The 288,358-nt window shown below is 41.9% G+C and overlaps 2 protein-coding genes across 6 annotated transcripts; both read right to left on the bottom strand.

Moving 5' to 3' along the window:
• Positions 1-40,855: 40,855 nt before the first annotated feature.
• HS3ST3B1 (heparan sulfate-glucosamine 3-sulfotransferase 3B1) lies at positions 40,856-88,194 on the bottom strand. Its single transcript, XM_084648225.1, has 2 exons — positions 87,273-88,194; positions 40,856-45,690 (listed from the first exon to the last, which is right to left on the bottom strand). The coding sequence occupies exons 1-2, from the start codon at positions 87,818-87,820 to the stop codon at positions 45,072-45,074; spliced, it is 1,167 nt and encodes a 388-aa protein (XP_084504351.1). The 5' UTR covers positions 87,821-88,194; the 3' UTR covers positions 40,856-45,071.
• Positions 88,195-110,571: 22,377 nt separating this feature from the next.
• On the bottom strand, positions 110,572-266,582 carry COX10 (cytochrome c oxidase assembly factor heme A:farnesyltransferase COX10). 5 transcript variants are annotated; one of them, XM_084648221.1, is made up of 9 exons: positions 266,472-266,561; positions 265,816-265,929; positions 264,581-264,663; positions 263,094-263,218; positions 261,033-261,357; positions 248,339-248,463; positions 162,709-162,779; positions 129,563-129,795; positions 110,572-113,024 (listed from the first exon to the last, which is right to left on the bottom strand). In XM_084648221.1, the coding sequence occupies exons 4-9, from the start codon at positions 263,175-263,177 to the stop codon at positions 112,618-112,620; spliced, it is 1,245 nt and encodes a 414-aa protein (XP_084504347.1). In that variant the 5' UTR covers positions 263,178-263,218; positions 264,581-264,663; positions 265,816-265,929; positions 266,472-266,561; the 3' UTR covers positions 110,572-112,617. The 5 variants fall into 5 exon arrangements, with proteins under 5 accessions (XP_084504347.1, XP_084504349.1, XP_084504348.1 ...); XM_084648223.1 differs by having other exon boundaries at positions 265,816-266,041; positions 266,472-266,520; XM_084648222.1 differs by lacking the exon at positions 264,581-264,663.
• Positions 266,583-288,358: the final 21,776 nt, after the last annotated feature.

Below are 288,358 nucleotides of genomic sequence, written 5' to 3'. Positions count from 1 at the left end.
CTCACACCATTTGCTTATGCTCACGGAACCTTTCAGCTGAGCCCGGAATTCTAAGAAGCATGGCCATGAACCAAAACCTCACATCCGAACCACCCTGAGCTTTTGGAAAGTTTTGATCTAGATCCAGATTGCACAGCTGAACTCTATACTTAGTAACAGGCAAACAAAACCCCTTGAACTGAATCTCTCCAAACTTTAGGTCTGGGTCTCTTTGAGTATGTCTGCCCTGCAAAGAAAAACCCACAGCACCACATCTCAGAGCCTGGGTCAATGGACTCGGGCTTGCAGGGTTCAGGCTGTGGGGATAAAAGCAGCAATGGAGACACTCGGGCTCAGGCTGGATCCCGGACTCTGAAACCCAGTGAGGAGAGGTGGGTCTCGGAGCCCAGGCTCCAGCCCGAGTGGGAATGTCTGCACTGCTGTTTTTAGCCCCACAACCCAAGCCCAACTCAGTTGACCCAGGCTCTGAGACTTGGAGCTGTGGGTTTTTCTTTGCAGTGTAGACCTTCCTTCTGGGACTGAGGCTCATAGTTACTATTTATCTGAGGCACTTATTACCATAGAATCTAAGCGCCTCACAATCTTTAATAGGTTTATCTTCACAACCCCCCTGTGAGGTAGGGAAATGCTATTATCCCCGTTGTTCAGATGGGAACTAAGGCCCAGATCTGCAAAGGCATTTTAAACTGATTTAAGTGGAAATTAGGAGCCTAAATACCTTTGGGGTCCTGGCCCCTAAGTGATTTGCCCCAGATAAAGGCTGGGGTAGAGCAGCAAAGTGAATACAGCTCCCTTCAGTCCAAGGTAGCACCCTAAGCATTAGACTGTCTATCCCAGGGGTTGGCAACCTTTCAGAAGCGGTGTGCCAAGTCTTCATTTATTCACTCTAACTCAAGGTTTCATGTGCCAGGAATACATTTTAATGTTTTTAGAAGGTCTCTTTCTATAAATATATAATATAGAACTCAACTATTGTATGTAAAGCAAATAAGGTTTTAAAATGTTTAAGAAGCTTCATTTAAAATTAAATTAAAATGCAGAGCCCCTCCGGACCGGCGGCCAGGACCCGGGCAGTGTGAGTGCCACTGAAAATCAGCTCGCATGCCGCCTTTGGCTCGTGTGCCATAGGATAGACCAGGGGTAGGTAACCTATCAAAAGCACTGAACAGCCTAAGGTCCCATCAAGGTCAAAGGTGATCAGCACCTCTGAAATTTTGTCCAGCACCATACAGTTAAATTAACTGATTCCCAGAATGCACTGGGGTGATGCTTTTGTTTGGAGCGGTTAATAAGTATGAAGCAAAGGGCCATCCAATCCATCACCAGCTAACTGAGCCATCAGCAGCCATGGTACCCACAGCTCAAACCCATGCCAGGGACTTTGGTGAACATCCAGGCAGTCAAAAGCACCAGCTAGGGCCCTGAATAATAACATGCATTTTTATGCTAAGTACTTTTTTTTTTTAAATGCGCTGATTTTTTGGCAACACGACAGCCAAGTTAATCAGACCTTTCATTTCTCTAACCAGCTTTAAAGGATTTGTAATATTATACTCGTATATTAAAAGGCAGAAGGAAATTGTTTGTCTGATTCAAAATCTGTTATTTATTGTGCATTACCAGTGCAAACTCTTTATGCAGTCAACAGCAGGATACTTTATCAGGGCTTGGGGGGGGTGGGGGGGGTCTCCAATCCTACCAAATGGCATAACCTACTCTGATCCTTAGAAGCCACCTCTCGAATACTAAAGAGCAAGGGCATAAAGAACATACTTTCCAATTAGGTCATTGGCTTCAAACACAGGGTATACTAAATTAGTAACATTTGGTGGTAAATTTCTTTGAAGTTCTCATTAATCTTGCTGTTGGGTTTGAACTTTTCTTGGCCATGTTCCTCATGGAATCTGGATCCCAGTTATGTCAAAACAACTGATTAGCCCCACAGTTTGAAGGCAGGGGGGATTAGGTAGGGCGGGTGTTAGATTTCATGAAAGGCCTATTTACCTAGTCATTCAGCATGACCAAATGGGAGGGCAGCCAACAAGGGCGACGTGCTGGAAAAATTCCAGGGTTCCTGGCTCATTAGGGATCTCCATAGCGAATGGTCGAGTTGCAGTTGTGATAATAACTGGCATTAGAATTCAGCTGCTATTAGGACTAGGACAAGGCCACTTTCATTTAGTCTCATTTGCCATCATGACAGAGCTCTTCAGCCTAGCAGAAAAAGGCATCACAAGATCCAATGGCTGGAAGTTTAAACTAGAAACAGCAACCATGGAATCTTCTTAGAAAGACAGATACAGCCAAAAAACTATACTCGGCATCAATAAAATGTTCATAAATTTGGGACAAGCCACTACTGGAATCAATCTCAGACTAAGGCAGATTTCATATACATTCAAGGTTCAGGTCAAATGTTTCTTGTAGCTTAAGCTACTGCACACTGGCTTGCAATGCTTCAAGTCCATTTTAATCTCTTTCCGTTATAATATCCCACACCTTGGTTGCAACATGCTGAGCTTGGTTGGAACCAGAATTGCAATGAACAACACTACTCTGGCGATAAATGCCTTACATCAGAAGTGGTGTTATAAGAGAGACTTTGGTCTAACTACATATCAGTTAGACTATGCCAGCAATAGCATGTAAACCAGCATTTCTTCTGCTATACTAGCAATTCAACACAGATTCTGGGCAGAACTAGGTCATCCTACACCGAGCCACATCTTAAAAACAATCGGTAACCTACAACCGATACAGAATTTGGTGGTGCGCTTGCTAAGTGGTATTTCCTATCATAAGCATATTAAGCTGATGCTGTGATCTGCACTGGGAGCCTACTGGCCTGTGTTGATTTATAAGATGTTGGTGTTGACCTATGAGCCTTTAAAAAGAGTGGGACCTACCTATCCAAGAAACCACCCCTCAGCCTGGGAGATATTGCCACAATTGTGTACAGCAGAGGTATCTGAGCTGGAGTTCTATTGGTATAAATGAGAAGAGACTGCTAAAAGGGCATTATCTGTGAGGGGCCTGTGTCTTTACAACTCATTCCGCTCTCTCCTCCCCCTGCCGCTTTGGGAAAAGTCAGACTTTATTAACATTCAGGGTGCATTTGAAAGCCCATTTTTTGCCATTGCCCACAAGGTGGTGAGTGGGGATGGTAATAGTTTAGGGGGATGTTGAGGGGAGGGTCTATATTACATTTTCTTATATCTATGTTGCTGCTGGGTTATTTGATCTTGGGATAATTGATGGGTTTGCAAATTTATATGGGTATTTAAAAAAAATATTGACAAGAGCATCGAGGGCTTTGGATGGGTTTGTAGAATAGTAGAAATAAAAATAAATTATAGCCCACAGGCAGCAGGGAAAACCACCAAGATCTCAGAAATAAGCAGTAAACTTCACTTCATTTAGGAAAAACACACACGAGTTTAGGGTTCTGTTTGAGTCTGGTGAAAAGGTTTGGTTTGATTCTTATTTTATGAACCTCATCTCTAGGGTGAATTGACTATTCAAAATTTCACCTAAAGCTTCCTCACTTTCTCCAAAATGTGACATGAACGATGATTTAGATCCTGATCCTGCAAACACTTGAGCATGTGCTTAACTCTAAACATACACTGTAGTTTCAGTCACTTCAATGGGGACTACTTCTGTGAATAAAGTTAAACCTGTGTCTAGTTGTTGGCAGTATCATGGCCTTACAATTTAAGCAGAATAAATTTTAACAAGCATAATTAGGATTATTCAGAAATGTGAAAAAAAGTAGCAGCAGCATCTTACTGGCTGGAAAAAAAAATATAACATGCATGATTCATCTCTGAGAAGAGCCATGTGGTCAGTGACCTCAGGGTAGCACTTCAGAAAACCCTTCCCATAAAACTGGAATTATGGGGAAACTACATTGGCTGGTCTGGGGTGAAGCAGAGGCACACTTTCCATGGGACATATTTTTTCCCCCCCAATTTTTTTTTCTCTTTAATAAATTTTGCCTCAGAATCACTTCTTCCATATTTTGGGGCTACGTCATGTCACACACTCAGAATGATGTCACAGTATGGAAAAAAATTAAAAAGGAAAGAAATAGCACAGAACAGTCCCCTTTCAGAGCAGTTAGAGTTGATCTTTTGAGCGTGGGGGTGGTTATTTTCCAAAGTAAAAAAAAAAAAAAATAATAATAATAAAGTCTCTTTATTTTAGTGCGTGTTGTTCTGCAGTCCTCTGAAATGCTGGATAATGAAACTAAGCTTCAGCAAAAGCATTGGGGTTAGAAAGGTTTATTTGGTCAGTTAAGTGCCTAGCTTGTATATCATATACATTACAAAATCTTTGTATTTTAGAAGCAATAGTATTGTTACCTGCCTTGTCCATTCAGTTAATGAAGGTCTTCAAGGCATATTATCTCTTACTGTTGTACAGCACCTAACACAAGGCCCCAGTCTCTGCTGCTGTTATAAGGAAGGAAGAATGATCTAGTGGCTATGGGGCTAACCTGGGATTTAAGAGACCCAGGTTCAGTTCCTCATTCCAGCATGGACTCGATATGTCACCTAGGATAGGCTGTGTATACGCAGCCAAAGCCATGCATAGGCTAGCGTGCTAGCTGGGTTCAAGCTAGCTTAGGTAACATAAGGAGTGAAGATAGTGTAGTGTGAGCTTCACCGTGGATAGCGAAAGCCAAAGCAGACTCTGGGCACTTGCTTGGCTCGCTGGCTTGCCCGCGCCTGTTGCGGCCCACTCTGGCGGAGTTCAAGCTAGATCAGGTAGGCTAGCCTACACACAGCTTTTGCAGCATAGACACAGCTTCAGACAACTGCCCTGGTCTGTTCATTCCCTTTGAAGCACCTGGCACTGGCCACTGTCAGAAGGCAGGATACTGGGCGAGACAGGCCATTGGTCTGACCCAGTATGGCCGCTCTTAGTCTGTCTATGCCCCACTTCTTCATCTGTAAAACCTCCAGCTGACAGAGGTGTAGGGAGGATGAATGCCTTACCAGTTGTGAGGGATCACAGATGCTATGATGATGGAGGCCAGATAAATACCTAACGGTAGGTGCTACTGTAATACCAACAAGAAACATTAGCTCGACAGTTAGCTGACACTTTGCAAATGTGCCTAAGGGTGAAGGGAGGGGAGCACGAGAGACGGTCTTTCCTTGTCCTGCCCCTCCATGCCTCACCTACCCACCCTTGCCAAATGGATTCTGCTAATAGCCTACCCTAGACCGGAGTGTTAAAAAAAGCAGATGAATTAGCATGTTGTGCGGTAGTAAGAAAAGGCAAGACTGTTTTGTGGACTAAAGTTTTTCCTCTGGTTTGAGACCAATTAAAAATCATTAGGTGGTCTACAAAAAGAAAAGGAGGACTTGTGGCGCCTGAGAGACTAACAAATTTATTTGAGCATATGCTTTCCTGAGCTACAGCTCACTTCATCAGATGGTCTACAGCTTCTTCACATCTGGCATAGCATGAATTCACGTGCTATTTGCTATTTCAGCACAATTTACAGTCTTTTTGGAGAAAGGGGAAGGTGGTTATTTAGTAACTTCTCTGCTCACCCTTAGCAGGGTCACATCTTTTTGTTCCTTGCCAGAACAGTGCAAGCCATAAACTACGGGAGGGAGAGTGTAACGGGAGGCAGATTATATTACTCTGCACCTGGGTAGCACAACAAGCAGCAATGTAGCGCAGGAAGGTGGTGTATTAAGAGACTGAGTATTATGGGATTGATGGGTCAGAGATGGTATGCTGAAGCAATGTTATAGGACTATGGGCAGTATATTGTAATACAGATTGGGATTAAATATATTCTGATGGAATCTGCTGCAGCCAGTTTAGGATTCAGGGGAAACTGCGAGGGGCAGGACGGAGAAATCCTGCATCTTTCCCAGCAGAACTTCTCCCATCCGAAAGAAGAAAGTAGCAAGGCACCTTCAACTTCTCTCTGCCAGAGCTGTTGCCATTCCACAGAAGAATTCTGTGGATGGCTCCACATTCTACAGCTTAATCCACATTCTATGTGGGGTTACTGCAGTTTATAGAATAGCACAGAGCTATCAGGGAGTGGAAACATAGTAAAACCTGCTGCAAACCCCTACCACAAGGGACTACGTGATGCAAACATCAGGTCAAAAATATTCAGAACAGTTTTCAAAAAAGTTTTAGCCATTTTTCTGGGAGACTTCTGTATTTTTGAAAATTTTTAGCCATGCTGATAAAAAAAGTGTCACTGAAATTTTGGACATTTGAACTTCTTTTTTCAAATCAGCTTTAACGGACATGATACACCCGATGCCATGCAATGGAACTTCCACCACCTATCTGGAAGGAATGTTGAGCTACAAAACCAGAGTTGTCATGGACCTGGCTCTGAAGCAGATCCTTGTGCACGTTCAACTATGGCATTAAAAGAATGTGGTAGGTTTGAAAAGCATGGAGGCTCAGCACAGACATCTAGTGATACAAGGAAATGGCTTCCCCATATTGCTACACCCATTTTTTAGCATTTCATCTTCCATCCCATATCATCAATGGAAACTAACCATTAAACACAAAAGGCAATGGCCGATGGTCTGAAACTTGCAAGAAGTCTTCACTGCAACTCTCAGAGTATAAAATGAATGGCTTCCTATGTCGACACCCCCCCCCACACACACACACACACACCCCTGCCTTTAGGATTGTATCTTCTGAACTATAATTCTCCTGGCTAAACCTCATTTATCCCCAGGAAGTTTGCAAAGTCTGGGAAATCAGCAACTAAAGAATCATCAAGCAAGGCATTTTTGAATAGTCTGGATAAAGATTGTAATGCAGTCAGATGAACTTCCCCAACAACTTCCTTGCCTTCATTAGCCTGACAATCAACATCTTATTATGCAACCACAACATTCTTCTGCAATTTAAACAGGACACGAGTAATGGTGTGTGATCTTCAAGGTCACGTTATGGAGAGCTGTCTTTAGTTCGGCAGCAGCTGGCTGGTTAGGAATAAAAATAACAATTTCGCTAAAGTAAATTAAGTCTTGGATGCATAATAAGATTCAGCAAGTACAATGGGGATGATCAGATGGCAGATCTAAACTCTGCTTACATTTCTTGTTACCATATAAAACAGCCTTCTGAGATCCACAAGCATTCTAGACTAGTCCTTAAAGGAATAAAGAAAAATGCCATTATGTCCTGCTACACAGGTTTATAATGATAGACAATTGAAAAGGGGCAATTTCTTGCTACTGTATGTGGAAACCCATGTCTGTTTCCCCATAGAGTAGGTTTCCTTGGATATCCTTTAACTTGCAAAGGGAATTCATCTCACCTCAGACAGCCACTTTCATGCACAGGCAAATATTACATGCTACACATTAAATAACCCCTCGGACCTGTTGTGCAATTTTCTCTCTCTTTCCCAACCTTCCCATCTAAAGAGAAGCTTACTTTTATGCAATAATTGGCTCCCTTTTTCCTATATGATTAGTAATTGCACATGGCTTCAAAATCATTTCCAGGATGATTAATTGTGATGTCACAAATGCCAGATTGCGACATCAGTGAACAATGGGGGTTCCTTATAAAGGAAGATGCATCCATTTGTTCCTATTATTATTTTATTTATGGTGGCAATCACTATGAGCTAGACACACTCTAAGGAAAGACAACTAGACAGATCTGGGGAAGGGAACAGCAATAGGCAACTTGTATACAAGTCAGCTTGATTCACTGTAAACAGCACTGCAAAATAGGGGACTTTGAGAAGGACTTAAATGTGCACAGCTTAAGGGCCTTGCAGATAAATCCATGGAGGTAATATCATGCAAAGGAGGCTGTGTGAATTAATGCACCAAGATGATTGTGCAAGAAGCTGACAAAATGGATGAACAAAGATGGCGATATTAGCAAAGCATAGTTAGAGATACATATCTCGGTGATTACCAATGTGTCAAATCATGGTGTCCTTCCTGACGGTAAAAAGATATTACAGAATGACTTGTGGAATAATTTGATTCTTAGTTGCCACCAAAGACCATGCATGTCCTCTCAACTTGGGTTTGTAGACTGGCTTTTCTACAGAACAGTTGGGCCAGATTCTCATCCTTTACTCGAATGGAGCTATGCTAATTTCTACCAGCTGGGCAACAAGCCCCATGCAGAGAGTCAGAAGAGTCTGCTTTGAGCTATCATCTACTGCTGTATTCATTTACAGTGACCTTGCAAAAGTCAACACCACACCATTCCTTCATGTTGGAAAATATTAAGACTGTTTAGATCAGTTCCACCTTAAATGTAAGCAACCAGAGAAAAACCCCATTCTGAAGTCTGATATTTACAGTTATTCAAATTCTCAGTGCTTGCATTTGTTAACATACCAATTTGTTGTTTAAGAGGAGGGAAAAACTTGCAAATAGGATTTTTTCCTTGCAAGAATGACATCTTTAATATACTAAGCATATTCCTTTGAGTTACAGTCCACATACAAAGAATTTTTGAGCAATTTAACACCATATAAGTACAGTATGCTAGCTTGCAAAATAAAATCTGGGCATTGCTGACTATGGACTCAATCCTGCAAAGACTGACCCACCGCTCAACTTTAGTTCCATTGACTTCAGTGTGCTTACTCACCTGCTTAAAGTTAAGCACACATGTAAATCTTTGCAGGATTGGGGCCTGGAATTTCAAAATGGGAAAACGTTATGTAGCTTTGAGTTTATGGAAACAGTGCTCAGTGGGCAAATGTTAGAAGGAACAACTGTGCAGTGCTGTCCTACATATGCTTACTTCTAAAGTGGCCACTACCATTAGTCAACAGCACAAGTGGGAAACCTCTCTGGATTTTGATGGTTTCCCGTTAGAATCATAGAAGATTAAGGTTGGAAGAGACCTCAGGAGGTCATCTAGTCCAACCCCTTGCTCAAAGCAGGACCAACCCCCAACTAAACCATCCCAGCCAGGGCTTTGTCAAGCTGAGCCTTAAAAACCTAGGATGGAGATTCCACCACCTCCAGAGGTAACCCATTCCAGTGCTTCACCATCCTCCTAGTGAAATAGTGTTTCCTAATATCCAACCTAGACCTCCCCCACTGCAACTTGAGACCATGGCTCCTTGTTCTGTCATCTGCCACCACTGAAAACAGCCTAGCACCATCCTCTTTGGAACCCCCCCTTCAGGTAGTTGAAGACTGCTAACAAATCCCCCCCTCACTCTTCTCTTCTACAGACTAAATAAGCCCACTTCCCTCAGCCTTTCCTCATAAGTCATGTGCCCCAGCCCCCTAATCATTTTCGTTGCCCTCCGCTGGACTCTTTCCAATTTGTCTACATCCTTTCTGTAGGGGGGGCCCAAAACTGGACACAATACTTAAGGTGATCTAGTTCAGAAGGTTGCCATGCGCCACCTGCCGCCTTCAGTCACTATGCCAATCCATCTACAACAATACCTCCACTTTCACTCAATGATCCTATTTTCCAGAGAAAACCTCAGCATTTGGAAGTTTCACAAACTTTGCTGTGACCAAAATACATTTTTTTCTCCAAAACTTTTTTTAAAAAGAATCTGAAACTTTCACAAGCTCCAAGGCAAAAACTTCATAAACTCAGGCAAAATTATACTCACTGTTTTTCAGATAGCCCTAATATAAAACTCCCAGAAGGTCCCAAGAGAGGGTTGTGTGCCTGTTGCTGGAGGAATAGGATGTGTCGTAAAAACTATGGCCTTGTCTACCCTGAGGAATTGCCCCAGTTTTACAGTCATAAATGAGTGGCTGACAATGTAACTGCATCAGTGAAAACTCCTATTGTAGCTGCTATAAACCAAGATTTGCACCAATGCAGTTTACATCAATTTCAAGCTACACCAGAGCTGCATGAAATCTTTCAACTAAAAATTTTCCCATCACCTCTGGTCAGTGAAAAAAATGCAGATTCAGCAACACAAATGCTTTGCGAGTTCATGTCATTTTCACCAGAGTATCTCAGTCAGACTAAAGAGTTCAGAAAAAGAAAACCAGAAGGCTTTGTTTTTACAGTTTCAAAATGAAACATTGATTTTTCAGTCTGAAGTGACTTCATTTCAAAATTTCCTTTCATTTATTTTTTTTAAATAAAAAACATTAAAAATGGTCAAAACGGAAGCAACACATTGTGTGACTTGAAAAATTTTTTTAAAAATCCTTTCAATTTGCCAAAATTAAAAAAAAAACAACAACACATTGTTTTCAGTTTGGTCCCAAACAACCTCCCCACCCCCCCACCCCCAATTTTTCAGAATTTCCAGGAATTAAAAAAAATAAAATCTATTATTCACCCAGCCATAGTCAATACCTGCACAGTGCGGTTCTGTGTTTCCCTCTAGTTACTGGCCCATCTATGGAAGTTTTAGTCTGCTACTGCCTCTAACCGAAGGAATCTGTTCATTTAGCTCAAGCACCAGAGCCATATACTTTAAGATGCAAAGGTTCCAGGTTCAGTCTCCATAGATGACCCATCAAGGACCTGCCATTACAAGTAAAAATTGTGCCTTTGCTTGTCTACACTAACAGTTTGTACTGGTGCAACTATACCACTGGTTGAAATCCCCTGTGAAGCCATGTACCTTTCACTTAATTAACTGCTGAGGCAATTAACATAGATAATGTACATATCATAGGAGATTTACTTAATGGAAAATCTGCTAACCCTCATGAAACTCCAAGCACTACAAAATATTCACCATGTGTTTGCAATAAGAAGATAAACTCAATATCCTTGCTTGCTTGTCATGCTGACCGCAAAATTCAAATGAAGTCCATGCTACTGCCGGCATCTTTTGATCAGTCCTGTTGTCAACAGTGCATCAGTTTGTTAAGCATAGTTTGGGTTTCTTTATGAAAGTAAGTTTGAAACTAAGTCACTGCATATGCTCACTGCCAGCCCATCTAAACTGAAGCTCAATGAGAAGAGAAGAAACAGTCTGTAAAACAAATTCATTGGACAGAATCAATTGTTCAGTGGCGGTATCAGGTACATGAGTTTTCCCACAGGACTGTAACAGAGATAAGTGCACACTGATGAGGTGTGTCAAAATTAAATGACCCACAGATTTCCATCCAGCAGAGAAAGTGCACTGGCCTATAAACAAAACATTTCTGGATATTGGGTAGAAGCATCACATTCCATAATGCAGAGCTCAGCAGGAGCGGAAGGGAAATGACCTACATATTCCCTTTTAACCAACTGCAGGAACACACGGTTTGTTTGCAAAAGTAGATCTCCATAGCTTGGCACTAGGCTGGGTTCTGATTCCATGGAAATTGTTTCACCTAAATTAATTTGCTACTCGAATCAGGAATAGCATCACCAAGCTCAGGCCTTGTCTGCACTAAAGAAATGTTGCAAACAGCCTGTGTGTGTACAGCGCCTGGCACAATGGAGCCCGATTTGTATCTCTAACACCACCACAATACAAATAAGATTGAGAAACATTTCCCAGTGTTAATAGCGTAACTATTCAGCCAGGTGTTGTCAGCAGCAAAAAGGGCTGGGTTCAACTTTCTAAGGGTTCCTTCTAAAGTCTTAACATCAGCTTGAGCCCCCACCCAGAAACCTGGTAAACTATATATGCCATCCTGGGTTCCACGGATGAGCAATATTTCCCCACTTGCAAGCACTGACTGTAGGGGTTAAAATACAGAACTTTATAGTGGGGAAAGGAGGACAACAGAATGAAGACCCCTTCCCCCAGGTGTCTTATCAGTAGGCCTGTCATAAATATACAGCTAAGGGTAGCATAAAATCCCTCCTTACCTGTAAAAGGGTTAAGAAGCTCAGATAACATGGTTGGCACCTGACCAGAAGGACCAATAGGGAAAGAAGATACTTTCAAATCGGGGGGGCAGGGGAAGGCTTTGGTTGGTGCTCTGTGCGTGTTCTTCCTAGAGACGAAGGGAGAGACCAAGCAAGTAATCTAGCTCCCACTGAAATGATACATTTAATATTACAGAAATAGTAAGTAATAGCAAGGAAATGCATTAGAGTATCTTTTGTTTTAATTTGTGAATTGTCCCTATGCTTTATCCCTGTTTTTGTAACTTTAAAGTTTTGCTTGGAGGGAAAATCCTCTGTGTTTTGAATCTTTGTTACCCTGTAAATTTATCTTCCACCCTGATTTTACAGAGGTGATTCTTATTTTTTTTTTTAAATAAATTCTTTTCAGAAGCTGATTGATTTTTCATTGTTCTTAAGATCCAAGGGTGGGTTTGTGTTCACCTGTACCAATTAGTGAGGATATTATTCACAAGCCTTCCCCAGGAAGGGGGTGTAGGGCTTGGGGGAATAGGACTCCAATTGGTTCTTTCCCTGATTCTTTGTCTAAATTACTTGGTGGTGGCAGCGTACTGTTCAAGGACAAGGTGGAATGTGTGCCTTAGGAAAATTTTTAACCTAAGCTGGTAAAAATAAGCTTAGGGGGTCTTGCATGCCGGTCCCCACATCTGTACCCCAGAGTTCAGAGTGGGGAAGGAACCCTGACAAGGCCCAACCTCAAATCTCCTGGCAACTGTCAGTAGCTGATGGGCTCTGGCCACTTCCCTGCTCCCTACTTACCATTAGTTGTCCTTGGCTGGAGAAGTCCAAGAACTCTAGCAGGTCAGTGCTACCTGACCCAGCTGGTATAATTTCAGCTTCAGTTGCTTGGTATAAAGACCCACACCAGAGCACCTTGGACAGGCTGCTTTTTCTGCCTAGAGCTGCACCCGCTACTGCCCTGAACTATTCCTCATCTTAGAAGAGCCACCACACTGCACCATCTATTAGCTTAAAGGTGTGGCTGCTCTGCATTCTCCACAGCTTTGCAACAGTCTCATCTCAATTCATCCAGATCAGCATTTCCTCAATGTTACCTATGGTATAGCCCTTAATAGATTCCTCATCACCCAACAGCTGCTCCTAGCAAAAGATACTACCTTCTCTTAGGGCTCGCTCAGCTCCCTTGCCCAGCTCCCTTGCCCAGCTGTTCCTAACAGCAGTCTCAGTCAGGGTGACCCCAGACACATTTTCTATAGATCCCTTGCCCCTTCATCTCCTAACATAAAGGCCTGCACTTTATTGCCCCCAAATGCAAAACTTAACTGCATTGTAACCAAAAGGTCACAAACCATCACATAAAACTGAAATGCAAATGAATCTGGGCTTGGCCCGCTCAATCAGTTCCCTTTGCTCTCCAGCAGAGGCCAGCAAGGAGTTCCCTTGCCAGTGGAGCCCTTGTCCATCTCGAGTTCTCAAGTGGGTGACAATAGTGAGTTCCCTTCTCCCTAAGCCTGCAGGCACAGGGCTCACTCCAGCCTCCATCTAACGCCACCAGTAGTAACGAGGTTGGGAGCCACAGTGTGGCCAGACCTCTGGCTTCCATGGGTATTTCAAGCAGCACGTTGATTCAACCTGCTCTGAGCAGGGTTAGAGAACACAGTGTTTCAAATGCTGTCAGCTGCCGGTGGCCCATCAATACGTGGGCTGCCAGTGTTGTCTCTACCACTGGCCCACAAACAATGCTAGAAATTGTAGGCAAAGTATGCAAAGTTTCTCTACCTGAACGTCTACCTGCACCTTACCCTTGTGACCTCCATGCACATTCACTTCACTCCTCCAGTGCTGGCCCCTCTTCTCTTCCTAAAACATCTCCAAATTTCAAGGGTCACTTGCTCTTGTGCTCTACCTCACTAGAATTCTCTCTGCCTGCTACCTCTAAGCCACTGCATCGTTTCGTCTCTGAGTATCACTCCCCTTTCTCTTTAGCTTCCAGCGCTGACTTTTAGTGCTTTGGGAGATTCCATTTGAAATGGGCTTCAGAATTTCAGGATTCTGGAAACTGGATCAATGCCCCAAATATGGGAACTACCCAAATGCTCCAAGTCTGCAAAACTAGGTTAAAATCCCTTATGAATATGGAATGTTTATAGAATCATCAAATATTAGGGTTGGAAGAGACCTCAGGAGGTCATCTAGTCCAATCCCCTGCTTAAAGCAGGACCAACTCCAACTAAGTCATCCCAGCCAGGGCTTTGTCAAGCTGAGCCTTAAAAATATATGGAGACTTCTGTCACTTCTCGTCACTCCACAACCAGCAACAGGGAAGACTAAAATTAATTTCTTTTTAAAATGTTACTTGAACTTTTTGGAAACTCTCTCATATATATTTGGTTGGCGTTTGAAGCAAAAATTCAAGGGAGTTTTTCCTGTACCTTAAAGCAGGTTCAGTCATCATTAGCAGCTAAGGGCACTAGATCAGAAGTGAAATATATTGTACCAGTAACATAATCACAGTGGACTTCCATAAAATGTAACCACATGGAGAACTGGGTTGACTGAAATCTGCCATTCAAGCAGGCTTTATAGCATTTATATATAGAATCATTAAAAATAAATTAAGAATGGGGATGACCCATTGTCTATCTAGAGGCCTAAGAAAGATGTTAGCCTGTGATACAGCTTGAAAATTAGCATTTAATAGGACCAGGGATGCTGCCTGACACACAAAAATACATTATTTACAGAATTTTAAAGTAAGTAAATTAACAAGAGATAGTGGCTGCCATGAATAAGACATGAGATAAGTACTTTTCCTTTTCCTCCGATGCCTTGAGGAAAAAGTGACTAGATTCAACTCTTTGGAAAAAAATGCAAGTATTCAAAGTAATGATGGGGGAAACAGAGATAAGCCAGAGAAACACCTAGCCTTGATCCAAAGCTCATTGAAGTTAATAGGAGTCCTGAAAGGAAAGATGGTCTGGTGGTTAGGAGATCCAGGTTCAATTCCTTGCTTTGACACAATTAGTGTCAGGGCTGGGCCCTGGGCAGCCTGCATGCACTGGTCAGCTACTTAGTTGCAGTCAGGAGATAAGTAGCAGGGAAGGGGTCGAACTGGGTCAGGATATCAGGAAGTCAGGTTTCAGGCACCACCTTGCAGGAGGCAGGCAAATAGAATCAATGACAAACCAGGCTCAGAACCCAGAGTCCAAGCCAAACATTCTCAAATACCTAACATGCTTTGGGCTGGATTTGAATCTTGGGCAGAGGTGTTCTATTAATGCTCTCACTTAGCTGTAACATTCTTATTTCCATATTTATTAGTATTCGATTACCCTGGTGGAGATCAGGTTTGGAAGACATCTCCATATTTCAGGGAGATGTGTGCGCATGCAGACACAAGTGGTTGCCCTATACACATTGTTTTATTACATTACAGTTTTAACATCTCCCTGATCCTTTTTTTCAGTCCCAATTATGTTTGAGTGTGTTCAAAATTAGGGCAGGTGAATTTGTACGTAGTATTTAATGACCTCAAGCTCTTTTAATAGATCATATAACATTTTGTGTGGGTGTACTTGGATCCATGAGGGCATCTTTGGCCTTGTGAGATGGTGGGTGCCGCCTGACCTTTTCACTGTGTTCATTTGCTAGATAAGGGTGTTTTTGATGGCACATGAATTGGCTGTGGTAAGTGATACCAAATCAGGTTTAAACCAGTCAGGTTGTACTGGGCTGAGTGAAAGAAGCAATTGGCACAGAGAGGTGAAGTGATATACCCAAGGCCACAGAGCAAGTTAGTGTCAAGAGGGGGAATTAGAACTCAGGATTTCCTGGCAGTCTGCTCAATCTAAGAGGTGTCTCCAAAGAAACAGCACAAATCCAGACTGGGATCAGCACCAGAGAGCATCCAATAGGCCACACTTGTGCATTGACAACAGGGACTAAGTAACTTTATAAGGCTTTCTTCATGTGGTGTTTCTAGAATAGATGAGTTTTCAGGCTAAGGGAATTTCAGGGGGACGGCATTTGTTGCAGGTGGTGACGTCAGAGCCTCAAGACCCTAGTAAGGAATGGCAGTTTGTTTTCTTACACCTTTCTGCAGAGGGTTCACCAAGAATCCAGCTTCTCATCAAACCATCTCCGTGTGAATAGCGCTGAGAGCTTTGGAACAAACTCAGTGCAGCCATTAAACTGCTAATGTCAGCTACTGCCTCGAGAAAATGGAAGGATTTTGATTCAGCTACTGTTACTGTCAGATTTGCCTGCATGTTCTTTCTGTGGTACAGCCTTCAGCAGCCACATACAACATTGCATTGAACAGTACTGAGGGAGGACATGTGGGCCTCTTGCTGGAAAAGGAGTTTCTGCATGACTGACAGGAAACGCGGTCCCTCCCTGACCCATCCCTCCCAAGCAAAATATTGCTGTGTCCTCAATTCTATTTCATGCTAATGTGGTGTCGTCCATGGATAGGGTACTGGGCTAGGAATCAGTAGAACTTGGGTTCTGCCCCCAGCTCTGCAACTGATTCAGTGTGAGACCTTGGATGAGTCATTTCACCTGTGAACCTCAGTGTCCCTGTCTATAAAATAAGGGTGATAGAAACCTACCTTTTAAAAGTGCTTTTAGATCCATGGATAAAAAAAAATGCTCAAAAATACATTCAGAATATTAATTATCATAGGCAGTACACCGGGCTAGGTAATACATTTCAGGATAATATCTATGGCACTTCCTTGCTGTCTATCTAGGTTTTTATACCATACCCATATCCAGTGCATTTCCCTGTGTTAATAAATACCTTGGTTTGGCCTAGTGGACACAGCATGGGACTGACACTCAGGAGACCCTGGTGGATCTGCCACTGGCCTTCTGGGTGTCCTTGGACAAGTCATGTCCTTCCCTGTGCCTCAGTTTTCCCCGCTATAAAATGGAGGGCATGATACTCATTTGGAGATCTACTGTTGAAAAGAACTATATAAGAAACTGGGGTTATTATTTTGACCTTATAACCCACTGATTAGATCTTTTTCTTTTTGGGAGGCCCCAGGAGCTCAGGAGGGTAGAGCGCTAATTATCCCATGTTTGATGAGTGAGGCAACATTCAGCTAAATGCCCTTGCTGCTAAACAGAATGGTGATCTCAGCAATTCTTGCCTGGCCACCTTTAACTGGCTCTACAAGCTGTACACACATGCCCTGGCATCATTCCCACCTGGACCCACAGCGCACAATGCTCGTTGAGCTGAGGCATGTGCAGCCACTCATGGGCTGAGCCGGACACACAATCCTGCCTGCTTTTCCTTCACACATCATCTTTCAGGAGAGAGTCAGTGCTCAGAGGAAGTTCTCCACCCTGATTAACAGCCTTTCCAAGGAGGAATGACTCTCCTAGGAATCTCGACAGCTTTAGCATCTAGGGACGTCTTTCTGGGTCAGCGGCTCATGTGAAGCTCTAATTAATGCATTTTATAAGTCAAAAATCAACTCAGGCTGTCCCAGCTCAGTATGAACTCTGATATGAATAGGACTGTGTTGTTTATTGAGCTAAAAGAAAAGGAGGACTTGTGGCACCTTAGGGACTAACAAATTTATTTGAGCATAAGCTTTCGTGAGCTACAGCTCACTTCATCGGATGCAACCGATGAAGTGAGCTGTAGCTCACGAAAGCTTATGCTCAAATAAATTTGTTAGTCTCTAAGGTGCCACGAGTCCTCCTTTTCTTTTTGCAAATACAGACTAACACGGCTGCTACTCCGAAACCTTTATTAAGCTAATCACACATGAGTGTGTGCTCTAAGGGAACCACAACTAAGCAACAGAGGGAAGGACACATCAGTTGCGATTCTTGTTGTCTGGCTGACCTGGTTTAGATTTTAAGCTCCTCCCAGGAAGGACCTTGACTTTGTAGGGGCCTGGGAAGCACCAGGCACACATATGGTGCTATAGAAATTGCAGGGTCCCAGTCACGTGGTTGGACCCCAGTACGTGTTTGGAGCCGGGAAAAATGACCCCTCATCAGCCTGATCAGTTTACTAGGAAGAAGAATTACTGTTTCCTGGTGAAGGAAATCCATTTGTCCACACAGTGAGAAGTTTGAGAATCCCCTGGCCTAACAGCTTCCTCCTGGGTGAAATTAAAACAGTGGCACGGCTAGAGAGAGGAGCTGATCTTTCCCCTCTATATATGAACAGGTGATATTCTGCCTCATTTACAGGTGTCTCAGTGAATTCACTAAGTTCTCTTCTTGCTTCCAGGCAGAATTAGGATATGCCTATACTGTGTTTTCAAACCCCAGGCAGAGCTCAGGTCTACAGACTCCAGCTCATGCTACGGTGCTAAAACTACCTATGTTGATGTTCAGGCTCGAGCTGGAGCTCTGGTTTGGAAGCGCACCCTCCTCCCTAGACTTCAGAGCCCAAGGCCAAATGTCTACTCTGCTGTTTTTAGCTCTGCAGTGTGAGCCGAAGTCTGTAGACCCAGGCTTAGACTCGCTGCCACAGGTTTTAAAACGCAGTGTAGGTGCATCCCTAGTGCCTCGTTCGTCCCCTCCATGTTTTGCAACTGACGGGATTAACAGAGTGCAAACTCTTCTCTTTTAGGTACAATTCTGTTGCAAGGAAGAAGGATGAGCGAACACACCTGCATCTCCATCCTCACTTGGTACACACAGTCTATGCATTTGCAGCCCCACGATTTGCTGCAAGAGGCTGAGCTGGGGGAGAGTCGCTCTCCATGGCATCCTCTCTCAGCAAATCAGCAGGAGTTTCCACAGAGGACAATACCAAGCTTGTTCGCTTTATTTTCTACCAACTCACTCCACCCTGCCAGTCCTCTCTCTCGAGAAGTGAGGGGAAAAGGGCTGGCCAAACAAGGCTACAGATCCCATGAGACTCACAATCATGAGAGAAAGGATGGTCCAGTGGTGCTAGTGGGGGACTCATGAGACCCGGGTTCAATTCCCTACTCTCCGATGGCCTTTTCTGGGCTCTTGGGCAAGTCCCTGAGTTCCCACATCTTTCAGACAGGTCTAATAGCACTGCCCCACCTCCTAGTGGTGCTGTGAGGATAAGTGCTTTAACAACTCAGAGGCATTCACCGGCTATGGAAACGGGAGGCATGTCATGACCTTAGATAGGAGGCTGGCAGAGTACTTTTGAGTACTTTGGGTAAACAGGCCACTACATGAATTCTGGGAGCTTTCTCCATGAATCTCAGGACATTGCCAGGGCACCAGAGCCATGCACACCCCTTTTCACTATTCAGAGAAGCCAATCCCCACACTTACAATCAAATGGTACAGTGGAAACTCCAGGATGTAGAGTTTCCCATTGAACTTTGGCGTTTCCATGGGCTTTTATCTGGACTTGGATGTCACGTCAGTGACTCTGATTGGTCTGTCCACATACCCTTCTCTCTCACCAGACTTCTAAGGAACCTACCAACTCAGTAGGTAAGATTGCTTCAGAGAAAGAGAAGCAGGGCAGCCACTGTTGCATATTGAACAAATGGAGCTTTCTGCAAGCATCTGCACCTTCGCTAGCATCACACTGTAAGCAAAACAAAAATAAAAGCACAAGCTTTCTCTTTTGCTTTTTTATTACCCTCCTCAAAAAAAAAAAAAAAAGCCATAGGATTAGGGTTTTTTTATGAGGCCATCCTGCCATGCTATTGCTCCATAAGGACTTTATTAATGCCATTTACTGCTGAAATAATAACTAAGCTGCATTGTTCGCCACAGGCTGGAGCTTTGGAAGAGTCATTACTTTGGTGATCACAGCAAAACCTAATTCCGACTGGCTACATTCTGGTAAGGCCAGAGTAGCAGTCACCCTACGTTCTGGCAATAAAATTAAATTAAATTAAAGATCCCACTTCACCAAAGGCCTAATACTAATTTGTGTAAAGTTTCCATTAAACAATGCTGTCTGCAGAAAACCTACACTAAAGCTCTCTGCTGGCAACTTAATGGGAAGAAAATTCCAATAGAAACATTATTAGATTTTCCTATTAATGCTGCTCAGATTACACACTCGCTTAACAGGCGTTAATGACATTAGTGGGACTGCATATCCAGTCCTGTTGGAATCTTGTAAGTCATTCACACACCATCAGTCAGAAATGGAATTTCTGGAGTAACAAAAGGCAAAAATTGAGACAGAAAACTAGATCAAAACCTGCATTTTTTACCAACATGTTTTTAGTAGACCCATGTTAGACACAAAAACACTTTTGCAGAATGTCAGGTATTCTGCTTTCACGTTTCTAGACAGACGTTTTTCCACCAGTTTCTCCGCAGCAAATATTTTGCCCAGCCATGGTCTTACTGGTGGAATGTACCTTTGACATACGGAGTAGCAAACAGGAAGAGCTGTTTTTTTTTTAATTTGCTTTATTTGTGAAGCCAGCAAAAAAAATCCCATTTTCTCCACATTCAGCAAAGCACATGTTTAAGTTCCATTGACTCCACTGAGAAATCAGGGCCCATTTGCAAAAAGTATTTGGCAAACAATTTCAGACCACAAATAAATGTAAGACAAATGGCAGTCTGCATGCAGACTGTTTGCACCAGAAAGAGGGAAAACTCAAATATTTACTCTGTCCTACTATTTTGTATATACAATTTCTCTTCAATTATATTGTTTTACTCAGGCACAGGGTAAGCTTCCAACCCATGTTCTGGCCCTTCTTCACTACATAAAAGGACCAGAGCTGTGTAAAGAGGCTCTAAAAACTCTCTATCTGGCCAGGGGATGATTCCCATAGTGTAGGCGCTGCAGAAGACAGCCTTAAAGCTGCCTTCTAAGGATCACTCACAAAGAGCTTACAGTCTAAATATGCAAGGCAGACAAAGGGTGGGAGGGAGAGGAAGAGACCGGGGGAAGCAACTTGTCTAAAGTCACACATCAAATCAGAGGCAGGACTAGAACTCAGGTCTCCTAAACCACAGTCCAGCCCGTTTTATATGGGTGTGCATGTATCCGTTATATACTTGGAGCTGGTTCACAGTAGTCCTGCATCCTGTGTAGTCATTTGCACCAGCGCCAAGTGTAGAAAAAATGTTATCGGACCAGCATGGCAGCATTTCATACCCACTTTTGCAGTCGCTTGTAAGTGACCAGTGTAAATGACTGCAAAAGACTCGCAAGGCGAGGGAGGGTCAGGCCCATGAGCTTTGTGTTTATATGTGTGTGCTTGTGCATGTCGAGACGCACTTATATACATAATAGTCCCCAAAGAGTTAATTAGTGCTACTGTATATTAAACTAAGTAGCAAGCTGATGGCTCTGGGCCTTTATACAGCACGTCTGCTACATTAATCCTTTTAGCATTATAAACACGAAGCACCGTGTGTAGTTTAAAATATACCCTAATCCTTCCCCTTCATCTAAACCACCAGTAATTCTACCAGATGTGTTGGATTATTAATTAAGACAAATTTAAGAAAAGATTATGTCTTCAGACTAGTCTCGGGAAAGGGTAGGAGATTAAGTACAGAAGCGTACAAAGAAAAATAATAATCTGACCTTCCTTTATTCTCATCCTTGCTAAAGAATTCATTCTGTTTATTGTCTCTTTAAAATATGGCTGTACAGGTCGTCTACTCAATATCCCACGACTCCCACGGTCCAGCTGGAGGGGAGTGCTACTAGTGTCACCCTAAAGTAGCACAGTAGGTAATCATGCCCAAGATCTCTATTAGCAATAATCTTTACATTTCCCCCTAACTGGGTTCCTTAACACTTGTAGAACCGAGTTCAGGATCATGGCCCTATGTCCTAGGCCCCACTTATTGTTTTTAGACCCTCATGATTCTCTGAGTCTGGAGTCTGAATGGCTGGCACAGAGTGGGAGCTTAGAGCCCTTCCTGCCTCCGAACAGTTTGTGGAGTAAGTTCCGCATCGTCCAGAGGCACAAGCCACCACAGAAGCTCTCCAGCAGCCTGGGGCAGAGCCATTCATTCACCTCAAGAATGGAACTTAGTCTCCAAATGGCCACCCAACCCACCAACAGTGGGGACCCACTTCCTTCCCAACCAACCACCCCACTGCCGCTGGACAACTCACCTGCCAGCCCAGGCCAAGGAGCTACCTGTCTGCCAGCGCTGCTGCCAGGTAAGGGAGCCAGCTCTCAGAACCTCAATAAGGAGCAGGGGAGGGGAAGCAAGAGGTTTAAGGGACACTGGATGGTGGAAGAACTGATTTTGAGGATGGGGTAAGAGGACTTTACTAAGAAGGAAGATTTCTGGGAGAGCCCTTTGTGGAAACTGGGAGCTCACTTGTGCTTAATATCTACTGACCCATGCTGGATTTGAACCAGCAACAATAACCTAATGACGGAAGGCCCCATTTTCCAGTAACAAACCCCTCCAGGCAGGTACATTCTTGTATCTTTAAGAGCTTCCTAAATAGGAATGGCTATTTGCCTTCAGTACACTGGTGGGAAAGCAGCAAGAACCTGCTTGTCTGGAAATAAGATTCCTGTCAGCTTGTAAGCAAATGGACATGAACTGAAAACTCTCATTAGCAGCCTGTCTCCCCAGCAATCACTCAGACCCTGTCATTTTGGCTTCAGAGTCATTTAGACTAATTGGCCTTTCAAGGACTGGACTCCACCTTCTGAGTCCCCTCTCTTAACCAGCTCCTGACCCTCTCCACCAGCAAAGACGGCTGGGTTCAAATCAATCAACTAAACATTATGATAATGCCAACAAAGAGATGCCTGTCCCACTCGAGGGACGCGGGCAGCTTAGGGTATGCCTACACTGCACTTAAACACCTGTGACTGGCCCATGTCAGCTGACTCCGGCTTAGCTTGCCAGGCTATAAAACCGCCATGTAGACGTCTGGGCTCGGGCTGGAGCCTGTGCTCTGGGCCTTCCTGCCTTGCAGGGTCTCAGTTTTATAGCCCCTCAGTCCAAATCAGCTGTCACAGGCCAGCGGCAGGTGTTTAATTGCAGTGTAGACATACCCTTAGACACCTAAGGCGTTTCTTGCAGGACTGAGTTAGGTGCCTGGGTTTTATTCCAATTTAGGCCACAGGCTTGCTGTGTGTGCTTGGGTGAGTCACTTTCTCCCCAGCGGTAAAACGGGGATTGTAATTCATATCTGCTGGTGGAAAGCTTTGAGATCCTCAGATACAAAAGATGCCATGTATACTAACACATAGCTCTTTGCATCAGAAGGTCTCAAAAGGAGGTCAGTAACATTATCCCCATTGTACAGATGGAGAATCTGAGGCACAAAAAAAGGGACATGACTTGCCCAAGATCACCCAGCAAGACAGAGGCAGGAATAGAACCGAGCTTTCCTGAGTCCCAATCCAGTGCTCTCCCCTATATATTATTCTAGGAAGCCCTCTTATTACTATTATAAACAAACATGATACAAAATATGTAAAAGAAAACTCATTTTCATTAGTAATCCAGAGTGTAAAGCAGCATCCTTCAGATCCCTGCACCCACAGAAAGAGACAAGGTTTTCTATCAGACTAGATGTTTCTAATGACACCATCTGCACAGTATCTGGGCACCATATTCCAGGTAAGGTCACTTTCCCACACACAGCATTGTACTGTGTTCTTCTCTTTGCTCGCGGAGGTTTAAGAAGCCTCCTCCAAGACACCAGGAGGTGGCTCTGCCAATAGGCTGCCATTTATAACACCTAAGCAAGATCCAAGGCCAATTATTAAAAAGAAATTACTCAGCACAGGATCTCTGCGTGTCAGTAACTCCCAGGGACCAGCACTCTGGCCACAGCTAACGCTAAATAAATATCTAAACCGCCAGTGCCCACGGAGGAGCCTCATTCCATGCTTGATGTCGCTGCATAAGCCGTGCCCCACTGAGATACCAGGCAATGGCTTGGCTGGACAAGATAAATGCCATTCTCCAAGTGATGACCCCAAGGAGGTTTGACGTACTTAGCAATGCCAGGTGTTTATTCAGATCCCTCACAAATAAGCATTAGGTAGCAAACACGTGGCAGGCGAGTTACAATAATAGTAAGCCAAAGGACTAGGAAGGAGTGATAATAAGATCAGGAGGCAAGAGCAGAATGACAGTGGGCCCCTGTGCTAATCAGCCAGGCAATTTTTCCTGAGCAGCTTTAGATTGGGGAAAAAACTCTTCTCCTGCAGCCCTAACTGAGAGCATAGGGAAAAGATGGCTCTGGAAGTGGAGCGCACACGAGCCTGCAAAAAGAAAGAACAGAAGGCCCTTTCAACAACAGCTACGAAGCAGAGGTGGGCCTGAATCAAGCTACCAGATCCAGACACGCTTAACTTTGGAAAGATTTCGTTCTGGTTCCAACTTTGTCTCTTGGGCCCCACTTTGCTAGGAAGTTTACCTCAGGCATCCTGAAGTGGGAGGTGCAAACGTAAACACAAGGCATGACGTTCTAGTGGGTGAAGATTTTACTGTTTTTGGCAGGCGTACAGAACATCCTGAACTGCAGTGCAAAGCACCCCTCAGAGCTGAGCCTGAAAAGTTAGTTGGGGATTGGTCCTGCTTTGAGCAGGGGGTTGGACGAGAAGACTTCCTGAGGTCTCTTCCGACCCTGATCTTCCATGATTCTATGAAAGTTTTTCCATCCGCTCCCATTTGTGAGCAAAAGCAGGCAGTTTGGGATCCAGAGACCCCCCATCTCAATACCTAAAATGGGACAAGTGCACAACCAAGGGCACCCATACTTCTATGTGTGGGTGTCGAATCAGGGGCTGTGGCTGAAAATTTGCCTCTTTATACCACCGTGGACCTTTAAGTTTCACAGCTTATTAGCTGTGCCATTGTGAAGCTGGGCCAAGGAATCCAGATCTCCCAACAAAGTACCCTCTCCTTCAAGTTTCAGAGTAGCAGCCGTGTTAGTCTGTATCCACAAAAAGAAAAGGAGGACTTATGGAACCTTAAAGACGAACAAATTTATTTGAGCATAAGCTTTCAAGAGCTACAGCTCACTTCATCAAATGCATCCGATGAAGTGAGCTGTAGCTCGCGAAAGCTCATGCTCAAATAAATTTGTTCGTCTCTAAGGTGCCACAAGTCCTCCTTGTCTGACCCTGTGCTCTCTCACTCTCAGGCATGTGAAAAGCTGCAAGCATCGCCCTCGATCTATGCCCCAAACTATCACTGACATCAATTGTCCCTAAGTCCCTGTCTGAATCTTCCCTGTCATTGTGAAAATATTCCTCTGAGTTTATTTTTAGAACCCTTCCAAACACGGAGACACCTTTGCTCTTTCTTCAGGCTAGCACAGATCCGCGTTTGTTTGGGTGTTTATCCTGCTGTACTGCCAAGAAATGGCTCAAGCCCCTCTCTGCAATTCATCACCCCATAAAAGTGTTGAAGTGCGTCATCCAAACTTCCAGGAACATTATCAAGGCAGGAGCTGCTGCTACTAATCCATGTGCAGAGCACACGGTGATTTTTATCAACAGCATTCTAGGGTTTCAGCCAGAGATTAGCCTTTGTGATGTTCATGCCCTGCTTATCATTCCCTTTGTATTTGAATTGGACTGGTACCTTACAGACAGACACCCACACTCTGTGCCAGTGTCCAGCTCCTATCTATATCCATCCAAGAGAGGACCTCGTCTGACCCTGCTTAGCTTATGAGATCACAGTCTCTAGAGGTATGGCTGCAGGCCAGTAAGAAAACAGATGGTGGCTATAGACACCACTCATTGATACTTTATTCCCATTTATTATTTATCTAATACTCACTCTAGGTCAATTGGGGTTATGTTCCTGAGAAACCTTCATTAACGTTTTTATATTAAAGGCTGCCTAAAATAACCATGCAAGAAATTGAGCGGCATATTTGACAATGAAGGGAATAATTCTTTCTAGTATCTTGCACTTACAGGATGTTTCTTTGCTTTTTGATACAGAGTATAACATGGACTTTTCTTTGGAAGTGAAAGCAAAGGAGTGGAAGCCAGGAGATATGGGTTCTAGTCCTGACTCTCTTACAGATAGGTCAATATTTTCCAGATTGGCCATTGAGTTCGAGTCCTTTAGTTTTGGGATGTCCATGCCTCAGTGTGGAAGTACCCTACCAAGTTCACTGAGTTTTGGAAATGTAGATTTTACTGTGTGTCCTTAGCTGAGTCACTTCTGTTATGGTCACAACGCACTTTGTATATCTTAGAATCCAGAATGATACCACACAGTAATCAAAAACAGAGAGAGGCAAAGCAGGCTGCTCTCTACGGCAGAGCAAAAAACTTGTTCAAGGCTGGCTCTTTCCAGACTGCTGCTATGCCCAGATTTCATGGTTCCTTACAGAGCCCCTTAGCCTGAAAACTGCAGGAACCTGCCCCACCCTGATCCTCCCACACATACACTCCCAAAGTAACAGCCTGCAATTCCAATACAGTCCTCAATGTACCACAACTTCCCAACTCTGCTGTTGGTTCTGTGTGAACATGGACCAGTCCCAGAACTCTGTGTAAAATGGGAATAGTAATAGTTGTCTTTCTGAACACAGTATCATGAACCTTAATTTATATTTATAAAGCACTTTGAGATCTTCTGACAGAAGAAGCTACAGGAAAATGAGAAATCTGATTGGGCTAAATGTTAAGGTACTTGTCCAGTCTTTACCCAGCCTCCCCCAGTCAAAACTGCCTTTGACTTCAGTGAGAGTTTTGCATGAGTAGGGATTTCCGGATTAACAGAAGCTGATGAGTAGATTACCTGCCTCAGTCATTATCCTTCCTTGAACACATCATTTGATTAACCTCCCAGGGAACTGATCAGTGTTTAAGAACTGCTCCCTTTTACAGCAGGGCAACGACTCTTTGCTCATCCAGCTTTGTCACCTTTTAGGGGGAGGAGTCTGTATCATCTCCTTGGCTTTCTCTGCTACCACAACAATCATTATTCCATTTTTATGGTCCCATTAGCTCACAGAGGGAGAATCTAGAAATGTGCCATGTGACTATCGTATCTGGGAAGTGGGCGGGGAGGGGAGGGTGTTATTGTGGGGAAATCTTTTGTTCCCTTCACCTCAGTGGGTGTCAAGGGAAATCAGCACAGTTGAATCAGTGTAGGTTCTGCTGCATGGGAAAGCGCAAGGTGGGGCCTTACTTCCTAGTGTGATATGGAGCCCAATTCTGTCTCAACTCCTCGCTTGCAGCCATGGAGGTGATGATGGGCAGGGGGAGGCTTGGATCAGGGGCTGGGTAGGCAACACACAAGCAGTGTGAACAATGCAGCAAACATTATGTTAGGTACACAGTGGGTTTAGTTAGGAAGGGATCCGCTAAATGGAAAGAAATGGGAAGGGAGAGGGGGACAGGGCAGAGGAGAAGAGAGGAGGAGAGGCAGGTGTAAAGAGTGAAAAGACGGTGAAGGGCAGCAGGGTTGGAGCAAACAGCCAATCAGCAGGGGGCAGATAAAGTCCAGTCAAAACCGCACAAGTTCTCCAAGTGGCCAAAGGTCCCTGCTTAAGCTGCTTGTACCAGCTGGTGTCTCTGGCTAACTCCTGCCAGGCCACACTGGGGAAGGGGAGGCAGCACCTGGATCCTAGTGCCCCTAGAATAGGGGGAGTCTTCCCCACAGAGTTCTGGGGAAGGGATGTCCCCAGCTGGGCCCCCCTTTACCCACTCCCCCGCCCCAGTGCAGCTGTCCATCCTTCAGGCGTCTGAGTGCGGCCTGCAGCAACTGGTGACCTTCCACTGCAGCTACCTGCAGTCGCTGCCTTCCTGCCACAGCTGTCTCTGCAGAGCAGGTTGTCAGCTGCTGCAGGGGACAGCCAAGAGTCCTGCTGGGCATGTGGGTCCCCAGCATCCCTCAGGGAAATGCCCAGAGTCCCAAACTCAGGTTTTGTCCCACGAGTCTCAGCAGAATGTTTGAAAAGCCTCTCTGTACATGGGCGCCAGGTTTGTATCATTTTTGGTGGGGCCCAGAATGGGTCCAAGCAGAGCCGTCCCATCCATAGGATGGATTGGGTCAACTGCCCCGGGCCCCGCGCTTTGGGGGGCCCCGCGCTTCAGGGCAAAGTGGGGTCCAGTGCAGCCTGGAGGGTTAGTGGGGGACCTGGTGCCAGCAGCAGTGAACAACCCGCCCCCAGCCAGCCCCGTTCCACCCTGCCCTGCCAGCTCCCGGTATCACTCGGTGAGGGGGCGGAAGCCTGAAAGAAGTGGGGCGGGGGCGAGGGCTTGGAGGAAGGGGTGGAGTGTGGGCGGGATGGGGCGAAGCAAGGCTGGCTGCAGCCAGCTCATTCGCTGCTGCCGGTGCCAGGCCCCCCGCTAATCCCCCAGGCTGCCCTGGACTCCGTGTTCCCCTGAAGCGCAGGGCCTCCCAAAGCATGGGGGCTGGGGTGGTTGCCCAAGTCCATCCTATGGATGGGACAGCTCTGAAAATAGAACCCCAAACAGGCCCACGTTCCTGAATATTGGTGGAGCACAGGCACCATGGGCCCATTTCACTTGCCACCTATGTCTGTGTATGTTTCAATAATACCTTGTAGCTACAAATATATGCGGAGGGCCAAGTCCTGTATGGGTCCAGAGCAGCTGGGCTGTGCAGTAGAGCATCCCAGGGGTTCTGTGGGAAGAGCTCTCCACGGTTGCTTCTACCCTGAGGCTGCAGCTCTGTGGGGGTAACAGCTGGTCTATCTGTACAGCGACCAAGCCTCTGGCCTTGCTTTGCTACATCAGGGGCATCCCATGCAGGAAGGCAGCAATATTTACCCTTTAATGATCTGGGGCTTTTAAAAGCTTTATTGAAAGGCACCACAATTCACCTTCCAAAATGCAAAACGATGTCCCTGTCCAAGCAACGGCTCGGGTTATCAATCAGCTCCTACAAATAACTAACACCCCGCTGATGCCAAGGGACATGATCAATCATTACATATTATTATGACATGATGAAATTCTAATTATAGAAAGGAAACACAGCATTACATTTTCCAATCCATCATCCCAGTGCTTTGCGCTTAGATGGCACCTTTCAATCAAGGCTCGCCAAGTGCTTACCAAACTGTATTCCCCTCCCTTCCCTGCAGTGCAGGGTGGGCAAATATCGCCCCATCCCCAAGAGGGGGTGGGGGGAAACTGAGGCACTGACTGGGTAAGGGGAAATTAACCCAAAGTGAAGTTATCATAGGAGAAAGACACCCTTCCTTTGAAGTTTGTGTATGGCTGGCTCATCACTGTATTACCTACGCTACCACCCCGAGGGGGCAGTGGACACTCTTGACTCCCAAAGCAGTATGAAACCCCTATGTTTGTCATCTGTCACCAGATAGGAATCAGTGGAACATTTAGGAAGGGAAGAATATGCATTGGCTGATTTTTCCCAGACAACTAGGATCTATTTAGATTAGCAATTTGAGGCAGGGACCATCTGCTACTCTTCCTTTACCATGCCTTGCCCAATGGGGCCCCATTCTGAATTGGCCCTTAAGTACTACTGTAATAAACAAGATTAGTAATAAGTCTTGTGGTTCTAGCAGTGAGAGGAGCTGTGGGAGGCCTGCCTTTCATTCCTGGCTGTGCCACAGGCCTCCTGTGTGAACTGGGTAAATCACCTAAACTCTCTGTGCTTGTCAAATGGGGACAAGAATATTTCCTTTGTCTCATCTCCTTAAATTGCTAGCTGACTGGGACAGAGACTGCCTCTTACAATGTGATTCTGCCCTTCCTAGCCCAGTGGGGCCTTGATCTTGGTTGGGACCACTAAGCACAGCTGTAATAATAGGAATCACAACCACCACCTCAGGTCAAGGCTGCATCATTTCTTCACCCCATTTTTCACCTTCAGGAATTCATTAATTTCCCCTGCATCCTGTATATAATCACTCGTGTTATGCAGTACATACTCTGCACATTAATAACCACACTGATTTCTTCTGCTGTCTGACAGGCCTACAGAGCCCACGCTCCGCTAACATCTGCCAAAAGGGTCCTCAAGCAAGGAGCTGCCTGTAATTGAGCTCTCCAAAGTACCTGCCCTGAGGCGAGATGCAGAGAAACTTTACAAACCAAGATAATAGATGTGTGTGTCACACACAACTACAGATGGCAAGCCGCAATCACTCACGCCATGAATTCAACTCCAGTAGGAGCTGAAACTGCTTAGTCCAGGGCTGAATTTGCTTCTCTGTGCACTGCTGTCTGATGGCTGTCCATTGCTGTCAGTGCCCATGAACTAGCCTGTGACTCACTTTACCTTTTGCAGTGACTTGAGTTGAGTTGAGTGGCTCATCTAGCTTGTCGAGCTGGTCGTCATGTTCTTTTGCAATAAATTCTCTAACAAATGCACCTCTCTTTTCTGTTCACAAACTGATCTCACTTTTCAGGAATGGATTCATTATTGGTAAGTATTGGTCTGGTAGCTCCTGGACATATAGGGCAAGATCTTCACCTAGGGTTACTTGATCTATCTCCAGTGAAGTCAATGGAACAATGCTGATTTTCTCTAGCTGAGGAAGTAGCCCATATTTTTTTAGCCCCTGGGGAGATGAACCTATTGGTTATTCATGGTGCAGCTAAGTCACATGGAATTGTTTACTTTTTAAACAGTAGAATGATGGATGTTGAATAGCAAACACCACACATTTGTGTTTAAACAAGCACCAACCATAGTATCTGAATGTTTCACAAACATTAATGAACCCATATGAGGTAGGTAGGTACCTTTTATCTCCATTTAGAGATTAACATAGGAAGCCTGGGGCACAGTTCGGAATAGAACTCCAATCTCCAGAGTCCCTAGAATGTGTGTTAATCACAAGACCATCCCTCCTCTGATAAGGACGCAGAAGTGTTGACATTCCCCAGGAAAGACTTTTTTCATGCTCTAGCAGTCAGCCCAGAATCATATCCAGATATAGGAACCAAGGCCCAGGTCCTCAAAGGTATTTAGGGTGTCTAACGCCTTGGCTGGGTCATCTATAGGGGCTGAACCCTGGATTGCTGGCTCCATCCACAATCTACTACCACTTGAGCAAAAGGACTAATTCTGTTAGATGGTAGCTATCCACAGAGGATCAGCTACTGATGGGAACACAGACACACTTTGCCAGCATGTTACACACTTTCCACTCCAACCTGGGGAAACTCAACCCAAACTTCTAAGATCCCCAGCAATTCAACCCTATGGGTTTCTAGAGGCCCCAGGGGAGATTTCACCATCCTTTCTTTTCTTTCTTCCCATTTTCAGTCCTACTGCTCAGAACGTACTGAGATTATTGTTCGATGATGTCACATAAATACAGTATATTTTCCATCAGGATGCTTAAACAGAGCTTTCAAGACTGCTCTAAAACAAAGCAGTATACAGCAAACATGTACTGTGTAAATGTAATGAGATCCCTGCACTGTTACCCCTCCAGGGCTAAATGTTATCCTGCCACATGGTGTGTGAATTTCCTGTGGCCTGACAGCCGGCTGGATGTCTTGTACAACTGTATCATTTTACACATCTGTAGCCATACCAGCATATATGTCATCTGCATCAAATCCTGACAGTGCTGTATGACTGCTAGGGATGGAGTGGTCGGGAAATAGCCAACCTGCCCTGGTATGCATTAGTATCCCCCCAAAACCTGCATCTAACCAGACATTTACACACAGTACAGATCATGGATCAGATGTTCAGCTGATGTAAATATAGCTCTAATTAAGTTACTTAGACATATCCAATGGAGATATGCTGATTTATATTAGCTGAGGATCTGGTCCCAATGTGTTGGTATTTGACGAAGTTTACCTAAAAAAAAAAACACTGCTTTGTCAGACTCTCTCTCTGTCCTGGAGTTCCCTGTCCCACAACATCCTCTGAATAAGTAACACACACCTCTGCGCATGGCTCATAACTAACCAAGTGCTGGTGCATCTGCTGACTTGAGAGTTAGATTTCGGAAAAGTTCTCAAAGTTTTTGTAACAAGTAAGACAATACAGATTCTTCCTTCCTGGGTGTTCCACTGAACCCAGTCTGATGACAGATTACAAATGTACATCTGAGGTCAGATTACAGATCCATCCTTCCGTGGATGCAAATAAGAACTTTGTAGTAGATGACCTAGAGTATTCTGCCAACATGGCAGCAACTGTGGCATTTCAAATTCACTTTTCACCATTCTTTTCTGTAGCAGAAAGAGACAAATTCTGTATGAGCTGGGACATGTGCTTGAATTCCTGCTGCTGATTGGCAGTTGGTATTCTGAGTACCTAGAACAGACAGGTGGTAAATATACCTTACACATCCACCTGTGTGCCTGATCCATGGAGGAAGTGGGCATTACAGCCACCAGCTGGAAAAGCTGGCTTGTTAAACTCATGTTGTAGAGACATGTGCATTCAAGACTGAGATTCCCAGGTTTAGTCCCAGCAAGTTACTTTCTCCCCGAAGCTGAGTCACAATTAGAGCTGGTCAAAAGTTTTCTAGCTAAATCATTTTTTCAATGGAAAGAAAACACTTTCCACAGAACATTCTGACTGTTGAAAAACTGAAATAGTTTTTGGTTTGTCAAAGAAAAGTTCAACTTGACTTTTCCACAGAAAACATAGATGAAAATGAGTTTTTCACTGTAATCTTCCACAGAAAACAAAGACTTTCTGACCAGCTTTACTCAGAATTCATCTACCCTTAACTGAATAAACTATCCAGTTGTCTAAAATGCCATGTTTATTGTATTCTCTACTTTATCAGCCATAAATCATTGATCGGCAAGTTTAAATATGCCAAGCAAGGAAAGCAAATCATGGTGGATGATACAGCCATCATTGTTTGATCTGAGTGCCTCTAGAACTCAGGACATTGGCTTAGGGAGGGAAGGAAAAGGCATACACCAAAGCAAGGCTGCATTTCCCACAGCAGGTTGCCTGCAGCATGGTCTCTTTCAATCTCTTTAGAACACAGGGCACTTGGCAGGGAAGAGCTGGCAGGCTGGACCATTGCTCAGCCCTTGCTTATTGGCCTGTAGCCCGCAAATCAGTATGCCCCCATGTTAATAACTCTGATAATGCAAATGTGACACATCCCTCAGCTTCATTCATGCCATGTTACCCTTCTGAGCAGAGCCCTGGGAAGCTGGAAAATGGCCTGTTTCCAGAACCATGTTTGAAAGAGGAGGAGGGGCATTTCTACACTGCTGTTGTAGAAACAACTTGAAATGGCAAAGTCAGTTTAACAGGGTGCTCTGCCCCTTTAATAGCCTGAGGCAGGAGGGAAAACAGGAAGCTGCTGACCCTGCCCTCAAGAGAAGCCCAGCAGGGGGCTGCTAGAAATCAGCTGATCTGTGCTGCATGACCATGACTGGCCCACTTCTCAGCTGGACAATATAAAGGGGGACAACCAGGTGAGAGCTGTCTCTTGTAACCAGAGCAGGAGGCTGCAGGCCAGCTGACCTTTTGGAGACCCACCCCCACCGCAGGGTCAGAGAGGGCCATACCCAGTAGCTACCAGAGGCTGAGAACCCCAGTCTGAACCCCTAACCAGTCCATTTGTTACTTTTTGCACACTTTTCTTTCTTGTTTGTAAAAAACAATAAACAGAGCCCCGAACAAAGGGACAGAAAACTAACCTGGGAGAGGCTGATTGTCTATTCCCAGCTGATGATTAGGGCCACCAGTGTACAATTATTATAGTTTTCTTATTTCAAGCCAGCACAGGAGGACAGTTCACTCTTTCATGACTGCTCTGACAGTTCAGCCACATCTAATTTGAACTAGCCATTCACAGTCATTCTAGTGTTGCTTTGTTGTGTTTCAAAAACATTTTCACCCCGCACAGTGCCTCTAAGCAGGCCCAGTGTGAGGTAAAGCCTTGAGAAGAGGGTATTCTAAGAATCCCAAACTGTCCTGTCATATCTGTTTTCTGTATAAACCTGTGCTTCAGCCATCTGCCTCTTGTCCCTCGTTTTCTTTGCAGCCTTATTCTTCCAGATAAGGGAATAGATACTCAGCAGGTGTGAATCAGTATCGCTCATTGTCTTCAATTTACACTCATGAAGGATCTATCTGCATGGTGTTTCCCTTCTAAATGGCATTTCCATACTGATGCCTCCAGGTGTGCATGCTTCCTTCTTCCCTCCAGGAGATGGTATTTTACACCAAGGGCCAGTGGCCTGCCGTTTCTTTTCTCAGTCATTTGCTAACAGGACCACCAAACCGCAGATTGCACTGGAGCTGCGCCCTGTGGCAACCCAGGGCTGGTTGGGCTGATGTTCAGCTTCTCTGGGTTTGAAGGGACGGGATCTGTTTTGTTGTTAGTGACGGAGGAAAGTTTCAGGGGCTTGACTGAATGGGCATAAAGTCCATTGGCTGGATGCTTCTCCATGTCAGAACTCCAGGCAGCCGGCTAAGGCAGGAACACACTCAGGATGGAGCAGAAGCAGGAGCAGGGCCCGGCTGGAACATGAGCAGTCTGTCAGAACTCTTACACAATCAGAGTGCTCCTGACCCAGTAGCAAGGCTGAGCAGACTGGAAAGATTGCTTCCCTTAGGCGCCTATATATCTGCCTTGGGATCACCTGGGTGGGTCCTCACCTATAGATTGGCTGAACCCTGGTTGAATGGTGTGAGGCCTATTGCATGACCTGCCTCTGATGACTCATCAGGCTTAAGCAGGTTTAGGCTCAGAGGTAACTCAGGGATGGCTCATCACCCTCTAGGCTGATTTTCTTTGTTCTGCAACAAAGGGACTGGAAACCTCGTGAGATAGGCTCCCTCTAGAGATTCCATGAGCTCTGGGTCCAGTCTTGAGCAGAGATGGGGACCAGATGCAGTAAGAGGGGGACATGGCAGAGTGAGCACCAAGGAGTGTGGACTGAGGAGGGCATAGGCCTCTGAATAAAGGGCTCACCGCTCAGCTGCAGCCGAACTCTGCTTCACATAGCAGAAAAGAAAGATTTGCAGCTCTGTGGTCTTGAGGCTGGCTGGGGTCAGACAGGATATATGGCTAGATGAACCCCATGTCTGACAGAAATTCCTCTATTCCTAAGAGGCCAGTCCTCTGACTTGGAAGTGATCAGAGGTACCAGATAGGTGCTGAGGCCTAGAAAACCAGTTTTAAAGACCAAGTTAGGAACTAAAGCTGCAAAGTAGAAGGGCCAAGGTCTACAGTAACCCAAGCTTAACACTTGGAAGGGATCCAGGTGTAGTAGCTAGAGGAACCAAGGTCATCACTGCTGAAGACAAATGGTAGCCTCTGCAGTAGCCTTTTTGGAGTAGAGCAGTTAACCAATTATGAAATGGACAGGATAATATGCCCTCCAATGTATGCCATTTTTCACATAGCACATTTACCCCACTTTCCACCACAACCATGAATGGCAGATGCACTGTAGACTAAATAAAATCTGCAGACCCAGGGGAGATCACATAAGCAAAGCTTCTGTACCAATGGCAAAGGGAGGGCCAAGTCAACTCCAGCTTCAGGAAATTAAAACTAGGATCCAAACTCCATCATTCAGGTTTGCTACTGAATTACCAAGGGGTCATTTCTTTAAACAAGAATTGCATTTCTTTGCTTCAATGCCAGAAAGATATATAAAATATAATTCATGATCAGATTAATGAGAGAGAGAAAGTCATTAGAAATCAAAAATGAGATAATTCTGCTGTGGACATGAGTGATGGCAGTAAATAAATTATATATGGCTGACATTACTTAATTAGTTGGAAACATAGCACTTTTTAAATTTTGCTTAGGTTAAGTTTTTCAGCTTTTGACAAGTAAATTTCAAGATAAGTATACTAGATGCCAAGACACCCAGATATGTCTCATCACTCGTGTCATTTTTTGGCCATATAATTTTGAAATTTGATTTCATCATTTTAAAATTTTGGTTGCCGCCATAACACAGCATATTTTTAAATTGGAGTACAGTATTCAGATTATACAGTGTTCTTGAGATCAACTAGTCAGTGTCCTCTGATGCAGCTCTTAATACAATGGGCAAAAGATCAAGTCGGAGACAAATGGTGTTGTCTTAATTGTTGTAAATGCTTTGATAACCCATAACATTTTGCACTTCTACAGTGCTCCTCACCTGAGCAGCTCAAAGCACTTAACAGGCATGAATTAAGCCACACAAACTAGAGCTGGCAGGGTAATTTGGTTGCAAAGAATATTCTCTAGGCAAATTTTCATCAAACAATTATTCGCAAATGCGTGTTCCTATTATTCTGCTTGCAATCTCCTTCTGCGGTAGGAAAACATTATCCCCATTTTGTATAGACAGACATGCCGAGGCAGAGAGGTTTAGCTGGCTTCTCCAAATCATACAGGGCTTGATCCAGAGTGAGTGGTAAAGGGAGAATTAGAAACCAGTCGTCCTGGATCAAATCCCTTGCTATGTCCATTATTCCACGTAACCATTAACTCTTTTGCTAATGAGTCAGCATCCAGGATCCTCCATTGTTCTGCAACACTTACAGTCATTATAGCTCTAAATAATGGAGAATCCGAATTGGCTGACTGGCTTAGTAGCTTAGTTTTCCTCCAGGTGGAATATTCCATTGGAATGTTGTTTTTTGTTTTATCTTGTTTAAGAAACAGGCCATTTAAGCCTTGTGCAGAGTACTAATTCTACATAGGGATAGTTGATGGTTTTATAATGAATTAGTAAGAATCATTACCTCTTGGGATATGTGCATGAGAAAAAAAATAACTATGGAAGCCTTACCCAGCCAGACAAATTGGAGGATAATAGAGTTAGCTTTAAATAAAGTTACTGATGGACTCACCCCATGGCTAAGTGAGATTTTTCAGGAAAAATAACAAAATGCAGGGGAAAAGTCACATTAATTCAGATTGCTAATGTTTTTGCATTTAGCAATACTGCCAGCTAATGCAGTTACTGGGTTGCACTGACTGCGGGGAAGGAGGGTTAGCAGCACACTACCTCAGTCATTTATATACCGAAGATTTTGCATGGTATAAATCAGCCAAGGGGCAATGATGGTTGGAAAATGACAATAGACTTAATTCAAGACGGTTCAAAGCTGTGAAGTTCAGATCCAGATCCAAAATTTCTCCACCTTCTGGACTGTTTTAAATTCAAGGATTTGATCCTAATCCTAATAACTTTAGGGGCCATCTTCAAAGTTCACAGCTTGGTCCAAACACCAAAGTTTTGGGAGCATTAGAGACAGGCCCAACCCACAGCCCCAGAGTCAAATGTATATGGATATAATTAACCACTTAGGTCTGTGCATTTTGTGCTCTGTGGTGTATCATGGAACCTGTACTGGGACAGGAGAGTCCCTCAAGGAGAGCTGCAGATGAAACTTGTCATTCAGGCATTGGTATTCTTTTCTCTTTGAGTCAGTACTTACCTCACTGGCCCAGCGTAGTGTGGGGAGATGCTGCGCTCATGGCCTACCAGTTATGATAGTAAAGCTTTCATGGTGCTTTCCACGCGAGTATGGGTGATGGTTCTGGGTTCCTGTTTGGGTCATTACAGTCTGCCTCCTAAATCCTGCCAGCTGTTTCTGTTACTGTCCCTCTCGCACACATCCTTAATGTCCCCTCCACTCCCTGTCCCCTCCAAGTCACTGTGAGTAGTACACCTGCTCCTCTACCTTCCTCCTTAGCTAGCCCAAACCCAGATCTTATGTCTAGCTCACATCCTGTGGAACCCTGGCGTGAGCTGAAGAGTCCTGAACCCACTGAGTTCCAGGAAGTGGGCGGGCACAAGCCCACCCATGTATGAAGGCCCCTCCCCCAGCCTAAGAGGAGGAGTGACTAAATCCAAGGCCCACTTGCCTGGCTGCTGCTGCCATAATGAGCTCTGCCACGTTAGGTGTTATCAGGGGAGGAACAAATGAACAGGAAAATTGTGTGGCAATTGTACTGATTTACCAGCAGCATAGTGCTATGTCTTGAGCCCACAGCACTTAACCCGTTCCTGTCTGGTGCAGGGTTTGTACACCCCTCACAGAGCCAGAGGTCATCAGCTTTACCCTGATTTCCCTAATCAGCTTCCTATGCCAAGGTTCACCCATATAATAGCAACCACTACAGTCCTAGCCCCAAATGCTGCAGTATTGCTATGATAAACTACAGCAGTGATACTCAGACCTCAGTGGTTCAGGAGCCAAAATAGGGATCAACGTTACTCAAAAGAGCCTCAGTAGTGTGAATTCATTGTTTCATTTACTATATATATAGTCTTGGTATTCTGACCAAGTATTACTATTTTCTCAACTGCAATTGGTTAATAACATAGTAAAAGCATCCTGGTTGGTTAATAACTTTGATTGGTTAATAATTAAATCACACTGTTTTAATAGTATATGCTGCAAACAGCCACAGGAGCCACCTTGAAGAGCCACTTGTAGCTCCCGAGCCTCAGTCTGAGTATCACTGAACTACAGCGTCTCAGACAATCACTGTATCATACTCACGTACCTCTCCATCAGATCATTCACCTTCTTCAGTTTCAAATGATGTTTCTGAGTTGTGTCTCCTTTATCAGCAATCTCTGGCCACCCTATCTTTTGGAAAATCCCTTCAACCTGCTCCTCTTAAGAGCTTGCCTCTCTTTGCACTTAGTCTTTCCCTTGGTCTCCTTATTCCATTTAATGAAAGGATGCCATGCTGAGCTGCAAAACCTTGAGAGCCCTTTTCAAACAGGGAGAGAGACCTAGATCCTCAAGCTATTTAGGCACCTATTTCCCATTGACATCATTAGGAGAAAGACACTTAAATACCTTTGAGGATCTAGGCAGAGTCTACTTGATCCTTCCATATCAGCTTATTAACCAGCACCTGGCATCCCCGGTTGGTGGCAGGGTTATCGCTAAAGGTCATCTGTGTTTAGAGTTGTCTTGTCTGAGTTTAGTTCTCCTTAGCGAGGTGGTTCTGTTTTGCCATCTTTTTCCCCCGGGAGAAAGGAAGACTCAACAAGAGAGCTAGGCTGGGATTGGAAATTGTACTACAGTGGCACCAATGTAACTACGCCGCTGTAGTATGTGTGGTGAAGACATTCTCTGCCGTCTGCATAATAAATAGCAAGAGGTGGGTGTTACATTGGCTGGAGAAGCTCTCCCGCCAACATAGCGCTGTCCACACTGGCATTTAGGCTGGTGTAATTTACGTCACTCAGGGGAGTGGCTTAATCATACACTAAATGACATAAGTTATACCGACATAACCTGTAATGTAGACAAGCCCTGGGGCTCTGTCCAGTTCCTAGCAGACAAGTGCCCATGTCACAAAACTGCTCTCACAACTTCCCTCTACAAAGATGTGAGGGACTAAATGGACATGGGCCCAGAGCCTTACCCCCATTACTTTCAATGGGAGTGAGGATCTGGGCCATGGGGCCTCAGCTGTTTTGTCGGTGCTGTTAGCAGTGGGGCCATGCAGCGGCAGCTTGCATTGACTGAGCCCTTGGTGTTCATGATCCTGGTTAAACAGAACAGTGGTTCCCAAACATCTTATTAAGGTGACCCATCAACTGCATTTTGTTTTTTGTTTTGCAATTCACCCAGAGTGCAGATTCATGGCAGGGGGGTCATAGGCCAGCATCCTTCTCTTCCTCACCCTGCTAGGAGGGCACCAACCTCCCACAGCAGCACCCCTCCCCTCCGCCCCCAACACTGCAACCCTAATCCTGGCCTGGTGTGAAGGGGAGGCCCTGGCAGGGGTGTTTGGAGAGTTAGCCTTCCCCACACTGACCCTACAGCAGCAGCACTTGTCGGATGGGGCTGGGCTGGGCTCGGCTCTCTGCTCCAGGCATTGTGACCTAGCACACATGGTCACCGTGGACAGGTGGCCAAGCCAAACTTGAGTGGCACTGCAACCCTGTTGCAATGCCCAGAGTGGGGAGTCAGGCCCAGTCCCACCGGTGGGTCAAGACCCACCATTTGGGAAAACACAAATAGATGGCTTTACTTTCTACTTCCCTTAGAGCAGCAAGTCTACTAGCACTAAGGACTGGGTACTATTCCAGTGCAGTCAAGGGCAAAACTCCCATTAACACAGAACAGTCTCTAAGGAACATCAGCGATGTAACGAATACAGTAGAACCTCAGAATTACAAACACCTCGGGAATGGAGGTTGTTCATAACTGAAATGTTCAGAATGCTGAACAAAACATCATGGTTGTTCTTTCAAAAGTTTACAACTGAACGTTGACTTAAGACAGCTTTGAAACTTTAAAAAAAGAAAAGAAAGAAAAGCAGCATTTTCTTCTGCATAGTAAAGTAGTTTATATTTAACACAGTCCTGTACTGTATTTGGTTGGGGTTGTTTTGGTTGGTTTTTGGCTGTGTGGCTGCCTGATTGCGTATTTCCAGTTCCAAATGAGGTGTGTGGTTGACTGGTCAGTTGGTAACTCTGGTGTTCGTAACTCTGAGGTTCTACTGTGCAGTGAATTTCACATCTGATGCAACTACTATAATGGCAGTAGCATCAGATGCTAAATTCACTCTGTTAATTACATTGTTGATGTTCCTGAGATGCTGTCTCTGCATACTTACTGCGTATTACTGGCCAACGCCTCCTCTATCCCTAGTGAGAGAGAGAGAATGTATTTCTGTAACTCAAGGTACTCAATCTACTGGTGAGAAGGACAAATTGTCCTCTGATGCTCTCCTGTCAGGTGCTGAGCACCCTCACCTCCCATTGAAGAGCTAAGAGCCCACAACTTCTCCAGGATCAGGCCCTCAATGCCCAATTCTGCATCACTGAAGTCAACACTCAATTGTCTCACTGGTTTCAATGGAAACTGGGTCAGCCCTTGTGGCTGTGATTCAACAAAGCACTTAAACACTTGCTTACCACATGGAAGCCCATCCCTGTTCAATAAGGCCTCCCAGTTCAAGAACGCAGTCCTGTTCAGGAAGGGCACTTAAGCACACGCGTCAGTGGTTTGCTGAATTAAGGCCTATATGCACATATGCAGCCTCCACTGATGTTAATGGGAGTTGCTTACAAGTATCGGGTGGCAGAATGCGACCCCAAATGTTACCAAAATAAGCTTGGAACATGATGTCTTTTATTCACCTCCACAGGTTACAATGAAAACAAGCAGGTCTATGATTTGGTAAAATATATTTTATTTGTTCATACAAAGAAATAGTATGAATTATCAGAATTTCATTTTCCTAGAAACATCTCTCTCTGTGTAAAATTAATTTGTGTTGTACATACCACAAAATACTTGATTTACAATTTTTTAATTTTTTTTTTTAAAAACAAATTGGCTATTCTATAGTACCATGTTACAGACGACACATCGCTAATATCTGTACTGCACTTCTGAATACAGGGCTGAATGAAACTCAGCCATAAATTAATGTTACAATGTGAAAAAAGAAAAACTAACCACACCTCTGAGTTTAACAGTTTATCATTCTTGAAGAAAACAAAACATGATGATAGCATCGAGTCCATTATTAGCAACCCAGATGCATACTACAGGGAATCCAGTCTTGGTTGCCATATTGCTTAGGTAAGGCCTTTTATATTAATTGGTCTTATATAAATTTTGTTACAAAGGCTGTTCAGCCAGGATTAGCAATTTGCTTAAGATATTCAGAGTATCAAACACCACGTATTTCTATAATCCAACATGGTTGCCTCATGAAACCATTCAGTACCAAGGCTTGATTATACCAACTAAGCCAACAGCCTGGTGAATTTTGTACAGTTGAGAAAGGCATCGGGAGATCAAAAATTGTTACAAAGAAAGCAATATACAGAGAGATCAGGGCACCTAAATCCTCCAGTATATATCTATCTATATAAAAAACAACCTAAGGAAACAGAGGTGAAATGAAGAAATGACAAAGTGATAAGTACCTGAAGTTGGCCAAGTACTGGAAGAAATGGGATCACATGGTTGGACAATGTTGTCACTTCACCAGAAAGTGACCCTGGTTTCATGAAAGCTGAGTGAACAGCTGGAGAGTTATTCCTTCCTGGCCATGCAGGGCCACCAGAGTACAAGGCTTAATTCAACACACTGCATAAGTTCTTCAGTAGGAAGACACAGGGATTCAAGTTCTGTAATAACTAGTGTCCTAGGATGCTGCTTTACAAGATCTAAAGCTTTTTTCTGCAATCATTCAAGAACCTCAAGCTAGCAGGCCCTTATGGTAAATTGAATATGCTAGTATATTTATCACTCGGTAGTAGAGGGGGGTCCACTCCAAAAGCCTGGACCCAAAACGCACACACATCCAAAACACCCCTTGAGTCTTCATCTCAATTTTGGAACCCAGGGCTCCCTCTGCACTGCAGTAATGAGGATGCCACACTCTCTACTGTGGCTTTTCACAGTATTAGCTAATGTGTCATTCAGCTGATGGAACTGCCTATGGCAAAACAATACTGTTTCACGGGCGAGATTTTACCTTTCCTTGAAATGGGAAAGGCTCGGAGGAAAAACCAAATCAAAGGTTGCACCATGCTCCAAAACCAACCAAAATTAGACTGTCATTATAGAGCTTGATACCGCAAAGTGCTTAGCATCCCCCGGCCTCACCCTGCTGGGATTTGAGGGTGCTCTCATATACCCGTCTTTCTCCTCTCCCACCAACCTGGGTGTGGTCCCCTTCCCCCAGTGGCATTGATAAATAGGAGAGCTGGGACAGGGGAGCCTTTTGACTCTGTATCTACCTTTACTTGCCATGACATTACACTGCTCTCATAAACAAGTTAAAATTCCCAGTTAGTCGTTAGGTTAAACTAAGCACTACTTGGGTTTAGAATGGGAGCAGATCCATCCACATTTCAAGGGACAGCATTTTACTGCAAATCTCTTTGTTACAGAGACAGAGGGCTGGCTTCTGCTTTCAGGACCATTAGTGTAAGTGAGATCAGAGCTGGACCCAGACAGAGCAACATGGGCCTGTTAATTGAATAGTTCGGAAGGAAAGTTATTGCATCTGCATGTCCATCATTAAGCAGCTGTACTGGACAGCTGTATAGAACAAGCAAGAGTAAGGATGCTGTTAAAGTAAAAGCAACATCTGGGGAATGCTATATGACAAACACCACCACAGCTGGGTATTGTTTAGTAATCTGGTATTACAGTGGAGGGGGTGCTGACGGGGGTGGCCACTGGCATCTTCAGCCTTGTGCTAAGATATATTGGTGACACATATGTAACAAACATATCAACATAATGAAATCATGTATCCTTTACCCATTTGCTGTTGCTGTAGCATTATACATGCAGTTGTCTAACATTTTATTACATTGCACATATATTATGCAAGTACTTGTTTACTTACACAGTAACATCATAAGGTTTATTTAGCAAATACCTTGCTGCTCCCATGACATAGTATTTATACACATTCCTGCACACTCTATGAGAGGTGCAATTAATAGCTTGTTTAATCTACACTCAAGGTTAAACTGGAGTCAAAAACAGCCACATGTACCCTGTAGTTGCCCTGGAACGATGGTATGGCCCTGCTTTAATTAAATTCAGTGGGAATTAGGATTGGGATTTTCTGCAGTTACCCTAGCCACTAAGAGGTCCATTAGAAATGGGTGAACCTCAGGCAGTGAGGATAGACACCCAAAGTTTGTGGAGATTATCCACACCACCTAAGCCTGCAAAATTTGGCCAGAATTCATGTGAGAATCAGATTCATTCACTAACCCCTAGCTTCTGTCAGAACTGTAAATTCTGCAAGAATAGCCATTCTGAGGGTGGGTCAACATTTCTGGTTCCACTCCTGGCCTGACACCAGAAACACTCCTCTGAATAGCCCAGCTCCTCAAAAAGCATTTGGTTCAAACTACAAGCAAAATGTTCGGTTCTTATTTTAACTGGTTGTCCCATCCTCGCTTATGTATTTAAAATGATCAACAGTTACACCTCTGAGTAAAGAGCGGTCTTGACGAATATCAGGGCCCTGTGCGATACAGAACAGATGTTTGATTCAGGGTCTTATTTTCCAAATATTTGGGGTGAATGTACTGCATGTGAAATGAAGGACCATTGGCAGTAATTGCAAGCAAGTACAATGCAAGTGTCCCTAAGCAGTTCTATGGATTCGTCTGAATCCTGCCTGGTAACACCCCCTCCCAGTTCCAGATAGAGGCCTGTTCTGGACAGAGACTGTTGATGAAGTATTAGACTAAAACGTAGGGTGGACAAGACAACATCCAATGGAAATAAGGCTGAAGGCGCCCCGCCCCCCAACACATCCCCACACAATCAATGCACTGCTGACCTGCCTCAGATCCCCAGCTGTGGATGGAGTCACTGTGTCCCCTACCCACTCCTCGGGGAACACTAAATCAGTGATAGACTCATACCCTGGTTTGTGCTAATGGCTCCTGTGGTTCTTTTGATTTCTTTGGTGTGTCAAAGCAGATGCTCTGCCTGCATGCTTGACTCTAGTGCGTTTTAAAATGGGTTCCCTACAAGGTAAGTGCATATATGTAGGAGCTGAATTTCATTTACCTCGTCATAGTTCCACCCAGCACAAAGCATTTCACATCTTTAATAAGAATAAAGTTTTTCAAAAAATGCATGAAGTCCCCACCCAGGAAACCCTGTTTGGGCCAGTCGGGGGAGATTCTCCTTGTTAAAAAAAACCAACCAAACAAAAAAACAAAGCCAAGAAGGAAAAAAAGAACAGACTGATAAGACTGCTCCCCCCTTGCAGCAAAATGTCATGCTATTGGTACTCTTTTCCAAAGGAGCACCTTATGCACCAAGCAACACTTGGGGAAACAGAAGCAAGCAGAAGACTCCCAGCAGCAACACAGCTGGGCACTGGGGATCCTGATGGACTTTGCACATTAGAACGCCCCAGTGAAGCAGCTGCTGTGTTAGGCGTAAGTATCTGAGCTCCACAGAGCAGCACAGCCTCTCCCTCCCCTACTGTTATTCAGACGGCAGGAAGGAACGTGATGACGGGCCAACAGATCTCATGAAAAAGGTAGGGGGACAGATACTAGGGAGTGGGAAGATGACAAGTAAATGGTTATAAAGGCCTAATACCCGTAACGAAAATAAAATTGTGCTTTTTTCCCCCCCTTTCCTTTCCAATACTAATTTCCTCTAGGTAATGGAAGCACCGTCAATTACAAACCAAACAAAATAAAAAGACCAATATTAGAATTAAACACCATGGAATGTTAAAAAAAAAAAAAAAAAGGTTATGGGCTAATATTCTAGACAGTGTGGTTAGGCAGCTTAGTGAATTAATTACTTAAAAATTAAAAATAAATTATTATAAAATAGATTTCTGTACATTTTACATACACACACACACACACACACACATATATATCTTTATAGAAGCAAGCTGCACCGTGGGGTAATTACAGGGAGACACTGTCGTGTCAGCCTCAGTCCCAGCCGAAGTCGTGCCCAGTCATCTGGTAGAACTTCATGTTGAAAGGCCTGTAGAACTCCCGCAGTCTCTGCACCACCTCTCGGTCTATATTGGGGTGGGTCCTGCCTTTCGTTTTCCCCAGGCAGTGGGGTTTGCTGCTCCCTTCAGCCTTCTTCAGGCAGGGGAAGCCCTTGGTTTTGTTGAAGTAGAAGTGTTTGTCCGTAATGATCCTCTTAAGGCCCAGAAAGTCCTGGACCCTGCCCAGCTCCCCGGCAGGGTCACTGATCAGCCTCTCCCCACTGACAAAGAGGATCTGCCCAATGGGGAAGTAGAGGAGCCAGTTCTCCAGGTGCTTGGCGTAGATGCCGATCTGGATGGCGCTCCATGAGGTGTCGATCAGGCCTGTAGTCCTGTTTTTGAAGGTCAGGCTCTCAAAGGTGGGGATATCGGGCTTCTTTGAGAGAGTCTGTGTGTAATCGGAGATGGCTCGGGTCACGGGGTCCCGCACCACCACGATGAGCTTGGTGCCCTTCGACATGGCGGAGATTCGAGCAGGTGCTTCCTTGGTGACGAAGTAGCTGGGGGTTTTCTCCATGGTGATCTGCCCATCCAGGGTTCTGGGCATCAGGTCTCTGCCAAGAAAACAAATGCACTGGTTAGGACAGCAGGATAACTCATTCCTTGCAATGTAATCTTTATGGGCCCTCCTACCAGCACACGTCCTATTAGCGTGACTTGCAAATACACGAAGTATTCACGCACGAGGTTAGACTCCTGGCAATTATACCACAGTAGTGATTCATGCTCTGTGTTCGGCTTGCTTTAAAGAGGCTAGTCCACCTCCGCAGGGTGTGAATTAGCTGCAGCCTTGAAACTACATCAGTTCAGCAAAATGGAATTGAAATACATTCATCAGAAAAAGCTGGAGCACAAAGAAACGGAATCATTCACCCTCAGGTGCCTATGCAGATTGCCCTGCACAAAGGAAAATCCTATTTCCCTATTACTTTGCTTTTGTAAAGGTTACTGGGCTAAATTTCTAATGGGACACCCATTGCTCTTCTCTTTTGTAACACTACGCTGGGAAGTTTTTCTAATGTGCATCACAAGAGAGACCATCTCCTGCTTGTGAAGCATAAAGCACGTAGAAGTGTGTGCAATGCAACAAGTTGAACAAACAACTGCATGGTAACTTGTCAACAGCAGGCCCACCATGTGTACTCAGAGGAAGAGGCCTCTTAAATTCTCTCAATTGGCCTTTCCTCTAGCTCCCCTGAAAGCGCACAACTGTTTCCTAGAATACTTGTACAGCATCTAGCACAACAGGATCCAGGTCCACAACTGGGGCTTCTAGGTGCTTCTGTAACACAAATAATAAAAAACAACAACTCCTGTTGAGTTCAATGGGAGCCATGATCATGAACCCAAGGGAAAAACTTGAGCCCTGTGTTTTAATATCATGTAATGTGAATGTATAACAGCAAGACAATCCTTAGTCTAGGACAATAGCTTTCGTGCGCTTTGGCTAGTAATTGTACAAATTTTACCTAATCCAATAATACTTAACTCCTTGATGCAATGTATCAAATCCACTGTAACTTGTATCATACTAATAGAGAATACAAGTGAAAAAAAAAAAAAGATCTCTTCAAAAGGCAGTATCCCACATACCTCTTCTCAGGCATTCCACCCACTAAGCTCGAACATATTGAAACATCATAAGAAAGGAGCATTGGGGCTCCGTAATTTAACATGCCAAATGTTTTCACATCTATATGCTCCTCTTTCATTTCAGGCAAGATTTGCTCAGGCGCAGTCTAGAAAACCCATGCCCACAGTAGGTCTGTGCAAAGTGGCAAGAGGCAAAACCTCTGGGGGAGGGCAGCTAGTCTTTGCACCTACTGCGTGCTGTGGGAAAGATCTCCATGCCAGCTTTCCATAGGTCAGTGTGTAGAGCAATGGTGGGGCAGACCAGTGGAAATGCTGTCAGATCCATGTTTAAATGGATGTAGTGTCCTACCATGCAAGCAGCCAGAGGCAGTGGATTTCACCTCTCCCATGCTGTTGCATTTCACCCACAGTAAGGCCTAACTCCACACGCTTCACACAAATGCAGCGCTTTTTACCCATTGCATGCCATGCCTGAACACTGGTGTCAGATGGAATCTGCACTGCTCTATCAAATTCCCAGGGTGAGTGAGTCTCCAAAAAACACTTTGCCAAGTAAAAGAGTAATTTTCAGGAGAAGCTGCTCTCCAACTTGTGAATCCCATAAAAAGTCTATTTTCCAATCCAATCACAAAACACAGCAGGCCAATAATGGCACAGCAAACAACTACTGAATCTCACCAGAGCGGAGGCTGAATTTGACAGACCACTTGTTCACCAGTGTCTGTTTTTTTGAGGAAACTGAACCTGATCTCCATAGCCTGTGCTGGCTGTCTCCTGGCTTAAGATGTTGGTTTTGACTTAGGTAGCTCCCAAGCCAGCCAGGGCTTCATATCTAGGAGATGGTTCACCCCTGCGACCTACTGCAGCAGCTGTGGTTGGCGGAAGTGCCTATGTTGAAGCCCCTTTGGAAGTAGAAAGACGAGTCTGTTAGTGTGCTGGACCTTGGGAACTGCCTTTCTCCCAAGGTTCGTGAAAGCCAGAGCTAATTAGCCTTTGAGGCATGGTGGAAGGCCTGCTTTTTTTCCCTGGAGGAGATAGGTAGTCTCCATCTCTTGCTTTCTTCGAGACCAGATGCTTTAGCCAAGCAAGTTATTGGGCTCAACACAGAGTAACTGGGTGAGATTATAAGAAGGTCAGCCTAGATGATCTAATGGTCCCTGCTGGCCTTAAACTCTGCAAATCTAGGAAAGGCTGGGCAGTGGTGGTGTGTAGAACTCTTGGATTGCATAGGAGGGGAAATCAGTAGGAATCAATTAATTTTTATTACATTTATAGTGTTGCTGGGTCAGTTGATCCAATTGGAGAGGAAGTGACAGGGGCGTTTATTTAGTTCGTTTTCTAAAAGAACATCCTGGGCACTAAGAACACTGGACAAATGCTCCATTATGCTTTGTAAAAATCCAAAAACTAATACATCGCCCCTGGCAGGTACAGCAATTAAATCCACAGGTCTTTGGGATGCTGGAAATGTGGGGTTCACTGGGAGAAGAATCGTAAATCTCATGATCTAGTGGCCTCCTACCTTTATAGATGTATATCCACCTCCCAGAACAAGGAGTAATGGTCTCAAGTTGCAGTGGGGGAGATTTAGGTTGGATATTAGGAAAAACTTTTTCACTAGGAGGGTGGTGAAACACTGGAATGTGTTACCTAGGGAGGTGGTGGAATCTCCTTCCTTAGAAGTTTTTAAGGTCAGGCTCGACAAAGCCCTGGCTGGGATGATTAAATTGGGGATTGGTCCTGCTTTGAGCAGGGGGTTGGACTAGATGACCTCCTGAGGTCCCTTCCAACCCTGATATTCTATGATTTTACAATTCTCCCAACAGATTTACAAAATAGCCACAACTGGCCAGAACCAGAATTCATGTGAAATGCTGCCGAGACACCATAACTCCTGTTGGCTTCAGAGTGAGCTGAGGGTGCTCCGTTCCTTACAGGATTAGCTCAAGAGAGTGTTTCAAAGCAAAGTTGCCTGGGCTCCCCCTACTGGATCTGCAGTGGCATTTTGCAGAAAGATGGTGTTTCTAGAGCTATGAACGTCCCTGTTGAAATGCTGGCACAGATACTACAACAGCAGCAGCCAAACAGACTCATATTGTGCCTTCCTCTGCATGTGAAAAACCCAGAGTCTGTTCTTTGCCAGAGAAGAAGAATAAAACTGATAGGGAGAGAAATGTGATCGTCAAGCTTTTCGGAAGGTATTCCAGGCAAAGGAGAGTAAGAATAAAAACCCTCTCAACATGCATTAGAGTTGTTGAAAGTGCCACTAAGATCTAGTTCCAAAGCAAAGCTTTCCCACTATGTGCTGATGCTCTGTAGTATATGGGTAGCATCCCAAGACCACAATCCCACCAGCAGAAGCACAGAGATTGTCTCACAGGGTCTGCCTTGTTTTAAAAGGCAGTGTACAAAGCAAAAGGACAACAATTGCATTTGATGGACAACGAAGCCTGTTGATACTAAGATGGGTTTGAACATTGGATTAAAACAACCTCATGCTTTAGGAAAATTAAGATCTGTATCTAGGTCCAACTTTGATGTTCTGGCCCATCTCTAGCAGAGATCTGCATATGGGTCTTCCATGCTTTCCTAAACAGGAGAGTAGTTGGCTTGCTTGTGACTAAATAGGGGAAGCATCAAAGTCACAGGACTACAGGTTTACCAGATGGCCTGAGATTTACACAGGTGGAGAAGTAGCTAATGCTTGTTGATACCTACCTTCACTAAGAATAGATCATGATGATTCCTAGGTGAGCCACCATTTGATTCATGGGTGTATACAAAGGGCAAACTGGTCTCATCTTGGCACTAAGGGACCAATCCCTACACACACTGAAGTCCACAGTAAAACTCTTGTTAGCTTCGGTGCAAGAAGGAATAGGCCCAAGTCGTACAACCTAGTCGCTCTGAAAGGGACTGATCCCAGAGCTTCAGGAACAGCAAGAGCAAATTAAATCAGTGGAGACGCATTCATTGGAGAGAAGAAAATTAGAAGAAGACACAGTGATCAGAAGAACTGCTGTAGTGGACACATTGTCAGGCTGTAACCCATCAGGCTCAAAGGAGGGGAATCTAACTTTGCCCCACTCTTGCTGATCTGCTGTGCATAAAGGCTAAAGAGGCTAATGTGCTACCTGGATGGCTCTGTAATGTATTCTACAACCACTCCTCATTTCTAATACACAGGTGCGGCTCATGGAGACTATAGGATCCAGCCTGCAAGCTTCATCCTGACCTGCGGAAGACCTACATCCAAGTTAAAGGTCTGGATAGCTTCAGTCTGCTCTGTGCAAATGGGTGTGGCTCCTGATAAACTCTTAACACAGGGTGAGACTATGAAAGAGGAGTTAGCCATTGGCAACCTTAATACCCTTTTACATCTCAGACAACCTCTCCCATACTCTTTGGCTGGGCAAGGTTTGGGTGCCTGAAGCTTTCAGAAAGCTAACAACAAACCCCTCTTGGCAGTTCCCAGCACCCCCTCATGCAGACACTGCACCACACTGGGCCAGACCCTCAGCTGGTGGAAGCTTGCATAGGTCCATTGACTTCAGTGGAGCTATGACAACTGACACCAGCTGAGATTTGGCCCTTAAAACTTCCGTGGAAAAGGGTCTCGGCAAAGCCATGAAGTGGCTGTGTGAGCAGAGAGATGCATTTTCCACAGGCAGAGAGCAGACCTCCTAACTTCAAGCTCTTAAGATGTCAGGGAAGACAGAATTAAAAAAGCTTTTCCTTTAATGAATATTTGTTCAGCAAAGCTTCACCCATCGTAGGCGAAGTGATAGGCTTACCCTAAAGATGGATTGGCCTACTTTACCTATTAACCACTTAGACTAATGTAAGAATGAATAAAGAGAGCCTAACCGCTCTAATCCCCAGGCCCTTTGCAGGCCCCAATCTTTATTAATAAAGCAAGTGAACATAAATGTTTAAAACGAAGAAAAAAAACCTGCCCTGAAACTGCAGCATTTTAATACAAACTCTTCCAATCTGAAAGACGGAGAGAGATAAATTTACAAAGTCGCAATGACAGGTGGCCACATGGTAATCCAATCCCCGATGCCTAATTCTCTTTGTGGCAGCTTTTTGTCCGCACAGAGGGACTCTGAACTAATCTGTTGACACGTCTCAATAAAGAATATCGAGAGAGGCTATTGTCAATGGGAAGGGGTGGGTGGATGAGGGAAGGTTTACAAACTGTTGAGCGGTTATTTGTTTGTATCAAGTCGGCAGGTACAACAGACCTACATTTGCGAGAGACAAAAGCTTTCCCCAAGGTGCATGTGACTGACTAGCTATACCGATGGAACAGAAGCATGTCAGGGCTGGTGTAGTGACCCTTCCTGGGAAAAAACCATAAATGCAAGAAAGGTGGGTGTGTTGGGGGAAGAGGAGGATGGGTGGAAAGATAAACCTGACTAGAAAAAACTAAGCGGCATGCAGAGCCCAATTTGCTAAACGTGTGGCATGGATTCTATCCAATACAATTATTGCCCAAGTGCTTCTTATTGTCAGGAATCTGATCTGGAGGCGTATCAGCAACATCCACAGCATGGCATATTTTAGCTTTAGGAGTTTCTCCTCCTCTCCTGCATACATCCACAGAGATTGTATTCACCTCTGGCGAAGTCTGAGATGAGCCTTTCATTCTAGCCCGCTATTTCTGACTGATCACAACCTATGTAATATTTACACTACACAAATATTGTTTTCCTGCCTCTGTATTTTTCTATCCACAAAGCCACATTATGCACGAGGCAGGTTCTCTGCAGTATTTGGGAGGTGCTAGGAGAGTGGAAACTGAGTAAGCACCTTTCTGGGGTTGCCAATGGGGTGGAGCAGCCACAGCGGGTGCAGAACTAGAGATGCCTGCTCCTATGTCTCTCTCTCTGAAGCCTCTGGCACAGAGACATATTGGGGCATGTCGGAGGGGGGAAAAGGAGCAGACAAAGTGTGATGTGCTTCTGCAATTGCCAGAGGAGACCTTCCAACTGGAAAGCAGCATAAAACCCAACCCCAGACACTTCCTCTTGAGACAGCTTTGACCATGGGCTTGGGAGTGAAGAACTCCTGTATTCTAATTCTAGCTGGGTTCCAGGTGACCTTGGGTCAATCACCTCCCTGCTCTATGCCTCAGTTTCCCAAAACTGTATAACAAGGATTATAATGCCTGTCTCATGGACGGAGAGGGATGAGATAAGACAGGGTTGTATTTTGAGTGGTTTGAAGATTAAGAGAACTATTTAAATATTATTTGGATAAGCATCAATGTCCCAGATCCTCAAAAGGAATTTAGGTGCCTAATTACCATTTATTACAATGGGAGTTAGGTGCCTAGCTACCTGTGAGGATCTGGGTCTAAATGCCTGGATGCCTATCTAAACCCCTTGAGCCAATAAAACTTGGCAGGAAATCATGCTGTCTTGTAAAATTTACAGCTCTCCCCTCTTCAGCTCAGGCCACAGACACAATGAGAATGACCTTTTTCTGCTGTATTTCCAGACTTCACCTCCAGCTGTTCCCTGGAAGGAAGAGACAGAGGCAAAAAGCAAAATTTAAAAAAAAAAAAAAAAAAAAAAAAAGAGAAAGAGAGAGAGAGAGCGCGCGAATCAGGCAAATTATTTTGGGCTTCAACAACATTCAGTTCAGGTTCAGGCCTGTAATCCAGATTCATTTGCCTGTCTATACTGCAGGCCAGATTCAGAATACCCAGACTAGTTTTGCTTAACTTTTAGTGATGGAAGACATGACAAATGTTTAAAACAAGAAGAGAAGGGGGCCCTTTTGCAGACGCAATCCACGGTGGCCTGATATTCCCTATGGAAGGTGCTCAAGCACCCTGATGGACTGTTTAAAACCCCAACTAGATTAGATTGAAGGTTCGTGTGCTTAGCAAAAGCCCTTGCAACCACTTCCGATCAAAGGCTTCAGAAGACCAGCTGAGATGCACAAAACAGCTCTGAGCTACTGAACTTCAAATGTCATTTATGACAAGGGAAAGGCTGACCTTGAGGTGGCTAAAATCAGCCTGAACATAACACTTCCTAAAGCTCCAGTGTAAGTCTGTACAGCATCTGTAGCCTTAAATGGTGGGGGAGGGATGCAAAACTTTAGACACCTGACAAACCAAAGCACGCAAAGTTACAGGTTGCTTTTGAAAAGCTGGGCCCTAACCTCCCTATGTGGAGAATACTTCCCTAGCTCCTGGGACATGTTGCCAGGACAAACTGGTTACTGTTTGGTAAGTGCACAGATACTACAGAGATGAATGGAGAGCAGGAAACCCCATAAATCACAGAACTGGAAGGGACCACGAGAGGTCATCTAGTCCAGACCACTGACTCAAGGCAGGACTAAGTATTATTGAGACCAGGGGTGGGCAAACTTTTTGAGCAGAGGGCCACATCTGGGTGGGGAAATTGTATGCAGGGGCGGGGCAGGGGGTTGAGGTGCAGGAGGGAGTGCGGGAGGGCATGCGGAGTGCGGGAACGGGCTCAGGGCAAAGGATTGGGGCAGAGGAGGGATGCGGGGTGTATGAAAGGGCTCAGGGAAGGGGGTTGGGGTGCGACAGGGACTCAGGGAAGGAGTTGGGGTGCAGACTGCGGGATGGAGCTCAGGGCAGAGGGTTGGGGTGCAGGGTGCAGCAGGGGGCTAAGGGCAGGAAGTTGGGGTGCACGGGGGTGCGAGGTGCAGGCAGGGAGCTTAGGGCAGGGATGCAGGAGAGGTTCAGGATCCAGCCCAGCGCCACTTACCTAAAGCGGCTCCAGGGTGGCAGCAGCGCACACCGGGGCCAGGCAGGCTCCCTGCATGCCTGCCCTGGCCCCACGCAGCGCCACTCCGGGAAGCGGCTGGCACCACAACCCTGCGCGGCCCTGGGGGGGCTCGGCGCGCTGCCCTTGCCACGCCTCCAGGTACCTCCCCCAAAGCTCCCATTGGCCACGGTTCCCTGTTCCTGGCCAATGGGAGCTGCGGGGGGCAGTGCCTGGAGGCAAGGGCAACACACCGAGCTCTCTGCCCCCCCGCCCCCAGGGACGTGGTGCTGGCCGCTTCTGAGAGCGGGACGGGGCCTGCAGCACCACAGGGGGCAATCCCATGGGCTGGATCCAGCCTGTGGGCTGTAGTTTGCCCACCCTTGATCTAGACCATCCCTGACAGGCGTTTGTCCAACCTGCTCTTAAAAATCCCCAATGATGGAGATTCCACAACCTGCCTAGGCAATTTATTCCAGTGTTTAACCACCCTGACAGTTAGGAATTTTTTCCTAATGTCCAACCGGAACTGCCCTTGCTGCAGTTTAAGCCCATTGCTTCTCGTCCTATCCTCAGAGGTTAAGAAGAACAATTTTTCTCCCTCCTCCTTGTAACAACCTTTTATGCACTTGAAAACTGTGATCATGTCCCCCCTCAGTCTTCTCTGCTCCAGACTAAACAAACCCAGTTTTTTCATCTTCTCCCCATCCTCCTTTGCAGGGCTACAGTGGGGAAAGGTGAGAGTACCCCATGACTCTGTTAGGGATTTATAGAGCACTTTTATAGTCAGTATCATCCGTAGGTGATAACAACAGCAAGGAGGTGTGAGGCAAATAAAAATTGTCTCTGTTCTCAGCTTACTAGGATTTGGTCACTTGTATTTTTTTTTTTTTTGCTTTGTTCCTATAGTTTATGACACAATGAACCATCCCACAGGTGCAACAGAGGGGAAAACTCTACAAGGAAACAGAATTCAGCTTCAGGCTTTGAAAGGTTATCTCCAGCAGGGAAGTGAGGGAAAGATTTCAGAGATTGACAGCATTCTTTCCTGTGCCTTACACTAATCTGAGGACCGGACCACCATCATCCTCCGCTTGGAAATGGTGGGCAAAGGGAGGGGTGAAACACTGCTGTAAAGCCTCTATCATCTTAATGGAGGCATATTATTTGGAAGCACAAATAAACCCCTTGGATGCTCCAGTTTCACATACCGAGCCATCTTTGCCCATTGGGAAATTAAATGAGCGCCACCCTACCTCCCTTCATTTGCATTATGAATATTTCCTTCGGTGAAAACACACTCTTTAAAGGCTCAGTGGTTTTAGAGGGCCATCAGGAATATAAATTTAGCTGAGAAGAGTATGTTCAACTGGGGGCCCAGGAAGGTTTGGAGACACTGTAGAGGGTGTGTGGGGGGGGGGGAAGGGAATATCCCCATTTCTGGCACCAAGCTGCTTTACATTTCATGCACTTTGCCAGGGCGATAACCAGTTGTTCCTAGGCTCCAAGATAGCAGGTTGCTGACAGGAAAGTGGGAGAAATTTACAATAGTTATCAACGGAGCCGAGAGCTAGATTAAAAAAAAAAAAGCTATAATGGGGCCCGATAGACAAGAAAGCGCTGAATAAACCTGAGAAGCTGAAAATACCCAATGCGGCAAGGCAGCTTAATACCAGCCTTTGTCTTTAAAATGCAGTATCAGTCTCTTGTTTGCTGCACACTTTATTGCAAGTAGGTCCTTTGCCAGCTTCCGTGGAGAACTAACCCAGGACTATTCTCATTTAACCCTGGCTGCAGCTTGCAAGCAGAGACCCCCATCCTTCCAACTCACTCTGATTTAAATGACAGCAGACGATACCCAGCACCCTGCAGGAGCCAGACCCCCATCACTAGCTAATGTGGATGCTAAGCGAGAGGGCACAAGCACAAGAGCTTCGAGTCAGACTGAAACATACTCCTGGGTTTCTTTTAGCCCTACTCCACCCTCCTGGAGTTGTGGCTGGGCCTGATCCAGAATGGTGCTGATCTCAGCGGGAGCTGAAGGTGCTCAGCAGCTTGCAGAACTGGGCACAGCTTCACTGGGATGTCCAGCGTTAGAGGGGGGGTTTTTGAAGGACTTCATGGGAAGAGGCAGGAGATGAATAGTAATGCTGCAATAAAGACTATTTACTGCCCGGTTTAAACTTCTGGCACATGGGTTGAATCATGTGATTGTTTCTGACATCACAAGTAAGTTTTGAAGGAGCTAAGCAGCTTCAAGAAAGACTCCAATGTCAGGGAAAGATGGACTGGTCTGAGCATGCCTTGGGGGGGAAATCAGAGGAGTTTGCAGAGGGAGTTTTGAAAATCCTATGAGAAATGTTACTCCCTCACACCACAAGCTGTGGAAAGGAAGCTACGTAAAATGTAAAGTTATTTCTCTGGCAGCTCCAAATGACGCTTGAAGTTTTAATGGCAGCTCTTTCCTCCGGCTCAATATGAAAATAATCGGATCCCAGAAATCTGGAAGAAATACGGTTCTAAAGCAAGACCCTGACAAGCCCAGTGTAAGAATGTTAAAGTAATAAAGCGTCTTAATTTCATCACGGAGGCTGCCATCCACACCGAGGTCAACCGGCTTTGAAATTACCGCTTGGCTTTTATTCAGCTTTCTCACAGCAGTTGACGGGGCAGGGGGAAGGATATTAGTAAAACCCCATTTAAGAACTCGGTTCTCCTTTGGTTGGTTGGGGAGGAGGGGATTTTTTTTAAGAATATTTCATGTGAAAAATACATAAACTGTAGGTTTAAGGAACGCCCCCTCCCAACATTGCACCCAGGGCCCTGACGGTAGCTCTCTCCATCACCTCCGTCCCACAGCACATGCCGCAGGAGCTCCTTCATCTCAAGTGGGAACCCGTTGTTCAGGTTCGCAAATTACACAAGAAAACCCAGAGTGATTGCACCAACCTCAGCTGCTTTGGAAGGGGTGTAAGTCGCCGCCATGCTGTCAAATGCATGCCATGGAATTTACACAAAACAGATTATGGGAATTAATGAACTTCACAGGGTGTGTGGGGGGGAAATAAATAATTGGAGCTGAAACAGACTCACCAACTGCCTCCTGCACCTCTGCCACTTCTCCATCTGTCGGGGGGTTGGGGGGGGGGGAGGGGAGAGAGGAAGAGACCAGGGAAGATTCCTTCTACACAATCCCATTCAGGATTTTGGTACAGCCAAGGAAAAGACCATTCCTGGGTTTCCAAGGCCCTCCTGATTCTGCTATGTAGGTTCCATTATATGAATGGCGAAGTATTTCCAGTCCAATGTTTAGCCAAGGGTAAGGGCCTCACCCAACTCCCACTGAAGTTAGTGGGAGACTTTCCACGGACAGTTGGATCAGGCACTAATTTCTCTGCCAGTTTGTTTTTCTTCTGTAGACTCTTTGCGCTTCTATAGTGCTGTCCAAAAATACTCAAAAACTGTACTGCTTTCACTACCACTAAAGCAGAGCACTGCCTCTAGTGTGGATGCAGCCACATTAAGAATCCACCACAACCTGTGGCAAGTTGTTCCAGTGGTTAATTACCCTCACTGTTAAACATTTATACCTTATTTCCAGACCTTTTCAAAGTATTGAACCAACAAACATCGGGCTTTGCAAAGGCTTGTCTAGGGTTTGAACCCAGGCCTTCTCACACCCAAAGCAACTCACACCTCTAAACTAACAAGTCACTTTCCATTCCCAGCCACTGTGACTCAGCTGGGAGTAGAGCCCAGAAATCCAGTTTCCCAGTCATAGGAACACAGGACAGGAAGGGAGCTCCTGGGTCACTGAGTCCAGTCCCCTGCCATTGCTGATAGCCCATCATATAATCCCATTCAAAAATCCACCAAGCTTCCCTTAAGGGGAGTTGTGACACTGCACCCCATATTCTTCATAGTGATATGATAATGGCATAATTATGATGTATTTTATGCAAGACAGGTCATGTAAGGGGTCACTGGAAAAGTTATGATTTGCTGAATATGATTGTCCCATTTGTATGCATGTATCTTTTTTGTATCTGAAGTTATAAAAACTGACTCTCTCTCTCTCGCTATATATCTGTATTTCAAATGTAGTTACACCTGGGTAATGTCCACTAGACAAGATACTTTCAGTCTAGATAGCTGGTTGGGAAAGGCCTATTCAGGGCAATGAGCCATTAGGGAAAACCATAGGCCTTAGGAGAAGCTTATCTCCCACCTAGTGAGCCTTCCTGAGAACACTCCAGACAGCCTGTAAGTAATGGCTGCTGTGACTCTATAAGGACATGTGACCAGGCCACACGATTCTGGATTCCATCTTGGGACGTCAGTATTTTTCCCACAAACCAGTCTGGGAACCAAGTTTTGAAACGAAGGGTTCCCACCCTATCCCAAAGCTATACAAGTCAGGGAGTGACATCATCTAGGGTTCTTCACTCCCCAAACAAGACGACACCTGGAAACACCTGAGAAACAAAGACTGAACTGGGGAAAGTGCTAGACCCAGGCTAAAGGGATTTCTAGCCTGTGTATGAAACACCTGGGGATTCTAAGCTATAAAGCAAGTGCAGCTTGTCCCATAAGAATCTGCAGCCCACCTGCCTCATCAGCCAGGGTGAGAATTTGCTAGTTCATATCCTTTCTAATATCTTAGACTTAGTTTGTGTTTTGTTCATGTACTAGGTAATCTGCTTTGATCTGTTTGCTATCACTTAAGATCTACCTTTTGTAGTTAAACTTATTTTATGTTTCAATCCAAACCAGTGAGCTGTGACTGGAATGCTTGGGGAAAATATCTGCTTGATTACCACACGTGTGCATTGTTCTCTTCATATTGGGGGAGAGGCGGACTGGGTATTAAACTCATATACTGGCCAGATTTGACCAGGACAGGACGGTACTGCTCTGGGGTTCTAGGCTGGGAAGCTGGTGGTTAGAGAACTATTTTTGTCAGGGGTGTGGCTGTTGACTGGAGTAGTTATACCAGTAAAGGCTTAGCGTGGATGCAGTTACATGGGTAGAACTCAGTCTCCTTCCCCTCCTGGAATACGTTAGATTAGTATAAGCGAAACCACTTTTACACAAGTATAACTGCATCCACCCTCAAAGGGGAGTTGCCACTTTAATTACAGGAGAGCTAAAACTTTCAAACTCAGACAAGGCCTCAGAGTAGCTCCTGAAGAGCCTGGGTTCCCCCACCCCCACATCACCAACAGGAACTTTTATTTAAAATCCATCCCGGAGGGGTTGAGGGCCTGTTTCTAAAGCCACTGCGTAAATGTGCATCACTGACTTTCCCCAGGCTCTGGTCAGGGGTAGAAATTCAGCTAAAACAGAACCACCTTATCCCCTCCCCCACACCTTCACCTGTTAGCCATGGGCTTCTTTTGAGGTGCTGAGGTGTTTGGATAGCGTTTTGCTCTTCTCCTCCAGTTACCAGCCAAGAATCTGGAAGCACAATGTGCTGGGAACCTCTAGGAAGAAGCCTCTTCCTAGGGGATTTTCAGCCCAGTTTTACACAGTGGGGCGTGTTGGAGAAATACTCCAACACTCGAATGCTCACAGGAGCCCTCTCAAACCCAGTTTCCTGCCCTTCGATCAGTGTGCCATCTTAGCCCCCTGCTGCACAAAGCGTGGCCGTCACCTGTGAGCGCAGAGCAGTTCAGAGACTGCATGTGCCAGTGAAAGAGAAGCACGTCTGGGTGGCTGCAGGGGGGGGAGATGTTTCTTGGGGGCCTGATTCTCCACTGCTTTACACCACCCTGTGATTAACAACTGGGCAAGGTGGGCCCAAATCACGACCACTCTGAGCAGGCAGCATTCACAGGGTGTAAGGCACTGAAGAATTAGGACTTCCTTTTGGGGAGGGAGAGACATGGGAGAGCTCCAATCCTTTTCTCCTTCATCCAAGCTGCTTCTTCACTGGAGCCGGCTGAGACATTCACCGGGCCCTGCAGGCTCATTAGATGGAGCCTCCTTTTTACGTAAGCACAGCAGCCAGTTTCTCGTACTGAAAAGCTCTGAACTTCCACTAAATAATTATCTTCCTTTCTTGGGGAGGAGGCAGGGACAGCACTTTGCACATCAAACACCTGCTTTGGAGGGGCTTACTATAATTTTAGATGAAGTGGTAAATATTCTGTTCGCTCCAGTTATAGTTATAATTCCATTAGTGAGGCCCCGAGAAAGCAATGGCATTATCATCTAGTGAGCATATTTGGGGGGGGGGGTAGTAGTGAAGGGAGCACGTGGCAGAAGGCAAGTAAAAATAAGATGCATTTGCCCACTCCACCCCCCCCCCACTCCTCTCCCCAAGAAAGATCTGATCTCCATTGTCCTGATGCTTCAATGGTGCTTTGCTCTGAAAGTAAAAAGCTTTCAAGTGCAGCAAGGGGCAGGGCTGAAATGAGCATCTTATTCCTTTTGGTCAGCTCCAGCTTCCTTTCATTCTTTGCAGGAGCCCCCCCATTCCCCTCCCCCAGGGTGGCAGATCCACCTAACAAAGAGCACCAGTTCCTGTTGGGGTTGGAAGGGGAACAGGGGGTAGCATTTAGATTAAAAACTAATTGCTGTCTATGGAGGAGTTCTTTAGAATATTTCTCACCATTATCAGACTTCACTGCCCACTGTCTGAATCAGACGAAATTAGAGTAATCTATTTCCTTAAAAAAAACTTCATGCTTCTTGCGCTGAAAATGGGGGGTGGGGGTTTTACTGGGAAACATAAGTTAAAGAAACCCTCTAAACCCAGCAGGAAACATAATGGAGCTAAATGGCAAACTAGGATCAGCTGAAAAAGGCTTTAGGTTTAGGGACAGCTGCCTGGATCATGTTGTGTATTTTTTTTTTTTTAATTCTGTAAGTTGCCTGTTAATATATCTCGTTAAAAAAAAGTTTACCTGGTTTTTTGCCCCTTCCATCAATATTCTGTTTACCCCCGTGTACTCCTCCCTCTACAATGGGTACATCTACACAACAGCCAGGAGGTCGGCTTCCCAGCTTGGGTAGACATACACACTAGCTCTGTTTGAGCTGGCGCCTACATATAGGAGGATAGTTACACTGGTACAGCCAGGAGCTTGGGCTGGCGACTTGTGTATGGACCCAGAGCAGTTATGGGGGGGGGGGGAGAAGAGAATTGGGCTCTCGCAGCTAACCCATTGCAGCCACCCTATTTTTAGCACACTACCTTGAGCTGAATTAGTACACGTACGTCTACCTGAGCTGGGAACTGTGGCTCCAGCTGCTGTGCAGATGTATATGTTACTTTGTTTTCCCTGGCTCCATGGACATTAATATTAATCCCTCTTGACCATCAACATCTTAGATTTCTTTGTACAATATTCCTGACTCCGCCCCCTCCAACAGCGTTTCAGCCGACCGCACAAAACAGGCCCAATTCTGATTGCTGACACTGATCTCAAATTATGTAAACCTACTCATTTCAGCTGATATAAATGGGTATTGTGGTGTATGTTTGGAGTGACTGTTAGGCTCTCACCCCATGTTATCAAAGAGAGTTCTTTATTCTAGTTGCCTCCTGGATTTCTGGTGCAAACACAGGAGTGAAATGTCTTAGTCACATAAAAACAACTGCCAAGCTCTGAATCTCTGTGGAGAAACAACTGTGGATTGTTGCAAAACACTTTTTTGTGTTTGTCTACAGAGATTTAGCATTTGGCCTTAAACATGGTCTCAAAGGGAGTCTTTATTAGGATTTTAATGTTAGGACAACAGCATATGAGCCAAAAGCCAGAAGAGCAAAAACTGCTAGTCAGTTTCCCCTTCCCTCAAAATCCATAACATTAAGTCCATGTTAACAATTTATTGAAGGACTTCGTAGTTCTGTGTCACCATCATTACATCAGTAGCTCTGTTCCTTGAGTTTTGAGGCCATCACAAACACAGATAACAGGAGCCAGTGGTTGGAAGTTTAAGTGGGACAAGTTCAGACTAGAAACGAGGCATTAGCCATTGGAACAACTTACCCTGGGTTGGGAAGATTCCACATCACTGGCAAGGTTTCTATCAACCTTGGATGTTTTTTGTAATCGATACTCTAGTTCAAACAGGAATTCATTGAGGGATGTACTATGGTAGGATTGGCTGAACTTACTGACCCTCCAAGCTGCATACAATAATCTTCAGAAGTTTGAGAGCTGCAAGACATACACAAACTGCCCCATGGAACACCACCTGCCAGGGTGTAGGGCTTCTTCCCCTCTACCCTACCACCCCTCCTCCCCCGCTGGGCTAAAGCCCCTAGTCCCCCTCCCTGCAGGGCAGAAACCCAGTCCCACCACCCTGCTGCAGGGCAAAAGCCCTGAGTTCCTCCCTGCTCAGTCTTGTGGGTGGAGAATGGGGCGGGACTAGAAGGGCTCCAGAAGCCGCACTTTAACTGTAAAAGAGCCACATGCGGCTCACAAGCCACAGTTTGGCCATGCCTGTACTAGGGCCTGTGCTGTGCAGGGGTCAGACTATGATCACAATGGTCCTTTCTGGCTTTCAGCCAGTTTAACATCCCCTTATGATAGATTTATTTTTAAATGCATTGAAATAGCCTTCCTAGGATGAACCCCACTTTGCAGTGTGCATGGAGGGAAACTGGAACTAAAGCCAGCTGAACAAGGACAGATTCAGTTACAAGCAAGCCAACAAAACAAGGCAGGAGTCTGAATCAGTAAAATCTTTGAGTTCTCATCTAGCGGAGATGTGGTAATGAGAGATGTGAAAATAAACTCAGCTCTCACAGGCTTTAGCTAGCTCAGAGCAGGCTTAAGGAAGAGGCTTCACTTGGAAGCCATTTAAACAGTTGATTAAGAGGACATCTGAAAAAGTTTGTAGCTGCTGGAAAAATCTAAGACAGCCCCAGGTGCATAGGGGCTGAGAAAGGGCTGTAGAGATAACAGCACCCCTTTGGGACCAGCCCAATGCCGTGAAGTTAAGAGTTGTGCCCCTGGCTTCTATGGGGGTGGGACCAAGCAACTTCATCATAGCTGCACCATTAACAAAAAAACGACACTTTACAATTCTGCTATTGGCATCATTTCTCTCCTGGTTAATTCCTCATGATGAATTTGTTTTCATCCAGTCTTTGCACCAGACGGGGGAAGGGGCATTAGTAGCCTGATAGCGACAACTTTATCACAGGTTTCACAGAGGACTAAGCCAGGAGAGGGCCAGTGCCTCAGCCTGCAATGACAGCAGTTGGAACGGACTCACCTGTGTTGCACTCTGCTATGGCCTGGTCTAAAATAGCCCTTGTACAGGTACAAGTATGTTAGTAAGTGGTGTAATTCCCAGATCGCTACAGTTCCTAGCGTGGCTGCATTTACCAGTATAAAGACGCCTTAAACTGGTATAGCTAATTCCCCTGCCTGTACAGGAGTAGCTACATGGATACAAAAACACCTTCACAGGACACAACTGCATCCACGCTAGGGGCAGCTGTGCAGGTATAATTAAAGCAAGACAAATCTATAGTGTAGACAAGGCCAAAGTCTTTCATGTGACACTTCCCTTTCTGACAGGTTTCAGAGTAGCAGCCATCTTAGTCTGTATCCACAAAAAGCAAAGGAGGACTTGTGGCACCTTAGACTAACAAATTTATTTGAGCATAAGCTTTCGTGAGCTACAGCTATGCATCCGATGAAGTGAGCTGTAGCTCATGAAAGCTTATGCTCAAATAAATTTGTTAGTCTAAGGTGCCACAAGTACTTCCCTTTCTGGAATTCCTTCCCCACATCCCTCTTCACTCCTCACCCCCAAATACTTCTTTACATAGCTTGAACCAAGTGAAACTATCATTTGTGGATTTGCTTATATGAAACAATGGCACAGTCATTACAACTCATTTGCACCTCTCCTTGGAGTCTGCAGTGGGAAATGGCTGCAAATGCAGATTACTATCCAAGTTATCCAAAACTGCAGCAAATTCTGCAGGTTCTGGAGGCCCTGGGTTGTAAGTTTTGCATATTCTGCCAATGGTGGCATCTCAAACACCTCTGCAGGGAGTCTGATGAGAGCAGAGAGTGCCTGTCAGAATACATGTCAAAATTTCACAATAAGCATCTTAATGGGGGAAAACAAACTGAGCAAAGAGCCCTAGATCTGCCAAATTGCTCTCACTTGGACTAATTTGCTTCCCTCGAATCAAAGCACAGCACCATGCTGTCGGACAAGGAGTTAAAAACCAGTAAACACCATACAGATGAGTGGTTGGTGAAGTTATTGCCTTCCCATAGTCCCAAGAGAGTCTACTTGTAACAAAAGTATCAAATAACTACAGGGTTAATAAAATACTTGCTTAGAAGCATTTCTACTTGTAGTCACACACAACAGATCCCCTTAAACATTAGGGATGGTATAATGGTGAGCCAAGTAATAAGTTCACGTTAACACTCTGGGATAACGGTATTGGATGGAGTCAGTTGTCCTAGAACCACTGAGGATCCGCTCTCAGGTCTCATACCACATGGAGTCCACTTGTGGATTTCCATTTGAAGTCAGTGTTTCAGGGAGCTGCATGGGTCCCTTTCTTGCTAAGAAAGCAAACATATTCCATGGAACCTCAGGTTCTCATCCAGCTCTTCACCCTTCTGAAGGGAACTAGTCTGAAAAATTCAACGAAAAAAACAAGACTGACAAAACACACTTGAAATTAAGGGTCACAAATTTCTTCCCCCTGGTTTTCTGAACAGCTCTAAGGGCTCAGTCACACTGGTACAATGTCACTCACTTTAGCCAAACCCACTGAGTGCCATACTGTTTACCATGTTTGCCCTTTTGGCTCAGATGTTATGGAGCTATGGCCTTGTGCCTCCCACAAGGGCATTAACAATTCGATGGATATTTTAGTTGTAAGTAAGTTTCCCCTCCAAGTATTGAGCAGCATGCTGTAGCTCATGAAAGTATACCTGCCTGTCAGCCTTCACCCCAGAGGTAGCAGTATTTCACTGGCCTTGTATACTGGTCCTTGAAGATAATACCTTGCATTTCTATAACACATTGTAATTGTGAGATGCCCAAGGGGATGACTCATGTAGGAGTCCAATCTGTCAAGCCTGGATGGGTGTTCCACGTGCATCGCGTGGGGAGCAGAATCTACATAGTTTGTAGTATCAAACATTCTGCTGGATTCTTACATTAGTATCTAACCCAGCAGAGTTCACGTCACATCAAAAGGTGAAGCATCCAGAAGAGAAAAGCAACATTTAACATGCCACGAGCAGCTGTATCACAAGCTGAACACTTCACAAAACTATTTAACAGAGGTGGCCTCTTTCAGAGTTAAGAGCGAACTGCTAACACCCTGCACTGGTAGGAAAATGAAAAATCTCTGGTTAAAAAAATGCAATGGTTGTTACTGCATCAACATAAGTAGCAAATATTTTTTCCTAACAACTAAACACAATCAGAGATGGGAAATGGCTCACCTGTTACTGGGGTAGCTTCGTTATAGTAAATTTGTGGTAGACCAGTACAACAAACAGCTCCAGAAAAAAAAAAAGTTCTTTGAATTTCAGCAAGGGTGGAACTCTTGGAGTTATAAACTCTGGGAAGAGGAGGGAGGGAGGGAAGGGGGAAGAGAGCTTTGGCTTTAAGTACGAGTGATGTCCCTGCAAGGAAATACTGCATTATTCTTGTGGTCACACAGGTACTATTTGTGCTAAGGACATGGACACAAAACCACCATCTGAACAGGATAAAAGCACCACTGCAATAGGCTCTCATGGACACTGGAGTTGGCAGTCACAGCAGAGTGGCTAGAAGCTGAACGGGCCATGGAAAGTGAGCTCTCCTTTGCCCACATAGTGGTGGCCCCTTCCAAGGAAGAGCTGAGACACAGGGCATGTCCAGACTACGGAACTCATTCCAGTGGTTCACCCTTGAGTTACTACCCCCAAGTCAGCCTAGCACTGAGTGCATGCTGGAGGAGAGCAAAGCAGGAAGGTGTTTATTAACCCTGCCCCTGCTGGACCTGCACTACCTGCATTTAACACTCTACCCCTGAAAAAGAGCAATTCCTGATCACTTGGTTCCAGAGCTATGGCAGGGGGAGCACAGAACTGCCTGTTTCATCTTTCACCAGCGCCAATTTCAGTTTAGAAAGCTCCCTGGCTAGGCACCACACAGGTGAGCAAACACCACAAACAATAGGTTTTGCTCACTGTGTGTGTCTTCGTTTCAGCCTTGTATCCTAATTACCTACATTAATCAAGCCCAAGTCCCTTTGCGAGCCCTTTCTGTGTTTGCCACAAGCACATACATTAATGCACTAATCTGTGTTCCTAGCACTGAGACAATCGGACACCAAGTTGTACAGGTAATGTGGCCCTCTGTTATCCAACTATTAAAGCAGCTCAAAACATTTGCCAGGAAACTGCATTTCTCACCACCTTGCCAAGTTTCCTCTAAAAATGCCCAGTCTCCTGGTGCCTTGCCTTTATCAGGAAGTGCACTTTTAATCAATCCAGAGCTGACATCTGCCCCCAGCCCCCTTTTTCTGTGTATAAAGACATCCCACTTTCCACACTCATGGTTAGTGACTGATCCTGGCAAAGGCAACACTCAGTGGAACGTATTGTTTCCTCTGTCCTCAGGGTGGGTGGGTGTCTTTAAAACTGATGAACATTAGCCGGATCCTGTATTTGATTAGAACAAGTGTCAGACATCCTGATAAATGAAGCTGTACAAGCTCAGACCTGCCAGAGCCAGAAGATAATGGATTTCGTGCCATGCTCAGTGCCTCCTGCGACGTCTCTTGGGGTCCTCTTTCATTCAGTTAACTTCAGGCCTGGGGAAAAAGCAAATCTCCAAACAAGCAACATGCAAAAGGGGCAAGTTCCCCCCAAGGAACAGCGTGAACGGGCAGGAACAATGCTGCATGGTCTGCCATGTGTGGAGCAGCTTTCTGGAAACATGAGTATTTGACAAGAAGTTCCTGTTGGGCTGAATTGCTTTTGTTCCCATCTTCAGCAGGAGATTCCTGCCTCCCCCAGGCCAGTTTTTCAATCCTTGTGGGCTGTGTTCAGTCACTGGACTAGCAAAGGCCAGGCCACCCTTAAGAGCCCCAACCCTTCCTCCCTCCACTGTTTCCTCCTCCTCCTCTCACAATTAGTCTCTGTAATTCCAAATGAAAACAATCCCTTCCTCTTCAGACCCCCTTCTCAAGCCTGGATAAAAGGAAGGGGGGGTTTTAACTACAGAAGTAGCCACACTGCTGAGAAGAGGCCACTTAAGGAATTGTGTGAGGTTAATACCCCTGAACGGGACTGGCTACAAGGTGGTAGCCATGTGACAGGCCTGCCACCGACTGGTTTCTTTATGGTGGCTAGGTGCTGAGAGAGGGAGGGTGAGCGTCCCCTCCCTCCCCCTAGCTGATCATACAGAAGAACCAGTTTTTGATTTTTATTTATCAAACAGCACTTCACTCTGCTGGGCTCAGCTGCCCTCCCTGCATCGAGTGCCCTCGGTACTGAACTCCTTCTATTCAGCTGTTGAATGCGAGCCAGTTTACTGATGAATGCTGGGTCTGATTGACTTCATCATGCAGCAATGAAGGGAAATCCATAAGGTTGGGGCGGGAGAGGCTCAATACCAAATTTAAAAGCCAGAGACATTGTCAAAGGTTTTCAAGAGCAACTAGTAATTTTCAGGTGCCCCACCAGATATCTTAAAAGGGCCCCGACTTTCAGAGGGCAAGTGCTCATTATCTTCTCCAAAGCAAACCCCTTGAAAGGAATCAAAGTTAAGCACCATGAATGAGTTGCAGTAAGTCACTTTGCCTTGCTGTGCCTCGTTTTCCCCACCTGTAAAGTAGAGATAATAGGAGCCAAACTTGACCAGATGAAGCTATTCAGTGAATATTGCATGTGGTGACAATTCATGAATTATTCACTGAATTAGTCACTGAATTAGTTGTCCAACAAAGATTTGGTCAGCTGGAGAGCTGGCTGCATAACAAAAATGAATTGCTGAACAACGTTTATGGAATACAATACCTGGTTAATATGCAACCAGCTGTGCTACTTGCCCACTTCCTACAAGTGCTGAAATGCTTACTGAGGTGTGTAGAGTGCTTTGAGATCCTTAGAAGACAGACAGTAGAGAAGTGGAAATTCTTACTAATCTGGATCTCTCCAGAGCTTTAGCCCCAGATTGCTGGCCATAGGTGTCCTTACAGCAGAGGCTTGGCTGATCGGCTCTATTGCAGGTTTTTCATTATTCTAAAAACCTCAGCCAATAAAGCAGCTCAAGATAGTTATACATTAGTGAACTAATTGGATAGGCCAACATGCAATAGATTCTCCCCCTCCAGGAGGGCCAGATGTTCTGCTCCAAAGAAGGATAGGTCTGTGAGTTTGGTTTTTTTTTTTAAACTAGGAGGGTGGGGTTGAAGAGGTCACTGTTTAAATCTACTTTAAACTACAATATGACCTGGACAGCATGTACTTGCACCAGGATGAACTATATTTGCCACACTCTGGAATAAAAGATCTAGCAAATTAATACACTGTTGACCCTCTGTGCTGATCCCTAAAAGCATTTTAATACAAATGGGATTGCCTTCTCCAATCACTCACGATTGGATTTGCGATTACAGTCATAAAGGGAGTAGCCATTGCATTAAATTAGCGTGGCTGTAAACAAAAGAAACCATCAGGTCCAGGGCACGTTTGGAAAGAAGTCTAGTGCGGGATGATCACCTCTACAAAAATCTACTTACCAAGCCAGCCCCCACCTTGCCCCTCCATCCTCAACCCCCCAAAATAGAAAAATGTAAAAAAAACATAAGTTTCAGAAAGTGTACTGGGACTGCTGCCCAGTACAGTTACAAAAAGTACAGCTTAATGAGACTACAAAGTCAGAAGCTTGCCATCCACAGACAAATCAAAGCTAAAACGTGCTAGATCAAATGAAAACAATTGGCCTATGGAGAGAGTGAAACTCCCAGAAAAGTAGGACAGGTACTAATTAGAAACATTAAGCAGGTGTGTCTGCAGAGCAACCCACATTAGTTACAGGGGTTCATTATCTTGGTGTAAAGAGTAGATCCAAAATAGATGATCAACTCACTGCCAAGGTCTTTTAAGGAGGACTCAGCCATGAAGATGTCCTCTGCTGTATGTAGGTATGGCTTCTAATTACACTTTAATGAAAGACTTTGCATTTCCATACCAATGATCTGTCAGACTGAGTGAGTCTATTGGACTATCCACACATGCACATGCTCCTGTTCTTCTTGTCATTTACTTCTGGGCTACCCAGATCCTCTCTCTTTATAAGACTAGCTTCTCTTCCTATTCAGGAAGAGAAATCACATCCTGCTGTCTTCACTGGACACCATCAAATACATGGTTAAGGACCGATGGAGCCAGTTGGATATTTTGAGTCTGTCCCATAACGCTAACACCCACCACATGCTCTCTCAGCTTTTTGCACCCAGAGGTACCTACATGGTGTCAGAACCTCATCCAATTAACAGCAGCTCAGCCACACTGTGGGATGGGTATGTGTGCAAACTCATACCTCTCTTTAATGTATCCTCACCCAGAGCTCGAATTGATTTTTTAAAAATTACAGTACTCATCTCAAAATTACTCCTAAACCCTTCAGCCACAATTTTGTTATTAAGAACCTAGTGGGTTTATATGCAAGAACTTAGTAAAGCCCAAGTTAAATGACTTTTCCCTAACACTGCTCAGTTTGAATGAGAGCCATTGTTATTCAGATTAAAGCAAGTGTCAGATTAACAAATCAATGGGCATATGAGATAAGCCTGGTTACCATTGAAGTCTTTCAAATACCCAAACATATGGATGAACCAAATCTGAATTGTAATTGACTCACCCCTCTTTGATCTCTGTACCCTATAGGCTCCCAAATGAGACAGTGCCATCAGCCTCCATACTAGGGCTGAGGAGTGAAAAGATTCCATTGTGAACTGGCCACATACAATGCCTATTCTCTCAGCTTCCGTCTGCTGGATGTAGATGTGCTGTGGCACTTATAATTGAGACAGATCAGCTCCAAAATCAAACAGTGAGTAACCGAGCAGAAGAGCTCAATTGGGGTCATGGTGTGTTATGCAGAAATCATTTACAAACCCATCTAGTACAGGGTATTTTCCAGAGATCCCACATACCATTTACAAGTGGTCCTTGTACCTGCCCCAGAACTCTAACAGCTTCATCATTTTAAGCTGCACAGAGGGGCATCGTGCAGGAGTTTTAAAGGAGGCTCCATGGCAAGCCAGTACAGGGGTTTGTGGTACTCATGGTGTCTGAAAAGGCTATAAAGCAGCCAGCCCTTGAGTTCATCTTACTGATTGCTCTCAGATTCAGAGGACCCAGTTGCATACAACCGAGCACAGAAACCAAGGACTGAACTTCTAGAGCCATTGTACTTTATCCATTGCTAGCACTGACAATCACCAGGCATTCACATCTCTGTGGCAGGCATAGGACAAGAATCTAGATAAAGCGATAAGCACTGCACTACAGAAACCTGAGTGTCAACCCAAACAAATGCAGGAATCACCCTTTAACCATGTTAAAATGCAGTCTCCTCCTGTCAAGTCCAATTCTGCCACCCTTACTCAAGTGGAAATCAATGGGGACTGTTCGCTGAGTAAGGTACTACTCTATGCAAGTAAGGTCAGCAGAATCAGGCTTGAACAAAACTGTTCACCACCTTACCCAGCAACATCCCATGCCTGGCCTTGCTTATACTTTAAGTACTGCAGTGGTTTTCTTTATTAGATGGAGTTTTGTGGGAATTGGGGTGGGGGGGTTTGCAGCTGAATTCAGGAGCAACTAAAGCATGGTCCTTCAAGCCATGGAAAATACTTGGTTTTGAGTTTTGCTATGAACAAGATTTTCCTGGGTTTGGGTAGAGGCAGCTAAATAAAGGTTTGAATCATATATTTTAGTTATGTAAAAAAGTGGCAAGATTTCTCAAACAAGCCACATAACAAATATTTGCTAGGCTCAAGTTTCATCACCAACCCAATATTTGGGCTGGGTTTCCCAAAAGGTCTGCAGGAAACTTGCCAAATCCTTCAGCAATCTCCAAATCCTAGAGACATGAAAGGGAGAGGTCTAGGTTTGGTTTTTTTTGTTTGTTTTTTTTTAAACCCTGAACCATCAAGTTTCAATCCCTAGGGTTTTGTGGCATACCCTTGGCTACCTAATAACCTTGGTAATTGGGTCACGTAAAGATCAGAAACGCCTTCTCTCAATTAGCAGTATTTGGCATATGATCCCAAGTTGAGCAGTTTTGATTCCATCCAGTAGAGGGCATACTATTCAGCTCCTTACAGGTATAAGCATGGGGGGGAGGGGGAGGAGGAAATCACACTAAATAGGTGGTCACAAAACAAATCAAAACGAGCTAGAAAAGTTCACCAAAACTGACAGACTTCACAGAGCTCCATTTATTGTCCAATCATGCAGTCGGCTTAACGCCACCAATGAAGTCTGCTGATGAAATCTAAGAGTTCTCAGTGTGGCAATTATAGGAGCTGGCATACAAGAATTGGGGAAAGATAAGATACCTTTACTTTTTCAAATTAGAAAATTCACAGGCTCTTAATCTGCTTTAAGACCACCTGGGCCTACTGTTTATATACAGCCTAATTATTATGCTACCTTTATCTGTGTGACTTCAGCATGGTCTCTGGAGAGAGCTAACAGCTGTAATGTTAAAGATAGTTTGCCAGAAGTTAGCAATGTACAACCTGGATATTTTGCACACACACACCCTGCAGAAGCATTAGCAGAAAGAGGGCTCCACCTTCCACAACACAGATCCAGGCAGTACAGCAGAAAGAGAACCTGTAATTAACAAGCTTAAGGACAGACAACTAGAGCTCCCACCCCATATCAGTTTGCAGTGAGACCTGGCTTGAAATGCTAACCCGCTATTCAGTTTTATCTGAGCCTGATCCATTGCACGTCTGACAACTTCCCCCTCCACCCCATTAACTGGATTCTCTCAGCCTTTCAGAAACACCAGACAGACCTGCTGCTCACTAGCTACAAGAGCAGCAATAAATGGAAACAAAATCTGCTATCAGAATTATGTGTGACAAATTCTAACAAACTGATTGCAGGGTGGTGGGGGGGAAGAGAGACATTACAATCCCCTTCCACCCACAGAAAGTGTAAAAGCCAAATCAAAAACTTTACAACACTAATGAGCTCAGCCTGCAATTCTGCCAGTCAGAGCACTTAGCATTCTGGTATAGAGATCTATTATATGAAACATTCTGTTTAAATGCATGGTGAACATAGGTTCACTTCCTATACTAGGATCCATCCATTAATTCCAACAAAGCCAATGAATTAAAATGGACCCCAAAGATATAGCTAGCTCAAGGGTGTAATTTCTACAAGCTCCTCTGACTTAAGAGCCTAACTCCCATTTGCAAGAGCGACTTTAACCAGTTAATTGCTGACAGTTTAGTGGCTTGATGTAAAGTTTTCACTGGTGCCTCTATTGAGGAGTGCAAGTCATGAGAATTTGTGGAAAAAATCTTATCCCAAACCACTAAACTGTCAGAGACTAACTGATCTATGAAACCCCACCACCTAGCACATCGCAGTGCTATGGGATCGGTGTTATAAGATCTTTGGATTTATTAAGATAATATAAAAGGAGGGACGAATGGGAGACATTCACCAATGCTGGACTGAAATTTAGTTAGGCCATTCATTCCCATTTTTAGCGCTGACTCACCACTGTTACTCTGGAGTTACACCTGGTATAGCAGCTGCAGCCCCTGAGCACATAATACTGGATTGTGTGAGTAAGTCCAGGTTAAGGCCCATTTCCAGCAATGTTTGCATATCCCGGCAATGAGGCCAGTGTCAGAGTGAGACATTCAGACTCACTTCTGCCGAGAAGAATTTGGTTTCTGATTTTAACTAAGAACAGGAGTAGGCCTATTGTTTGTACAACATCACCAGCATAGTTTTAGAATTACAGTTTATTTGGCAACTAGTTTCCTGGGTATAAAACATAAAATACATTTTTACAAAGACAAATTATGTTGATGTTTAAAGGCTAGGATACTTGGTCTACTTACAGGAGTACCTCACAATTCTTAAATTATTGATTTGAAAATTCATTAGATGGTAAAATGAAAAACCCCTCTATTTGGCCTTTGCACATTTCTAAACAAATATTTAATAGCCAAGTGTGGCATGGAAGTCTATTAATAAACACTTCATTTTTTGTTAGCCATTGGCCTACCCTGCACTAAAAACACTGTAATTTTAGTAATTACAGAATTACTGATGTTACTCCAGGTTTATGCCACTGTTACGGAGAGCAGAATTGGCACAAAGTTACAAGGTATTTTAGAAGGCTATGAAATACTCTGTTTAAAAATGGAATGACGCTTGTAAAAATAAGTGATTCCCAAAGATTCATACAATCTTTTTTGAAAGCTTTGTTAACCTAGTCACTAATTTGCATAATCCAGTAATCTACAATTGATCTCCTGGTCACCAGTGCAAATTACTGGTTCCACTGAAGCGCTATACATATACAATACGATTAAAACCATTATTCACCTCCCTGGAGACAGACTGCAGCTTTGCAAAATAGTGGACGTTATTTTTTACATAATGCAACTGGCATTGAGGGGTTGGGGTTTTTTTTGTTGGTTATTGCATAATGAGTGTAAAAACATTACAAAAGGCAAGGGTTGCATATCTTTATTGCAAAGTATATGTATATATTCATGCCCACAGAAATAGATGTGAAGGACCCAATCCTGCATTGCTTACTCTATCAAAACTCCCACTGTGACTGAGGACTTTAACCAAGTATTTTGCTATTACCATACATCAGATCCTGAGGTCTACAGCTCCAGTGTTGTCTTTTAAAAAGCGTATCCCCTCATTAGAGTTACATGTTAAAAGTATTTTTTGTAAGTAAAAGGATTTCAAGTGCTGATTCCAGTGATACTTGGTTCTGCTCGTCACAGGGCCAGTCATGCAGCAGTGCAGGATCAGGCCCAGCAGCAAGGATGATCAGAATTTAGTCATCCTCTCCCCTACCTTCACAAACATGCCATTCTCACCTAACTGATAGAACAAGCAAATTGAGTACTGACCAGCTAGGAATCCACACTAGAGGAGGTAGAACATGCCACTTTAAACAAATAAAATGGAGTTTTCCAAAGGGAATAGTGCGCCTAAAAATCATTTACATACTTTTTGAAATCCAACGCAGTGATGCTGAAGTGTTGCATTAGTAGACCAGCCAGATTAGAGCCCTGATCTTTTATGACTCATCCTTAATAGCATAAGACTTACTTATACAAACAGTCCCACTGATTTCATTGTGAGGACTACTTGGGCAAGGGTGACCCTTGCTTTGCAAGAGCCCCATTATACTTAGTTAAGCACAATACTAAGTTAGCCACTGGTCAGTTTGGATGGAAGATTAAATTTAGGGGGGTGAAGAAGGGGGAAATTTAGTACAGTCTGGACCTTGATCCTCAGCTGATGTAAACTGGCACAGCTCCACTGACTTCAACCTGCCAGTTAACACTAAGTGAAGAGCTGGCCCTTGATAGAGGGTCTCTTCCCCTACCACCATTTTTCCTACAGAGAAAAAAAATGGACCTTTAACTGGACTGGTTTGGGGGATTATTTTGGGCTCATGGTTTGATGAAGTTAACTTACAGCAAGACAATGTATATAACCATTTTGTTACAGTCAAAATGTTCATTAAGTAGTAAATTAGAATAGTTTCAGATTTTTTTTCTTAATAGAATTGAAGGCAGCTGGAAATAAGTTTATTTTAATTAAAGAGAGTCTGATCCCATTCAATAAACTTGAATGGGCACAAGATTAGACCCTGAATTCCATGCCTTGAGATACACAGGGTGTTAAAGGGACAGCATCAAAAGACCACACATTTTTGCCTGAAGTTTCTTTTGCTGTTATTACTACAAGAAACATTTAAGCCCCCAATCCTGCAAATATGCATACTTGTGCTTAATGTTACCCTTGTAACTACTCCCACAGACTCCAACAGGGCTACTTGTGTGTAAAGTCAAGCATGTGCATATATGCTTGCAGGGATCAGGGCCCAAAATTCTTGGGCCTGAGAGACTCAAGAAATAATTACACTCCCCCCCCCCCCCCACTGGCGTTTACGTTGAGCATTTGACAGCACTAGGTAGGATCGGTTTCACTCTAGTCCATTTCCCTTCTTAGCATCGGTCTTTTCCACCAGTTGCAGAGGAGTGAAGAGCACATTTAAAAAGAAATAATTTGTAAAACCAGCAAGTGGCTGAGGAATCTGGGCCAAGTACAGTACCCAACATGAGTTATTCGAACTGGACTAGAGTTCAGGCTGATTTACGGATAATCCAGGATACCATTGTGCACCAAAGGTTGTAGGAATTGTGTTTTCTCTTACAGCTTTTCCTTACTGTCCCTAGACAAAAAGAAAAGGAGTACTTGTGGCACCTTAGAGACTAACCAATTTATTTGAGCATGAGCTTTCGTGAGCTACAGCTCACTTCATAGCTCACGAAAGCTCATGCTCAAATAAACTGGTTAGTCTCTAAGGTGCCACAAGTACTCCTTTTCTTTTTGCGAATACAGACTAACACGGCTGTTACTCTGAAACCTGTCCCTAGACAGCCACCCTTGAGGCCTGGGGACAGGGTGTTCTTGGGGGCAGGATTCTGGTTTAGACATTGTTGCCTCCACTGGTCGATCAGAACCCAAGTTTACTGACTTCAGAGCAGGTAGCAAAATACATCATTTTGGGGCAGGCATTTGCCTGGGGAAATTCTTCTAGTGGTAGCACAAGGATCGACGAGGGCACTGTTTGACTGATCAACTTTAATATGTTGCTTGTTTTTAATGTTCCATGTCACAGTAAAGGGTGCCTGACAGTCAATAAAATATGGTCACTTACAACAAAAATTGAGATGGGAACCTGCTTAAACAAACATGTTTTGCCCAGCATAAAAGATTTCTTCCCTCCCCATTTATGCTGTGGCTAACAACCATGCTCTGTACAGCTGATCTGCATCAAGTCATGCATGTACTATGGATATAAAAGGAATTTTCATAAGATAGTCATTACTCCTATGCAGTGTGCCCCAGTCAAATCTTCTGCCTCGTGTTTAATATTTAGTTTATCAAGTGACCAATATTGCAGTCTATTGGAGTGCTGCTAGTCATGTGAATCAAATTGCATGATCAGAACCTTAGGAGGCGAAGTTAAAAAAAAAATCCCATTTAGATTGGAACACCCGGCTGGGGGGGAGGGCAGGAGAGGCAAAAAAAAAAAAGCAGATTTTGCTATCACTAGTGTCTTGATATTCTTTGCAAGCTTTTTAAAAAAAAATGTGAAGTGTTACGTGTAACATTACAGCCCAATTTGGTTTCTTAGTGAGGTTGCAAGTTTAAATTAAATCATTACAAGTAAAGAGATGTGAAAAATTGTTGGGAGCACGAATGAGAGCAGATAAGTAAACTTCTCTGCACTTTAGATCTCTGGGACTATTTTGAATGTAACATTATTGTGCCTGAAAGTTTAATATACAATCACACAGGCATCACTCCAGTCACTCCTCAAACATCACATGGTGAAAACAGGTAGCAGCTGATCGCTTCCTGACCTTCTCATTAAACTGCTGAAATAACGTGACCTGGTATTTGTTGTCCTTTGGAGCCCATATGTCCACTGTCCAACGCAGACCTGGTCTATTAATTATCCCCCAACCCACTGATTACTGGTATTCACACCAACACAAGAGAGGAGTGTTCACATTGAAAGAGGACTATACTTTGTTCTTACTACAAGGAGCCCAAGGTCTGTGCAGTTATTCCATCCTAAGTCAATTAAACAATTGAAGCCTGCCTCTTCCTAAGTACTCAACATCCTCAATTTTGTTTTTTTGTCTATGACGGTACTCAACCCTTTGCAGGGCGGGAAAGAACGAACCAGTTTGGCAGTAGAACACATCCAGAAATAAAAAAGTTTGGCACCTACATTTTTCAAATGACAATCAAAGCCTTCTACCTCCCAGAAAGCAGCTGAAAATATTCAGCTGCATAAGTTAAAGAGTTCACCTTGTCCACTTTAATAAAAGATACTAAGCACCAGGGATTCTCTTCCAATTATTTTGATGCCAATTGCTAGCATAATGTTCCATGACATGCCACAGAGTATCGCACTAATCAGATTAGCCAGGCAGATCCACCACCCAAATAAGCCTCATACCCACCCCCCCAAATGCATGGTCAACTTTGAAAAAGTTCAACAACTCAACAGGTGAGGCTATGAAACCTGATCACAGCAGACAATGTAGCTCCTCTCAGCGTCGTGCTGGGAAGAACTCATCACATGCGTCATATCAGGCAATGTGCTTGAAACAGAGTAGCGCACTGAAAGCCCAGCAACACGAATAATCTTTGCCATCTGTTTGAACAACTCAACCCTCCTCAGATCTAAAGGAATGATCCCATGAAACACAAGGGCCTTGCTGACTGATCATAGCAGTCCACCCCTCCTTTCTGGGGCCATTTTCTTCATAACTCCACACAGTCACTAAGACAATGTCATTTGGGTCTGTCAGGATCTGATTGGAGGCAATAAGTGCCTTGGAGAGCATTTTTTTGTTGTTTTTTTTTTTTTAAAAAAAGACACAGAAGTAGTGATAGCCCCATTTAAAATCCTATTGGACTCTTGCCTGCAAATATTAATGAGTGGGTGGGAAAAAATCCCCGTCGACAAATGATTTGGGGGTGGGCAGTACGAGGCAAGCTCAATAATAGCGTGATCTCTTTTTGAAAGAAAAAGAGCAAAGATCCCAAAGGGATCAAAAATGTTAAAGAGCAGCCATCCAAAAACAGAAGAACAAAGAAAAAGCCTTATTTAAAAATAAATTGTAGCTTTCGTTCCAGTTAAGTGCAACTCAACGACATTTGGTAGAGAAGCCTGCCTTCTTTGTACAGATGCTATGATTCATATGCATGAAGTTTTTTTTAATCAAAGGAATCCAGGTCCAGTCCAGGTCACTCTGAAGTTTATTGTAAGAGACCGCTTTGCATCCTTAAAAGCAAGATCTTGCAAGGTTTGAGTGCCCTTGGAAGATGCCGTCAGTGGTAGTGGAGGGCACTCAGCACCTGGCTGCATTGTATCCTTGTTGCTTTATCAATAGTTTGCACAGATCTGCTGCAAGAGGTGTTGGAACCACACACTTGTCACCACTGTAAAGCAGGTATTTATAGTGCTGCAGCGATCATGGGTGAAATCCCAGCCTCAGTGAAGTCAATGAAAATTCACTGTTAACTTCATTGGGGCCAGGGTTTTACCCCATATCATTAATAAACCACTTGACTCTGAGACTAATTATCCCCCTACCCACTTTCTAGAGCTCTGACTAGATACCAGGGGGCACTATGGGACAATTTGCTCATTATGGCAATTGTGACGTTCCTATGGTAAGGAAGTTCACGGCTCACCAAGTCTCTGCAGAGTCACCATGAAGCAGCACCTAACACAATGGGGCCTGGATCCTGGAGATTCCTTAAGTGCCAAGTAATCTAAGAAGATTTTCATAAATGCAGTTATTACCATGCTTGAAATAGATAAACCACATGTAACCAGACATGCTCACAAGCCTGAATCTGCAGCCACAACTCTCACTAAAATCAGAGATTAGGGACTCTGCACTTGCAGGAGGATCAAACCCTAAAATCTGGCTTTCCAAGGCAAGGATTCCATCAGTGTTTTGTTCAGAGCACTGTACATTATGGTGCTATTATTTAGATTACAGCACGAGGGCACTTTCCACACACAAAGCCTACAATCTGGTAGTCTAAATAAACATTCAGTGGGGAACTGGGGATATTCAGCACATTGCAGGAAGTGCTTGGCACTGCAGCAAACCGGCCCTACAGCAGATGGAAAAGTTGTTAAAAAATATATATATATAATAATCCAGCAAGCAATATAGGGTCAGTTATACTTATTGTGAGACAGACTTAAGTTCTTAGTACTATTTAAGAGTATCATTATTGCTGCCCCAAATAAAAATACAGAGAAAATAGTTTCAAAATATCATAGAACTGATATTCCAGGCTTGCAAGAAGGAGTGATTTTTCTGGCAGTCCTGTAAGACAGCAATTGCATTATATACCAGTCCACAAGAGGCTATTCCCTTGCCTCTCCCCACCACAAATGCACAAGGTTGTTAATGCTGCACACTTCAATTTTCTGAGACAATTGCAAAGAGGAAGCTTAAATATCAAAAATTCCACACACTACTTATAATTAGTTTGCAGTAATGGCTGGATCTTATTTCTTTTCTGTCATGGTAAATACTCTCATTTGAAGCAGCTAACATGCTGCATTAATTACCAGAAAAAATGCAACATGCTTACAGAATTTGTTTCCGTTGGATCTCCAGCTATCTCGCTATTGAAAATCCATTCAATTTTTCCCCTCTTATCACTTTGCTGCTTCAGGGACTATATTTCCCGAACAACATTATCTGATTTTGCTTTATTTTTGCAGCAGAAGAAAATCATGTTTTGTTTCACTTCAACAACCCCTTTACCTTGTAAACAATTAAGCAGAAGAAAAATAAAAACCACCATTTTGCTTCTCCTTCACAAGCCAACATCCTTTATACTTTATAAAGTAACAGTTCAGACAAAAATGATATATTGAACACTATTAGTCACAAATACAATTCCAGAAAGGAAACTTATCTAGATAAGCAAGTTCTATTGGAAGTTGTGCCTTGCAGGAGTCAACTTTTTTTAAAAAAAAAAAAAATATATTTTTTTAAAGTTGTCTCTCAACTAAAACTAAGTACCAACTCCTCAAAGATCTACCACCACCTCGGGGTTAAATATCCCCATTAACATATTGCTAGGGTGAAATATACCAAAAAAAGTTTTAAAACTGGACAGTCCGATTTGTGCAACGAAGACTCAATCCTGCAAACACTTATGCATATGAGTAACTTTACGAATGCAAGAGGCCCCATTGACTTCAGTGGGAATACTTGTGAATAGTTTTGAAATGTTCGTAAAGTCAGAATCAGGGGCAGTATGCATATAACTGAACAGTGAGTAATTCATAGCAGTTTATATTTTCTGGTTATGTGAATGACAAAATAAGAAATTTTATTATTCAGCTACAGCTCTTTATCCTGTCTGACATCAATTTAAATTTAAATCATGAGAAGATTATGGAAATATGCAGGACCTTGAAACATGCTGAGGCTCAGTTAAGTCACTGGGAGTTTGGAGACAGAATCTTATTTCTAATTCATATGGTCAAACTCCTTTAGCTTATTTGGATCAGAGAGTTAGAAATTTGCAAAAAGTTATTTTAATGAAAAAGAGTGATGTGCTGTCAGATTTTTAGTTTGTGACATTTATAAACTGTGAAGTTGTTTGGCAATTGAAATGTTCATTTTCCAATTGCAATATTCGTTTTTAAGTGCTAAACTTAGGCCCCAATCCTGCAAACGCTTAGGCACATGAATAACTTTCAGGAATAATTTGCAAATGTGCCTAATGATTTAGAAGCTTAAATCCCTTTTAAAAAAAGTGACTGTTAAATTCCCAATCTCAAGCCATTTTGGTGACAAAGTTTTACGCTTCATCACATGCTGTTGAAATCAATGGGTCCACTTGCAGAAGCAAAGTTACAAAAGTACATAAGTGTTTACAAGGTAACGGGCTAGAGCTCCAATCCAAACTATTACAAGAATTTCTATTCCAATGAATCGCTTCAGAATGAACGTGAATAAATTGAATACTGGCATTTCCAAACGTAAAGCAAAAATATCTCTTAAATATTGACAGTCTCCCAACTCATTGCATCTGGGATAACATTTATGATTAAATTACTTTTAGTTATTTTCCCCCCTTCACTTGTAAAAGATTAATCAACCATTTTATGGTCTAATTTAGATGCCTAATTAAAAACAGAGTTCAACACCTTCAACACCATTTTTGCTAATAAATCTTGACAGCTCTTCTCCCTTGTAACATGCAGGTTCTCATTTCAGAATACCGCATTATAAATGCAGTTAGCTTTTTTATTTTACCTTAACTGCTGTAGGGTTGGCAGTACACTGTTGAAGTCCCAGAATTGGTAGTAAGCGATTTCAAAGAGACTTCCGTTTAGCTAGATTGTATTTACTCCTCTCAGTAACCAATGCAGCACACACTGTGACCTTATTTTATGTTTTGCTAACAGAAGTTGGAGGGCGGGAGTCGCGTCTCCCTCAAAATGCATTAAAATTAAAATTTGGAGAGCTTGAAATCTTCACAGCTGCTACCTAAACTCACAGGGTTTCAAATTTAATTCCATTTAGAGTTCTATTTTTAGTATTCCTTTACACTGAAAAAAAAGTTTGTGTTTCTTTAAATGTCAGTATTTTGTTAATCTTGATTTGACAATTTGAAATATTCATATCAATCTTCACCATGCTCCTACAGGCTGCTTATGCACATGCTTAATGCTATGCAACAGTAGTTCCATTGGCTCCAAAAGAGACTACTCACATGTGCAAAGTTAAGCAGGTGCTTGCAGAACTATGGTTTTTATAAAGCCTAGATTACTGCTCTCCAAGCCCCCAATCCTTTAAACCCTATGAGTAGTCCCATTGACTGCATGTGGGTAAACTATTTGTGTTTTTTCGGGATCAGGCCCTAGAACTGTAGATTTTAGAATTGAATAGCTCCTACCCCCAACCATGCAATTCCAACCCCACTGCCATTGAAGATAAGGAGTTCATAAATTTACTATTGCTCTGAAACGCCACCCACATAACACTGAACCTGGTATCTAACCAGTTTTAGCCCCATTAGTGCAACTCCAGTTTAATGAATTAATTGTCTTCATTCTGCTTCCCAAAATGACTAATCTGAGCAATTTATCAGTGGTGAAACTGATCCTGTGTGTGAGAGAGAGATACACTATCCTAGTATGAACTACTAATGCAAAAAGTTACAAAATTAATTCTCTCCTAATTCATACAGATCTAACCACCACCACCACCTAACAACAAAGAAGTTCCAGTCACAGGGCACACAGCACAGCCTGGAGTGATACCACTATATTTTTCGTATGGTCAAAAGAAAGATCTGGTTCTGCTAACATTTTCATGCTATGTGGTCTTGTTTCACTAGCAGAGGAGAATTTAATCCTAAATACGTCTAAGCAACACACAAAATCTTTAAAGTTAAGTGGAGGGGAAAAAAAAGTAGTGTTCACAAACTGAACAGTATTTATGGTTTTGTATAAAATAGTTCAGTTTTAAGTTTACTATTAAAACCTCAGTTTATAATTGGCCTGTGGATAGAATTTTAGCTTGTTAACCTCAGTAGAGGAAAACAAGCTAAAATTATTTGCACGATAGATAACTAAATAAATATTTTCCCTTATTAAATTTGCTATTAGACAAAATATCAAGTGTTCAAACACTTTTTGGCATCGGAGTTTAAATAACTATTAAGTTGCAAACATGTTGTATACTGATTTGGGGGGGGGGGGAGGTGGACGGGGAAAGAAAGAATCATTAAAAACCAGAGCTTTTAATTATTATTTCCACCTCATCTTCAAAAGCATGTAAACTCTGAGGAAGTGATCCGGGACAGTATGAGAGTGAATAAACTAAGTAAAATCTGAAGCACTCCAGTCCTAGTCTAAAGCAAACTTGATTATGGGGGCAGATGACTGTTTCATTTCTTTTCTCACAGCCGTCCTGAATCACAGCAAACAGAAGGGGGGAGGGATGGGAAGAAAAAAAAAACCATCACCCAATCAACATCTTTAATGAGCTTCATCACCCACAAATGTCTTTTGTTTAGGTTAATGGTGCCTTGTTATGCCAAGTGGAACTACTATTAAATTCTGATGCTTAATGCAAATGTCCTCCTCTGCTTTGCCACTGTAGCTCTTGGGATTATCAACCTATAAAATCATTACCTACTTAACCGGTTGTGAGCAGTGCAGTTTGTGCCGAAGAGACACTCTGCAGCATTACAGCCCCTCAAGTCTACCTTATACAAGTCAGGCAATAAGTTCTTTTTGACTATCCCAAACAGACAACATGGGCCATATGGTATATATAGTCTAAACCTTGATCTAGGGTAACAAATGCCTCTTCCATTCCCTCCCATTTTAATAATGTTATGAGCAGAGCACCACCACTGTTTGTGTGATGTATAAATACAAGTCATCCTTATTTATGGGCTAGGTTGTTACATTATTTTTTATAATCCCTGCAATAATTTAAATTACCACTGCTTTCAAGCAAGATGGGGATTCAGGAGTGCATTAATAATGAAGAGTTATAGAAAGACAAACAATCTTTTCATCTATTTTTTAATCCTATGGGGGGCTGGAGGGGGGAAATAGACCCTAGTTTAGAGTTTACAGTTCAAATACTGACACTGAAATTTAAATCAAATTAAAATAAATGTTAACTCCCAAGTTTGAGTAAAGTTTTGGATGAATTCGGTTGATAGGTTTAGATCACTGATCAGACCTTACACCCAGAGCAGATTGCAGGAGAAGCAGAGAAATGAAGGTGCAGGACAGAGCACAGGGGTGGGAGAGAACCCACCATTTTTATAGATAGGTGTTTACATTTTTCCAGGCAATCATCTTGCCCTGGTTGCAGTAGGATCCTAATGCTGCTCTTTCAGCAGAGATTAGTGTAGAAGTTAATGTTTCTTGTCACCCTGACAGTTTTGTTCATTAATTTTGTGTTTAGTTTGGGGAGAATATTAAAAAAACAAAAAACAAAACCCCAAACCTGTTTTGACTCCCTTAATGAATCTTCCTTGAAAGCAAGAATAGTGCTAAGATTACCAGTCTCCTCTGAGGCTCTGCTAATGAGCCTGTTTCTGAACTGCTGAATAAAAAAAAAAACAAAAAAACTTGACACATTGGTGCTTTGAATTTTGTTGTTGGAAGATCTTGAAAAAAAAAAAAAAAAAAAAAAGGGATTCCACCTTTACCACCACCCCCCCAAGAAAGAGTCCTAAACACATACCTGAAGTGACTAACAGACTTTGAATGGGCCAGATCCCATATAGTCTTAACACAGAACTCCCATTAACTTCAGCATCTGCTTATGAGTTTCAGGACTGAGTTAAAATAGATCTGACTTCTGTACCATGTCCCTGAACGAAAGAGGGAAAGATTGAACCGAAGAGTAATAGCTAGTTTGATTTCTGTTTTATTGCAACAAAATAAAGTATTTTCTTTTGCTGGACTCCACCACCTCTGAAATCAACAAGTACCCATTCACTTTAAAAATCAGCAAAGAATTAAATATACAGTACTAACAGGGTTTTGTAACTAACATCCCTAACGAACACTGTGGGTGCTACTGGATTTTTCACTTGGTTTACAGTTCATTTTTTTCCCCTTTCCCACCAAATGTTTTCCAGCTGACACAGATTATACCTTCACCTTTCTTTGGGGATTAAATTAATTACTCCAATTCAAATGGAAACATTCCTTTATTTAATAGAGTCTGTTCTGGAGTTAGAACATTATATGCCTGAATATGTTTTCAAAAACTAACCAGATTTAAAATAATCATCTTTCTTGAAGGAAAAAAAAAGAAAGTCAACCTACAGCTACAAAGCAGTCAAGTATACAATAAGTGTGACGTTCATGCTTTACATTATTTACTGCAAGACAATCAAATCTGACTATTGTAGAATTAGACAACTGATTTTGTTTAAAATGCACCCAGGCTACTTTATATATAAAAATCATAGGTGTATATATTTAATGACATGATTGTGTGACTGTCTATAGACACACGATATAGATCTACTAATTAGACTTGCACACTCATGCTTTATTATATGCATTTTAATCTATAGCTATTTATTGATCCCCTCCCATCAACTTGAAGTCGGGTCTAGTTCTCAATTCGTCAGATGCCGTTGTCTCCTAGGATTTAGTGTTACCTTAAAGGCTGACCAGATTTATTTGAGCATAAGCTCTCCTGGGTGAAAACCCCACTTCAGATGCATCAGAAGAAGTGGGGTTTTTACCCAGGAGAGCTTATGCTCAAAGCAATCTGTTAGTCTTTAAGGTGCCACCGAACTCCTTGTTGTTTTTGTGGATACAGACTAACACGGCTACCGCCGATACTAGGATTTAGTGGAAGTTATTCACTTTCCATTTGTCAAAAAGCGCCACAAACTGGGCTTGCAGGAACTGTGCTCACAGCTTAGCGAAAAGGGACCCAGGCAGATGAAGGCTGCAGGTGAACAGCCTGCCCCTTCCCCCTGAAGTTGTGCTAACTTTTCTCCCCTGGATTTTCTGTACAGATCCGTCACCTGCCGCTCAGTCCTCACCAGCGCCTTGAGTTTACAGGGTTTTGCTGTTCTGTCCCCCTGCCCCAACACCCCTGTAATACAGCTGCAGGGTAAAGCAAGGCAGCTCGCAGCCTGGGACATGGTGCACTAGCTGCCTTTCATCATCCAGCAAACTTCTAGACTTTTGTAACTCTTCAGAATAAAGAAATAATTAGGGAAGGGGAAAAAAAAAGGACAATCAAATCACTTCAGTCTCCCCGGAGCTGCATTTTCTCTCCGCAGTCCCTCCCTTACACACACACAATATTTTGTTCTTTTGGGGATTTTATTTTTTGCAGCCCGTATTTGTTCTGAAGACAGAACTTTTTACAACCCTGCTGCCAACACAGTTTTAAACAAAATTCAAACAAGCAAGAGACATCACACTGGTAAGACAGACAGCCAAAGCAAACCTGTGTTTGGGCACCACAAGGCAAGCAGGGAGAAAGAAGAACAAAGCGTTAATACGAGACTGTTACTCTTCCATTGCTGTTCAGCTCGGCCGAGCCCAGACATGTTGGACCACATAAGTTAAAGGGAACGCGGTGCAAAAAAAGAGACACGAAGTGGTAGCAATGTTTCAGGAACTCTATCGATGGGATTCTTTCTTTCCAAATCCCTCAAACGAATCCGGCTCAGATTATCCAACACTGCGGGGCAAATCTAGTTTAAACTAATAATTTACTGCAAACTGGAGTTTGCACCCCAGAGCCTCTAAACACCGGCTCACTATAACACAAAAAACTCATAACACTGGAGCAGCTGAGATTGAGCTGTCTCAATCCAGAGACATTTGACAGTTAACACTTTTCTGGCATTTAAAAGGACAGAAAGGATCCCGTGCATGTGAAGTATTTTCCCCTCTAAACTTTTCATGATCAAAATTTATTTTAAGGCAAAAAAAAGGGGGGGGCGTTTTATTTTGTTTTATCGATAAAACCCAAACAAAGGGTCTTGCGAACGCTCAAAGAAAATTGGTTCCGTTCGGTTCGCGTTCCTGCGGAACGGTACCGGAGTTCTGGATCGATTCCCTTTTGCAAAGAAGGAGCCGAGAAGGGTCTGATGCGCTGGAAGAGATGCTGCAGTGTCCCTTTCTTCCCAACAGAGATCACTACATCCCTGCTCCATGCTAAAGCTGCCTCCCTCGCAGCGATCAAACCCCGTCTGACCAAAGCAAACGACGGGCGCCAAAAATACATGCGAGGAATTAAAGTCAAGGGCACGTTTATACGGATACTGGCAAATGCCGAACCTGAAAAAGCAGCTCCTGGTGAAATGGTACACGATGGGAAGGGGCACCTGCATTGCCCCATCGGTCACGAGAGTAAAGAACTGTTTCCATCTTCTAAATTGTGGGGACTTTCCCAGCGGCCTTATCTGGGCTTTTTAATCACCAGCTGAGCTGCATTCAGCAAACAGAACCGGGACACAGCGGCTGACTTTTTGTCAGCTAACAGCCTGACCGAGAACACCAGTCCTAACCATTCGGGGTAATCTTACAAATTATGGGCCGATCCTGGCTCAGTGGCCCAGATGGCTATTGCCGGACATAGCAGCAGAATCTAGGCGCCCGATCCTTCCATAAACCAGGTGCCCCCCGGATTTCTTCGCCGATTTGTCAGAAACAAGGAACGAATCTAACCAAAGGGCTTCCCCTTTGGGGCATTCCCCTCGTGTAGCTCGCCGCCTTATGAGGGGATAGTAGAAAGTAGCTGAATGGTTCTCCAGGATTCAAATTTAATTGGAGGGAGAAGCCACTATTTTTTGCAATTTCTATATCGCGCTGAGAGACAAACAATCCCACCCTCCGCCCCCTCCGATAGCGGAGCAGTACAACCACTGCGGAGCCAACTAGAGAAGAAAAATAAACTTTCTACATTTTTCCCCCTGGAGTCTCTGCGGTAATGGGAATCCCCAGCGGACATATCGATTTTTTTACATATATAAAGTAGAGCTCCCCATCTATTTCCACAGAGGGCAGTTTACAGGAAATCTTGTCCTGCTGCAGAAATTAGAAAGGGAAAAATACACACTGGGTGGGTCTAGGTGGGCCAGGGCAAAAGCCAATCCGGAGCTGCACCTCATTTAGACCTTTTCCTGCTGCAAAAAGCGAAGTTAGGGAAAGCTCCGGGAGCAGCATCTCTTGTATGTTCAGAGTGGGGGAGGAGGGAGGGAGCGATTCCTGCTGCTGATCTGAGGCTATAAATTATGGATCTGTATAAAAGGTGTAAGTGGAACCCCCCCCTCCCCTGGAGGGGGAAATGAAGCAGAAATGGCCTGGAGGGTGAGGAAGTTGATTTATGGGTTTGGTCCAAGTGACCCCGCAGGGGTTAAGTTTCAATCACGCACACGCATCAGGAGGCACATGGAGGGGAGGGGGCAGGGGGGTACCTGTACCAGGCGAAGCCCCGCTCGTAGTTGCGGTCGAAGAAGTGGGGCTCGGCCCCCACGGCCCGGATGTCGGGGTGCACCCTCAGGAACTCCAGCAGCGCCCGCGTGCCGCCCTTCTTCACCCCGATGATGATGGCCTGCGGCAGCTTCTTGGTGCCGGAGCCGTTGAAGAAGCTGGAGATGGGGCTGGTGGGGTCGGGGGCCGCGCTCTGCTCCTCCCGCAGCTCCGAGGGGGAAGCCGCGGCGGGACCCGCCAGCCCCTGGGCTCCCCCGGAAGGCGCCCGGCGCAGCAGCTTGGAAAGCACCTGGAGACCCTCTCCGCGCGCTCCAGCGGTGGCGGCAGCCTCCCCGGCCCCGGCAGCGGCAGCGGGCCTCCCCGCGAGGCCGGGCACGGAGGCGCAGGAGCCGGCGCAGGAGTAGAACATGTAGAGCCAGAGGAAGAGCATGATGCAGAGCAGCAGGAGTTTCCGTCTCACCGGGAGGAGCGGCGGCGGCGGCGGCTGCAGGGCGCTGGGCGCATCGAGGCAGCGGATCAGGCGCTGTCCCATATGCCCGCCTGCGCGCCGGGCAGCATGGCTCAGCGCACGGGCACCGCCGCGGGGGTTGCTCCCGGGCCCCGCCAGTCGAGCCCCAGCGCCGCGCGGGGGTGCCCCTCCGCCCAGCCGCTCAGGAGCCGCGCTGGGCAGCGCTCCCGGAGAGAGGCTAGCGCGGGGAGGCTCGGGGTGCCATGCCGCGCTCCCCGGGGCGCACGGCCAGTGCCCCAGGGCAAGTCACTCAGCAGGCTCCGCGCCGCGCGCCCAGCATCGCCGCCTCTGCCCCAGCGCCCCGCGGCTGCTCCCCGGGAGCCTGCCTGCGACCGGCCCCTGACAGAGCCTCCCCCGGACTGCCCGAGCGCCGGCCTCCAGCGGGCAGCCCCTCAGCCCGGCGAGGAGGGGTGGGAAGCGGCCGCCCGTGATAGGCAGCCCCGGTGGCCTATAAGAGCCGGGTTCCCTATGATAATTAGCCCCATTTGTTGATAGGAAGGCAGCCAACGGGAATGCAGGCTGCTCCGGCGGGGCGGGGCCCTGGGGGCGGCTGGAGGTGATTAGCGATTCTAATTGGCTAATGAGCCGTTCAAGGGGCAGGGGCGGCTGTGGAGTCAAGGCTCTTTGGGGGCGTGCGGGGGGGGGGGAAGGTGGATCAGCAACCTCCTGCCCCGAACTCATTCCTCCTCCGCACGCAGCCGGGGAGCCTGGGCTGCGCGCTGGAGACAGCCCCGTTACCCGCCCAGATGTGCAGCGAGACGCAGCCAGATGTGGCGAGCGCGCGCACACAAGGAGGTTATGGGGGGGGGCGGCGGGGAGGGATACTGGCTCCGGAAGGCAGGGATCGTCCGGGGAAGGTCGTCAACCCCGTGATGAATTTAGTTGGCTGAAGGGACCCGGTTAGTGGATGAAGAGGAAAGGAGACGCCTAGGAGCGGACAGTGCTGCTTCCAGCGCCCACCCTCCAGCTGTGCATAGAGAGAGCCCTGCCACCAGCAATATGGATAGGGGGCCCCACTCCCAAAAGCGCATGGCACTGCTACCCGGCAATCTGCGCAGCTCCCAGACCCCCAGAAGTATATGGCACTGCTCCCCAGCAATATATAATGGTGATATAGGTAGATCCCCTGTCCCAAAAGTACTGTATATAGCCCTGCAATCAGCCATATAGCTAGCTATCTCTCTCTCCAGCAATATATAGGGCTCCCTCCCGCCCACTCCCATACTATACTGCGCTGCTCCCAGCCATGGAGACTTCCTTCTGCACCAGCCTGGCTCCCCGGTGCAGGGCTGGCAAGTTACAGCGCAAGACCTCAGAACTACCCCACGGGAGGCCATTGGTTTCTCCTCCTGGCGAATCGCTGCCCGGAGTTTCCATTTGGGGGCTTCGCTGTCGGAGCCGCTCTACCTTCCCTGGAAACATTTCGTTTTTCTTTCTGTCTCCCCCACTTTTGCCCTAGCCTGGTGCGGTTGCTTACAGGGGGGAGGCGAACTTTAAAGTGTTCTTTAGAGACAGAGACTTTTAACTGTAATAACCGCAGTCAGCAGGCAGACGAAGCCAGGGAGAGAGACAAACGGGTAGCTAATGACCTTAGTACTTAGTGGGGGGTGTTTTGTTTCTTAATGAAGTAACGCGCTTTAGATGCAGGAAGGAAAGGGGGAAATTCGCTGATAAATTCGATACAATTGTGCTTTTTATATTTATATTGAGGGCAGAAGAATGCATATTCCATGGACAAATGCTCCTAAGATTTAGAACGAAAAATATTGTCATGCCATGTTACTCTTTCTTTCTTTCTTTCTTTCTTTCTTTCTTTCTTTCTTTTTCTTTCTGCAAAACCCACAAGACCTCCCTACCTCGACTTGCAAAATAGATAAACCCTCTTGCTTTCGCCCCACACTTAACGATTTCATTTTCTTTTCCTGCGGGATGCCAGGTCGGTCTGTTTTAGGTTGTGTTGGTTCATGGCAAAGCAGGATGCCCCCAGCCATAGAGCAGAGAGCTGCTGTATTTATCAGAGCGGGCTGCCTCATTATTTTTGTCTTTCCCTAATAGCGGGATAATCGTTAAAGGCCCTTCAGGACTGCAGTGCAAGTGAGCTGAAGTTTACAGAGAGAAAGAGGCAGCGTGTTTGGGGGTAATAGCGGGGGTTATCTGCCCACCTCACTCTGTGGCTAGCCTGCAGAATGACTTGGAATCTTTCCCCGTGTAGAAAATGGTGCTACCCGGGGGGAAGAGCTGCTTTGTTGCCCCCTGCCTGGGGCAGCAGCTGGGCTGTCCCGCGGCAGTAATTACACGCGTGACCGGGATGGCCAAGGGACACAGGTTTCCCCAGCGATCCGTTTGAAAGTGGCAACATGCAGCCTTCAAATGGCCCTTTTCCCTTCCAGCCGGGCGGCGGGCGGATCGGCAGCCCCTGGAAACTCCGCCGGAGGAACTTTCTGAAACAAGCGGAGGTCCCTCGCCGCAGCCTAGAACAATGGGCAAGGTTGGCGGGCCAATGCGGATCACACCCACACCCAGGGAACAAGATGGTCAATGCTCAGTCCCGGGGGGAGAGACTTCGAGACAAACTAAACTTCGCGACAGGGGACCGGCACATAAGACTCTCATTTTAGATGTAGACGCATGGTTTCCGGACACACAAAATGCAACGCTTCTGGAGTTATTAAGGGGAATCAACATTTTCCTTCTTCCCTGGGGCTTTAAACCAGCCTGGATCGTTCAGTTACATATGTCTTCATTTGCTGTTGTCAAAATAAACAAGCGCTACAAGAAAACACAACACTGGGTTTCCATAGGAGTTAGTGGGGGTGAGAAGAGGGTGTCTGGAAGAAAGAGGGATAATACAAAGTTAACAACATTTCTTCCCAAGGAAAATACAGTTCTGCTTATGGATCATCACTGCTAGTCGCTTCCCTCTGAAGTGTGTAGAGAGATTCAATGGATTCAACAAGAGATGATCGGGCCCTTGAATGAAATAATATTTAAAAGAAAAGAAAAGGGCAATCCGATTTTTTTTTCTGTCGAGTTTAAGTACTTTTTTCTCGGTCTAAATCTGTTGAAGACGTTTCGCAGAATATGATCATTATTAACCCTTAGATCATTTTAAAAAAATAATTCTTACAGCGTACACAAATTCGACTGAAGGGTAGATCAGATTTGAATCCACCTGAATAGAATCTGCGTTATCACTTTTAAGGTTGATTTTTTTAAACCAACATTTCGTATTCTCGACGGGGTGGGGGGACCTCCTAGAGATTAATGTGCTGTTTCACAGATACCTGGTAATGATCCCTTGAAAGAGGAAAGGCCAGAGGAAAAAACAAACAAACACGTGTTTGTATTCCTACTCAAAGAACAAAAGAGAACTACAGATTGTAAACAAGCCGGACTCGGTTAAGATCGCCTTATAGTTGTAGAGACATGTCAATTTCGCAGTGAAAACAACCCAGTGTAAATATCTGTCTCTTTTGGCCATACCAGCTATGGAGCTACTAATCCCCCCCCCCTTCTGTGGCAAAGACATTTGCAATTTGTTTGTCTTGATTTATAGACAGAGGATTGGTTGATAAGTCCCCCAAACTTGTCAAAGCGACACTCCCAAGTTTTATTGGTAGGAAACCGTGTGAGTAGTTTGTGTGTTTGGCCGATTTGTACGGGAAAAGCTCCGTGGAGCCCAGCTATCGAAAGCTACCTTGGGATCTTCCAGGGGTTTGTGCGGTTATGGTTGTCGCCTCTCGGAAACTGGTCATTGGGATGGAGCAAATGCCTAAGCAATTGCCTGGCCATCCCAAGAGAAGAAATGCAAAGGGAGCTCTTCGACGCCGCGCACAGCCCGGCTGGCTGGAGGAGGGAAGTTTAGTGCGTCCCTCGGCCAGGAAAGGAAGGCGATTGAGTTTCAGTTCGTTGCAAACCTGTCTCGGAAAAGCTTTGAGGCGAGCCGGCAGGTACGCTGAAGCCAGCAGGGGCGAGGGTCTCGAGTTCCCCGGATCAGGGCGCTCCTTATGAGAGCAGTCACCCTCAGCGCACGGCAGCAACACACATCCCCGCTTCCCCCGCCCAGAACATTGGGCCTTTCGCTCCGGGACGGCCCAAAGCGGGCAAGCCTCGTGGGTAGGAATCGGTGCAAATCTGCGCTGCCCCCCAGCCCCCAGCGAGAGCTGGCAAACCACACAACTCCTGTTCTTTTCGCGGCTACAGGCTAACACGGCTGCTACTCTGAAACCACACCGTGTGGTTGCCACTGTGATCAGGCGAGCTACCTCCCTCTAGACTAGTCCTTACCCATTTGAGCCCTCAGCGCTGGGGGGTTTCCGGCCCCCGGTTCTCCTAGCTGCAAGAGTGCAATAAATAAACGAATTAGATCAATCAAATCAAAGCAGCACCTTAACGGAGTCGAGTGCAATTCATTGCTCTCTGATCCGTTACGATGCAGTGACAGATCTCCCCCTATCCAGCTCGGCCCTTTTTGTCTCTTCCCAGGAGGACTGGCAAGCCGGGCAGAGAAAGCCACATGCCCAGCTAGCGAAGTTCACTGGCTGCTCACCAAGTCTGCTTTGATTTCTCTTTATAATCTTGGGGGGAAACCCAGCAACCTCCCGAACCAATTTCCCCACCAGGTCACTAGCAGGCGACTTCCCTTGTTCGCATACAGTCACCCCATGCTTTTCGCAGCTGTCCCGGGCTTTCAAAACTTCATTAACTCCTAGGCTGTGAATTATTTTTACAGCTAAGACAACTGTTTCTTGTACCTGTGGCTGCATCGCGCATAGCCAGCCTCAGTCCAAACCTTCTTAGCGCCTATATCGCCTCCAGCTTTGTTCCCCTTCCAGATCTTCTTTGTGGGAAAGACAGAAGCTGGATGAGTTCCCCTTAAAAGAAGCGGAGTACCTGGCGGCATACATTTCGGCTGCTCTCCATAATTAAGCGTCCCATTGCTACCAAACTCTGCCGTGGAACCTGACCTCGGATCGAGGGAATCTTTACTGACAGAGAAGTAGTAGGAAAAGTCTCAAATTGCTCCCATGCCTTGACACATGCATGCAAAATAACTTCTAGAGGGTTTAAGAAAAGAGGATCCCTCAGGAGTGTTGTGTTGGCTCTGGGTGCACACACTGAACATTTGCACTGTAGCTGTGGTCTGTGAGGGGCATATTTCACGCCACTAATCCAGCTGGAGTGTGACACACTCAGCAATGCTTTACGCAAGCCTGAAAGGCGAAATTCTGTGGCCAAACACTTCTTTCTTCTCCTCCCAGTTATCTAGTTAGGAACCGAGCTGGGGAAGCTGCAGCGTGAGAGCTGTTTATTCTTCTTAGCATGCCAAAATAATCAAGGTTAACAGGGCTGGGGGGAGTTGAGGCAATAACCAGCGTAATGAACAGAGGGAACCTGGGACGACCGACACTGACTGGTGCCTGTTTTCTAAGGAATAGTCGCATTTCGTATTTATTTATCTAGCTTTTGATGGCTAATGCAAAATTCCAGGACATCGAAAAGAGACAGAGTAGGAATAATACCAAAATAAGGTAGAAAAGGGCCTGATCCTGCCGTATTTACACAGCTAGAACTCTCATTAAAGTCAATGGGGATTTTGCCTGCCCAGTTCCAAGGGGTAAAAGAGGGTTCAAAGATTACCTCTTGTGAGAGTAAGATGTTTTGTCTCAAGACCTGCTCCAAGGATACTACTTTTGTGACATGACTGCCTGGCTGAAGGAGAAGGGAATACACTACTGAGTCTGGAAATTTGCTTAATGCATCAGAAAAAATGTTTAAATATCTTTTTTTAAAAAGACCCTGGCATCAAGAAACATTTCACATTATATTTAACCACTCAGATCTTGTCTATTATTATTACAGAACCGCCCAAGCATAGGCATGTAAAAAATAAATAGCAACATAATGATAGGCATTTTACCATAATACAAAATGTGATGTACAGACTGTTTTGTTTCCACTCATTGTGAAAATATTAATAGATTCACAGATTTTAAGGCTAGAAATGACCACTATGATCATCTAGTCTGACCTCCTGCATAACCCAGGCCAAAGAACAGCATCTAATAATTTCTGCATCAAGTCCATAACTTCTGAGTGATCTAGAGCATCTCTTCTGAAATATATAGCTAGTCTTTATTTAAAAAGGTCATGGATTGGAGAATCCACCACATCCCTAGATAAGTATTTCCAAAGGTTAATTGCCCACATTGTTAACATTTTGCACCTTCTTGCTAGTTAGAATTTGTCTAGCTTCAGCTTCCAACCACTGGATCTTGTCACGCCTTTTCCTGCTGGATTTAAGATCTGCCTGCTATCAGAAATCTCTTCCCCCCAAAAGGCCAATTTCCTAACTTTTCACAGAACTCTCATATTAAGAGAGTGAGCAAAGCGTGGGAAACATCCGATTATCATAGAATGAAAAAAGAACATCTCAGCTATGTTGTTTGTTCATGTGTCACACTGGGGTGATTGTGGCAGTGGTGGATTAACGCACAGGCCCACCAGCAGAAACAAAGAAAGCCCACAGCTCCAAACTGAGTGCATAGTAAAGCGCTCGAACCCCAAAGTCTGTCTTTCTTGGAAGGATGGCCCCGTGGCTAGAGTAGTAGCCTAAGCTGTGGGCAAGCTGAGTTCAGTCCCTGCTCCTCCAGAAGTAGCCTGTGTGGCTTGTAGTGTAGATGGGCCCAAAGTCTGACAATTATATTTTAACAGGATAGTATTAGGGAACATTCAGCTTAACAGGGGTGCATTTGGCTGGTGCCCAGGGGGTAAATGGTATTTAACTAGGTTTTAAATAGTGGTGAAATGTAGAGATATTGGGTCAAATTCTGGCCCTATGGAAGTCAATGGCAAAATTCCCATTGGCTTCAATGGGGTCAGACTTTCCCCTCTTTTCATTTCATGCAAATTGCCAAATAGAGATTCAGAGAAGAGGAATAAAGCTGAAGTGTGGTGATGATTATTTCTATTCAATACTATATTTATTTTCAGCATTTGTATTATTTATTTGATGGTAGGCCCCAGTCAGGACCCACACCCCATTATGTAGGCATGGTACCAATGCACAGATAGACACTGTTACTCAGAGCAGACAGGCTGTTGATAGAGATAATGCAGTTAAGAGGATTCTACAGTAGAGTTGGTCACCAAGTTTTCATCAAAACACTTTTCTGTCAGAAAAGGCCCTTTAGATGAACTGGTTACAAAATCATTTCGCCTTAGACACAAATTCATTGAGAAACAGAATCAGAACACAGCTCCGGTTTCAACATAACCAGTTCCAGTTTTTCACTTGCAATGACTTTTGACGTTGACATTTACTGTATGTGATATTTTTAAAAAAATGTAAAGAGGGTCGGACTAGAAAGAAATGATTTCAATTGACTTGGAACTTTGGGGGTGTTTTTTTTGGAATGTCATTTTACAGAACTGTTGAGTGTTGCATGTTTCGTGTTGTCCCAGTTTGGGACAAAATTGTTTTGTGGAACAGAAAATCCATTTTCCGCCCAGCTGCGTTCAGCCGGGCCAGCACCCAGCCATGTGCTTCCTGACAGGAGAGGACTGCATGGTTCTCCCCAGTGGTTTGAAGCCTGGACAGCTGCCTCAGATACTTATGGCAGTGAAGCAGGATGCTGGCCGGACTTTCCCATAAAGGGCCAGAACCTTTTAAGGTCAGATATTCAGGGCATTTGTAACCCACAAGGGAGCACCTGGCTTGAGCAAGGCTGGCAGGGGAAGCAGGATATAAGAGTTCCTTGTGGGAGGTTTGGTGAGAGGAGCAGCTGGCTGGGCTTGCTTGACCCCAGGAAGGGAAGGATCCAGAGAAATGAGCCAGAATCTAGTGGGGAAGAACTGCTTGAGTCCCCTGTTCAAAGGGGAGAAGAAGAAGGGCCACAGAGGCCCTGGGAAGGGAGCTGCCTCAGAGGATTAGGTCTGGGGAGGAAGGTCTGGGCTCAGCTATGACACTTGAGTTTTGAAGGACCACGAGCAGAGTCTGGAGAGTGGGCTGCGGAAGCCTGAGGGGTGAATGTGCAGAAACAATAGTATGGGAATAAACCGGGGTCTAAGAAGAGAGGCTCTTTGTTGGTAGCATAGTTCCCTCTCCCACCCCACGTACCTCAGACTTGGAGGGGAACCTGAGATAGGGTGGTCAGGTGTGTCCGCTTCTAACAGGGGTGTAAAAGATCTACACATTATGGCTCCTGCTGGTGACAACCCCATGCCAGGCCCATGCCATCCCTTCCACTCTAGCCTTACAGAGGTATGAACCACTACTGACATAACTGTGTTCTACCTTTCTATGTTATTGCACTGGCCAGTCCAGAAGCATCAATCTGAAAACCCTGCCAGCTTATCCTACCTGTTCTTGGTGTGCTGTGCATTCCCTGCAGCTCACATGGTGGCCTTGGGTGCTCTTGGAGAAAGTGGCACTGTTCAGCAGAGCGCTCATTTTTAGCATTTCTCTGGGACCGTGGTGGTGATAATCCCACAGGGGATTTATACCTGCAGAGATGGAAGCAGGCAAGATTTCCAGAACATCAGGACCAACCGATTGTGTCTGGCCAAGTGGTGTTACGATGAACTGGGGACTGAAGACCCTCACCTTTCAGCAACAAGAAACAGTAAAACTGAAAAGCCAGATTTCCTCTGCCAATAAAAATAAATTTCTTGGTTCAGGGTATCTAAACTGACCTGTTTCCAGTCTTTTTGGGAGGCCTAAATAGCATCCTATATTCTCTCTCCAGGACAATTTTGATCCAATACACTACACACTGAGAGGAGTAGTTTGGAAGAATAAATGGCTTGTTTTCTTGGTTTTCCAAGGAAGGTGAGGTGCTCCCAGCTCTCACAGCTGGGTCTCATGCTCTCCTCTCTAGATTGTTCCCATTCAGGCAAATGTAACATAGCATGAAGGCCAAGACTATAACAGGGTTCAAAAAAGAACTAGGTAAGTTCATGGAGGATAGGTCCATCAATCGCTATTAGCCAGGATGGGCAGGGATGGTGTCCCCAGCCTCTGTTTGCCAGAAGCTGGGAATGGGTGACAGGGGATGGATCACTTGACGATTACCTGTTGTCCATTCCCTCTGGGGCACCTGGGATTGGCCACTGTCGGCAGACTGCATACTGGGCTCGATGGACCATTGGTCTGACCCAGTATGGCCGTTCTTATGTTTTTATTTCTTTTTGTTCTTTTGTTGGAGAAAGAATATGTTGGATTTCACCTCAAAACCTACTGGGGATGGGCGGGAATCTTATAGCTCCTGAGAATCCTCTGCAGCTGGGATTTTCAAAGGAGCCCATGGGAGTTTGGTATCCGGCTCCCTTAGGCTCCTCGGAAAAATCTTATCCTACACTTTTAAGACAACGCTTCTCCAGAAGGCCCCCAAAGACCATGACAAACCATGGGCCAACTGCTGAAGACCTCCTTAACTGGGACAGAAACTCCTATTAGGTTCCAAGTGAGCATGAATTTATGCTTTAGCTTATTGTGAAAAACGGAGACAATCACACATAGCATCCTCGCCAAGAAAAAAATTCTAATAAATTCTAACAGCTCCAACTACCTAGGGCAAGTTGTCAATCACAAATTGTCTAAACCCTGTTGATTAGAAAGCTCTGTAGAGGATCCGTAGGCACCCAAGACAGCAGAGATTTTTAGACCATGTGGATCTCAAAGACATTTAGGAACCACATATAAAACTTATATACTATTGCAGTTCTGTGTTCAACAGCTGCCAGGTTTCATCCCAGAGGTGGCTGCATTTCAGTAATGGCTGAAACAGGATGCAGCTACCTCTGGGGTGGTAACCTGGCAGTTGTTTAACAGTGAACTGTAACATTATGTATCACTGTAAGTAAAGGAGAATCCTATATCTAGCTATCTCAAAGCTATAGGGAGGCACAACGTATCTGCTCAAAAATGGAAGACACATGAAGTATCACCTTGCTCCAGCAAAAAGTGCCTTGGGCTACAAGCACTCAGGACTTTGACAGCTCCTCCAGTAACACAGCACCAGCTAACACCGTGCTAGGGCACTGGACACTACTGTCTCCAAGGGAACAGTACCACCTCTTCAAACATTAGCGCTGCTCTGCACTGCTCCTGGGAGGCTGCTTAAGAAAACCCCTCAAATTACCAACCTGCCCTGGCCTCGCGTAGCTTAGCAGAACTGATAAGATCACAACCCTCACTGGCTGGAGCTACCAAAGCTAGTAGTAGGCCTCAATTTTGCATGGTGGTGAGGATGACGTATCCCAGACAACAAAGCACTTATGCACGTTGTGATTGGGTAGTCGTCCCCTTAAGGGCAGTGGTGCCTAGTGGTCAGCCCACCCCCAGTCATGTGGCATAGCCCTTTAAGATGTTGGAAGTTTTGGGGGTATGCAAAGACCTAGGACATTAGAGGTATTGGAGGAGAGGAAGCGGCCAATAAGTGTTTGGAAGAAAGTCAATTGCTATTTCTTTAAGGGCTTGGGACCAGGAACTTTGCAGAATGGAAGGCTACCTTCTCTCACCCAACCAATGGGGAGCAAGACGGGAGAAGGGGATTAGCATATATTCTGCCTGCTTCCACCTGAGTCAGAGCTGGGCAGGTAGCACTGGGAGAAGGCTATCTGCTGAACCCTCCAATTGGTGGACTAATTGGGAAAGGGTGCCCAGCTCAAGGGAAAGTTGGCTAAAGCCTGGTAGCTGGCCTAAAATCCCAACGCCAACACTGAAGAGGAGAGCTTGGGGGGAACAGATATCTGCCACGAGGGGTGAGTGAACTGCCTAAACCACTAGCCCAGCTCTGTGCAGGAGAGTTGGGGCAACTCCTATTTGGAGATGGGTGACAGCCTGAAATCCAGCCCCAGAAACAGGACTGAGGGGGAGACTCCTGTTTGAAGGAGGGAGATACTGACTGCCTCCAGGGGAGAGCCAGAGGGACTGTTCAGAATAGAGCCCTGCTGCTGTGAGAGGGGCTGGGAGCAGCTTCCAGGAAGCACCTCCATGGCTGGCTAAGATGAATCCATGAGGAACCACAGACCCAAGATGGTGATAGCAGAGTCTGCAGAGCTGGTGAAGATGCTGGCCACAGGGCAAAGGTAGGAACAGCTCAGGGAAATGGGTGAGGGCCTGAAAGAACAGTCCTTATCTGCCTAAAACAAGACCCCTGGGCTGTAACCAGAGGAGAGGGTGGGCCTGGGTTTCTCTCCCTCAAATAAAGAGGGAAATTACAGGCATCCAAAGTGAAAGAGGCCAAGAACTCTGAGCCCCAAACAGAGGCAGGCTTAGAGGCTACTAGACTTTAGGTTTTCTTATTTGGGACTTTTCCATTAACCTCAGAAGGGGAATGGACTGGGAGGTGGCCCGGCTGGTGGAGTAGGCCACAGAAGCAACTGACTTGTGGAACCAGGGTGAGATGAGGGGACACTAGAGTGAAAGAACCCCTGCAATACTGCATCCTGCCATGAGGGGCTGCGCTGGCAGAGCTATCTCAGTAAGGAGTGTGGAAAAAATCACACCCTGGCCAACATAGCTAAGTCGACAAACTCCTCTAGTGCAGACTCAGTCATATTGGTAAAAAAGTCGTTTAGCTGGTTATAGCTTATTTTATTGAGGCATAAGCCATGGTGGCAAAAGGACAGTATAAGCAGTGTCTCCCTAGGAGGGTTTGCTGGTGTAGCTATAATGGTAAATGCTTTCTAGTGTAGACAAGATGGATATAGGGTAGGAGGGGAAATGGAGGCACTGAGAGACAAAATGACTTGCCCAAGGTCATACAGCAAATCAGTGGCAGAGCCAGAAATGGAACTTAGGCTCCTGAGTCATAGATGAGGGGACCATGCTGCATGCCTCTCCTTTTTGGGGATCCCAGTCACTACACCCTACCTACTAAAGAACTCTTACCCTAGTGTTTACTGTTTCCGCCATTGTGCAAAAATTCAGAGACATTTCCTAAGTCTTTGCAGGCATTTTAGATCTGATTATGTTCCCAAAGCCAGTGATGGCATCAAACAAGCTCTAGTAAAATACAATCCCAGAAGAACAATATTTTCTCTCTTTCTAACATATGTAGCGAAGCTAGAGCTGCAGAGGACAGCTTGTAGCTAGCAGAGGGCTGTACTATATCAGCAGCTTGACTACAGTAATTGTGACAGCAGCTTCAGAGCAAATGAAATTAGATGGGAGACTCCCCACAGTCTGTTTATAAATCAATATTATAGGCAGCATTTGTTCAAGAGATAATGGAAACTGGCCTGTCCGTCTATGATTGTAGTGTATTTAGTTAGGTAACTATTATTCCTTTATTTTATGCACCGCACCTTTTCATTTGTAAAGATTCTGCTGTCTGCGGAGTCAGGCAGCCATTCTGCATTCAGGTCAATGCAGGAGAGACACACCCACTGTGCTTTCTCATGGAAACTCAGGTTCTGTTCTTACTCCTAAAGGCCCTTCTGATTGCCAGGGTCTCGTTGCTCCTTGCACATGGCAAAACCTAACCAGGCTAAAATCAACAAAATGGCACAGAATGATGTTTCTGAGCCTATAAAGCATTTACTTATATCTTATAAATTGAGCTCAGCTTTTAAGACAAAATTTATCACCAAGATGCAGTTATAGAGAAATCTGTCTTAAGCAGCTTCTCCAGGGAATGATGAAAACTGGATGCTTTATGGAGATGACTTCCTTGCAAAGGTGCGACAGAATGATCTATTGTTTGCACTGTAGTAGTGCCTACAGGCTCACCTTCATTGTATTTATTATTAGTTAGCTGTATGACCATATTGCCTAGGAGCCCCAATGCTAGGCACTGTACAAACGGAACAAAAAGACAGGTTTGTAGACTGTAAGCTCTTCAGGGCAGGGACTAACAGTCCTTGCCTTGGACACCGTAACAATTGAACGTGGTCAGTTGGAGATACTTTGGGGGCACGCCTCTAATATCTAAGAAGGGTGGAATCTTGTATGGTTTTCACTGCATTTAATTATATTAGTAAATTCAAAGCTGGGGGCAGGGGGGAGAGGATGACCCACTCGTCATTCCTTGCAGCTGACATGGCACTGAACTGTCCGCTTAATTCTAGCCAAATGCAGCCTGTACGTCAAGTGCAGCCCACAGAGCTCTCCAGTATGGTCTGTAAGCTGTCCTCAGCTGTAGCTAGAAGTGAAGTCCTCTGGGGATTGTAATTCACATCATGGCATGCTCTGACCTGAGAGAGAGAGAGACAGAGCACAGCATCCTGGGACCTGTAGTCTTCATGGGGCTATATGAAAGAGGGCATCTCCAGTTTGCATCATGGTATTCAGGAAAACACTTAAGCACACACTTACTTCCCATTGAATTCAATGCAATTTAATTGCAGACTTAAAGTGAAGCATGTGCTTACGTGCTTTTCTGAGCAGCCCTTGAGCTCTTGCTACGATGCCAGTGTGGTACCCAACTGAGCACCATTTAGATGGAGATGGGCCAACAGTCTAAAAGTCACTGTTGCAACAGGAAAGACCATGGAGAATCCTGTCAACTCTCTGGATGGAATAACTAGAGAATTTCGGACAGAGGCAATGGAAAAGATCTGTCAGCCCCTTTAGGCCACCCCCCCCAGCGTCAGTGCCAGATTGTTCCCTACAGTATATTCTCCAATCCTGTGTGCAGTGTAGCTTTGAGTGATATGACTGCCATCACATCCCTGGAGAGACTATTTCACAATTTATGGTCCTTGCCACTCATTTAGTATTTAGCCTAAACGCACTTTTCCCTCCCTCAATTTCATCTTGCCACTCCTGGAGTTGTGCTACCGAGTAAGAAACTATTTATGGGATTTGGGAGCAGATGCCCCTTTTCTAGCCACAGAACATCTTCATTTCTAAACGATATATTTTTTTGCTGAAATTGTTCTTTGATGCTTGGAAGTGGAAATTGGAATCTCTTTATTATAGATGACAATTTCCTAACTCAAAGTGTTGCATCCAACTGGAAGTGGAACTAAAACATCAATGTAACTTAGGTACTAGTAATCATGACTTGATCACACATATAATGTGCAAACAGAATAAAGACCAGACCAGTGATTATATATATATAAATATAATACATACATACACACACACTTGTTGCTTTAAAAGGGCCAGTTTCACAAAGCTGAAAACAATTGACTCAGATCATGTGGGAGGAAGAATTTAATCAGAAAAATGTGATTGATTGATCCTTGGGAATGGTTTAAGAACACTTTCCTACATATCCCAAAAGCCACAATTGGGGAAGAAGGTCACATTGATTAAAAAACCCAATGTGGTTTCGAGGGTCAGTGAAGGCAGCTATAAAAAACAAACAAAAAACAAATGGAAGAAAGAGGAAGTTAATAGTGATGAATATAAATCATAAGCTAGGAACTGTAGAAAATTGATAAGGGAAGAAAAGGGACACAAGGAGAGGTATATGGCCAGCAGATTTAAGGACAAGAAGAGAGAATTTTGTAGGTATATAAGGAACAAAAAGAAACCTAACAATGGTATTGGTCCATTACTAGATGGAACTGGTAGACTTATCCGTAATAATGCAGAAAAGGCAGAAGTGTTCAATAAATATTCCTGTTCTGTATTTGGGAGAAAAAACAGATGCAGTCCTATCATAACACTCTTTCCATTCCACTAGTATCTCAAAAGGGTGTTAAACAGCAGCTACTAAAGTTAGAAATTTTAAAATCAGCAACTAGGCAGCTTCACAACTCTGTCTCCTCCCTTACAAATAACTTGCTTTGTAGCATGTCCCACGGGTCAGCAGACTGGGGCTAGTGTGAACCAGTGTGAGTGGAGTGGGGAAAAAGAGAGGCAAAGCAGAGGGGCCCTTGTGGAGAACTGCCTAGCAGTCTCCTTGTCTCTTATAGCAAGGGGATTCCAATTCAAGTACCCCGACAATTCCAAGTGCAGTCCCAGGGCCGTGAGAAGAGAGCTGTCTCTTAGGTAGGATATTCCTAGGATTTTGTGGCCCAAAATGAGCCTGTTAAAATTAACCCAGGAACCAGAAGGCATGCAAATGGCAGTTGTTCTGATGATGTAATGTGCCTCCCTTGTGCCTCATTGGTTCTCTCCGAAGCATAGTGGAGATGCCATCAGGCCCTAGGTGTTCTTTTCATCTCACTCAACAGAGTTGAAGTCACTGGGTTTTTTTCTAATTTGCCTATGGAGCTTTAATGCCTATTTCTTTAAATGGCACAGGCCAAATGCACCGCCAGCACAAGACCACCAGCTTAACTGGAGAAGGGTGTTTAAGCTGCTCTGAGGAGGAGGTATAAGTAGAAGTGATGTGACGGAACGGAGTAAAGGAAAAAACAGGCTGGCTGTCAAGAGTTTCTGAACAGTGAAATCTATGGACCATGGAAGCTTCCCATAGGCATGGGTAGAAACCAAATTGCTTGAGTCATTTAAAATGGAACTGGAGAATAGGAGAACAATCCAGGGCTGGCCAAAGGGAAAAGACTAGATGACAGAATACTGTTTTACCTTCTCTAATTTCTCTGGCCTCTATTGCTTTGTCCATGGGTTCATTTCCATGGAACTGATTTTGTTTTTTCTTGTCTTCAGTGCAGAGAGGTGGTTCTTGTTTCTTCTGGACACACTTCAATTCCTAAGCCAAATTCTGTGCTGGATTTCAGTGCCCACTGCAACCTCATTGGTCCCTCTCCCTGCCCCATTGTCTGCATTATCCTCCTTTTGGGTCGTCTCAGCTTCTTTACTGAGTTATTAAAGTTTCCTTCTCTGGTTCCATATTTACATAGCTGTACAAAATTAGTCAGCCTAATTTGGGAACAATTACCTGGCTCCGTCGGGGCTAAATCCATGAGCTCCAAACTCTTGAAGAGATAAGATGCATGTGTAACTCAATGGGGAAAAATAGTTATGAATGGAAATTACCAAGTCTTCCAAAGATTCCTCAGACCCATTCATATAGTGCCTCTGCAGGAATATTATAATGGTAATTAGCACATTATGAAACATGTTTCTCTGATTTTTATTCCCAATTACTATAGCATGCATGTATATAAAAATGTGGCTGTATACACACAAAACGCATGTTAAAAGATAATGGCTTTTGCAATCTCTTGTGCATGGAACTTGCTAATTGTTGCTATTAACGATTTAACAATCTCTCATCATTTTCAGCTTTACCATGTTAAAAAGCTTTGCAGCTAACAACCTCCTACCTCGCACATTTCCCTGATAATTACAGATTAGAACAGACTAATTTTTATTTTTGTAAAGCTGTCAGAGATCTATGTTTGTTATTATTGTCTCCTAGGTTGCCAGTTGCATAAATACATGTGTAAACCCCTTTGATCTCTAAGTGTAATGACACAGATTTATCAAATGTTTGCCTTTTTCTGTCTCTTTGAAAAGGCTGATTTATTGAGTGCAGCCCCTGCCTCCCTTCCTCTCTTGAAATATGAAGTGTTTGTGAATAGCCAAGGTAATATTTAATATCCTGCCAAGAACCCTTTGCACTTCCTAACAAATGAACTACAACCTAACCAAATGGTTCACATCTGTTTAGCCTCTTCTCTTTTTAACTAAACAAATTAGCATCAGAATACCTGGGAGACATACAAAGTCCCTTTCTAGATGACAGAACACAGACAATTATTAGCAAGGGGAGTAACTGTACTGAAAGGATCAGGCATGGATCCAGCAGATGTTTTTACATCTCCTGTAGCGTCCATGAATGATCTGCACCGCAGTGGATGTGCTGCCGCAGCCGTTTGAAGTAGGCCGGGGAATCCATTCAGATTCCCCTTCTGAATGAAATAAAAGGCAGTGGCCTAATTTGGTTAAATGTTGCATTTAAGCCCCTTCCAGCAAAGACAGTTTTTCACTAAGTGGTTAAAACAAAGGACCAGCCACCACTTCTCCCCGCACCAGTTGAATATGATTATTCAAAACAAAATCCTCCAAGTTACAGTTCAGTGGGGGGAGTAACTGTGAGAATTTCACGCTCTTGGCGTTTCAAAAGGTCTCCTAAATCCCCATTGTGTGATCTATATCTTGGATCTCAGTGCACCGGGACAGTCTCTTCTACTCCTACTCCTCTGCAATGCATCTCAGAACAGCGTGTGCAAAGTGGTCACTGGGACAATGGATATTTCTTTGGAGATAAGCAGGTTGCTTCAGTTTTCCTACAGATAAGGGAAGGTAACTGCTTCCTGTGGGGTTTCATCTGCCCAACTACAGAGTACAATTACTCATGCTCTGACTGAGTGTGGCTCAGTGCTTGGAACAGGGAGTTCTGGGTCCTACTGCTAGTGCCTTATCTGAAATTGGTTAAATCACTTAATGTCACTGCACTTTAATTCCCCCCTCTGTAAAATGGAGTATAAAATGTTCCAGTTTCCCAGGAATATTGTGAGTGTAATGAATCTTAGTGCACTGAGTCCACGACTGAAACATAGAAATGCATAACAATCTGTCCACAGGCAAGCCCTAACTTGGTCTCCATCTAACCCATCCAGATATCTATATTGCCCACACTGCTCTTGAATTTAAGTACCTTTCAGGCAATCATTTCAGGCAATCATTCAGACAGCTGTTGCTAACCTACCAGTTAGGGTACTGGAGAAGCATGGGATGATGCTGAGCTAGACTCCTTTGAGCTGAACTCCCATTTGACTTTAAAGGATGCAGCCCAGTGAAGTGTCATTTTTAGCAGGCCCAACACTTAGCTTTTGTTTTAAAAAAAAAAGTTTTTACAAAATTTAAGCCCAGTTGAAATGTTTCCCTTCATCTGTTTAAACAAAGCCCACCTGAAAATTCATTTGAGAAACAAGCCTTTCTCTGCAGCATTTCCAACCCAAGCTTTGCAGCTCTGGGCTAGTGCATGAGACCCAAGTGAAAACTGACTATAAACAAAGGTGAGTGGTCTATTTACTTCTTTAAAAAAATTCTGAGCTGATAGGTAACAGGTAAACAAGCAGAACTAATGCTACAAAGTGATTTAGATTGCTCCTGTTCTTTACTGTATTGAAGTAAGGGGCTGTTATTAAGAGATAACTAGGTTGATTTAAAAACATTGTGTTTCTTACCCCAACGCTTTCCCCTCAAACTGGGGCAAGGGGGGCAATTTCAGGGTAAACTAACTGAAGGAAACATAGGGTAGCTGATGCTGAACGTGGCTAACAGGCCTCAGCAGAGAGCATCTCTAATCCTCTTTCTCCTTAGCTCAAGGCCCTGTCTCCTTAATTTCCCCTATTGTGGGGAAGGCCAGGTGTGGCTACAGTAGATGCTACAGGTACAGTTCCCCAGTGAAGGAGCAAGAGGGGCTTCGGGGCAAGGAACAAAATGGCTTTTGTCAGACTGAACAGATACAATGTAGAAGCACATGGGGTTTGATCCAGGGAAGAGGCTCATTGACTTCAATGGGCACTGGCTCAGACCCACAGAGTGGCACATTGGCAAGGCACAGCATGGGGCTCCCCATCACTTGCCGAGTCCTGGGGCTATGGTACCTTTCAGGGTGATTTTCCCACAGCCATAGGGGAGGGGGCAGGGGGAGCCACAGCTGTGGGGCGGCCCTACTACTGCTCCTGCATCAGATTTATCAATGACCCATAATAGGTGGTCTTTATTCAACCTATTAGTCACCATTTAGCTACCAATCCTTCTGTTTTCCATCATCCAAAAGCAAGCAAAAGAAGGTAAGAAAACCAAATTGCACATTGATTCAGGATTAGAGCTGTGCCGACGGCACTGGCCTTGTGCAGATCCCCTGGGGTGGCTCTTCCATGAGGTAGGGGAGCAAACTCCATCCCCAGTGGGATGATGGGGGGTCGGGGGGATTCTCCACTGGGATTCTCCAGTGGCCATGTGGCTCTGTGAAGTGTGTGGGGGTCAATCTGGCCCATTGTTTCTCCAGTCTCACCATCTACTGCAGTTCCCTCTTGCAGCACTTCTCCAGACGGGGGCTCCTTACTTACCAAGGTGGGCTCTGAATTCTTGGGTCTGCAGAAGGCAGCATGGGCTACTACATCAGTTTTCAAACTGCGGGGCATGCCCTGCCTTCTCCCCATCCTCCCTTCCCTGGGTACTCCCTTCTCACTCTCCCCACTGCTGCCCTGCTCTGGCCCAGACACCCGGTAGATTGCAGCCCTGCATATTTTAAACCCTTCTGAATTGGTGGGTGCAAGAAGCTCTGGGAAGATGGAGGCAGGGCAAGGAGCCCTGGTCTGCTTTGCGCTGTGCTGCCATGGACTCCTCCAGGGAGGGAGTTAGCCAGGTCCTGCATCACCCCGAGCATGAGGTGCCTGCTGCCCTCAGTGTGCCACTATCTGCCCTGGATAGGCAGGAGTTTGGTGGGGGAAGGAGGTAGGTGGGGAGCTGTTATGTGACTTCCATAGAGAAGGGGGAAGCGGTAAATAAAAGATTGAGACTTTCTGGTCTGGTGGATGGGATGCAGCAGGACAAGGGGAGACCCGAGTTCTAGTCACGGCTCTGCCCCTGACCTGCTGTGTGACTCTGAGCAAGTCACTTCCCCTTGCAATGTCTGTTTCCCTCCCACCGTTTTGTCTATTTGGATTGTAAACTCATCAGGGCAAGGCTTGCCTGACAGCACCTAGCACAAGGAGGGCCTGATCTCGGCTGGGGGCTCTAGGCACTGTTGGAATACAGATATGACTAGGATCCTCCAAGTGTTAGTAAATTCGCAGCCTGTTCTTTGCTGTTTAACTAAATTGCACTCCCCTACCACCACCCCCACTTCAAAGAGGTACTGGACTGCATCCAAGGTGGGGAAAGTGTTAATTACCCTTTTTGTATCTCTGTTTCAAGACCTTCCTAGCTCTTCCCGATAATGCGGTATCTCTCACCAACAAAAAAGCCTTAAAAAGCTTTTGCTAACAGCACATGTCTTAAGCTCCCTGGATTCTCAAACACACGCCCCAAACCAAACATTTCTTTGGGCCTGAGCTTTGATTGCTGGGCTGTTTGAAATATTTACTCCCAAACTTAACGCATTTTTTTCAGTCCTTAATCCCTGACAGTCCGTTCCCATTAAGAACAACAGGAGGAAATTTGATGTTGGGTATAGAGACTGTGGTGTCCAGCTGCCCTTTCCCTTTCATTCACCCATGGTCTGTCAGGCTCTAGGTTCATTCAGATCTGTAGGACAATGTGCAATTTGGCTTTCTTACCTTCTTTTGCTTGCTTTTGGATAATGGAAAACGGAAGGATTGGTAGCTAAATGGTGACTAATAGGTTGAATAAAGACCACCTATTATGGGTCTCTTCTAGGTAACTCACAGGGCAGCTCCCTCCGCATTTCTTTGTTTTACTTTAACCTCTGCATTTCTCTTGGCCCAAGGGCCACTCCAGCTGCTACTCCACCATCCTCCCATACAGAATACTAACCCTGAGCCTGGGGTCGGGCTCGGCGTGGCTGGCATGAAGGGCGATCTATGGGGCTGGATCATGCTCAGTGCAGATGGAACGTTGAGAGATGGTAGCAGCATACTTCTAATGAGCTCTTGCAAAAGGCATCTGCAGAGGCCAGCGGGGCCTGGTCTGTGGCAGGTGCAATCACAGTACAAAGAAATAATAGATCTAACATGCAGCATAAATAAGTAACTTTGCCCTACAGCTAAGAGTGGCCCCATGGTCCGCTAAATGCTTGACAGGAGAGAGGGGTCTTATGTCTCTAGGGACCAATTGATCTGGGAGTTCTTGTGACGGTGTCTTCAGAGCGGGCCTGAGGTCCATCAGCTCAGGTGTCATATTTTACTCCAAATTAATCATTTGGCGTAGAGGGGGTGTATTTGAACCTGACTTCTCTATAATTTCTCCAAGATAAAATTACTTGTAGGTCTTCTTGATTATTAATATTATCATTAACATACATTAATTATTCCAGTAGCCTTCAAATCAGCTCAGGGCCAAGTTGTGCCTGGCACTGTACACATACAGAACAGAGGCAGGCAGTCTTCCAGTGTAAATAGCCAAGACAGACAAAGGCTAGGAGGGGAAACAGAGGTACAGAAGAAGTGGCTCACCCAAGGTTGCGCAGCAGGTCAGGAGCAGAGCTGGGACTAGAAGCCAGGTTTCATGACTCCTAAGCCAGTGCCTGAGCACCATGCTGCTTCTCAGACTGGCTCTTCGCAAATTTGCACAGTTGTTAAAATCCCATTGGAGACAGGCTGCAACAGCTATTGCTACCAAGAGCAGAACTGCCCCAGTACGAGAGCCTACAACTCAGGTGAACTGGATTATCCGCCACTACTTTGCTGGGCAAGTCACTTCCCTCCCTGTTCCTCAGTTTCCCTATTTGTAAAATGGGGATAGTGACACTGACACTGACCTCCTTTGTAAAGTGCTTTGAGGTCTATGAATGAGAAGCTCTTTATAAGAGCTAGGTGTTATTACTGTGAACATGGTATAAATCTCTAGCTGGATGGATGTAGTTAGGTAGAAAAGCTTTTTAGTGTCCGTTCTCATTTCCATAATGATGTCCTGAGTGTAAACTGGGCATCCTTAGAAGTACATACTCTAATATCTACGTGTAATTGAAACACAAGGTGTGGTAGTATTTTGATATTATAAAGTGCTTTCCAGGCATTTAACACATTAAACACATTACAGTAGATCATGTCTCCTGGCCCTGGAATACAGTTGCTTTTGGAGTGCAGCACAGCAATACCCATCTCTGGGGGTCAGTAAAGGATAGGTTTTAAAAGACACCTAATCTCTATGTCCAAGATCGACTTTCTACAAAATTATGCTAATCTCTTGTGGTTGAGCTAGGTTTTGATGCAGGCATCACTGGATGAAATTCTATGGCCTTTGTTATGCAGGTCAGACTAGATAATCAAAATGGTCCCTTCTGGCCTTAAAATTGATGAAGGCTACAGATATTTTTAGAACAGGCCATGAAGATAACGGCTCTCTCCAACTGGAACCACAAGGGGAGTTTTAGGAAGGCAAACCTCAGCCAGAATGCTAAGGGCACGTCTACACTTACCAGTAGATCGGCACTGCTGCAATCGATGCAGTGAGTGTCGATTTAGCGGGTCTGGTGAAGACACACTAAATCGATGGGAGAGCACTCTCCCATCGATTAGTGTACTCCACCTCCCCGAAAAGCATCAGGGAAGTCGACGGGAGACGCTCTCCCGTTGACACAGCGCAGTGTAGCCACTGTGGTAAGTGGATATAACTACATCGACTTCAGTGACATTATTCATGTAATTGAAGTTGCATAACTTTGATCAATTTAGCATGATAGTGTAGACCAGCCCTAGGGCTAGCACCACTACTCTTGGGGGAAAAATACCACGGGAGCCTTAATAGCCCTGAAAGGAGCACAGTGCTCCTATGCCATGCTGGGGGGGCCTACTTCTCAACTGGCTCAGTGGGAATGAGGAAAGCCACCTCTTCTTCTTCCCAATCTGCCCTCTCAGCATGCCAGTTCCTCTGACCATGCCACAACTATTCTGAGGTCTGCCAAGCCCACCACCTGCTCTCCAAGTTCCTCGTGTTCTTCTGAGCAAGTGAACCGTTCACAGAATCTTATTTCATTTTGCAAAATGTTGCCAGCTTTCTCCACTCACCGCTGCATTTTCATGTTCAATGGAAGCATTTTGGAACATAAAAAACACACATTTCCCATCCGTTCCCAATTTATGTAAGGCTTGATCATATGACACAAATGTTACTGCTACTAGGGATGCTGCGAAACCAGCATAAGGTGGCTCTTGTATTAGGCTAAACAAAGTGAATCACGTACAAGAAATGATACCCCACACTCCATTGCTCTTGTACAGTATGTTTTACTGCAGAACAAATTCATATATTTTACAAACGGAGAAGTTGTACTGGGTTGTAGACTGCATAGGAATACCTGGAAATAGTGTTCCCACAGTAAACAACCTGAATACAATGGAGTCTGTTTCAGAAAAACAGTAACAGGGACTCAGCACTGTTATCTGCAATCAGTTGAGAGAGGCAAGCATCTTATGTTTGATTGTTTAAATGTCATTTAAAACACCTGATTCTGTTCCCAAAGAGCACTGTTGCCAACAGAGACTGAGGGCAATGGAGTCACTCCTGATTTACACCAGTGTAATTGAGACCAGAAATCGTCCTGCAGCATTAAAGGATGCTGTCAAGTTTTTATATCCGGGTGAGAAGGACACTGGCAAACTTGTGAAATTCCTTGAAGGGCTTTCCTGGATATCAGGTTAGCTAAAATATTCCATTTCACCACTGGCAGACCTCGTCATCAGCAAAAGCCTTGGATCTGGTGCACAACAGTATTAGAATGGACCTTGTACACACTGGAAAAAGGTTGGGGATTGTTTACAGTGAGGAAAATCCACAAGTTATTATACTCGTTAACTAACACAATGTAAACTACTCCTTGTCTACACAGCATGCTGTTGCGTTTAACATCATGTTAGTGGGTCATGGCTAAACGTACAGTGCACCCTGGGTGAACCATGACCCACTAACATGACTACAAACAAGTCAATGCTTGTCTACACAGACTGTCTTACATCATGTTAATTAACATTATAACATGACACACTTTTCTTGTGTGGCCATGCCCTTATAGTAAACTTCAGCTATGCTGGTTGCAATTTGAACTTGCTGAACTAGTTTTTAAGTTGAGGCTGTAGCTGGATGAAAACTGGCTTTTCCTCAAGACCGAGAAAACGTGATTCCCGGCCAATAATGCACTTCATAGCGATCTTCTCTTGGAGCCGCAACTGTGCCATGATACATAATAGAGTTGTCGTATTTCTTAATGCGAGCTCAGAACTCAATTAATTACAGGAAATGCCTCACCAACAGACAGGCTCTTACACTGAATACGTTGGCACAATTCATGTTAGCATACAGAAAACCTCAAATAATTAGATTCTGAGGGCCTGATCCTCAGCTGGTATAAATCAGCAAAGCTCCAGTGAAGTTGACTTAGCTGTGTCAGTTTATACCAGTTGAGGATCTGGCCCTGAGCATTCAAGCCCTAAAGATTTCTCACAGAAAGAACTCTAGCCAGGGTGAGAAGTTCCTCTGTGATGGAACACAATAAAAATCGCCCTGAGCATGTGAAAGGTAGAGACTAGGAACTATCTCCATTCAGCCAGAGCCTGTTTAAGTGCTAATGTGCTCTCTGTGTTGTATGATCTTACAGAGTGCTGAAGACCTAATAGAAAATAATCTGGGCTCTCTGAAAATACATCAAAGCGAACTCAACCCTTGTGAAAGGTGCCAGATTGACAGGCCCAGAAATTGAAGCCCTCCATTTAGTCACAGAGCAGGGATGGCATGACTGTGGCAATGCAAGCTTCCCCCTCACTACCCTGCCAATGTGCCTCAAGCCGATTCTCGACAGAATACCTGCTTGCGGGAAGATAGAGTAAAGCTCAATATCCAATGAGTCTCCTTGGCTTCCTCACTAAGAATGTCAAAGATGAGGGCCAATTGTGGGGCTGGTGCTTCTGCAGTGTAGATACCTGCTCATTTCACTCATTCATCAAACTCATTTCATGTAGGCTTGCAGGAAGCCCAGGGAAACACGATTAATTTTTCACCTAGGCTGGATTTTAACTCATGACCTAAGAAGTGAAAGGGGCTTTGATCCCATTGACCAAGCCCATGAGCCATTTAAGTCCCCCAAGTTCCTCCCTTTAAAAAAAAATGAGAAAACAATTATGTAAAGTGGTCACCGAGCACAAGGGATTCTCTTTAAACACACTGCCATAGATTTTCCTGCCCATAATTAGCAAAAGACCCTCTGCTTGACAATAAAAATAGGTGTCATTTGAGCTCTAATTGACAATAAGACAACCCGATTTCAACTGAGAAGCTCACTTTTGTCTTCCTTCTCTAGCAGGGATTTCTTACATGTGAGCATGAGAAGTAGAAGCATTGGTAAATGCCACAGGCTGCAGAAGAAAAGTTTCCTGGAGCTGCTGCGATCTGCATCCCTGTAGAACCGAAAGCCGAGGTAGGAAATGTACAGGTTGATAGGGAGTGAAATGAGCGGAAAATTCCATGTGGTGACATTGAGGATGGGGGCCAATGCTGAGAGTCCAATTAGGGCCAAGCAGTGACGCAGAGCAACCCGCCGGCACATTGCAGGATGAGTGACGGACATCATGCAGTATCCTCCTCGTGAGTAATCCTCCCGGAGGCCCCAGCTCAGGGCATTGAAATGCGGAAACTGCCAGGAATAGAGAATTCCTCCCAACAGCAATGCGCCTGCAAAGGAAAGAAAAGGAAACGTGCATTAGAGTGCTCATCTTAGATCATTGCAAAGGAGCACTGCATACAACATTTCAACACCTTTATGAAGCTTACCCATACCACCAAGTGCTACCACTGCAGAGCTTATGACAACTGCCCCCCACTCCCATGGAACTAATCACTCATAAATAACCTATCACACTCAAATACTGTAAAGAAGTCAAGGGGATATTCTCTGTTTATCAGAAATTATGTGGTTCTCGGAGAATTTTTTTTTTAAACTTGGAAACGGTGTTTCTTCAAATAATTTATTTCTAATGCACCTGTCACCTCAATATCTAGGCACCAGTTCAGTTTCCACCTGGGGGTGATTTGTTGAAACTTAAGAGAAGTTTGGTAGAAGAAGTTTTTTTCACAGCCTCTAGGACACAAACTTATCTCTCCAAAATTCTCTCATGGGAGCACTCAGAGCAGGGAAAACACAGTAGAAGGAAGGAAGTGTGTGACAGGATAAGAAAAAGTTATTGACAAGATGAGTCCTACTCACTGAGATGCAGTGAGAAAAGGAGCCTACGCAGGAAACAGTCACATCCTGAAAACTGTGATACCAGTGATGACAAAATAATTTGGAGGCTCAGCTGGAGTTTCTCCTTCTTCATTTTGTGAAGACTGCAAATTGCTCACAGGTGTAGAGGCTTCTCAACTGCTTAATCATTATATCCTGGGGTGACAAAGTACAAACATGGCAGAGCAAAGCAGAAAGCAGCGGAGAACTGCTTACTTCCCAAGACCAACTCTGAATACCAGCTTTAAATACAAAAGCACTTAACTGATGTACTCTTCAGGGACTCCTAAACATATGTGGGACCTGATCCAAAGCATGTTGAAGTCAATGGGAGTCCAATTGACTCCAGTGGGCTTTGGAATGGGCCCTCAGACTGGGCTATATACATGTGAGTCCCTCATCTACACTAACATCACCTGTGAGAGTTCCCTGTAGACCATCCCTGTTGTTCCCTTCTCTTCTACCTCCCCTCCACTCCAGATGCGATATCCTATTTGCATCTTCTAATCTCCATGTGTTTGTCCTTTCTGGGAATGACCTCCCATGCTACCACCCCTTCCTGCTCATCTAATGGAAGCAGAATCAGGCTTTAACGTCAATGGCAAAATTTGGCTTCAGTCAGAGGAAGATCAGGTCCTTTACTCCTTCCTAAAAGCTCACCTCTTTCCAGAAGGAGTGAGTTCATAATAACTAACACAGACTAAGTCCCACCTCCACAAAGGCACTTGGGTACCTAAGCCCCACATTTAGTTGTCTAAGTCCCAGTTTCAGATGCTGATGTGATCCACAACATCACCAGGGCTCTCTAGGTACCTAAGTTTCTGCCTCCGAGCATGTGCACTGCCACTTTTCTCAAGCGTCCGGATGCTCATCTCCCACCTAAGCTTCAGCACAATCCATGAACTGGGGGAAGACAGGTGGAGGAGTGCCTGTTTTGCCAATAGGGCCTATCCAGTAGGTGTGCTCTGAGCACTCTGCAGAGATCAGACCCCATTCAAAACCCAGCAGGAGGAATAGCAGCAGCTCACCTTTTAGCTCAGTGGTTAGAGCACACACCCAGGATGCGGGAGACCTAGGTTCAGTTCCCCACTCTGCTCAAGGAGGAGAAAGGATTCGAACAGAGGATTTCCCACCTCTCAGGAGAGCACTCTAACCACATCTATTCTGATGTGGGTCGCTCTAGATCTCTCCCATTTAATCTGTATAAATACAGTCATTAAGCCTGACAGAGAGAGTGAGTGTGAGAATGACTCTATAGCCTGAGTATTAGGTACCCACCTGGGAGGTGGCAGACCCAAGGTCCAGTTCCCCTGCTCCAATGATTCTTTAGTTATTGATCAAAGAGCAATAGATGTGCAGTGCCAAAGTCCCTTTGTGGATTGGGACCTATGTTATTTCCTCAGTGATTCAGGTTTTCTCTGGGTCTGTTTTGGTTGTGAACTCCTTGGGGTTGGGAATGTCGATCTTTCTGTCTTGTAACGCACAGTGTCATTGTTACCCTCCTCCAAATAATAATCCAGGCTGGTACCAAGGCCCATGGCTCATACCACCCCAACCAGCCAGAGGATGTCACTGCTGCATCATCAAAAATCTAAATATAAGGGCAGTTTGCTAGCTGCCTATAAGATGCTGTGAGAGACGAGGTGGATGGGAGAACATCTTTTTTTGGATTGGCGAGAGAAACAAGCTTTCGAGCTTACACAGCGTCCAGACCCGAAGAAGAGTTCTGTGTAAACTCAAAAGCTTGTCTCTAACCCACAGACAGAAGTTGGTCCAATAAAAGATATTACCTCACCCACCTTGTCTCTCTAATATCCTGGGACCAACACGGCTATAACAACATTACATATAAGATGCCTTGGCAGTCTGAGCATTTGTCTCACATCTTTTTAAAAATTATGAATACACTTTTGCTATTTTGTGAGTTCCAAGTCCCTGGAAGCTGCTTACATTAAGTACAGAGACAAGGAAAGGCTACCAGAATAGGAATTCAGATCCTTGGACGATGTAGTTAGCAGGAGAATTAAAGGCAAGCATGGGCTACGATTTTAAAATGTGATTAGTGATATTTGGGTATCCAACCCAAGACTCCTTGAAGGGGCCTGATTTTCAGAAAGACAATGTCCAACACTTTCTGAAAATCGGAACCTTTTAAGATGATGAGTTGGGCACCCAAATATCACTAGTAACTTCTGAAAATCTTGGCCATGGTGCACAAAACACCATTTTCAAAGTCTGGTGAGAATCAGAATTGATGCTTCTTCATTGAAATCAAAGCAAGTTTCTCCACTGACTTTGCAAGGCAGCAGGATTGAGCCTATAAACAGTACATCTCTGTAGTATTTGTTTCTTTAGGTTTTTCCTCTTCAACTGAAATACTTGCTCCCGAAGGCAGGATACCAGACTTGATGAACCAAAGACAGTAATACTCTGCACTTAACGCAGGATTTTTTATCTTCAAAGGGCTTTACAAACATTAGCTCATTATTTCTCACAACACCCAGGGAGATAAGTTACAATTATCCACCATATGGGGAAACTGAGGTAGGGACAGAATCAGAGCAAGAATTAATACATGCAAGTTCTTTCTGGTTCCCCTCTCTTTGATCTGGTATGACAAGCCCTATGTTCCTGTGCCTTTGGTCTGTAACAGAGAGTCTTCACTTATGAAGTTGTTCAATCTTTGGTGTGCAGACAACCCCCAAAAAGCATACAAAACCTCAAACACACTGGAAACTGTAGTAATTCCCCTCACTATAACACTACATTTTCAATTAAAAAAAATCATCTTGAGGCAACTTTTACACACAAACAAACCAGCCAGAACTACTTTGAGACTGAATTCCCATTTGCAAAGATCTGGCTTTAGTGTGAGCGCTTTTGGAGTTTTTAAACTACTTTTATTACATCACTACTTCAGAAATAACGGGTATTTTATAGAGAAGCTAAATAGTAAAACAATTTAACAGGCCATTATGGGGATTTTAATTGATCCAAACCTGGAGCTGCATTTCCCCCCTGATTTCACTGGTGATCCATTTGTTAGTTTTCCATATGCCTTGCTGACTTTGTTGGGTTTCCAAAGACTGCTAAGTGTCATGTACGTGCTGATTTAATTGGAAAACAGGAGAGGACGTACTCCAGTGTCAAATGAGCCCTGGCTAGGGATGTTACAAACTTCCAGTCAATGACAAGAATTAAAAACTCGAATTGCTTGACAAACATTAACTATGTCATAAGTATGTCAATGGTGTTTGTAAGCAATGTTATTACATGAAGGACTATAGCTGAAGAATGGGCCAGTTCACTATTCTAGAGACTGCACTGGTTTCCCTGTGGAGTTCTTGATAGCTGTGAATATAGGTATAACTAGCATAAATGATTTCTCTCTATGGAGTTTAATTATGGTGAGATCAGATTAGTTAGTTCACACCCATGATACATTCTGTTGGCATCTTCTCAGAGTTGGCACAGTATGATCCAAGGCCTAGCTGGTTCATAATTGTAAGAACTGCCTTTTTTTTTTTTTTTAAAAAAAAGAGTTTGTTAAAGCCAGGAGTTTGGAAACACCAGTTTAATACCAGAAATACCCTGGCCTTCATAAGTTCCATTGGTTTCTCTGTGGCACTGGTAATAGCAGCGAATAGAGGTATACCGATTTGTAACCCTTATAAAATCTTTCAGCTTCTCCACAGGCTTTGTTAACTGGGAGCCCACAAATATCAAACTCTTTGGACTTCTTTGCAGTTTATAATAGTTGTGAGTTCAGGAACAGCCATGACCATCACAAACTCCATCCACTTCTCCAGGGGGAGATAATTACAAATGCCGATGATTTGGCAGAGGAATTTCATTAGATTTCTGAAACTCCATTGCCCTCCCACCTTTGCAGCCATTTTCACCAGTGTAAAATGTGACCATTCTGACTGGGATCATTTCAATTCCCACTTTGCAATGGTTTAAATGATCACACAAGAAATAGGGTAACAGAAAACCAGGTCCAGTCTCCATAAACTTAAAGGCACAGACTGTGATGAACATTAAACTTTAGTGTCTAAGATTTAACTGTTAGCAGTTTTCTTACTGCTTTAATTTTAAATACATTCTAATGGCAATAATACATTTCTTGATAAATATAGCAAGCTGAAACATCTTTTGAATTTTTTGTTTAATTGAGATGCAGCCAAAATGTTAACTATTAACCAAGTTCCCTCCCCCCGCACCTCCCATGAAGAAAAGGTTACTGTTGCTTGTTAAGGTTTTGAGGTTCCATAAAATGTTTCTTATATAGGGGAAAGTGCAAAATCCCAAAACATTTCACAAAACCTCATGGTAAGAAATTGTCAGGTGCCAGAAACGTCTTTGGTCAAAATTTGAGAGTGATGAGTGATTCTGGGCTCCCAAATGGACACACCCCTAAAGGGTCTGATTTCCAGAAAGCACTGAGTGCTCGCCCTCTGAGAACTGGCTCTTTACGTTGTCAAATTGGTCACCCAAAAATCAAGCCAACCAAAATCACTAGTCACTTTTGAAAATCTCTACCTCTATTCTTATAGTGTCTATGGAATGTGTCACAATAACATCTCTGGATTATTAGTAGTTTTATTAATTATTTGTAATATCGCAGCTCCAAGGAGCCCTAGTCATAGACCAGGAGCCCACTGTACTAGGTGCTGTATAAACACAGAACAAAAAGATGGTAAATCCTCCACCACCAAACTTCCCCATCATTGTGCTTCAATGATTATTTGCTGAAGGGCCCAAATTTCGGGTCACTAGAGCAGTTCAGTCTCTGGGCCCACTCAGTCCTTGGACTCTCTGCCATTACAAGTAACAAGGTTTTTTATTATGTGAATACCTGTGGAGTAGGATCTGAACTTTGATAACTGATTCACTTCACACAGGGCACTGGACAACCCTCAGATGTCAACAATGTCTGGTCACTACAAACCTGGGCCTGCATTAGAATCAGTGATCATACATGAAAGGTTCTACTCTCCATTACTAATTCCCTGAACCACTCAGTAAGGATAACATAGTCTGTTCACATTAACTATGGGAATACTGAGTTGCGTGGCTAAGAGGAAAAGTCAGAAAGAGATCGCAACTGCAGCATTATTTTGAACAGACACTCCTTTTTTATAGGACAAAAAAAGAGAAGTCCAGACCCAGCTCCTCACCCACTTACTGCAAAGGATGGCATATTTCAGATATTTTTTGACATTAATATCTTGACGATATTACATCTGTTAAGCAGTCAGTTGAAATTCATAACCTGCATTTCACTGACTTACATACAAACTATACACCGTATAGTGACGATTTCATCCACCATCACAGGCAGCCACCTCTGGGATTAAAAGCAGCAGCTGTTAAACAATGCACATTAGTTTAGGACAGGGAGAGAAGTATACTCTTTGCAGTTATCTTCTCCCACCATGCTCCGAGGGAAATTTCTGAAGGCAGGCTGTTGCAGAGGAGAGATTTGGTCAGGACACCATTTTTAGCCCTCTTGGTCTTACAAAATGTGCATGGACTTTTTAGTGATCACAAGTGATCAGGACCCCCTGCTCTGTCTCATCTTAAAGACGATACCTTCAGCAACATGGTGACCCTGAGTATTGCTTAAATACTGACTCAAAAAAGGGGAGAGGGCCACCTACTGACAGGAAAACGCACTTGCATGAGGTGGTGTTGGTGTGAGAGGTGCCCCATCTAATTATTGACCTGGTCTGGCATCAGTAGTAGCGCTGCAAAACTTTTGATGAAATTGTTTCAAACAGCTTTGTCCTCATTTGGGTGTTTGCTTTATAAACCCCAAATATTTCTTCTAACAATGCCATATTTCTTGTACCGAGATTACACCGAAGAGATATAAGCTCACTAAACACAAATCAGCCTAGAAGGTTCATGTAACATGCAATAATGAACCACACTGACTAAAAGAGAAGGGATTGACATCTTCACTATAATGCATTGGCTCCACAGCAGCACAGGGAAACAAAGTTATTTTAGGAGTACAGAGACCAATACATGCATTACATTCCAGTAAATGCACTAAGAGCATGAATAGCTTATTCTCTACCCCTACCCCACTCACTGCTTTTTTGACTAAGCAGAGAGTCTTCTAGTCCACAAAAGCATGGTGGTTTGCAGAACACTGATTACATTTGTATGCCTAAGTTGGGGCAAACAGGTGTTGTATGTCATCAATACAACAAAAAAGGGGGAAAGTGTGATCTGGAGTTGCAGATCAGTATGGATTTGCTCCCTTTTCTGTCTCTTTTTTGGCCCCCCATATGTATGACTGGGAAGTGGCCAACTAGGCATGTAAAATAAACATAGAATGGTTAAAATATCAGCTCCAAAACAGATGTTGAAATCTTACTGCATTTCCCAAAGCTGGTGTTTACTGCCTTGGCAACCTAAGAATGCTGTTTTGCTTAAAGCACAATTTTAGTAATTCTTCTGCCTTGAATAATGTGAAGGAATTTTAAAATTATTTCCAGACTTTGGTAGCTGACTGACACACTAGGGGAAAGCACCGGCCTTTCGTCTCAAGGAAACTGGGTATGAGTTTGGCTCATGTCAGAAGTGAAAGGTTTGCAAGTCTAAGCTTAGCTTTTAATGGACTGTAGTCAGAAAACAACCACACATAGCTCCCTTTGATATGACACAACTGGCTCTCCTTAGTTAAAAGATGTTGAACAAATTACTCCTCTTTAATCCAGACAAGGAAGATTAGAACTGGGAGACTTGAATTAGTCCAGCTGTAGCCATCTGCCTATGGGTAAACTTGATTTTCCAGCTTTGTATTCCTCACCTTTCTTAATTAATCCTAAACTCTTTGCAGTAGTCCTGCATGATTTTTATAGAAAGTTACTCAACAGAAAAGACATTCGATGCTCCCTGAAAGACATCTTTTATCCCTTGCTTAATCTCAGTTTTGTGTTTGTTTACAGCCAAAATTTAACATGCCCAGGCACTTTCCGTTGAGAATCTGTAAGTGTGCAACCGTTGTAGACCTGGAGAAAGATTTTAGAGTTCAGTTACGGTATCTTGTCTTTCCCCATAACTTATCATTCAAGATTGAGATTCAGCGCAATACCAGCCCCAAAATGTACTCTTCTGAGGACTTGGGGATGAAGAACTATGATTCTTAGGTGGATGTGGAAGCTGATTCCTAAAGTGGCATTATTGTCAGTCTTCAAAGACATTGGCTGTTCTATCAACCTACACAGCCATAGCTAATACACACACACACAGGGGCTGTCAGGCAATTAAAAACATTAATCGTGATTAAGCGCATGCTTAAAAAAATTAATTGTGATTAATAGTGCGATTAATTGCACTGTTAAACAATAAAAGAATACCATTTATTTAAATATTTTTGGATGTTTTCTACATTTTCAAATATATTGATTTCAGTTACAACACAGAATTCAAAATGTACAGTGCTCACTTTATATTTACTTTTGATTACAAATATTTGTGCCGTAAAAAACAAAAGAAATAGTATTTTTCAAGTCACCTCATACAAGTATTGGAATATAATCTCTATCATGAAAGTTGAACTTACAAATATAGAATTATGTATAAAAATAACTTCGTTCAAAAATAAAACAATGTAAAACTTTAGAGCCTACAAGTCCACTCAGTCCTACTTCTTGTTCAGCCAGTCACTCAGACAAACAAGTTTGTTTACATTTGCAGGAGATAATGCTGCCTGCTTCTTGTTCACGATGTCACCTGAAAGTGAGAACACATGTTTGCATGGCACTGTTGTAGCTGGCATTGCAAGATATTTATGTGCCAGATGCGCTAAAGATTCATATGTCCCTTCATCTTCAACCACCATCCAGAGGACATGCGTGAATGCTGAAGATGGGTTCTGCTTGATAACAATCCAAAGCAGTGCAGGCCAATGCACGTTCGCTTTCATCATGTGAGTAAGATGCCACCAGCAGATGGTTGATTTTCTTTTTTGATGGTTCGGGTTCTGCAGTTTGCGTATTGGAGTGTTGCTCTTTTAAGACTTCTGAAAGCATGCGCCAAACCTCGTCCCTCTTAGATTTTGGAAGGCACTTCAGATTCTTAAACCTTGGGTTGAGTGCTGTAGCTATCTTTACAAATATCACATTGGTACCTTCTTTGCGTTTTGTCAAATCTGCAGTGAAAGTGTTCTTAAAACAAACAACATGTGCTGGGTCATCATCCAAGACTGCTATAACATGAAAGATATGGCAGAATGCGGGTAATACAGAGCAGGAGACATACTATTCTCTCCCAAGGAGTTCAGTCAAAATTCACTTAACACATTATTCTGTTAACGAGCGTCATCAGCATGGAAGCATGTCCTCTCGAATGGTGGCCGAAGCATAAAGGGGCATATGAATATTTAGCATACCTGGTATGTAAATACCTTGCAATACTAGCTACAAAAGTGCCATGCGAACTTCTGTTCTCACTTTCAGGTGACATTGTAAATAAGAAGCCGGCAGCATTATCTCCCGTAAATGGAAACAAACTTGTTTATCTTAAAAAGAAAAGGAGTACTTGTGGCATCTTAGAGACTAACCAATTTATTTGAGCATAGTCTCTTAGTCTCTAAGGTGCCACAAGTACTCCTTTTCTTTTTGCGAATACAGACTAACACAGCTGTTACTCTGAAACTTGTTTATCATAGTGACTGGCTGAATAAGAAGTAGGATTGAGTGCACTTGTAGGCTCTAAAATTTTACAGTGTTTTGTTTTTGAATGCAGTTATGTAACAAAAAAAAATCTACATTTGTAAGTTGCACTTTCACAATAAAGAGATTGCATTATGGTACTTGTATGACGTGAATTGAAAAATACTATTTCTCTTGTTTATCATTTTTACATTGTAAATATTTGTAATCAAAATAATAATATAAAGTGAGCACTGTACACTTTGAATTCTGTGTTGTAATTTAAGTCAATATATTTGAAAATGTAGAAAAACATTCAAAAATAGTAAATTTTAATTGGTATTCTATTGCCTAACAGTGCAATTAAAACTGCAATTAATCGCAATTAATTTTTTTAATCGTGCTTAATTTTTTTGAGTTAATCACGTGAGCGTAGTACTGTACAGCAAACGTATCCATACATCTCTGGGCATGATTGTGTCATCTGCATCACAGCTGCACTGCCTTGAAACGCAGATATTTTTCTCCTTTAACCTGATGGCAGAATTTTCTTCTTGGGAGTGAGAGGTGGAGCTTGTGATCCTCTCCCCTCAATTAGTTTCAGGGACAGAAAATAGCTGTTTGGGGTGCGTGAGTTGGCCTGCGTCCTATTATCTATGTACAAAATGTTTCATAGGGATGTTTTTAAAATAACGTCATTTAGGAAAAAATGCAGGCTGCCATTTAACTGTCAATGTCCACTGTTCTTTTCGGGTGTGGGAGTGGGATTACCTCTGTACGATAGAAATCTTCATGTGTGACCATAGAACATTCTCAAGCATCAAGGCATCTCGGAGTCGTACATTCAGTAGTCTTAGCAAGACTAACTGGTGATAGAATTCCACTGTATTTCACAGCTCTAATATTTCTGCAGTGGTGGCATGGTAAGCCTTCAGCCGGCATTTTTTTCTACTACAAACAGAATATACTATTGATTGTGTCAGTTGACATGTGAGTGGCTGAGTAGCCTTGAGGAGAAAAAAATGTATCCCTTCTAAAGCTTGTTGCATTTATATAAGGTCTCTACACTGCACACAATAGGACTGACTATCAATGTAGCCCTACATGGCTCTATGCTCCAGCCTCCACGTTCACTGATAATTGTGTGCTTTCAAGGTTATATGGTTATGTAAACTAAGGGCAAGGGGGAAAAAATCCCAAACCAAAAAAGCTTCATGGTCATGGGTTTCAATAGCCGTTTCTTTTGAAGGGTGGCACAAAGGACCTGTGGAACAGGACTGCTTCAGTGGAGCAATAGACTTCTGTGCCGGAGTACATAAAAGGAAGGGAATGTTGTATCCGTATATGAACTGCAAGCAGAACAAAAGGAGGATCTTAAATATTCACTGGAAATGGGAAATAAAAGTAGCAATGAGATTTCCATCTTGAGGCCTTCTTTGGGACAACCTCTAAAGGAAACAGTCCTATAGATTTCTTAGGTTGTGTTCGCCATGTGTATATAATATGTGTGTGCGCGTAGGTACACACACACAATTTTTTACATGATACTGTAGACCCACACACATGCTGCTGAAGGCCTCATAGTTGAAATATCTTTCAGTGTGAATGTAAGATGACCCGTTGCTCTTTGTGGAAGACCCAGATTAGAGAGGAAGACATGGGTAGTATGGAAGAGGCAGTTGACATATTGTTTGTGGATTCTCTGGCAGTCTGATTAAGGAGTTAGTCCAAGACTGCTTTTGAAGGACAACAATGACCCGCTCTTTTGATTAATCTTAACGAGCTTTAGTATCACGTCTATTGCCTCAAACGTGACTGTGTGACTGAAATGACTCAGGCATTTACAGGTGCAAGTATGTTTAGAGAGTATCTGCAGAAGTGTCTCAAAGTAACATTTTCAGCCAAGTACTAAAAACTTCCATAGCCACAGATGGGGTTATACTCAAAGGCACTTCAGCCTTCCTTTGCAGCTACTAGGCTGGCTCATTGAAGTCAGAGTCTTTACTGAATCCTGCTGCTGTTTTGGTGCCCCCTACTGGCACAGACTGGGGCACCGCGACAGCTGCCCCACACAGTTCAATATTGTTCATCTGGAAGATGAAAGCACTGTGCTGGTAACAGCTGTGCATGATGCATAGAATTGGGATAACGGTGAATTTATTTGACTTTGATTTCATCTTTCAGACTGAGTCAGTCCCCCAAGGTGCCTCCATGGTGGAATCACCACTTCTTTTGTGTCTCACATGACGAAAAAAACCACAGAATAATTCACTGACTTTTGTCTTAAATTTAAAACAGCTGCCTACAAGCACTGCCCATCTGCCTCAGTTTTTACCCACACCGAGCACACTTCTGGGCCGCCAGCTTCCTATGCTCATATGTCAATGACATTAATCTCTCTACCTTCCCATGAAACAGAGTAAGAACTCCTTCGTCATCTTGTTTCTGAAGAGAAGTGAAGCCCTAAAAGACTTGATTTTGTTAGCAAAGACCCCAGGAACATTATAATCTAGTCTTGCTCTGGGCACCGAAAGCTCTCACAATAGACCTGCATCCACGTCAATAGGCTTTTAAAAATTCAAACTGTTTAGTCAAAAAGACAGTGTGAAAGAAAGAAAAACGCAAAGGGCTGTAATATTTATTTCAGCCACAATTATGTTTTTGCTTTACCTCTCTCTTCCTGGCAGACAAGGGCTATCCCGGGAAAGGTATCAGAAACGGTCCTTTGTCAGGTCATGAAACAGCCCCCTCTCTCTCCTTCTCTTCTCTTTTTTGTTACTAAAACCATCCATCTGCAAAATGTCACTTGCAGATAAGAACTGTCCATTTTTAAATCCCCATTTGTAAATAGATGTTGGCTGACATAATTAATGTCTACCACACAACACAATTTGAATTACAAAGTAAAGGCAATTTAAAAGTCAGCCTCCACATGATTACCAGTCTATAAATTCCATGGCCCCAGGAATTATTTAAATGTCTGAAAATGAATGAAAATCAGTACAAGATGTCTTTCAGGAAAGAGAGACCAGAAGTGGAGCATCTGAGATAAACTAAATAGTCTCTTGAGATAAACATTCCTGGGTGCAGTAATACCTATGGCTCCAGGCCACCATGGGGCTGCAATGTCTGCTAGGCTGTCAAGACTGTTATCTGCTATGCCACCGCCACCTACTCAGAACAAATCCCTTTAACTGATAAAGCACATTATGCTGAAGACCCCTGCTTGTCACATCTATTGTACTGGGTGGTTTATATGAATGCTGTGGCACTGAACTACTGGGTTCTAAAACCTGAGGAGGTTTCAGTTGGTTGGCATCAAGCCAACATACATCAGCGTATGGAGTTCACTGAAATGAAAAATCTGAAGGCAGCTTGTGGCCCTTTGGAGCTGGGAATATTCACTATAAATTCTATTTTGCTATATTTGCTAATTAGGAAAAAAAATAAGTCAAAACTGACAACGAATACTTCTAGCAACAGGCAAGCAGCAGCACGAGTGTAACTTAAAGCACATATGTGGCTGTTCTCTTTTGTGCTAAAATAAATAGCTCTATGTTATTTCCTACAGACATCTGTACTACTGAACAAACTATAAGTTCAACCGTATCATGGGCAGGAGGAGTGCTTAATGTGGGTCTCGGCCAGAAGGAGAATCTAAAACAAAGAGAGAAAAGCTGTACCGATGCTTTCCTCTGACCTTATCCTAACGCTTATGATTTAAAACAAATTTGCTGTGATTCTCCCCTTCATCAAAGTGAAACAAGTCACTTCAGAACCTGGCTTTATTAATCAAACAAATAACCTTTTATTTAACTGGAAGGAAATAGCACCACAAAGGAACAGTAGGAGGGGCTTTCAAGGAAGCAAATGCGGCACTGCAAACCACTGTCTGGCAGCTAAGCTATACATAAATAGACCAGATATGTGATGGTGAGAAGCATGTGGTAAGTGGCATTTATCATACATCTTTGATTACCTCACCTGCCTTCTGCTCACCCTTAGGACTTATGTTCACATTCCAAATCTTCCAGCAGTTTCAAATAGACACCATTAAAAAATACCAACTTTCCATAGAAATGTTTCCTTCTTTCTCCTGAAATGTGTATTCTGTCTCAAATTACACTGGCCCAAGTTCCAGGTTAGACGATGTTCATTGACATCTTCAAGTGCTGATCTCTCAAGACCCATCAGGGCTAGAAATGACAGCAACAGGCCACTGGACGCGTTTTGTAAAGCACTTTGAGATCTACTGATGAAAAGAGGCATATAAGAGTGAAAACAACGAGGAGTGCTTGTGGCACCTTGGAGACTAACAATTTTATCTGGGCATAAGAGCGAGGCATTGTTATTATTGGAAATAAGAGAATCCCAGACTTCCAATGGGAAATGCAACACCTACTTCTTATCTTGGAAGTTGCTGAGACACCGGACTTTAAAGTTGTGGTGTTTTAATGTGCATTTATTTTGGAAAATAAAAACAAATTCCTAAATGGACTTTGGAAATAGAAAAAAGGTTGGTCAAATCTGGGGCTTTTGGAACTAAACCTGACTTATTTTCTTTACCTCTGCTGAAGCCTAGATGTTATAAAGGCTGTTTCAAAACCTGCACCTTCAGCTCCAGAACCACAATCCAGGAAGTGTCTTAAATTACGGCAAAGGAACAACATGATCTTTCAGCAGTAAGCCCTTCCCGGACCATGTCAGTAACATTTGCTGTCCTCTGATACATGCAAGTGATGGCTATACAAGTTTGCCCACCAAAGGGGGAAGTGAAAGAAGTTCTATCCTTAAAGACTACCTTTGCCATAACTAGAAACACGTACAATAATGTGATTGCTCTGAACACGGGTGCTTGAGCAGATTGCAAGGGGAGAAAATCCACAATAAAATGTAAACCCAAGAAATTCCAGTGAAATGGTGAGCGTTTTCCTTAGCGTTCTGACCGCCCTGCTACACATTCTTCATTGTTATTCAGCCGGATATTCAATCCTGTTTTTAACAAGGTGCAAAGGTATTTTCACACCTTTACCTAAAAACAGGTTAGGTCTGCTAGCTAATTACACTTCATTAACAGGTTCCATGACCTTGGTTATGCGGGTTTAAGAGAATGGGTGCATGTGCTCATGTGTGTGTGTGAACACACATACAAACCTCTTACAGAGGTCTAATCCTGCAAGTGCTGAGTTCAGGGTGTTCAACACTGGAGAACTGAGCTTACAGTGAAGTCGTTTTCCACTATTAGTCTATTTTCATTATAAAGACGAATGCACTTTTCATATTGCAATGTACTGAAGCAGTCAACTCTAAGTCACTATTATCCAAAGTTTGCTATACATGAATTCCACTATATAGATTCATATTGACCAGTACCATTTCTGCCGAGCAAGCAGCTCGGCCTCACCCAAACTAACTGTGAGACAAATTTAGGGAGTTCTACCTCCTGGAATTGAGAATGTGGAGTTACTTTAAACACTGTGCAATAGCATACTGATACATAGAAACATAGTGTAACGAAGTGAGGATTTTCCCTTGTTATGTTGTATGTGAGCCTATGAGAGTCTTACTGTTTTCCATGAATGCTGTGCATGCCTCAGTTTCCCTGTGTATTGCACCAATGTCTAGGTGGTGGGAATAAGGGTGTGTGACTTTTATGGAGGCTGCTCCAGCTGCCTGGCCCCTGCCCTGCTCGTTGCTCCTCTTCCGGCCTTTGTCTCGCTTCCCAGGCCAAGAGTCACCTAGTCGCATCCCCATCCTGGGTCACAGGTTATGAAGGGGTGGCTATAGCATCAGTGCAGGCAGCTGGAGCAGCTTCCGCAAAAGTCACACCCCCTTATTCCCACCACTTAGACACTGGTGCAATACACAGGGAAACTGAGGCACGCACATCATTCATGCAAAACAGTAAGACTCACATAGGCTCACATACAACATAACAAGGGAAAATCCTCACTTTGTCACACATAGGAATTGCCAGCCTGGATCAGATCCAAGGTCCATCTAGGCCAGTATCTTGTGTCTGACAGTGGCCAGAACTACATCTACTTTATTACTTTTTAAAATATACACAAATACTTATTTATTTAACATTTTAAAAATAATTCTCTTCTCTTCAGTAACACAGAGCTTCCTAAAAAGATCTCATAGGCATTCCACAACACAAGATTTCATTATCATGTCTCCTAAGAAAAGATGAAGTGAATTAAAACCAACATGCCAAGTAACATGCAGTTAAAAAAACTTTTAACACAGTTCTGAATTAGAGCGACATCAGAATAGATTACATACAGCGGCAATTCAGGCTTATTTCCAAAGGAAGTACTAACGTTTACCACAAAAAATGAATGGTTTGATAAGGACTTTGCATGGATTTTGAGTATTTCTGTTTAGAATTCTGGTTATTGCAGTACAAGAAAAGTCTTAAACATGCCAAGTAGTGAGTTGGGTGCATGCTAAACAATTCCATAATCTATATCATCCTGCTAAACTGGTTATATAAATGATTGTTATATTTCTCAATGGGCCTATTACGTGAACTACATGAGTTTCACTTGAATATAACAAATTAGTGATACTTTTAGGCTGTAAGTTCTTAGCTGGCAGGAAAAACAAGCTCCAATTGTCTCAGAGTTTAGCTTGTGAACAGATCAGTTTTATATGTGATGTAAAAATAATTCACAGTTACTTAAAGGAACCTCCACACCCTCAGGAGGGGAAAAAAAGGAACTTTTAAACTCTCAAAGGAGGCAATTAAGTACTCTACCAATAAATTAACATTCTAGGATAGTTTCTAGAATGTGGTGACATAGTGGTACACCTCACAGGACTTTTCCTGTGAACGCTTTGGCCCCCCCTCACTCCACAACTGAAGTCAGCCCAACTTGATCTGTTTCTATTCTGAATTTCTATAACATTTTGTTCTATTCACAGCCCACATGCTGTGTCAGTGCTCTTCATCCTGATTTTTGTTCCCAGACAGTCTTAACATATATTCTGTGCAACTCATCCTGCAACTGGTCCTTTGTCTCTAAAGGCAGAATGACAAGATCTCTGTTTATTTCTTCAGTCTTAATATGGTACAGTGCCATGCATGTTTGCCAACACAAACAAGTCTTTATTAACTAAATGGAATACAAACCAGTTTTTGTAGCATTGTGCTACAATATGTATTGAATCATCCTACGCTACTACCCGTGCTTAAGAGAAACCAATAGCTTTGTCTCCAGGGTGGTTATTTTCAGCTGTCTCAAATGCAGTAATGGCAACTGCCTGTATCTCCGCCTGTCTCTCCAAATATGAGACTTATATTTTATACTCACCAGCATCAAGGCTGCCGGTAGCTGCAGTCCAGCCCATGATAGGCGGAATGGCACCAACGACAGCTCCCACCCACGTGTTGACGATGCTCATTCTTTTCATCGGTGTGTAACAACACGTGTACAGGAAAATGTTGAAGGCTCCCAGCACCCCAGTGAGAGGATTTACTCCCAGGGTCAGCAGGGCGATTCCTGGAACTGCACAGGAGGCTGCAAAGGACACTGCAAGCAGAGGGCTGTAGGGAAAAAAACAAAAGCAGAGGACACACATGTTAGCAAAAGAGCCTGCGGTCACCTGCTATTCCATTCCCATCCCCATATCTCTTTAGAGCAAAAGCTAAGGTTAAGGTTGCAAAACATTTTCCAATTACACCATTGTTTCCAAGATGCTTGTAGCTTTTTTCAAAAATGTTCTTTTATGGCTGAAATTTCCACACTCAACCTCCGTCCTAAGGTGAGCCTTTCTAGAAAAGTGGAGCCAATTCCACTGAGTGGCTTTAGAGTTATAACTAGAGTTATAACTACAACTAGGACAAGTTCACTAGTTCTGATTCTAGTGACCAGTGCTGGTAACTCAAAAATGCCTGACCTCTGTCAGCTTATCGTACCTTTCATGTAAAATCTCCTCACTGAGAATTAGTATCTTAACAATTTGGTAGTGATCTTAGTAAGTTACAAGCATGTGGAGCGGGCACATCAGGAAAAATGCCTCAAGTTTGTGTGTTTAAAGCTACTGAAGAAATCAATGTTCAGTGTGGCAGAGAAAGTGAATTGTTGTGGCTTTGTCAGAATTTCAGTTGATGACAACTTTTGCAAGGTGCATTTTTTAGAAGGTTTGAGAAGAATCAATTCAATTTTGGAGTTTTCTGAGTAGAATTAAGCAGTTTTTTGGATTTACTAAAACATGGATTTACTAAAACTTTGATAGCTGCTTTCAACTACCTGAAAGAGGGTTCCAAAGAGGATGGCTCTAGACTGTTCTCAATGGTAGCAGATGACAGAACGAGGAGTAATGGTCTCAAGTTGCAGTGGGCGAGGTTTAGATTGGATATTAGGAAAAACTTTTTCACTAAGAGGGTGGTGAAACACTGGAATGCGTTACCTAGGGAGGTGGTAGAATCTCCTTCCTTAGAGGTTTTTAAGGTCAGGCTTGACAAAGCCCTGGCCAGGGTGATTTAGTTGGGGATTGGTCCTGCTTCGAGCAGGGGGTTGGACTAGATGACCTTCTGGGGTCCCTTCCAACCCTGATATTCTATGATTCTATGGCTGAAGTTTCCAAGTTCAAACTTGGCTGGTGTACAGTGCTCACCCGGGGAAATCTGACAAAAGAACTTTACAGTGACAAAATCAAATTAAGAGTTGTTATTTTCTGAGAGCAATAGCAACCAATTGGCTTCCATTAGAAACTCCTGTTTTCCAAGGGTCAAACTCAGAGAGAAGGAAATGGTAGTAATTCTACTCAAGTTCCACTCACAATCCCAGAGTAGCTGGAAATTTCTGGTACAATGATTAGAAAAAGTTAATGCTGACAATTTAAACTGCCATTATTAGGCTTCAGAATAAACACCCAATGAGATGAACAATACTTAGACCAATTATTTCAGTCAGCAAATCCACACTGTCTGGGGACTCAACCCTGGTGCCAGTATAAGAGGCCTGAAATTCTGCTCACCTGGATCAGTGTTATACCATTATTGCTCCTGACTTCAATAGACACGCACCTAGTTTACAATGGTGCAAATGAGAGGAAAATGTGGTGCAAGTGGAAAAGGCTTCCCTCTGCTTGAGTTAGTTGAAAGGGAAAACTGGAGAAAGAATGGGAGAAGCATGAAAGGGAGGAAGATAGTATTAAGTTAGCCACCTTTAATAACCTGTACGCTTTCCAGTACACATTTTACAATAAAATTAATACATTTAGCTAAACGTTTACCAGCGACAGGAATAGAAAATACACATTGACAATATAGCTGAGTTAACAACACTACGAGAACCTTAACTTTACAATTCTAGGCTCAATATTCTATGTGTTTTTAGCAGCATGCTTCTCCCCTCCCACGAAGTCTTTAACCCTGTCGTGTGTACTGTGGCCAGCGTTCCATGCGTAGCTGTGGAAGTCCGGCTAGCAGTGAAGATGAATTTTAATAAGCCATTCTTAATAAAAAAGATAAAGGTTTAGTTCTGATTTTTAAATCCCTGGTCAGGCCATTTGCATCCCAGCATTTTATAAATGCTACAATAGTCAGAACTGTTAAGATGGGCAAACTTCAAGTCAAAATGTTGGGACTAAATAAAAGTCTGTCTTCAATTTAAATTAAATTGACTAAACCAAGAGGTTGATGAAATGCAGGAAGATAATTCCGCCAGCTTTTCAAATCCAGCAACAGATTTTAGATTACACAGTGTGGAGGGAGTGTCATCATTTCCTTCAAGGATAGCAGTAAGCAGTCCCAGTGTTCTTGGTACATTACAAATATAGGCAAGGTACTGTGTTGTCATCCACCGACAATGAGATGTAGATTTGAGAATTCTGATAATGAGTAACACTATAAAAGGACCATACGGTGCCGTGTGTCCTTTAGTTTTACTGTTAGCTGTGTTTTTTTATGGGACTGCAGCAGAATAAGATATGCACAGTAAATTGCCTCAGTACTATGTCTTCATATGCTACAATTTCTCATCATTGCCTCTGCACAGCAAAAGCCTGACTTGGCAAAACAAATATAACTCATTTAGGTCCTGAGTAAGGTAGAGTTGGACTGTAAATTCGCAAATGACACGAGTGATAAAGAAAATGTGTATCTACTACCGTGAAGACAAAGGACCAGCTTCAGCCCTTGCATCCCATGTAACTCTTATTCACTTCAACAGGGTATTAATGAGGGCACAATTTGGCCCAGCATGGTGAACGCTGCTCTCGCTAATAAACAGCAGTGACTCCAGTCTGTCTCTTCATTCCAGACTAATGCTACACTGATCCAGTGGCACAAGAATAGCAGCAGATCCACGCACTTCACCATTCACCGTGTGCAAAGCAAATGGTAGAACTGCCTGCGAACAAGCCTGACACCAGAGGGAAGTCAATAAATCTGTTCCTTCTGCAGAGTTGACATGGATCAGAAACAGCCCTGTAATACCAATGCTGAGTATAATACCCAACCTATCAACCTCCTGATACTAGAGCTGTGAGCTGCTATCATGAGTGGCTATTTTTTGTGTTCTGTCATTGGGTGTGAGAAGGTAAGACCTTGCAGATCAAAATATGGTCACAACAGGTCACAGTTGAGTCTGGATAAGAGAGAAGCCTAATGGTTAGAGCATGAGACTGGAATTCAGGAGTCTTGGGTTCTATGCTGCATGACCTTCGATAAATAATGTAACCTGTAAAATAGTCGTCATGCTAAATGACCTCACAGGAGTGCTGTGAGGCTAATTAATTAATGTTGGCAAAGTGCTTTGAGATGCTCAAATGAGACACTAAGAAATACAAAATTTGTGTATGATCCTCTGGGTTATGAAATAATTTAAGAATTTAACCTTTTAAACTGGGACACAGGATTGACTAATATGCTTGCTGGTATTATACACTGGCACTAACAAATAAGGAGACTGGCTATATGAAGGGATGAGTTTGGTTGTGAGCTCATTCCCTAGCACCTGGACATGGTGGAGACTTGCAGTTCTGCACAGACCTACAATAGCTGGGGATGGCCATTTCATGCTCTCTAGGAACTCCTCTGCTTCACCCAACTCTCCTGGCCAATGCTTAGTTGGGGTGATATCTGGCTCTGGAGGGTAGATCCCCACAGTAGGGGATATTTTTTGTGGGACCGTGTTGTGGGTGGCATTGAAAAGACAGAGTGACAGGAGAAGGAGTTGGAGATTTCTTGGGAAAAATAATAGAAAGGTTTGGACCTCCATGTAGCAGAGTTTTTAAACATCTGCCCCACTTGTTGATGATCTTTTTGCTCAGTGATTCATTGGCACTTCAGTAGTTGCTTACAAAATAAAAAAATAAGTGAATCTGCGATAAATAATTCCCAACCCAACTTAACACCAGACTCAGCTGTTTCTGATCTTTCCACAAAACTAACAGCAAAAACAAGCCCAAAGTACTAATCATTACTATTCAAAAGAGCAATATGTGCTAAGTCATTATGCAAGTATGCATCCGATGAAGTGAGCTGTAGCTCACGAAAGCTTATGCTCAAATAAACTGGTTAGTCTCTAAGGTGCCACAAGTCCTCCTGTTCTTTATGTGCAAACTGCAGTTCCTTCAGGAAAAGGTAAATATTTTGCGTTTGTTATTACAATTTTCAAAAATGTTCACGACTGCCAATTGGTCAGAGTTTTGAGGATGTTACTTCCGAAGGGAAATATACATCTGCTCCGAGAAATTTCCACCAAGAAGCTGAGAGATAGGAGATGACTATTAGAACTGCTCAGGGAAATTTCCATCAGGATGTCCTGAGATCTCTGACCACTAGTACAAGCACTTCCCATAAATCACAAAGTAGTTTGTACTGGTGCTTAAAGGAAATGACCTTGACATAAAGTCTATGGCACCATTTTTTGCCCTGTACAAAACAACTTTTTTGTTTATTTTAAACCTTTCCAATAATGGCAGATAATATACATACCTGCGTTTGTGTGCATGTATATTATATTACATTCATACTTAAATGCACTCATTGTTACAACTAAAGGAATTAATATCCTTAGTCAGTTACTAGTTAACTAATCCCTGTGTAGAAAGTAAAACCCAAGAACAAATCCTCTTAAGGATCCAGTATGCAGGAAAGATACTTTTACATTAAAATAATTATTCAAAAATGCAGACAAAAACTACTCATTTGTGCTCTTGACTAAATACAAAAGTATTTCCCTAGAAAGAAAATGATCAGTTTGAAAAAGGATTTTAAATCTAAATTTAAACAGTATTTATTTGAATGGTATTTTCCAAATGTCAATAACATTCTGAGCAGCTATTGTATGTAAAACTATTGTTTGAGAGACAGTGTATAGATAAGACTTCTAACTTGTCTGTTTAGGCAAAAGAAAAACTGTATTTAATCCCCTCCCCATTGTGACGCTGCATTCTATATGATTTTATAAAAATATGCTAATAAGTGTGAATATAATGTAACTGGAATATGCTTCATGCAAAAGGTCTCTTGTAAGGTATCATTACAAAGCTTATAATCTACTGAGTGTGGTCATCCTATAAATGTATCAATCTTGTATCTGAAACTAGAAATATGAAATATAACTCTGAGGTCCTATTGTAGTTATGCAAAGTGTGGGCCATTAATGGTGGTTTGGAATCTTAATGGCTCCCATTAACCAGGACAATTACCTGTAGATGGCTCTGTTTTACTTGTAAGTTTTCCTGTATACTTGTGGGCTGGCAAGTGGGTAATGAAGTCAAAGTGACATGCGATCATGTCACCTAAACTGGAATCCATCTTTAACATGGTGCTTTTCCATTGAAAAGGAGGGGTGGGAACCCAGAGGGACAAAGGATTCCTGCCTCATGCAAAAGATATATAAGTGGGTGGAACAGAACAAAGGGTGTGGCCATCATGAGGAATCCCCTAGCTACCACCTGAGCTGGAACAAGAGCCGTATCGGGGAAAGGATTGTGCACAGACTAGGAAGGCTGCCAGTCTGTGAAAGAAACTTATTGAAACATCTCTGAGGGTGAGATTTTATCTCTATTCAGTTTTCTTACTGTACTAGACTTAGATTTGTGTGTTTTAGTTTATTTTGCTTGGTAATTCACTTTGTTCTGTCTGTTACTACCTGGAACCACTTAAATCCTACTTTCTGTATTTAGTAAAATCACTTTTTACTTATTAATTAACCCAAAGTATGTATTAATACCGGGGGGGGGGGGAACAGCTGTGCATACCTCTCTATGTTATAGAGGGCGAACAATTTATGAGTTTACCCTGTATAAGCTTTATACAGTGTAAAATGGATTTATTTGGGGTTTGGACCCCATTGGGAGTTGGGCATCTGAGTGTTAAAGACAGGCACACTTCTTAAATTGCTTTCAGTCTGCAGCTTTGGGGCCCATGGTTCAGATCCTGGGTCTGTGCTGGAGCAGACTGGCGTGTCTGGCTCAGCAAGACAAGGTGCTGGAGTCTCAAGCTGGCAGGGAAAGCAGGGGCAGAAGTAGTCTTGGCACTTCTTGGTGCAACCCGTCACACCCATCACCATATCTGACAACGTATCACAAACAGAACATTCTCTATAGATCACCCTTGACAGCATGTACACTAAATAATCCATCCATCCTCCAGGTATTTATTTCATGCTCATCATGGTGGTATCTGAGTGCCTTACCAAACTAAAGAACAGTGGACTATACAAGATTAGAATCCTCTCTTCTCTGTTTCTGAATTCAGGATAAATCAGTGTTGTCTGAAACTAAATATAACAGAGATCTTTAAATCCACTTGCCTATTCGCAAGCAGCTCCAAGTAGGGAGATTTCACTCACCATTCGCTGCTTGACTCTCAGGCTCCCTTGTTATAGGGTGACCAGATGTCCCGATAAAAACGGGACTGTCCCAATATTGAGCAGTTTGTCCCGCATCCTGACTGAAGTACGCTTGGGACGCCATTTGTCCCGATATTTTGTTTCGGGCGCATTTTTTTTTTCTTAGGCAGCGGCGACAGGCAGGGGGAGCGCTTTTTCAATTGTTACAGTCACCTGGCATGCCCGGGTCTTCGGCGGCAGGTATTTCTTTCTTCGCCGGCAAGATTTATTTCCCGCCGCCGAACGTGCTGGGTGAGTGTAACAATTGAAAAGGCGCTCCCCCTACGGCAGTCCTGATATTTTGTATTTAGCATCTGGTCACCCTACCTTGGCTACAGGTGCTAGACAGCCCTATTCACTATAATGCTACCTTTTACCAGACAGCACTGCAGAAAGACACAATGTATGGTCAACGTGCAATGTATACGTGGCACTTGTTGCCCTCCTAATACTTGTGAGATCTGCCCATGCCACCCATGGACAAATCTGGTGCTCACACAGGCTAGTGGAAACTGCTGTACTCCTATCTATGTATTTATACTGTGACCATCCACATAATAAAGCACTGCATTCATATATAGAAATCTTTCACCATGATAGATGCAAGTAATAATGCACAAGTGTCTGCTGTCATACTGTATAGGAGCTTATCTTAGGAGCATAGTGATGGGCCTGAAAAATATCTTCAGGCAACATGGCTCTACCAGAGACTACAGCAATGACAATTCCGGGGTGGAAGGATGGTCTTATGTTGAAGTTACATGACAAAGCCAGGAAGATGTGGGGTCTGTTCCTGGCTTTGTCAAATCACTTAGAAGCTCTGTGCTTCAGTTCCTCATCTGTAAACTAGGGACTACAGTACCTACTTCAGAGGGGTATCATGAGGCTAAATGTATTAATATTTGTGAAGTGCTCTGACATTCACATATGGAAGGCAATATATTAGTAATGACTCTTACTTCTGTTCCCAGGTAGTTGAAATGTATGGATTTATCTGTAATAGAGTCCATCTGAGGCAGACCCTTTCCAATCCCACACCATCCACAGGACCCAAGAGGTGGAGGAATAAAGGCTCAGTTTTCTGTTCAGACAATACAAAGCTGCCACTGGCATGATGGGATTCCAGACACCGTCAATCAGGCTGGGGAGAATCACTCAGCGATAACTTGGGGAAGGTAGAGAGCAGACAGAAGGGAATCCCACAGGAGTAAAATTCAGGCTTCCATGCCTTACACAATTGCTAGGCATTCTCTTGGAACCCTACATATCATGTGTGGTGGATTGTGACTTCAGAAAATGTAGCAGCCTGCTGTCCCCTAATTCATGTGTGCCTGACAGGTCTTTGCGTGCATGCACACACACACGTTTAGGGGTCATGATTCCTGGGTTCAATTCTTTACTCTGCTACTGACTCACAGCTGACCTTGGACAAGTCACTTTAATTTCCTTGTGTTTCAGTTTGCCCATCTATACAATTAATATATTTACCTACCTCACAGTAGTGTTGGGAAGCTTAATTAATGTTTATAAAGTTCTTCTATATTCTCAGTTCTCATTTAATACCCATAGGAAATCTTAGGCCAACCACTTTGTGAATATAAGACATATACTGGATGCACAACCTTAGAATATGTTAAAACTTTATTACAATTTAAAAATCAACATTTGAAAATGACAAAAATTCAAAGCTTAAGAAAAATAGTGTTTGAAAATCAGGAAATTAGATTGTTGTTTTTCAAAGAACCTAAATATCGAGAAATAATTAAGGTTCCAACATCAAACGCCTTCTCCCCCTGGAACACCCTCCCCCCATACATACATATCTATAGATACATAGACATACAAACCTGATACAAAGAGCTTAATTTCTGACCTTGCGCTAATGGGTAATTGTGCATGTAAAACATGTATTTGCATATAAGAATAAGCTTGAGTGTAAGTGCTCATTTGTGTCCTCTTGCATATTTTGTAGGTGAAACCAAGTGCCTATATTTGAAAATGGGATTCAAAGGAGACCACACAAGTAATAAACTAAAACCCCTTTCCTCCCTGCCTGCCAAAACCATCCCCAACAACCCCTATATGAAGAGCTTAATTTGTGACCTTGCAATAATGGATTACACAAAGACAAACAAAGGGTGGCCGAGGAAAGAGAAGCATGGAGAGGATAAGGGACTTGCGCAAGGTCACCCAGCTGCTTAATGGCACAGCACCCCAGGTCTCCCAACGTTTATTCCAGTGCCCTATTCAATAGGCCCCACTACATCTCTATAGAACAGGTAGCTGTTTTTTGCCCTGTTTTTTCCGAGACACTATGGAGAACTGGAAGGATGTATCAGCGATGCCATGGGGGACATGATCATCTTATCCATACTGTTTTGCTTTTGCTACAACCTATTTAACTCAAATTCCTACACAAACAGCTGGGAGTTAAGCGATAGCTTTGTTAAAGATTCAATACCCTGCTTTGTCAATTACAGAAAAAGCTCTCACACCCGATAAGTCCTCCAGCACAAACAGAGAACAACAAGCTTTATATTCCTGATATTTTCTAATGTAAACAAACCTAACATAGTCCCCAGCCCCCTCCCCCTCCTACTTTTATCTTTTTGTGTGTGTGAGTGAGATATACATATATATACACACACACACACTTATCTGTATTGTAACTCTTGTCCTTTGAGATGAGATGCAGACATGTATTCCATGCGGGTGTGCATGCACCCTGCACACCAAAGCTGAAGAACTTTGCCTAGCAGTACCCCTGGGGCGGCGCTCACACCCTTTGCCCCAGCCCCTCCCCTGATATGTAAGAGCGGCAGTGTCCCAACCTCCCAAGGTCCTTCACGCCGAACGTCATTAACACAGACTCCAATGCAGAAGGGAAGGAAGGTGTGTTGTGGAATACACATCTGCATCAGATCTCAAAGGCCAACAGTTACAATACAGGTAAATCACCACTTTTTCTTTTTTGAGTTGATGCAGCTGTTATTCCATGTAGGGGACTCAAAACGGTGTCTGCAAGAGGTGAGGTTCGGAGTCTATTTAGACAAGGACCACAGGATTGCCTCCCCAAAGTTTGCATCTGATCTGGATGCAGTAGCAATGCCATAGCAGTTTGTAAATATATGTACAGAGGACCAAGTGGTAGCGTGCAAATGTCCAATATAGGAACGTCACTGACAAATCTCATCAACATCGTCAGGACCCTCGTGGAATGAGCCTGCACCCTTTGAGGAGGTGCAGTCTGAGCTACTTTGTCTGCTGTCATGATACAAGAAGTTATTCACCTGGAAACTGTCTGTGTAGAGACTGCTCACCCCTTCATTTGGTTCGCATATGAAACAAACATATGAGATGAAGAATAGAAAGGATTAGTTTTATCCAGATGAAAAGCCAAACACTACCTAACATCCAACTTGCCAAAATGCTGCTCATCTGAGGTTCAATGCAGTTTAAAGAATATTGGTAGAAATATAATTTGGTTCCAATGAAATTGAGAAGCCACTTTGGATAAAACATTAGGGTGTAACTGCAAGGTTACTTTGTTTTTGGAAAATTGCATGTAAGGAGGCTCTTCCATCAAAGCCTGCAACTCACACATTCTTCTTGTAGATGTTATTGCCACAAGGAAAGCAGTTGTCTGACACAGATGGGAGAATGAAGAAGTTGACAGAGACTCGAACTGGAGGTCCCATAAGAGCTGCTAAGACAACATCAAGGCCCCACAAAGAAACTGGTACTTTTACAGGCAGGTGGAAATGAGTCATTCCTTTCAAGAAGCTCACTACCATGGAGTTTGAAAATACTGACTTCCCATGGATGGGTAGATGAAACACCGAAATCGCCACCAGGTGCACTCTCAATTAACTAAGTGCAAAACCAGAAGAGTGAAGGCGTAACAGGTACTGCAAGATGTCCTTCATACAAACCATCTTTGATTGAACTCCCGGGGCTAACAACCACAACAAGAACTGCTTCCATTTGGCCAAATATGCTGTGCTTGTGGAAGGCTTTCTACTGTTAAGCAAGATTTGCCACACCACCTACAAACATTATTCCTTCTCATCTAACCAAGCAGTACCCACGCTGTGCAATGCAGGGAGCTGAGTCCTGGATGAAAAATCTGACTGTGATGCTGAGCCAGGAGCCAGGGTGAAGAGGAAGGAATATGGGAGACTGAACCGATAAAGCGAGGAGGTCGAAGAACCAACACTGTCTTGGCTACACTGGAGCAATGCGAATGAGCTTGGCATGATCCAATTTCAGCTTGAGAATGACCTGAAGGATGATTGGAATTGGAGGAAGAGCACCCAAGAGTGCCAAATTCCCAGCTCAGGTGAAAAGGATTAGTCAGAGAGCCCAGTCTGAGACCCCCTCAACAGCAAAACAGACAGCATTTCTTGTCTCTTGTGGAGATCAGGTCAACGGTCAGAATGCCCCAAACTGCAAAGACAGCACAGGATGCTGGGACCACATGTGATTCCGGGAGAAATTTCTGCTGAGGTGATCTGCCAGGTGATTCTGGATCCCAGGTAAGTGATCATCCATGGGGGAAATGTTTTCCCTGATGTAAAACTACCAGAGCCTGATCACTTCCTGATAACAGCATGTTGGAGTGTGCTTCCCCATCCCACCCCCGTGACCTGTTCCCATAATACATTGCATGGGTATTGTTGGTAAGGATGTGCACCAGTGAGTCCCTGATATGATCCTGCATGGCCTGACAGGCATTATGGCATGAAGCTCCAGGACACTGATATCCAGAGAAGCTTCCAGTTCTGACCACAGGACTTGAACTTTCAGTGACTCCAGATGAACTCCCCAACCTATTAAGGAGGCACTGTTGACAACAGTCCTGGACGGTGGGGACTGAGCAAAGGGAATGCCCAGGACACATTGCCCTGAACTGTCCACCACTGTATGCAGTTCAAGATTGGCAAAGGAAGTTGGACCAGACTGTCCAAAGTATGATGATTCGGATGATAAATCAACTTCAGCCACTGAAGAGGACTTGGGCTGTGGTTGAGGGTTGAGACTGCAGTTCCAGACATGGGAGGTGAATTGTGTGGAAACTGGTCAGTTGGCAGAAACACTCTGGAATTTGTACAGTCTATCAGGGCCTCAGTGAATTTGCTTCTTGGAGTTGGGACCAGTGTTGACTTTCTGCTGTTTAGGATAAGACCTAGACACAGTCAAGTAAGCATAGCGTGAACTGAACACAAAAGAGGACTTCTTCTCTGGATTTGTTCCTCAGTAACCAGTTGTCAAGATAAGGGAGGATATGGATTCCTGCTTTCATGATGTATGCTGTCACTACAACTATTCATTGGTAAAAAGCCAGGGAGAGGGAGAAAGATCAAAAGGGAGCATGGTGTAGTGATAGTGCCGATCCACTGTGACAAACTGAAGAAACCTGTGAGTTGGGAGAATTACTGTGTAGAAATAAGAAAAGGAGGACTTGTGGCACCTTAGAGACTAACCAATTTATTTGAGCATAAGCTTTCGTGAGCTACAGCTCACTTCATCAAGCTTATGCTCAAATAAATTGGTTAGTCTCTAAAGGTGCCACAAGTACTCCTTTTCTTTTTACTTTGAAACCTGTGTAGAAATAAGCATACTGAAGGTCTAGGGAGCAAACCAGTCATCGTGATTGAGCATGGGAAGGACAGTTGCTAGGATGACCATCCAGAATATCATGTGTCTGATGTATGTGTTGAGATGCAGAGGTCAAGGATAGGACTCAACCCTCTCTTAGGTTTAGGAACCAGGAAATACTGGGAGGACAATCCCTGTCCCCGATACTGCAGAGAGATCTCCTATACAGCCCCCAAGGCCAGTAGAGACTGAACCTGCTCGAGGAGAAGTATCTTGTGAGAGAGGTCCCTGAAGAGGGATGAGGGATGGAGAGGAGCGGTCTGGCATAAACTGATCAGACAGTGCTTGGGACCCAGCTTTCTGTAGTAACAGAGTCCCAAACTCAGTAAAAACAAGCCAGCCCACCCCTGGGGAACAAAAATGGAGACATCACTGATGCCCTGGACACGCAAATCAAAATGGATGCTGGCTGGATGCTGAGAGAACGAGCCAGCTGGCTGCATCCGGAATCAGAGGGCCTTCGCCTCTGGGATCTATGCCCCTTTCCTGGGGGGAGCCCTGCTGCCTTACAAGAAAGGAGGACGACACAAAGAATGCTGCAAGCGGTATTGCTGGTGTTGCGGCTCACGGCTACAGTGGTGTCTCTGTGCAGACAGAGTATAAACTGCCAAGGAACACAAAGTAGCTCGGAAATCCTTACTAGAGTGCAGGGTCTTGCCAATCTTTTCTGAAAACAAAACCCGACCATCTAAAGGTAAGTCCTCAATGGTCTGCTGCAAATCAGGCACAATGTCTGAATTTTGCAGCCATGTGGCCCTCCTCATGGTCACAGCTGATGTCATAATTCTGCCCAAGGCATCTGTCACATCCAGAGTTGATTTTAGCTACCATACAGTGTTCTGCAATGAACGCCTTAAACTCTTCCGTAGAGGCTTCTGACAACTTGTCTTTGAACTTAGACATGGCCACCCAATTAACAAAGTCATATTTAGAGAGGAATGGCTGCTGGTTCATGATGCACATCTGCATGGAAGAGGTGGTATAAATCAGCTTCCCAGTCAAGTCCATCCTTTTGGACCCTTTGTCTGTAGGTGTGGATTTATTCCTTCCGTTATGCCCTGTCATGTGCTGCAGTTAGCACAAGAGAGTTAGAGGCTGGATGGGAGTAGAAACCCTCAAAACCCTGAATGGCAACAACATACTGCTTCTCTGCGTGCTTTGCCATGGGAGGCAACAAAACAGGAGTATTCCAGAAGGCCTTGGCAGGCTCCAAGAGGGCCTCATTTATCAAGAGGGCTACTCTCCCTGGAGCTGATGGTTGGAGAATATCCAACAGCTTATGCGTATTCTCCTGCAGAAATTCAGCCTGGATGCCTAAGATAGCGGCCATATGCTCTGTGACACAATCCAGAAGGTGCCAAGGGCACAATGGAGGGATGAAGCAGTAGAAAACATGGCACTGGAAAATTCTGAACTAGTGCAGAGTCAGGGACTGACAGGCAAGGAGCCTGAAGCTGCCTGATATGCCATCAGTATGCAGACAGTTGGCCCTGTTGCCGATGTCATCTGTACCGGATTCAACAGATGCCCCATGGCTTGAACTGGACTCAACTATATGGACTGTGGCTATTTTTGGAGTAGTACTTGCGAGTTAGATGGCCCCGCTCCATCCTGTGTGCTGGAAGGAGTAGAGAGCCGTTCAGCACTCCTCTTAGAACAGAGGTCCCCAAACTGTGGGACATGCTCCCCCTAGGGGGGCATGGAGGAACCTTGGGCCAGCCCCTGGAGGGGGGGGCGTGTGTGGAGGGAGCGTCACCTAGTCCCTTACTGCCCCCAGCTCTGCTCTGGTTCTGCCCACAGTTGTGTCCCCGGCTCCCATCCCCAGCCTCAGCGCAGATCTGCTCCTGGGCCTGCCCCTGCCCCCAGCCTTGGCTGTTGGCCGTGGCTCTGATCCTGGCCTGGGGCCGAGGCTGGGGTGGGGCTGGGAGTGGAGCCGCATCTGGCCACAGATCCACCTGCTGGCCCCCAACGCAGCCTGGCGGAGGCTCTGCTCCTGCCGCCACCCCAGCCTCGATCCCTGGCCACAGCTCCTTCGTCGTCCCTGCTCTCAGCCCCAGCCATGGCCCTCTTTCCACTGTCCGCCCCTCCCCCCCAAAGAGCTGCAGCCCCACTCCTGGCTCCAGATAACTGTTATCTAGAGGAAAACAAAAAATTCCCAGAAATCTGACACTGAAAACATGAGGTGAAAACCCCACACCAAGCTCTGACTCTAGCCATGGGCGGTCAGAAAGAACAGAGGGGTTTGGGAAGGCACTGCTCCGATATATATATATATATATATATATATCTAAGGCAGGGGCATGGGCTAGGGCCACAGGACACAAGCGTCGCCCCTACAGGTACTGCTAGGCAAAGTTCTGCGGCTTCTGTGTGCTGGGCACATGCACACCTACATGAAACACATGGCTGTGTTTACTTGAAGAACCACCTATCAAGCCTTCTTCATATATCAAAAAGAAGCCAAAAAGTCAGACCTTCATTTTCCTCTGCACAAACCCTTTAATGATGCCAAATAGCCTCCCCACTACAAACCATACCTAATTCATAATTAAATTATAATGTTGCATGCTTTTTGCCAGACCAAAAAACATGGCTTAGTTTCATCTGAAGAGTTTTCTGCTTTATTCATTTGAGATACAGGCTCATCAACAATGACATATTTATTTCCCTCAGAGCTATAATTTGTTCACTGCTATCCACAGAAACAATGCTAAATTAGCATTGAGTTCATAGTGTTCTATACTGACAGGTAAAGGATATTGAGACAATAAAGGTGAGATTGATGTCTTAGATTAATCTCAATATTGCTACTCTAGATGAGAATTTCATCTGCATATGAGACTGTCAAAACAATTTATTGTAATAAAAAGAGGCCCAGTCTAAAATCTTCCAACAACAAGCTGTCTGGAAATGGTGGAAGCCCTGAACAAGTTAGAGAAAGAAAAAGAACAGGAAGTGTGATCCTTAACACTACCAGTCATTTCCCCATTATATTCTTGTATTAATTTCTGAGACAGAAGTGCCAAGCATGAAGTCTACTTTAAAACTTCAATTAATTCAGATTTCATAAATAAACTTCACCAGCCCATTTTCTTCTTTTATGCTGTCTGTATCAGAAAACACTAGGGCTGTCAAATGATTAAAAAAAGTATCACTATTAATCGCACTGTTAAACAATAATAGAATACCATTTATTTAAATATTTCTGGATGTTTTCTATAATTTCAATTATATTGATTTCAGTTACAACACAAAATACAAAGTGTACAGTGCTCACTTTATATTTATTTTTGATTACAAGTATTTGCACTGTAAAAAAACAAAAGAAATAGTATTTTTCAATTCACCTAGTACAAGTACTGTAGTGCAATCACTTTATAATGAAAGTTGAACTTACAAATGTAGAATTATGTACAAAAAATAACTGCATTCAAAAATAAAACAATGTGAAACTTTACAGCTTACAAGTCCACCCAGTCCTACCTCTTGTTCAGCCAGTCACTCAGACAAACAAGTTTGTTTACATTTGCAGGAGATAATGCTGCCCGCTTCTTGTTTACAATGCCACCTGAAAGTGAGAACAGGCGTTCTCATGGCACCATTGTAGCCGTTGTCGCAAGATATTTACGTGTCAGATGCGCTAAAGATTCGTATGTCCCTTCATGCTTCAACCACCATTCCAGGGGACATGTGTCCATGCTGATGACAGGTTCTGCTCAATAACAATCCAAAACACTGCGGACTGACAAGTTTATTTTAATTATCTGAGTAAGATGCCACCAGCAGATGGTTAATTTTCTTTTTTGATGGTTCGGGTTCTGCAGTTTGCGTATTGGAATGTTGCTCTTTTAAGACTTCTGAAAGGATGCTCCACTCTTCTGAAAGCCTGTCTCAATCAGAGTTTGGAAGGCACTTCAGAGTCTTAAACCTTGGGTCGAGTGCTGTAGCTATCTTTAGAAATCTTACATTGGTACCTTCTTTGCATTTTGTCAAATCTGCAGTGAAAGTGTTCTCAAAATGAACAACATGTGTTGGTCATCATCCGAGACTGCTATAACATGAACTATATGGCAGAATGCGGGTAAAACAGAGCAGGAGACATACTATTCTCTCCCAAGGAGTTCAGTCACAAATTTAATTCACGCATTTTTTTTTAAAATGAGCTTTATCAGCATGGAAGCATGGCCTCTCGAATGGTGGCTGAAGCATGAAGGGGCATACGGATGTTAAGCATATCTGGCACGTAGATACCTTGCAATGCCAGCTACAAAAGTGCCATGCAAATGCTTGTTTCTCACTTTCTGTTGACATTGTAAATAAGAAGAGAGCAGCATTATCTCTTGTAAATATAAACAAACTTATTTATCTTAGCGGTTGGCTGAACAAGAAGTAGGACTGAGTGGACTTGTAGGCTCTGAAGTTTTACATTGTTTTGTTTTTGAGTGCAGTTATGTAACAAAAAAATCTACATTTGTAACTTGCACTTTCACAATAAAGAAATTGCACTACAGCACTTGTATGAGGTAAATTGAAAAATACTATTTCTTTTATCATTTTTAGTGCAAATATTTGTAATAAAAATAATATACACGGATTTCAATTACAACACAGACTACAGTATATATGAAAATGTAGAAAAACATTCAAAATATTTAATAAATTTCAATTGGTATTCTGTTGTTTAATAGTGCAATTAAAACTGAGGTTAATCATGATTTATTTTTTTGAGTTAATCTCACGAGTTAACCGTGATTAATTGACAGCCCTAGAAAATACTGTTCAGAAGTGCATGGCTGGCCTCGGGTAGCCACCCATCCTATGTTTTTCCTGGGCTCACCCATGTGCTATTACAGGGGTTCCCAAACTTGGTTCACGGCTTGTTCAGGGTAATCCCCTAGCAGCTGCAAGATGCTTTGTCTAGCAAACAGGCCTGTTTTGGAGATCAGCTAAGTAAATGAAGGAAGGCCCTGAACTTTCAGAAAAGCTTCCCCTGGCCAATCCCACTAAGGAGAGAAAAGCAGAAGTCTGAGGATCTTAGGGGCAAAGCAGTTGCAATAACATAGGTACAATAAGGAGAACTCTTCCTGCTTGGACAAGTTAGATAATGGGGAGGAAAATCCACCCACCTCCCTGATGCCCTGAAGTGTGTTGACATGGATCCGTGGCCCAGCTTTCCAACTGGAAAACTACCCTCAAGTGTCAGCTGGGTATTTCTCTGGGACAGCTGAATCCCTGGGTGGCATAAAGTCGGTGAAGCTGGTTGTAGAAGACTGCTCAGAACGCTGTAGAAAATAGGTCTTGCCGTAAGTTGCAGGCTTTTCCTTCTAAGCAGCACCATGTCACCTTGAAAGGGTTTTTATGGAAGGCCAAGAAAGCGCCTGTGTAACTTCTGAACTCAAAGTAACGAAGAGAGCATTCAAAACCAATCAGTAACCACCAAAGACAATTGAATTATGGCAATCCACCGATGCTGAAAGTACATTCAACTTTCTGCATAAATCCTTTCAAACTGTAGTATTTATAGCTTTAGTAATAAAAACCATATCCATGAACATTGGCAAACTGGAAAAGTAATACAGCAATAATAATACTAAATAAGGGAAACAAACTGGAATAACATTCCCCGGACCAGTAGCTCTCTATCACTGATGGTTTTTTTTAAATTTCTAACTTTTGTTACGGACATGTATGTTCTGAAATATAAGAGCCTGACAGTTAGCTTATGACTGATGTAAAGCTATCCACACACAAATTTGATGTTTTAAATCAGTGGTTAAACAATTAAGCGTTATGCCTTTCATTTAGTACAGTTACACAGCATATCTTCCCTATAAAACACTTACATGCATAAAGAATGACAAAATGTTTTTACATTCAATTACAATTTTTAATCAGAGATTTGGTTAGTCTCTAACGAGAGATATTTCTTCCTAATTAAAAGGAAAAAATAGCTTTTAGCTTCAGAAGAATGGATTTATTGCTGGGAGAACACTTTTCTTCACTGATACTGTTGCTTATGTATATCTTATGCAATATCAATCACAAGCTCTACTAAACATGGAGAAGCTGCTCTCTCACTTTTAATGTCACCTTCCATAGCCAGAGTGCAATTTTATATTATGAAAGATGTGAAAAGCTGCTGATTGGGGTCTGATGTTGCAAAGAACCGGAATTTCATTAAACTAAACAGTATCTATCAATGAGCTAAAATGGCACTATTTTAAGGAAAAAGAAAAATGGTATAGAGTTGGGGAAAAAATCCTAATAGATATTCATTTATTCTCCCTCACTCAATCATGCAAAAAGGTTCTTGACTCATGATGAGGGCTGGAAGATGATTTATTTTAAAACTAAAATGTAAAACTAAATTACAGTTCTAATTGAGAACTCAACCCCCTTCACCCTCCCCCAGCCCTTTCACTTCCCCATCAACTCAGGGCATCAGAACATGCATTTTTCTGTCATTCACGCCTGAAGCTTTAGAGAAGGTCTTTTGGGAGGGGTTAAAATATAGCAGAGACGTGTCAATGCCTTCTATGAATTATTTAACTTCCACTTCAAATGTAAAAGAAGCAGTATCATGCCATCAATATCTCATCACTTAGATCTCCGTTACTCTCAATGTTTGCAAGCCACATGGATTTTGGTTTAGAATCTCATCACGAAGGATATGTTGGGAATGTTCTAGGCCCAATCTGAACAAGACCTGGTACAGTATCATCATCCCCTTATCTAGCTGCAACACTACTGGAATCTGTAACGTAGATCGGGGTTTACCTGTGCTCCTTAACAAGGTTAAATGGACTTCTGCTTGGTATATTGTTGATTGGATTTTTGTGATCTTAGCTTTCAGATAACAGAACCCACTACATTTGAAGGGTTTGGTAATAATTTAAAACCTGTTTGTAAGCACTTCAAAAAGTAAAAATATTGATATGATGAAGATCTGAAAAATGATCTGTAATAAATAAATTAAGTTTGAAATGGGAGGAGGCGGGAGGAGGATCTATCTGCAAAAGGAGTATAAAAAACACTGTGGTACGAATGCCCTAATGAATTGAGTTAATGGTCCAGCGCTTAAAGACACTTAAATGAGGAATTTAGACCACCATTATAATATTGTCTCTCCTGACAAGGAGTTTACAGCCCCGATTGTCTCAAAAGAAGTTGCTTTGAAATGCAAGGATTTAGGAAGGGGTCCCTTTTGAGCCAGCATTACCTTCTTTTGCGTAGAGTAAGCCCAGTCTCATCAGCACCAACCTGGAAGTGTTTTTGATTGACACCTAGACCGTCCCACCAGGAAAGGGGGAATCTGATATTGAGTGGCACCTGGATATTACAAAGGATTTAATATGTTGAGAGTATGGTGAACACAGAGTCTTGCAATGGTAAACATACAAGTCTGGGTGGAAACTGATATAGAGTTCAGAGTAACAGCCGTGTTAGTCTGTATTCGCAAAAAGAAAAGGAGTACTTGTGGCACCTTAGAGACGAACCAATTTATTTGAGCATGAGCTTTCGTGAGCTACAGCTCACTTCATCGGATGCATACCGTGGAAACTGCAGCAGACTTTATATACACACACAGAGATCATGAAACAATACCTCCTCCCACCCCACTGTCCTGCTGGTAATAGCTTATCTAAAGTGATCATCAAGTTGGGCCAACTTGATGATCACTTTAGATAAGCTATTACCAGCAGGACAGTGGGGTGGGAGGAGGTATTGTTTCATGATCTCTGTGTGTGTATATAAAGTCTGCTGCAGTTTCCACGGTATGCATCCGATGAAGTGAGCTGTAGCTCACGAAAGCTCATGCTCAAATAAATTGGTTCGTCTCTAAGGTGCCACAAGTACTCCTTTTCTTTTTGATAAAGAGTTGCTTTCTTGAGTTGCGGCTCTCAGTTGGAAACTGCACTCTGACTTTGCTATGTATGTGTTCAAAAGTGTATTTATTGTAAATAAATATAGAGTAGGGTAAAATATGCTGTGTCTGTGTCAATTCATTTCTCTCCCAATGAGGAAATAACCCATGCATGGAATCCAAACCTTCCTGTCATGACAGTATATAGCTGTTGTTTAAAAGTTGTAATTGACACTGTATTTTAACCAAATTGGAGGCAATTAGCTTCTCCAGATCCTAAAGAATCTGAGCTGCAGATGTTCTGTCTCCCTTGCCAGAGCCAGTGACTTTAAAACTATCATAAACTAACAAGTCTAGGTTGAAAGAGACATTTCATTCTAAAAGGGACACATCTTTCTTTTTCATGCATGCATTACTCAAAATTGGCTTCATCGATTTTGCTGATTTCCACAAAGACGTTAGGTTTAGGATGAGACAAAGCAGAGGGATTTCAACAGAAAATAAAATTACGAGGGAGTGAAAATTGGAGTCCGGGGTGGACTGGCTCTTTTAATCTAAAGCTTTATACTATAGCTCTGATCCTGCTCTCCTTTTATATGGAGTTACACTGGTACAATGATGTCAGGATCTGGCCTTAGGAACAAGTACACTTTGTGTGTCATTTCTGAGCCAATGGGATTCTGCATGGGTAGTGGATCAGCCTGCAGGATTGGGATCATAGTGACCACAGGTTTGGAATGAAGTTACTACTGAGAAACTCTGAAGAGACTTGGTTTACTTATATTAACTTACAATTACTTGCACTTGTATCATACTAAGGCAGATAACACAACACAAGAACAAGGGGTCACCCAATGAAATTAAAAAGCAGCACACTTAAACAAAAAGAAGTAATTCTTCACACAATGCACAGTCCACCTGTGGAACTCATTGACATAAGATGTTCTGAAGGCCAAAAGTATAACTGGGTTCAAAAAAAGAGTTAGATGAGTTCATGGAGGATCGGCCCATCAATGGCTATTAGCCAAGATAGTCAGGGACACGACTCCATGCTTGGGGTGACCCTACACCTCCAAATGCCAGAAACTGGGAGTGTACAACAGGGGATTGCTCACTCGAAATTACCCTGTTCTGTTCATTCCCTCTGAAGCATATGGCACTGGCCACTGCCAAAAGACAGGATATTGGGTTAGATGGACCACTGATCTGACCCAGTATGGCTGTTCTTATATTCAGATAAATTAACTTCCTTATGCTAGCTGTCCTTTGTGATAAAACAGAAACTGCAAATGGCCTTGTCACTTTATTTAAAAGACAACATTAAAAATAAAAAAAGATCTATACTTATAAAATGTTTATGTTCTTATTACATTTGCTATACACACCATAATGCTAATCATAACAATTCTTACCAATTCTGCAGATGGTTAACATGCTCCTAGTTATATGTCTTTGATAGATAGAGAGGAGTGATAGGGTGAATAATATTCGCAGCTCCCCTGCAGTCAGAAAAATTTAAATTTTTTTTAAGTGCTTACAAATCAAACCTACAGTAAATTTGAAAAATGCCCCCCATAATATTTAAACTAAATCGTGGTTTATAATCTAATAAAACTGGCAACTAAATGATCCACTTATTTTACTTTAAAATCTCAATCCTCTATTCACTTAAAAACCAGTGCAAGATGACAAACACTGAAATGGGTAATATTTCCTCCCAACATAGCAACCTTCCCCTCTCGAGTTGGTTCTTATCCATTAATCTCTTCAACACACACTTCCACAGAGGCCTCCACAGTGGATGCCCTTAGAAAGCAATGGATGAAGTTGCATTAGGCTGATCAGGATGGAGAATTTCGCAGTGCAAAATATTTATCAATTTTTTTTCTAAAAAATATCAGCAGAAAAGTTGGCCAGCCATTAGCAGATTTAATAGGAATAAGACCAGAAACTATAAATCCTTTCAAGAGACCAATAACAATGACGGAAAGGAATTATTCACTGTATCAGAGGATGGCAGGAGCAATAGTCCAAGGGAAAGCTAGACTCTAGACATTATTAGCCGTAAGAGCAAATGAACAGTCAAATTACAATGCAAGGAAGCTACATTTTGCCTACCTAAATCCCCACTTCAATTTCTAGTGGATACTCTTCATTTCTTATCTTACAGTATTGTGCAGTGTTATTAAATAGCAGCCATGCTCCCCCCTAGTGCTGATTCTCTTGGGATGAAAGGCATTATGTAAATAAATATAGATTAGGATAAAAATTTATGTAAAAGTTATTACTAAAGGGAGATAGTCAAACCAGCATCCCCACAGATAATCAAGAGCAGGCTTAGATTAAAATATCATCCCTGGGAAAGATATAGGTAGGGATTAGTCAAGCAAAAGGCAGGTAGTGAGGATGAATAAAGTGAGTTCTATTTTTCTAGTCGTATCATGATAGGAGTTGTTTATATTATAAAATTATCACGTCTGAACATGTTAGATAACATGATGCTGACTATGATTTACTAATCAGAGTAGACCAGGACAAATCATGTTCAGCATGTTATGTCAGGTACCCCTATGGTATGCCAATACTGTGTTATCTAACACAGTTGTTCACAGTTGAGTTCCAAAATGATAATATGCTGTAATGCAGACTTGCCTTGAGAGTATATGAAATTTAGAATACAGCCGCAGAAAAAAGAAAGAAAAGTCTTAAAGTCATCAAAAAATGGAAAGAGATATGGTTTAGAGGATTGAACACAGGATAAACTATTGATTTTTAAAGCTAACTATGGTACCGATTCTCTTTTTGTGGCCTTGATTAAGTTACTTTCGGTAGGACAGTATGCATTAGACACAATCCATGATAAGATGAGTGTGGAAATCGTCCCTGTTCCTTGGATATGGGGTGCAGAGAAATGAGATGATAAAGGAACCTGTTTTTCCTATATAGTAAAATAATCCATTTTGGTAGAGGGAGATTTTTTTTTTTTAGCTTTTGAGACTCATTCATGGGTTTTGGGACAGTGAAAGACAGACTAGCAGCAGCTGATTGAGACAGAGAACTTTCTCCTGTGTATGGTACAATAGTCTTTGTATTTAAACCCACAGCCTATGCTTTCTGCATTGATTAACCTAGCTGTGTTTATAATCTGTGATGCTGTTTTGATTGTGATTTTCTCTACTTTTTACCTGTGTGAAACACACTTTGACTTAAGAACAGTGGAGCTGGGTGAACAGACAATTATCTTGGAGACACCACTACTGGGTGTCTATGAAAGAAGGAAAGGGGCTTCTGAGCATAAGCTAGACAGAAGCAGGAGTGACATGAGCTCACACACACACAAAATGGAAAAGGACCCTGAAACTGTTCCCTGCAAAAGTGCTTAGAACATTTGCTGCAATCAGTGTGGGGATGGACAAAGTCAAATGACTTGAGAGATGCCAGACTCGGTTCCAGCATCACAAAGCAAGAACCATTTCAACAGTTCTTTCAGTGCTAATATTAACAGATCTGAACTAGCAGCTCCTCTTCTACAAACCCAAAATTAAACATGCAAGACTTCTGAGAAACAACAGCAAAAACTTCTCATCTCTGTAAGAAGTGACCAAACGTAGAGTGGGGGGCAAGTTACAAACATCCTCTAAAATGTGACCGCTAAGATACACACAAAACACCAGAGTACTGCACTATGAGCAGTGTACTGAGGCAATAGTCCCAAATTTTACTTTGTTTTTTCAGGCTGTCACTCAAGGAATGAAGTGAGGGCTGGGGGGTAGTTATATTTATGACCAACCTTATGTATTATTTGGTATGTTTTAACCTTTCAGGTAGGTGTCCACAGCATAGGATTGGCATCTAGAGCTATATTTGACTAATTTGAAGAAATACAACAACAAAACAATGAACATCCAACACCACAGCACATGACTATATAATGTCCTATCGTCCTGCAGCTACCTCAGTGAGAATTACTGTGGATTGCATCTATTTACTCTTTGGTTTATAACAAAATATTCCATGTGATTCTATGTCCTTATCAAGTAGTTTCACATAAAATGTGAGACAGGCTCTTTGCATATCTTAACCTCAGGAATGCGGCCTCTCTAGTTATAAAGACTGAGAAGAACGGACTATGCCAGCAAAAGCTAATTAAAGTATAAGAAACCCCCCTGCTATCTGACTTGCCAAGTTGATAATGTGTAAGGTATACCTTGTTTAAAGACTGGATAAACTCTGTCCTTTATAGAAGAAATGAACTTTTAACATGACTTACTGTAAACAGAATTCAAAGTATAACAGCTTACGATCACAGGCAGCGCTGTAATGGACTTGTTGAGGAGTGACATTTCTTGGAACACTGGGTACATGTTGAATAATGGTGCTGTTGTGGTTAGACCAGATAAGGTTCAATACTATTAAAAGGGAATAAAGTGTTAGGGGTTTGATTGCGTTAAGCCAAAATTTACAAACATGGATCTGAAATGTTTGAGACACTCAGTAAAGGGGGGTCAGAAGGAAACATCTCTGGACAAGATGTGATATTGGGCTTTACAACATTTGCTTGTTTTTTTATGAGCCATAATGGATGGATTGTGAAAATCCATTTCAACAACTGTCTCTGAAGCAAAGTCAACTGTTTGCCACAAGTTAGTTTTTAAAAATTGAACAGCTCAGACCAGAGTGTTCCAAAAGGCCCGTTCATATCGAACACAAAATCAGAAGAATTAGTATACAATGGTTTGGCTCCTTCAAGTTAACTGTGTTCTACCCCCTGGTGTGGCACTGACATGGGAGGATAAAACAACTCCATTAGGAGTCCATATCGCTTCTCTGTAGTGTTCCTCACAAGCAGATGGAGCTGCTATTTAGCCAAATGCACCGTGACTTCTGGTTTATACATGAGCATCTGGGATGTTTCCTAACGTGATGCGATGTACAATGTACTCAAATTTATCAACTGTCCCACATGCAATTAAAGATTCTGATAAATAATTCGGTGGTAAAGGCCCCACAGCTGAACTGAAAAGCAGCAAGTCGTGAGGGGTCAAGTGTTTCCGCAGGATTTATATTTAACAAACAGAAAGCTGCCTACAAAGGAATGTCTCTATTGAGCTTTTGCAGAATTATTTTCAGACAGCAGGAGTGAGCTGAAGGAACAAGCTGAATAGCTAGTAACTTCTGCAGTCTTCATTTTAACCAAAATGAAAGTGAATGTAATGCTGGTGTTAATAAAAAGTTTTAATTGCTCTGAGAAACAAAATATATATGGAGGTATTAATATACAATTTCTTGCTAATATACATTTTGATCTAAGGATAATGTGCAGAATCAACGTTTTTCTGTGAATGCTACAAAAGGACTCTAGTGCCTTAGAATCATTTAATCAACATCTTATGCACACAGTGAATAGATAATTGAAATATAAGTACTGTCATCCATAGTCCCTTTGGGAAAGTGACACAGCAAGCATTATATCATTCCATTAGTCCACCCTTTGATGTGGGTTTTATTCTCATTAAACTGTATTTTAGCCCTGAGGTTCTCCCCATCCCCCCCATGACATGGCTATGGAAAGAATTAAGGGGGGGGGAGAAAGAGCCCCGCTGCTTAGAATGCATGGGCTACATTTTTACAAGTAATTGGACATGTCAAAAATATAAAGCTGCCTTTTTTATTCCTTATTTACCAAATGTAGCCAATGCCAACTTCCCCGTCTTCTGAAGAACATGGGAAAGAAAAGGAACCCAGCAGGGGAAAAATGCACTTACTTGTTTTCAAATAATAATAAAAAAGCTTGCATACAGGCAGGATAAAAGTTGCTTGAAAAGGTTGCCGTGGTGGTGTCTGCTTTGAATTGTGCTCTGTTTAAACAAGACAAAAAAACCTCCCACCGAAAAAAGTAACATTTTTATCACTTACAAAGATCTCAGGGCCGTCCCTTTAAAATCAAGTATTTTCTAAGCAAAACACTGGAATGTTTTCCAGAGGGAAATAAGCATCTGATCTCCTATAATGATTATTTCTGAAGAATTACAGATTTATGGAGGTTTTTGTTTTAACTTTTGTTTTAAATACAGTGAAACCTGCCTGAAATGACCACCCAAGGCACCAGAACAATCAGCCATTTAAGTAAAGGTTTAAGCTTTAAATGGGAACCAAAATTGTACTGAAACCTCGAGGAAACTTTAAAATGCTGGTTTAAGATAGCGGATTGCTAAATCCTTGGTGCAGGTTTCAGTGTAAACCAAGGTCATAAACTTCTCTCACATACACCAGTGTGATTCCATTGACTTCAACAGAGTTACTCCTGGTTTACACCAGAGTTAATGAGAAGAGAATCATTCTCATTACACATTAATTACAGGAGAGACAGGTTTGTAACCCATATGACATTTCTTCAGCATGTTCTTGTTTTGCTAAGCTGTTAGTAGGCCTGCCACAGACAACCAAATCAGTGAAAAGCCATACATTGATGAATTGGGCTTGATGTGTTGCTGAGCTTTACCAATCCTGGATCTCAGCACAATCTTAAATAAATACAGAACATCTAACCCATTGGAGTGTTCCACCAGTCTATGCAATCCCCAGCCTATATATTTGCAAATGTATTGCAAATGTTTGTATTTGCAGCAGCTCAGAAATGGTAACGTTTGTTCTTGGATGATGTAACCCAAACAATTTACACTGACAGACTGGTAGGACACAGGGTCTTTTTCTGTTTGATTCTCCAAAGCTGTGGGCTTACGAGCTACACTGGTCAGAATTGACACTCAAGTCACACGTCAAAAAGTGGAAAACTCTTTGCTTATCAAGAGTTAATTATGGCTGTAAGAACGAAAAAGGCAAAATACAGAAAGTAGCTGTTTGTGCACTGTAAAAGTGAGAGGGTAATAAAAGTCCCAGGAAATATATTTATCAAACTGAATTAATATTTAATTCATTTCTGCAAATATCTGAGGCATTATCAGGGTTGGTTAAGTAGTGTCTTCTGCCAAATTAAGTGCCAAGAATTTGAGTTTATTAAAACACACATGAAAAAGCCACGGTCAAGACTGCAAATTTTCTTTGCAGAGAAGCTTCCAATTATATTTTAAGTAATTGTATTAAAGTAAGTTAATTATTACTTGTCTGATAGGTCAATTGTTCCCAACCTTTTGAGACAATTCTACAACTTTAGTTATACCATTCACCACTGGGTGCACACCGACCTACAGCAGAATCCAGCCTGCTCCAAACCCATGTTGTGAAGCAAGCATGTGCTGTGCTCTATGGCCTGGTGCAGAGCCATGTAATTAAAGGTGGAGCTGGTGGGAAGAGTAACACTCCAATCCCACAATGGAATCTGCACCCTTATCCTCAAACAGAACTCCAAGCCAAAGACACTGTAATGGTAGGTGCTGCAAAAACCTGAAGTACCAGCACTGTTAGGTGTACAAAGAACCAGGAACTACTGAAATAGTAAATTATTCAGAACAGAGGATTTAGTGATATTTAGAGATGAAAACCTACATTTGTTCTAGAGAAATGTGTTCCTGTATTAACTTTTTATGAGTGCTTAGCATAGCTAGTCTAACTGTACTGTAATGCATGAAAACAGCTGCTATTTAACAAAGTATATACACAAATGTGTGGTAGCAGGAAAGTCAAGATAGTCACCTTCAACTATAATGGATCAGGATGCTTGTCTTCCTAGAAGAGGGAAACTAGACTAGCACTAGTTGCTGGTGCTAGCGTAAGAGATTTATTTAAACTAATCTGCAAGAAAATCAAATCCATCGTCTTAAAAAGTATGGAATAAATCATACTGAACAGGAAACTAAAAAGAATGGCTGTTGCCATTTCATTGAAATCAAAGGTTTGTGTGTGTGTGTGTGGAAATTCTTCCCATCAATTACATAAACACAATTCACAGCAGGAAAAATAATAACTGTTTTTATAATGCGGAACATAAATACGCTCAATGAGTTTAACACTGCAACCAAGTATGAAGAAGATTTTAAGTAGTCCGTTTCCAAACAGGACTTGAGGGGTCAGAATAGGGAGGACGACGACACGTGGACAGGCTAGGATGATGGATAGTGCTTTGAGACAAGCTGCATTCAGTTCTACTTTTGTTATTTTTGCAACAGGATGACCCAGCCTCAGCCTGAATGTCTACACTACAATTTTATAGCCCCACAGCCTGAGCCCCGCAAGCCCGAGTCAGCTAAAACAGGCCAGTTGCAGGTCATTTATAGCAACGTAGACGTACCCTTGAGGGCAAATCCACCAACTAGTTCTTGCAGATGTCTCCTGGGAGCAGAATCAGTGTGGTTTTTCTATGCAAGGGGCTGGGGGACTGCGTTTGGGGCTTGTGAAAGATTATGCACGTGTGCCCTCTATGGCATAGGCTCTGACACGGCAGGGGCTTCGTGCATCACCACATGTTCTGTTTGGATGGCTGCAGGGCCAGGCCAGTGATCTCACAGCACAGGCATCAATGAACCTCTGCAGGTGCTCCAGTGAGTATGAAGGAGGATTCTTCCTCCAAAACTCACTCTCCCAAGATCATACCTGCACAGCTCCCTCACCATTCAAGGAAGACTGTTCTACAGAACTATCTGGTCTATGATTTGTAACCTTCAGGATACCCCTCACCCCAAATTTACACTCTGATCAGTGTAATACAATTTTCAAATTTAGGGTAAAGAAAAACCCTATTCCCAGTCATGCATAGACTGAATAATGATGGAAAACTATCTGCACTCCATAAAACAACCTTGTTGTCAAGGGCCCTCTCTTGTGAAGTGCTGAGAATTCTCACTGAAACATATGGGAATTGCAAGCACTCAGAACTCGGTAGGAGGAGCTCAGGCGTAGGCCCTATGAAATCTTAGAAGCAAAGCTGACATACAAGTAAATGGGTATAAGGTAGTGAAGCTCAGGGGGTAAGATTACTTTAAACATGCAGAGAGGGAAGGTGGAAAATGTTAGAAACAGGTTCAATTAAAATCCTCCCCCAGTTTTTCTTAACCTGCTATGGCTAAAGGTGGGACGGAAACCCCAAATAGATCACAGTGAAAAATATGAGGGAGAATGAGACATTGAGGTAATAATTTCTCTAATATACTAAACAATTTTCTAAAAGTACTTTCATAAATTAGCTCATTTACAGTAAATACACAGCATACAAACGGCTTATTTGGGGACTGGATGGCTCAAGAGAACAGCATTTTCAGGCTTCGGTTTGATTCCTGCTCAAGTTGGCAGGAATTGAGGATTGTTTTCGGAGTTCTGTAGCCTCACTAAAGTAAGTTGGTAATCTCAGCATAGCTCCTCATGGGAAGATGTCCATGTCAAAGCTGCCATCCCAATTGGGAGCCACTTTTGAGAGCCTTTGCAGAGAGCCCAAGGATCACACGAGTCAGACCATGCAGATTTAACTACCTTCTCATCCCTAAAAGGGAATCCTCCAGATCAGAACTGAAGCACACTTTGGAAGATCACTGATCACTGCTGCCTAGCTTGTGTTAGTAGTTTGCACTCAGATGTCACAATGAGGGGTTAGTTAAAGTGACTGGAACAGAAGAGAATTAAAACATATGCTGAACGCTTCAGAGTAAAAGCAACCAAAGAAAGTCAAAACCAGACTAAAAATGATTTAAACACATTTTAAGCATATGGGCAAGAACTCAGTGCACAAACCCAAAACTTTTGGATCCATTCCCAGAGCCAAGACACCAGCCTTTTAAATACAATGTATCCATCTCTGTCTGACCTAGTCTGTTTTGACTAGTTTTTAGCATAACCACTTAAGAATTTTATTTTACCGGCATGGAAAGAACGAGGTTCAAAGAACACTAGGGAATATGTGGCAAAATATAACATGGTTGGATCGCTTCCACTGGATTATTCTACTCCGCTACACCACTGAAGAAACAATCTCATACAAGGGCTGCATGCTCAAAGTCTACAGGGAATTAGGTCAACATCATTCAAGGTAAGTGACACTTTAAATAACTTTAAATTAGCTGTTGACAGTCAGGTACATAGATTGATGAGTGATTACACGAGGTCCCCAACATTATCATTTTGTGGTGGAAGGGAATATTCAAGAAAAAAGAAGAAAGGTAAGAAAGTTTAAAGTATGATAAATATGGTTTTGCCAATCTGTGATGCCCTCAACCAACAGTGAAGTTTATTTAAGGATGCTGGAAACCTGTAAAACAAATTGCTCTCCCTAAATCACGAATTAAAAAAAAAAAAGTTTTCTAATTATGCTAACTTGGGTCCAGGAATATTACAGGCAATGCTAATACAGAGTGATATAAAACTCTCTACTGAGTATGACTGGGATGAAGAAAGGAAGCTTTCCTCTTTTTTTCAAGTTACTGGGCCAAATACAGACCTGATGTAAGTGAGCGGTGATGAACTAGTATATAGTGGGTGTGAAATTTGGCTCACTCTGTGCTTGACAGACATCTTAATCACAATATTCCGTAAAATGTGCTTTTAAATAAAATTAACTAAACTTACGAATCCGTAATTAGCACCATTTTACAGAACTAATCAGAACAAGTTTGTTGAAGCACTCCAACTATTTACAATGAGAGTGAATTTAGCCCTAGGGTTCACTTTACTATTTTGTCTCAATTTTCTTGTAATTTCATCCATCACTTTTTTCCAGTCCTCCAAAGGTGATGGATAAAACACAGAAATAAATAGGACCAACTGTTCATAGAACCCTAAGGGGAAACGCAATTTTGTTATAAATAATCCTTGGCACAAATCATGGAAATGCTATACTAAAATTGTTTGTTGAATCATTTATGAATGAGGGCTTCATTTTAAATTTGCAAATAAGGTGTAATGTTTTTTAAAAAGTTTGGAACCCAGTCCTCAAGAAACAGAACAGACATGCAAACAGAAATCAGGGTTGCTTTAAGTTTCTTTTCAAACGGGAGCCCCATGGGATGCTAGATTTTTATTTGTATTTATGGAAAGCAGACGATAACATGTTATAAAATTCTTTTCTTAAAAAGTCACCATCTCAGTTTTATTCTGGCTTTATGATTTACCAAATGGAAAACAAAGCTGTACTCTATAAAGCAACCAAAGAATAATATGAGTTTTTATATGGGTAACTTTTAGCAGCTCCCCCTATGGGCATTCTACAAATTTGCAATGGGCTCCATTCACTTTTTCTCAAATGATAAAATGAATGCATATATGATGTACAAATGAGATCATTAAAATACTGCAAGAGGGAAAGGGGGACAAAGAGGAACTAATGAAAAGGAGAAATTCTAAATTTCTTTCAAAATTAAAAATCTGAGGGTTTATTGTTACAAATTAAGAGGTAAAGTTCAATTAGATGTAACCCTTCTGCAAAACTGTATGTTACATTTGGCGTGCTCTGGTTTCAGAAGAGGGAATTCTGTTCTCTCATGAAGAATACAAGGAACATAGGATGCAAAAGTCACACACAAGTTTTTTTTTAAAGATAGCCATCTTTTGTCCATCACTATTCAACATCTGAATGTCAGATATTTGTACTGTTTCATAGCTTTTTGAGTGTCTGCTGTCTCCCCTTGTAATGTGCACACTACTAATGGGGTTGTGCTGTGCTGCATGGCAGTGTTCCTTGAAAGTGCCAGAGTCCCACTGCAATATCAGCACTTCCAAGGGTAACACACTTAGTACAGGGGCCATGGTAGGAATGGACTTTGCTCAGTGAATGAGGTCGGGTAAGCTGGTTAAAAGGTTGTTGGAATGTCTCACAATTTTGTTGTATGCTGCAGAGTGACTCCTGCTCAAGCTGCTTCCTTTCCAAAGTACAAGGTTAAGTAAAATTCAATAGAGATTTAATTAAGTATGCTAGTTTCTTTCCTCTCTTTCTGAGAACTTATTGCACAAAACATAACAAAGGCTACCATGTAAACTGATGACTTTCTACTTGATTTACATTATAGAGTTTGGTCTGATTGCAAGCCTGAATCCTGACCCTCTGGTAAGTGCTTTAGATTCAACATGATGAGTTTGGGGTAACTACAACATCCCTGTAACTTTTTTTTTTTAAACTTAAGTGACTGGTACATACTTTCAACCATAGCTCCATCTTAACATAGTTTTTCGTTTGTAATCAGGTACTTGTTTCAGTGGTACCTAGGGTATATCGGATGAGCAGCTCTGGAATACCATGCTTAGAGACAACACAATGAGGGTTCAGCAAACAGCAATGATAAACAATCCAGACATTACAAAATAAACATTTTCTCAACCATAGCTCCTTCTTAAGAGAAAGATGCTTATAAACTAAGGGCCAGATTTTCAGAAGTGCTCAGCACTCAACAGCTCCTACTGAGAACATAGAGAGCGCCCTTTAAATTTACCATGTACTTCTTAGTCTGAAACTAAAATGAGAGAGGTCAAAGCAATATGACTGGACAGCACCCTGGTAGGGACTCCAAGACCCTCCCCTCTTCTCAGCAGTAGGGTGTGAAGGTCGAACTCCTCATCAGGGCATTAGTCTCTGTACCTCACTGATGCCACCCTCTCCCGCCTTGCGCCTCCCCCCCACAATCTTCCATACTGATTACTAGCTAGTAGACTTAGTCCTTTGGCTAGTGATGGACTAGTAATTTTACAAAGCCCCATATTAAATCATCTCAACAGATTTAGATGGATTTCCTACTCCTTTAACAATAGATATTGGTGGAATCACAATTTTTATTTAGCATGTAAGGGAGCAACAATTAGGATCAGCTGCTTATTTCTAAATAAAGCTCACTAGTTTGCTTTTGTCAGAGAGATTGCATGGGCTCATCACAAAACACATGCAGATGGTAACTTTTGATTACCATATCTACAAAGGCCATTGTGCAATAACCACTATCTAATATTTAAAAAAACAATTAATTATCCTGACTAACTCTTCATGGGACTATTACAAACTTTCAGAGTTATCAGAACACAAAGAGTGGCATCTCTTTCTTAGTCTTTTATCTGCACATTGAAATATTTGTTTATCTAAACAGACCAAGGGAGAAGACACATAAAAGGAACAATAGGTTCATTTCTCATTACAGGGAACAGGTGTGGGCAGCCTTACCTGATCTGTCCTCGCACCAGCGGTCTGTTTTTTGTCCTGTTCATATTTGAGTCAAAGGGAACCTCAAAGAACTGTATAAAAGAAAAGGAAGGATTGAAAGGATGCCGGAGACCATACCAAGCATAGAATGTACTGTCTGTTTTTATAGGTGCTTTAGTCTTGATTTTTGAAGGTTCAGAATAACAATTAAAATGGCAACCCCCCTTTTACATTAGTTTTGATAGCGTACATTAATACTTTTGGCTTCCCCTTAAAAAGAAAACTACCTGGAAGACAAAAATATTTTGAACGAGTCCATAAAATGTAATAATTTGAAGTAAAGCCCAATTTCAATTTCTGCTCTTGATAAGTTACATACACACACGAAACAGCCCCCTCCTCTGCCTCCAGTTGTACATTATGTAAACAGTCCTTGCAAATAAGGTGTTTCTGGTTTTGCAAGATGAATGCTATAAATGTTTTCAAGATCATCCAACTTCTGAGAACCCATGACCCGCTCAAAAATCAATCAACTCTGGTAAATGCTACTGCAACTACATGTAGCATCTAGTGATATGATAAATGGTAAATGAAGAAGCCATATGGAATTATTTAGTGTGACAACCCAACTTGACTTTAAACACTGCCTATGTGAAAAGTAGAGTGCTATCATGCTATGAACTCCAGTGGGGTTTTATTGGACAATGTTTTAAGAACTTATTATTCTTATTATTTCTTCTTATTATTATTATTCTATTATTATAACAAATCCAGTTTTCCATATAGCAAGACCCCATAAAGCTATTTAGATTTCAATAAGCTAATGACATAAAACAACCAGGGTCATTTCTCAGTGGTTCACCAATACACCAGTGCTTACTGGACACCGACCTCTATTTGCGGAATGAACACTCGGGGCAAGATACCAGTTATATGGGACATAAATATATGGAAAAAGTAATGATGTAATGAAATGTATGATTCTGAACAAAGCCTGAATGACTGAATACTGTTGCCTGCAGATAGATGCTTGACTTATGATGGGCTGGACTGTGCTATTTTTCAGCCAGACAGTGTACCTGTTTACCCACCTTGAGTTAAAATGAACAAACATCTTAATTTTGACAATGCCACATTACTGGCCTGGCTACTTGCCAAAGGCAAGCTCCTACCCCCATTACAAAGACAAGAAACTCATGTGCGATCTGTGCAGAAGGCTAGTATATGTCAAAAATGGTTCGGGTACCACAATCCTCAAACCATTTTGTGACTTTAGTTTCTCACGTTTGCAAAAGTATTGATTATAATTAATAAAGTCACATCTATAGTGCTGTTAATTCACAAGGCATAATCATTTATGTCACAGTAGCGCCCTATGATGAGAGCCTTGTGCTAGGAGCTGTAAGAGACTATGTCTTCACTAGAAATGCCGCAGCTGAGTCCGCTGTAGCGCTTCAGTGTAGACACTCACTACAGCAATGGGAGGGATTCTCTGTTGCTGTAAAAACCATGAGGAGTCCTTGTGGCACCTTAGAGACTAACAAATGTATTTGGGCATAAGCTTTTGTGGGCTAAAACCCACTTCATCAGATGCATGGAGTGGAAAATACAGTAGAGAGGTATAAATACACAACACATGAAAAGATGGGAGTTGCCTTACCAATTGAGGGCGGGGGGTCAGTGCTAATGAGCCAATTCAATGCAGGTGGAAGTGGACTATTCTCAACAGTTGACAAGAAGGGGTGTCCAGGGAGATTGTATTTATACCTCTCTACTGTATTTTCCACTCCATACATCTGATGAAGTGGATTTTAGCCCATGAAAGCTTATGCCCAAATAAATTTGTTAGTCTCTAAGGTGCCACAAAGACTCCTCATTGTTTTTGCTGATACAGACATTGTTTTTGCTACCACTCTGAAATCTGTTGCTGTAGTTAATCTACTTCCCAGAGAGACAGTAGCTAGGTTGATGGAAGAATTCTTCTGTCGACCTAGTGCTGTCTACACTGGGAGTTAGATCTTCTTAAATATGTTTCTCAGGGGTTGGATTTTTCACACTCGAGTGACATAGTGGGTTTGACCTAACGTTTTAGTTTAAGCCTGTCCTAAGATACATGCCCTGTCCTAAATGGTTTACAAAGGATCTGGAACATGACAAATACAAGAGATGTTGAGAGGAAAGAAAAAGGAGCTTACTTGGAGAAAGATGTGAAGAACAATAAATATGCTTTGAGAGACAGACTGTTTCACGCAAAAGAAAGTAACACCGTCAAAGTCAAAAACGAAAGATGATGCTGAAGCAGGGAATGAAGTTAAAGGAAAGGGACAAGTACAGGAACCAAGAGGAGTACAGGGAGACATGGGAGCAGAGAGGTATGTAGGAGCAAAATTACATGGGACCTTATAGGTGAGAAGCAGAAGCAGCAGCTGCTGCTTGGATTTTATATGATAAGAGAGGGATTCAAGGAGGCACTGATATAGTTCATGTAGTGGAAGAAAAGATGATTTTGGCACTAGCATCTCGTAGACTGTAGGTGGAGAGGTAGAAGTCAGAAAGGAGAAGGGTACAGCAAGCGATGAGCAGATGCAAAGAAGGGTTTTGGCAGTGAAGGCAGTCTATATAATACAGATTCATTCACAAGAAATAAAAACGATTTGTACTTATCACTTGTAGGTCTTAATCTCATATTGTACGTTAAGTTCTTCACCACTGGGAGTTTTGAAAGATTCCCACCTCACTCATTACATTATAATATTATAATAGCACTGGCCAGTTCCATCACAGATCAAGTTAAAAGAGATTATTCCATTACAAATCCCAGTTTTATGTGGCCTCAATGCTGAAAAATTAAATTGGGAATGAAATGTAGCACAAGTGGTCTTTGACCCTGAATGAATCTTTTCCATCACATTTAAAAAAAACCCAACCCTGCAGCTGTAAAGTATTAGCATTATACGCAGAGCTGGTAGAGACACCTATAGCTGGTTAACACTTTCCATTATAAGACCCTGTTTCAAATTGCTTATAAATCTGGCAAACTTTAAACATTCAGGCTGAAATTTTCCATGCCGGCGTCTGCCTGAGGCTGAATTTTTCTAGAAAGCGGCAACCATTTCCAAAAATAAGGAAAAATAAGTTTGGGGGAATTTTTTTGGCTCATGTTAAAATGTTCTACAGCTGCTCAACTGAAAAGCTCTACCGCCTCTATACTTTGAGCAAGAACTTGATATTTGGCAGAGGGGTCGGTCTCATGTCAGGGATGTGGCTGTGAAAATCTACTAATGGTTGGCCAAGTTACAAGCTTCTAAAAACTGCAGTTTGCACATGCCAAGGAGAAGTTTACCTGCCATTGCTCTTCCTGATGCAGCTGTGGCACCAGATACCAGAACTGAGAGCAGGAACACAGTTTTTCCCATGCTTTCTATGTTCGCCCTGCTGGTGCTGCCCGTGAGGAACAGGAGTCAAACTGACTTGAATGCAGGCGGGCTAGGAGCAGTGTTGGGAGAGCAGGAGATGGGAAGGAGGGATGAGAATCAGGCAGTGGAAGAAGACATGGACAGGAGCCAAGAGGAAGCGGGGATAGAAACAGAGGTGGACAGGGACTGAGGAGTCTATAACCAATAGATCCCACTACCCCTCAAGAAACTGGAATAGGAAGCAAGATTCTTGAGTCTCTACATTCCTCTGCTCTCAGCAAATAGCTACGAAATCCACTGGAAAAGTGGGTCTCTCATCTCATATGGCTGGTCCACACAGAAATTAACAGCCTACTACTATTACTATTAACTCAAGGAGTAGATCTAACCCTGCTGATGACCCAACTGAGAGTGAACATGGTTCTACAGGATGGATTTCTGGTTTTGTCAGTTTGCTTTTAAAAAATGTAACAAACTACATTACAAAACAAAACAACTATGTTGAAAGAATATTAAGATTGCAAAGTCAAACAAATGTTATACAGAATTAAGGTTGCCTGTAGAACCTTAATGTGGTCCCCTTGTGCATATGCATTATGATGTCGTCTTTAATTACATGATCACATCCTGTTTTTTCCACAGGACTCTCTACCTCCTTCAGTGCACAGGATGGACCTGGCCCCGGAAATGAATCAGAGTTGTGTCGTTAATGAGCGTTGTCTGTAGCACCTGTGCTTTGTTGATTGCAGAAGCTGGATGGTATGAAGTGAATGAGGCAGGTGATTGCAGGAAGAACAATGATGATCTTGTGGTTAAGTCAGTTGAATGCCACCCTGGAGAACTAGATTCTATCCCTGCCTTTGCTACACTTACACCAACCAGATGACCAGTAACTGAATGTCTCATTTTCTGGGACTCTGAGGTCTGATTTGCAGAAAACTGCTGACTGTTCACAAGTACAACTGAGGTCAATGGGAGCGGTGTTTTCAACATATAAAGTTCTATAAAAATACTGATAAGGAACTGATGTACAGTTTAATGTGCTAGGTGCTGTATAGACAAATAGGAAACAGACTATAAACACTCCACATATTTTAGGCAGTTTATTTTAAAACTATAGTTTGTGCTTTGAGAGTTATAGTTTTATCACTTAACTGCCCTCCCCCGCCCCCGCCAAAAAAACAAAAGGCAGCAAAGAATTACAAATGTTCAGAAAAGGAAAAATGCTCCGTTTGTATTTGAAACTAATGATTGCTTCTGACAGCTCAGCATTTTGCTAATGGTTTGTTTCACAGTTACATTTCAGACACAATTACATTTAATGAAGGAAAAATATCATTTGACATCAGAGTGGTAAAGCAGGAAGGCAAATTATATAATCTAAAGTATTTTTCTTGAAAACATCTTTGGCTGTGCTCAAATAGGCTTTTTCAAGAAACTTCTACAAAACTTTGCTTTATTTATAGTTGTAACTCTGATTTCAGTGCATTTACTCCTGATTTACATTGATGAACTGATCAGGAGAATCTGGCCTGTAAATTATTTAAAATTGGCTAAATGTATTCACTCTGCAATGGATGGAATAAAAATGGTAGTGAGGTTTTAACAGAACTGTGTCGGGAAAAACATAAAATGATTGTAAAACAAAGGGCAGCTAGACATTTGACATTTACTGTGTTAAAAGAAATGAAACACATTACACCTACTGTAATTATTATATGAAATATTTCCATATCTTTAATATAGTAGTTAAGCACCTGAATGTAATATCAGGTTTCAGAGTAACAGCCGTGTTAGTCTGTATTCGCAAAAAGAAAAGGAGTACTTGTGACACCTTAGCTGCATCCGATGAAGTGAGCTGTAGCTCACGAAAGCTTATGCGCAAATAAATTGGTTAGTCTCTAAGGTGCCACAAGTACTCCTTTTCTTTTTGTGAATGTAATATATATTTCAAACAGGGCATCTCCTTGCTCAGTTAAGTAACTAGTTAAGAACTATTATTGTAATGCAGACATGCAAGCTGACAGAATTAAGTTGCTGTGGGACTCTTAGCTCAGGACTGCCTCACTTTTTTCTTATTTAAATCACAATCTAGTATTTTATTAATGTCATTTTTGTGTGTGGATTACATATTTGATTGAAAGAAACTATATTTATTAGAAAAACCCTTTTATACATATCACACCAGATCTTTACTGAGCTAGCTGCAATTACATGTCAGTAAGATGCCATTTATCAAACTTTTCACATTATGTTCCCAGATGTTCAGCAAAATTCTCTTTCCACTTGAAATTATTTCCCTCTGATATGCAAGAAAAATGAAAAAAAATGTATCTGAAATATTGTTCCAGAGGCATGAAGGGGGAAATCAAACATAGATTATCTCATTACAGGCCTGCACAGTTCTGCCCATTTTAGCAAATAGTAAATTCAGTAAGATGAATCCTGGATAAATAAATATTTTAGCAGCTCTCAAGAGGCTTTTTCCTCAGGAAGTCGGAATGCATCACTTCATCTGGCCAAGGCAGAATATTATCTTCCCTGCATTTTTGGCAAGCAAACCATCACAAGGATAGCCACAGGGTTAAATCTACAGCAACTGAACACCCCAAGTGTCATAACTTGGCAATGGTTTTTGAGAGCCTAACCTAAATTTTAATCAGCACACACAAACATTTAAAACACTATGTTGAAAAAAAGTCACACTAACCAGAACATTGTGGTTTATTTCTGGATCAGAAAGATCCTTCTCTCTGTATAGTTCTCATCAAGTCAACATACAATAATTATATTCTGTGTTCCTAACTAGTGTTAGATCAACTGTCATGTTAGTGTGTACATATATTTACAACCATGTGTTTCTTATCAGGTTCCCCCATATTTTTTTTCATTTTTATGTTTGTAGAAATGTAATTTAAAGATTGTTTAAAATTTTCAACCTATACCTTGGAAGTACAAGCTTAGGTATAAGAACAGAATTTGCTTACATCACAAGTAACTCCTCCTCCAATAGTTACAGATACCTCCACTTGTTTCAGTTAACATCTTTATTATTCTTACAGTTTATGCATTTGGGATTGTGGCATCATGTCTTAGAACAATACTGTTGATACTGGGCTATACTCCTTCCAGAAGCAGCTAGCAAAACACCTAGTAACTGGGCAGGGAGGTGTAAGGGAAAAGATAGTATTGTCCCTCTTTGAAAACATTTTACCTCTACTTTAAAGATGAGTTTAGCCTGTACTAATCACTTTTCCCAATAAGATAGAATTGCAAAATAGCTTACAGCAATGTCCCTCTTCAGCAAAGCTATTACAGAAAAAGATTTATAATTTCTGTATGAAATTATTGCACTAACAATACAGGTGGGAAATGTTTGCATACTGGTTGGATACGGTCTCTGTAAAAGGAGCCAGGAATGTGGAACTGAACTCCTTCTGCTATATGTTTGCAATCAAGCTTTCTGTAGAGGCAATCTTGGGGCAAAAGGAAGTGAGAGGATGAAGGGTGATGTATCCCTGAAAATAAGTTTGCTGGGTACATTGAATGAACAGGTTAGATGATTAAAACTTATTGGGACACAGTTTTTTATGTAAACAATCTTATTCAATATCGCCCAAGGGTCCAGTGGCTCTGCATTCAGTACATTGTAAATTCACATGGTTTTGTACTGCGTTTTATCTTTAGGTTCCAACGATCAGGGGGTCTAACTGCAGTACCAGGAGCTCTCTCATTGCTGCTGAATCAACAGAGAACTTGAGTAAGCACAATCAGCAAAGGGGGTCCTGGTCCTGAATTTCTGGCTTCTTTAAAGCAGCAACCTCCTATCAAGTCGTAGATTAACAGAAAATGGCCCATCCAATCTATATTAGGAATCCAAAGTGACGGAAAGACAAGCTCTGCATAGGTGATCTACTTATACACTCTTGCCATTTCTGGTGGCAAAGGATTAAAATATAGAATTATGACAATATACTCATATTATTCCTGTTTAAAACCAAATATAATACTCGTATTAAGAAGAATGTTGCAGACTATGAACAAAGGACCAGCCACACTTACACTATTGAACTTTTTCCATATATCTCAGTGGATCTAGAATATAACAAAGAAGGGCACCCTGAAAAATATCAATCCATACCCCTTCACAGAACATCCCTAATCTATGACATATGATGAAAGCAGCAGCAACAGCAGGCTGGAATGGGCAAACAATTTTCTGTGTATTGACATAACATTTTACTCTAATGCTATATATATATTTAAATCAGGGCTGATAATCCAGTTAGGCTAAAGACAGAATGTAACCCTTCTATTAAAAGAAAATATTAATTCAGTCAATTTAGTGGTCCCCTAATCCTTTATGGTAAAGGATAAGAAGACTCCTGTGTCTGCATAAAATTCAGACTACCCCCTTGCAGTACTGCCCCCCTTGCAAAGTGTATCTCGGATAGAAGGGACATCCCTGGATTAGCAATTTCTATTCATTCTCCTGCATTTCGTCTAAGCATAAGAACCCCAAAACGGCCATACTGGGTCAGATCAATGCTCCATCTAGCCCAGTAGGTGCCTGATGCTTCAGATAGAATGAACAGAACAGAGCAATTAGCGAGTGATCCAACACACGAGAAGTAATTCTTCCGCTCTACTCCATGCTAATTGGACCTCAACTGGAGTACTGTGTCCAGTTCTGGGTGCCACATTTCAGGAAAGATGTGGACAAATTGGAGAAAGTTCAGAGAAGAGCAACAAAAATGATTAAATGTCTAGAAAACATGACCTATGAGGGAAGATTGACAAAACTGGGTTTGTTTAATCTGGAAAAGAGAAGATTGAGAGGGGACATGATCACAGTTTTCAAGTACATAAAAGGTTGTTACAAGGAGGAGGGAGAAGAATTGTTCTTCTTAACCTCTGAGGATAAGACAAGAAGCAATGGGTTTAAATTGAAGCAAGGGAAGTTTAGGTTGGACATTAGGAAAAACTTCCTAACTGTCAGGGTGGTTAAGCATTGGAATAAATTGCCTAGGGAGGTTTTGGAATTGCCATCATTGGAGATTTTTAAGAGCAGGTTAGACAAACACCTGTCAGGAATGGTCTAGATAATACTTAGTCCTGCCATGAGTGCAGGGGACTGGACTGGATGACTTCTCGAGGTCCCTTCTAGTCCTATGATTCCAGTCATCCAGTCCCAGCCTCTGGCAGTCAGAGGTTTAGGGACACCCAGAGCTTGGGGCGTGTTCCTGACCATCTTGGCTAATAGCCATTGAGAGATAAATTTCTGGAGGATAGGTCCAATTCTTTTTTGAACCCTGTTATACTTTTGGCCTTCACAACATCCCCCACTAACAAGTTCCAGAGGCTGACTGTGTTTGTTTCTTATGTTTGTTTTAAACTCGCTGCCTATTAATTTCATTGGGTGATCCCTGCTTCTTGTGTTATGTGAAGGGGTCAATAACACTTCCCTATTCACTTTCTCTACACCAGTCATGATTTTATAGACCTCTATCATATTCCCCCTCAGTTGTCTCTTTTCTAAGCTGAACAGTCCCAGTCTTTTTAATCTTTTCTCATATGGAGGCTGTTCCATACCCCTAATTTTTGTTGCCATTTTCTGTACCTTTTCCTATTCTAATACATCTTTTCTGAGATGAGGTGACCAGAATTGCATGCAGTATTCAAGATGTGGGTGTACCATGGATATATATATATAGTGGCATTATGATATTTTCTGTCTTATTATCTAGCCCTTTCCTAATGGTTCCTAACATCGTAAGTTTTTTTTTGACTGCTGCTGCATACTGAGCAGATGTTTTCAGAGAACTAGCCACAATAACTCCACAATCTCTAGAGTGGTAATAGTTAATTTAGACCCCATCATTTGGTATGTGTAGTTAGGATTATGTTTTCCAAAATGCATTACTTTGCCTTTATCAACACTGAATTACCTCTGCCATTTTGTTGCCCTCTCACCCAGTTTTGTGAGATTCCTTTGTAATTCTTCACATTCAGGTTTTGTCTTAACTATCTTGAGTAATTTTGTATCATCTGCAAACTTTGCCACCTCACAGTTTACCCCTTTTTCTAGATCATTTATGAATATGTTGAACAGCACTGGTTCCAGTACAGATCCTTGGGAGATCCCGTCATTTGCCTCTCTCCACTGTGAAAACCGGCCATTTATTCCCACCCTTTGTTTCCTATCTTTTAATCAGTTACTGATCCATGAAAGGACCTTCCCTGAGTCTTATTCCATGACAGCTTACTTCACTTAAGAGCCTTTGGGGAGGGACATTGCCAAAGGCTTTCAGAAAGCCCAAGTACACTTTATCCTCTGGATCACCCATGTCCACGTTTGTTCACAAACTCAAAGAATTCTAATAGATTGGTGAGACATGTTTTCCGTTTGCAAAAGCTGTGTTGACTCTTCCCCACCATATCATGTTCATCTATGTATCTGACAATTATGTTCTTTACTATAGTTTCAACCAATTTGCCTGGTACTGAAGTTAGCTTTATCAGCCTGTAACTACCAGCATCACCTCTGGAGCCATTTTAAAAATTAGTGTTATAGTAGCTATCCTCCAGTAATCTGGTAGAGTGGCTGATTTAAGCGACAAGTTACATACCACAGTTAGTAATTCTGCAGTTTCATAAATCTTGGGTCAATACCATGCGGTCCTGGTGACTTCTTACTGTTTAATTTATCAATTAGTTCCAAAACCACCTCTATTGACACCTTAATCTGGGACAGTTCCTCAACTCTGTCTCCTAAAAGGAATGGCTCAGATGTGGGAATCTCCCTCACATCCTCTGCAGTGAAGACTGATGCAAAGAATTAATTTAACTTCTCCACAACAGGCTGGTCTACCCTGAGTGTTCCTTTAGCACCTCGAACATCCAGTGGTCCCACTGATGGTTTAGCAGGCTTCCTGCTTCTGATGTGCTTAAAAAAAATAGCTGTTAGTTTTTGAGGTTCTTCCCCTAGTTGCTCTTCAAATTCTTTTTGGCCTGCCTAATTATACTTTTATACTTGGCTTGCCAGAGTTTATGTTCCCTTCTACTTTTTTCAGTAGGATCTAACTTCCAATTTTTAAAAGATGTCTTTTTGTCTCTAACCGCATCTTTTATTCTGTTGTTTAGCCATGGTGGCATTTTTTTGGTCCTCTTACTGTTTTTTTATTTGGAGTATACATTTAGTTTGAGCCTCAATTATGGTGTTTTTAATAAGTTTCCATGCAGCTTGCAGGAATTTCACTCTTGTTCCTTTCATTTCCATTTAACTAGCTCTCTCATATTTGTGTTGTTCCCCTTTTTGAAATTAAACGCTACTCCGGCAACTGGCCCCTTTTCCTTAATTAGCCTCCATGCTTCAGGGTGCTCAGCAGGCCAGCCTTTCCCTGCTAATATCTCCTGGTGTCTGCCCTGCTATGCATGAAGAAGCAGTATTTAAGGTGGCCCTCTTCTCCTAGCTCATCCCCAGCTGGCTGGGGGAAAAGGGCCCCACCCTCTCTGTAAACTCCCTGGCCTAGGGCCCTTAAAGAAACAGTAGCAGGATTGCATCCCAAATACTTCTTACTCTCGGGACTGCTTCCTCTCTCCCAGTGTCTCCCAGGTCCTTGTATAAATAATCAGACCATTTCAAAAGGACTGTGACAAAGTGAGCTATTAGGCACCACTACTTTAAGAGGTAGACTACCGTGTCACAGGTCACAAGCATGATTTTATAAAGGTATTTAAAAGTGCATTAATTGGGGAAGCAAAGCAAAACAAAACTGACCAGATAGCAAAGCATGGGTGTAGGTGGGCTTCAAATTAATTAATTTTGGCTAATTTTTAGCTATTACCTTTTTACTTTAAATTTCCTGATTTTGCCATGCATTCAAAAGAAAATTTGCATTTCTAGTTTTCTTTATTGCAGCAAACGACAGTGCCAATTTCTTGCTTGGATTGTTTTTTAAATTTTATTTCATTATTTTAAAAGATTTCTATTATTTTGTCTTTTTTAGTGATTTATACCCCACACTGTTATTAGGTATGATGATTGGAGTATCTTTTACAATAAATACATTATGCTTTCCCTTTACTATCATGATAAACAAGGTGAAAGCAAACATTATTAGTTCACCTGCTTGTTTCCTTTCAATCACTTTTCTATGAAATATCAATGAGCAATTAAAAAAATTACAAAGATATTTTTAGTCAAATATATACAGCTGTGACTAAAAACAGAAGTTAAGGATAGGATTTTTCAAAGCACTCAGGCACTTTGGGCCTAACTCTTCTCACTGAAGTCAGTGGCAATTTGATTTCAATGAGAGCAGAATTAGGGCAATGCGGAAGACTTTTGAAACTCCCTCCTTAAGAAAATCCCACCTTAATTGTACAAAGAAGGGAAGGCTTTTGAGATTGTTGGCTTGGAGATTTGGATATCAGAAAGGGAACTCTGCACCTGTTTGTCTTCAAGATATGAAAATAAAGCAAGGTAAATATTTTAAGGATTAGAAATTGCTTTTATAAAACTGTGGAAGTAGCTGAAAACCCTCTGGCCCTGCAGTTCCCCATGCTAGCTACAATCTGCTTTAATATTTTCCATTTCAAACAAGGGTCTAATTGAAAACAAGACCAATGCAAGCCTAAACAACGTTCCATTACTAACTCATAGGTAGGTAGGACTTCTGCATTTTATCTAAAAAGCAAAGCTGTCACATCCTGGAAGAACTGGAGACAGATGTGTCAGGAAAATGAGCTGCCAGAATTTTTTTTTTAAAATTTTTATTTTTGTAAAGCCTCCACTCAAGCCATATCCCCTTGTTACATAGTGTTCAGGATACTCTTTTTTGTCTGTAGTGGAGAAAGGGAGGTAATTGCTAAGAAGGTGTTGGGATCTGTCACTTGAGAAGGAAATATTTTCAGTATAGAACACCTAAAAATCCAGATTTCAATTAACACTTTATCTGTCCTGGAAGATTAACAGTATTCATTGAGGACTCAGCTTTTAAAAATTCAAGAAATGACAACTTGTTACTACTCTGCCAACAGTTTATAACATAAGAAACAATGTAGGTGTAACAATCCTTAAAAATCCACAGGCCAGATATCTGAAATGTTCTACAGAAAGTACCTTTGTTTCTTCCATTGTAACTAACATTTAAAGACAGCTAGGTGATATTATGGAACATGCCCATTTCCCAAAGGGAGAAGGGGGGACACATTCTTTACTCTTGTAGCTAAACAGGGGCTTGCTGTTCTGCCCTCCACCTGGATTGTTACTTAGAAGGTATACTCTATGTACTTTGATTGCTTGGGTCAGTAAGCTCTGGAGAAAACGAAACCCCAAACACATTCAAATTACATTAAAAGGAGAAACACCAGGTACTCAAATAACCCAAACATTCCATTTTAATTGTTGCCTGGCTTTCTTTGAATAATACGGTTCACTTCACAAGACCATGTATGCGTACACCCTATATTTATATTTGTTTTCATTTGAACCAAAACTCTTCAGCAAGATTGACCAACAGGACAAGCATGATCACTAGACTCCTGAGGTTTGATCGCCTCTACAGCTACGCTTTTGCCAAGCAATACCCTTTCATGATATCACCACCACAGTACAAGGAGCTTGAAGAGTACATGATTATGTCAACACTTAGAAGTGTCAAAGTGACATAGCTTGAATTCAACAACGCCCTCATTACTAATGCGCTGTCTTCTGTTCTTGTCACAATGATAAATGCTTGACACTGACAGCAGAATAACAGATGCACCCTGAAACACAAAGCATATGACTGATGAAGCTCAGACCAAGCAGTTACTGTTACTGCAGGTGTGGATACGCTTGTGGCATTCACCTGGGCAAAGACAGTGAATGGGTAGTGAAAGGACTCTGTGTTAGAGTGAGATTGTGTGTATGGGAATAACCGAGGGATTAATTAAAACAGAAAAAACAGGGAAGGGTCAGACTCAGAAGCTATTTGCACATATAGGTCAAAGTAAGTGTGCACGTGCAGCAATTATACTGTTCCTACAAGTAACATTTACTTTCTTCTCTCTCTTGTACTTAACAAATGATATTTACTAGACACAAACATATGCCACAATGAAACTTTCCTCCTCTTGATACTTTCAAACCACAGTATGTCAGAGACCTGAACTGAAAGGCACTAAACCCCTTGCTTCTTTAGAAAATAGGAGAGAGCCTTCCACAGGCTCTGGGGAATGTTGAAAACCTAATCTTCAGGTCTAAATTTATATTCGATTAAATACAGATAATTTAAAATAAAATAAAAGTTAAAAATCAGATACTTCTTGTATAAACTGCTGAGATCTGAAAACCATTGAGGCGATCAACCATCTTTTCAGATCCGCATTGGAACTCCTATCTATTTTGATTTAAAAAAATAAAGACATATATACACAAGCAACCCCCATGCACCTCACTCTTCCCCAAACATTCATTCAAAAAGATGGCCATTGCACTGTGTAGTGAAAGTCAACTATTTGGGCTTCTAGGACAAATGGGAATGAATTCCAAAACCCTCACATTGATTGTCCTGCCAGCAGCTTTCTCCCTTCTGAATCAACAGACTTAGTGATATATGTGATATATGCCATCATGTGCCAGCAATGCCCCTCTGCCATGTACATTGGCCAAACTGGACAGTCTCTACATAAAAGAATAAATGGACATAAATCAGAGGTCAAGAATTATAACATTCAAAAACCAGTCGGAGAACACTTCAATCTCTTTGGTCACTCGATTACAGACTAAAAGTGGCAATTCTTCAACAAAAAAAACTTCAAAAACAGACTCCAACGAGAGACTGCTGAATTGGAATTAATTTGCAAACTGGATACAATCAACTTAGGCTTGAATAAAGACTGGGAGTGGATGTGTCATTACACAAAGTAAAACTATTTCCCCTTGTTTACTTCCCCCCTTACTGTTCCTCACACGTTCTTGTCAACTGCTGGAAATGGCCCACCTTGATTATCACTACAAAAGGTTCCCACCCCTCCCTCCTGCTGGTAATAGCTCACCTTAAGTGATCACTCTTGTTACAGTCTGTATGGTAACACCCATTGTTTCATGTTCTCTGTGAATATAAAATCTCCCCACTGTATTTTCCACTGTATGCATCTGATGAAGTGAGCTGTAGCTCACGAAAGCTTATGCTCAAATAAATTTGTTAGTCTCTAAGGTGCCACAAGTATTCCTTTTCTTTTTGCGGATACAGACTAACACGGCTGCTACTCTGAGACTTAGTTTGAGTGCTTCTGTCAGTTGCAATGTTGGCTAGATGACACAGTGAGAGATAGAGTCTTTCAGGTAGGCAGGTCCCAGGCCATTTAGGGCCTTATAGGTTAACACAGAGGTTCTCAAACTATGGTCCGCAGACCACTGGTGGTCCGCGAGCTCCATGCAGGTGATCCGCAGATAGTTCCTTTTAAGTGGAGCTGCGCATGCCTTCCCAGCCCGGTAGCTGCTGCGGTAGGGGAAAGACGCCCTCCCCCCTCCTACCCAGCAGCAGCTATGACGGGGAAGAGACATCACCCTTCCCAGCCTGATGGTTGCTGTGGTGGGGGAGAGACACCCACCTCCTTCCCAGCCGCAGCTATAGGGGGGGAGAGACACCCCCCCTTCTCAGCCTGGTGGAGAGATTTAGTGGTCTACGGTAGGAGTAGTTATTTAATTGAGCCTTTGGTGTTATTTTATTTTTATTCACATTTAATCCAAAAGCCAAATGCGTGTTTCTTAAATTGGTACCCTACGACACTACATACATAGTTTTAATTGGTTTCATTTTTCAGCTGCATATGCGTGGTTTGCATTGGATGCAATTCAGCTAACCTACCTATTGTATGCATTGGGCATCATTGTCATGTGGAAAGTACTGACTCTACCAGAATCCAGTGCTTTTTCAAAAATTGTAACAGTTGTCAGTTCAGTAAGTAGGATAGTAGTCAACCCCCAGACATGGATTTGTGGTTGAAAAGGGGATATTTGAAAAAGAAAACAACAATAATCAATCAAACCTGTGACAGTGAGATCAGTGAAAAGTTCAAAATCAAACACGAGAGTACAGCAAACGAACATACATCTGCAAGGGAAATTTTGAGTGCAGACCTGTGTTTACCAGGAACCAGTACGAGTACCGGTAATGGTAATACACTGAAACGCCGAAAACTGGTAAGACAATACCACTCAAGCTATATTAATGTAGACTTCACATGGACTGGTGAACAAGATGAACCAAGGCTGCAATGTGTGTTATGCTACGCAGTGCTGGCTACTGAAAGCTTGAAGCCTGCAAATCTTTGGTGTCATTTGGAAACAAATCACACTGCTTTCAAAGATAAACCTCCTGAATTTTTTCAGCTCAAACTGAATGAGTTGAAACAAGGGAAAGTAACAATGTTTGCTCATGCAACAGTAAATTTAAAAAAAGAACAGGAGTACTTGTGGCACCTTACAGACCAACAAATTTGTCTGAGCATAAGCTTTCGTGAGCTACAGCTCACTTCATAGCTCACGAAAGCTTATGCTCAAATAAATTTGTTAGTCTCTAAGGTGCCACAAGTCCTCCTTTTCTTTTTGCGAATACAGATTCACACGGCTAAAACCAGTAAATTTAAAGGCTCTGGAAGCTTCATTTGTACAAGCTTTAGAATCGCCAAAGCGAAGAAGCCTCACACTGCTGGGGAAGAAATTATCTGCCTGCAGCTACAGAACGTGCGTTTATAATGTGTGGAGAGAAGACGGCAAAGCAGTCACATTGTGTGCCTCTTTCAAATGACACTGTCACACAGAAGTCAAGATATGGCAGCTAATGTTAAAGACATTCTCGTGAAATGTGTGAACAACAGTAGGTATTTTGCATTGCAATTGGATGAAACGACTGATATTGCTGACATTGCAAATGTTCTTGCGTACATCGGGTATGGGTAGGAAGGGAAAGTATTTGGAAGATAATTTGTTTTGTCGTTGAGTGACAAGAACAACAACCACTGAACAACTTTTCCAGTTACTAGATGAATTTGCGAAGGAATGCAGTATTGATTGGCAATGTTGTGTTGGAGTATGTACTGACAGGAAGACACGGTGGGGTAATGGCTCATATCCACGAAGTGGCACTGATGTCACATGGGTGCACTGTAGCATTCATCAAGAGGCACTAGCTGCCAAGAAAATGCCAGTGGAAATGAAGGGTGTTTGGGACTCTGCTGTGAAAACTGTTAATTTCATAAAAGCTAGACCTATGAATTCTCGAATTTTTAGTGTACTATACAATGAAATGGGTAGTGTTCATGTACAACTTCTTCTTCATACAGAAATACACTGGTGGTCAAGAGGCAAAGTACTTACTCATTTGTTTGAGCTACATTCAGAAATACAGCTATTTCTAACAGACTATCCATTCCAATTGAAAAGCTGTTTTGAAGATTAATCCTGGCTCTCATGATTGGGTTACCTCTCTGATATATTCACACGCCTAAATGAGCTGAATGCTGGGCTGCAGGGAGTTTCAGTGACTATATTGGATGTGCAAGACAAAATCAATACAATGATCAAGACACTTGACTTGTCTGCTGGTCACGTAAAAAAGGATGATTTCAGCTCATTCTCAACATTGGAACGTTTTCTGTCTGAAAATGAACTGGTTCTTGACAAAAAAATTAAAAATGACATCAAAGAACATCTTGTTGCTCTTAAGCAACAGTCTGAAGATAACTTTGCAGTAGAAGCAGAACCAAACAACTAGATATGTAATCCTTTCAGAATTGAAATCAGTGAGCTGTCCTCTGGTTTGTCCAATAAGGCACAAGAGTGCTTGTTGGAGCTTTCTTGTGACGAAACATTATGGTCAGTATTTAAAAGACATTCCCTAATTGAATTTTGGGTTCAAAGAACTGGAGAGTACCCAGACAAAGCAGTGCATTTGCAGACAAAGCAGTGCGTTTTCTGATGCCATTTGCTACTACGTAATTGAGCAAGACAGGATTTTCATCACTTACCACCCTCAAGTTCAAATACAGAAACAAGATGAATGCTGAACCTCACCTAAGGCTAAAGCTGACAAACATCACACCCAACTTCCCTGAACTTTGCTCATAAAAACAGGCACATCCATCACATTAGAAAGGTAAAACTACTCATATTAAAATATGAGTTGTGTGCTTTTATTTGTAGAACAAAAAACAATTATTAAGGTTTTTTTTATATAGTGCTTTTATCCAAAGCGATTTACGATACTTAGCTAATGGTACAAACAACATTTGGAAAGATCATTAAGTGGTCCGCTGAGACCCTCAGCAATTTTCAAGTGGTTCACAAAAAAAAGGTTTGAGAACCACTGGGTTAATAGAAACACTTTAAACTCCACACATCAACAGGGAGCCACGGCAAATCACAGAGCCCTGGTATGTTTTCATTGTGAAATATTCTGCTCAATAACACAACAGCTGCATTCTGCACGAGCTTGTTTCCAAATGGTTTTAAGGTATAGCCGCATATGGGGCTCATTCCGGCAAGATGCTAAGCACCTTGGATCCTGCAAAGCATATAAGCACATGCTCAACTTTCTGCATGAGTAGTCCCATTGATGGCAATGGGGCTATTCAAATGCTTCAGTAAAGCACGTTTATGTGCTTTGCAGAATCGGGAACAGAGTGCTCAGAACCTTGCAGGATTCAGACCCTTGAGTGCATTGCAGCAATTTAAACTTGAGGCTGACAGAAGAGCGTGTAACCCACACACCTCCTAGGTGCAGTGTTCTGTCCCATGTAGTAGCAATAAGACCACTTACAGAGAGAGATTAATGAGTCTGCTCTACAGCTTTAGCTAAGAACCAGTTGGCTCTTAGCTCATGCGGTAGAGGCCTATGCACCAAGGGCCAGAGGACCCAGGTTTGGTCCCGCCTGCCGATGACCAGGGTCTGTCAGCATTACACATGCACCACAGTAGCAAGGTTCACACCCAAAAGGGAAAGATGCAACCTCCTGTGACTGTAGCTTTGACTCTGCCGCTTCCAGCACGCTGGATGAAGCAGCTATGCTGGTGCATCAGACCATGTATGTTGGGAACCAGAGCAGCCGGGCAAATGGGAAGGAGACTATGGGTGGGAATGCTTCACAGGCAACCCAACATGTTGCCCTTTACTTGGCAGATTTGTCATCTCACAATCTAGCCCTATAAAAACAAGGTAAAGCACAACAGAGCAGCGCACCTATCTCTACACACTGTGAAGTGTTCCTCTTGCATATCTAGAAAAATGGTGTGGTCCTTTTATGTTTTTAAAAAGACTTTTGCCCATAGCCACAAGAATTCAAACTCCTGGGTTTGGATCTGCCCGAAACCACGTACCTGCTTCCCTCCCATACCGTGTTTGTTTTGTTTGAAATGGGGGAAGTGAAGGAGGGGACTTGTACATATTTAGCAGGCTCATTTCTACATTCTTACAACTATTTATATTATACTGTTGGAACGGTATTATATTTTTTAGGGACAATTATCAAGAGTTCAATAAAATCGTATTTATGACTTACTATAATGCACTTTGAATGACTTTGCAAAGTCATTTATAACTTATAATTTAAAAACACAACCAAACACTCTAACAATTATCTGAATGCTGAAGATAAGGAACTGCACTTAGTCAATATCTAGCTTTAATTACTGTATGTGCCATAACAATATTTATTAGCCCAGATCCTCCAGGTGTGGCGCAGCAACCAGTAAAATCTGACCCTAAAGATGGCTTCCCTTACCCAGAAATCCTCTTGTGAAGAAAAGTCAACACTAGTGGAAGAGCCCCCACATTCCCTCACCTCCTTCTTGCTGCTGCCATAGCTAGGAAAGAGGTGCATAAGTGGGCAATACTGTGCTATGCTGATACTCAGCTATGTTTTCAGACTTTTGTGGCCACTGCAGCCTGATATAAATATATGCAGCCTTGAGGCTGCTCTTGCATGGCACAAGGAACCCCGTACAGAACAGCAATTGGAGCAGGAGGAGAGGAGTGCAAAGTTGGGCTTTAAGACATCTTTGCACATACCTCCTGACTTCCACTTGGTGCAGTTTATCTGCACAACAGGACCTAGCCCATTATTGTTACTCAGCTATCACCTGACGTTATTAAGAGCAGCAATCCATTACACTCCACTTCCTACCAGGCACTTTAATATGAACCAGCACAAGTCAATTATTCCCTTGCATGACATGCAAATGTGTTCTTACTACATCTACTCATGGTTGATACCTTTTGCTGTCTTATTATTTATTTGGTGCTAATTATTTGTTACAAGGAAAACAAATGTGGGGCTTTGTGCAGAATAGCAGGTATGCCTGCTTATGGATATTTAAAGATTATTTTAATTTCATATGCCTGATCATGCTAATGTAATACCTAATCTACACATTTGGACAAACACTTTTTGATGTTGCAAGTATGCTTAGCTGTCGTTATTGACAGCTGTACAAAATTGATTTGCTTCAGTGACTATTTGCTGTGCACACCGCTGAACAAAACAAAAAACCAAACAAACAACCCCCCCCTTTAGCCTCTTCACTACATCCATTTAATTTACCATACGCTACTGCAGTGCTTTATCTGCTGTGCAACAACATGCTAACTGTACAAAATCAGGTAATGAAAAACAAGGTGCCCCCTGAGAGAATACTGTAATTCAGCCAATAAAAAGCCAAATTATAGGCCAGGGTGTAACATGACACCGGCATTTATTAATATTTAATGTCTGAGAAAAGCATATAACAGAAAATGGTCCAACAGTCCTTGGGCTGCATGTATCAGACAAAGCAAACTTGATTTACAAGTGACACTACCCCTTAAAAATAATACTAAAAGCAGGTTGCAAGGACTCTTCCTTTAAAATAAACTAGTTTCATTATGAGAGTCATAAATCACAGCTTTAACATATGGCAAATTTGGGGAAACTAATCTACAAGAAGAGATTATTGACCCTGGACAGTAACTGTGGTTCTTCAAGATGTGTCTCCTTATGGGTTCTCCACTTCAGGTGCACATGTGCCTCCCCGATGGGAGATTTTCCATTAGCAGTCCCCCATTTTGCCCGCACATGAGTCCTACACGTCCTTGGGCCACGCACCCAGGCTATACTGGACAGAGTGGTGAACCACCCTCAGTTCCTTCTCTACCCAAACATCTCACAGAGAACACTCCAAAGCCATGGGGAAGAAGGGCAGGTAGTGGAGGGGGACACATCTCAAAGAACCACAGTTACTTCACAGCAGGATGAGCAACCTCTTCTTCTTAGTGTCCCTATGGGTGCTCCACTTCAAGTGACTCCTAAGCTGTAACCTTGTAGAGAGGGAAGAGCTTCAGAATTGAGTCCAGAAGTGAAAATAGAACAGCTCTACCAACTACCACATCAGATCTGGAGGCATGGATCAAGGGAAAGTGCTTAGAAAATGTATGTACTGAAGCCCATGTAGCAGCTTTACATATGTCAAATACTGGAACGTTTTTGAGTAATACCATGGGTGGTGTTTGTGACTTGGAAGAATTTGCTCCACCCTGTAGGGGGGGTTGAGCACTGGCTGCATTGTAATAAGCAACAATACGCTCAGAGATCCACCTTGACAGTCTCTGGGTGGACATTGTGGATCCCTTGGATCTGTCTGCGATGGAAACAAATCATCTAGGTGACCTCAGAAATTGCTTCGTCCTGTGTAGACAGAAGGTCAACACCCATCTGACATCTAAGGTATGTATGGAGCCTTCCTGCTGAGACTTCTGTTTTTTGTTGTTGTTGTTGTTTTTGGTTTTTTTGGGGGGGGGAGGGGGGGAGATGAATGGACTGGTTAAGATGAAATTCCAATAATACCTTAGGTAAGAATTTTGGGTGAAAGGCTGATACAGCATCCAAGTGAACTTTGACCGTGGTAGAGCAGATAGACTCTAGCCCTGCAAACCACTGAGGAGCCATGCCCTGAGGCAGAGGACTCCTAGGTTGGGATGAAGTAAAACTACCTGTTTCTTGGAAGATGAGATGAGGAATGATCAGAAGTTTGATTGCTGGGCAGATGGACAGGTGAAGCAGGTAAGGATACCAAGTTTGTCTTGGCCAAGTTTGAATTATAAGAATAACTCTGACTTTGTCCTGTCTGATCCTGTTTATTACTCTCAGTATTAAGAATATTGGGGGAAATGCATAGAATAGGCTTCATCTAACATGGGAGAAAGGCATCTCTCTTACTGTTCATAGAGGTGCCAATAAGGTCCACCTCTGGAAGTCCCCAATTTTTGAATATACCATGGAGGGTTTTTGAGAGTCCAATTCCCATTTGTAGTCCTGGGAGAAATGCCTCCTGAGAGCATTGGCTGTGGTGTTCTGAATGGCAGGGAGGTAGACAGCTGAAATATGAACATGATGGATTATACACCAGTTCCAAAATTTCATTGCTTCAGCGCACAAAGAGGGGGCTCTTGCCCCTCCTTGCTAACTGACAAAAAACATGCAAACCACATTGTCCATCATGATCCTGATTGATTTGCCTTTGAGGAGGAGAAGACGGGCATTCCTGGCTATCCTGACTTCCAACAGGTTGATGTGGAGACTGGTTTCTTAAGACAACCATCTGCCCAGGACTGTGAGATTATTGAGATAAGCTCCCCATCCCAAAAGAGATGCATCTGTCGTCACGGTGATCATTGGAGTTGGACGAAGGAAAGGAATGCCTATACCAACATTGTGCTGATCTTTCCACCAGTCTAGAGAATCTCTCATGTGATGGGGAACTGAGACTTGTTTGTCTAAGCTGTGCTTGTTCAGTAAATAGGTCATTCTGAGTCAGCCCTGGAAGTAACGAAGGCATAGCCTTGCATGATTGGTAACAAAGATGTAAGTTACCATGTGATCCAGGAGTTGTAGACAGTTCTTTACTGAGGTTCAAGGAATCTCTTGAATGGTCCTGACTAGATTTGATAACGTTATGAATCTGTTCATGGGAATGTAGGCCCTGGCTATCGGCGAATCCAAGGACACCCCTATGAACTTTATTTTCCGTACAGGGGTTAACGTAAATTTTTTTTACATTGAGTTGAAGACCCAATTCCAGGAAAATAGAAAGGCCCTTCTGAGTGGATGACAGGACTGCTTTGTAAGATCAACCCTTGAGTAGCCAGTCATCGAGGTATGGGAACATTAAAATTGCCTCTTGACAAAGGTACGTGGTCACCACCGCTCGGATGTTTGAAAACTCCTTTGGAGCCAAGGAAAGTCCGAAGGGAAATACCCAGTATTAATTAATCAGAACATCACACAATAAATAAATAATAAACTAAAATCATTGGCTACATCTTCCCCCTTTGAGGAGGTATTATTTCTCTATTAAGTGATAATATAAGAAGAGCCCTTTCACATACATATTACATGATAGTGTACAGCAATAATTAATACAGTAAAACACAGCAAACATAATTGATATAATATTTAAAATTTTATATGTAACAACTTTAAATGCACACCATTATTTTATACTTATTGTGGATTAGGAGTTTGGGGTTTTTCTTAGAGCTTATTTTAAGTGACAGGTTTCAGAGTAGCAGCCGTGTTAGTCTGTATTCGCAAAAAGAAAAGGCGTACTTGTGGCACCTTAGAGACTAACAAATTTATTTGAGCATAAGCTTTCGTGAGCTACAGCTCACCTCATCGGATGCATTCCGTGCAAAATGCATTCAGTGGAAAATCCACTGAATGCATCCGATGAGGTGAGCTGTAGCTCACGAAAGCTTATGCTCAAATAAATTTGTTAGTCTCTAAGGTGCCACAAGTCCTCCTTTTCTTTTTATTTTAAGTGCTAGATTCTTCTTCTTCTTTTTTTTTTTTTGCATTGTGGTACATAATTATAATTATATAGAGTGTTTGGAACTTGATGTGGGCTTATATTATGCATGTTTTTATAATATTTACATTTTTATCTATTTTTCTATATTAGTTTAGCTGCTGCTGGTCATGACACAGGTACCAATGGTGGAGCTGTGCTTGATGGTACTGGCCTGGAGGGCTTATACTTGTCCTCTTTGTCCCATATAGATGGTTCAGAGGCTTGGTCAGAGCTGTGTTTGTCTTTAGATCAGCTCCAGGACTTTCCAGTCCCACCGCTGTCAAAGGAGTCTTTCGCTTCTACAGTACAGAGAGGAGAGACCGAGGCTTCTCAGAGCATTGATCTAGCGGGGAATCAAGGTCTTTTAGGAGCAGTCTACTTATGAAGGGAGCCAGAGCGCCTCTTCTTGAGACCCTTCACTGAGGTCTTTAGAGTCTTCCCTTTCCTGGGGGAGACCTAAGCCAAGCTGAAAAGGATGCTGTATCTGTCCAGAGACTGGTGTCTGGGGGGAGGGGGTCTCCTGACCACTGTCTAAAGCAGGGCAAAATGAATCTTCCACCACCAATAGCCTCAGCGTGATCTCCACCTTGTCCTAGATTTAAGGGCCAGGCAGAAGTTACACTCCTGGGAAACACGTGACTCTCCCAGGCAGCATGCACAGAGTGGCTGGCGCTAATCAGGATACCTTCCTGCAAAATGAGGCTGTGTTTGAACGGTGGAGAGGCCAGGATGCCCTTCCAAGGAAGGTAAGCCTCCTTTGAGAAAGGGAGGGAAACAAAACTAACCCTGTCATTACTAACAAAGCCTAAATCAACTAACTATAAACTATTTAACAACTAAACTAACAACTCTAATATAAAGAATTTTTGCCAAGGCACACTCAAGGTGGACATGCTAAGGCTCCGTCTCAGGCTGAGGCGGTTGAGAAGAAACTGAGGGAGGTTCACCTGCACAGTCCTATGTAGCCTCAGTGCGTGGCATGACAATGTATATGAAGCATGCATGGGCCAAACGGACACTGCTAACAGGAAATCTCTGATCCAAGGGCTTGAGAAGCGGATGCGCACCTGAAGTGGAGCTCCCATAGGGATGTTACTCAAAGAAGAATAGATAGTTTATGAATGACCTACTCATGATATCTTAATTTTAACAATTTTCCTTGATTACTCAGATGTCTACTAAATAGTGATATACATTTTTGTATGGGTTTTTCCCATTAGTGCTGTATTGCAAGTGAATATTTTTACATCACTTTACTCCAGCATTTGCTGCTCTAAGAGTCAAAGGGTGTTTAGTTTCTTATAATCTGAAAAGCTTTAAAGTTGAAATTGACACCATTATCAAAGGCACCCTGATACTTTTTTTGGTCTCTAAGGAGTAACCTAAGTGAATCGTCACATCTTCACTTGTATCAGACTGAAAGAAAGATCAGGGGTTTTTATATTTTGGTAATGGAGCATTTAAAGGATAACTAGCAACTTTTCCCCTACAGAAGAGTTATACTGAATTTAACAGAAAGACTTAACTTTTCTATCATGCATTTTCTGTCTAATCTTTTTATAGACTATAATGGAAAGTTATCGCTGTACTATGGAATTTTATAAGACAGTTTAAAACAATTATTAAGTCTACAGTTGAGAGTCAATTCAGTCGAACCCTATAACATTTCTATCAAATCATATAGACTTAATTCCTATTAAATTGTTTCCCACAAGGTTATCTCTCCATCCAGCTACATTTTTTATGCACAAGGTAAGTGTTTATCAAATGTAACGGACTTCAATATACTAAGAATAAATTGAATAAACAGAGATAGCAAAAATGTATTTAACCAAATAGCATGATATTTGAAGGGAAAGTCTAGAAGCCATCTTCTGTTTTCTTTTCTTAACTATTCCCTGCATATAGTGCCTGAACCAGCCATTAAACTGAATCAGCATAATATTATGCTCTCTTATTTAGTTAAAGGCTGGATGACAAAACTATATAGTCACAAGTCAAGTTACAAAGGCACTTATATCCAATAAACAGGTCTCACCTTTTCCTCCCCTTTATCAAGAAGGAAAGCGGAATGACAGCCTCACAATGACTCATTAGAAAGCACAAACACGTGAACCTGTTGTAGGGGCATCAAGTCATCAGTCTTTCGAAAGCCGTCAAGAAGTGTTTGTCATTCCAATACTGCTCATATCTCCCAAACTCAAAGATAAAACTCCAAGATAATACCCCCATCAATCTCAGAAAGAGTTAAAAGAGGAGTCAAAAAATAAACAGTACCGAGTCATGTTACCAAGCAGGATTCCACATGCTATTAATTTCAACTTAGAAACCAGTTAAGACACCTAATCAGCCATTACCCTTCTGAAGGTTACAAATGCCCTATCCACTTGCTTAGAATAAATAAAAAGTGATATTTTCAAATATTTTAGAAAATGTTTAAGCAAACAAGGTGGGTTGGTTCTGGCATTCAGCAAGAGGACAATTTTCACCACAAGCAGTGGTACAATTATGGAGCATGTTTCTGATCTGAAAATATGGCGAAGGCTATCTCTTAGCATGATTTTTCATTGCGTTTAAATAGGTCATCTTCAATACAAAGGGGTGAAGTCAAAAGATACAGATGATACCTCTCATAGCCCCAGTATAATCAGCTACATAGAAGGATATGGAGAATTGTGTTTTGTCTTCATTAAACTCAATAGCTGCTAGCATAGAATGGCTTCTTGCTTTTAACAAGCTGTTGACCAAAACTGGACAAATCCAACATAAACAGAAAACATTTCCTGATTATGTCAATGTGCAGGAACTGTAATGAACTGGGCTAGCTAATAAATATTTTGCATTAACTTGCACTTAATAATAGTAAGCATACTATGATCAGGATTCTCGAAGTTCTTTGTGATTATGAAAGACTAACAGCCTCCCTTGTGCTATAGGTAAATATTACTTCTCTATTCCAAATGCATAAATTGAGGAGCAGAGAAGTTAAGTGTCTTGGTCAGGGTCATACAGCAAATCAGTAGCGGTGTTAGCAACGGATCCCTGAACTCTAGTGTCTAGTACCCTCTTCTAATTTACAAATCACACTTCCTCCCTATATGTTTCACAGTCTGTACCAACAGCCTTGGTCAGACACAATGGTCTGTTTCATTTTTCAAGAGACTTCTTCAAGGCCATAGACCATTCATTAATGCTTTTCAACAAACAATATTTTGAAAAGATGTGACTCACAGGGTGGGAAATGTGAGGGCAGTCCTAACAATTTATTTATTGTTTATAAAAGTCACTAGTCATTACAACGGCAGAATATGATACCCTCATATTTACTGGCTCTGTTGAGTCTCAGTATTGCCAAAATCAATGTTGTTGGATAACCATACTGTTAGGAAAGTGAAGGATGTGCAAATATTAGCCCACATTTTAAAAATTATTCAGCTTATACTGTAAAAATATGCAGTTTCATAATAAAGGCAAGAACTTTTAAAGATTCCCTGCGGTGGGGGGGGAGGAGCATTTTGTATCCTTAATAGTGCCCCCCCCCAGCTTCTCTCACTTTAAATGTGTTTTATAATCTTCTGCTCTGTGCCACCACTATCATCAGCAACTTTCTAGATAAAAGGGGCCTGATGAGGCTTCCTTCTGAGTTGATAAACACTAGTTCTTAATCATCTGAAGGGAATGTGAAAAGCTTTGCACAATGCTCATATAAAAAACACTCAGTGCATAAACAAACTGATTCAAACTTTTCACCTGAAACCTGGAGTTCATACAATGGTGTGATCACAAAATAGCGGTGGGTTTTCAGATCTCCTGGATATTGACATGAAGATAATACCATTACAGATTCTTCTCACAGGCACTGCAATCCCTTGCCTTTTCAGTGCTCACCCTTATAAAGCTGGCTGAACAGCTACCAGATACTCAAATTTGCATCTCTATGGCAGATTCCCTCCAGTGATACAAGAGTTTGCTCAGCAGTTTGTATTTCAAATGCTTTCCTGACTGTATGGCTACTGGGGTCAGATTGCTTTGGCTGTGCTGGACTTACCCTTGAACCCTGAATTTTATGAAGGTCCAAGGAACATCTAAATCTTAGTTAAACAGGACGGTTGGATAATTGAGGTTTTACTCAATTACAATACATAAAATCATCCAAAGCAACAAAGGAATAGACTGAGGTATGCCAGGCAGAGAGGGATCAAGCCAGTTGCTAGAGCTGGTTGAAGGACGACAATTCTGTCTCACAGCAACTTCCAAAGTTTAGAAAATTGTTTTTGTTCTGCATTGCAGCAAAACGAAACATTTCAAACATTTTTGCAAAAATGGAATTGTATCAAAATGTCTGCTTGCACCTTGAAACCTGAGTTTTTAGATTTGGGGAGGTGTGGGTGTGTGATGTTTAAGTCCCTCTTCTACCTGAGTTGGAGCAGAGTGTTTCATCCCAGATCACTCTGAATCAGGGAGAGCAGAGACCTGAGCATGGGTCTCCCACATCAGTGCACTAACCACCAGACTAAAGAGCGTGAAGATTTCTCTCTGTCAAACCCCTCTCCCTCAACATTTCTAATGAAAATTTTGTTGAAACTGGCAGGTCTCTGAAAAGAGACAAGGTGGGTGAGGTAATACCTTTTATTGGATCAACTTCTGTTGGCGAGAGAGATAAGCTGGTCCAATAAAAGACATTACCTCACCCACTTTGTTTCTCTGATCTCCTGGGATGGACACAGCTACAACAACACTGCATATAGGCCTCTGTAAAACATTTTGCCTTTGACGAAACAGCACATTTTGATTAAATGAAAATGTTGAACACCGCAAGCAGCCAGCTCTATCAGTTTCCTCATGGCCTGACTCCTCTGCAGGGAAGGAGAAGGGAACGAGTCCCATGGAGCTCCAAGATGTTATCTTCTCCCAGGAGCTCCACAGCACCAAAGCTCTGCTCCTGCAGGTCTTACGAGCTCTATGGGAGCTGTGGCCTTCAATCAGTGTAACCCCAGGGAGCAGACTTGAGACTTGGGCCAGGTCTATGCTACTAAAGGTTTACTGGTACAGCTACATTGGCAAAACCTGATCGTGCAGACACCATTTACACTGGTTAAAAAGGTTTCAGAGTAACAGCCGTGTTAGTCTGTATTCGCAAAAAGAAAAGGAGGACTTGTGGCACCTTAGAGACTAACCAATTTATTTGAGCATGAGCTTTCGTGAGCTACAGCTCACAGCTGTAGCTCACGAAAGCTCATGCTCAAATAAATTGCTTAGTCTCTAAGGTGCCACAAGTCCTCCTTTTCTTTTTACTGGTTAAAAAGTGCTTTTACTCATAGAGCTTATTCCGGTTCCCACAGTGAAATAAGCTAAACTGGCAAAAGCACTTTTTTGCTTATATAGTTGTATCTACAGTAGGGCTTTTGCTGGTATAAAATGTTGCAAGAGGTCATACCCCCAAGCAAGATTAATATACCATCAAAAATGTATTGTGTAGACCAGGCCTCAGTTAACTTGGCATATCAAATAACCAGAATTCAGTAAATTAAGGGTTGCACTGCATTATCTCTGAGAGCATGTCTACACAGACCATCAGGAAAGTTAATCCAAATTAATGCAAGGTGTGAATTTAAAGTGCATTAAGTCCCTGTGTGAACCACTCACATTCACCAGTAACGTGGCCACAGCTCTCTCTAGCTTAAATCACAGGTAAATTTAGCGTAACTTTCTGCGCAGACAAGTCCTGAGATACACTGATAGGATAACCCTTAAATGAAATGCAATGAAAGAGTATTACAACAGCCAGTAATACTATTTATTTACATGGTAAAATTCATATAGCAAGCACGAAATAAAACTGGAATGTACAGAAAAGCACATGGTTAAAAATATACCAGGGTTTGTATGTGCTATTGAAAAGCTTGTGCTATAGAGAAAGATAAATTAAAGGAATCATAGTGAGACTTCTGCCTTAGGAGCTGCCACTGACCCCAGATATTTATTTAATGTGACTGCATTTTTTCATTGTTTTAAGACTCCTAAACTACAAATTTTACAAGTCACTTAAACACTGCACACACTATGAAAATGATTTGCAAAACTACTGGGCTAGTCAATAAGTACAGGGTTTTTCTGGTAGTTGTCCACCGTTCTTACCATTTGAATAAATCCACAACCAAAGCTTTTATTGCAGAATTTAAGTAGAAGAACTGTTATATGTTCACAATTCAATTAACAGAAAAAATATTGCAAAAAGAGCCATCAGCATGTAGCTGTTGGAATGATACAAATGCAAATGTCTCATGTTGTGCTCTTAGCAACGTGAAAGGAAGGAACAAACAACTAATTAGCAAAATAGTCTTGGTGTTAAGCACCCAACCGCAACTGAAATGTAGATAGGCGCCTAACTCCCTTAGGCTCCTTTGAAAGTCCCAGACTAATGTGCATTTTGTATATTTTTAAAAGTTACAAATGATTAAGTACATCCCCTATATTAAAACACTCATAAATTAAAATAGGTTTAGAGGGCTGATTGTATAGCTCATAAATACTTCATTTACACAAGCATATAGATTTACTGCATAAATATTTATAGTTAGGAGGTTTATTTTCCAAATCTACACTGATTTTTTGTTGGCTTTAACCAGTGATTTTTTCCTGAATTTCCACAATTCCAGATGCTTTGCTCATACAGCCTTGATGGGGAACAGTTGTCCTTATTAGCAGACAAGCTGTTGACAACTCAGTCAAGCTTCTAAAAGCTGGCAGAGATCTAATCTGGCACCAAGATCTGATAACTTTAGAGAGGAGAAAAGGAGTACTTGTGGCACCATAGAGACTAACAAATTTATCTGAGCGTAAGCTTTCGTGAGCTACAGCTGTAGCTCACGAAAGCTTACGCTCAGATAAATTTGTTAGTCTCTAAGGTGCCACAAGTACTCCTTTTCTTTTTGTGAATACAGACTAACATGGCTGCTACTCTGAAACCTTTAGAGAGGAGAGTCATAGTGGCCTACAAACACACAAAGTCATAAGGAAATCTAGTCAAGCCCTGAATCTTTCCAAGATGCTCCACATCTCCTTCCAGAGAACTTAGCTCAATTACAATGAGAAAACTTGCCTCATGCAATCATTCAGGAGACCAGCATCATTCAGTTCCTTAACAGAGATGGTTGTTTTATAAAGGGGAAGGAGAAATGTACTCTGCCCCAAATAGGGTTGCCAATTTTCTAACCGCACAAAACCGAACACCCTTGCCCTGCCCCTGCCCTGAGGCCCCATCCCTACCCCTCCCCTTCTCTGATGCCCTGCCCCCACTCACTCCACCGCCATTCCTCTGTTGCTCGCTCTCCCGCACCCTCACTCACTTTCACCAGGCTAGGGCATGGGATTGGGATGTGGGAAAGGGTGAGGGTTTTGGTGGGGGTGTGGGCTCTGGGGTGGGGTTGGGGATGAGGGGCTTGCGGTGCAGGAGGGGGCTCCGGGCTGGGGCTGAGGGATTCTGAGTGCGGGAAGGGGCTCAGGACTGGGGTGTGGGCTCAGGGCTGGGGTCAGGGATGAGGGGTTTGGGGTATGGGCTCTGGGGTGGGGCCGGGGGCTGTGGTGTATGAGGGGGTGAAAAGTGAGGGCTCTGGGAGGGAGTTAGGGTGTGGGAGGGGGTTCCGACATGGGGCAGGGGGTTGGTTGTGGACTTTAGGGAGGGGGCTCAGGGCTCAGATAGGGGGTGGGGTGTGGAATGCGGGTGAGGGCTCTGGGAGGGAGTTATCATGCAGGAGCGGGTTCTGACCTGGGATAGGGGGTTAAGGTGCAGGAGGGGACTTGGGGTGTGGGCTCTGGCTGAGTGGCGCTTATCTCAGGTGGCTCCCAGTCAGCAGCACAGCAGGGCTAAGGCAGGCTCCTTGCCTGCCCTGACTCTGTGTAGCTCCCGGAAGCAACCAACAAGTCCGTCTCCCAGGCGGAGGGGCCAGGGTGCTCTGCACGCTGCCCGCGCCTGCTGGCACCGCCCCCACAGCTTCTAATGGCCATGGTTCCCAACCAATGGTAGGTGCGGAGCCAGTGCTTGAGGCGGGGGCAGTGCACGGAGCCCGCATGGCTGCTCTTGCGCCTAGGAGCCAGACATACCGGCTGCTTCCAGAAACTGCGAGGAGCCAGGACAGCCAGGGAGCCTGTCGTACCCCCGCTGCACCGCCAACCGGACTTTTAGCGGTCTGCTCGGGGTGCTGACTGGAGCCGCCAGGGTCCCTTTTTGACCAGGCATTCTGGTAGAAAGCCAAACACCTGGCAACCCTAGCCCCAAAGTAACCCAAAACTTACGGTCACTTAAAGGTATCTGTAAAAGGATATTTTAAAAATCGGTTTTGATTCTTTAAATTAGATTTTCAGGATTCCTTCATACGTTAGGCCTGGTCTACATAACCATGGCACGTGAGAGCAGTAGCTATGCCAACCTAACTCCCTGTGCAGAGGGATAGGTTGATGGAAGAATTCTTGAGCCATCTTTGCTACTGGCACTCAGAGAGGTGGATCACAGAAAAACCCCTTTTGTTGCTACGGGAAGTGTCTACACTATGGCGCTACAGCACTACGATGGCATAGCTACAGCACTACAGCTGTGCCACGGTAATGCCCATGGTATGGGTCTTCCCTACTTTTGCTGGAAGAGATTTTTTTTTTTTTTAATTGGTGGACGGGGGGTGTCTCAGAGATGCTTCTTGTCAGCACTCACATCTTCACTGAAAGAAAGAGGGAGGAATCTTGATTTTTTAAGGAAGATATACTCTTTTCCAACTATTCATTGAGCACTGGAGCTAAATTGGTGTTAGCAAAACAAAAACCACCCACTCTCCAAGTTTAAGCCAGTCTGATTAGAAATCCCTAACCCTCTGAATTGATTAAATTTCAATCTCTTTTCTCCTGTGATGTCACAATTTTACTAGTTCTCTAGCCATTATACACTGAGGAAATTTTGCAAGAACTCCCACTGCTAATACTGGTTCGATATAGCCAACTGTAGAAATATTGGGAGCTCCTGCGTAATTTGACAGCCAGCAGAACTGTAAGCCCTATGCTATTTTACCCTGCTGATTGCAGGTCTTATTGAAGTGGTGCTTAACTTTTTGGTGGATCATCTACACTAAAGTTCCCAATGTTACTACCACTGGTCATTCTGGACCAATCAGTGATGGTGGGAAATTTCTGCAAAATTTCCCTTGTTTAGACAAGACAAGTCTTTCACCATAGACAATATCTGAATTTTTAATGTGAAAGATCAGGAAAAAAAATCCTTGCCTGAAAAAAAAAGTTTCAGACTATCTTCATTTATCATAAAGCAACAACAAAAAAAAGTCATCTTTAAAACAAGAGGCTGCCTAATAAAGATAGTCTCTTGTATAGGTTTAAACTGTACTGTGATACAAGAGTGCTGAAAAAAATGAATATGCAGATAAGAAAGGGGGACAAATATTCATATGTTTTTTAAGTTTACTTAAAACAGTTTTACAGCCACAATTAATAATGAAGATTATTTCAGTTTAACAAAAAGAAAAACTAAGTAGTACAGAGAGGAAATATTAGAAGCTATTCTTCATTTTCGAAGGAACACTGGGGTATAGGGATCTCTATCTAATGGTGTTACTCATTAAGAAATGTTTACATATATCAGTAAAAGAGCTAATGGAAACTATTTTTAACCAGAGAATTATCAGCATTCAAAGATGTCTCCAGAATGCCACAGTTCAATAAAGTTATTTATTGAACTTTATTTATGCAATAAAGTATATAGAGGCTTATCATTTGTCCCTGAACATCAAGGTATTCAGAAATGGATTAAAACTTCCCATACGGTCAGTTTTATCCAAAATATGTTTTCAGGAACTAAATCAGCAAATAGGGCACATATCAGTTGTAAGAAGAATGTGCAAACCTAAGGATTTTTTTTTACTTATTTTTTCTAGTTAGTAGGGGTTTTCCCCTTCATAAAGGGTCCTGAAACTTTTATTCCAGAAGCTCTTAGATTATCACACTATAGCCAGACAACTACAAAGCATCCTTGATGTCTAGACCAAATGAAAAGATTAGCAGGTCTGCTGGAGTCCTGATTACACCAGACTCATACTATTTTTCCAGCCGACTTCTTTGTAATTAAGTTTCAAGTAATAGGAGGCTCTAACATTTATGTCATCCTCACCTATAAAAATAATAATAAAAAAGTCTTTGCATGGGAAATACAAAGTATTTGAAATCACTCCAAAGCTGTAACAGCAACCCATCAGTCTGTGAAGAGAAATATAGATTTCAGCAGGGAGCGGGACTCCTGGGAATATCTCAGTGGTACTATACACTGGCACAGCAGAATACCAATCATATTACGCTTCTTACTAATACAGATAAAGTGGAATGAGCAATAAAATCAACAAAAAAAACAACTTTCCCTCTGATTAGTGATAGCAGACTAATAGGTTTCAATTACAATTTTAAATTCAGTAGCACTATCAATCACTCCGATCTCTGTGGGTAGCTAAGGCTGGGACTGTTAAAAGAAATAGCATGGCTACCTTTAAAGAAGCCTTTCTACTCTTTGACATTTGCTGAAGTCCAAGGTTGTTAGAGCTAAGTAATTGTGTTAATTTAAAAGAAGTGAGCACTTCTTATAATGTGGGCCAGAGCTGAACAAGGAAGTGCCCTGAGGGCAGGGGCTCCAATCTCACAGATTTTTATAAAGTTAACAGACTTGTTCCAGACAGGTCTATCAACTCTTAGGGGGGAGGGGAGGGAAGGAGACAGATTTAAAACACTTTGAACAGCTCTGCGTCTACATAATGCAAATAAGCCACATTTCAAATTCACTCAGGGCTATTTGTGAAGATTTTCATCTGGGATGAGCATTTATTCAAAGGAGTGATGCTGTTTTATAATTCTACTCAACATCAGTCTCTTCTTGGCAGTGTGGTCCAGTGGTCAGAATACAGGAGTGCAAGTCATGACTCCAAGGTGTCTTTTACCCATTCTGCTGTGTGACCTTACTCAAGTTACTAACTTCCCCCTTGGAAGAAGCAGAGTGGTTTCTCTTGGGCAGGGCATTGTTTCTGTGGTGCATACAGATAAAAGAGATGATGGGGAACAGCATGGTTTAGTAGACAGGGTACTGAACTGGGAATCAGGATATCTGGATATTAATCTCAGCTCTGGCAAAAACCTGGTGATCTTGGGGAAGTCGTATAATTTTTCCATGCCTCTGTTTCCATTCCCAAGTTTTGTCTGTCTCAGCTCTTTAACTTGTAAGCTCTTCAGGCCAGGAACTGTCTCGTGTTTGTATGGTGTCTCGCAAGGGCCATGATCTTGGCCTCAGACTGCCCAGGTTGAAAACCCATATGGTAGACCAATCTTCCGATACTGGCAGGGTTTTATGCTAGTATTAGTAAATAAAATGATAGCTGTTAATGGCACATTAAGTTGTAGCTAAATATGTAGGCATTTCCAGCAATTTGCAAGTTTTCCATTCGATTTCTGCAAGTTACTGTAAATGTCCATTACTTGTGCAATCTTGGGAAAAATTTCAATGGGTGTAAAATTTACTGAAAATGAGAAGAAAAGCCAGATTCAGACGTACACAAATTCACCTAGGCATATCACAATGCATGAGGCAAGACATAAAAAGTTACCAGTAGGAATAGTGCTGGCTAGAATTACTCATAAAAAAAGAAAACTGTGAATAACCATATTTCCCTGGATATTTTCCTCAAGAGCCTTTATAAAATGCAGAATAGTGTTACAAATCCTAGCAAAGGAATATGTACAAGCAGCAAAGCTCAGAAAACTGAAACAAAACAAATCCTACAGGGTATACGTGGTAGGAGGCATCAGCTTCCAACCTTCCCATAGGGCAAGAAAAAAAATGAAAACCCCTACATATTAATACACCATCTATTTTGTCAGACACAAGGCTTGAGCTGGTTTAGCACTATCTCGATAGGCAGTTATATGTTTCCACTCACAAACAAGCAAACAATAACAGAACAACTTAGCCACAAAACTACCCAGCCAGTGACAACCCCAATTAAAAATCAACTGGTATAATATACACACATTTTTTATTTTAGAATTCTATTTGTACAAAAAATTCCTCCCTCAAACAATCAAACAAATTGAACGTATAAAATCTCAGAAAGGAAGAATGAGGTTTCTGATAGTCTGAAGGAAATGTTGGGTCAGGGTGGGCAGCAGACTACTCCAGTCTCATCTGCATTTTCATTGCCACAGACAGCACGGCAGAATACAAACCTCATCAAGGGAATTGACCCTGCCACCTCATACTAAGGAGCCCTGTAACTAGGTATAAGAGATTCAAATTGCAACTGTAAAGGAGCCCTCACCTCTTGAATGCTTCCGAGCAGCTGGGCACAGAACCACATTCCTTTTCTTGCCCCTGGTGCCCCCCTGAAGGCTTTCAGCTGACGTTGGTGGATCTTCAGTGGCATGGCCCTCTGACCAAGTCACAAAGTCTGAACAAATCTCTTCCGGGATATTAAAGAATCCAATGAATAAACAGTTTGGTTGCCTTCCCTTGGAGCGTCAGCCCTGACTCTGGGGCCCTGTCCCCTTCTTGGGGTTTATGACACTTTACCTGTGACTGGTAGGGGAGTGTGGGCCCATCCACTAATCTGGCTCCAGCCCAGGGACCCTAGACAGCAGCCACATACTGCTCAGTTCAATCCTTGACTGCTATTTCCCTGGGCCTCTTCCTACTGGGCCCTTCACCTCCAGCCCTATCTCAGGGCCAATGCCCTCAGATTCTTCTCCCTCTGCAATCCCAGCTGTGTAAATTCAAGCAGCCATGACGGTCTCTCTACTTCTCAGGCTCTTGTAGTCTGAGTGGAGCACTCTTCTTCGCTCCTCTGATCCCAGCAGGATCTGACCTTCTAAGGCCAGGCAGCTCCTCTTGGCTGGGCCAGCAGGGCTCTGATTGGCTGTTGCTAACCCCTCTAACCGTTGGAGGACCAGGTTTCTGTGGTTTCCAAAACGGGTGCTTGGGAGAGGCATTTCTAGGCAAGCTTGGAGGACCCACTTTCGCTGCTGTTTCCATCTCCGCTCGCTGCTTCTTGGGACAGGGTGTAATAGGACCAAGGGGCCCCCAGCAGGGAGCTGCAAAGGCCGAATACACTTTATCACAGAACATAAAAAGCAGCATTGAATGTGTGTGTTTAAAAAACTGACTTCTTTATTATCAGAACAAAAATATACCCTAGGTGATTCTCATATAAAGCTAAACTGCTTCCGCAATAACAGTCATAGTCAAATAAAAAATATATCCAACTCCTATGTTCAGGAGGAACCAAAGAACTAATCTGGTTGACTATGAGGGGAGACTTCAGTAGCTTTTCACAGGCTTCCCCCTGTGCTAATGCCAGAAACTTTCTTTGTTGAATCTGACCCTAAAAAGCATAAGGGCAACCGTGCCTTTTAACTGGTAAGATAAAGCTTCTGAGGCCAGTACAGATTTCTTGAAAATAGTTTAAGAAGAAACTCAAGTGTGGAAAACAAAATAGTACTGCAAATAGTGACACATGTTATCCTGGTCCTTTTTAGCTGTCACTATCACACATCATAGATTTTTATAACCTTGCAGTCAAAACAGAAACATTCTCAGTTAATGGTATGTGGGGAAACCTGCGCAGACGAAGTGCTGCTTAAAATAAGGGGCGCTTCAATAAAGAAAATAGTACTCCACCACCACCACCACCACACCAAGGCTTACTTTGCTTTACAATTATACTCTGTGTTCAGGCTCTTTGCATCAAGATATTTGCCTCTAATATTTGGTGAGAAATCAGATTATCCAATTCCCAACACTTGGCCTCTATGGTTTACCTTTTCCCAGCTATTTTTTAAGCCAATTGTTCAAACTCATCCCTGTCTGGTGAACAGGGTTTAAGGGTCTTCTTGAGGAAAATAAAACTTGTACTCTACTCCACACACTGCTATTTCCCAGGGAAACTAACAAAAAGATCAACCAGCCTATTTATGGTAAAAGTTTAATTAATATGCTGAAGGAGACAGATTCGTGGTTTGAGCATGACCTTTGAAATAACTAGTCTCATTGGAACCACAGGTTTGAATTCCAGCAGGGTCTACCTAACTCTTTTTTCCTTCCAAGGTAGATAAATTGAGTTTCTTGAGGTTTATTGTGTGTGGATCTTTTGGAAAAGATATTAAGAGGCTTCCTGCTCTGAATGGATATTAAAAGGCGATAGCCATAGCTTTCTGCTACACATACTGTTGTACAGTGTGTTCGCCTGCCTACCACAAGTGGTAGCTGAAGTGATGCATTTTGGATTTTGTTAGTATGAAAGGCATTTGTGTGCATATAAAACACATGCATAGTTTTATACACACACACTATACATGCATATGCATTATACACACATTTAAATATTATTTTAGACAATATGAATGAATTCCAGTGTTTGTGTTTTGTGGCTTTTTTCAGCTCTAAAACACAGTTTGCAAGTTTCTCCTGCCTATGCTTTCAAGTCTTTGAGAACAAAAGGATTTTTCCACATTGAAATGGTGAAAAAACCCTTTCTTCATGAGCTCACTCTTGCAGGGACTGTCTCGTTATTTATGTGAGCTGCTATTTGAAAGTTGATCTTTGTCTTCTCTATAAGGAACCAAGATCTGTAAAATGTGAAAGTTACCAAATATGCCATCCTGAATATTAGTGATATTTTAAGGAGCTTAGATTTATATTAATGTGTAGGAGTTTTATATTTTATTCTTCAAAATGCATGATGAACCAAAGATCTGTAGTGGTTTATTATTAGAAATAACAGTGGACAGGTATATAGAACTTCATATTTTCTAAAGCCAGGCATAAACATTATCAAATTAATTCCCAACATCCTAATGGGAAGGCATTATCACTATTTTACAGAGGAGGAAACTGAAACACAGAGATTAAGTGATTTGTTCCAAACAAGAGAGGGAGTCAGTTTCAGAGTTGAGATTAGAAATCAAGAATACCTGGGACCTAGCCCTATACTGAGTCCACTAGACCATGATACCACTCTGATCTGAATGTTTGATTATATAAACAGAAAGGGAACATACTGTACTATCCCAACTGCAGGAATTTCTACATATAAGAACTGTCATGGTACACAAAAAGGGCTGAAATACTGTTAAATTTAGCTGGTGCCATAGCTCCATAAAATTATGCTACTCTGAGTGGTAGCATGTGGGTAGGACTGAGTAGCATCTCTGTATCGTGCCTCCTCTTGTCTCCAGCCTATCTGGGGATGGTATTTAGACATGTGCTTGACTTAAGCCTGTATTTAAGTCTGACTGAATTAGGTACATGCTTAAGTGTTTGCTTGAATCCAAGGAGGATTCAGTTTGTCTGACAAAGTCTGAGTACATTGCAAAAAAGAGGACCTTTATACTTTTTTCACTGTAGAAACAATGTATAAGAAGGGAGTCAAAAGTCTCTCTTATGTCACAATCCAGCCAATACATTTGATGATGATAAACTCACCCCAAAATCTTTCTCCTCTTTTAGCAAGGTGATAAAGGGCAGACTGCCACGTTACCTCCCTTCCTGTATTATGCTTCGGTAATGAAAGTATGGAGTATATCTTTTCTTCAATGTGCTTGGCCACAGAGGGTCAAAGCAATAAGAACAGAATAAATATGGATTTTTTTTTCTTTAATGGAAGGACAAAGAACAAAGGATCCATGTAGTATACAACAAACCTAGTTGACAAATATTTCTTTCGGGGCATCTTCCTTTAATATCTCTTTATAACCAAACCAAGAAGCTTGCCTAAGGTTGTTATTAGGACAGAAGTACTGTGTGGATCATTTCAGCACATCCTAAACTATTCTGAGACTATTTCAGTCTTGTCCACCAGAGCAGGATATTCTTATTTTAGGCCCCTATTTCAGGAGGACATTGCTACAGAGCAAGAAAAGCCTAAGAAATTATTTAGAAAAGAATAGTCATAAAGAAAACTTTACATGGAAAGTCAATCATAAAGCCATTCATTATTGACTCATTGTATTTAGAGTCTGGGCCCGAACCCAAACTGGTGTAAATTGATATGAGTTCAATGGAGCTACCCAGATTTAAAGAGGCTGAGGATCTGGTCCTGAATCCATCAGGAAAACAATCTTGGTCTCTCTAACCAAACTGTTTACAAATGCTGATCAGTATAAATACAAAATGAACTCAAATATTGCCCACATTCAACCTGAGGATATGCCTTTTGATATAGATATGTTATCTACTTGCCCAATAATGACCTTCAGAAACATTTAAGTTGCTCATTGCAAAGTACATATCTTTATAAATTGATGCAGTTCATCAGCACAAAACTTTTAAGGTAACTAATACTAGTGTGCTTTTATTCCAAACTGAAGAGTAACAGAACGCTATTTTTTCATATTATGATAAATTATTACTTCTAGTAAATGATATCTTAAACAATATTTTTTCATACTCAAGTAAAACATCTGAAGCTTTGTCTCCGTGAATCACTATAAAAGACTATATGTCAGAGTATAGAATGGCTAGAAAACCAATAATTAAAGCACAAGACTAAGAAAATAAAACCAGTATGTACTAAGGGATTTCTGAGTAAAAGAATTATATACTAGACAAAAATAAAAGGATATACCATATGTTGAGTAATAAAATTGGCAAACCTAGTAAGGTTCAAATACTGCTATTATACACATCTGGGCAAAACGGGAAAAAAAAAATCATTAAGCAATCTGAGAACCCCAAACAAAGAAACTGTAAAATTCTGAACTGTAAAGCAAAGGAAACACACTTAATCCCTTAGGAGTTTAAGTATGTATTTCAACTGGGTTATCCCATCCCTCATAAGGACATAGAAACACACAAAAACCTAGAGACACACAATATATCCACTGTGAGCTTGTAGGCAGAAAGCCAACTGGCTTCAGTACCCAACAGCCCTGGCACCTGTTGGTTTTATCATCAGCAAATGCATTACCTCTTTGTGGCACAGAGTGAAGGAAAACACTGTGCTAAAAGTGCCCATCTACCACCAAAAATGCACAAGATGTACACAGTGTATATATACTTTATCGAAGGGAGAGTAGGGTGTGAGTGTGTCTATACACACACATATTCCTATGCAGCACATATGTAGGTAAATACCACATACGTACAACACAGGTTATATCGCCCTATTTAATCTACACCCAGAGGCGTAACCCTCTGATAAAGGAGTCTAGGACTAACATTTCCCATCACTGTTGGGACAGGAGGCATAACTAAAGATATTTATTTAGGACCTAATTTTGCCACCGTTAGTCACACTGAGGAGTGCCTTATTTTGTGAGTAATCCCATAAAAGACAGGGACTACTCACAAAGTAAGTTACTCCTCAGTGTGAATAAGGGAGGCAGAGTGAAATAACTTGAAAAGAATCAAAGTTCTGGCAGGGAGACTCCTCTTTCCACAGTTGCTCTTAGTCTGTGTTCAGCATGCCAGGTTCAGAACACCTACTTCCACTATCTCCTCTTCACCCACCCGTTATAAATCCCCCAAATTTTCCATTAGGAAGTTTTTGAAATTTATCAATTTTTATTGATCTCTGAAACTGCCTCAATGAAAAATAGATGCAGTTGTATAATCCAAAGCAACACTGATTTTAACCTAAATATAATCTTGTTAACTATGATAACCTGAGCTGCATTATATATTTTTGATGAAATCACTTATTGGTTCATTGGTTGTTTTTTTTGTAGCATATATTAAAAGGTTCACTTATTAGTGTTCAGTGCCAGCCTGGTGCTCGGTACTATAGCAAAGGAGGAAATGGGGCTGTCCATTTCAAGAAGACATAAACCGTGCATGAGGGGATAGCGTGGACTGGAAGACGCAAACGAATTTTGCAGACCGTTTTCAAAAGGCTTCATGGAAAAAGTGTGTTGTGAGGAGGTATTTGAAGGAGCAGATGGAGGCTGTTTGGTATATGAAAGCAGGGTAGCTTCCTCAAACATAAGGAACATCGTGGGGAAAAGCACAAAGGCAAGAGAAAGATGTAAACAGGTAGATGGAGAGGGGATTGGGACAGATGGAGGGAACAAGGGGAGGAGCTAAAAGCAGAGATGTCTTTGAATGTTCAATACAGAGGAATGAAAATATGTGCGGCATTTTTTTCCATGAGAATAGTTGATTCTGTTCAGGGACTCTATCACAGCATGAGCAAAGTCTTGAAAAGGTCTCCAGCCATGGAGAAAGACCATTATGGAAGACCTTCATCTAGTGGGACAACCTGGCAAGCTTCTGACAGCTTTCAACAGCTGTGCTTTTGGTCTCCACTGCTAGCCTCTCATCTAACAGACTGCTGAGATTGCCCCAGCTCTCCCGCCTGTCATTCTCAGCTCATATCAAATAAAAAGGAGATAGGGCAGCCTTGGCGTTTAGCATGATAGACAGAAAGGAGTGGGACCACAAGAGAAGCTGCTGAAAGGTCTGAAAATTGCTGATGTGTCCCACCGCATGCAGGACACTTGCCATACATAATGGATAGGATACTGGGTATTTTCCTCGTATCCCAGTTGGCCTATATACCATTTGCTGCATGTAAGTTTAAAAAAAAAAAAAAAAAAGGCCAAGTGAAATCCTATGACATGTGATATAAGAATAGCTCCTGTATTTTGAAAAAGTAGTTTGCATATTACCAACTTGCAGAACAATCCAAAAATAATATGCTGGCCAGTCTAGGAAGGGAAAGCTTGTTGCCCATATGCAAAACATTTTCAGTCTTTCATGTTCAAAACAGATTGGCAAGAAGTGTTTAATTTTTCAAAATGAGTAGATAATGTTCTTAGCAGAAAGTTTATGAACCAACATGGGGGAAGAAAGGACAGGGAAGACATCACTGATGCTTTGAAATCAAACATATTTGCCCCCTTTAATAAATAAAAAGAAACACATTTATTTAATTAAACAATAGACATTGCAGCCACAAATAAAAAGACAATTTACTACTTGAAAATATTATTCAAAGCAGTTATAAAACCAAAAGCTTCCAAGACTTTTTACCTGCACTAACTATTTTGCTGAAAGCCTAGATGAATGGTATTTCCAATGAGAAAATCGGAACTTTTCCAGTGAAATTGACACTGATTCAAATTCAACGGTGGATTAAGGGAGAATTGAACAATCTGGGCCTTGATTTCTAATGTGGTCAAACTTTGTACCTCTCGTCCACCTTCCCATAAATATATGTGCAGGTTGCCTTGGGCCACATATTGCCTTAACCTGGTCACAGTCCAGATCAAAATGGACTAAGACAAGTAACCTTTTCTTTTCCCATCATTCCTAAGTAAAACTGGGGTAAAAAGTGACAAAAATATATATTGCTAGTTTTGAACACTAAAATTCCAGATTTTTCCTTACAATTAAGATTTCATGTGTCATTTGTGTGTTATTGGAAAAGCTATTTCAATAACTTCTATGTATATATTTTTTAGCATATCTGACTATATATTATGGGAAAGAAGGTAAAAAGGAACAGACAAAAGGCTCAGTTTGATAAACTAATGTCTAGTTTATACACCGCGGAAGCCAGGGCAAGGCTGCGGAAACTGCGAAAAATCAATTTGCTTCAGTTTCCGTAAATGTGGAATCCAGGATGTGTGTATATACATTTTTATATTTTTTACAAAATTAAGACCCCAAATGAAATTAAATCCACAAAAGCTATGAGGAAATTGAGTCTATACCAGATACTAATACTAAACAAATTCATGAATGGTGCACAAAGGAAAACCACAAGGAAAGAAACATCAAAACCTAAACTTGGGTCAAACAGAGAAATGTCGGTAGGATTTTCTAACAAATTGCCCTTTTTATTTTGCCTAGTTATAAAAAGCAATAATTATGAGCCCAATCTTGCAAACCTTTATTTGTGAGAGTTGTAACAGTGACTTCACTGGGACTACTGACCCAAGAAAGGGTTTCCAAGATGGACCTATCTTGGTTTCATGCAATTGAAAAGTAAAAGGAACAACAGATACTGGTTTTTCAAAAAGCAAGAAACAGCACATTTTTAATATATTAAAGAATGATAAAAAGACATAAAGAGGAATTTGTTATATTTTATAGTCTACCAAACCAGAAAATCAATACAACTGTGTCAAAATAATGTCATAAATGCATGAGATTTTGGATTGTAATAGTAATGTTTCTTCTATGATGTACGGGGGAAGTTAAGGATTGAGCAGAAGCCTTAACTGTGAATTTCCCAATGTATTTTTTATGATTAAAATCAGAAATCTAGTATCTTAAAATTTTGTTGTAAAAATATATTTAGTATATATTGATTATATAGATTAGTGGGAAAAAAATATCCTGTATTCCGAAACGCTATACAGTAATCGCAGTCCAAATGATGACATATTTTTGATCTGTTAAATTAATAAAAGCAATCTGACACTCTGGTTATTCAAAACAATTTTATTTGTACACAATTTGTTTTTTTTAAAGAGCATCTAAAATGCTAAAGACTGCACAATTTTATTGATCTTAGGCTTTTTTTAAACATGAAAGAAGGCTTTGAGATGACAGTGATATTTCCAGATACAATCCAAAACTGAACCACAGAGTTTATAAACCCTGTTTTTTTTTTCCTCTCTCTTTTTAGGGCTTTATAAAATCAAAACAGCATGTGATCCTTAACAAGTGTGGAGCTTATAGGTGCTTCTATCATATTTTACAATCATATCTAATACCTAAATAACGTAAGGGATTTTGTTGATATGACTGCTTTCTATAATTATAATTTAGAAGATATTAGCAGAACACCATATCAATAAAGCACTGTTATCTTGATCAAATACTTTATGTTATTTGATTGACACAGGATAGTATTTTGCCAATATATTGGTAAAGTCAGTAATAAAATACTGATATTTACATATCTCCTTATCAGATTCTCAACCTATATTTGCCTCTTTATGCGTAAGGAAAGGGGATGCAGGAGAAAATCTTATAAATGCCAAAAGTCATATGAGACTTTCCTTGTACATGTGATTTTTTACATTTATTTCTAGACAAATAATATTCTGGCATTCCACCAACTTTAGGGGGGTTGTCGTGAATCAGTCTAGTCTCCTTCATGCTGCGTGTGAAACGGTATGTCACAGGAAACAATCAAAGATTTTAGGATAAATATGGAGTGCAAGCCATATACCACATCCCCTCCGGCATTCCCCCCAAAAAACAATCAGCATGTGAACACTGAAAGAAAAACTGGCCATTTAAAAAAAAAAAACTGTAGTTGGAAGGCGTATTCTCAGGGTATCTGAGAACAAACAAAGAGTTATCTGATGGTTTCAGGAAAAGGAAAGTGTAGGAGGAGGAAATAATGTTAGTTACCCTAAATGTACTTTCACCAGTTGGAGGAGGAGAGACTGTGAAAGGAAATATTGCAGCACCATGAGCCCCAAAAGGATTGTAAATCTGCTGGCCCTTGGGAGCGGGTAAAAAAAAGGCATTTCAACTCATTAAATAATAAAGAACAGCGCTGAAGCTTTATTAGTAATAGAATGTGCAATAGGTGTTAGCCATACATCCTACTGAGACTGATTTGTTACAAATGTTTCAGCTGGTAAATAGGTTCCACTTTCTTAATAAATCTAGATTAATTTATTAACTTTAAAAATCAAGATCTAAATTTGGGTTAAACTCTCTAAAGCCGCAGTGTATGCCATTGTTTGGGATTTTGGGCCAAACCCCTACAGATTGCTTACTATTTTTAAAAGTCAGCAATAAAAATAGTGCAAAGTTTTTCATTTATATTATACACAATAACTAGATTATTTTAGCAATTATTCCAAAGTAAATTGCAATTTATATGCTTATCAGATCAATTTATTCTCTTTACACTGTGGGAACATCACATAAATAAAGAACAGATGATCCTTGTCAATGGGGACCACAAATATGTCTCAAACTGACACTGCGACTCAAGACTTTGGGAGCTGCAATATTAAGAAAAACTCTTCCAAGGCAAGATCATTTATTAAACTAAGCAGCAATTAAAGACTGCCAGTGGGACACATCATATGTGGTTTACAATATAGGAAGATTTTTTTTTTAAACTCTTGGTTCTCCATGGGCCTGATTCAAGCTCAATTGAAGTCAGCGGAAAGAAACTTCTATGGACTTCAGTGGGATTTAGATCAAGCCCCAGGATGTGAATAAAAAACCCCTAACAACACACTTTATTTCAGCTGTAAATCATGTTTTCCAATACCAGTGCAACCCAAAACCCTTGATACAATTAGCAGTTATAGAATGAAATAAAAATAATGCACAGAACACAAGAGTACATTTATAATAGAGTAAAAGAAGAAAAACATTAAGTGGCTGAAGCAAAGGGGGAGGAGGGAGATGGGTTTTCATCTGAGTTTTTTTTGGGGGGGAAAAAAGTTGATGAGGGGAAAAATATCAGAACTGAATTATCCTGTTAGCTAATGGAATAAACAGAGCCCTCAATAAATGGGAGACAATTTATGGAAAAATCTCCGGTGTCTTAAGTTGAAGCTTTAAAATTTGTTTTGCATAAGCATATACTTTAGTATATTGACCACTGAGTCTAATTAAATAATGCTAGTGAATTATTCACTATTCTTATGAAATTATATTGCAATCTGTATTTACAACAAAGCGATGAAACTATCATCTAGAGCTACATGTTATTAGCCAGTTTATTCCTAAAAGCAAACACTAGGGCCTGATCCAGCTGAGACTACACACCCCTCAATTCAGGACTAGGACCAGCAATTAATTTTGCTTTCAATTTTTCATGAGTGTTTGAAGAACAGAAAATTTGGCTGTGGCAATTTCTCTCATAAAAGGATTTTGCACTTAGCTTGCAAATGATTTTACTTGGTTCAAGATTATAGATTTTTTAAAACATTTTAAAAACACACTGCCCTAATCATGCCACTTGATGTTTTTTGTTCTAAGATATGTAATCTATAATTTTAAAAATATTTTCAGCATGAAATAACTCATTCAAAACATTTAATAATCAGATTTTGGAAGCTGGTTTACTTTAAATTATTTTTCACTTTCTTCCTCTTAATTCAGTCTTTAGATCTGGAAGCTGATAAAGTACTTTTTGTTTTATAGGTGTTCATAAAAGGTCATGCTAAATTAATGGCATAGAAACCTCATTTGGAAAAGGGGTCAGTGTTTCTTTAGGAGATACGTATCCAAGTGCTGCTTTGTGGGATTTTTCTTTTTTTTTTTAAATCATAGATTTGATTGTTTCTGTGACCATTCCTCATCTGGTTTTTATCATTATGTTAATTTGTCAAAGAGCGGGTAATCATTAAAAAAAGCAAGTCAAGCGACCATGCTAAATATCGTGTCCTATCACAATGCTACACACCTTGTTTGGCATACTACAGGTAGACATTAGCAGGATTTTTTTTTTAAATGGGCATTAAAAGAAAATATATCTACAGCAAAATGGATGAAATTTAACCGCTTAAAGAAACTAAATACCTGAAGGTGCAGTCCTGCAAACATTTTGTGCACAACTCAAGTTTACTTATGCAAGTAGTCTTATTTAGGTAACAGGATCACTCATGGTACTAAGCGCTGTGCCTAGTATTAAATATTTGCAGTACTAGGCCTTAAATTAGAAAGTACCTTCCAGTCCCCAGCCCCTCCTTCCCTCCATTAGAGCTTCTTTCACATTAATAAAGCTTACTTGCAAAATGGTAATGAAGTCTTTTTCAATACCTATTAGCACTTTTACAGGGGGGCGACCTCTCACCTTTGTATGCCATGAGTAAGGGCCACAATTTTTATAGATTTTTCTGTCAATCCACTTTCCCTCTAGCAAACACTTTATGCTATTTGCTCTACTTATTGCCAAAGGAATGCAACCTTGCCAAAGAATACTGACCGTTTCTACAATGTAAAACTGCCCTAGAATCCATTATTTCTATTCATTCAGTACTGAATTAATTTTATAAAACCAGCAACAATATATTTATAAAATTGGGCATTATGATAGGGAGCATCAGATTCGTTGACCAAAGATAAGCTTCTAACCACCTCTATCCACCCAAGTCATACTGTTTTCTCTCTCTAACAGATCATAATCAGTTAATGTTCATAAAGGATTTGAAGACGTAAACCACTTTTAAGTGCTCATTATTCTTATGCTCATGAAAAGGAGGAATTATTATTACGATTACATTGCTTAAAGCATGCTACACATTTAGGAAATAGTAAATGATGGCCCTTGCCCCAGAGAGCTTACAATTTCCCTTATTCCTTTTTTTCCCTTAATTGAAAACAGGCCACCTACCAGGATCCAAATATTTGAAGGTGCAGTTGGAAATACAGAGCTTTCACTTTTCCATGGTCCGTCACAGCTGAAATTGGCACAACAGCCATTAACATTGCTGCTATTCCCACTTTTGTCGGGGGGGTGGGGGAAACTGAAGTCAAATCGGCAAACACAGATCAGTGTAACTACAACAACTTCTACTTTTTACCAATACAAGGTCAGTTTCCACCAGATGACGAGCAGGGATATTATCTGGAAGCAGAGTTGTTTGAACTCTTGAATTAATTTCAATTTATGTAGTAACACGCAACAGGATTTTTTTTGTTTTATTTTTGGGGTTTGGGGTTATTGTTCTCCCCCCACAGCCCAAACAATAAACATAAATATATATATACACAATAATATTTTTAATTGTATCTATATACATCTGTGTACGTCCACACAAAACAAACTTTTATTAAAAAATTGTGAACTTAAACGTAGTGATAACTGTAAAAATTGAACTAGTCAGACATACACAGGGAAAAGGTTTTTAAGAACAATGGAGAAAATACAGTGAAAAAAACCTTGACATACAGTTACTTACACTTACATTTAAAAAATTATAAATAAAAGGTAACGTCACAAAACGTACTTATTCTGGATTCATTCACTTCTCAGGTGGGTGAACACTCCCCTCTCCTTCAGCTTTTTTTCCCTCACGCTGCACCCAGAGCATAACACTATCTAGTCAGCCAGATGCTTTATTGTAAATTATCGCTAATCTACCTACAGTGATATAAATACATAATTAACTGGAAAAAAGGTAGCTTTCTCTTGAGTGCTAGATGAAGAATAAAACACCAGATTCATTTTTATTTATATTTAAAACATTTTATTAGAGAACACAATATTTGTGTGTGTTTTCATTGGATATTTGTATTGGTCACTTTTTTGAACATGGAGGCAGAGGAGAGAATCTGCTCCATACATCAGATGTCAAGAAAAAACTGCAAAGGTCCATGATTTCAGAAACAAAGGAAATAAACCATAAGAACAATAAAACTATATTTACTTATATTCCGAAACGCTTCTCTCCTCCCACTTAAGCTGATACTCCAGTGAAAGCAACCAAAAAAGTAGGAGTAATACATGAGACTGCTGGGAAATCTCACAAAAATCACTTGTAGCATTACTAAAGTTCTGCAAATAAGGAATTAGAAAACTTGACATTTGATGGACAATCCATGAGGAGGTGCAAAAAACTAAAGTAAAATGCAGCATTACCAAAGATGAAAAAGGAAAACAATGTACTGGAAGAAGAAATTCCTGACAGCTCGGACACATGGGACCCATTCTCCCCTCGGTGCACACGGAGAGCTCCTAGCACCATAACATGAGATGTGCATACACTCAGGAGAGAAGAATACCCCAGGCAGAAATCTCATTTTGACCTGAAACTGAGACAAGTTGGCAGCACACCACGACCAGGTTTATTTAGACAATCAGATGCACACATCAGGAGAAATTAGATGGAAAAGTTTGGGTGAAACTAAACTCCCATGGTGTTAACTATAGTTAACTTCACAAACAACATCAAAAGGGAAGATGTCTGCATGGTTGGAAAGATGAACTTTGCTCAAGATTATTCAAAGGTCGATTTTAAAAAATGAAAAAAACAGGAATACCAGTACCGCTAGTATATTACCTTTCCCCAAATACTCTCAGGATGACATTTTCTGCCTCTTCCGCCAATACAAGGTTTTCCCCTTTTTTGAACATCCTCCCTTACCTTCAAATTAATATAAACACCAAACTAAACATCTTTAACTGTTTTATAGAAATGCCTAACTGGGAAACACGAAGACTATTTGACGACTTATTCCCAAGCCTTGTCTAAAATGCTGGGGAATATTTTAAACATACCACAATACTAATTCTACAAATTTCTACAAAAAAGCTACAGACTTAAAATGCAATGTCAGACAAGGAGTAAGCTGTATTGGTAACTTTTAAGGCAAACTGACATGTTTGCAAAGCTTTTACTTCTCTTCAAAGTAGAAGTATAGAAAGGCAAATGTTTATAACATCTCAGAGAATGCCTAATGTCTAAAATCAATCATTTGTCTACTCAGAAGATAACTCCGAGTTCCTAAAGTAATAGCTACATCAATCCAATAGAACACAATGATAAGAAGATTGATTGTAAAGGAAGAGATTTCAATGATTAAAATACTATTGTTGAAGAGCAAAATTACTCAAATACCTCCATTTAATGTCATCAATATATTACTTTTGGAATTGAGATAATAGAGAACTTGTTACTCCAGAACAATAATCTAAATTTCAGAGAAGAGTAATTGAAACACAATAGCACACTAGCTGTGACTAACATATTTATATCTGAAATTGCATATGGTTTCAAGTACTAAAGTAAATCATTCTAGATATTAAGAATAAATTTGGCCAGTTCACCAGTGGGCTCTAACTTTGTAATTCAAATCTTTCCCTTTTATCCAGCTACCACAGATATAATGTAAAACCTTCAAAATTTCTGAGGGTAGATTTTGATGAATTTGCTTCTTTGGGTTCTAACCACTGTTTTTCTTATTTAACAATAGAAAAAATTGAGAAAAGTCTCTCGTTTGTGATGGATTAGAACATAAAGGTCCTTCAAAACAATAGGCAGTTTATAACAAAAGGGTTGTAAGAAATGACTTTCTACTAGCCACAGAATTGCCACTGAGAACAGCTTTCTACTGCTTAAGTTGTAGACTATTATTTTCAGTGCTGCTTTGCAGAACATTAAGTCCATTGGTTTTCAACATCTACCACAACAACATACTGCACAAACACATGTTGTACAAACCTGGTCTAATCTCCTTTTACATGTAACGGCGTCCCTTTTTGGAGGTGAAAACATCTGTGGCTCATATACAAACTAAAGTTAGACATCTTACAGAGCCACACTGTGCTCTGAAACTTTATCTGACAAAGGAATAAGCTTTTCACCTCCATTGTTTCAACGGCCATAAAATATATTTCCTAGACATCACTCATTTCTCAGAAAACTTTAACTTATGTTTTCTTAAATGTACATTCCTCAAATGTAAGATGCCTCTGTCTTTTAGATGAAGGACAATAAAATAGGCAGTTTTGCAAGTTTCCTTAAGTCCATCAGTTTTTTCATACAAAACTTTCAACTGGAATGCAAACTTGAATGTTAAAAAGATTCCTAGCCGGCAAGAATATCAAAGATTGCTACCCAACTTCAAACCAGCAAACTAAAACCTAAAATCAGATGAGATTCTTTTTAGTTGATCATTACATGGCTCTTTTAGTCTATAATGTGGAGAAACATGAGATGTGCAGTCTTTTCCCATATGAAGTCCATTACGTTACAAATGCTTTCAAAACAACAGGATATTGTAGGTAAAATCAGAACTCTTAATAGAGCTTTAAAATTATAGATTCAAGAGGCGGCCATATCCTGTTAGCCAACATCTACTGAATATTGCACACTATAAGTTTTGGGTTTGTTTAATATGGCTATGATTTATATAATCCATCTATTGTATTAGCTACAAATATAATAAAGTCTTCTTCCTCTTTAATGCACTAAGTTGTGTATAGACTCTTCTTGTATTAATTCCTAGAAATCTTTATAAAATCAAATAAATTGCTGTAAGCTATCCCTGAGAACAATTGCTTACCTGTAAAAAAGCCACTAAGAAAGGAACTACACAGTATGAGAATTAAAATGAGTAACCTATACGAAATTCCAATCATATTGGAGGAGTTTGAACTTTGTTTAAAAACATTACATAAATTTGAAACAAATACATTCTTAAGATAATTCTTATGAAGTGAGCTGTAGCTCACGAAAGCTCATGCTCAAATAAATTGGTTAGTCTCTAAGGTGCCACAAGTACTCCTTTTCTTTTTGCTAATACAGACTAACATGGCTGTTACTCTGAAACAAACAGTATTGATTAACTTGAATACATTACATGTACTTCATTTATCCAAATTCTTTGTTAAGATTTATTCTGTAATGTTATAGAAAGCTTCTTTAATAACACCCAACTGGGCTGTCCCACATAGGTCAACATGGAGAATAGAGTGAGGCAGGAGACAGATGAGAAGCCCAGAGTTCCATCTATGTACTAATCCTCAACAACCAGCTAACCCTTTTTCAAACGTGATTTCCCCTCACTACATTAGGTACAAAGCCATGTGTAAAAGCATATTCATTAAAACACATGTTCAAACATGATTCCCCCCCCCCCCCCCCCAGTCCAGAAAAATCCCCTAGAAGCTGGAGTAGCTGATAGGAAGAAACATCCAGCACCCAACACCCTAGTCCTAGGTTTGGGAAGTGAAATCTATTTCCTAATATATGTGCACATTTCCCTCTTGACTGAACATGCATTCACTGTAAATGATATACATATTCTATATAATGTCCGTGTGTATAGATATGCATTTAAATTCACCTTTAAATAATTTTCAGAACTTCAGGGCTCTCCCCACCCCATTTTAAATAAAATGGCTACAACTTCTGAACCACTGAGTAAATTAAGGTTAACTAGGATTTTGGCAGAAAGGGCCTTCATACTGAACTGGGATATAAATTAGGTGGCCTCTCTTTCATCCTACATTGTTACTATTTGCAAGAAATGTGAATGGCTAAGCTTGTTCTCTTCCAGAATCTTATCTCAAAGCAAGTGCCATCTGAGTGACTAACTCAAATTTAACAACTGATCAATCAGTGCACAAGTGACTACACATCAGCACAGCCAGACTAATAGGAATCTACACAGCTAACTTCAAAAAGTGTCATTCCTAAAAGGTTTGCAAACAAGTACTATATTTTCAGCCTAAGGTGTTATCACCCTTTTCCCCCCTCAATCAGAATGGACTTTATGAATGGGGTGGAGCACAGCAGAGTGATCTCTCTTCCAAAGCTGATATGTAATTACTTTTGTTAGATTTACACAACACACCTACTGGAATTCTCTAAATGCTTGCACAGAATGAATAAACATTTGTTAAATAATATTTACAAGATTCAAAATCCCCATTAAAAAAACAGCCTCTGACTCTTCAGCAAGTCTGTACCAGCAGCTGGCTCTAACGACCACTAAGACCAACACATAATATCCTGACAATATAAATGCAAAGAAGTCTAAGCTTAGGAAAAAGGAGAAACGATATCATACATGAAGATTAGTGTTTTTATAAATAAATAAAAAGTGTTCCTCATGGTACTTTTTATTGGATATAAAAAGTACATGTGAATAAGGATACAGCATTACACAGTAACACTAGTTACTTGAATAACTAGTAGACACCAGCCGTCAGCAGAGAAAATTACCCACAAATGCATGCATTACTCACGTTTCATCAATCTTCACTCAGAGACAGATTTCTGAATTGAGAGCTCCCCCAGGTACAACAGACCGCTTCACATGCTCACTCTGGCCCCAAAGCTCCCCGACCCAGCGGCAATTTTGCAAGGTGTTAGAAGCTGGTGTTACCCACTGTATGTGAACAGGCTTTAGGGTTACAACCACGTCAGCTCCGCGTTTCTCGGCTTCTATGGCTCACAAATGGATCTGAAATCAATGTGGAGATTCTGAAGCGTGCGGTAGTAGCTCTGCAGAACTCTCTCTTCAGCATTGGTGGAATCTGTGCATTTCCTTTTGTGTGTTATAAAGTGTGTGCATTATTACAGGTGATCAACGGAAGAGAGCTCAGATACTGAGGACAGCAACAGAGAAAAATGCAGCTGGGTTTATCTGCAAAGAAATTTGGCTCTGGGAAATTATTTTTCACAAATCAGCCACGATGACGATTAAAAAGTAAAATTATTCTTAATGAGACACTGCCTAGATGAAAATGTTATTTCCTTTAAACGTCCTTATATATATTACCAATAACACTTTATATTAACAGGGAACAATCCTCAAATCTGATTATTTTTCTCCTAAAATTTAATATTTCATATTATTTTCTGACGTATCCTTAACTTTTTTACATTTCACTCAGCTTGGAGTGAAACTAAACCAACCATTTTTACATGCGCTAGCATAAGGCAGGTGGTTTTGCGCTTCCAGCAGTACGGGGCAATGTTTAAGTCAATAAAAAGAGTTTGTCACTGAAATAAAAATTATTGAAACATTTCTGTTCATATTGGGTTTTTAAAAAATTCTCTAATTTATTGTGTACATTTATTTATTGAAGACAGCATATAAGGACATTACAGCAATTCCTGATGCATCAGGTAGGAGGGCAATTTTACAGACATGGGCTCCACTCCTGCATGCACTTAAGTCTTTGTCTACATTAGGGATTTTTGCACTGGTGTAGCTAGCCAGAGTAAATCACACCAGTGCAAGCCCTATTTTACACCAGTGCAACACATCTTTACTGAAAGCTACAATAGTGAAAAAATCCATTATGTAGATAAGCCCTCAGACACAAGAGTGTCTATGAATAACAGAGTCCATTGAATCAGGGCCAGAGGAAGTACAATTAAAGGAACATTTTTTCGTACTATTGTATCTTGCCAAGAAATTCCAAATGGTTTAAGAAGTCTTATTACTTCTCACTCTATGCAAACTCCACCACTTAAATTTTGATCCTAAACTGTTTTGACAGTGTCCCTTTAAAGTTTATCCACTGCAACAAAGGTAAAGTCAGTCAGAGTTACATCCAGGAGCTGCAGAAGTCTAGGCTATGGGCTTCTTGTCCTTGTGGTTTGCTGCTATAATTTAAAAACCACACAGAGCTGAAGACTGAGAGCACTATTAGAAATGTAACTTTTGAATAAATTAAAAACACTCTTGTGGAGGAGGAGGGAACTTTGATGTGCCTTCTTGTAGACAGTTTTGGCACTGTGGAAAAATAAGACGCTATACAGTAGCAGGTAGGCAATAAACCAACGTCTATATTGGGACCTATATGAATCATCCATATATTGAGTGGTATGTGCAGAGAACATATGCAGAATTAAGTCATGTTCCAGTTAAAATACTAGGAGATTTTCAGTAGTGTATATATATATATATATATATATATATATATATATATATATATTGCACACTAATGTGCAATATTATATAGCTGAGCTAAGAGAACAGCATCAGGAAAATGATTTTGTTCTGTATCTTTTGACTTAAGTTACGTTATTAATATTAGACCTTTGATTAAAGGAGATTGTTCATTTTATTGGGCTCTTTAACCACATAGGCATGGTGTGCATGCAGAAAGAGGGAGAATATACCTAAAGTAAAATGAAAAGGAGTACTTGTGGCACCTTAGAGACTAACAAATTTATCACGAAAGCTTATGCTCAAATAAATTTGTTAGTCTCTAGGGTGCCACAAATACTCCTTTTCTTTTTGCGAATACAGACTAACACGGCTGCTACTCTGAAACCTAAAGTAAAATGAAAAGGAGGACTTGTGGCACCTTAGAGACTAACCAGTTTATTTGAGCATAAGCTTTCGTGAGCTACGGCTCACTTCATCGGATGCAAGTGAGCTGTAGCTCACGAAAGCTTATGCTCAAATAAATTGGTTAGTCTCTAAGGTGCCACAAGTACTCCTTTTCTTTTTGCGAACACAGACTAACACGGCTGTTACTCTGAAACCTAAAGTAAAATGACACTCCTGTACATTCAAAAAAAAATTGTGAGATATTAAGATTTGAGCAATTCAGCTTTATGTATATTTTTATTAATTAAAACAGACCTGGATAGTTTTTACTGAAGATACAGAATTACATATAAGACAAATTATCTAATATAATTAAAAATCAAGTGAAGCATTTTTTGTAGTTAGAAAGTGCTGTGTAATTTTTAGTGATGGTCTACCACTCAACCTAATGCAACCAGTTGATGGAAGTTACTGTGAAGCTCTTCTTCATGCTCTCTTTGGGCAACTAGAAAATAATGTTTGAACTAAATTAAAGGGACGACATCATTTGAAACTGATAAAACTTTAAGTCAGTTAAAAGTTATTTTAGGTGTTATAAACTTAAAATGAGTCTGCCTGCTAATTTCTGTGGTTTACTAATAATATTTTCTTATTTTAAAAATGTTTCACTCTCTCCTGCTGAGGTAGAAAACCCCCACACAAACAAATGGCTACTTGGAGGGAAACAAAGAAAGTGACTACACACAAAGTAGGTACAAAATTTTCAGACAGACATAGGATTTTTAAGTTTACTATGTCTTATTTACTTTAATTATAAAATCAAGGACATTTAGCTCTTGGCAGTGACATTAACATTAGGATGGACAAGATCATACACTTCCACTATGTGATGTTTTCTTTTGGGATTCATCGTCCTCCTTATCCATACTTTCCATTAGCAAAAAAAAAAAATTCCCAGAAGATTTGGCTCTAGGGATAAATCCTGGTCCCATTAAAGACAGTGGCAAAACTTCCACTGACGTCAGTCAGTGAGATCAGGATTTGACCCTGGAACGCATAAGGAGACAATAACTATAAATATAGAATAAACGACACAAAACAGTAAAAACCATTTCCACAATTAGGCACATTTATGGCTCAACCATGGTTCTCAGTAAATTATTTTGTAAAGAAAAGAATCAGGTGATATTATCAAATTATTAATTAAATAGTTTAATGCTCTTTGAGTAAGTCTTTTCTGCTAATCAATGTAACTTTTTTTGGGGGGGGGGGGGGTTCTTTCTCCAAATTATAATTGACACAAAAATAATATATTTAGTCTCTAACAGAGAAATTGCTGTTGCAAACATTTAATGAGGTTAATACTGATGGTAATTTATTTTTTTAAATGTAAATTAACATTATTTCTAAATACTGCCGTCATATTTGTCGGCCAAAAAAAATCTAGAGTAGAATTAAAACATAACTGTGGTAAATACATGGAGGCAATTAGTTTAGATAACAGAGTTCAAAAAAGTGTGAAGAATCCCCAGAGATTACTGGTACAACATATAATTGCTACAGGCATGTTGTACAAACCTCATGTGATACACTCCCCCCTACAACCAAACACAGATGCAGGATTGAAAAGGCCAATAAAAGGCACATTAACCTTTAACCAAAAATATAACAGTAGTTTAAATGGGGGGGGGGGGCAGAATGTTATTTCAAACTCCTTTTCCTATGCAGGCTAACTTAAAATGTTACCCATTTGTTTTTGTTTTATGAGGGAAACACTACCTATAAAACTAACATCTTTGAGGTTAACACATGGCTAATGTGGAGAAACAATGTTTTGTCTAGGAATGTAGTTGCAGAAAACAGCACTTATCTCCTATACACATTTCGAAAGTTAAGATGACAAAATAGGTCTAAATTGGTTTTCACTTGTGACTGGATCAAATATATAAACGGAGATACACACACAATTTTACATGTTGCAGTGTGAAACTTATGTACTTTAATTTAGCACACATTTCTAATTTACATGCTACACACTTTACAGTATAGAGGAAAAACTTTATATTGGACTAATTCAGAATCTAACCAAGATTTGCCTGAATACTGTAATTCAGTGGCTTATTTTTAACCTTTTAAATGTTAGACTGAAGGAATTTAATGATTTTCTTGCAGACAGAGTTCTAAATGAGTATCAATATAGAAGAAAACTTTGGGATAAACTTTAAAATAATGGTAAAATAGTAAAGTGCATCCAAGATAAACTCATTAAAAATAATAAACAGAAAGTGGTGAAAGACGTATACAGTACATAGAGCAGATACATCCCTCTTCCCCCCCCCACTTCTGCCCCCGCAATGAATCAACAGAAGTGCCTCTTATTAACTGCAGCACCCTGTAACAGGCATTTTTCTAATTGACACTGAATTAGCATTTACTATCCCAGTGAGAGATTCTATGTGGCAAACACTTTAATGGAGGCCGCTTGATGGTTTTGGCTCATATTAGAGGTGTAACAAACAAGATTTAGTGAGTAGAGCTAGCTACGGTGTCACAAACTGCATAGCGCATTGGTTCTCTCCTCTTCACCCATATGGTGAGCTATGCATGAAGCTCTTGCCCTTGACCAATATATTAGCACCTCTAAAACAATGCATTAATTATGCATTCACCATGAGTTTAGAGACTGTGTTTAATATGATTAGTGCTGCTGTCTACCCTACTTAAGTGCTGACATGTATTTTAAAAGCTGAAAGTACAGTGGATGTCTTCTGCTACCCAGAACATTAGATCTGAAGTCTTCTCAGAAGGGATATAATAAAGAAGGAATCTTTTCACAAGTGCTATAAAAGAAAAAGCCAATACACATACACCCCCCCCATACTTCTAGAATACTTCTGGGGTTATGTTTCTTCTTTACCCTCACAGTTAACAAAAAAACTCCATTTCCCCATATGTTTACAAATTCACAAAATTGTCCGACTACATGGGAATGCTGGAATCTAGTTAGCTTCTGTATACTCCTAAGCATAGTTTCTCTGATTTGCCAATTTAGTCTTCCTGAAACTATTTTCTAGTATCACTCAAAATGTTCCCATTTGCTGAGGTCTTGCTGATCCTTACTGTAAGGATTTTTCTAATCCTTTACTGTAAGGACCTTACAGGATGTCTTATTCTGTTACATGCATTTTCTAGAAGTATTTCAATTAATCAAAAGATGAAATAGTACATCTTACAATTGATCATGATAATGTTTGGGAGTTTCATGATCCACTCACCCTCAGGCTCATTTTAAACATCTATTAATGTTATTTTTACTAACCACCCTAAAGGGTTTGAAAAATGAAATCTGTATTTTACGGCTCATTCCCCAAACAAAAAAAATCTGCCAGAATCTCATAAAACAATTTGTCACCTGATTTTTTGGGGTTATTTTCAACAGAATTCTCAGGCCAGAATAAGAGTGGGGGAAGGGAGTGGGAGAACGCCCAAAAACACAAAATTCAAAATTATTTTAATACAAAGAAAGAAAATTATATTTGCAACTTGTTACTCCATTTTTGAAACAATATGTAGTCAGGATTCTCAAAATTCTCAGACAGCACACCCCAATCAGTGTTATCTGATCAGATAAATCTGTAGTGCTGGGCTGTGTGTTGATAAGATATTCTCTGTGTGTTGATTATAGCTTCAGAAGGACCACCCAGCAAGGCAACCACATGCAACAACAATTTTTTCCCCTCTGTCAACTAATAAGAGCTTGTCATAAGCTAAACCTATTGGTTGAATACTGAAATACTCATCAGTAACTTAAGGCTAGAATCTGCCCTCTGTAGAAGGTGAAGAAAACAAATACCTACTGTTTGCCGTATTGGTGTTGGCTGAAGCTGTTATGTTCAGACTATTCCAACCAGCTCTGCAAGCCTTTTTTGTCCTAACTTGAGTGCACTCCTATCTCCTGTAAAACTATTTATTTCAGTACAAGAGATGCTGGTAACATATATGAATGAAATCATTTTCACACTCATGACAGGAGCAAAACTGCGTACTTGTTGGTAGAAATAATCGCTGTAGATTAGCTTCCGATGATTTTTGCATCAGCAAAAACAGAGAATGTACCGCAAATACTTCCATCTCCACATCATATTTATTCCTTGTTTCCATTGCATCTGTTTTATGGTATCGCAAAGGACTCCGTGTTGAAAGCGAACAACCATATCAACACGCTACTCCTTCAGGGTCTAAAACTCAAAGTCATGGAAGGAGGACAGCATGATTTCTAAATCTGATTCTGAATTATCCCTAGTGGCACTGGGATGCACTAGCCAAGCCATTTTATTTCTGCACTCTCCAAGGCATGGAAGGCAAACACACAGTTCACCAATCACACCAGCCACCACCTATGTAAAAGCGGAAAATGAAGAAACTAGCCATCATGCAACTACCTGCAGCTGTTACTTTAGAGCAGACAGATTAAAATTTCAGCAACTGGACATTCTCTGTCCCATGGTGGTTGAGTACTGCAGGAGACTGATCCATAGGCAGAGAGAATGTCTGATTGGGTAGCACTAGAAAAAGATCTTTCTAGTCATGGACCCATATGGTTTGACTTAATATTGACTGATTAAAGATATTTTGACTAGTTCTGTAGTTAAATTACATGCACCTGTTATATACATATTAGTAGCACCTACACCCTACTGCAAACATGGGTACACTGGCCTGTGGACATAAAACCCGAGCAGATTACATTTCAAACGCTTAGCCCTGGAACAGAGTAGATTTATTCATCAATTTCACAGTTTCCTTAGAATGAACCATTTACTTAAAATAATTCCACCTAATGCACCATAAAAATAATATTTAAATACTCTAATTTATACCTTTTAATACAAGTTGTACAATTAATTTTATGATCTGCGTAATTATTTTTTTTAAATCAGCATCTAGTTTGCTTTATGTATTTTGGCTTTTTGGCCAAGCTATATGAGCCATGAGAGAAAATTCCTCTAGTTCTGTTAATAGCTTTGAGTTCTGTAATTAGCTGTCACAAATAAAACCATATTTCCATTTAAGATAAGACTTGCATCAAATTATTAATTTTGTCCTGACCAACTTTATTATGCTCTAAAACAGATTTGTTTCTTCCCAAAGAAAGGCTTGCCCAGTGGTTAGGGCTCTAGTCTGGGACTTGGGAAACCACGGTTTAATTCTGTGATCCACCACAATGACTTTGGACAAGTCATTCAGTCTCTCTGTGCCTCAGTTCCCCATCTGTAAAATGGGGGAAATATATCCTTACATACCTTAAAAGATTATGGATACATATATGAAAAGATTATGGGGCACTCTTATACTCTGATAATGGGGGTCATATAAGTACCCAAGAATGGTAGCTTTATTACTTGCTTTTAGGTCACTGTAGAAAACTGCTCCTTGTTTGTGGGGCTAAGGGTAAGGAGGATGCACCCTATCAAGAAATACATAATGGATGTGACAGACTCCTAGAACCTGATTAAAGAATACCTCCATTTTATCCCCCCAAAGCCTATACGAATGGATTGGGATTATTAAACTCTCCATAGCAGTAGGATAACAAAAAAATATATTGTATAGTAACTTGGGGACAAACTCTGACTTCAGAAGCATATGCGTTGTTCTCATGGACTTCAGTGGCAACAATCACATGCATACATCTGAGCAGAAAATTCAGTTAAATGGGAACAGCATGCCTTACCGCTCTACAGTCTTTGAAAATGCTGGCCATAACCCTGTGGGGCCTTATGCCATCCATTTTTCAATAGAACTTCCCACTGATTTCATTAGGGTGTTGTGTGTTACGTGATGATATGATATGGCTGCTTGATAAGGAACTTTGGTCAAAATTTTCAGACTTGGGAGTTTGAAGTTAAAAATCTACAATAAGTGGCCTGATTTCCAGCTGTCCTGGTCGATTAAGCAGAAATTGTGGGTGTCCAGAACCTCTGAAAATTAGATCCTTTATTTAGGTTCCTAAATATGGATTTAGTTGCCTAATTTAGGCAGCTAAGTCTGAACATTTTGCACTTAATACTTAAATTCATCATTCCAAAATTAATCATGAAAACTTGCTAGCCTGGGCACAAAATCTACTCAGACAAAAATCACTGGATGATCATAAAAATGTATATTTTACTTGCCTATCAAAAACTTACTCACCCCAGGTGAGTAGAATTTTACAAACTTGGATAAATACATAATTATTGTAATTTAATTTATACTGTAGGTCCTTGGGACTGGGACTACAACAACTAGTCTCTTGCATAGCACCCGTCACAGTAACGGCATTTAATCAACAACACAGTTGCTTTAATTGAACTTGTTTATTTGTTACAGCAGTTTACAAAACAAGTTCTTCAACAAAGGTGGCTTTGGGAAGGATGGGGGAATAGAAGAGGAGCAAAAAGTGCATTTGTAAATTTTAGCCTTTGGTAATGCAAGATACTGAAAGCAATTAATATAGCTGCAGTACAAACAAATACTGTGAAGCTCGTACATTGTACAGGCGCTACTTTATGACTTGATTCAAAATTGCTTCTCTTGTCTCAGGCGTCTTCTAAACAGATTGCCATTCATGTCAAGTTGTACAATGCATTTGTGATGAGGACTAATATTCCTTTAGGAATTAGAATGAAACACACACTCATTACACTTGTGACGTAGCCAGATTTCACCGTGGATTTGGGACTCTAGTGACAAGCCAATGTATTAAATTAACTCAGTAGAGGGAAAAAAAAGATGAAAGAAAACAGAGCAAAACTGTGACTATTAGAAAAGGAAATATTTAAAAGGGAATTTTTTTTTTTAAAAAAAAAAGCTTGCTTGTGACTTCATCCAAAGGGAAAAGAGTGCTTCTTTCTGAACAAATGAAAGAATCCTGTTTGATGAAGATACTGAACTGGGACTTGAGAGCTGAGTTAAATACTGGCTCTACCACACGCTTCTTACATAATTTTTTAGGTAGGTCACTCTGAGTGCCTCAGTTTCCGCATCTCTGAAATAGTGATGATACTACATCCCTACCACACAGGGATGTTTTCTGAGGGTACGTTAATGAATAATTGTGACAGGTGAAGCCATAAAAAGACAGACAGACAAAGTTAATTCAGTCCCTCCACCGTCACAATCCATTTTGAACAATTAGGAAGCTAGTTATAACATATTGCACTTTGTCTAGATGTTAAGAGTAACACCACATTCTCCCATATGCACAGTACAGATATAGAAGATATCATAATTAAACCGCTTTTAATATTCAAGTGCAGACTCAAAAATCAAATAGATGATTGATTCTGAAGACTTTAAATGACATCTGGTGAAGTAAAAATATGGTTTAGTAAAGGATTGTAAAAAGATGACTACGTTATTACCAATAACTTTTACATCTGTCATTAATTTTCACTCGGTTTTATCTGCTCCCCTAGTCTGCATCCAATTTCACCTTGACTTGTGTTTTATTACAATCCCAATGCGGATCCCATCAACTGAAAAGACTAATAATTGCCTATGAAAATGCAGTAAATAGCAAGGATATTGTTTCCCTTTACCTAGCAAAAATCTTGTGCGTTTAAATGATCTGCACAAAATAATGTCAATGGGCTTTAAAAATATATGTCCTAACCTCTTTTACATTCCAGGAAGCCACCTTTATTAACCACAGTTTGTCACATACAGGCCTGGGAAGGGTTAATTAAGTTACAGTCCTTGAACAGGTTAGTGAATGATGCTGAAATGGCACAGAAATATTTTTTGGCACAGTGCATGCTAGACAAACTTCCCCCAGTGACCATAATTTAAGGCTATCTTTTAAAGATCCCTTTAAAGCTCAATGTTACAGAGAACTGTTGGTGCTTGTAATTGTATCTCTCTTGCCTCCCCCCCACTAAAAATATACTGAACTCAAAAGTATACATTTAACACCCAAGGGTCCTACCTGTCTTTAAGGAATTTTTATAAAGTAGATGGTAACCTCAGGCTATTTAAGTACTTTGTAGTAAGACATCAATGGCATGTACAGAGATATTCTTTGATCACTACAATACTTAAAAAATAATTCCTTAATTCTTCACTCACCCATGTAAACTTACACTTGGAACACAACTACATCAGAATGATAATACTACAAAACCACTAATAGGGTCCACTTTATTCTGCTAAGATGGCATCTTTTGTTATTTTAGCAATGGAAATTGAAGTCTTTCTTCGCTGCAGGGACGCTTTTAGTGCATACATTTCTTTTTCATTTGGATTTTTCATATGAACACAAGTAACAGCTGAAAATACCGAAGGGTGGAAAAATCAGTAAACAAGACAATTACTGTTTGTAATTAATCTGTAAACAAACATGAGTGTAATTATATGAGAATAACTATTGGAGAGGTTATTTTTTTTTCTTTTGTGATTTTAATAAATGAGAACCAAATTTCAAAATACTTAAAAAAATTCTTTATTTTTGCTTTTCAGTTAGAACTCAAATGATGTCAACTTAATTTGTTAAAGATTATAATTACAATTTGAAGTTGATTCAGATTTTCTGCTCAGTAGTTATGATATTGTCTTCCTACACTTGCATACTGTGGGGGGGGGGCAGAGAGGGAGAGGAGGACTTAAAAAATAAATTGCCAAGTTTCATTCCTCTTAAAGAACCAGAGGGTGTGAACATCTGTGGAAAAATAAGTGTAGAAGGAAGACTGAGATATGAAGATTAATCATTAGTTATATTAAGATATGAAACAGGCACCCAAAGAATGGCATAAAATGTAAATGAACTTTGGGATCTGGTCTCTTAATTTGACAGCTGTTTGACAACTGCAAAATGGAAAACTGACCTCAGACAACTGTGTATAAATGAGACTACTAAGCAGAAGAATTTCACATGGAATGATACAATATACACTGCAGTAACTTCTCACATGGGAATAGATAAATGCAGACTGGAATTTTTATTGTCTTTGAAGGTGCTGATGTTAAATAGACTTAAATTTCACAAAAGAGCTGTTTGTTACATTATCACAATTAATGGCACTTTCTGAAATACAATGCTTGTCACATACAGAAGTACCAAATTAATTGTACATACATTTGTAACTTCTGAGTATTTTTAAAGCAATATTTTTGGCAACTGAACAACTCAAGGGACTGATAACAGAACACAAAAGTCTTTCACCTCCTGATCACCACTCTGAATCTAGCCAAGGTCTATAATGACCCAATAGAGTAACCATCTAAGAGCTTGGTGGCTTTTGTGAAAGGACTCGTGATCTCTGTTCAGTCCATTATAAACAGGTATCCACATCACAAAAGCACCACCACAAATGGCACTCTTGTTGATCTTCAGAGAAACCAAGGATTTAGTGGCTAAAGGAACTTAATTCTGCGCTCCTCAACTCTATAGGTGATACTTCTTGTTCTGAGTTCATACAGCACCTAGCACAGTGAGGTCCTGGTCCATGACTAAGGCTCCGAGGTTCTACAGTAACAACAAACACAGTAAAAGCTGTATTATATGGCACTTTACCTACTAGAAAGGTCTAGAAACCAGCATTTCTGATATCCATTAAAAGTCCGGTTGGTGTGGGACTGGCATGGCTCCATGTGGCTCCCCGGAAGCGGTGACATGTCCCTGCTGCTCCTAGGTTGAGGAACAGCCACGGGGGCTCCGCAGCTCCCACTGGCTGGGAAAAGCGGCCAATGGGAGCAGTGCCTGCAGGTGGAGGCAGCATGCAGGGCCGCCTGGCCACACCTCCACCTAGGAGCAGCAGGGACATGTTGCTGCCTGCGGGGAGCTGCACAAGGTGAGCGCTGCCCGGATCCGGCACCCTGAAACCCCTCCTGCACCCCAACCCCTAGCCATGAGCCCCCTCCCACAATCAAACTCCCTCCCTCCATTGGTAAGTAGAACTCTTAGTTAACCGGAATTTTTGACTAACCGGCACCACCCATTCCCACAACATGCCAGATAACAAAGCTTTTACTGTAGTACAAAGATGAGACACATTGGTGGGGCAGTGAGGGGGAAGTTTCCACTGCCACTTTCTACTATGTACATGTTTTGTAGATAAACACAGGACTTCAGCCTCCAGGGACATGAGCAATACACCCACTTAAAAAATGTACAGAAAAAGAAAATCTCTTCTATGTTTACCTGTGCATTTACCTTTATAAGACCAGATCCTGTTTCCAATAAAATCAATGGCAAAACTTCCAACATCAGTTCCACAAAGTTCTCTTTATTCTCTCCTCTGGCATAAAACCAATTGGCAATACTGGAACCTCTCCTCTATATATGTGGTTTCAATCCAGAGCAATTAAATAACAGTACTATTCATTTTGTTTCTCTTCTCAAAGGGTATATCAGCAAAGAATTCCTATCTGTGTTTCATTTGCACCATAGGACAATCAAGTTCACACAGCTTGTCACAGAACAGGCGATAAAGGCATGGTGACTATAGCAAGGGCCGTATTTGACAGTAAAGGTCATACCCTTCCAGTCAAGAGGAGTGGGGAAAATAAGCAGTCTTGGCCACTGCTGCTACATGGGCATCTAGGAGCGACTGAAGATCTAGGGGGAGATTTTCAAAGGCATAAAGAACAATTAGGTGCCCAACTCCCATTGACATTCAATATGAGTTGGACACCTAGCTTCCCTTTATGATTTAAAATCTCCCCACTAATGCCAAGTCTCATTCAGATGCTAAACTATAGCTGATGAGTCACAGAAGATGGAAATGCAGAACGGAGTGTCATCAGTATATTGAAGACACTTAAACTTTCCAGCAAGCTTATATGAACAACAGCAGGGATGACACAATGGAATCCCGCGGGACTCCACATGACAAAGCCCTTATGGCAGAAGAGCAGTTGCTCACCATATCAGCTCTCTCCAAAAAAAAGGAGCAGAGTCACGTCATAGACATGTTAGGGACTGAAAACAAATAACCAAAAACTTAGCATCCGTGCCCACGCCCTGCGCGCTCCGCCGCCCTCCCTCCCAGTTTATTGAAGGCAGCTGACAGATGCAAAATAATAATACAACTAGTAATGTCCTATACAATGCCAGACCTTAAACCAGGCCCACTGACTCAAAGAAAACTGAGGACTCTAGATACTGCTAGAGTAACTGTGCCATAACCTCTTCAATTATCTTTCCTCCCCAAACGGAAGTTTAGAAATAGGTGGACAAGTGGCAAGAACATCCGTATCAAGAGATGGTTTCCTTGAGAAGAAGTCTAATACTTATTTTCGTAAGGGAGGCAGCCTCCTGCCCTTCCAAAGGGAGGCACTGATGGTCTGCACCAGGAGCAGCCCCAATATTCCACCCCAAGGGCTTTAACCAACCATGAAGAACATGGGTCCAACGCACAGGCTGCAGCTCAAAAGCTCCCCCATCACACCTCACTAAGCAAGAATGGTTGAAACTCTAGCAGAGGAAATATTGCATTTGTCCCTTCCAGACACTGCTCTGCTACCCAGGAGGATTTGAGTGATCTTATCCACAAAGTAACATGAAAATTCCTCACAGTGAGAAAAACTCAACTGTCACTGAGTGGAGACAGCCAGGATTAACCAGGCTGTTCACCACCCAGAAAACTTCCGCTGTCTGGGATTTCACAAAATCTATGATAGAAACACATTAGGAATCAAGCCATAACCATCACAAGCGGTAAGTTAAATATGGCAGATTCCTTAACTTCACCATCTAACTTTGCTCTCTATTACCAACTTAGTTGCCCTGCTGGCTAAGAACACTTCTCATAAACAGTTTTATAATGGAGGCTTTTCCAGGAAAATATTTTGTCTTTCTTGCAATTTAATAAACACAAGAGTTACTTATTCTAACTCTTAATGCATCTTGTAAAATATTATTATTTAAAAAAACATTTCATTTCAGAACATAAAAATGAGCTTGAAGCTAACTCCATTGTGTTTGCTTTCAAAGCCCATCACCTTTATGATACTCTCTGAAGTTCAAATGGATTGTCATGTCTCTGTTAGTAATATCAACATAAATCTGAACTGTAATAAGAAACAAGTCTTTAAAAAAGGATTACAGGAATAGAGATTTTCATCTGCTAGAAGTCTGTTTTACTTCAAGAATGCACATTATTTTATTTGTGTGTGTTGATACATATACACACATATATATAAATAACCACACAGACGGTTTTCAAAGGTTGTTAAACAGACTCTTTTTTAATCAAACCTTTATGGAACATGGGAATATCAAGCCCCAGAATAATCTGCAGATTTCTGCTGTTTGGTTTGAAGTCAATGTTTTATTTTTTCTCATAGTTGGTACATTTTTTTTAAAACTTTTCAGGCACCTCTGCCATTTTATTTCAGGTCTTCATTTAATGCTTCCAATACATATAGTGCATTTTTATCTGACTGATGCATCTAACCTGATACTGAAAATAAAAATTACCCTACTCCTTAAATTTCCTTATAAACATCAAAAAGCAAAAGTAATGGATTACTGCCCAGAGTTGTGGTTCAACCGTTCAATCATTCAAAAAGCCTATTTGCTTCTATGCTTAGAACCTCCTTAGAAAGTCATTTGTGGTAAATGGGTATTTTTCATAACTACACATTCAAAGTTATCTTACTCTTAGGATCAGTACTATGGTCCTCCCACACATACTACTTATTCTGGGCTCCAACAAGAGGGGCATTTACCAGCAAACTCTGAAGCACCAGGGAGGAGGACATTCCTTGCAATTGCAGCTCTGGGCTGCTGAGGGCCAGGCTGTGCCAGCCACTGGAACTGAGAGGTAGGGAACTGCCTCTCCTGTGCTCCCAATGCCCCCCTTCTAGGACCAAGCAGTACAGATGAGAAAGCTACTTGATTTGGATGCAGAGCGAACAAGAGCTGGACCGGGCGGGGGGAAGAGGACAGAGTAGTCTGGGACAAGGAGCCTGGAGTAGGGAGAATGAACTGGAGGTAGGTGGGGATGCAGAAGGGGAGAAACTGAGACCGGACTTTGGGGGGCAAGAGCCTGGGCAAGGAGCCATGGAGGGGAACGGGGAGACAGACTGGATGGTGATCTGGGAGGGCACTGGGCCTGGCTGGAGAAGGAGATTGGGATTGGGGGGGGGGGGAAGGGGAGACAAATCCAATGGGGAGCAAAGGTGCAAGGAAAGAACTGAGCCTGGCTAAGAAGAGAGATAGGGGCAAAGGATCTACGTGTGGGGACATATGGATATTGGATGAGGACTGGTAGCCAAAGGGAGTGTGGAACATGGGCAGAGGGGGAGCAACTAAAGGACAGGAGAAAGGAGAGACAGACTGGATGTGGAGCTGGGAACTAGGACTGGCTGGGCAAGAAGAATGGGACTGGGAACAGAGTGAAGACTGGGACTGTGCTGGGGAGTCTAGAGTGGGCAACTAGGACTCACCGGACAAGGAAACCGGAACTGGGATGAGAAGCCTGATGAGCTGAAAATGGGACTGGCTAAGTGAGAAGTAAAGGACTGGGATGCAGAGCCTGGGTGAAGAGGAGACAGGATGGGGACAGGAACAGATTGGAGGGAATGACTAGAAGAGTCTGTGCTCACTAGAGAACGCTCCCCATTCCCAAGCGTGGAATGGATCAGTCTTACCATTCCTCTACTATAAGAAAATATCTGTTAACTGGCAAAGCATCCCATTCCCCCTAGTGCTGGCCTCTCAGAGGATAACAACCTACTACTGCTATTAGTTACTCCATTAGCTCAAGTGTAGAGATCTGCGTGGTGATTCTAAAGGTCCCAACATTGCTAATGACCCATGGGGGAGCCAATGTGAAGCCACATGATGAAATTTATTTTTTTTATATTAGTAAATTACACACACATACAAACTATGATAAAAACATAATTGAGGTTGCAAAGTCAAGCACTCAAAAGATAGGAAATGTCAGAATTAAGTTTGCCCATCGAACCTCAATTTGACCTCCTTGTGTGTATGCATTATGCCAGTGTTTTCCCAGTGTTTACCTGCCACATCCACAGGTTCGGCCGATCGTGGCTCCCTCGGCCAGCGCCGCTTCCCGCAGCCCCCATTGGCCTGCAGCAGCGAACCGCAGCCAGTGGGAGCCACGATCGGCCGAACCTGCGGACGTGGCAGGTAAGCAAACCGGCCCGGTCCACCAGGGGCTTTCCCTGAACAAGCGGCATCCTAAGTTTGGGAAACATTGCATTATGAGATACTTTAAAATAATCTGGACAAACTGGAGAAATGGTTGAAATACATAGGATAAAATTCAATAAGGACAAATCCAAAGTATGACACTTAGGAAGGAATACTCAATTGCACAAATACAAAATTGTAAATGACTGCCTAGGAAGGAGTACTGCAGAAAATAATCTGGGGGTTATAGTGAATCACAAACTAAATATGAATCAACAATGCAATACTGTTGCAAAAAACCATCATTCTGGGATGTATTAGCAGGACAGTTGTAAGCAACACACAAGAAGTAAGTCTTCCACTCTACTCAGCTCTGATAAGGTCTCAACTGGAGTACTATGTCCAGTTCTGGGACATCATAGTTTGGGAAAAATGTGGACAAGTTGGAGAAAGTCCAGAGGAGAGCAACAAAAATGATTAAAAGTATAGAAAGCATGACCTGCATGGAAAGATTGAAAAAGCTGGGTTTGTTTAGTCTGGAGAAGAGAAGATTGAGGGGGGCCATAATAGTCTTCAAATACATAAAGTGTTGTTATAAAGAACAGAGTGATAAATTGTACTCCTTATCCACTGAGGACAGGACAAGAAGTAATGGGCTTAAATTGTAGTATGGAAGATTTAGGTTGGACATCAGGAAAAACTTCCCAATTGTAAGGATTGTTAAGCACTGGAACAAATTACCAAGGGAGGTTGTGGAATCTCCATCATTGGAGATTTTTAAGAGCAGGTTAGACAAACATGTCAGGGATGGTCTAGATAATACTTAGTCTTGCCTCAGGGAAGGCTTCCAGTCCTACATTTCTATGATTCTGTGGTTTATTTGTCAACAAAGAATGAAAACAACATTATTGCTGAGTTTCCCTCCACACTCCCCAGAGACCAAATATGGGAACTCAATAGTTTAAAAAGAGAAAGAAAATAAGCATAAGCATTTTAAAAAATATTCTGATTTCTTCAATCTTCCCCTCCCTTTTATGCTGCTTGTCTTCTCAGAACGCAACCTCTACAGGACAAGGTTATGTCTTCCTGTGTTGGAACAGCAATCCAAACTGGGGCCTCAGGATACTACTGCAATATTAATATTAAACAATGTTGTCACCAAGACTCTAGCAGGCAAAACCAACCCTGCATTCCAAATAGTCTGCAAATGCTGTTTCAAAGGAGACAGTTTTAAACTGCCTTCAGAAATCTAATTCTTAAACACCGTAGTGTTAAGACAACTATGCACGACTGTCATCACATTTCATGGTAAGCTGTCAACAATGCAACCACCCACTGGTACATTACGTAGGTCAAAGAGAGCTTCATCACACTCTCAAAAAGAAGACTGGAGGGACTTGATAACAGTCTTCGAATATGTTAAGAGCTATTATAAGGAGGACAGTGATCAATTGTTCTCCATGTCCGCTGAAGGTAGGAAAAGAAGTAATGGGCTTACTCAGCAGCAAGGTAAATATTAAGATAAGCTTTCTAACTATAAACTCTGGAACAGGCTTCCAAAGGAGGCTGTGGAATCCCCATCACTGGAGGTTTTTAAGAATAAGTTGGACAAACACCTGTTCAGGATGGTCTAGATTTGTTGGTTCCTGCATCAGTGCAGAGGGCTGAACTTAATGACCTCTCAAGGTCCCTTCCAGTCCTTCATTTCTACGATTCTCTGACTCAATGACCTGCTATGCTATCTAGTCCTAGCTAATTTATACCCCATCATTTTATATGTATAGTTGGGATTATGTTTTCCAATGTGCATTACTTTGCATTTATCAACATAGAATTTCATCTGCCATTTTGTTGCCCAGTCACCCAGTTTTGTGAGATCCTTTTGTAGTTCTTCACAGTCTGCCTGGGACTTAACTATCTTAAGCCATGAAGTTTGAAGACAATCAAAAGAATAATGTCATTGTAGGGTGTCCAGACTATTGGGCCAACTAAATTCTCTATTCATCTAAAAAGAAACTGATATTATTGTATCTTTTGCCACTAGTGTCAGCACAGATAACGCACGGCAACTCATCCAAATATACAATATAACAATATGAATGTATACTAGATCCCTACGGAAACTATTAAGTACAGTGGTACTGAGTACAGCTGTGTGAACAACCAATTTTTTTGGCTTTCTGGCGGTTGCAAAAAACCCCAAACTACTTTTGGGTAAACCCAAAACTGAAATTGTTTGAAATTTTGAGCAAATCCAAGAGTCGAAACGTTTTTGTTTTGGGTCAAACTAAATGTTTTGTTCAGATTTGGGGCATCTTTAAACCATTTTTAAATAAAAGCAAGGAACTGATTTACAAAGGGATTTAGGTGCCATTCAAAAAATTCTGGTGGTGGTGTCACTACACCTCCCTGCCATGCCTAACAGCCCAATAGTTAGGGATGTGGGAAACCCAGGCTTAAGTCCCTTCACTGGAGCAGGGATTTGAAGCCAGGTGAGTGCCCTAGCCACCAAGCTATTGGTTATTCTGAGTTGGGAATCTCTCCATCTTTCCTGCTGAAGCTGTTCCACTTTGTATAAATAATATTTATTGGGCTAGTGAATGAGAATGACTCTCTATTTATACATTCTCATTCACTAGCCCAATAAATATTATTTATACAAAGTGGAACATCTTCAACCGGAGAGATGAAGACCTATCCCAGAAAAGCCAATAGCCTGGTGGTTAAGGTACTCACTGGGGTTCAAGTCCCTGCTCCAGACTAGAGATTTGAACCAGAATCTCCCCCATCCAAAGTGAGTGACCTAAGCATTTGGCCACTAAGGGGGCACCAGCACCACCATCACCTCCTCTGTTTTGTAAAATGGTGCCTAAGTCCCCTTGTGCATCTAGCATGAAAAATCAAAATGTTTCATTTTTGAAAATGTCAAAATGAAGCATTCTGACACTTTTTTTCAACTGAAACAATTTGCCAAAATTAATAAGAATTTGAGAAACATTTTGGACAACCGAAATCTGTATTTTTCAGAAAAATAAATTGGCTGAAAAATGTCACCCAGCTCTAGTACGCAGCTTTTTGCCCCCTCCCACAAATATAGGTATAAAGTAGAGTTTCCTTGTGACAAAACAAGGTATCTCTTCAATGCAGCAGTTATGGAGGCCCTGCCACCTATGTGGGAGGGATCCACTCCACTTCTAGTGGGAAACAGCTTAGCAATTGGCTCTTCTTTATTCCATGCTGGGAGCAGCTGTGGCAAGATCCTCCTTACCCCTTTCCTCACAAGCTGCATGCAACTTTTCTTCTTCCCCTGCACTCAATTAGAGCAGAGAAGGAGAGGATTTCTTTGGAATGAACTTAATATTTACCTGGTAAGCAATGGATTACTGGTTTACAGGAAGATTAATCCAGTGGAACCCACACAGAGCTTGTCTTTTCTACAAACTTTTATTGTCTTCGAAAACTGAAGAGTAGTGTTAGCTAACTCAGTGCTGATCACAACTCTGCAGTCCAAGGACAATTCAGACACTGTATAATGCCCATGTTTGCCTTTGTCTACCTGTATAATGTCCATGTTTGCTTGTTAGCTCGCTGGAATCTTCACATTCATGTTCTAATACAAGACTGCATAGTGATGACAAAGCAGAGTGAAGCTTTATTATAGAAGTAGTGATAGTCAAATGAAATTAAATGGCTTGGAGTCTCTACTACCACAGATTTCACTGTATGTAAGTTCTACAGTAGTCATAATCCTATACAGACTTTGTATATTATTACAATTACATAATATTAAATAACAGTGAACATTTTCTGTGTTTTTTATTCTTTTGAAATAATTAAATTAATGCTCTGAAGTTGTGTTTCAACTATATATTCCCTAAAGAGACAATGCTGGATAGTTGGAGCCAGGGAAGAATTTTCCTTAACCCTTCTGAGTCATACCTCACTTCATGCTCATTATTTTCCCTAAGGCACACAGTGTACACAGCTAACCTGCCATTTTCAAGGCTGTAAGTAGTTTCACCAAAGGCAGTATACCGGATAGACATAAGACCATTCAGGTACACAAAGGATGAAATTTCACTAATTCTTTCATCCCCAAGGCTGTTTAGCTCATCAACTCATCTACAACTTAATACCTTCTTGCAGTACTAAAGAAATGCTTACCAATTTGCAAAATGTCAAACAGCTACTTAAATGAGTACAAAATAAAAACTATACATTTTCACTTTTTTTAAAAGTTCTGGGTGTTTTGGAAGGTAGTGCCAGTGCAGATCACAAGGGAAGATAAATCTTATTAACTACTATATTTCCCCTTTTGTCTGATGCTATCTCCACATTCCATCATTTCAATCCTTTGAAATTCCTTTGTTCTCCCTGAGATCACTACTTCCAGGGGAAATCTGGCATTGGATCTAAAGGGAACTCCACAACTAAAGTTTCCCTGAAGATCAAACATACAGGTAAATTATTTCTCCTCCCACCCACTTTCCATTGCCCACAATATTTAAAAAAAGAAATTTTCGTAAGTGCTAACAAGATTGCATTTCCTGTAGCATGAAAATGTGAGCTCTCGGATTCCATTATGCATGGAATTTAAAAATGGTTTCAGCATTTGACCATCTATAACATTTTGGCAAAAAGGAAGCATTTCAGAATAGAGATGGACATTTTCTTGATGTTTATATTTAGGAAGTGTATAGCTATCAGAGTGTACACATAAAAACGTATTTATTCCCCACCTAACATCCACTTGAGACTGTCCTTCACCTACCAATGAATGCAGAGTCCCTTGTAATTTAATTTATGTGTTTTCTAATTAACATATTGTACTTTTTTAAAATTTACGGACCATCATTCATTGTCAATCCAGGAATCCACAACCATATCAAAAAAGTAGAAAATTACCAGAAAAGAGGCACAATACTCTGATGTGGAAAATATAGATCGAACTGTCTTAATAAGCACATTAAAATAAGAACTTTGTACTTATTTACAGATTTTTACAAAATGTAACGTGAACAGAAAATGAATCCAGACAAAACCTTTTTCATTTAAACTTTCTCCGAATTCTACAACTCTGTGCTAGCATACGAGAACCATAAAGGGAAACTAACTAGAAACAAGACTGAAACTAGCCAGTTTTACGTTCACTGTCCAAAGTGAATGTCATGGTTTGCTGAATCAGGTCTAAAAAGTGTCCCTTAATTCTAGGTTTGGTGCCAGAACTTGTCCATTTTCCTCTGTGGATTTCTAGTTCACAGCACTCACTGAAGGAGATGCTTATAATATGAGAAGTTCTCCCAACAATGGCATGTATTAATTTATAATATTTTCCCAAGATCCTTTATCAAGTTTCAGTTGTAGGTCAAATAATTTATGCTTCAGAAAGATAATCTCTGCATTTAAAATTTATTGTTCTTTCTGAGGTTGGTTCTCATTAGCGCTCATCATTTTCATTGCTCATGAAATACATCTTCACTGGCTGCACTATTCCTGCTCAATAGCAAGGATTTCTCCATGCTGACTCGATCTAGCAGAGTTACAATTATGAATCATCTGACTGAGACATAAGTTATGATCCTCAATGACCACTAATGAAGGTTTCCTAGCCGTTAAAATATCAAAGTAGTATATATTAGAACACTTCACCACATAAGATAGACTTCCAGTGTTGCACTTCTCATATATTTATTGTGTACTGTAAATTACATCATAGGCTGCCTCCAACACTGACAACCTTGTACCCCTGAGCTAAAACACCAGGTTTTAATAACCACTTCTGACAATCTTTTGATCACTGGGGGCAGATGAAAGGCAATGCCGTCTGCTGCAGGCAGTCTGTTCAGTCAAAACAAAGGAAATTTCAGAGTGAGACAGAGATGCATCAGGTGTTAATCTCAGACGAACAATGCAGAAGGCAAACTGATTGGCTGGCTGTCCTCATTTCAAGCTACAAAATGCTAAGTGACGGGAACTGGCCTCACCCAAAATGCATGCAGGAAAGAATAGCACTACAGTTCTCATTAAATACTTTGCTTTAGAAACATGTAACTTTGAAGATTTCTCTGAACTAAATCAGAACATTTATTCAACTATTTGGTTTCATACAGCAGATTCAGGGGGAAAAACCCAGTATTTATTTTCTTTTGTAAAATGATATTTCTACTGAAATACTGTTGTGAAATAGAAGAAGGAGTACTTGTGGCACCTTAGAGACTAATAAATGTATTTGAGCATAAGCTTTCGTGTGCTAAAACCCACTTCATCGGATGCATGCAGTGGAAAATACAGCAGGAAGATGTATATGTGTGTGTGTCACACACACACACAGAGAACATGAAAAAATGGGTGTTGCCATACCCACTATAACAAGAGTGATCAGTTAAGGTGAGCTATTATCAGCAGGAGAAAATAAACCTTTTGTAGTGATAATCAGGATGGCCCATTTCCAACAGTTGACAAGAAGGTGTGAGTAACAGTATGGGGGAAAAAATAAAATACTACAACAAAAAACCCTCCAAAAACAGACTCCGACGAGAAACTGCTGAATTGGAATTAATTTGCAAACTGTACACCACTAAATTAGGCTTGAATAAAGACTGGGAGTGGATGGGAAAGTAAAACAATTTCCCCATGCTTATTTTTCCCCCTGCTGTTACTCACACCTTCTTGTCAACTGTTGGAAATGGGCCATCCTGATCATCACTACAAAAGGTTTCTTTTTAATCCTGCTGATAATAGCTCACCCTAACTGATCACTCTCCTTATAGTGGATATGGCAATACCCACTTTTTCATGTTCTCTGTGTGCGTGTATATATATATATAATCTTCCTACTGTATTTTCCACTGCATGCATCCGATGAAGTGGGTTTTAGCCCATGAAAGCTTATGCTCAAATACATTTGTTAGTCTCTAAGGTGCCACAAGTACTCCTTGTTCTTTTTGCTGACACAGACTAACACGGCTACCACTCTGAAACCTGTTGTGAAATATAGCCTCCCAAGAGAAGCATTGGAGTCATGGGGGTCCCAGGATATCAGAGAGACAAGGTGGGAGAGTAAACGATATTACCTCACCCACCTTGTCTCCCAAGAGAAGTGGCAGAAACCCATGACTTGAGACTTTTTAAAAGTATATTGGACAGAACTCTTGAAAAAATATACTGCAGGGAACAATTCTGCACTGACTGGTGAAGGACTGGATGGTGTAATAAGTATTTTGCTTCCCCATTAGAAAATGTTTGTAATTCTAATATGATGATTTATATTATTCTCATAGTGCTCCAAAATGCATACTAGGTATTTTCAGACATATAAGAAAACAGGTCCTTGCTATGAAAAAAGTTTTATCTAAATAGACAACATAAGTGAAGCGTGTCCGGGGTAAAAGCTACCACAAGTTTTCATTCCTGTTTTTCTCCACTTCTCTCTCTTTTTTATTTTTACACTATTTTTCCCATTTGGGGGCTGTTTTAGAGTTTTGCTATTTGTCTTTTTAGTTGTCCAACTTATGCAATCAAAGTGTTAATTTATTTGTAACCTATGACTTTTTATTTAACCCTTGTCTGTTTTCTTCGTGTATTTTAACTTTTACCTAGCTATTCACTGATTTGACCCCTTAAAAATTTTTTTTCTTCTTTGTATAGTTGCTCAGAAGTTACTTCTAATAGACTAATGAATGCTATAAACTAAAGTTCCAGTCCTGTAAGTCATTCCTCACGGGCAGACCCTTGCACAAAGCAACTTGCAGGGTCAGGGCCTAAAGGCCTGACACAGCAAACCTTTATACATATGAGAAGAGTTCTTATTTATGTGAATAGTCTCACTCTGTTCTATGGAAATTCACATGAATAAGATTGTGAACATGAAAATAAAAAACAAATAAAAAAATACCTACGTTGTAAATAAAAACCCTAACAAAATGCAAACCTGTCACATGCCACCCATTTCAAAGAAGCATTTGGGGGTCCTCTTTTTGCTAATGTTTCAAGCATCTCTTTCTGGGGATAAACAGTGTTTCAAATATTTAAAATATGAAGAAAGAAGAAGGAAGAGGAAGAAAACGACGACGACGACCTGTTACAATTTGACAGACCTGAAACAAAGTTTGGAGTTGTTAAACCAGAGATGCCATACACCTTCACTGTGGTATGAGACATGCAGCCAACTGTCTGCCTCTTTCTGAACAGAACAGGTATCCAGTATAACTACAATTCCTGATGTTTCTTATTTCTACTATTTAAAAAATGAGTTACGTTTTTGTAACTGGCTAATTAATCCAATGCTGTTATGCCTGATACATCTTTCAGAGTAACAGCTGTATTAGTCTGTATTTGCAAAAAGAAAAGGAGTACTTGTGGCACCTTAGAGACTAACCAATTTATCTGAGCATAAGCTTTCGTGAGCTACAGCTCACTTCATCGGATGCATACTGTGGAAAGTACAGGAGACGGTTTTACACACACAAACCATGAAAAAATGGGTGATCATCACTATAAAAGGTTTTCTCTCCCCCCACCCCACTCTCCTGCTGGTAATAGTTTACATAAGCTTATGCTCAAATAAATTGGTTAGTCTCTAAGGTGCCACAAGTACTCCTTTTCTTTTTGCTGATACATCTTGGAGACCAATGAATCACATTCTTTCTTTCATAGCATCTCTTTTAGCATTGAAATCACCTGTTGCTGCTTTCTGTTTGTTTCATGATTTTTACATCGTACTGAATCTTGTTACGAGGCCTTATGTGGCAAAACATGATGCAGAAATTTACAAAAATCAGTTTGCCATTGTTGAATATAAAAAACACAAATACAATTTTAGTTATAAGCTAGGGACGCATCAACTAGAAGTAACGGAGGAGGAAAAGGACCTTGGAGTATTGGTTGATCATAGGATGACTATGAGCTGCCAATGTGATATGGCTGTGAAAAAAGCTAATGTCATCTTGGGATGCATCAGGAGAGGTATTTCCAGTAGGGATAAGGAGGTTTTAGTACCGTTATATAAGGCACTGGTGAGACCTCACCTGGAATACTGTGTGCAGTTCTGGTCTCCCATGTTTAAGAAGGATGAATTCAAACTGGAACAGGTACAGAGAAGGGCTACTAGGATGATCCGAGGAATGGAAAACTTGTCTTATGAAAGGAGACTCAGGGAGCTTGGCTTGTTTAGCCTAACTAAAAGAAGGTTGAGGGGAGATATGATTGCTCTCTATAAATATATCAGAGGGATAAATACCAGAGAGGGAGAGGAATTATTTAAACTCAGTACCAATGTGGACACAAGAACAAATGGATATAAACTGGCCACTAGGAAATTTAGATTAGAAATTAGACGAAGGTTTCTAACCATCAGAGGAGTGAAGTTTTGGAATAGCCTTCCGAGGGAAGTAGTGGGGGCAAAAGATCTATCTTGCTTTAAGATTAAACTCGGTAAGTTTATGGAGGAGATGGTATGATGGGATAACATGGTTTTGGTAATTAAATATTCATGGTAAATAGGCCCAATGGCCTGTGATGGGTTTTTAGATGGGGTAAGATCCAAGTTACCCGGGAAAGAATTTTCTGTAGTATCTGGCTGATGAATCTTGCCCATATGCTCAGGGTTTAGCTGATCGCCATATTTGGGGTCGGGAAGGAATTTTCCTCCAGGGCAGATTGGAAGGCCCTGGAGGTTTTTCGCCTTCCTCTGTAGCATGGGGCACGGGTCACTTGCTGGAGGATTCTCTGCTCCTTGAGGTCTTCAAACTACAATCTGAGGACTTCAATAGCACAGATATAGGTGTGAGGTCTTTTTTAGGAGTGGTGGGTGAAATTCTGTGGCCTGCATTGTGCAGGAGGTCAGACTAGATGATCATAATGGTCCCTTCTGACCTAAATATCTATGAATCTATAATATCTATGAACATAGGCGCTGGTGCTGGGGGTGCGGCCGCAACCCCTGGCTTCAAGTGGTTTTCATCAGATCCAGGGTTTACAGTTTGGTTCAATGGTTCACAACACCCCCAACTATACAAATTGTTCCAGTGCCCCATACATAAATAGGATGAAGCCAGCTGATATTCTTTTACCATTTTAGTATTAACTATTTTGGAGGGTCTCCTTACCAGTCAGTCTCTATGATGGGCATTCCTGATTAATCAGTGAAATAGAAAAACAGTTGTAAAATGATGACTCTACCAGCTTTCTACAGTGAGAATTAGCACCTACTGCAGGAAATAGAAGCATGATGTGTACGAGAAACAGAGTAATATAAAACCTTACCATGCCTCAGTTTCCCCTTCTGTAAAAGGGGCATAATATTTTCCTGTTTCGAAGGGGATTTGTAAGGATTCATTAACATTTGTATAATGCTTTGAATGCTCTTCAAGACAAGGTATTCCAGAAGTACAAACTATTACACATCATGAAGACTTTGAATTCCTTCTGATGATGGAAAAAACAGTAAAGAACAAATTTACAGGGACAGTCTATCTAGGTTTCTACATGGCACTCATCACTGTAGTATCCAAACACCTAACACACATCTACGAACTTTTCCTCACAATACCCCTGTGAGCTAGGGCCATTTTACAGATGGGGAACTGAAATAGAGACAGATTATGTGACTTATACAAGGTCACACAAGGGCGTGTGTGAGCTGACAACTGAACCCAAATCCTGAGTCCCAAGCCACTACTTCAATCACAAGACTATCCTTCCTCTGCTTTAAGGCTAGGCTTTTAAGAGATCATTATTGTCAAGTGATGTTGATGTTATATTAAGAACAAAAATTAGCAAGTCTTTTATAGTAGCCAGCTGTCAAAAAACACAAACATTGCAGCTACTAAATACCAGTGCCCATCAGATCATAACCCTGAAGGGATAGCAATGCTAACTGCTCTTAGATTTGTTCTTTTCCCCTGCGTTAAAGAATTTGCTTTATTTCTAATTGCTTTATAACTTTAGCTGAGATATTCAATTCCACCTGTTTCCTTTTCAAGGTACTATCAGTAAAATCCACGCACAGCATTTTATCCTTCAGTTACTAAATTCAAACTGTTTTAAAACATCCTGCTTTCATCTTTACAACCCTCTTTCCTACTTTTAAACCATGCTACGGTTTTAGAAGAATGTACTTGACTTATAAAATGTGCATGTGATTCTTTTAACATTTTCATGCCTTGTATTGTGTTGTAAACATCTCTTCATGTTTTATCTGCTCCGCCATAAATCAGACTAACATCTCAGAAGCCTCACAAATGACAATTTTTCTACATAAAATAAATCTGAGAGACTCTAATACTAAAAATCTGGCTTTCAGCTTTCACAAGATCAGAGAAAAAGGCCTACAAAGCAAAAAGTGGGATATTCAGCTAAATTAAAAACAACAAAGAAAAAAAGTGACAGTGTGATAAAGTTAGTAAAATATGGGAACAAATAAATGAACATTTCAGTCCTGACTAGGCTGACAATACGCCAACATTCTGCTAATTCCCAGGCGCTCCTCCCCGCCTTTTGTTTTGTTCTGTTTGTTTCTATAGAATGATGTTTTGAGAAAACACCTTCGGTGTTCACATCAGCATGTAGAATTCTGTGGACACTTAACTGGACATTATGTAGCCTCAGGGAAGTCACTGCCTCCCTCAGTATTTCAGTTCCCCCAACTGTAACAGGCAGGAGAACATCTACGCACAGCACAAACATGGGTGAAGATTAATGTTTGATAAAGCATTCTGAATATGTAAAAGCATTATAGAAAGTGATATATTAGAAATCATTGTGTTTGTTTTATTTAAATTGAATATGCAGTGTTTAAGAGACCGATTTCTAAATACCACTTATTTTGTGTATTGTAACTGCAAGCAATAAGACTGGCTCATGCTGAGTTTTTCAGGCTTCCATGGTTGGCTTACATATCACAAGCTCTGTCTTTAAAACTAGAAATGAAATGTCACGCTCTGTTCCTGGGTAGTTAGGTTAAGATTTTTTTTCTATTATTATGATTAAAAACATTGCACAACATGGTGTTCTTTCATTCTGAAGTGATCCATGGAGAGCACCTGAAGACAAGAATTCTAAATTATTCCAGTACCGGAAAAGAGAGGGGGCACTCAAACAAACAGAGTGGAGGAAAGCAGTTTGAACAGGTGGGAGTGAAAAGCAGTGACATGTTGTAGTACACTACCAAAGGGGTGAAAGATATAGTGCAGTGTTGTATGATGTGGAAGAAAACGAGGACCACTGGGTTAGAATGCCACTAAAATGCTAGATTAGGTGAGACATACAACTCTGAAGTACTGTGATATTGAAAAGTGATGCAGAGACAGAACAACTGGTAAGGGACAAGAGAGACACTAAGTGTTCTGCACCTTTCTGCAGCAGTTTGCTATTTTATAGTCCATGGCACCATGCTCAGTTCTTCAGACCACTGCACATTCTACAGAACTATACAAATTTTCCCAGTATTTACCTGGACCAGCAACTCTCCTGATAACATTTTCCACAATTCTTTGATAGACTGTTTCTATAAAACTTGTGCCTAACAGAAAACATTCCAAAATATTTCTCTAGACATTTTATACAAATAAATCACACACTTTTTAGGATGACTTTCTAGATCACTCATTGCACATTTTCCCCAACGTTATCCCAACCTCAAAGATAATTTAGCGATATTTTCCAAAATATTTTGAACTCCATAACATTTTTAATACTATTTTTCCAGGACTGTGAAACATTTTATACTCTGCTTCTTCTATTGTACCTAAAAGGCACAATCAATTTAACAGAATTGTCATAGAAGACATTTGATTATTTTTACTTACACCAGAAAATTCAGTTACAGTTTACCCCTTGTGATGGAAAACTAATTTATAAGTACATACCTTTCTTCAGCTAGGTCTATAAATAATGGAAATTGCAGTGTTGACACCTCATGCAGTATTTGGTGTTTTTCTTAAAGCCCCAGCTACTTGAGTCAAGTGATTACTTGAGAATCTCAGTTTTCATTATTAAAAAAGGTTTCTAGCCCTCACATGGTTGCTGGGAAGTTTGAAAATGTGACCCCTAAAGGTTCAAATCAAGAAAGAAAATAAAAAACTCAAAATTTATTACTTTAAAAAAAAAAACCTCATGATTTTTAAAGCCGGCCTTATTTACTGCACACTATTGAAAACCTCCTATGAAGATAGAATTATAAATTTCCAAATGGGCTCAGAGCTTCTGCAAATCAGATAGCACAGTCTCAAGTCAGGTACCCAGAAATGAGGAACATGATTAGTGACCTCCTCTGAAAAGTTTGGTTTAAGTGGCTTGCCCAGCATCATAAAAGAAATCTGGCAGAGGCAGGGATAAAATCCAGCTCTCCAAGGCAGTATTCAACTGCCTTAACCACAGTACTATCCTTCCTCTTCCTCCCCTGCCTCATTCACTATACACCTTCCAACTTCTGTTACAAATAAGTCTGAGGTCGTACAACCAACAGTCTCCACTATGTAACCCTGATTCATCCCCAGAGCAGGTCCATTCTCTGCACCAGGAATGACAGAAAATATACCCACCCCCACCCCAAAAAAAGAGGCCAGAAGCACCACGAGAAGAAAAAGAGAGACACTAAAGAACTGTCCCACTGCTCAGTGTCAGGTAATGCGACTGATGCATGGACAGGGTATTAATGACACAGAAACGGCACCTGGGATGGGACAGATTGTACAGAACTTCCAGATCTTACCACTGACATCAGGATCAAACAATATTCAAAATGTTAATCATAGATCTAAAATGAAAATAAGCTAAGATCAGAAATTTAACTGCAGCAACATCACTACAAGTCTTTAGTCAGAACATTCCCACTAGTAGATTCTCTCCCCAGTGAAATCTGGAAAACAAAGCAGAGCCATACAGTATTTAAAATCAGTTATCACAATCTAGAAGAAAATGGGGGCACAAAACACAGTTTGCTTCCTTTACATACTTTTTCAAGTATGTTTGTATGTGTATTTTCCAAAAAGAGCAACCTGAAGACACAGAAATTTCATCATGTGGAACCATATTGACTCCCCCATAGTCATCATCAGGGTCAGAACCTTTAGATCCACCACACAGACTTGTGCCACTTGAACAGAATAACCGATAACAGTCATAGGTTGTCATCCTCTATGTGAATCAGCATTAAAGAGGGATAAGACACTCACTTTGCCAGTGGATTTCACAGCTATTCACTGATACCAGACGAATGCTGAGACTCAGGAAACCTGGAGTCTGTTCCGAGTTCTCAGAGGAATGTGCCCTAGTGATTACATACCCCCGTGTCCTTGTCCGCACTCAAGCCTGACCCCCTTCTGCCCCTCCAGCCTGTCATTGACACTGTGCCTCTCCTGTTCACCTGCCTCCCCACAGTTCTTTGTCTCTACTGAGCATGTGTGATCTTAGCTTTTCAGAGGCTCATAGCGTTGCCAGATGTGGACAGATTTTCATAGGGATGGCAAAAGGCACATCCCAGATAGGCATCACCCCCTCCCCCACCAAATTTCAAGTCCCTGCTCCAAAGGATGGAGGCACCAGAGCTTCTCAATGAGTGCAACAATTCAACATGGACAAAACAACACATTTTCCCCAAACTTCATTATGAGAAACAGCTGGTTCATTTGAGCGGATACTAAAAAGTTAGCCTGAGGCAGATGCCCAGCATGAAAAATGTCAGACCAAATGGTTAAAGACTGACAAAGTTACAAACAGTTTAAAAAGGATCTTATATTACAAAGTGTCAGGCAACCTTACCTATCGGCATCACTAGCTGCACCACCAATAATACAGTGAGGAAGCTGGAATGTAATGGAGACCACAATTTTTAGATGGCCTCAAGTATCATCATATTTGGCCCACTGTAAATTCTGCCCCAGAGAAACACCCGTCAGAACTTATGAACTTGCTGGCAGGCATCTAGAGGTGCCCTCTTTAGCCTCTCAATCACAGTAAAGTTTTATTACACATCTTGGTTCAGGCTTCCTTCTCAGAAGCCGCCAGTCCTTCCTCTGACAAACTTGGTCTCAATGCTACCGTCTCCAGTCTCAACTCTCTCAACAGTCCTCGCCCATCTGCTGCAATCTGAACCAACAATCCATGATGCTAGCAGCCAAATGGGCCTTTACAGAACATAGATGTTAAATCTCAGTCTCATGCATAGGTTTGACTTCCTGCCATCCCATACACAGAATACCATTAGCTCGCCACATTACCAAATCTTCTCCACACAAACCTTCTGAGGTTCAACAAGAGGGGGGGAAAAACTATAGTAAAAAAAATGATCCACTGTTGTACAATGTCCTGAATTACAGCTATTTCCCTGACTTTGTAATAAACTTTATTCAGGAAAGCAAAGGAATAAAAAGTAGCTGCCCTCAGAGCTTTGGACTCCAAAGTATACTATGGCATTCTTACCATCCTCAGCTATTCCAAGTGTTTGCAAATACCTTCTAAAAAGGCTAGTTTTGAGAAAAAACATTAATAAGGAATGTCTATAAACTGAAAGCTGTGAAATCAACCCCTGGTGCATACAGAACCATTTTCTGAAACATTTACCGGAATCTTAAAAAAGGCAGATTAACAAACAGCCTTCAAACAAAATTTCAATTCTCTTTTTAGCCCTACAGCATTCAGTTCAAAATGGAAACTAAACCTGCTGTCAATCCATTTCAGCTGTTTCTGTTAGGGTACAAACTGAATTCTGAATATAGGCAAAGCTACAAAAGTATGGGATATAAAAGAAGAAGAAGAAGAAGAAGAAGAAGAAAGGAAGGCTGGTGGGACATCTTCAAAACTGCATTGCATCAACACAGAGGAAGTTTCAGGCACTTAAGCTTGTTTAAGAGACAACTTTCCTATTCAGCTCTATACTTATTTTGTACAAGTTATGTACATTGTAAGAGAGAAAAGTACTTTGTATAAAAGTATGGTTTTAATAAGAGTTCTTATGTACTGTGTAAGAGCTTTCATCTGAAGATCTCAAAACAAACAGATTCCATAGGTTACCCAATCCTGAGTCCACTGAAAAAAATAGCAAAACTCCCACTGACTTCAGTAGAAGCAGGATTGGGGCTTAAATGATTTGATACAGCTCACACAGTAAGACAATGGCAGAATTAAGGATATAGCCCAGAAGTCCCAATTCCCATACTCCAACCACTATGCAATTCCACCGCACATCATTCAGTGGTACACTTTTTATACTACCAAAACTAACAATACTGCCTTGAGGTTTGGAAATGTTGTCAGCTCATTTTTGAGTATGCCAACTACTTTTGGGATCTACATTTTTGATTATTGGTACATAAACATATACACAGTTCTGTAGTGCAACTTCTAGGTGTTCATAACTCATACCGAATACACAGCTCCCCTCATAACACCATATTCACCTAAAGTCCATGGAAATACTTCTGGAGCTAAGACAACATCACTTTACAGTACAAGCTAAAAGATGATGGGCTCACCTGATTGATGGAGTTGGCTGCACAAGAAGCAAGTCCAGTTCCAATGGAGGTAAGCAGGAAACAAGTTAGATCAAAAGGGACCGGAGCCATAGCAAACCCAGCAGATGCGGTACTCGCAACCAGAGCTGCAACACAAACACACACAGTATGTTTTACTACCACGGCTCCAACAATAAGTCATTTCTCCTGTATGTACGTAACCATTACAGATCCATTTTACAGAACACTGTAAGAACTCCACAAGTCTACTTCTGACATTAATTATTTGCATCACAGTAATGCTTACAGGCTCCAAGTAGGGTGGACTTATTGAAGTCAAAGCAATTCAAATCACCAAGTTTAACCATGCTTTAAATCAGTAAGCCTTGATTTAAAATAATTCATTTTAACTGTGTTTTGCATTTGTATTTTATTTGTATAAAGAAAGGTTGAGTCTCATTGGTTGGCAACCAATATGACATGTTGATTTGCAACTAAATATAGCCTTTGCACTAAATGTGGTCATTCTTTTTGTTAACCAATAGGATACGCCATATCTATACACATTTAAGCATTAGATTGCTAAATTTACATTTATTCAGATTCTTAACTTTTATATTTTTTATGATGTTAGAAAATGACGAATGATGCAATAGATGCCCTGACCCCCTATAAAATATTATTTAGTAGATTATTTTTTTATTTGTGAGTAGTGTCAAGCTCTGTTTGGATGGAAATTCAGATAAAACGCAGAAAAACAGTTGTATTAGTTATTGTTATTAAATAAAATTACCTTACATGTTCTGGAAACACAAGGAAAAAAGTTTATCAAAACAATTTTTTCATTTAAAACCAACTGATTTATTAAAGGACGTGTTAGCTGCAGTCAGGGAACTGCCCTGATTATTTCTGGTCACTATGCTTTTCAGAATTTTAGAACTAGTAGATCTCAAACTCTCCACGTGTAGGTTTTATTCAGAGATTAGAAAAGGAAAACAAGCTTTTCTACTTCTTCAGCTCACAACTTAACTTTGGATGAACAAGCCATTGAACTGAACTAACTGAACAAGCTGAAATGAAGATAATATTCTCTCTGCACCTACAGAAGAGGTTATTGCTGTCAAAAGCTGATTTAGCCCTTCAACAAACTCTGCTTCCAGATGCTTAGCCAGAGACTTACATCAGTTCAGTGGTTTGACTTTCCTTGAAACTTGGCAGCAAATATGTTCTAAATATTTTTTGTATTTAATTTAAATGATTTTAACAGATTATAATATGTTAGGCCTCAGCATAGGTGGTCAATTTCAAATTCAATGTTATATAGGTCCAGTTTTAAAAAATTAATTTGTTTTTCAATATACTTTATTACTATATTTAAATACAAAATCTTTTTTTACATCATTTTTATTCACCCTGGCTCTAACCAAGAACATGGCCTCACTGTCCTACAAATAGATGCTGAGAAAATTCATGCTTCACAATCGAAATAGGCAAGAAAAAGGAAGGTGGAAAGAAAAACAGTCACAGAGAATTTAATTGATTAATCCAAGTTCATACAGCAGGTTAGTGGCAGCACTGGGAATAGAGCTCATGTCTCCTTACTCTCCGTCAAGTGCCTTAGTCACTAGACAAACCACCTCCCAAAGTATATGTATGGGCCGTAGGTTCCAGTAGCTCTCATGCCACTGAGTGAAGATTGTCACAACATGCAGAAAACATGACTGGTAACCTCATAAGCAATGAAAAGTAGAGCTCTGATATGATGCTATCACAAAAAATACTTCAAGGCAGAAGCCCTGAACCTCTCAAGGAAGCATAAGAAAATCCAGTGTGCCAAGACTGGTGAAGCTAGTCACTAAACTCTGTGTGCATCTTTGCTGTATGTTTGACACATCTTGTTAATTTATCTGATCTGCCCAATTTGGGGCAGGGGAAGGTGCAGTAGTCAGCAGTTAAATCCAAAGGTTTAGAATGTGAGTGGATTTATGTGGCAAATAGATTCCAGATCAGGAATTTGAATTCCAGAAATGGAAACTTGTCAGAATATTGCATTCACTGCTCTACAGCTAAGAAACCCGTATCTAAGTATTAAAATCATCCAAAGAATGCATGACACAAACCTAGCTTTCTTTAAGAGAAAAGTAGTACTAAAGAGAAGACTCTCTCTTCTTGCAACAAATCAGCCAACACAATTATTGAACAGCTTGTTTATGGCCTTGAACCTTGTTATCTGAACTTAATAAATTTATAAGAGGGGAAGAAAAAATTATCATAAATTGTAGATCTTGTAAGAACTGTTATCTCGGCAGTTTTCTGACTACACAAATAATATGCTCTGTAGCGAAGTCAAACAGCACACTAAAAACCTACATTGACCACAAATATCTGGATTATCTACGAAGTAACGTTGCTCGCTATGAAGGGGAAATTCAATGCCAGGGAAGAGACTTGCTGGCAAAAGACACACTTGCAAAGGGTTCAGGAGTCACAGTAGAGAGCCAAAAGAACATGAACTCCCCCTGCCAGGCTGCTGCTAAAAGAGCTAAAGTGATTGTTGGATGCAAAAACAATGGAATGTCCAGTGGCAGCAGTGAGATATTACTTCAGAATAAAACAATTGTGAGACCACTGCTAGAATATTGTGTCCAGATTAGGTATCCACATTTTTAAAAGAACATTGAAAAGTTAGAGGGTAAGGCTTTATGAAAGATTTAAGGTCTAGAGAACCTGCCATACAGTGAGCGACTTAAGAATTACAACATATCTAGTTTAGCAAAGAGAAGGTTAAGGATAGGTCTATACTGCAATGCAAGCCTGGGCTCAGACTCAAACTCTACCCCAAACCCCCATTTTGTCTACACACAAATCTGTCTTACTCAGGCCCGTAAGCTCTCGGGACCTGGGCCTTAGGGCTTGAGAGGGGGGTGGATTCGAACCCAAGTCCGAAAAACAGCCTCACTTTGCAACGTGGACACAGCTCAGGCCAGAGTCATGTCCAAAGAGCCTGCCAATGCTATCCCACAACCCCATCGGACAGTGTTCCTTGGCTTTTCTGCCCCAAGTCAATCAGCTCCCAGGAAATGGAAGCAACCCGACCCCCACGGTTCAAGTACAGCTGCTCAGTGTTTAACCCTTCCATTTTATTCTGACCACTGAACTGCAAACAGAGTGAACCATCTCCTGTGTTAGCTATGGCCAATGACAAGAAGGTGGTCTTTGCCAAGCACGCTGCTACCTGGTCATGGGAGCACAATCAGATTCTGGTAAATCTCTGGAGCAAGGCAAACAAGATGTTCGACATCACTAAGAGCACCAAAAATGACCACGTGTACTACGAAACAGCAGACAGGCTGGCAGCACTGGCGATTAAATAGACCAGTGACCAGTGCAGAGAGCAGATTACGCATCTCAGGGGTGACTACAGGAAAGCCAGGGATGAGACCTGCAAGCCTGGGAACTCCCCATCATCCCACCTCCTCTATGAGAGACTTCAAACAGGTGCTTGAAACTGCACCAAGCACTGAGCCAACAATTAACTTAGCCAGATCAGACTAGCAAAGCAATTCTGGTGCTCATGCATGTCCCCAAGGAGGCTTTGCTGCCAGAAAAGCTGAAACATGTCCTGGGCCCATTCTCGAGGAACTGTTTGATGACATCCCCTCAGAGGAGCAGCCTGCCGTGGAACTGGCAACGGAAACAGAAGAGGCAGAAGTAGTCCTGGAACCTGGTAAGTTTTAGTTCCATGTCTGATATTGATACACAATTTCTGGTTTATGACCCAGTGCAACTTTTATTACAAGTCACAGATAGCAGCATGTATCCGATAATAGGGGCGTGCACACCAGCACCTTGCCTGAAAGGACTGAGAAACCATAAACCAGGAAGCTATGGCACCCCCCACCCCACAATGCTAAAATGGCATTCAATTTTTAAACATATGGCATTTGTAAATTTCACCTTACCATTGTGAGTGTAGGCTTCACATTCTGCTTAACTCTCAGTTCTGTCCACAGAGCATCTGGGAACTTAAGCCTGGCTCTGAGAATATTTGGAAGCTGAGTTTTACAAAGTATCATTTTCTGGCCTTGAGATTTCAAAGGCACTTTCTTCTGATGATAAAACTGAAACTTTTCAAAGTACTGAGACAATAATGTTCAGTTTGACATCTGTTTTCAGGCCCTTACACCTCTGTAGTCCAGCCACAGTAAAGCAGGAGCCTGGGATTTCAAACTGAGCAGTGAAAAAGGAAGCATGTCCATGACAGAGCCAACAAGCAATTACAGAAGCAAAGGGAAAAGGATGCACAACAAGTGGAAAGGCACAGCCAGAATGGAGTACACAAGGAGAAAACTGCAGCTAAGTCTCTGGAGCTGGAACTTCACTTGAGGGAGGAAGAAAGAGAGCACAGCAGAAAGACCTCTTTGAGAAGCTGCTTGAGCTTATGCCCACAACTTTCAGGCTCCTGCTCCACCCACACCACACCCTAAGTCCCCACCACGGTACCTTATCCTACTGACCAGGAATGCACTGGACAATACCATGATTGGGTGGTTCACGTAACCAGGCCTGAACTGTAGTGGGACAGGGCAAATATACCCCCTGCAATCAGCACTGCTGCACGGGAGTGGAGAAGTGCATCCTAAACATAATACAAAGGGAAAGGAGAACAGGAGACCATGGGACACACTGTAGTAGGAGAGTTATTTGTTTGCAATGGTTTCACTGTTTTGAGGCGTTCAATGTTTGTGTTATACACTTTATTTTATTACCGGTTTTGATGTTTTATTGGTAGCTAGCCTCTTTGTCAATGTTTTTTTTTTTTTGTAATACAGCCATGTTAACAAATAAAGGCTTTTATTTCATTAAGTTTATTACCAATCACTGCTTATAATATGGATATTTCAAAGAATAAAGACACTGCCAAGGGAGATTGTGGAAGCTCCTTCACTGGAGGTTTTCAAAAGGAGGATGGATTGATTCAGAAACCTCTGCTACCACAGCCTCCACAGTTGATTTGCCAACACCAAAGTGGTTAGCAACGGACCTGACATAGTTAGGAGTGGCCAGCTTCAAGATGGTAATAGCAACGCACTTGCGGACGGCCGTGGCCAACCTCATACACGTGTTAGGACACTGGAGGATTGGGGAAAGGTGCTCACTGAGTGTCAGAAACATTGCTTTCTTCATGGGAAAGTTCTGGAGCCACTGTTGGCCATCCCAAGTTCGCATGACAATATGGTCCCTCCCTGTCGGTTGTTCATGGCTTTGCTCTAGAAACACCAGTCTACATACGGGGCATCAGTTGCTATACAGAGAGTCACGAGCAGTATCAGCCAGGTTGAGTCTTCCAAGACTGTGGTGTCCTTCTCCAACAAGTGTCTTTAGTAGGTCAGAAAATGCCACCAAAATGTTCACCAGCATCTCATGGATGGTCTTGCTCTTTCTTGACACGAGAGTGAAAGTGGAAGCCGGACAAGTTCTTCCAATGGTTACTCTTCCATATTGCTGGGTCCAGTTGCCAGGAGCGTGCAGACCCAAAAGGTGGGATGTATTGGCAGGCTGAGACTAAAGTGCTGCAGGATGGACAGTCCAGTTTTCCCCACAGTGCACCATGAACAAAGGACTAAAGCAGCTATAGATGGGGAAGGTGTTAAGACGCATGAGATAGGCTGGTTTGACTCAGGTCAGCATAGTGTAGTATGGACATATGAGCACAGGTGTGAGATCTGGGTCCAGAACTTCTACACTTAGGTTCAATATTCCATCATGGATGCTCAAGTGCAAGCTTAGAAACACCAACCCTTAGGCTTACATTGGAGCGTAGACAAACCCTAAGAGGCAACTTGATCATGGCCTGTAAGTATCTACACAGAGAGAAGATAGAAGTTTGGAAACCACAGCCCTGAAGTATCCTGAGTACTATGGCTCTCTTACAAGTATTTTAAAAGTTGATAGCTCCCCATGACCAAATACATTCCTCCCCCCATAAACTTTTTTTTTTTTTTTTAAAAAACACCAGCTCAGGACATTGGATTAAGAGTTCAGGACACGAGAGTCTGGACTATTTTGTGACTTCATTCAACTACATACAGTTTGTTTAATTATACATTCTGATGTAATCCAGGTTTTTAAAACTGTAATTTAAAAATATGGATTTTTGCCATGTTTGGAAAAACCCTAAGATTTTAGTGACATGAGTGGGCCTGTTAAAAGTTCTTCAAACTATTGTGCCTGCTTTGACAAAACACAAAAGCTGAACTATGTTGGGTATGTCTGGATTCATCAAGCTGCAATGCAAAATACTGCCTCCTTTTAACTTGGATGTTTTCTGCAAGGTCATAATTGAGTTGACAGATGATATTAATTAACAAAGGAATGGTTTTCAGTGCCATGACTGCTTGTTCCCCTGTTGTAATTCTACACATCTATTTCTGCTAGAAGTAGAAGACTCTCATCAACCTGTGCTTGTTTGCATTTTGCAATTCACATGGCTATTGCATTAGATGCTTCTTGAGGTACAGTTGCTTCTTCAGGCCTTTTTTTTTGGGGGGGGGGGGCGCGCTACTGCTGCTTTAATTCTTCTGGTCTCTGAAGGAATAAAAACACTGCTCTTGTTTACGAATTCCAGGTGTTTGGGTTCTAAATGTCTCTGTAGTTACCCTAGCCTCATATTTTCATTTACCAACACTTGAACACAAATACACATCGTGGCTGTGGACTTTCTGCAGCAATCCTAAAACATGAAAATTCAAAACAGCCAAATGTTTGCTACATGTAGGCTGAGCACTCAGCAAAATCATTCCATTATCAAAATAAGATGGACTTCTCTCCCTCGGCCGCTTCCCCTATCTGCTGGTGCTGCTGGCACTGGGAGCTTCTCTTTGGCCTTCAGGGGACTTTCAGCCTAGAGAGTGCCTGATGAATGCTTCCCCCAATAGGAAGACTCTGGGCTGAAAGTCCCCTGCTGGAAGAGAGGGCAGAGAGCAGCCCCAACAGCATAAGATGCAGACCCATAGATAAGATGCAGGTGATTTTTAAGCCTAGTTTAAACAGTCTCTGAATTAGATAAAAAACCAACAGACATATCCATTACAATTTTCCCAAACACTGATGGCTCGCCTAGGAACCCTCTGTGGCTCCCCAAGCTGAATTTGGCCCAGAAACGTTAAGCAGTTTACATAAAGTTACACAGCAAAGAAGAGGCAGAGCCAGGAGCAGAACCCAGGAGCCCTTCCTTCCAGGTCTCAACTATGGTCTACCAGAGCCTCTGAACTTGAGGCTCATATGGTGAAGAGAATGAATGCCTACAGACAGAGCTACAAAAAGGGGCAACAATGCTGGCCATTACACTAGAAGTCACTACAATCTTTTAGAAGAGAAGCCCATAGCCACTAGCAGGAAAAGATAAGCCTGTATATAGTACCAGGAAATATGAATCTCAATGAAATTCATTGTTTTTCAATTGTTTATTAACTTAATCAGTCAGAAAGGGATGGTGAAACAGTGGCGTTTGCATTTCTAAGAGTGATTACATTATTTTTTTGGTATTATAAATCACACTTTCACTTCCAGACAAGAATTTAATTAAAACTTATCACAGAGAACACTTTACATTCATTTATTATAGCACAACACCAACTCATTTACAGAAGGAGAAAGGTGGAGCAGATTGGCAAACAGTCTATGTAACATTGCCATTACACTGACCTCAAAGAAATTCTAATACAGTACAGCCAGAGTGCTAATTAAAGTCTCCATTGATTTCTCCAGATTAATTTCAGTCAGTCATTTCACTGTGACTTATCAGGATCTCATTAAAAAAGGCTATAGTACATTCCCTCATTTATCCAGCTGAAATGGATATTTTTAGATGTTTGTCCAGTGTTCTGAACTCACAAAGAAAAGTTCTTGCTGTCTGCCCCATGAACAGAGTTTCAAATGCAGCATGTTACAGCAAATAGTGCTATCTTCCCATCAGAGTGGGAAGTTTATTTTCCTTTTGTTATGAAGGCAAAAATGAATTTTATAATCTCCTCTTCATTTTCCTCCTTGAAAAGATGTACATTTCATTGAGATCACTTCAGGCAAGGGCATGAGGTCATTGACTCTATATGTTTGTTTTTTGACCCCTGTTAGCTTAGTGCTTTAGGGGCAAAATTAACTACACTTCACTACATAATGGGTGAAACTGATCCTTTCAAGATTTATTGGTTAGACTTGGCAAGAGTCTTTCAAGAGTAATTCTCAATTGAAACTTACAATAGGATATCAAAGTAGACATGTTTTTATGTCTTACAAATATACCTAGCTTTACTAGAAATCGGAAGAGTGCATTTGTTTACAGACAATATCAGATTAAATAAGAAACAAACTGTGCACTCATAGGAAATGAAAGATAAGAAGGAGACCTATTATGGTGTTTCAGACATAAGAATATACTCAAGGGAACTCTAATCCTATATTATTTTTACATTGTTCTTCAATTTCATTTTAATGTGATCTCTCTCTATAAACCTTGATATCTGTATTTATAGTGCTACATTCTTAGTGCCACTTTATGCTCACCTTCCACCAAAAAATAGTTGAAACAATATTATATATATATATATATATATAATAAAAATAAAAGGTCCAAAACAATTCAGCTAACCAATCAATTTTCTATTTTTGTTTTGGTCACCAAATAATATGGAATTTTGTAAACATATAGACTTGCAGATTTAGCACCAGACACTATTGGGGGGGAAGAGGAGAGGAGGAGAAAAGGTAAAAAGAATGGATTTCTACTTTAATTTGGGGAACAATCTGCTTGTCTTACTACAAATATTAATATAGCCCTAAGGAAAACTAGTTTTCTTTACAGCTTATCTATCAGAAGAAATTCCCCCCCCCCCCCCAAATTCTCACACTTCATTTATTGGAATGCTAAAGGTAACAGTAACATTAATGCTGCAGGACTGACCAGTGTGTTTTCTTTGTAATCCTAGATTTATTTGGAGTAGGCATAAGTAGGTTTTATTGCAAATTACAACTTGCACATTAAAAGAAAAAACATGCCTTAGGAGCTTGGCTATTTTGGAACAGTAATTTGAACCAAATGTTATCATTTAATGCAGAAATTAAAATACAATATTACGAACTAGAGCAGATTAGGTTAATACTACATTTTATAACTGAACATTTGTAAAACACTTGCGGGGGAGGGGGGATAAACTAAAGTAGCAGTTTATTTGTTTCTCTTCCTTGTAGCAGAAAAATAATTTGCTAAAAAGATACGGTTATTATGCTGTGTGTCTTTGATAAGACAATGGTAAGTGTTTTAAGAATCACAGAGATGAGAACTATTTTCTGACAGACATTACACAAAATATATGTAGGATCAACAAAATCTAAACATTGCCAACTGATTTATCTTTGATAAAGCTCCTAAATTCTTGCCTTAATGCAGTTAAGACCAAATTCTGCTCTCAGATACAACTGGAACTTCATAAAAACAAACTCCATTGAAGCAAATGGACTTTTCCATTAGTGTACTTGTGAGCAAAATTTTAGCCTACTTACAGAGCCAGGGACAGAACCAAGGTCTCCCAATTCCCAGTCCAATGCCCAACATGCAAAGGACCAACCCAGTGCAACAAAGTTCTGAAGTGCCAAATAAGTTTTACAAAATTCTATTTCAGACATTCGTTTAAGAAAGAGACAGGGTGAGCAAGATGGACATCAGAGTAGGTGCATTTTGCAGACTAGACTAGATTAAGTCTTTAAGACATGACAGATAACTTTCTACAGTGCCTAGAACGCATTTTGAAAGCTACCTCAATAATCAGCTCAGTGTGTGACTCTGCCCAGGAGAGTACTTCTCAGACATATGCACTGATATGTTTGTAAAGAGACCGATGAAAATTTTAGCTGCAGATCAGACCTATACTAGGTTTAAAGCATATGAGGAAGGCAAATTAGTTTGAAGTATGTGGGTATTGACGTGCCTTTCTTTAAGACTCTAAAGGAGACTGTATTATGTGTATTGTGGTAGCTCCATGAAGGACCTGTCAAGAATCAAGGCCTCATTCTGCTAGGCATAGTACAGATCTGCAGTCAAGAACACAGTCTAAGCCCCAAGCATCTTACAATCTAGATTGGAGAATTACTGGTGAATTTCACATATCACTGTTATTTACATATCCATTTTGCAGGTATTTGTTAAATTTCATTATAAACATTTGGCCTGTCTTCCCCACCAAAAGAACAATGAGTTTAGGCATCCTTTTGCCAGTACCCCAGCCACTTTCACAATTAGAACTTGTTCCCGTGTAACACAATAGTGAGCTAATAGTGCATCTCACACTGTACCTTTAATTGGGGTGGCGGAGAAGGGGAGGGAACACCACTAAAAACGAAAATTAAAAATTGAATGTTTGTTCATGTTCTTGCCTAATATGTTTGTAACTACTATGCATGTTAATTTCCATCTGTAATCACGGAGTTACTATTCATTAAATATAACCTTGAGGTAAAATTTAAAAAGATGAGATTCAGCTTAAAACGTAGTGCTGTGCTTGTGTTACACATTATATGGGTTTTCTCTTATTACCCCGCCTTCATGTCTTTTTCTCCTTTCAGTTACTTATGAATTGGGGGACAAAACTAAAAACAATGCCATCTGCAACTTTCTTTTGTAGCTCAGAAAAAGCAGGAGATGGATGCATTAGCTTTGCAGAGTGCCAGGATGGTAAAATGCAGCTGTTCAGACATCAGCCAACAGAGAATGAGCAACAAAAGGAAAGAGGAAATCTAAATCAAAAAAGTGGATTACACTACAAATAATTAAAAGCTCCCTCCCCGATCATTTTTCATGGCAAAAGCTATATATATATATAGAAATATGAATCTTTTACCATTGTGAAGGCATAGTTCCTAATGACAGTGGCATCAAGGCTAAAGTTCACATGAAACAGGAGGGTAGAGTAATAGCTAAACTCATTTCCTTTCAAAGGTGATTTACAGTTCTTAATACAAACACTCTTTACTTCAGCAGTAGGGAAAATCAGGCATGGGGAAGGTCCCTTTTAGTATAATGCAAAATTTGTTTTTTGTTATTTTATACTCCAAAAAGTAGAAATAGAAACTTTGCAAAAAAAGTATGCAAGATATTAAACTAATCAGAACTTCATAGATTAGTTCCACAGAGGCACTATGTCATCTGTAACATGAAAACAGACCTGGAATAATTTACATTCTCAAGAATCAAAGAACAGCCTGATCAACAGCCTTGACCCAGCTCTCTTCAGGTTAGAAAATACATGAAAGCACCAGTCACAATAGGTCTCTGCATAGATCATAACACTCTACTTCACCCCTTTATTTATTTATTTTTATATGATGTCATTTAGTCTTGCCATTTTAATATCCTGATATTTGTTTCTGGATCTATTTCAGAGTTTTAACTGCCTTCAATTTCAATTACTAGTGTAGGGCCCCAAGCTTCTCAAGAGATGCCACTTAAAATAATCTCACTGAAGAGATAGCAGGAAACTTAGCTATCCTTACAGAGTTTAAAGATCCATGCACAGAAGGCATTATAGAAGCTCAAACTATTACTACTAATGAGCAGCAAGAAAATAAAGCAACCACTGTAGTGAAAGGGGCAGCATAACCGAGGGCTACAAATAGGCTGTGTAGTCATTTAATATTTGTAAAGAACTCTTAGATCCTTGTGAGGCATTAGCCAAATCGCTTCACTCTGAACATTTGTTTCCTCCTGTATAAAACAGGGGATAAAGCACTTTGATCTACGTTTGAAAAGTGTTTTATAAATGCTATACATTACTATTAGAATAATAAAATATTGCTACTCAAATGTGTCCAAGATAACAAAAATGATACATAACGATAACAGATATTTAACAAGCTGTTTCCTTTGCTGGTTTGGAGAACGAAGAGTAGAGTTTCACTGACTTTTGAAATAACATTTTATTTTAGGAAACTAAGTTGATGTCACTTAAAAACTTTTGCCAGATAAGTTATGGAATGTATCCACATTACTACCTCAATGCTTTTAACATGAGATTGACAAGAACCACTGCTAAACTTAAAAGACAAGGAGACCAGATAGCATAACACTGATAAGACGTGAAGAGATAGGGCTTTCTTTTAAATATTTAATACAACCATTGTAAAATTCCACCATAGCCTAACAAGTGTTTCCCCTAAAATACAGAATGGTTCATATCAGTATGAGATAAAAAACTGAAATAGCTCATACAGAAAATATTGATTACAAAAAGATACCATCACTATAATTTATTTTGCCTTCTTCTGGTGATAGATTTAAGTTTAAGTGAAACTTGCTGTCCATAGACCACAAGCAAGTGCTCAATGGACTACTAGCAGTTTGTAGACCGCAGTTTGAGAATTTCTGTTCCAACTGTATCTCAAGCTGTGGTCTGAGAACTGCTAGTAGTCCACAGAACATTTGCTTGTGGTCTATGGACAGCTAGTTCATCACATGGTGCTGGCTCCTTATTTCAAGCAGCAAAATTTGATTAAAAAGGAACTAAAAATGACATAGGTACATTGCAGTGATCTGTGGGATAACGATTGGGAAGGAAGGTGTCTATGAGACCAACCTCTGTTTAAAATGTGGACCACACTATTAACAAGATTGAGAACCCTGAATCAGAGAACCTGCATGATACTAAAAAGTTACCAATAGTACCTGTAAGTTTGATTTTGGACAAACGTGCCAAAATTCCTGGTAAATCATCCAGTTGTAGCTTCATTTCTTTCCATTGTTTCTCTTCTTTGGATTCTGCTCCTACAGCTGTTGCCAAGTCTTCTACAACTGCAGCTGAATTCACTTCTTTGAACTCATTTCTGTTCGAAGTCTCAGACAAAGGTGGGTGGAGAGGTGAAACTGGTCTGATCTCACGTATAACTGTTTTTTCTTGACCCAAATGTTTTTTCTGAAGGAAAGGAGGTGCAACTGGATCTGACTTTGGTTTTGCTTGCTGACTGAGGTCTTTGTTGTACTGTGTTACATACTAAATAGAAAAATATAGACTAATCTGAGATATTTTTAACAGGAGAGTTTAAAAGCTTTTCCTATCAATAGTTTGCTAATGACAATAGAAATAAATAGTACTATTACATTTTACTGCTATATTTCTTTTATGATTAAAGAAGAGAATTTCATGGTGCTGATATTGCTCAGTTAGCCTGCAGTTCAAGCGCTCACTTCATTCACAGAAGGGTGTCTGCAATTGCACAATATACAACAAAAGCAGCTTCCAATTCATTGCTGCACAAACAACATTAGTTTAAATTCAGGGAATTACTTCAGGCCTAAATAAATTTTCCCTTGCAGTTTCAACTGGAAATATTCTTTACTACTTCTTGTTCTAATCTGTTGGGTACTGTTTGTTCTACAAACATTTGCTCTACAAACATTTGCTCCACTTTAAAGCACGTTGAGGACACGTATCATATGGACACGTGTATATATAATCTGATGTGCAATTAATCTCCAATTATTAGAAGTGGTAGGTGTCCTATGGTCTTTGTAAGATACAGTCAACTGGTTCAATAGTCAGAGAAAGATCTCTAAAAGATAATCCCTTACCCACTAGAAATTATCTCCCTCAATTTAGTTTTCCATCATCAATTCCTAATTTCAGTTTAGTTTACTTAAACCTGCCAATTTTAGAGAATATTTGAAAGGAAAAGTATAGAAAGACAAAGACTAGAAGGGTGTTATTGCACATGATGCTTCATTTTTCCAACTGACAACAAAGAGGCTGAGCTGCAATTAAGTTTTCTATTGTGTTTTTTGCTGTATTTACAGCTCCTCTAGAAAGTGTCACGTAAACAAAAAAAACACTTAGTTTTTCCAACCCCCCAACTTTCTTGTCTAAAATGTTCTATTTCAAATATACCAAGCCAAATATACAAACAAGGTGTAGGTTTCAACAATCTGTGGTGCAATACTTGATAGAGTATTAATAGAGATTACTAAAGGGGCTTTCTGGGGTTGGTAGGGAGCTTTTCACCTCTGAATGACTAACCTGAATGCAAGCCAAGTCACTAGCAATAAAAAGTCTGACAGTTTGGTGACCCACATGTGGAATGAGTTATGATCTCACTCTGGTCCCTATTAGACAGATGTCCAAAAATACCACCAACATTGGAAGTATCTGGTCCTTTCATGGCAATCACAGCAGACACACCACATAATAGACATAAAAACTGAACTATCATCCAAGCACTAGAGATGGTCCTTGCAAGTCAGGGTTGCAGCACATGAAAAGGGACAGTGAGGAGAATTTTGCACCACTACTATCCATTATGCATCTGTTCTGTGAAGAGGAGAGGGATTTCCTTGAGCTGTCAATGACAGTTATAGCTTTGTGATATGAACAGCTAATGCAGTGCCTATTTACATACTACAGAAAAAAATAACCTATTACTTTAATCTATTCAAGACTTCTCTCAATGAATTAGGACATAAATTAAAAATTCTGCTTTTCCTTTTGCACATTCACTCTATTCCAAATATAAACATTTAAGAAACAAGCCTGACTTTATACTTTGCCCTCAAAAACTTTGGCAGAATTAAATCAATACGTTGAAGTTTCAGAATAAATCTTTTAAAAAGAAACACACTACTCCAGAAAACAAGTGCCATATACCACTTGTAATTGGTAAACATTTTAATTTCCTACGTAGCATAAGGCAAAACAGAAAAATAGTCAACGTGGAATAAGACACTCTCTTGACTTACCATTCGTTTGAGGAAGTTAAGGTGTTGAAATGTAATCCATCTTTTATTGGCTACTCCACAACAATGCATAAACTTGCATGGCATTTGCCGTACTGCTGGTTTCGGAAGGTGCCAGACAAATAATCCTACACAGAAAACAGAGAATGTTTGGATATCGTTTCTTCACAGTAAGGATTAGAAACAAACCCATTTGCAATGCTTACTGTCCTCAGCACCACACAGCATTCTTTAGGAGGGCTACGCACAGGTCCTACTGAGCTTGTAGAAATGGTGAGGGAGCCTACGCTAAGCTTGCAGACTAGATAGAGGAGCTGAGTATTTTACTTTCCAGCCCCTCACCGAGTTAGTCTTATAACTTTTTCCCCTATTCCCACCTCCATATGCTATAAATGTATTTACCGAGACACACATAAGCAACAAGCTGGAACATTTGCTTAGAGCAAGTACTTCACATAAAAATAGCACTAGAGTTAAACAGTCACATTAACAGGAATTTTATGCCAGCCCTAGTGCATATCTTTACAACTGATCTTAAAAACCTGAGCTAGTCAAGTGTGTCATCTAAAACCACCATAAAAGGGAGAATTCAGTTTTAACAATGTTTATGAATCTGGTGTGTGTGTTTTACATATCCAAAACTACACACAACAAGTCTATGGACCAATTACTAGAATTGTAGGTTCTGGGGAATATACCACCTCATGATTTCGTTAACAGGAATTCATCATATTGTTGTGCAAGTTACTGAGAAAAGAACTACATAATCATTTTTATTATTTCCCATTGACTTTCTATACATAATGAGGATGCTTTCTTAAAGGAACACTCAAGTAAGTAGTTTCTAGGTTTTCATGGCAAAAAAAAAAAAAATAAGTGTTATTCAAAAATGTCAGAAATAGCTTGTTTGTTCTTCTGGCCAGGGAGAAAGACTGATAGTTGGAGGATTTAAATACATATTTGCAATTTTTAAGCCAAATACCACAACAGCATGTCACTGCATGAGAGCAAGAAAGAGAAAGGGATGGAGATAGGTGTACTTTATTTGAATTTTCATCAAGAATGTTCTGTTGCACCACTACTTTAACCACTGCACATGGCAATTCAGTTGACAAAGCCTTGTTTGTTTTAACTAAATTCACACCTTTTCCAGACTATGCCTCATTAGTGAATATCTTTGCCATATCAATAATTTCTGAGTGAAGGAATCAACATCAAGGCCATAATCCATAATAAGAGTACAACTACTTGCTAAATAATGTTTCTGTATAATGTGTTGCTAAAACTGTCCATTGTACCCCCACTAATATTGGCAAGAATTTTTTTTTCCTTTTGCCTCAGACTATGTCTACACTACCACGGTAAGTCGACCTAAGCTACGCTACTCCAGCTATGTGAATAATGTAGCTGGAGTCGACGTAGCTTAGGTCGACTTACCATGGGGTCCACACTACACTGGGTCGATGGGAGACACTCTCCTGTCGACTTACCTTACTCTTCTCGTTTGGGGTAGAGTAGCGGTGTCGACTGGAGAGCGATCTGCAGTCGATTTGGCAGGCTTTCACTAGACCCGCTAAATTAACCCCGGTGCATCAATCCCCAGAACGCCGAGAGGCAGGGGGAGAGGGGTTGGGCGGGGGGAGAGAGAGAGAGAGAAGAGTGTAGACATAGCCTCAGAATCTTTTTAATAAAACTACATGTATATCACTAAATAAGCTATAGTTATTTTAGGAGATTGAGGTGGTAGAGTTAATCTATAGCAGCAGTTCTCAAACTGGGTCAGGACCCCAAAGTGGGTTGGGACCCCATTTTAGTGGGGTCACCAGGGCTGTCTTAGACTTGCTGGGGCCCAGGGCCAGAGCAGAAGCTCAAGCCCCACCGCCCAGGGCCGAAACTGAAACCTGAGGGCTTCAGCCCTGGGCAGCAAGGCTCAGGTTAAAGGCTCCCTGCCTGGGACTGAAGCCCTTGGCCTTCAGCTTTGGCCTCCTCGCCCAGGATGGTGGGGCTCAGGCTTTAGCTTTGGACCCCCACCTGGGGCAGTTGAGCTTGGGCAGGCTCAGACTTTGGTCCCCTCTCCTGGGGTCATGTAGTAACTTTTGTTGTCAGAAGGGCATTGCAGTGCAATAAAGTTTGAGAACCCTGATCTACAGCGCAATCTATAGGCAAACACTGTTCTCAGAGAAAGAAGTCTCTGTTTATGTATTCGCTATTATTTGTACTGCAGTAATACTCAAAGTCCTCAGTCAGGACTGACATCCCAGTGTACTTGTCCTATATAGACAGAATCCCGGTCCCAAAATATTTATAATCCAAAACCCTGATCCTGCAAACACTTACTTAACTGAATAACTTTACACAGGTGAGCAGTCTCAATGGGACTCACCTGCATAAAATTAAACACATATGTATTTGCAGGATCAAGATGTAAAAGACAAAATGATAAACAGAAGGGGAAAAGGATAAAACATACAAGTAGTTACTGTGTAATAAGCATATGATGTTATTCAGGGTTTCATTATTGTTTTGGTTTTTTAAAAACACACAAATCAGCTTTGCCCAACTGTCCTCAATCAGCCCAATATTTCCTGTAAATGTAAAAGCAGATCTTGAGGAAGGATTTAGAAAAAGAGAACACAATGTCTTTTCAGGTCAATATGAAAGTGACAGGATTCTTGACAATCCTGCTGTTGCTTACAGATTTGCTAATAGCAGCAGTGAAACTTACTAATGTCAGGCTGCAGCTAAAGGTAGCAATGGGATCAGAGGAGGAGTTATCTGTCTGCAGACTCAGCCAAAGGAATCCATCTCCGATCACATCTAGAAGATTTTCTCTGCCACTCTGAGAATTGTATTTATTTAGCGAAAGATCAGACTCTACAGGAATTCATGGCCCAGACCCCCCTGTTCAACGGGGACAGACGTTCATTAAGGGTGGGAAGTTCCGAGTCCTGCTGTAGGAGAACCCAGTACAGACAGCACCAACACACACACACCCGGCTCCAGGCCCCACCCCTCCCAGAAGCTGCTCTAATCCACTGCCCTCAAGCTACTTCCCTGGCCGGGGCATCCTCCCGTCCCAGGGCTCCCAAACGCAGCCCCAGGGACATGCACCGTAGGGGGAAAAGGGAGACGCTTGAGGGGTGATGGGTCCCTCGGACCCCGGCAATGGGGGTGGGGGAGTTGTCTCCTCAGACGGGGGCAGCCGTCGCCCCCCTGACAAAAGGTCGGGCAGCTGCGAGCCCCCCGTGGGCGCAGGGCTCCGGCGACCCTTCCACACCGCCCGCAAACCTCTCCCGGCTCGCTCCCGGGCCCGCCCGCAGCCCCGTCCTGGGTGAAGAGTGCGGAACGGCGCAGGGTAGCGGTGCTGCCCCCGGTCGGTACCTGTGAGAGCCCGGGGTGGGCCGCAGCGCCAGGCCGCCCTCATAGCCCGCCGCGGCTCCTCCCGCTTCCTTCTCCCTTCACCGCCTGGGCGCCGCCATCTTGACCGGTTCGACCGCCAAACTGCTTCCGGGTCAGCGCTTCCGGGGCGGGGGATATGGGTCACTAGGTGAGGGGACGGCTGCAGGCCGGTGTGGAGCGGCTGGGCCGCAGGTAGCCTAACCCGTGTGGGATGGCGGGGCGCCCCGGCACGGACAGGGATGGGCACTTGGTACCCAAGGTCGGGAAATGGGGATGCTGGCCGAGTGGGCGCTGGCATCCTGTCCGTCAGGGCAGGGGCACTCTGGCGTGGGCGATTACGTCCAGACACATAATGCACATGAGAAATTCGCTCCGCTTTAATTTGAACCTGTTTTTAAATCAGTTTAGTTCAAACAAATCCCCTTCAGTTGAAGAGTATCTTTTTCAGTTTAGTTAATACCAATTCCTCACTAACGCTGAAATAAGCTTGGTTTAAAACCAAGTAAGTGTGTTCACACAGCCTTTTTACAGCAGTTTAAATAAGAGTTTAAAGATATGCCTTTAGTTAAACCGGCGCAATGTTCTCATGTAGACTAGAGAGTTCTCTTCCTCATCTGCCAGTGGGGGGAGAATAGAAAAAGATTCGTGTCTTAGTTACATTTGAAGTTGGTCGTAAAATAGGAGACCTGTCTAAATGGCAGTGAATATAGTGAAATCATACAAAAAGGGAACGACAGCGATGAGAAGCATGTGGGGCAGATAAAAGGAGACTCAACTTGGGAAAATGCAAGGATGTGGAGAAAAGTTATCCAAAACATAGGGACTGCCTACTACTCTGTGTTTGTACAGTGCTTAGCACAGTGGGGTCCAATTTTTGGTGGGTCCCTAGGCACTTCCGCAATAATGATGGTTAATAAAATCTTCATGGGGAAAGGGAGACTTGGAAAGCAGTATAGCTGAAAGGCCGAAGGCAACGGAAAATTAAATATAGTAATTATTATAAACATGGGTATGGTAACAAATAAAATATGTTTTATAAGAGACACACATACACGTGTGTAACATAATAAAAACCCAACAAAATATCCAGGATTGCTGCTACTATGTTCAGTTTTGACCTGATGTCTATAAGTGAAATGGATGTAACTGCTGAACACTAGCATATTTGTTAAGAGAATAGATGGGATGATAACACATCATTTTATATAACATTAATGATAAATGCATTTCATTCTTGCCTTCCTGCACTTGCTGAGTTCCTTTGAACAGCCAGCGCAGATGTTCCCAGCTCCCCTGCTCCTGAAAAAGAGACAACTGATGAACAGATACCATACACAACTAAAGTGCAGATCTCTATATCCTTGGCTGCATTCCATACTGTGCATCCTAGCAAAAGTCAAGCGGCTCCATACCCCAGTGTTTTTCAGGGGATCCATTATACATAGAATATAGGACTCCATTTTGTACACATTGGTTCAATATATATATCTATTTTATGAGAGAATTGTCTAACAGTTCATACAAAATGAGTACCAGGTCACCTTTCCAGCAAGTTTTGGCTTTGTATCCACCTATCACTGCTGAAGGCAAGAATTACTTTAGTGCATTATATAGTTTGCTGGGGTGGTGGTTTGTGTGATGGGTTCCCTCCCTGGGGTGCCACCTGAAACTGGGGTACCACCGAGCCCCCTGACCCAGCAGCCTGGGCTTTCTCTCACACTGTACTGCTGTGACAAGTTGCAAAGCCCACCAGCCTGCAGTTTCACCACCATTCACACTGGTAGGAACACACCCAGCTGCAGTTACATGCAGGTTCTCTAATCACCAGCTTCCCAGCCTGGGACCCCAGAGCAGTACTGTCTGCCCTGGTCAAATCTGGCCAGTATATGGGTTTAATACCCAGACTGCGTCTCCCTCAATGTGAAGAGAACAATGCACACTTGTGCTAACCAAGCAGAGATTTTCCCCAAGCACTCCAGTCAAAGATTACTGGTTTAGATTAAAACAAAAACTATTAAAATCTATTATTTATAGTTAATAAGTGACTATGAATGATAGCAAACAGATCAAAGCAGATTACGTAGCAAATAAACAAAATATACTAGATAGATTGGATATGAATAGCAGATTCTAACCCTAAGAGATGATACAAACTGGCTGCACTTGCTTTTCCATTTGGAATCCCCAGGTGTTTCATACACAGGTTGCACTTGCTTTACACTTGCTTTACAGGTTGGAGTCCCCAGGTGTTTCATACACAGGCTATAATTCCCTTTAGCCTGGGTCCAGCACTTCCCCCAGTTCAGTCTTTGTTCCTCAGGTGTTTCTAGGAGTCTTCTTGTATGGGGAGTAAAGAACCACAGATGATGTCACTCCCTGCCTTATATAGCTTTTGCATATGGCAGGAGCCCTTTGTTCCCAAAGCTTGGTTCCCAGACCAGTCTGTGGAAAAATACTGACATCCCAGGATGGAGTCCAGCAGCATGTGGCCTCCTCACATGTCCTTATAGAGTCATAGCAGCCATCACTCTAAGGAATGCTCACCAGGTGAGAGATAAGCTTCTAAGGCCTATTGTTCTTTCTAATGGCCCATTACCCTACATAGGCCCTTTACAACCAGCTATTTAGACTGAAAGCATCTTGTCTAGTGGGCATTACCCAGGTGTAACTACATTTGAAGTACAGATACATAGTATTTATAACTTCAGCTACAAAATGATTCATGCATATAAATAGGATAATCATATTCAGCAAATCATAACCTTTTCAATGACATCTCACATGACCCATCTTGCATAAAATGCATCATAATTATGCTAACTATATAATATTACTATGAAGAATATCGTGTGCAGTGTCACAGTGTGATTAGTAGTTGCATCACAAAGTTCGTTGGTGTAAAAGCTGCATTACAAACAGCCCACAAGGTGCTGGGCTGTTCGTAATGAGTAAGAGTTCTGGGCGGGATCTCAAGCTTATTTCTCATGAAGAGGCCTCTAAAGTCATACAACCTTCCCTGCTCACAGCATTACCAGTGAACTGCTTGCCTCCTTTATCACTATATTTTCCTTGGCCATATCCCTAGAGTCATCATCAGTAAATACTGCAGGTTTACGCTCCGTCTATAGTCATGAGGTAAGAGAGTGCCCTGGAATTTGAAGAGGTGACCACATTGTGTTCCCTAAAGCAATTGAGCAATGCATGTTCAAAAGCATCTTTTGCTTGGGGGGATCCAACCGATGAGAGTTTAGTCAGGGAGTTGTGAGACCGGTGGGAGCTTCTACATTTACACTGGCTCAAGAGTTTAGAATTGGATACTAAGCTGGTAGTGCTCTGACTTCCTGGTGGAGGACAAAAAGGAAGAAGCTGGGAACTCTGAATAACCTTTTTTCCAGCCTGGAGTCTGTTGGTTATTCTCACATTCCTGAAATCATAGAAGAGACTGAAGTGTTGAAATGAGTCTCTGTTGAGAGGCAGTAGGAAAGACTTTTTACAGTCATAGGATAGATAAGGAAGAGTAATAATTTTTCAGACTAATGAAAGTTCTTTAGTATAATTCTCCTATGTATATATAAAGTATTTTTTCTTATGTTTGATTGTGCATATACATTAAAACTTTGGTTGGTAAATCCGTTATCTGTAGATAATTAACCCTTTGTTTTTGTTAGCCTGATGAATGATCTTCTTTTTAATCATATTTTCTTTCACTTTGTGTTGTATAATAATCTAAGATAATAGTTCTCAAACAATTTCATATCTGAAAGCCATGGGTAAAATTTTCAAAATCAAAGTGATTTAGGAGCCTATGTACCTTTCCCAAAATTACTCAGACACTGAGGACCCTAAGACTTATTGAAAGTCAGTGGGACTTACATGCCTAATCATTTATGAAAATAAGACAGGCTCTTAAATCACTTAGGCACCTTTGACAATTTTACCTCCAGGAACCTATGTTCATGGGATTTAGCCTCCTAAATGCCTAAGTAACTTTTAAAAATAGAACTTGGGTGCCTAAGTCACTTGGGTGATTTTTAAAATGTTACTCAGCATCTTAAGATACAGCTCTTCCTATGGACCATTTCCTTCCTATTGCTGGCCTACACTATTGTTCTTGGTTACACAAAAAAGTCATGTTAGGACATTATTCAGGAGATAAGATGGAAACAAACTCACTTTAATGCAGTGAATATACCCCCAGTTTGTAACATTTATTTCCATACTGTTTAATTTCTCTCTCTTATGGGTAGGACTTTATAATTTTTAGGAATGAATCTTCTTACCATGTGACCCCACTGTTCTACTTACTCCATGTCACTTTGCAGTTTGGGTCTGTCCCTCTGTGTGTTTACAACTCTCTGTTCTTCGAGTCTTCCACAAATTTATCACAGTTACATTTTCATAAAAGAAACACCCAGAAAAGAAATACATGAAACAGCCAAACAGGGTGTAGAGAGATGGTTGGTTTTAGTTCAGTTGATCAAAAAAATAAAAATAAAAAAAAAGTCTGGTCTGGGATATGGAGGATAAGGCAGACTTTGAGGTAGTCAGATCTCAGTCCATTAAGTGCCTTGTAGATCAGGTCCAAGATTTAGGACCTGATTTTCCACTGCCCTGTACCTTGTGTAGTAAGTTATACCATGGCAAAGTGGGTGTAAAGTGCTAGTATTCTAATTAAGAAGCATTGTACACCCAGGTACATGGAAACAGGGGAAACAAAGAATAATTTCTCTTGATGAAATTCTGAGGATAGTTTTAGGTAGGCAGAACATAATACCCAAACATGGAACTTAACCAACCGACCTACTTTGCAAAAACGCCCTAGGATTTTTAATGGGCATGATCATCAAGCCCACAGTGTTACATCTAATCTGAAAGACACTGCTGCTGAATACTGCGCAGATTACATGGCTGGCTACTTTGGGTCTGGTCCTACAAGGTGCTGAATGCTTCTAAGAGGTGATGAGTACTCTCATTCCCATTATTAAAATGGAGGCTACTCAGCATTTGTAGGCAGTGCTCACCACCTTGCAGGCTCAGATCCTTAGAGCCACATTGTAAAAACAAAGATATAAATGCATCTGTCACATGTTTTTCAGTGTACCACTTGGAGTGGATTAAAGTAGAATCCTGTACTGCTGCTAGAGTTCAAGGTCAGACATCATTTCAGGGATAGGCTCTGATTTTTGAGGCATCTGTAATTTTCCTAACTAATTGCTAAGATGGGCAATTGGTTTTGCATGTATTTTTGTCTCTCTGCAGTTATAAAATAAACAATACACCCTGAGGTACTTTTCCAGGGTGATGCCAGGGGGAGGATTTAACCACGCGACTCCCATTAACGTTAATTATAGAGCACATATTAACAGAGTTATACAATCCTTTTTCCTATTAACACAATCATAAATTTGACTGGTGGTGCTTAATTAGATCTCAGCAGCAGAATGCAATTGCTTGATACAATAAAGGGCACATTCATGGAGATGATCCATTATTATTTTCCATTAATCTCCGAATCTCTCCCACTCTTGCTCCTGAGATATCATACCAACAAGAATCCTTGCAAGATTGATTTGTTGTCAGAAAATGATTTAAAGACCTACTATAAAAATATTATATTTTGCTTGCTTCATGGAATATGTCATTGATGTTGTAACTCCACAGAGACTTGATGTACTTTCAGATAGGGAACTTTTAAGACCTAGTGTACTATAAATAGGATGGCATCCCTCTGTTATTCTGGTAACCTTTATAGATCATTTCAGAACTATAACTATCATGTAATTTAGTTAAGTAATATAATGTGGTAAGCTGTGCTGTAGTTTTGCACAGTTCAAGAACCTATCTGTGTGGGACCCCACTGCTGCACACCAGTGTGGGATTCAGTCCCAAAATGAAGGTCACAAGGCATATTAGAAACACAGAAGCAGAAGATGAGAAAAACCAAGATACCACTAAAGCCCAAAGGTCCAGCTCCTCAAAGATGTTTAAGCTCCAGTTAGGAGTCTAAAAACCTTTGAAAGCGGGTTTGGCTCAGAGCCTCAATCACTGGAAATTGATTGTGTACTGTATGCCACCTGATCTGAACAGATGATCCAGCTGAATACTCCAGAGGGAGGTGAAACAGTGCCAAGTCCCAGCCAAGCTGCCTGTAGGGAAAATACTTCCCCAGTTAGGCCCTGATCCAGCTCCTACTGAAGTCACTGTGAAGACTCCAACTGATGATAATGGGCATTGAATAGTTACTTGGGTTACTTAAAATGATGTTTATTTTTCCCTGAGCATAAATGCAATTTCCCAACGTTTCTATCTCATGAGTCAGCATTCCTGATGTAAATGATGTTTAACTGCACCATCTTAAAACATAGCCCGGAACCAGCTCTTATTGAAATCAATTGAAAAACTCCCTTTGACCTAAGTGGAAGTTGGATCAGGCCCCCGTATGAGGTTCCCTCATCCTTTATTAACTGTCCACCAAATGACTAAGGTGGGGAGAGGTCATTCCCCAACCATTTCAGCGCAAAGCACAGTTGAAGATCTATCTGAGGAAAGGTTTCAGAGTAGTAGCCATGTTAGTCTGTATCCATAAAAAGAAAAGGAGTACTTGTGGCACCTTAGAGACTAATCATAGAATATCAGGGTTGGAAGGGACCTCAGGAGGTCATCTAGTCCAACCCCCTGCTCAAAGCAGGACCGATCCCCAATTAAATCATCCCAGCCAGGGCTTTGTCAAGCCTGACCTTAAAAACCTCTAGGGAAGGAGATTCCACCACCTCCCTAGGTAACGCATTCCAGTGTCTCGCCACCCTCCTAGTGAAAAAGTTTTTCCTAATATCCAACCTAAATCTCCCCCACTGCAACTTGAGACCATTGCTTCTTGTTCTGTCATCTGCTACCACTGAGAACAGTCTAGAGCCATCCTCTTTGGAACCCCCTTTCAGGTAGTTGAAAGCAGCTATCAAATCCCACCTCATTCTTCTCTTCTGAAGACTAAACATCCCCAGTTCCCTCAGCCTCTCCTCATAACTCATGTGTTCCAGTCCTCTAATCATTTTTGTTGCCCTCCGTTGGACTCTTTCCAATTTTTCCACATCCTTCTTGTAGTGTGGGGCCCAAAACTGGACACAGTACTCCAGATGAGGCCTCACCAATGTCGAATAGAGGGGAACAATCACTGACTCACGATCACGATCACTAATATTATGCTCTAATAAATTTGTTAGTCTCTAAGGTGCCACAATTACTCCTTTTTATGGATACAGACTAACACGGCTGCTACTCTGAATGCTCTAATAAATTTGTTAGTCTCTAAGGTGCCACAAGTACTCCTTTTCTTTTTATCTGAGGAAAGACTTCACTGGAGGCTTTAAAGAGCCAGGTCTGGTTTACATGCGAAACATGCACCCTCCCGAATGGTGAGATTGAGGGATTTTCAGCACAGCTACCATCACTCCAGTACTACAATTTATTTGTCTCACAGACGATGATTTTCCAACAATTTTCCCATTGTGCATTTTTGTTACTTTTTCTTTATTTCATTTTTTTGAGCCCTTGTACAAGAAGCACCACAACTTGCGTAATACCAGCTTGTTTGGACAGTTGTTCTGCCCCAGAATGTGTTGAATTCAGCAAAAATGCCTTATGCTGTCATGATAGCGGCACCAAACACTATATAAGTGCAAATGACTGACTTGCAAGGGTAACAGCACTCCTGAGCCTTGTTATTATGCATACTGATGCTATTATATAATTGATCGAGGGATTTCATAAATTATTCTTTTAATAGTTCTGAGAACACCTAAGGTCAGATTAGGAAAAGCTTTAATGCTTACTTAGTCTGCTGAAGTGACATTGTTTCAAATAGAGACCTGGTAGGGCTGGGAAGCATACTTGCAGTTACACAAAACTTAGCTGTGTGATACATACTCAGCCCATAGTACCTGGGTAGCAATATTTGTTCTATCTAAGCACGTTTATTTTTAAGTACAGTGAGAGCAGTTCTTGTAAATAATGTATTTCTTTGCGACATTTTCTTTTCTTTTTAAAAATGAAGGGCCAATGGCTCCAGTGCGGGGCAGGCTTGCCTTGTACAAGCGTCATCCACACAGCTCCACTAATACATTTATTGCCTTGACCTGCATTGGAGGGCGCACAGCCAATCTAGCCATACTGCCTGGGGCTGTGGTCTTCCCACATCTCACACCCATCTAAGCAGGATTAGGACTTGGATTCATCCCTAAGGAAGAGCCAACATGCTGCAAAAAGTCATGCTGGTGATTCAGTGGTTGGCACTCTTCCTTTTGAGTCAGTGCAGATCCGGTGCCCAGCATAGTTTTAGGGGGCACTGTGCAGCAGGCTGCATTGCCCCCATTCAGATGAAAAGTATAATTGAGGTCTTGACCACTCAAACTGTTTTATCTTACACCTTCTCACACCCTCCTGCTAGTTGTTTTTCCTTCTGTGCCCTGCCTCCTCATCAGGTAAGTGTCACTTTCTTTCTCCAATTTACATCACCTTTGAAAGTGGCCCTTTTATTTAATACACTGGAGTGTTTTCCAACATGCTAAGCTCATCTCTAGCAATGTCTCTTTTAGAAAAGGAGTGAGAACCTTCAAACCTTCAGTATTCCTGGTCACCGTGAAAAGTGGAATGTTTATATCCTTCTCATTTTGTGCAGGGGCTGATTTAGCTTCTGGGAATGAAGTGGTGTAAGAGAAACATACCAGAGACCCCAGTGGGTAATCAAGCAGGATACTCTCTTAACTCAGTCACAGGAACTCAAACTCACAGGATAGACTGTGCCTTTAGACTCACCCTTAGCGCAGAGTAGGCTGCATGAGTCCCCAAGGAGCTCTTGGAGGCACAGTGTCTCAGAGATGCTCTTTGTTCTGAGGAGATAGTAATTTGTTGCTGTAATTTGCTACAACACTAGCAAATTACAATACCCCCTGCATTGGCTTAGCTGCACTAGCTGGTGTGGAGAGTACACTAACTCCACTCACTGCCTGTCCCTGCTCATCTTTGCCCCACTGCCTGCCCACTTGTTCAAGCGTCGGGGGTAACCAGGCATGCAGCATCTGCTTACTTCTGAGCACCTGACTCTAAGGCCTTGTCTACACTACAGAATTGTTGACTTAAGTCAATGCAGTAATTAAAAAGGTGGTTGATGTCCATGCTTGCTCCTGTCAGTGGTGCGGGTCCTCACCAGGACCACTTCCACCAACTGAAGTGGGGCACTGTGACACTGACGGAGCCAAGCAGCCCTGGGGCTGACAGCTTCAGCTGTAGGCATGGGCTCACAGCTGGTCTGTCCCCCACACTCCAGTCCCTGCACTGATAGCCCAAGTTCTCAGCTGGGTATGGGCTCACAGCTTTAAGCCCCTACCTCACCCCAGGCTGACAGCCCAAACCCTCAGCTGGCACCAGGCTCAATTTAACAGTAGGGAGCCTACCAGCAGTGAAATTGACATTCTTGTCAGTTTCTTTTTATTTGAGCTCCAGCTGGGGGAGCTGACAGCTGGAGACCTTGAGCTCCCTGGCTGACAGCCAGAGCCAGAGGGGAAAAGTGAAGTAATAGCATCAATGAAACTGACAAGAATGTCAATTTCCCTACTGGTAGGTTCCCTCCAGTGACATTGAGCCTGGTGTGGGCTCACAGCTCAGGCTGTCAGCCCTGGGGTGGGAGGGGAGAGCTCTCGCTGTGAGCCCACTGCCGCCTCCCAGTGAGGGATTCAGGCGTGGGTGAGAAGCTCCGCTGCCTCACAGTGAGGGATGGCAGGGAGCGTCCAAGTGGCAGCCAGGTTAGTGCTATCCTTCCACAGGAGGCGGCAGCGAGGTTTCAGGCTGTCTGCACTGGGGCAGGGTGGGGGCTCACAGATGTCCGTCCAGCTTGGGGCTGACAGCCAATGTAAGTAACATTGTGTCTATAGAGACACTGTGTCACCCTAACTACATTGACATAAGCACTACGACTCTCATGGAGGTGGAGTTGTTATGTTGGCGTAGTGGGCCCCTTACTTCAGTGGAAGCAGCACTAGCGAATAGACGCTGACATAATTAAGTCAACATATGCTGCCTTACGTCGACTAACTCTGTAGTGTAGACCAAGCCTAAGATTTGGGTAGCCTGGGCAAGAAGGTAGAGTGAGTTCTTACTCCCCCATCCCAGAGTGTAATCCAAGTCACCATGGTCACTCCCACCCCTGCCACTCCCTTCCCATTCATTTCTGAAGTCTCTGGTTCTATTGATAAAGTGTCCTTGCTCCTTCTTCTAGCAGCCTAAAGTAATTTCTTGCACCTACAAGGTGGCATTTCTGCATTAGCAAACCATTGACCAATCCTTCAAAACTCAGAGTATCAGGCAATCATGAAGCCATGCAAACAAATACCTGCCTTGCTAGAATCAGTCTGACAGGAATTCAAACAGGAAGAGATTTGTTTTTCCTTGTTACTTTCTATATATTCAAGTTCGTTTTCTTAATAATAAATGCAGGGTATTCTCCTTCTATATATACACACATGCAGACATGTAAACAAGCTAAACTCTGATGTTCTTCATCTAAGAACTATTGAGATGCGAAAATTGCTCAGGAAACATTGGCATACTGAATAGTCACTCCCCAAATGGGATTCTGCCAGGAAATGCAGTGTGTGTATATTCCCTGACTGACTTGATTGTAGGGGTGCCATTACTTGAAGTTTCAATGGGCAGTTTTATCCCTGCAGCACCTGTCTCCTCAATCCCCATTTTACATATGGGAAACTGAGGCAAAGAGAGGCTAAGTGACTTGCCCGGGGTCATGCAGGCAGTCTGTGGCAGAGAAGAGAACTGATCCTGGTCTCCCATTTCCCTGACCTGTGTCTCATCCACTGGGCCATTCTTCCTTCCCTGGAAATATACTACCAGAAAGCGGAGGTATATATTTTGTTTCAGGGAGAGTGAGATAAGCAGCCTATAGAAAAACCCTGATGAGATTCACAACAGGTGAGACTTTTTTTTTTTAAAGACAAGTTTAAGACACCACTAAATTATCCCTTCTGCACCCGTAGAGACAAAGTAGGATTCTTCAGATGCAGGGCCTGATTCTCATTTACACAAAGGGGCCCCTTTACATCAATCTGGCACTGTAAAAGAGCCTTAAAGTGGTTGTAAGTTTACTCTGAACCCGCTTTACGGTTCATTTACACTGCAATGTAAAGGGGCCTGAGTATAAATGAGAATCAGGCTCTTGATGTTATCTGAACTCCCACAGCATATTTTAAATGCGCTGACTCCTCTTGATAGTTCCATATTCAAAGAGTTAAGTTTTGCAAACATGCTTAGCTGGTAATGTACAGCATGTGCATCCCTAGGGCGGTTTTCGTAGTCCATCAAGCACTTGTTAACACACTAACCCATTCATTTTTTTTTTTTTTCATAAATTTGTGGTGTGTTGGCCACAGGCCAGAAGCTGAGCTGGGAACAATATTTATTTATAGCTACACACAATAATTCATGTCTGCCCAAATCTTGGACTTTCCACTAATCCACGCAGTATTTCAAAACATTTGCAGTTCTCTCAACCGATTAGCTTTGGCTTTGCTTGGCTCTAGGTAGTGGAAAGAAACACTAGACACTGAATGCTACTGAATACTTTGATTCACTGATAAAGGGTGAAGTTTCTTTGCTGGCTGTTCTATCAGGCCATAATTTTAAGATTCTTCAGAGGTGTAAAGAGCTCTCTTTTGTGCCTTTGTGAGTAATACTCTATGGCTAGTGCTTTTTTTGCAAGAGGAGGCTTTTCTTCCTGAGGCTTTCCAAATTTTGTGCTGCACAAGGAATGACAGTTTTGTGTGCCACTGAAACAAACCAGCAGGCTGTGAACACTACTTCTTTGGGAGTCTGATACTCTCAATAGCAACTACCATTTGGAGAAGAAGATATGCTCTAGCTTTGTGGACACTAAGGAATCAATAAAATCAGCTTGAGGGACCAAGAAGAACTTTCAGAGTAGTAGTCTCCAGTCATCGTGTTATGCTAGGCAGGACATAATATTTGGTGCTTGGGCTGGAAAGAACTGTACAGCAGTGTGTGAAGCCACGGAAGGGAGATTTAAAAGTGCACTCCGTTCTCCAATTTTCAGGGAGGGAGGGAGGAATAAATGAACGGGAAAGGGGCCAAGAAAAAATAGAATCGTGCAATGATGGGAATTTAGGGCCAAATTCAGTCTGGGTGCCAACAGGTGCAATTTCCCCTGAAGTTAATGCTTGCACCAGAACTGAATTTGGTCACAGTCTTCATAAGACTCTTGGACCAGTGGGAGATAGGTTAATAATAGACTTAGGAGACTGGTGATGGTTTAATAATAAGAACAGTGACCTCATATGTAGCACTGAGCACTTTTCATCCATAGATCTCAAAATGCTTTACAAAGGAAGTCACTGTCATCACCTCCATTTTACAGGTGGGAAATTGAAGCACAGAAAGGGGAAGTGACTTGACTGAGGTCACCAGCAGAGCCAGGAAAAGAACTCAGACCTCCTGAATCCTAGCACCGTGCGCTGACTGCTGAGCCATTTATAGACCTTTGCAATTGGATTGGACAAAGTACTAGTAAGTATCGTGCAATTCTGCACTGGAAGGGGGAGGTTTAGGAAATGACCTAGTCTGGCTTTTCCATCTGTGATTCACAGACAGCCATATTCCTTCCAGCAATGAGCCAGCTGCTAGAGAAGGTACCTGTCACTACTTGATGTTACGATACAAAGTAAAACATTGAGTGCTGGCTTCTGAGGAGCATGAGCCAATAGCACCAGGTCGGCCTCTATATGCCTTTCTGGTATGGCAGTAGGCAGGTCTAGTACACTTTTAGAGAGAGAGAGGCGCTGCGAATGGATTACTTGATTTCTTTATTCTAAAAAGTCTTCCAGTCAAGGGCTAGATCGGCAAATGGGGATGTTTTTGTAGAGTAGAGACTTTACCAAAGCAGTTGCCTTTTACATTAGTTACAACAGGCTTGGGGATTGGAATCCTTCTGCCAAAGTTCTTCCCCCAGCATATGGTGCTTCCCCCAGCCAGACATACGTGACCCAAGCACCTCTTAATGCCAACTGACATGGAGTTGCAGAGGGGTTACAGGTATCTCCTGATTCTGGTATGTACATTCCGGTTCACCAAGGAATGTCATACGAGATCTCAAATGAAAGTCGGTGTCATACTGGTCATCAGTATAACTGTGCAATGTATGTATGGGTGCTATGTAAGGAGTTGTGTGTGTATATACTGAAAATATATTCTTAAAGACTGTATCAGAGTATTAGGCAGATCTACACTAGACTTTTGCTGACGCAAGTTACATCGGCATAAAGCCACCTCAGTTGATATATCGCTTGTGCGCATGCATGCTTGGCTCCTTGAATCAGCGCACATATTCACCAGGAGTGCTTGTTTCGGTGCTCAGTGCAGTGCACAATGGATAGGTATCCCAGTTTGCAACTTGCCACTGTCCAGCACACTGTCTTTTGGGAAGTTTTGGCAATACCTGATGGATTAGAAATGAGCCATGAAGGGGTTACTGAGCCTGCGGGGTCAGGTTCCCAGCCTGCAACTTTCTCCACCCCGTAATGCCATTTCTAGCCCATAATTTTGACACCCATTTTGAAAATCCCACAACCCCATGCAGGACTTATCACTGTCCACCATCTCTGACAGAAGCATGGAGGCCTGTACAGCTCTGCAGTATTGCCAAGAGCATTGCAAGCACACCACGCATAATCCTCTGGTATTTGCAGAGCCGCAAGAAGAGCTGCAGGGAACATGACAATTTCCTGGAGGGCAGATTGCTGGGCGACGCTGCGAGAACCAATTCAAGATCGGTGGCGGTGTTCATGGAGCAGCTGTAAATGGGGGAGCGCCTCTTCTGGGCCCGAGAAATGAGCCCAGAAGTGAGAAACGGTGGGATCGCATCATAATGCAGGCTTGGGATGACGAGCAGTGGCTGCAGAACTTTCAGCTGGGCAAGGCTCCATTCCTACATCTGTGTGCTGAGCTCACCCCAGCCCTCTAGTGCAGGGACACCACAAAGAGGGCTGCACTGACTGCTGAGAAGCTAGTGGCGATCACATCGTGGAAGTCATTGGGAAGTCATGTTGCTATCGGTCATTGGGAAGTCATGTTGGAGTTGGAAAATCCACCATAGGGGCCATTGTCATGCAAGAGTGCAGGGCTTTTAATCATCTTCTACTATTCAGGACTATGACTCTTGGCAATGTGCAGGACATAATCGATGGATCTGCACCATGGGGTTCCCAAACTGCAGTAGAGCAATAGGTCGCACATATATCCCTATTTTGGCACCAGACTACCTTACCCAGAGTACCTCAACAGAAAAGGCTACTTTTCTATGGTTATATAAGCACTGATGGATCACTGGGGATGCTTCACTGACATCAGTGTTGGCTGGTCAGGGAAAGTGCATGAGGCTCACATCTTTAAGAACAGAGGACTGCTCAGAAAGCTACAAGGAGGGACTCTCTTTCCCAACTGGCAGATTATCATTGGGAATGTTGAAATGCCAGTAGTGATGCCCAGCCTATCCCTTGCTACACAGGCGGTCCCAAAAGCACCAAGGAAAGAGTCAAGTACTGGCTTAGCAGGTGCAAAATGGCAGTTGAATGTGCTTTTAGTAGTCTGAAAGGATGCTAGTGTTGTTTGATCACTAGACTGGATCTCAGTGTGAAAAATATCCCAATGGTTATAGCTGCCTGAGGGGTCCTGCCAAATATCAGCGAAGCAAAGGAGGAAAAGTTGCCACCGAGGTGGAGGGCTGTCTGCCAAGTTTGAAGAGCCAGCCACAAGGGCTATCAGAAGAGTTCAGTGCAGAGCTATGTGGTTCAGGGAGGCTTTGAAAGAGCACTTCAATAAAGAGAGCACAGTATACCAGAATGCATAACTGGGGCTATCTGCCCCTACAGTTTGGGGGCCTTTTAGGAATTGTGTGGTGCTTGGTACTCATCTATGAGTAGAACACTGACAATTCACCTATTTTTGTGGTGCTTGCTGTACATTTGTGATTATTACACTGTCACAGATCCTGTGAAGTGTGTCACAGTGTACAACAACAAAGTAGGTGCTTTTGCTACTGCCAAGTATTCTGCAGCATATGGTGGGAACTAATAAAGATTATTTTCTAAACAGTATAGAATTCTATTGAGTAACAAGCACTTCAAAAATTATGTGCAAGTTAAAAGCAAACACACTAAAACCTTAATAAATTTATGGAATAGAGCTTAAAGAAGGGGAAGGAACATTTTATGTTCATTTTAGCTATACATGTATCAACTGTGGCTCTCACAGATCAGCATATGTGAAGCTGAGACTGTCCTTAATATCTCCTGGGGTGGAGTGGTAGGGGAAGGGTTGCGGCCCCTGATACCATGTGGGATGTTGAGTATAAGGTGGTGCTATATGGTCAGGAATGGTCTAGATAATACTTAGTCCTGCCATGAGTGCAGGGGACTGGACTAGATGACCTCTCGAGGTCCCTTCCAGTCTATGATTCTATGATACCTGGTGAGTTACTGCACACAAGCTTGCTGCTCAGTACCTTGCCTTGTGGAGACTGCAACAGTGCAGTGAAAGTGCAGGTTAACAAGTTACTGCATGACAAGTTGGTATACTCTAGATTCACACCCTGGCTTGCCATACAATAACTCATTGTGTAGACAAGATAGGTCCTCTATTCCCCTCATAGCACTTCTCTGCACCTGCTCACCAGCACAACACTTTGCCTTCTTTTGGCTTGTTTCTTACAGCAGATGGTCAATATCTTTTATTCACCCGTCCTATGTACACTTACGAACCTGCTAATTTTTTTTTTTCCAAAACAGGCCAAGATTACTTATTCATGTGTTAGTCTAGGTCTTTATAGCCACATTTTCATTTCCAGCAGACCTTTAACAATTTTCCCTGCAGTTCATGTTCACACATTGAAAACCAAACTTTAATATTTTAAGGCCAATTTTTTTCAGTCTTGCAGATGAGACCAAAGTTTAAGACAAAGTTAATTTATGTGCAGAAGTTTTGAAGGAGTTGCATCATTAATGGCAACTTTATCTGAGCTGAATTTCACTAGTGCATGGTTTACATCTCTCAGGAGACCTATAGTACTTTAAGATTAAGGAAGTTTTCTGAGTTTTTTTAAAATCCTCATAAATGTTCTTTTCAGAATTGTGCTGCAAACAAATCCTTTGTTTATCATAAACTTTCCCCCTGTCTTATTTCACTGTATTTTGTGCTATTATTTTAAAAATATAATTTAATACTTGTGCAAAGTATGGGAAACCAAAGTCTTATGAGGTTGGGAAGGAATTTTCCCTCGATAGAATTTTAACTAGGAATCTTTTTAATGTTATTATTTGCATCTAGATACCTCAACTAAGATCAGGACTATACTGTGCTAGGTCCTGTACAAACACATAAGATATAGATGCTGCCCTGAAGAATTTACACTCTAAAGAGACAAGACTGGGTGGAAATAAGGAAGCATTATTATCCCCATCTTACAGATGGGGTACTGAGGCACAGAGAGATTAAGGCCCATATCTGCAAAGAGGCTTATGCATTTCAATACTCAGTGTTACAACACCTGACTTTTAGGCAATTAGAAAATCACAGTAACAATGTTGTGTTCTACAAGGCGGAGTTGGGCACCTAGACTCCCTGTACAATGAATGGGCAGATTTAGGTGTCTTAGCACATGATCCACAAAAAGCCAGCATACTAGCGAGCCCATTGGAGATGCCAACAAGAGCGGTATGTGCTAAGCCCGCCCCTCTCTCAGAGATAGGCATCTAAGGCCAGGCTGCAGGGGGACACCTAACTCTGCTTAACAGTCCCCAAATGGGAACCAATTGCTTGGAGTTAGGAGGTTTAGATGCCTAGGTAGTTTCTTAATGGGTTAGGCCCCTACCACATGCTACACACAAACAGGATGAAGAGGAGCCCACCTTATAACTTTTCTCCCAGTGGTTGGAGCACTCACCTGGGATGCAGGACCAATTCTCCTCTCTGCCTGAAGAGGAGACAGGATTTGCATAGGGCAGGGCTTCCCACCTCATAGAAGAGTGCTCTATCTGCTGAGCAGTTCTGATATGGGGCTCCTTCAGTCCCTCCTGCTGAAGCTGTTTCATTGTGGATAAACAACAGACTCATTGGAGCAAGGGGACTGGATCCTAGGTCTCCCACTTCCCAGGTGGGTGTCCACACCTCCAGGCTACAGCATCAGTCACTCTGGCCCAATGACTGTTCCATTACGTATAAATACATGAATGGGATCCAGTCTGGCAGGCAGCCTCTGAGGAGACTACTGGACTTGGCCCCGCATGTGAAATAGGTGACTGAACACCTGCCTTCTCCCGGTTCATGGATAACCCTGGTCCTGAGATGGGAGATAGGCATCCTAATGCCTACAAGGAGGCAGCTGTGCTCATGCTCAAAGGCAGAATCCTAGACACTGAGGGAACTTTTACCCTGAAAACTTAGGTGCTGAATGAGTTTAGACACCTACATGGTTCGGCAGGAGTTCTGTGGATCACAGTGGAGCCTAAGACTGGGATTTAGACACCTAAACTTGAGACTGAGGTGCCCAAGTCCCTTTGTGGATCAAGGCCTAAGCGACTTTCCCAAAGTCAGACAGCAGGTCTGTGGCAGAAGTAGGAATAGAATGCAAATCTCCTGAGTTTCAGAATGGGGCCTTAACCCTTTCCTCTCCAAATACTCTCTCCTTCAACCGCGGCCCTGAGCAGGTTTCATCATGATTTCCTATAAATGCAGTGGGCATTGGTGGTTTTTCAATACCATCTGTCCTCATGGCAAGAGAGCACAGCCAGCAGGTTCTTCACAGACAATTTTCAGCTACCTGGAGAATTCCAGTGCATAGGGTATAGACAGTTGGTATTAACATTAAATGATGATACACAAAAAGTTATTCCCTATCTACATATTGGCCACAGAAGCCTGCCCCTCCACCTCCTCCCCAAATAATCCAGAGGTCTAAGCTCACTCAGCTATAACCTTTCTTAGGGGCATATTCTTCCATCAATCTATGTTCTAAACTCCCATTGATTCCAAGCCCTATGGCCAATGTTATATATTGCATTCTTATCTCAGACAGTGATTTAGCTACCTGGGCATCAGGATGGGCATTATGTGACATGTGCATTCTCTTCTTCAATACAGGCATCAGCCAGTGGTGCTCGATGGCTGCAGAATGGATAGAACTTCCTGACCTATCCATCTGGGTCTCTGGTTTGTAGCTTGTCATCCCAGATGTCACACAACTCTCCATGGTAATGTTCAATAGCTCTGTGTTTCGTTCGGTATTACACAGAGATTATCCAAGCCATCTGCCAAGAGCAGAGATGGGGCCATGGCATTCTCAGTTCGTGCACCCATTCTGTCTGAGCTGTACCTGCGTACATAAGGAACGAGGGCAAAGCAGCTTAGCTCACAGAGTTCCGAGGAAGGAACGTCTTATTAATTGTCCATACAGTGCCTCTTTCCCTGATTTCTTGTTAATGACTGATTTTTAAAAAATGAGTTCAGCAGCTCAGCCATTTTACAGTCACCATTAATTTAATCTTCCTCCTTATTTATTAATAGAGCTACTTTCTCTCTAGTTTTTCTTTTCCCCTTGATATATTTCTAAGAGCTCTTCTTAATACATCTGGGAGCATTAACTCATTCTACTGTCCTTGTTTTATCCCTGAGAGCGTTAGCTGGTTGTGAATATTCTTGTTGGGTTCCCTATCCTCGTCTTCCTTTCTAGCATAAATCTTTTTTCTGTCTTAGATTTTTGAGCAACTCCTCTTGGATACAGATTTGCTGCTTCTCATATTTTCCTGTTTCTTTTACAAGAGGAAGGGGAATTGGTTGCATCAGTTATAGGGGAACATGTCCCCAGCTGGTGTACACTGGTATAGCTCCTTTGACTTCAGTGGAGCTAAGCTGATTTACACCACCTCAAGATCTCTCCCCATGACTCTTGACATTTTTCTTATTCTGTCATTATCATGGCTTTCTTCTCACTGCACCATGTTCAACAAATTCTGAAATTCCCACAAAGGTCCTTGCTTAAAATCCAACACCCTAGTGTATTCCTATGTTACAGTATTATAATGCCCCAGTTAATTAACAACAGTAGTGCTTAAAGGCCCAGTCGTGGCCCCATTGTGCTAGATGCTGTAAGATACACAGTAAGAGAGAGTTCCTGCCCCGAAGAGTTTGCAACCTAAATAGGCAAGACAGAAAGGAAATAATCTTATCCCCATTTTACAGATGGGAAATCTAAGCACAGAGGGATTAAGGACAAGATTTCCAAAAGTACCTAAAAGGATCAGGCATCCAACTCCCATTTAAAGTCAATGTGAATTGAGCAACTAACTCCAAGGCACTTTTGAAAATCTTCCTTAAGTGACTTGTCCAAGGTCAGACAAGGACTTTGTGGCAAAGCCAGGAATTGGACCCAGGTCTGCTGAGTCCCAACCCAGTGCATTAAATACAATGCAACCCATCCTCACTTATGTCCTCAACTGGTTCTATGTCCTATAGTTGCATTTGCTATGCTTAATTCAAGTACCATTGCGGTCACTGGTACTAGACTTTCATGTTAGTCGGCGGCAATCCCTTGAGGTTGAGGATGATCTCTTTCACAGGTTTTATTTTTTTATGGGTCCCGTGGTGACTGAGGAGTCTGATCAGCTCATTGGCAGATGTTGCAGGTAGTGTTGGAAGTCAGGGTTGGGCCAAGATTGCTGAGTGACAGTCGTCTGTCCTTTCTTTTCTGGCATTTTTCTGGGACCAAGGCAAGGCGATTTCCCTTGTCTGACAAGTCTTCACCAGTTATCCCTATCCTGGGCTACTGTCTCCCAGTGTGTGGTATCAATGCCACATCTCTTCGTGTTTATCCTGAAGATGTCTTTAAAGCGTTTCTTTTGGACTTCCTGTTTCCTTTCTCCTTTGGTGAGTTGAGTGTACAGCAGTTGTTTCAGTAAGTGTACATCAGGCATGCGCACACAGTGCTGACTCCACCTCAGCTAGCACTGGATAATCAGGGCCTCCACACAAGATGTTGGCCTCTGTGAGGACACTGACATTAGTGCAATTTCCATATTACTCTCGCATTCACAATAAATTCCTACCCACTGGTAAGAAATGGCTTCTGTTCTGATTGGGTCTTTTACTTACTGGATTATGAAGTTGTCTCATGGACAGCCAAGGACACTTTCTGAGGGTGATGACCCATATGTAAAAAGAAAAGGAGGACTTGTGGCACCTTAGAGACTAACAAATTTTATTAGAGCATAAGCTTTCGTGAGCTACAGCTCACTTCATCGGATGCATACTGTGGAAAATATAGTGGGGAGATTTTATATACACAGAGAACATGAAACAATGAGTGTTACCATACAGACTGTAACAAGAGTGATCAGGAAAGGTGAGCGATTACCAGGGATGGGGACCTTTTGTAGTGATAATCAAGGTGGGCCATTTCCAGCACTTTACAAGAACAGTAGGTGGTGAAATAACAAGGGGAAATAGTTTTACTTTGTGTAATGACACATCCACTCCCAGTCTTTATTCAAGCCTAAGTTAATTGTATCCAGTTTGCAAATTAATTCCAATTCAGCAGTCTCTCATTGCAGTCTGTTTCTGAAGTTTTTTTTGTTGAAGAATTGCCACTTTTACATCTGTAATCGAGTGACCAAAGAGATTGAAGTGTTCTCTGACTGGTTTTTGAATGTTATAATTCTTGATGTCTGATTTGTGTCCATTTATTCTTTTACGTAGAGACTGTCCAGTTTGGCCAATGTACATGGCAGAGGGGCATTGCTGGCACATGATGGCATATATCACATTGGTAGATGTGCAAGTGAACGAGCCTCTGATAGTGTGGCTGATGTGATTAGGCCCTAGGATGGTGTCCCCGAATAGATATGTGGACACAGTTGGCAACGGGCTTTGTTGCAAGGATAGGTTCCTGGGTTAGTGTTTTTGTTGTGTTGTTGCTGGTGAGTATTTGCTTCAGGTTGGGGGGCTGTCTGTAAGCAAGGACTGGCCTGTCTCCCAAGTGAGAGTGATGGGTCATCCTTCAGGATAGATTGTAGATCCCTGATGATGCGTTGGAGAGGTCTTAGTTGGGGGCTGAAGGTGATGGCTATTCTGTAGCTCTCCTCAGCACCCCCTCCCCACCACTGCTTCCTTCCTCTTTCCCCCCAGACATAGAGAGAGTGCCATAAATATTAACACTCCCGTTCCAGTTTTGATTACAACCACTCTCTCTCCTGTTAGTATCATTGCTCATTTTACTAATTTTTCATACTCTTTGCCTCTGTGCAGAGACAAGCACAGTACAGTCATACTCTCATTCAGTCTCCTCCTCTGACGCCAGCTGGCATAACGAAGAGATGGTGAGTCAGGGGAGTGGTGCAGACAAGCTCCACTTTGCTACATTCTCCATTGCAGTTAACAGTGACCAAAACTGGAGAGCGCCCCTTGCTGCTTTAACTTCCACCAGAGCGGGCAACCAGGCATCACCACCTCCCTGATTTCCAGCTTGGACAAATTGTGCTCCAACATAGTTGGAACTAGGACTGCAGGGTCCAAATTTGAGAAGTTCAGGTTCAGTTGGTAGCACTCGTTTGGGTCTGTAGGGGACTTAGGGGGTTGAAATGCCACTGTAATGCACAAGTGAGTGTGGGTCTATCTAGTGCCCACCACAAGCATCTGAGCACCCCATAATCTTTAAAGTATTTATCCTCAACACCGCTGGAAGGTAGAGCAGTGCTGTTCTTACTGTTTTGCAGATGGGGAAACTGAGGCAACAAGAAGCTAAG

The sequence above is a fragment of the Lepidochelys olivacea genome, assembly GCF_965140295.1.
Source record: "Lepidochelys olivacea isolate rLepOli2 genome assembly, chromosome: 14".
Taxonomy (NCBI): domain Eukaryota; kingdom Metazoa; phylum Chordata; order Testudines; family Cheloniidae; genus Lepidochelys; species Lepidochelys olivacea.
Note: the sequence above shows the minus strand (reverse complement) of the source record. Positions and strands in the feature narration are given on the sequence as shown.

Bases quoted from the DNA above. Each gene is read 5' to 3' on its own strand.
- HS3ST3B1 (XM_084648225.1), bottom strand. From the start codon at position 87,820: ATGGGACAGCGCCTGATCCGCTGCCTCGATGCGCCCAGCGCCCTGCAG. The intron at 45,691-87,272 runs GTACCCCCCTGC...TTTTCTTGGCAG, and splicing joins CGGGGCTTCGCCTGGTACAG to AGACCTGATGCCCAGAACCC.
- COX10 (XM_084648220.1), bottom strand. From the start codon at position 266,514: ATGAGGGCGGCCTGGCGCTGCGGCCCACCCCGGGCTCTCACAG. The intron at 263,219-266,471 runs GTACCGACCGGG...TTTTCTGTGTAG, and splicing joins CCCACCCCGGGCTCTCACAG to GATTATTTGTCTGGCACCTT. The intron at 162,780-248,338 runs GTGAGCCCATCA...TCTTTTATACAG, and splicing joins CAGCCAACTCCATCAATCAG to TTCTTTGAGGTTCCCTTTGA.